The sequence below is a fragment of the Megalops cyprinoides genome, chromosome 13 (assembly GCF_013368585.1).
Source record: "Megalops cyprinoides isolate fMegCyp1 chromosome 13, fMegCyp1.pri, whole genome shotgun sequence".
Lineage (NCBI taxonomy): Eukaryota > Metazoa > Chordata > Actinopteri > Elopiformes > Megalopidae > Megalops > Megalops cyprinoides.
Genome location: NC_050595.1, coordinates 13449291 through 13733392, shown reverse-complemented (window position 1 = coordinate 13733392; position 284102 = coordinate 13449291). Strand labels below are relative to the sequence as shown.

At 37.7% G+C, this 284102-nt stretch overlaps 1 protein-coding gene across 2 annotated transcripts; it reads left to right on the top strand.

Annotated features, from left to right (window-relative positions):
• Nucleotides 1-141596: 141596 nt before the first annotated feature.
• Nucleotides 141597-268477, top strand: LOC118787916 (leucine zipper protein 2-like). Of its 2 annotated transcripts, XM_036543682.1 has the most exons (12): nt 141597-141681; nt 210898-211015; nt 216257-216327; nt 220616-220697; nt 232402-232464; nt 234795-234857; nt 238708-238770; nt 241921-241995; nt 244434-244601; nt 256075-256176; nt 263427-263510; nt 268282-268477. In XM_036543682.1, exons 1-12 carry the CDS (start codon nt 141620-141622, stop codon nt 268408-268410), a joined length of 1080 nt encoding a protein of 359 aa, XP_036399575.1. In that variant the 5' UTR covers nt 141597-141619; the 3' UTR covers nt 268411-268477. The 2 variants fall into 2 exon arrangements, with proteins under 2 accessions (XP_036399575.1, XP_036399576.1); XM_036543683.1 differs by lacking the exon at nt 256075-256176.
• The last annotated feature ends 15625 nt before the right edge of the window (nt 268478-284102 follow it).

The following is a 284102-nucleotide window of genomic DNA, read 5'->3' as shown; positions in this document are numbered from 1 at the left end:
TGCTGTTTTAAAACAATGTTTTTGACAATTATTTTTTTAAAATCAGATGTCTTGCTAGATGAGTGGAATGGTTTAGGGCTGCACCAATATTCTGTTCCACCTAAAAATGTTTCATGTTTAGCACTTTCCCATATTTCATAAATCATGTAAACACAGAATTAGAGTAAGTCCCTGTTGTCAAAGTATTCCTCTCATAGACAGAAAAGAAAGAAGAAATAATTGGAAATAATCTGAACTCCTAACATATCAATACCATGTTTTCTCCATCTGGGAAACCTGTCCTTTAAAATGTGTGAATCTAGAACTCTGAAGCAGTCTGCAACTCACACAATGTTGATGACCCTGTTCTGCCAGAAGGTTGCTACCTGGACCTTTCTTTCTCTCACGGACCTTTCTTGTGCACTACATGATGAATCCTTCAGCCCCTGATCAGTAAGCCTTCCCTGTAGGCTGGTTTCCCTGCCCGAGATCCAGCGTGTGCCACGATCTCTGCACTGCCACACTGTTGACCAGAGTATGTCGACACCCTGTTTGCTAAAAGGATTAATCAGGGCTTCATCACACCTTCCTTATCGGTCATCTTTTTCTCAGCATCTCATCAGCCTTCTGGCACTGCCACCTAGAAATATCAGAGAGGAAGCAGATAATTTTTGTGCTCACTGCCCTCGTGGCTCTGCTATACCCACTTTGATAAGAATGTTTTTTCCCCCTTTACAATATTGTTGATTACTTCCCTGAAATCCCATTAATCTACACTTTTCCACTTATTTGGACTATTAAAAGTGCTTAAACACCAGCTCCTTTCACTTTTTGGCCATCTTAATTATGGCATGTGAATAATCCCCCAAAGGCATTTTTTTCATTTGCTTTTTCAGTTCCCTCTCTTTGGCATACTGCAATCCTTGATGACAAATGCTACGACAACAGATCTTCAGGATGTATACACATCAGCCAACTCCTTACCAATCCCCATATGCTGGATAGAAAGATTCAGAGGAATGTCTGAACAAGATTCCTCTTGATATTTCCCCAAAGATTCTGTCACGTCTTCTGAACCAACTGGGAATTCTACCATGCTTTTCATTGTCTGAGTACATCCTCCATTCCCATCACATTATTGATATTCAACAAACCTTCACCGATATGCACACAAATCTTTGTAACCATACACCTCTACAATCCATGCTGTTACATTAATATCTTTCTTCAACACCTTACAGGTTTCCAACAACTTTATTTATGTCATGCTACCCTGCCCTTCAGTGCTTTTCAAAGGGCAACTTTGCTTACTAACCTCAGAAAGTGTCTCTTACTTCCAATGTAATAAAGCCTCTGTATCTTTATGTTCTGGGTGCCTCAGGCCATGCCTTAGAGGCTTTGCTCCTAATGGGTTTTCTGTGCATAGGGTATCCTGCTTTCACCATCCTTCCAAACTCCACCTCCCCCCATGATTTTTAACTCCATCAGTCACTGCTTTTCCAACCTGACAGTCAACAGTGCTAAAACCATTAATGTGTCATATTGTGACACTTAAAAAAATAAATAAGTTGTAATAAAGGTATAACATAAGCTATGACTCTGTATGAACACTTGACAGCCATAACGCTACAAATTAAGAGCAAAGTAATAATGATTAGTCCTTGGCACAGCCTTGCATTCCTAAAAATATCAACAATAAACAGTAAATGTGGCACTTTAATTAATCTTCGGTTTATTCCCAATGGATACGAAGATATATTTAACAGATGTTAAGTAAACTGAGAATTTAGAACAGCGATTAACAAGACATGATTTAGGGCTCATCGTGGCTAATAACACATGCCTATCCAAATGCACAAATAACGTTTTAATATCTCTCAATAAGCAATTGGATTATAGGTCTTCTGTCATCTTCCCATGAGGGAAACTATGTCATTAACTGGCAGACATTGCTGAGACTGCTCTACCACCACGTCTTGTGCACTTCTCTTCGTGGCCTGCTTAGAGATGATCTCTGTACTTTGGCAGTGTTATTAATTTATGGCTCCCCTACCTTTTTCCACAAACTTTTAGACTGGCTGTAGTGCATACCCTGAATCATTTCCAGCAGACGGGTCTCCAATTTTAAATGCTGGTTCATGGGATATTTATGAGATTTTATAACTGCTTAGCAACAGTGGACTGGTAACGTATGAATGGTTTTACTGCCTGTGTTGTTGCCTTTGAAACACGTTTGCTATATAATTCTTCAGAAATTTATTTTTAAGCAGTGTAAGGTTCTTATAAACTGTCAAAACACACTAAACACAATCATGATATTTTATTATTGGTTATACAATGTAATTTTTTGTAATAAGAAAAAATTTCAATATTAAGTATTGCAATATAACTAAACTGGTTAATACTGGTTATGGATAGATGCTACACTGGATAGAAGGTATGGAATACAATAAATAAGGAATTACTTTATTCAACAGAGGAAAATGAATTAGACAAGATAGAGAGAGGGAGAACTGCCACTGGTGAAATGCATCTATTGGCTGTAAGGTAATTCGTACCTCTACATGACTTTTTTGAAATCACATTCACTGAATAATTTCAGTTTACTGCATAACAAATGCTTGACTTTATCAGCACTTTCAAAACAACCAGAAACTTTTTGGCTCTTACAGAGGGAAAATGGCAGACGTAATAATGTACACTATTCCAAAAGAAAAAGACACATAGACAAAACTACTAGTGTTGTATCAAACCTCACTTATGTTTTAAGTTACTCTTTCAAAAGACTGCAGAGTAATCAATATTTCTGTTCCAAATTCCCCAACACAGTTATGTGCAAAGCTGGGTTTTGGGGAGACCATGTTTCCAAAAGCATTTATATAAAATAGCATCACTGTACCACTATAATTTAGGACGTGTGCTCTTTTACATTCAAGTGAGGTGAAAGTCTGGACTTAAAAGTGGTATGCAGGGGAGGTCATACATATTCATACTCAGATTGAGTATGATTCATACTCAGTCTGATCAGATGTAAGTTTTTTATGTCACTGAAGCATGTGATAACATGGGCAAGAATACTCTCTCATTTTGAGATATCTGAAGTTATCACTCTTCAAGGAAAACTGCAGAGGTTTTCTTTGATCTACCACGTGAAAGGAAACCAAGAGTGCACTGAATTTCTCTTTGAAAACCACAGGACCATAACAGCAAGTCTGACCTTGCTGGGGTGTTTAAAAGGTAGATCTTGCAGTAAGACATTCCTTTTTTAACCATGAATGACAGCAACTCCTTACAGGATGTTATGGATGCTCCAACTGCTTTTCAATGTTACCAAACTGGCTCAGACTGAGCATACCCCCTGCAGTCAGCTCAGTGATCCATTGAACTTGCTACATATGCAGTTTCAGAGTTTTGATATACTGTTTTCATATTCACAGCATTCAAGGAGCCATTTAAAACTCTTATCCATTGTCGTTTTGTGGTGCTGGCAGATCAAACATTTATTGTGATCAAAACATCAAATAGTAGCCTATGCTGTCAGCATGATAATTTTAGCAAAGGCCTAACCTTAAAGCCGCAACGAGTTCTGAAAATCCTGAAAATGTGATCAGACTCTTGACGATGAGGGAAACAGTGTAACAGAGACTGCAGAGAGAGGTGCCGAGCTGAGAATCACCATTCAGATTATACTTATTTGTATATATGTCATAATGATTTGAAAGAATTGTTCTGTGAGTTTTAAACATATCACTGCAATTTGAAAGGTATGTATCCCCTGACATCAAATTAATAGCAATCAATATGAACTTTAGACAAATCAAGCTAAGACACTATCCCTTTGTCAATGGAAAACTTTGGATTTACAATTTACAGATTTTAAAGTTCCATTAGACTTGGCCTATGTGTCTGCTAGGCACAGAAAATTCCTGATTGCTTTTCATGAGCAGTGCCAAAAGGCAATGCAACCTTTAAAGCGTAGAAATTATGCAGCACTACAATGATGCTATACATTGTACCCTGAAAGGCCACATTTGTCGAGGAGCAACAGTGAACAAGCTTGTGTCAGCATGACCCTACTATAAATGAAGAGAGTACAAAAATTATTTGTAATGTAAATTTAAATTTCATTGCAAATGTAATCAACCTAGAAGTAAATTCAACTATCATGGTGCTGGAGTTGTTTTTTCTTTCCCAAAATTCAGCAGGAATTAAGGTATGTAATGGTAAATTGTTCATATGTATTTGTTTTACCTAAATGTATATATATACAGAGAGAGAGAGAGAGAGAGAGAGATAGATAGCCAGGTATATTGGCTTATGTGGGACCTGTCATAAAGGTTTCAGGGGTGGTATTGACCATTCTGGACTGTAAAAGAATTTTTGAGAGAGGAGGTTAAATGATAGAACCCTCTTCCCTCAATAACAGATCCAAGTTAACTTTACCATGATCAAGTTTCCAATCCATATTTGATATGGAATTTTGACAAGTATTCCAAGTATTTTCAAAATACAATGAATAATATGTGTTGTAAGTGAACACATACATACATCAAAGAATACATATGAAGAGAAATAAATCACACAAAGGATTTCCTTTTTTGCTGTTGGTCATTTGTTTGCAAACAAGGCACACTGCCCAAAATCTTTGAAGCCTACACAGTTTTTGTTTGTTCTGGTTTACATATAACATAGTTTACATGGCCTTTAAATTACTTATATATAACTGGAAAAATATTGTTTCATAAAGGTACGGTTAGATGCTCAACCTATTATTTCACATACATGTGTAATGCATCTAAATGTATTTGAAATTATACCCTGGAAAACATATACCTTGTACAATGAAATACTTTTTTTAACAACTGTGAAAAAAGTACTTGAATGTATTCCGAAATACATTCCTTCTTATATGTAAACCTGTGAAACAAAATGCTTTCCTGAATTGGAATATTCAATATGCTGTGCCTACTCTTCCATTATTTAAAATATTTTGTTTCAAACACTATTTTGTCAAATACATTCATAAGAGGTGTCTTATCTGTCGAACACTTCTTTCAACACCTATCTGGGCACTGAAATGAATAACTTGCATCACACCCCATTGAACACAACCCGACAGAAGGCACCTGACTGACGAGGGAAAGGATTTACCACAGGCATCCTGAAAGGCCACGATTGATCCCTCTGAATAATAGGACAGCTTCACAATACCCCGCTATGGTGTTTTTTTTTTTTTTTTTCCCAGGTCCTGTTTGTCAGATTCTCCACGTAATCAATATCAACTGAAGGTTGTCCCGACACTTTTTTCTGTTTCTCTGACCGATCCTATTGGGAGTGGGGATCGCTTGTCTCAGCACAAACAAAGCAGCATGGAGGACGATAAGCGCTTCTTTGGGGTTCCGCTGTAAATGTATCTTATAAATCTTGCAGGTGACATTCTTCATGAGGCAGCTAAACACAAAATCTGACTTTGAAATGAACCCGCACAGAATCTGAGATATGATGTAGCTTGAACCGTTTTTAAAAATTATACGATTTTTTTCCCCTTTTTTATTGAATCTTGCAAACCAACACATTCTGTATATTGTGAATGTGTAAGATAAAATCACTTGCACCAAACATACATTATAGTCTTTGTATTTCCCATAAAACCCATAAAAATATTTATATATTGTAGTGTAGCAATGACAATGGTAAATTTATGCCATACATGAAATATTCATTCACGATGAATGTGAAAGTATTATTGCTCATTGTTGCATTGGGTTGAAACTGGAGAGGAACAGAGTGGTAATCTCTAACTTCCCTAACATTTCAAAAGGCAATAGGCATAATGTCTAGGGTCGGAACACTGCCATATTTAATGACAGCCCCGGGACACCATTGGCCTGGCGCAGATAGTCAGCTCAGCCCATCCAGGCAAGCAAAGGAATATTGAATAGATCTCTTCTTCATTTTCTGCTTTCCAGGACACCTCATGCACAACATAAATCAAATATCTATATCAAGTTGTGGAAATGCATTTTTGATTGCATGTGCAAAGCAAGCATATTGTTCAGTGATGGATTATGTAAATGGATACTGTAAGTACATTGGGATGGCAGGTATGCCATCCACTCACATACAGATTGGTGGGGAATATATAAGATGCAGTGGGTAGAAAATACATCCATCCAAGGCTTTATTGCTCAGCACAGGAACTAGTGGGTATACATCCTTTCATACATCATCCTGCCTCCTTATTTACATAGATTTAACTCAGTATCCATGCCAAAGACCAAAGTATTAGAATAGGACACCTCTAAGGTGGACCTAAAAATGTTCATAGGAAAATAGCAAAACAGAGGAAATAAGCCTAAAAAACTGTGCTGTAGGAAATGCCATCTTTTGAATTAGACAATTAACCAAGGACAGTATTTGCAGCATGTATTGGAAAGAATAAGGCTGTTCCCTAAATGATAAATCTGCCTTAATTGCCCTTGAATCCCCTTGTCCTTTAATTCTCTTAGGGTGTTCTCTTTGAAATTAGCAACGAGTCTTGAGAATTAGAATGTCTTAACTGAGCTGGCCACACCAGTTGGACAGCCACCCTGTCCGTGACTGCTGCCCTCAATGTGCTGTGCTCATTGATCATCCTTGATCTGTGTGTGGCCAGCCTCACACAACAGGCACACTTCAAGGCTCAGTCCATAGTCTGTTACCTACATTACCTGTCAAAAGTTTGGACACAATTTTTATTATTTATTTTTACTATTTTGCACATTCTAGACTAATAGTAACATCAAAACTATGGAATAACACAAACAGAATTAAGCAGTGACCAAAAGAGTGCTATACAAATCAAAACTCTTATATTTTAAAGTATCCAATATATATAAATTCATGAAATTCATAAACAGACATCAACTTTGCTTGAAATTTGTTTCTTAGACAAATATAAATAGCAATTAAGCATAAGTCTTCAGATCAAATTGAATTGAAAATTGAATGCTTTCCCATTATCTTAATCAGATGTGTCCCAACTTTTGACTGATACTATACATCATGGCCTGCTACTGTTCTTCCCCCAGATCACTGGGACCACACCATGCTCCTCATGTTATCTCACACTATACTCTGTGTCTTTTTCTGGCACATACTGATTAAATATTGCACTGTGTCTGTGTCTGTGTACAAGAATGTAGCTGTGCGTGGTAGACATGTACTAGTTGAATACTCATAAACTTAACCCCACCGGGTCAAATATGCTTTACCTCCCAGCCAAGCCATTGTAGCTAGTCCTGGACCCCTTAAGCCTTAAGCCAGTACATTGAGGTGATAGAGTGCTACACTTGTGTTATATGTCACCTATCCACAATAGCAAACCTTGTTAGTAGTCATGCATAAATAATGTCAAACGGAAACTGATCTGTTTTTTGATATTGATATATAAGTTCCTGAGAAAAGGTGTGTTGATGGTGTGTAGATGTGTGTGTGTGTACATGTGTGTGTGTGTGTGTGTGTGTGTGTACATATGACTGCAAAGATAAAAGTTGTTTATTTTTTTATTTTTTTTTTTACTTCTTGCTTGTATCTGCCCCTGTAGTAAGTGTAGTGCATATGTCTTAAGCTTTATACATAGTTTGAATAATTGCTCTGCTGCCTTAAACAATTAACAACTAGTAATGCAATATTAAACACCTTAAATAAAAATATGTACAACTAATTCATTTTTGAATAATAATAATAATAATAATAACAATAATAATAATTCTACAACCATTTGGTTTCTGGTCAGTTACTCAGATCACAGGACTAAAACCCACAGAGGTTTTTTAAGTCCAAATTTGAGGGCTCGAGGGCTGTTTTCACTTCCTTGAAAATCTACTGACCTGTTGTTATAATTTCATATGTCTGAGGATCATGCAGAATAGCAAATTTAATTTCCTCTTATTTTGGTGCTTCTGAGTGCTCTGTGTCGGACCCGTCAACACCGCCTGCGTCTTCACAGCTTGGCTGGCCTGTCTCCTTCCCACATTCCCTATATTTATAGACTGCTGGTGAGAAACGCAGTGCTGACCAACTGTTCCGAAAAGCCTCGGCGTGATGTTACACTCAGCAACACAACTAGGTGATTTTCCATTTCTGGGGCAATAAATAAGACATAAGTGCCATTAAAAAGGAGATTCCTTTTCATATTTTATTACTCTATTTCTGTTCTTCACTGAAAGTAGGTCAGATGACATTCAATGGAAAAAGTACTATTGCCACCCTGTGGAGAAACATTGTTATTGCGTCAGAATATCACTTTGGAAACTTGTTTGGGAATATGGAATGTACCACAGACATAATATTAAAGTCTGCCAATGGAAGTGCACAAACCATTTGGAAAACATTTGCCAAAAATGTATTAGACACAGTGCATTGTGAGTGCAAAAGGGATAAACCTTGGCCATCTTCTAACACTGAAAGTTTTTTGAACTGTTGATGCCTTTAGAAGTAGACACACAAGGATCCCTGCTCTGTTTGGCATGCCAAGCAGATTTACTTTTAATGAGAGCGAACTGAAGAGACATCTGAAACCAGTTTGATAATGAAAAACAGAAACCAGTCACTGCATCTTAAGCTGTTGTACTACAGCAGTGGTATTAGTTCATACACTGTTAGATAGAATTACCAGGACTATTAGGTCAAAATGATACAGAAGTTAAATGCAAATCTTGACCCTGCAGCTAACAGATCTGCTTCTGTCTTTTACCTAATGCCTTTGTCTTTGTTTGAGTACTTAAAATACCTCCTTTGATCTACGGTCAAGATAACACTGGTCTGTCTGGCCTCACATCATTATCTCACTCTCTTCAGAGGGATCTCTGATGACTAGTGCTCCAACCTATCCTGCCAACATTGCTACCAGCATTACTTGCCCATTTGTTGTCCAAAGGGATTGTTATTATTGCGGTATTATAATGGTACATTGATAAAATACAACTAAAGTAGCATCTATTAAAGTAGCATTATTACCAGGCAAATTTAGACATGGGCTGTTTAAGTTCTCATGTTGGAGATTCTCAGCTAAAGTGGAGTCTGCCCAAAGTGAGGGTGTTTTGTTCAAAATAAGTGTACCTCATTAATTTCCAAGATATGTACATTATGACTTGAAACGTAAGTTACTCATCCCAATGCATCCCTATATCATATACCATTTTATCTGTATCCATGTGAATAATATTTGTAATGATTAGGTATTCCTATGAAGCACATGTACTTCATGTCCAGTACAATCACAATTATTTCAAAAATTAGTTACTTTTATAAGTTGGGATAAGTTCTCTGCCAGTTCCTTTCTTGCCTATTTCACATAGCACCTACTTGATTGTGCTGCAAACTCTTACATGTTTTGACCAGGCTTAAAATCAGTGATACTAAATGATGACTGAAGGGGTCATTAGTTTGGTCATATTGGATATATTCTGTACAATACTTTGAATGAATATGCTCCTGCACTGAATATGAGGCTGAATAAAATTAGTTGTCTCAAACAGAATGGCCACTAGAGGCCAGTGTAACAACAAATAGGCCTACTTACAACTGTCATCCCTAGCAGTAGAAACTAGACAACTTATTGTTTGCTGGCAACTAATCAGCTGTGTTGTGCTTCCAGGCAACTACTATATCATATTGTGGTGTGACAGCCTTCAGTAGGAAGGTTCCCTTCCTGTTGGTCTGCCTCATCCTCCTGACCACCACAGCTGCACCTTCTGCTGCAATAGTGACTGCTGAGAAATGAGACCAGTGCTGTGCTATACGCACACATTACCGTAGACTTCAGATATGCATCTGCCGGTGTTAATTATATGGGACAACTGCTCCCCTGAACACATGCTCTAGGACATGGGACTGCTCTGACAGAAGAAGCCCCAAATTACTCGGCTGTGGCTAAATTCTGTGGGAGCAGATGGCTGTAACACATCCGATGGGAGACAGAAGCCTGGTGATCCCTGCCAGAGATATCAATGCTACTAAACTCTCTCTAGCAGTCTGTCCCACAGATACAGAGGAAAACCAGCCAGTCTTCATCCTGATTTCAGAGAAAGTTTCAGATATTTGCACCTAAAACCACAATCAGAACACATGTATTAATGACAACCTCGAGTCAACGGAGCAGTCAAAGTATTATCTTGATCTTCTACGGTTTGACAAAGTTGCTCATCTTCATTGCAAACTCATAATTGACAAATAAACATGTGCATTTTGGGGCACTATTCTGCCTCACTGTGAGTTTCCCTTCCCTTTGCAGACAGCAAAACCTCTTTCAGGAACTGCTTTCACATGGGAGATTGAATGACCATCTTTGCTCCAGTGGTATTTTGTCAACACAAGCATGCAGAAAATGGTATGAAAGACATAGACACAGAGCAATATTTCATGACTTGGTAATGCACAGTACATACATACACTATAATAACACTTAGATCAGCACTACACTACAAGTATAATACTGTAGAATGCCAACCTGGTACTACTTTGGTAGCTAATTTATGCATATATAATAGCAGGATCAGAGTCACATTACACACATTATAGCTAGCTACAAGCTACATTCAAAGGCCTAACAAGAACATGTTGTTGAATATTCAATAAACAGTGTTGGACTAAATGCCATTTTAAATTGTACAATGCTGCTGCATAGCATCAATGGCTACATACAGCTAAAGCCAGCTATACGCTGAGGTCGACAGCTGAGAGTGATGCAGCTTATCTCTACAGAATTGCCAAGGATCATAATAGAATAGGACAACAATATATTACTAATGTGATATTGATGAGAACAGTATGTGCGACATTATGCTATATACTGTATATTATACTATATACTTACAGAAAAAAGTTTTCTATGGTAAAGGAGAGGTTGATGTAAAAAGATTTCCACTCATGATCTTCTAATATAAACAATTAAATACTTCCCGCTATCCTATGATAAGGTCAAAGTTCACAGAAACCATAGCACCAATGAACAACTAACTGACTCAATGAAGCAATACAATGCCACAAGATGGCTCCAAAATGCCTGGATCTAGAGGCAGAAGAAGCATCTTTTTTCCAAATTGTTTATTCCAAATAAGCACCATTAAATAAAACATTTTTTCCCCTAGGAGAACAGGACATTCTCATTAATATACTGCATTTTTAAATTATTTTGGACCACACCTGACTTTAAATGTATATTATCACCATAAACAGCTAAATCTACTTGATTTAATCTGCTCATGACATGTAAGGTACACTATGTGCTCTCTCTTGCTTACTTTCTCAAATGGAAAGGACTATGTGTTCACAAAAACCTTTGGTTAAATTGACAGCTAAACGGAAATTACCAAAATATTGGTATAAAACTGGGGGTTGGTTTTAACTCAGCACAAAATGTACCTAAACACAAACATTTATTCGATGCAAAATAATAATTAAACAAAGCAAACAGAAAACATGATTGAGCAGCCTATTATGGAAGTGCTAATGGAATGTCAACACATACTATCATTCACTTGATATGCAGCGTGAGGCCTTAGCAGTTCCTCTCCAGGTCCAGTCTTTGTATGAGTCAGCAACACTGATGTCAAACAGACCAAGCTAGAGAAATGTCTGCACATGGACTGGGTTCATAGCATGGCAAGGCTCTGCCATAGTCGATTTCGCTGTTGTTTATTTTAATCAGCTTATCGATACCTATTAGCTATTGCTTCTAGGGCTAGGCAGCTTACAGTACCTGTAAGTATCATTATGTACAGTCTGTTCTATTTCTGACTAATAATAATATTGTAGAGAGCTCACAAAGGCAGTTATCAGGATGCTGCTGACTGATGCTGAGCTGCAAAGTCTAGATTTAACCCTGATCTTGAAATGTAATCCAGAAGTTGAATAATGAAGTAAAAGTGTGGCCAAATTGTGCAGTGTAAGCTCAGCATAATGTTCTCATTTTCTCCATTTCCTGTGATTTCAGTGCCGTGCACTAATAAGCCTTTGCTCCTCACCTATGTAAAGACACTGGCTGCAATCTGACCTTTTCACTTATTCATTCAATGTGCACTTTCATCATGCCTTGAGAAATGCTTGATTGCAAAATAATCCATTAGTGGACATAAGTATAGCTGAAGTGAAGCAAAGCTATTTTACTCTGCTGTTTGTTAAATGACTCCAGTCTCCTCAGCAGTCAATATGATAATGGGCCTGTTTTCAAGTTCAGGAAGTTAATTCTGAAATCCTTTAACTAAGAAATGCAAACACGCTGTAGTACTCCCATAGCTGCAGCATCATATGGTCTTATAAAGAGTGTGTGTGTGTGTGTGTGTGTGTGTGTGTGTGTGTGTGTGTGTATGTGTGTGTGTGCGTGTGTGTGTGTGAGTGTGTGTGTGTGTGTGGGGTGGGGGGGGGGTAATGTTAAAAGCAATTTTCGATGTTAAAAGCATAAGCCATCACCACTCATCCCTTTATAAATTACAGAGGAATGTACCTCTGACAATTTAGCAAAACATTTCCATCCCCATGTTGATACTGCAGCATCTGAAAGCTTTAAAAAACATATATGAGACATTTCTGCATAGGAGAGGACTTGTCATAGCATTTAGTGTATGGTGCAATGTAACACCATATAATGTTTGCACTTTATAGAATTACATGCAGTCATTGTGGGTGCCTGAAACTAAACAATTACAGCTGATGTGAAGTATAAGTGTACATCAAAAACTTCCAAAACCACTGCTAATCATCATCAATGGAACAACAGACATGTTGGATTATGTTTCCAAAATTATACATGAGGACAAATTAACCGGTATTACTGGAATTAATTCTAATGATGTAGTTAAGTGAACAATATCAAGTAAAGGCACATCCTTCCCTTAGTAACTGATCCTGGACAAGAAATAAAACTGTACAGGGAAATTTTAATGTTTTTCTTTTTCTTGAAAACACCCCTGTCAAGACTGTTTACATCTCTGAATCAGAGAAAATATATTCAGCTTTTCCCTTTCAGCAACATTGACTACACCTGCAACTCGGAAGTCAGAATGGCCTTGTATGGGATTATCAGTTAGACGCTGTTAGATGCTTTCTACAGTAGCCTTAAGTGAAAATGATGTGTCGCCTGCAGTGGGATTTGTGAAATGTGTGTGTGTGCGTGTGTGAGTGTGTGACATAGTTTGCCATCCATAGAATGTAGCACACATGTGCAGGGTCTTCTGCGGTTATTGCCCTGTACAGGTGGGGAATGTTTTTTATATATTAATTGTATGGAGAATGTTGTAAGAAAACAACTTGCCCTCACCTCCACAGCTCCCCCTAAGCTCTCCACTATTTGCTGTGCTGATTTTTTTCCTCTCTAAAGCTGTCTACCCTGATTTATTTCTTGACATTTCCCTAAAAATGAAAGACACATGCATTGTTTAGTATGTTTTACAATACCCCATATGAGGCTCCTAAGGTTATTTTAAGGAAATGAACCCACAGTTTGGGGGTAAAAAAGATATATTTTGCATATTATTGCATAATATTATTGTCATTGCTATACAATGGCATGTAAACATATTGAGAAATGTTATACAGAAAACCCAACAGCCCCTGTACACACACACACACACCATTGAAAAAACTGGATTTTACGTGACTGCTAACAAGAAAGTGTTGCAGATCCTGAGGGTGGTCTCCCTTAAAATTGGCTAGTGCCCTAAAACACATTCTCAAAGCACTGTCCTTGTGATTCAGTTTCATTCCATTCTTTCAGGCAGAAAGTCATTTCAAAGCATTTGTTTTGCAAGATCTGAAACAGAACTTCAGAAAAAGCAAATATTCTACTGCTTTCCAGAGAAATCAGAAATCAGAACTGTTTGTTTGTTGAAGAAATCTGTTGGCAGTCATAGTAGTTTCAGTCTCAGATTCTTCCATATGATCAATTGTATGCTGCAAAACATCTTGTATTCATTCTCTTTTCCCTGAGACAGTCCAGACTAACCTATCTGTGAAATTCCACGTTCTGGGCATGACTTGAGACAGACATTTTTGGCAGATTTTGTCCAGGAAGGCAGTGCGCTTTAGTGAGCTTTTGAAAAACGCAGATAAACCAGCCAGAATGGAGAAAAAAAGAAAAAAAAATGATAGAAATGCTTTGCAACACCAGATGCAGTCTGTCTGTGCTGAATGCAATGAATAGAGTATGTTGCGAAAAATGTCACAAACACTATGCTTTTTAGAGAAGGAAATTATGAACCTGATGCCAGTGAGACATTTATTGCATAGTGATGAGTTTTTGCAGCATAAATTCAGCACCTCGTTTGCACTTAGGGCAATGTGGGCCCTATGAGTGGAGTGAGTGATACTCAGACAAACTGGCAGCTGCGGTCGCAGCTTGTGGTGGTAATTTAATTTTAGCCATGTAATCTTTGTTCTTTTCAAACATTAGAATTAAAACTGATTATTTAAAATGCATAAACTCATTATGGCCTATTGTTATAAACAATAGTAGGAATAACACAAGTGGATATTGCAGTTACAAAACGCAAACTGGATTTTTTCAAAAGTTCATCAACCAATGATTCTCTTGAAGATATGCTCGACTCCGCTGACATCATCCGAAGCAACTCACAGACACCAAACAGGTTGCAGGGTGCTGAGAGGAAAGTGTGACAAAGGAACCCTGTCTGACTGACTGCGGACTTTTGGTCAGTGTTGGTAGACGACATGGCCAACTCAAGCAATAGGCCTCAGTCTGCACTCAGGACAAGCATCTTAGAACCTTTGTCTGTGATGATGAATTAGAGGACCTATCCACTCACATGTGTCAGACAAAAATAATTCTCTATTCAGCCGGTGCAATTCAGAGGGGACAAAATCTCACATCTTGCATGCCTCTCGAGTTTCAAGCCTCATGCATTTTTAACGCCTCTCTGAAATTCCTTTACCCCCTGATACTTGACGCCAATCAAAGACAATGCTGCCTGGATTTAATTTAGCATCCAATCCACCTCTTTTTATTTGATAAATGAATTAATAAGTACCACAAGTCTTTCAGCTTCTCCACAGTTCAGTATACTGTATCATGAGGTACACAGAACAGAATATACAGTTGGAACGCTCTGAACAATAGGCCCTAAGAATAGGTCACAAACACAAATATTCAGACTGTAAGCCTTATGCAAACTGGACAAAACAATAACAGATCATATGAAAAAAATTAAAACAGTAATAGATCTGTTGTCTGTATCTCAGGCCGTTTGTGATTGTTTTGCATTACAGTGCAATTTGGCGTAATTGCAAAAGGGAAAAAATGAAAACTAAAATGGCTTTCCTTGGCCACGGTAATTCTGCCATGCAGAGTGATATCGGACTCAATAACTCCAAAGAGATGGCTTAACCAAAGAAAAAAAACCACAATGAATGGAAGAGGTCCAGTAGTCTTCTATTATGAAAATGAAATCATTATGCTGACCTGATTTTTTTAATGAGGAACAGCAACTGATATTATAAAGGGTTAATTTATCATGATTGTCAGATTACTGGCACATTTATATTAATATAATTTGCCTCATTTTCATGTTTACTTTTGGGTATATGAACCCTTTCCTCAGTAATGCAATTCATCAGGGTTGACTGAGACCTATCTTTCACACAAAGCTTGGTGTGTCTATTACAAGACTCAGGTGAGACAGGTATAGATTGAGTAAATGAACCATGTGTTTGATGCAAGACATAGAACATGCACAGACTGTTACAAAGTATGAAACGCCCTTAAAATGACCGTGCTATTTAAATACATACAGTATGTTTCTTCAATGTAGCCATCTCTCAGAGAGATTACAGACATTACAGTTTTATTGTCTGAAACAGTGGATAAATTTTAGGACATAAAACATAATCTTACACATTTTAAACACACCATCTGTTTCACCATTCCCAATGTTGACACCCTCATGCAAAAACACGGCAGTATCTGCAATTTGTACAAAAGTTTTGCCTTCCACTTTCATTCTCTGCACGAGGCTTCATCAAAGTGTAATTGTGGCCAACAGCTCAGGAATGACCTGTGGAGTGTTGACATTCTCATCCAGTTCTGTAGCACTGCTTTGTTTTGCCTCTCCAGAGATCCATTGCCTTTGGACAGCGTCCACTGGAATTGATCCAAGGGGATGTGCAAGTACATCTCCGACCTGCATTTATCTGGTCTGTGCAACAAAGATGTTTTGTCCAAACAGGTGTCTCTCCTACAACACAGCAACTTTTGTTGCTGTAAAAATGTGTCCTTGGCCCACTATGCAAAGTGAAGGTGCTGCTGCTTGTTTTACAGTAGTTATGTTTGCAGCCACCCTTATACAGCATGTGAAATAAGTCTGAATAATATTTTTATGCTTTCCCTTTCCCTTTATACAATCCTTTTTGGAATCAATTGTACAATGGGCTTGTCTCATTAGAATAAACTTGGCAATCATGCAAGGGGCACTGAAGTGAGTCAAAGACAATCCAATGCAAACCGTTTTTCACACTATATGTCCCATAGTGCATCACAGTGGGTTCCAAACGGAGGACAGCCATTACTCTGCTGACATCATTTGAGCAACTTGCCTCTTATTAATCCCATGGTGCCTCAGAGCTCTGAGATGAGGAAACCCTGGCTTACCTACCTGCCTCTATCCCAAACATAACAAAGGCAGTCTGTTTTGATGATGTGTGATCCTATTCATTGTCAACACAGCCAGAGATGGACCCAGGCTGTGTGGGTTAGCCTGCACCTGAGACAAGCTTCCTGCTGACTGAGCCACTCAGGAGAAACATTATTATGCTCTTCTACTGCCCCAGGGTTTTACTTCAGTACTCCATGTCCACAAATAGAAACTCTGCACTGCTCAAAATAGTTAAATGTGGACAGCATGACACACAGAACATCTTGACGGATGACTTTCATAAAGAAACAGTCTCAGTTCATCACTCAGCTTCTTCAGGATTTTGCCTTTTGATACTGTCTTCACACTGAGACTTGCTATCTCTGCCCACAGTGCCTACACCTCATCTTATTTCATAAAGGCAGTGGATGATGAGGGTACAGGGATGGAGCATGCTACAGAGAGCCTGCAGGCCTTCTAGCCCTATCTAACTGCCATGACTCACCTCTGTAGACAGTGGTGCATCACGTAGAGATGACATGTTTTATGAAGCGTTCTACTGAACCTCATAAAATTGCCCCTGAGGATCAACAAAGCAAAGTGCTTCCTGACAATCTTAACTTTTAGAAGATACAAACAGCCAAGGGAACACTCTATGCATAGCAAATGTGACTAATAGCAATAGGAGATATTGTGATATGTGGGTTGTTTTGCTTCCAGCTCATAAATGCTTGCTGATTCTGCCAGTTTACCTTGTTTTCATATCAATAAGTCATTGTATGAAATCAAATTTTACAAGAGTGAGACAGGAGTAAATAACATGTAAATAACATGATGTTGTGGTTGTGTTTTTTTTTTCCAACCAAACTGAAAACCAGCAAACTGTCTCACTTTTTAAATCCATATTTTGAAATTGCCCACCCATATTTAAAACCTCAGACTTACATGCAATTTAGAAAGTAACTTAGAAAACAGTGAATACATTGATGCACATTATAGTTGTTATATGTATCTTAGAAATTAGCTTGGTAAGACCACAGTTGGTAAGACCACGTCTTTACATGTATTTATTCAGTCACTTAAGTAAAGTCACTTACTGCCATTGGACTAAAGAGAAAAGCATACATCACCAGGGGAGCTAAATGAAAGGCAATTAATATTTTAAATGGAACTTGGGAATTTTTTTTCTGCAACCTTTGTAGGGTGTTTTCAATCAGTCATAAATTTTTGTCTGCCATATCATGATTTGTCAATCATGTTAACCTATCAAGGGGAGAGGTGCATGATCATCTGCTTAATTAATTTTCTTACAATATGACAAAGCAGTTCCAACGTTTCATTAGCTACTGGCTTCACATGTCCGGAATGTTCTAATTTTATGGTATCTGTTCCTGTGTGTGGTCCAAATGTTCTTTGATTTTAATTGTTTCACTGTCGCTTGAATGTAGTGCTAATCACATGTTCTGTGGAACATAATTTGAACTTGTGAATATGAATGAATGAATGAATGAATGAATGAATAAATAAATAAGTATCTATTAAATGCCAATAGTAAATCTGAGCTGTAATTCTGGATTTCATTGTAGAGTAGTGAATAAGAATTACAGGTATACATTTATCAGACATCTTGCAAGACCTATTACAGCTTATTACAGTGTCCTGGGTATAATGAATCTACGGATATTTTGTGTTTAAGTCATGTCTACATACATTAGTTCAGCAGCAGGAGTCAGCTAAATGAACACTAAAAACACACTTTTCCCCTCTCTGTGTGATATTTATGGAATTACACAGATTGACAGGTGCCCCTACCCTGACCATTGATCATGTGCACACAGAGTAGATGCTGTTCTACCAATTCTACCCGTTAAGACAGTAAAATTTAGGTTGCCTAAACAGAAAAAAGAGGTTAAATGAGGCTGAGTAATCCCTTCACTGATGCTTTCACTCTGCAACATAAGTGATGCATTCATTTTGCAGGGTTGTGGTGCATATCGTGCAACACCCTCACAATCAGGAGGAAGGGGAAAGACGTGTTCCATAAACTGGCCTCACAAAGTACGAATGCAGTCTCATCAGAAATGGTACTACTGAAAACATAAAAGGCCTGGGGTTACTGTAATTTGATTGTTGTAATGCATCAACAGTTTGGCAACATAACAAAACTGCCTCAATTTAATCCTAAATGAACAGAAAAAGCATATGAGATGACAGTTCAATGTACCTTCAGGCCATGGATCACATTTATGGAGGGGAAGCTGTAGAACCATTGATTCAGCATATGCCTACATTTTCAACTTATGCATATAACTATACTAAATTAGCCAAACTGATGATGGAGCAGGCAAAGACTTCCTACACTTATTATTTATCTGGCAAAACTTGTCCAATTAGATTATGAATGTCATTAAAACGACACTTACATTTCAGCTCTTAACATAAAATAGGATGCAAAAAAGGCAAAGGAAGTAGCTGGTTTACATTAGCCTTAGGTAGACAAAGTGATATAAGATGCAGCTTGGTTGTTTACATCCACCTTTCTGTACTGACAGTGCAGGTAATTCATTCTCCCAATAGTACTTTCAGTAATAGATGTGTTAAAATGATAAAACGGAATTAAAGGACACCTTTTTCCCCAATGAAACTACTGTACTCAAGAGTGTTGCATTAGTGCAAGCATATTTTTGCCAATTTGAGCTTATGGACTAAATGCATATATTACAACTATGTTGAAAATGTTTAATCTATGATAAGATTAAGTAATGAATCATTATTAAAAAAAAAAAATCTGGAGCAAAAAAACTATGTACTGTACCATCAATGACTTAAAATAGGATGAATACACTTCTGTTCTCTTGTGCTGGAAATCACTCTGAATAAGACAGTGCAGTCAGGCTGTGTCACGATTAACCTGAAGGTTTACCAGCCATCACTAGAATGAATTATGAGCTTGGAGTCATGATACCACTGCAGTGACAAGTGCGATATTATCTGAAAGTCTATTTTAAAAAAAGGCACTGACAAATTTGAAATTCCAAAGGACCTAGAGGCAGAGCTGCACAAACAACCTGTACATACTCCCGCACTGCAACGCCCAAAGAGATCATCTTAATCCTTCTTGTATTCAAGTCATTGATTGTGGGCACACGTTGCACATTTTCCATCTACATGACCACTGCATACGAGAATCCTACTTTGGTCCTTTGTGACTAACACCAATCTTTTCAATATTTTTTAAATTATTTAATTACTACCCATTTTTAATTGGAACTTAATCATTTTAATGATGGCTTGGCTGCTTAGCACTATATCACACTGCAGCCCATGACAAATGACATATTCATGTAAGATGCTCAATTAATTTAAACCAAAATCACCCTGAATGTAAAGAGTCTCAGTAACTCATTTCTTCCCAGCCCACTATTTACAGTGATACTATATGCACAGATAATTCTTATTTCTGCACCTCATCAAATCCCAGATCATTGGGTGACTGAAAGCTTAAGGACTGTCAGTGCGGAGACTGCCTGAAAAGGGTACTGCCTCTTCAGCCTTAGTGTTGACACTGTATATGGAATATGGTTGTCAGTGAAATTGTTAAAGAGTAGGCACAGATCTAGGTTTGGAAGATGGGAAATAACATTACCACTTTCTCAGTTCCCCACTAAAACTGCACAACAACACCATACATTAAAGCTATGGAAAGAAAAAACAGCTTACACAAACACATAGTGACCAAAAACCATACCTGGTTTTCTGTTCAGTTAAATTAGTTCAACATTCTCCACAATAACTTTTTGCGTCTCTGCACTGAACTGCCCCTTGCAGCCATGTACAATACTGTGAAAGGAACAGTAAACAGACTGACATGTAGATAGAAGACTTGGAGGCATGGCTGATATTATGCAGCCAAATCTTTGATTCATTTTTGTAATTGTCAGCAGCTTCCTGCCATTCTGTTAAGTGGATAGCTTCCCAGACACACCTATCCAAACACCATCAATTAGGAGTGACCAAACTGTGTAAAACCTGTTTTTTTTCTGGTGTTTGGAAATGCAACTTGGCCAAGATATCATGTTCTTATTATTTGACTCTAGTTAGAAATCATACAATTTTGGAATAGCTTATTTGAATAAAAGTAAAAAAAAAAAAAATCTTCACTCTGTTTATGGCAATGGACAGTCTGAAACCATTTTATCACACATAAAGATCTCATGTTCTATAGTATATCATAATGCTGAAACAAAAGGCATATATATAAATGGCCCACATATTTCCTGATATGTCAGGACCAAGCTCCCTATGTTGGTGGAAGACAGTAACAGAGCTTAGTCAAATGTCTGTGGCATAAACATCAACTGGCAAGCTATGTATGCATGTAAGTACATTAAGTGCTGATAACAGTGAAGCATCTAACTCTTTTAAAAGTCTGCATTACATCAGCTTAATGCCTTTGCCTAATGTAATGCTAAGTCAGACTCCAGAGATTGAATTTGGTCATTAAACAGAATGGATAGCTGCCTAAACAACAAGCAATGCAAATTTTTTTAAAGGGTTCATGTGCAGGCTAACTTGCAAAGCTAAAGGTGTGTACAATCTAGGTTGGGGGTGAACAGCCCGTAGCCCTTCAGAGCCTCATGTGTGGCCCTTTGTGTGAATGTGAGAAGTTCATGCTATGATTATGCTATGTGCTAGGTAAAATGAGATGGAATGGGATCAAAACGGGTATGTGTTGCTTTTCTTTATTCAGAAGATCTTAATAGATTACGTATGATTAAAGAAAACCCACTATTTGCTGAAATGCCCAAACAGTGTAATGTGATTGGTTGAAAATAGCATAAATGAGCAAATGCTTCTTACAGGTCCTTCAGTGCCATGGCCCCCAAACTCTGGAAATCCCTCCCTCAACCTCTTCACGATTGCCCTTCTCTTCCGTTCTTTAAAGCACATCTCAAGACCTTTCTTTTCAATGATCATTTCTCCTGCACCACCACTGCATAGCTCTACCTTTTTTTTTCCCTTAACTACCATGTAAAGCGGCATTGGGTATTGAGAAAGGCGCTATATAAATGTAACTTAATAATAATAATAATAATAATAATAATAATAATAATAATAATAATAATAATATTATTATTATTATTATTATTATATTACTCTGTCAACTCAAGTACATTTAACTTTTCAGTGATCTAATTCAATTAATTGTCATGTACTGAATGTACAAGACTAAAAAAAATCTTCAATGTAAGCATTTTGTTTACTGAACAGATTAGCACTCACAAACTAATGGTGCCGACTGATCCACCACACAGGTAGGAAGAAAATTACAGAAAAAAAAAAAAAATCTATTTCAAAAATGAAACAAAACAAACCAACAACACCTACAACTAATACCACAACCACAAACCTCATTGCAACTACAGCCCCAGAGCAGCCACAGCTGCAGCCAACAAGCTGCTCTCTCTAAAAAAACACTCCAGCAGCAACCACACACTTGTTAAAAGGCTGCTGATGAAGTCTGGTGTGGCTTATTAACCAACTGGTGGCTCCATACATATTCAATCAAAATTACACAGAGGCATGCATTGAACCAGGTTGAAGACGAGGTTGATGGAATGTCACAACCAATGGTTCTTTTTACACAAACATACACCTCACATGAGCATGATAAAAATACATTATTTTCACTATCAACAGGAGTTGGGAGAGAATATAGGTTGGTTTAGTAGTGAGGGCTCCTACTTGGATGTGAGAGGTATCTGAATTGCAACTACAGTATACCATAAGACACTTTCTCTTCTCTCCTGTGGCTAGAAAGCTAAGTAGTTCTTTGCCATTTTGAGGTAACAGGTAGCAGTCTGACATAACTAGGAAGCAGTTGGGGTATAACTTTTTTTCTGAGGCAATGTCTGGCCCAAAGCTAAATGAGGTAGGTTTTTTCTCTGATGGCATTTGGGCAATAATGTGATCACTCAGAACACATACACTCCCATGCATATGAACAAAACATTGTTCTCTGATTTGACATTTCCCTAATTCCCTAACATGTAATATATTATAGGGCATATCAATGATATCATACTACGTACCTTACTGCATTTACTGAATTTTCAAATATTGCGGTTATATGGTATGGAAATTGCTTTCATATGTGAAGAAAGTTTTTCTTGAAACATTACCCACTCTTATTAATTATACTTTTGGTTTTCCAGTAAAAGCGTTTCCTACCTGCATGCACAACACAATACATATGTCTCTCTCTAAGCCATTCATAATGAGTTTTAGGTCGTGTGCAAACAGAAGGATTAGGCACGCTAAACAACGAATCATATCAACTGCAGTTGCCCTTTCTTTTCATTTGCACTTTAGGACACCGTCCATATTCCCGTACTGACTGTAACGTTGGCCACATTATTACATCCGATTCATTTGCGTGTTCGTGGGAAAAAATACCTGAACCCTTGCCTCAGACTGACACTCTCACTATGGAAACACTGCTCTGCAAGCTAAAACTATCAATGGGTGATCTAACACAGTAGTTACAATAATATATAGGTTAGCCACAGTGAAAAAAAAAATAAGTTAAAGTGCTCTTTTTAATATGACAGCAGTTATTTCAGGACAGTCATAGCCAGAGAAGTATCATTGTATCTAGCACCGTGTTTAGAGAAGTACACCCAACGTAGTCATAACGTTCCCACACTCGGTAGTGTTGGTTTCCCCGTCAGCTGGTTTCATTCAGTTGTCAGTACATTGGGATGCGGTTTTACGCGCCTTAATTTCCACGTGAGTCATACCATTATTCTTACACCGAATCCCAACCCTAGCCGGAACCCTAACCAAACCCCTTAATACTAATACACACACCAACCCTTAACCACAAGGAAAACCGATTCTGATAGCGGAGAGAAGCTCAGAGGATGCTCCACCGGAACCGAAACAACCTGAAGACGCGCAAGTTTAAAAAGTAGCTCAATAAGCATGCAACGTGTGTGGATTAACATCTATAAACTGCGCTCTGCGGTTCACCATAACAATTCACTGGTCTGCTTCTTCTGTTTTCAACACGTGGCTCGCACTTGTCTTAAATAGTTACTAAAGTTAATAAAGTTACTAAACACAAGTGTTAAATGCTTTATTTTAAAATACAAAATAATGTATTACCTGAGGGAAGAGACTCCGAGGACGCCGACAAACGTAAATCCACATCTCTGGAGTCTGCACGATCCTCACAATTATCTATATTGATGGTATCTGACCACGAAGTCCTGCTACCAATCCGCACCGCAGCGATTGCTTGTAATTCAATTTCCATAGTTCCCAATTCCTTGTAAGACATGGAGTCTTGTGGCTACGATTACATTCGTATAGAAATCAGCACAGCCAGAACTTCTTTAAAATTGTCACTTACGCAGACTAACACAGAATTTCGAATACATAAGTCCGTGGCTGCTGTATTGTGTAGCATTTTACTGTGGAGTCAAGAATGCATGGCTTTTATCTTGGTCAGTGGAAATAGATCTTCTTAATCACAATATGTGTACTTGAAGTTCATGTCTTGTCTTTCAGGTTGATGGGTCAGTGATACAGCATGCGGTCACCCAGAATCAGCTATGATGGACACACAAGTAATGGGATGGGTGTGGCTTAACTTTAAATTATTCAGACTCCAATTCCCTGTGGCAAGGGCTTGAGAGATGATTAAAATAACTTCCGTTGCCTTTTGTAACATTTTCCGTACTAGAAACATACAGTGAATGCGCAATGTGGCAACAACAGAAACGGGACAAGAGTAATGGTAACAAAGCAAGTTAATTAAAGAAGAAGCAAGTGCAATAATACGAATATGTACAATTAATAATACTTTAAACAAATGATTAAAACAAAAAAAAATTATGAAAGTAACAGATCAAAGGTCATCAAACCTAACTAAATTGTTGCATCGATCTTGAATAACATATATTCGAATTTGTCAAAACTGAGGAACTTTGTGTTACTTCCACCTGCTTTAATTAGGAAATGGTGACAGCTTGGCGAAATAGAAATCTGAAATTGAAGAAATCTGACTGATGAAAGCATAGAAAAAGCAAAATATGTAAAGCATATATTAAGCAAAATATGTATGTAATTAATCTGGTTAAGTCAAGAGTATCAGTAAAAGGTGCTTGAATATCCACTCTTCAATTCATCACATTACATTATTATTATTGGCATTTAGCAGACGCTCTTATCAAAATGTGGATTCACTGTTAATTTCAGAAATTAGACAAAAAATCCTCATACAATGTAGAATCATAGTATCTAGTCAGCAAAAACAAGTTTAAGAAATGCTTATCATTTAAAATGTCCATATACTAAATATAGACAGTGTATTAATATCATTGCTAAAAGGTATTTAATCATGCCATTCGGATCTGTAAATACCATCTTAATGACAAATTGTATGACTCATAAAGTTAATGTGTTCTAGTATCTTTTCTGAAATAAAATCTATTTTGTAGAGTTGGTTGCCTGGCAAGTTAATATGTTCAATTCAGTATCTATGGAACACAGTCATAGTCAGGCACACTTGGACCAAATAAGTTTTTTTTTTTTTTTTTTTTAACCATAAGAACATAATGGAGATATGGACAAACCTTTTTAGTTTCCTATTGACTGCCTCATTGTGAAATAAGTGTGACTTGCTCTTAATTTTGTCCCCTGCTGCTGAGAAGTACACATGAGCAATGCCCTCAAAGACAGTACCAGAAGAGCAGTTTTCATGAAATACCCTTACTTAAACAATCACATTCAACTCTACTCACAGAAGATTTAGTGGCTCCACCTATCTCTCTGTGTTGTGAAGCTGATAGTATAGATATCATGTTGCATGATCCACTACATACAAGTGTGTGTTCCCATTGATCACATTCAAGTGGATCAGCCCCATACTTTGTTGGCTCTGGGATATTCAGATTGTTTGAATTGTTGTTGAATCCATGCAGGTATACCCTGCCCTCAGATCTATTTCAGCAGTGTCAACAGTCAGTTGTCCCCGCTCTGTTCCATGCCAGCTTTTTACAGTAGTTTGTGTCAAAGCCATCTGGAAAATCTTATAGGAAACATGCCTGTACATACACCAGTATTTCTTTTTCTTTCTCATATATATGACTATGCTTTGCCTTCCACCCTCTTTCTCTGATCTCTGCCTTGAGAGAAAGTTTATAATGACCAACTTAACATACAAACAACTCTTCTCCAGGCAATAAACAATGCATGCAATGATATTACATAACAACTGCACTAGGAATGGTTTAATCATATAAGGAAGGCATTAGTCAGATGTTGCAAAAAAAGTACCATAAATAAAGGAATGTTTCTGCACAAATAATCTGATGGATGCTTCATGTAAATATTTTATATTACCCTGTACCAATCATTTATGTGACCTGATAATGAGTCACCGGTCAGTGAGAGATACAAAGGGCCAGGTCACTGGCCAGAGAGACAGACAGGGACTGATCACTGGGCAGAGAGGGATACTAGGTTGGTAGAGCTGCTGGTTAGAGAGAGACACAAAATGTAAATGTAAATGATGTCATGGCTGTGTACGTAAATGGAAATGGCATAATAATGTGAAAGTTATTCTCTGAATGTTCAAGAGTTTTCTTCTTGTTCAGTCTCACAAGTGAAGAGAATCTCTTGCTTGTCCAAATACAAAAGCCAATTGTCTCAGACCGTCAGGAAATGCCTAGCCCATATACATGTCCTATGCTGTTCCTGCTGCATTTAACAGCTGATATGCAAATGGGTCTTAGCATAATGGTATTTTAGACCATGACACCATCAAAGAAATATTGTGACAAAGGTGTTCTAATCTCAGCTAATTAAAAGATTATCTCATATGCTGTATTGTGCCCATGTTAAAAATCTCCCCTTTTCACCCTCAGGCTCCTGGGTCCACACGAAATGTGAATTGAAAATGAAGTGTGGCCTTTGATGCCCCCCAGTGTTGAAATGTGAAATAACAGACAAAAGGATTGCTCAAGGACTTGCTTTTCAGGACCGAGAAGTGATTGAGGAGTGATTTTTTATTTATTTATTTTTTTAAATAAAAGACCAAGATTCAATCTCTGCCCTTGGCTTCCATTCAGTGGTACTGAAATGGACTTTGTACTTGTGTCTGAGTGACAAATGTAAGTAAATGATGCATCTTTTTTGTTCTTACACATTTTTTTTTCTTTAATTTCAGCAATGGCTGAATTCAATAATATTGTATGAGAAACAAGCCTTAGGTAAGTCAGCTTTTCTACATTGACTAAACATCATTTATGGACATTCATGGACTGTAGATGACATGACCATTGCACATATTCTGAAAGAAAATAACATCTAAATCAAATGAAACACTGTTGCAGTGTTTTGGATACTCTGATTCTGACAACCAAAGCCTTACCAGCTTAAAAATGAAAATATATTTAAGTTGCTAATGGTCTTGAATGTGTTTTTTTCGTGTGTGTGTGTGTGTGTGTGTGTGTGTGTGTGATTTTAATTACATGAGGTTGCAATATATAAAAAGTCAAGACCAATATGTTTGCTGTGAAATTAATTATTTTAAACCTATTACATTGGTGGGCCTATGGTGGGCCTTGGGTGAAGAATATACACTCATGGGGTGTACAGTTATACTTTTCCTCTGAAATGGGGTCCCAGTATGTTTGAATAGATTGTACCTGTTTTACAAAGATCCCCAGCAGGGGGTGCTACAGCACAAATAATTTAATTCCAGCACAACTAAACCAGAGACATAAGCAACACATATGGGACACTGTTTTAAACACCTTGGATTGTGTGGTAAATGCAGTTTGTGTCAGTTGCAATTGTTAGTTAGCAGTTGTAGAATGACAATGTTGAAAATATATCCCATAGGGCTACTCCTTAAATTGATCCCTCATGAAAGTCTAAAAAGCAACAGTTTCCAGACTGGGTCCTAGACCTCTCCTGGGGTATTTTGCTTTTTTTGTTTGTAATAAAATTGCCCATGTGTAATGAGCTGGAAAATTATCTCGATCTTGAATAATCGGGTTATGGTTATCTGCAATGTGAGGGTACATTATGTCATGCTGTTTTTTTTCCATGCTGCAGTCTGAGGTAATACCATTGAATCCCAGGTTACATTATAAAGCGTAACTTTTGATTGATTAATAAATAGAGAGTTGGAATTACACCAGAGATCTAAAGGTTGAATGTCTGGAAAGCGGATTACTGAAACTAAAACCTTCCTGTGGAAACCATAATATGCAGAACTTAAATGATAATGAGACAAGCAATTTCTTAAATCCAGGTTAAAGACAACATGTTGTCATGTTAAGCAAATGAATGTTTCTAGAACGTTAATGTTAACTAAACGTTAAGAGATTGGTTAGGGAGAGATCAGTTAGAAAGAAAACAAAAATTTACAGGGGTTATCCAAAAATTTACAGGGGTTACTCTGATTACCCTGGACTTGGCCTTTGTATGCCCTGAAATACAATTTAAATAAACAAAATCAAGCAAATACAAATGATACCAGTACAATTCATGTAATCACGCTGCATGGTGCTTGTGGTGTACCCTCTTTTACATATTAGGTACAGACTGAAGAAAAAAGAATATACCTTTCTGTGAAGGCTCAGGGTGTCTACTGTGTGTTTGTTAGAACTGTGACAAAATGGTGTGTACACTATGTGTGTTAGAACTGTGACTAAACACATCAGTTGCAGCATGAACCTACCTGCTGTGTAGCATTTGGAGTGCTGAACTGGATTACATTTAAAAGTCTACTCATTTGAATTGCACAGTGCTTATGAGCTGTGGGTTTGCCAAATGGCCCCTGACGGCACTACTTAAGATCAGGCCCCAGGTCTATCTTTTCCCTGCGCCTCCCAGCAAAATTAAGGTACTGTTGCATTTTGTCACGTAATTTTTACATCATCCTATCCCAGTACCCATTATTATAGTTATTATATTACAATGACTATCATTTCTAGAATTAAATATAATAATAATGAATTTGTACTTTTCTAGTCAAAATCATTGCTTCTTGTTTGTTGTTAACACACAACATACTGTTAATCACCTCAAGCTTTTGATGTAAAAGTGCAAATATGCATATTCCTCTGTCAACTAAGTAGACGCAATGCATGAGAAAACACAATCAGTACAGTTTATTTAATTCCCTACCCACCACAGAAGCAGACTGTACACCCTAAAACTCCATATCAAACCACTATTATTCATCTAGCTCTGCATTTTTAGGTATTCAGAGGGTGTGCAGGAACTATCAAAAGACAGCATCAATCTAATGATGCAACTAAGAGCTAAGAATAATGTGAGCTGTGAGGATGAGGTCCATTCAACTGTGCAAATGCTAGTGGCATAATGTTTTCTGTCTTCTACAGCCCCTATATCACAAACTACAGTGAAATGTGTAGTCTCTGGCAAACCTTTACCTGAAACTTTACTTCTGTTGTTAAATGACTGAAATTAAAGCAGTAATTTTCCATCAATTTGCTTATATATTTGTATGTGGTGTTTGAGAAAATTCAAAACAAGGAAGAATATTTCTATAAAAAGCACTCGCTTACAACTCATTAGAAATGTGGCCTGCACAAATCTGACTGAATCATCTGAATGGAAAATACAATAAACTAGACCTTTTGACTTTAAATTCCATGTCATATGTCTAATTTCCATGTGAGGATAACAAAATGGCTGCACATTTTGAACACGAAGCAGTGAAGGATGAGAGGAGCCTGTGTGAGTCAGCCCCCCAGTTAACAACACTGCCTTCTGCATTCTTCATTCTCTGTACATAAACCTGTATGAGCATGGGGCCATGCTACTTCTGTTTCTGATATGTTTTTGGAATCAACCTCCACTCTCACATCAGGAAATTCTGGGCATGAGGTATTTTGCTGATATGAGCCCTTGCAATTTTATGGTACCAAACAATGGATTTTGCAGAAAAAACCTGCACATATCCAAAGCTCCTCAGGTGAATGGTAAAAGTGGAAAATGCCAATAAAAGTCAAATAACACCCTGAAGTATAACTCCCAAAATATATAAGTTATTACAAGTGTAGAAGTGTTTAATGAAATCACATTGTAAGAGCTATAAAACAGCATATGAATATATTCTTTGTTATAATACCGCCTTTTAAGGAACTTAGAGTTGTTAAGGACTCTCATTTTATGCTCCACCCACATAAATCCTCATGAGCTGCAATGCATTTTGCCCATATGCCCTGACCGACACTTACAACTGAACTACAGCTCAATGAAAAATGATTGGGTAATGGACCCAGTACCCCATGGGACAAACACAGAGCAAGGGTAATCAATTATCACACTTTCCAATGTTTTTGAATTGGGTTTCAGTGCATGGTTCCGTGATTATGTAAGTGAATTAGCTATTGATCAGCGAAGTAAGGAAGTTGGCCATGAGCTGATCACATAGCTTGAGACGGTGACAGAGAAAAGTATATAAAGTAAATATTCCAGTTGGTGCAGCAGCATACCACTTCATACTTCGTGAATGATGACTAACTGATTGTGTAAGGAAGGCAAACTGCACTGTAGCTTTTCCTGATTTCCAGGCAATTTCAAGGTCGGTGCCTGCCGCAAGGTGAAAACATGAAGAGGCTGTGTGAGAATATTTTGTGGTGCTGTAAAGATGATTCTTCATCCCCTCGACAAAAGGGCAGAACACTATAATCAACATGAAAAGATACTGAAATAATCCATTCAAGTCACATACTCAAGCATGTCAAAAACTGGGACAAGTATGTGACATGACTAGGATATTCATGAGGTATTATTGATTATGCCCATATGCAAGCAGTGTTTATGGATGTCAATACTGTAAACACTCCAGGGAGACAGCTTTATCCATTCTACACAGACAGAGATGCCTTGTTTTCATGTGACAGCCACAGGTGATACTTACTGACATATGCATACACCACTAGTGTGACCAATCAGTTCATTCCATAGGGACCTGTTGTGTACCAGAACAACTTATTTACAATGATCTCCTTTGTACTGATGTTAGTGCATCTATAGTGAAAGTGTTTAAGTGTGAATATTAGAATCACTAGTCATGAGCAAACTGAGCTGAATTAGCTGGTAAACATATTCGAAATGACAGCACAAACACAATCACACACAGCATATAAATGTCTATAGGCTCACTGGGTACTAGTGCCTAAACCCTATTCCTGGGTGTCAGCAGGATTTTGTTCTTTGTAACAAATTCTATTATCAATTTGATTGTATCAGTTGAACTTCCCTTGAGCTTGCTGGATAGAAGCCATTAAGGACTACAGTTCTGAAGGCTTGCTCTGGGTTATGTGAGTGAGAACACATCTGAAACAAATACGCAGTTATCCAGATAAATATGCCAGCTTTGTAAGCAATGCAACAATGGGAAACAATGGAGATGCAGAATATGGTGATATACTCTATTTCCCCCACAAATGTAAGATAAGATGCCTATTCACAGAAGTACTTAAAATACTCCACTATTACTCTACTAATGCTATTCTGTTTCCAATAAAGCTGTTTAACCCTTATATTGTGTTAGGGTCAAATTTGACTCGTTTTCAAGTTAAGATATGTGAAAAGTACCATTTACTTTTTAAATTAGAACAAGGTTTCATGATATCCTCAGAAACAGCTATTTTAACACAACAAAAGAAATTGTCACCATTTTAGTAAATTCTGAAGGTCTCTAAAAAAAAAAGTGGCATCTGTGGTGTTACGGGTCAAATATGAACTGCCAAGAATATTGGCTGTTGCATGCATCCATGCATCATATAAAAGTTGTGGGTTGCTCTGTGGATCAAATTTGGCTCAATTTGCCCACACCACACACACACACACACACACACACACACACACAAACAGAGCTTACCCCCCCAACCCTGTCTTCCGTGGGGACACCTAACCCCACGGGAACACAGCTTTTCTCGCAGAATATTGATACGGTATTGATATGATAAGGAAAACGTATTAATAAACAGGTAATTTACCAATTCAAAACCACACTGACAGATAAATTAATAGCCAAATCCAATGCATTTTTTGTTACATTAATTACCTTGTAATATTTAGTGCTAAAAACTTGAGATAGCTAAAGGTAAACTGATCATATATTATTGGCCAGAACATAATGATCACTTCTTATTATTCTTATTATTAATAATAAGAAGAGGAATATATTATTTAACTGTATGTATTTAAATGTATGTAAACTTTAAAATGTTATATTTGCACAAGTAGTACCCAGGTGTGCAAGCTGACCAGAGTTATTGATCTTATTTTCTTCAAGAGACATGGGGTGTTAAATGAAATCACTGAGGTATTGTAGCAAATCATTGTAAAATCAACTAAGAGGGGAATGTGGCTTTTCACTTTCACTTCCCACATGATACACACCTGTCTGTGATAAAAAAGCATCACAAATGTGTGAAATGGAGCGTCGATAATCAACTGGAACAGAGTTTGTATTGTGTGCATGGTCACACCTTTTTACCATTCCTTGTTATTTAGTGACATATAGCCCCATGCATCCTTGTGCATGCTGATCCAAAGGTATATACAAATCACAGGACATGTCATATTTTCAGGCATGTCTTTCTGATTATGTGCTTGCAGTTGGTGTGAACAGGTTGAATGGTGGTGTTCCAGCAACATGACAAGCAAAAAGGCAGCTGAAGTAAGTAATACTGGTGGTGATGGTACTGCACTGATTGTGTTGATGATCGGAGTTATTTACATTGCCCATCATAAGCATGCATAACCTTATTTTTTTACCTTTATTGCAGGCCATGCTGCTAAAAAGCATTTTCCCTGTTCTTCCTGTTCTAGCTACAAGGCTTTTCTGATGGTGTTTGGCCTGCAGGTTAACATTTACTGAATTGGGCAAGTATTGCCTTACATCTGATTATGGATTCACATATGTCATATTATGCCATTTTAGCTCATCTTGTACAATAGACCAACTGGTGTGTTTTTGTAGCGGGCTACCGTTTAATTTTTAATTAGCCTTTATAAAACACTCCTTAGAATAGAATAAAACTTTGTTATGGTGCAACACCCTACCAGCAGGGGTCTTGCTCTCTTTCAGTGCATGCTGAGTGATTTGAGTAATTGCACATTTAGCCACTTATGTGTGCTCAAGTTATGTGTGATTAACTTGCTGGCCTTGTATATTCTAGCATGAATAAAGGTGATGTGGTACAGTAGCTTGTTTTTCAATGATGTCCAACTCCTTACCACCTTACATTGGATTTTTGTACTTGGGCTTCTGTTCTGAAAAATTGCCAAGTTGGCAAGCTTCTGCCACCAAGTGTCAGAGTTCCCATTCTAACCCAAATGCTGATGTAACCTATATGCTGATGACAGTAACAGATTTGAAGTTTTACGTGAAAATCATTTGAAATTACAATGTCATTTCCCATTGTCTTGTGATTTTTAGGCGTCAGTTTTACATGAAATAAATTGAAAGTAAATAAATTCATACATTTTGCCATGCAAAAATACAAATAAATTGAAGGCCTTTATGGTGAATCCATATCTCTGCTCTTCATTCTTCTGAAGCTATCCGCAAGGGAGTCCTCTGTGAAATCACAAAAGTGTTAGAACTTTTTCTTTGGGTGCAATTCCCAAAGTGGCATAGTCTAGTGTATTGTGCAAAAGACAACATACAACTTTGTTACACCGAGATAATTTTCCTCTGGGATCCCAAGTAGCTCAGTGGTTAAGGTGTTTGCATTAATAAAAATGCAAGCTGAGCTACATGGCCCAGGTTCAGTCCCAGCTGTGTCATTTGCCTACAGTAATCAGCAACCTGCAGTGGTGGAACAATTTGGCTTTGTTCTGCCAGAGAAAGGGGTACGTAGGTCAGTTGGCTCCCTCCCTACCCCTTTGTACCCAGGTTGTTTACTGACTGCTCTCAGGCTCCTGATGATTTGTCAGATGCCTGTGAGTTGCTCGGATGTGGGAGCACTGCCTGTCCTCCAATATGCGCCTGCTCTATTGTAGTGCACTGAGTGACTTACAATGAGAAAAATAGCCATTGACTGCATGCAAGATATATCAGAGGACTGCATACGTGTTGCCTCAGCGCTACTGACTGAATGCAGTGGTTGTCACTGTGAGACATGCCTAATTTACAATTAGCAAGTCCACAACAGGGTTGCATAAATATTAAAACGTAAAAAAAGAAGATTTTTCCTTGTTATGCACACTCTAGTAACACTGACAAAGCTATGGGTTTTATTTCATTTATTGAATTCCAACTCACTTTCTGGGTTCATGGATCAGTTACTGATCAGTGGCCGGGCCCCTGACTCTGTCAGGCTTTTATGCCTGTATAAAAAAGCAACAATAAAATCTAAAATAATAATTGAAGTTCAAAAAAAAAAAAAAAATCAGTAGGAGAGGTTTCAGTTAAAGAAACGGGTCCCATACACAAGTGTAAGAAATCCTACTTAACAGATCGAGTGTATAATCCACTTTTGCAGCCACCTCAAGAGTACTCTCGGTTCCACCTGCACTTTTTAGACTGCACCTGGTGCCATCAGGTTTCTCAAATTTGTTTCTCTGCCTCTGTCAGCAGCACATAAAAGAGGAACTGCAGTGCAAAAATGTTGCTCTGTAGGTGGTGCATCCGTCATAAAAATATTATTTATGTCATTACCTCCTGTCACAACCACTTCCAACACAGCTTTCTCTTCACAATGCTGTGCTTTGACGCCACTGGCTAAGCCTGTGCAAACACCAGATTCCTGTGCCTGCCTATTTACAGATTAGCCAGTGTTTTATAAATCTACACTTGATGAGGGCTTGAGTGTGTGGAATATTGTAGGTTGAGGGAGTGATCCTTGAGAGACAAATGTAAAAAGAACAAAAGTGTACAGATAGCGGACAAAGTAGAAGCAGAGACGTGCTCATTAATGTTCTATTAAGAAGTTTGCCATAAAATATAGAGTTACTTTAAAATGCTGTGACCTAACATGTTATAGCTCACTTTATGTGATGACAGAGGTTTTCGATGGTAGTCATTCTGAAGTAGTTGTCATACTTCAAGCTGACCACACAGTTTATGCAGAGATATCACGTTAAAAGTCTGATCATGGGCTGCAAGTACCAGGAGCCATGCCCTTAACTGCCTAGTGTGCTTGCACAAGGATCTTGAATTTAATGCAAGAATGAAATGTTTTTGTATTGTGTTGATAATATTCCACAATGCAGGAGAGTGGAGGCCATCTGGATGCTGAAGGTAGTCACTGAATGCCAATATTCAGGCCATTGTGTGTGCCAGTCCAAAACATGATGTCTGCTGTAGCAACAGATCACAGTCAGATTCATCTTACTGACAACAGCCAGTGCAGCCAAACATCACCACTCCTCAAGACTGGTGTATCCGATTGATGTCATCAATTGGATTAACATCTACTTCAGGCATCCAAATCATTCTGTAGTGCCTTAGAGACAGCTGGTTATTGCTATGTACAGTTCAGCACCCATACAATAAGATGGCGGGTCGGTTCTTTGACACTAAATGACCAGTGTAGGGAGAATGGCTTTGGTTACATTTCCACAGAAGCTATTCAAATGGAAATTGGGGCAGTATTAACTTCAATGACAAGTCATGGTTCAATTTGTTACAGTATGGTGGTAGCTGTAGCATGTACAGCAGATGAAGGGAAAGATGCTGTCCTTTTTGCAAGGAGCAAGTGGACCAGCTGGAGATGTGATGGTAATGGGCAGTTAGTGTTATTTGGTGGCTCCTGGGCAGTGCAACATTATAGACACAATGTTCCCTTTCCACACATTATGTGTTAGTTTATATGTGAGAACATAAGGATGCGTGTCTTCTGCATGGTCAGACTGACCACCCTGTGTACCCAGTTGTGGAACACAATAGAGCACCTCTGAGATGCTCTGACTGGTACACTGGCCTGTGTGTTGCATGTCCCTCTGAGTGGAATTTGATTCCCAGAGAGAGGTAAATGCTCTTGTAATGTTGGTGTCATTTTGCCAGCAGCAGCAAAATGTGGGTGAGAGAAACTGAACTTGTCCATTCACAAAACTGACCCCCCCACGTTTTTACCCTCTTTTGATTTGAGTATTGATTGGAAAATTAAAATGTCCCAGTTGCCCGTAATTGAGTGCATTCAACTTCTTCTGCCTAGGAAATAAATCACTCTTTATTTTGTCCTTGCCTCATGAAAAATTTAACCAGAATCACTTGTTGCATTTTTAATGCCTGTAAGTATATTTTAGTTTCAAATTCAATTGAACTACGTCTGGGGACAGATGAAAGAACTTTTTGGCAAAATGGTCATGTAATCTTCAGAAAAGGGGTATCACTGAGATATTAATTATTATGTCAGTTTGAATTTGCTCCTGTTCTTTAGGTGCTGGTAATGATTTTAATGTTCTTACCCATGTGTGTCTTGCATTACCGATTGCAAGACACACAGACACACATTGCTTTTTAGGTCTTCAGTCTTCTGCACTACTTGTTCTTCCATGATCCTCATTCGTACTGCTTGTGAGATTGGTGAAAAAGTTTGTGATATATTCTTTTTGTTCCTCACTAATGAATGTTCCTGATTTCACTTTGGTATTTTGCATATGACTGTCGTAATTTCAATGTCTAATTAATTTATGTAAGAGGCAATTCACTTTGAAATGTGCAGGAAAACTGCAAAGTTCTTCCCGTTAAGTGGAACGGGGTGTTTTGTGTGACTGATTGTGGAATTACCTCATTTGCATCACTAACAACAGTGGTCATTAACTTCATGCTGTCTCCAACAGTAACAAATCTGCACTTTTACTGACGAACCCTGCATCAGTAAGCTCTAAGTGCCTTCCCAAATAACTATCTACTTAAGAACTTTCATCAGCCATCACTCCATGCAGTACCATTCTCCATCTCCCTCTCTTTTCTCTTCCCAGGATTGCCAACCAGACAGCAGTCTCTGCTTCCCTCACTGCCACGGTCTGTTGACAGGTGGGCAGACTCAGCACTCCGCTGCCACCCTGGTCATCATGCACTCACTCACGCGAGTGCAAGGTAGACCCACTCTCCTTAACCAATCAAAGTTTCAGCCTGTGAATGCATGGTTTCTCCATCCTCCTGTCTCAGCTTTGGTCGCTGCTTCCTCAGAATTTGTGGATCTCGTGATTCCCCCATGCCGGTCTCCTCCCCATCATTCATCTCACAGCTCTCCCCCTCTTCCTGCTGAAAAACATACACACACAGAGACTGTGCACTCCCCACTACAGCTTCGCTACATGTATAATTATATAAAGAAAGAAAGATACGTTTTGCAGTGACAGCATGCTTGTCCCACTCACTGCCTGCTTTTCTCTCTTCTCTTTTTTCAGGTCTGCTTACATTGAATGGAGTCTGACTGCTCCTGCCCTGCTAGCTAACTACTTCCAGGTGCCAAGCATTATGAAGAGTAAGCCACCAACTCCACTGTCCACTGGCACTTGCTTACTGACACTCCTGTCTCACAGTTGCTGATACTATCAAAATTAAATATTGGTATTATACCTGGGGTGAGGAAAGGGAGGTATTTCCTCTTTACCCAAAGAAAATTGTGGAAGCTATCCAAGGTTTACTGCAAACATCTTTATCTACGTCCCTTGTGTGGTTCATCAGCTACATTATATGCCTATAAATTAATGCCCATTATCCAAAGAGCAGTCCTTTATTAACCTGTTCTACCCAAAATGTTAAGCAACATTTTTGCTACTATCTGGCTTTACTTAAAAAAAAAAAAAAAAAAAACTTTTCCACAGCATCATTACCTTAAAGTATCCACCATGTTCTGGAATTTCATGTATTGACATTAAAAATAGCTATAATGAGCATTTTCTCCTATTTCTATACACCCAAGATCAGCTTCATTAGAATTTTGCATTCACTGTAGAAGTAATTCACTGTGCAGCAACTAATGAAGTTTCTTGGTTTTTTGGTATTGTTGTTTTTATTTCATATGCAATGGTTTTGTAATTTAGTAAGTGCCATATTTTGCAATCTACCGTGAAATTAGCAAGTCATATACCACCCACTGGGAATTGGCCTTTGCAGGAACTTCATACTCCACAGCATTCAGAAATCCTAATGTGTTGGTTATCACAAAGTGTATTTATATGCATAACAATGCATAAGAAGGAGAGTGATGATTTCAGTGTACCAATAGTCTAGTATTTTTGTCATATTTAGGCTGAAATTTATAATCTGCTAAACATACTTATGTCTACAAACAAAGACATGTCAAGAGCAGGAGGATTCAATGTTACCCTAGTTCACTACTACTATCTTGCATGCAATGCCTTACATTAATACATGGGTGGAGATTGTACAGAGGGATTTTCATTTGACAGGTGTTCATGCATTCAATATAACAACATACTGTTCTTAGTCCATTGTGGCTTAATGCGCTATGCAACAATCCTTTTGTTTAACACTATATGCATTATATCAATATTTTAAAAGTTCTTGTTCATTTCTTCAACTTTTCCCCTTTTCACCCCAATTTTGGAATGTGTACAAAGCAGTTGCACACATTTCACAGTGAAACAGCTCTGCAGGAGTGCCAAAGAACCCCCAATGTAATACATACAGCATTTTTTTTTTTGGCACTACATGTCCCGTACTGGGATCGCCTGAATAGCAAAGTTGTTAAGGCATATGAGCATATGCTGTGCTCTACAGCTCGGATTCAGTCCCTTCCGTGTTAGTAGCCAATGATGACTGGAATTCAATTTGTTTGCACAATCCCAGCTGACATCATCCTTGGTATTCGTGGGCCCCTGACAAGTTGCTAGATGGTAATTTTGAGAGGTGCAACAAAACGCAGCCCTGGACAATGTAACCCACCCAAACCCAGTGGAACTGAGCCTATTATGGTAATTAACAATATGGATTTTTAAATGTTTATTAATAATGTCTTCTCTTGGCAAGTGTTATAACTGAGTCCCACACAGTCCTGGTCACCTGTCTCATAACCTTTCTCACATAACATATAGGTATTTTTCTTTTCATTGTGCAGAACTGGGGTTAGGCACCTTCGGTCAGGGATTTTGTATCATAACTGGGATGCACAGTTAACCACTCCCAGGCTACGTGAGGATGTAGACAGGAATCTGTGGCATCCTGTTGTTGTTTGTTTTTTTCAAGTACTGTTCAGCTAGAAATTGAGGGAAATTGTGGTGAGGTCACTTACAGTTGAATGTTGGTAAATATTATTGACTACCTAAATCCATAAAGTAGTGATATTCAATCATCTGATTTGCACTTTTCTAACTACAATGCAACTCAGTTGGAAGGCGTTGACTATTGTGGGTGAGAATTCAAGGTTGACCCCAGATGTCTTCTGGTGCATTTAAAAGCATTTGATTAACTGAAATTGAAAAGTTACATGACATCCACTTCATAGAAGCTCCATATTTTCAATCTTTATAAAATGTTTCTTCCAAACCTGAATAAGCTGATTGTTAATAACAAAGAAAAAAATGGAACCTCATTTAGGACAGGCAAATTCTTAAGTGCAGAGAAGAAATGAGCACATACATAATATCTTTCAATATTTTGTATCATATTTTGCATGCTCTCCTGAACAATACTTAAGCAACCCTGCCTTTGAGAGAATGTAACACTTATTGAAACAGATTTATCTATCATTAATTATGGGTGCTTTGGCTGTGTGCTGTACTCTTCCGAGGGAGTACTAGATTGTAAGACTTGATTTATCAGCAACAATAAGTAGGGAAGCATGATGAAAGACTAGCTTTAGAGAGAAAGGTACACAAGTTCCCAGGCTACTCTCCAGAGCATTCTGAGACCACATGAGCACTGATTGTGGTTTGATACAATTGCTGTTTTACCCCTTTGGATAACATGTGTTTAACGATTTCACACGTCTGGAAAAAAAAAAAAAAAAAAAAAAACACTGGAGGATTGGGCTCCAGTAATTGCAAGTCACTCTCAGTGGAAGCTTCAACTGACGATGAATCAGAATGAGTCAAACACACTGTCTCTGCTGCAGGGTCCCAGGAAAGAGAGTCCTGCACTGAACTCATTCAGGCAGATTTTTAAGCGCTGTCCGCCGCATACTGATTTGCTGTGTAAGAAACAGGACTGCTGTGATGCGGAACAAAGAGAACACCAGTTTTCAGGGTCTGAACACATATTCAACTCTGCTGGACCGGTTGAGCAAAGCCATGCACTCAGCTTGAAGGAAGAAATAAGTTTTAAAAGAAAAAGCAAAACAGAAATGATTGAAACAGACACTCCAAAAGCATCCATCACCCCGCTTTAATTGGCTAAAGCCCATTAGAACTAAGTCTATTTCTCGTAATGGAGAAAACCAGGCACTCATCGTACCAAAGAGTTGTTTAAAATACAATTGATTGTTAATGAAAGACATCATCAAACACATAATCATTGTCATTAATTTGTATTCATCATGCCTTTTCTGATACATTTTAACTATGTATTGCAGCTGCTTCATGTCAGGCCTGAAACCAATTTTAACTTGGCTGAATAGAAATCAGTGGCTGAAATAATTAAAGGGGTCTGTTGGACATTACTGGATACAATGAGGCATGGCATAGAATACCAACAATTGATAAATGTAGAGCAAAGGATAATCCAATTATTCTCTCTCAAGAATTGACTGTCTAAAAAACAGTCTGATTCAAAAGTTGTGCATTATACTAGCTATGCATGCCATACACATGCCAAAAAACTTCTAGTGCTGTTGTCCACACGACACAAAAGTAATGTATATAGATTACAAAAAGTGGTACAATAAATTGAAGACACAATAGCACGATGATTCATCCCTTCTGTGTTGTCAGCTAATTCATTTTCTACTCATTGCTCAATGGACATTGATCACACAAATTGAAACATAACACTCATGATCAAGGGACAAAATATGAAATTGATTCCAAATTTTAAGATCCTTGGCACCGTACTAGATAAAAGCCTTTTGTTTTGAGAAAATGTGGATTATGACTATAAGAATGTTGATCAAGGACTTCTTCCTCTTAGAATATGAACCAATTTCAATGGTCAAAAATATAGTAATATGAAATATGTACATACATATGTCTCAGCTAAAAATTAAATTTAAATTAAATCAATCAAGAGGTTGTCAGTCACATGACTAAGATAACTGGCACCAAGCTCATGCATTTATGTGATCTGTATCCCCAAACATTAAAAAGAAAAACCCCTCCAAAATGAAATTCAACACATCCACACAATCCTTCACTGTAAACATTTCCAGCAGGCTGGAGTTTAAAGGCACATCTATGATATAAAAAATGTTATTTTAAAAACCATTTATTCCATCTACAGTGTCTATTCTTGACCAGGAAACAAGATGAACATGCTGAGAAAAGAATGTTTTGTTGGTTTACTGTAACACACTGGAATGTTATTTGGAAGCAGAAGTCTTATTTATATATATTTTTTGATATATGTATGATATGTTTTTATACTAAGCCCCAATATGAGGATATCAGTTGCAATAGCACAGCTTTGTATGTGCGACTGTATTTAATGGACACTGAAGACTTTGAATGAATTTCATTTATGTTTTGCAATATGATTAGCATTCTAAATCTTCCTTCACTCTATCCTATCTGAATATTTTAAATATAATTTATTTAGTTTCCATAAAGAAAGCTAAACATGTGACTCTTTGGGGACTCTGGAGTTAGGTTTATGGACTTAGAATGCGAGTTTAGAAGATTATGCTCCTGTACTGAGGCATAATGATCCACTGGGGTATTAAGTGTGCATTATTATTAATTTTACTCAAAGTAAGGAGATTTCTTTTTCAGGCCATGCATGTCCCTGAAAGATGCTGGGTAGAATTAACTGGTGCTACACTTCTGGCAATGAAATGTAAATCTATAATTTGCAAAACCAAAACAGCAGTCAATTGTAAAAAGAAAAATCCCTATTTGTTACAGGTTCACAGACACCATTTTAATAACATATGCTTTAAAATAAACGTATGCTTGAATAGCTTATGCTTTAAAATAACATGTGCTTATTCCCACTCACCATATGTGTCACAGCAAATTATCTGATAATTGTTAAAGCAAGCATCCAGCATAATAAAGGAAATGTATTCAAATGTACTGGTTACCATGTTATTTTACCTGAAAAAGGGAAACAGAAAATGACTGTTGTACATTGGTTGTCAGCTCTGAATTCTCAAATCTGGAAAATGATTAGTATTGTTTACCTACTGGTAACATGAATATACAACCTGCCACACATTGTAGTCATGGCCTTGTTCACGACTGATCAAATGGGAGGGTCTGCAGATCGGTGTTATAAGGAGCTGAGAAGCATGGAATAAACAAACAATAACTTTGCTGAGGCTCCCCTCACAGGTCTGCCAACAGAAAAAAATAAACTGAAAAAATAAAGGAAAGACAAAAAATTGGCAACCAAAAACCCTTTTCAGAGTCCCGCTGGTTTCTGGACCCACCCTCTCTCGCTCTTACTCTCGCTCTGGCTCTTATACTCTTTCTCACTCTCCCACTCTCACTCTCTTTCTCACTCTCACTCTTGTCCTCTCAGTGCTTCCCCCTGGTCGTCACTGCAGATACAAAAGGTCTCTTATAGACGACGCCCCTGACAGAGGCCATTGGATCAATGTTTCCCAGGTGTGTCGGCTGCTGTGACTGAGTGTGGCTGTTTTTCCCTTGCCCTTCTGCACAGAGAGCCACACAACCCCTTAATGTTATTCTGCAGAACTGAGTGGAGCTTTATAAAACCATGAATACATTACAATAAGCCAATCTTATGTGATTTTAATCTTGAATAAACAGATGATTATTAGGGCCTGGATTTCATGGTGGAAATACAGTCCACTAAAGCAGACATCAAACACAATTCAAAAGAGCTGAGGCCAGTGCCTTTATGACATTTTGATAAATAGAAACCCGATGAAAGCAGCAATTCAAATGGTAAATTGGAAAATTTTTAATTTTTAATGAGTTGGATGTGTGAAAAAGGTGTGGCTGTGTACTGGCCAAATGAGGATGTAGATATACATGCATGTGATGCTAGGACGAGTGGTATGGCTGCGCCTATGTTTTGGCTACTGTCAGTCATTTCCACTGTCTCTTATAGACTGAGAGGATTTTAAGACCTGGGACAGTGGAAAGGCAAACAGGCTGAGGTTGACTGCTAATCAGGTCAGGTGTTATTTATTGTCTTCATCAAGCCTGCTATAAGACACAGCCATAATTTGGTCATTTAAAGAGACATTACACATTGCAACTACAAAATCTTCTCAAATCTATTTGAAATCTTGAGTCCATCAATAAATGAACATGGCCAACTAGAGGCAGCTCAGTTCTAGTAAATCAGTACTCTACACACTGGATAATACATGAATTTACATAAAAATAGTAGCCTTGCTTTTTCTTATAACATACCTTACTGTTCCGACTTATTTTACCCTTACATTCATAGCTGGTTATCTGGACATGGGCGAGTAAACAAACCGCATTAGTCTCATTACAACACCTGCAACAGACACAAATATAGTATTGGTACATACAGGTATCAGTACACCTATAAATTTGTTCACATATGGTGCATCCCTCCTATAATGTTTGAAAGGCTTATAACATATTAAAACAATCTCTTAGCCTCTCAAAAATCCAATAGGAGACAGCTGTCAACCAAGAAGGAAAAATAACTGTGATCAAACATATGCAATTATTATATGTATATCACAAAGCCCTCTACCTTTTTCAGAATCCTGAATTGAAAATTGCATCCCTGACTCATATAGGAGTGCAAAGTTTGATGAATGAAATCCTCTGATACAATTACAGGCCAATGTGACTTGTGTTCACACTCACAAGTCATATAGTGCACTACAGTATGCTAAGCACCAATTGGAGAACAGATGCAGCTTCACTGATGTCATCCAAACAAACTGCATGTGCCTCACGAATCGGACTGTCTAGAAATGGAAAGACAAGCAACCCCTGCTGATATGCCCATTCGTATGCCTTGTGGAACAAAGCCAATTTGTCCACTGTCCTCGGCTCCCGGTCCTTAGCGGCTGATAACACACCTGTGATTGTATCAAGACTCACCTTGCATTCAAAGTGCATGCCTGGAACACTCAGCTACCCCAGAGCCTTACACTTTTTTAGTATAAAGTAGGAACTCTTCAGCTGAAAGCTATCAAGACTCCCACTTACAGCTTTATTAATCCTAGCATGTACTTCATTCTTTGTCTGGCTAATGGAACATTTCCTTTGTGTAATGTGAATTGCACAAAATTATCAGCAATAGCACTGAAGAGCATGCCATAACCTACTTATTATTGTGAAATAAATGTCAATACATTACTTCAGCACATCTCAGCTTTGTAATGACTTCACAGGACCAATTTCACATTATTTTCAGTTCAAATATGTGCACTAAATCTGAGAAACACTCTGATGAGATCCACTGTGTAAACCTGATTACTTTTTAAAGACATTATTTAACATCATTTGGTGTATATGCTGCATCTGCCCTATGTTGATGAATCCCTGATCCTCTACAAAAAGGAGCACAAGCTTGGCGAAGGATCATTTGGCAAAGTCCGAATGGCTTCATTCCAGGGAACACCATCTGCCATCAGAAGAATACATTGGTGTGGAATACCTGGAAGACAGACATTCAGCGTGAAATCCTCGTCTCATAAAATTCACATTCCTGTTTATTTTAATCAAAAATTAAAAGGACGGGGCTCTGCTTATGTTCAATTTGCATATGCAAAGCATAAGAACTAATACTGAAAATAACCTGTTATGTCCTCTAAATGGCTCTGGCACACAAATATTATTTGGCTTATGGCAGCAGAGGAGATGGACACCCACTTTCTGCTGGCAACTGCATGTGCACATGGTGCTACTTTGGACAGCTCTCCTCACAGTATGGAAAGCTGCACAAAGATAAGATGCACTTGGCCAATCAGGTTTTTGGTATGTGCTTATGGCTTCAGAAATTATATATACAATATGTATAGTATTTCATATTGTAACACAACACAGAGACCTGTCATTGATGGAGTGATATCTTCCACAAAGATAGCTCCAGCTCCAATATTTTCGTACCGCCCCTTGTTGAGTACATCTGTTATGAATTGCCTGCTTGTCAGAGACACATAAAAGAAGGCTGTGAGTCTCTGTGGTGTGGAGAGTAAAGAGAACTGTGTGTAGAACTGCTTTTGTTTTTTCCTGAATGCCTACCAGTGAAAGATTTTGTTTTTTTTTTATTCTTTGTCTGAGTGCTGGAGTACCTGTTTCAGCCCCTTGCCTGTCTGACTATTCTTTTGCCTTGCCCTGATTGTGTGCTGCCGGCAAGCAGCTTAGCTGCCCGGCCAAATAGGTAAGGAAACATTATAAATTAGGCTCAACAGTAAACTAGTTTGTTTCCGCTTTTTTGTGTTTCTGATGTCGCTCGTCAGTTTATCAAAATGAAAGTGCCAGAGAATTCACTGTGATAACCATATCTGCTGTTGCACTGTGTTGAAATTATTGCATGGCTCTGCGCTCCATATGGCAAACCTATCATTGGGTCAATACCTGCACTGTGAAATTGATAGAGAAAGGCAGTGAAACATTGCACAGTCTAAAAACATGCTGCAATCTCACTGAACTACAGAGTAACTGCACATTTCTTACCTGCCCCAGTGTGTGAAATGAATGTTCATTTCCAACAGAATTGAATTTTGACAAGTGGAAAGTTAACTTGTTCTCATTGTCATTTTTAAATGAAACAAACAACAACAAATATCTGAGATTTTCATAGGTTACTGTGGAATCAGCAAGACTGTGGTGGGTGTATTGGATGCCTTTCACCTGTGATGTGAGGAGGCCAGCCAAGCATTTAACAAGAATCCTGGCAGCCAGCAAAATCTGAAAGTACTGGATACAATGTGAATAAAAATAAGATGAAAGGAACCAGGAAAAGACAATTAAAGTTTCAATAACTATATAACTTGTTTTGCAAGTCAGTTGGCAACTGATTGCAGAAAAAGTCAGATTTCAATGAAAAAAAAAAAGTTCATTTATTTTTAGAGACTTGTTTACCAGGTTAATTGTTGATCAAAATACTGTTGAGTGAACATATGTTGCCTGCTATGGCTTGATGTATTGTATGCTCCTTACATCCTTACATCCTCCACAAAGTGCATAAACACATTCCCCACCCACCCACCACACCCCCACGCCTCCCTTTTTGTGACACATCTAAGGAGTATTTTGTGCTGTCAAATGCATCTTTTTAACAAATAGGTATACATTAATTTCACTGTCAGAACACTATGTCTTATTGTGCATTCATACAAGGACCTGGGGCAGGAGTGTCATGTAGGGTTAAGGAGCAAGGTTTATAACCCAAGTTTCTCATTTGATTCCTGGGTAGGCTGCTGCCGTCCCGTCCTTGGGCAAGGTGATTAACTGCAATTGCCTTGGCAAATACCAGGTAGTATAAACGTAAAAACTGTGGGTCATTCTTTGAAAGAGTACCTGCTAATCAATATTAAGTAACTCACCACCTTAATCAAGGCTATATTTTGAATTACTGGACTGCTAATCTAGATCAGTCCCTACAAATATACACATATATTCTGTTTCACAGCTGTCAAACAGCTGTGTTTCTGGCCACAGCTGCACCTAGAATATGAACCCATAGCACCCATGTGCATTATTCTGTACTCAATGTACACAATAACATTTGTACAGTGCATTTGAATCAAACTGATTCGTTGGATCATATTTCAGAACTGAAAGTAGACTGTGAACGGATGTAATATGCAGAGAATTCTTACGGGCTGTGTCTGCCTGGGTTCCTAAAATCATGTCACCTTGATATCAAGAGGGTAATAAACTGAACATTCCCACCCCTTTCCTCAAGGCTGACTGGCATGTTACATGATGTCTCTGTGGAACCGAGCTGCTGCAGATTCGTATGCTTTTATCTAATTATGTGGCAGCTGCAAGGGCTTTCTTTCATCTTTAGAACACTTCATATGAAATTCCTTTTAATATTCAATTTCAGGCAAAGCAGCCCGCTGAGCCTGTGCCAATGTAAAACACATATCATCAAGCTAAAAATTGCCATGCAGAGTCATAAGTGCATACTATAATGTCCAGCTATGTTTTGAAGCTTTGTGTTCTCACTCTTCCATTCCATTGAAAGTCATTGGAATGTGAAGAAGGGTCTGCTGATTTCAAATGAATCTACTTGTCAGAGAGGATCCCCAGATTATCAGGCATCTTTTGACTGGGATGCCATTTTGTTACCAGAATGTGTGACTTGAACATGGAGAGTTAGTGCAGCTCATTAGGCCAGCAACACTTTCAATGCTATCTTTATAGCAATGGAAGAACTGCTAAATTCATAGAAAGAGTCAAGTCCTTTATTTAAAATGACAAATCTTTGAGACAAACATTGAGATGAACTGTCATTCTTTTTTCATTTCTATACATCAGAAGGCTATCTGCATGTGATTTCTGAGCTTGGTGGAATACTGCAAGATGATTAGTTCCAGTTTGTAAGATGGTGAACTTTAAATTGAGAGCACCATTGGAGAACAGTAGAGAGATTTGTACAGTCAGTTCTTGAGGATGAGAGTGGTACTTTGAGGATCACTGTGCTGAGCTTATCAAAAATATGCAAAAAATAGAAGATGTCACATATGTTAGATTTCCTGGATATCTTCAGCAGTGGGTCTACCCTGTCACAGATGTCTACGACCATATCACAGAGATCACCATAGCATGTCAGACATTTCCACATGGACAGCAAACAAAACTATGTAACACTATGTGGCACAATAGCCATTTGAATACTTTTTGTCCTTTTGAGTTGCAGGAACAATCTGTTATTCAGAGGATACACTTCGATTTTATTAATGGCCCTTACTGCCATCCTTGAGGACTGGTGGAGTTTTGGGGTCTGTTTCTTGATAATAAAATTAAGCCAAGCCAAGGGGTGAGTGAATCTATTTTTTAGTCCAGCTGAACACTTGATGTCTGTGAGGCATCTGGACCTTAGGTAGCTGTAATGTTATGTACATTTAATAACCTCCTTTTTCAAAGGAAATACTTTTCATCCATATATATCCATATAAATCCATAATATAATAGTCATAATTCATTTATTTGCAACGGAATTCTCCCGTCCAAGACATATTCACAGGGTAACATGTTATTAAACACATTTTTGTGCAAGTTCAACATTCCTTTGTATTAAAATTCTGTAATTATATAACCCCTCAATACCATGTAAAGAATGTGAGCTAGTGAAAGCGGAGGTCTCAAGGTTCCCATTGCAGCTTAAAACCAGAAAACTCCAGCACATTTCCTAAATCATGTGTAAATAGTGCCACGCCACTAAGGAATCCAAACATCATTAAATAAGGAAAGGAAGGACACATTTTGCATGCAGACATGCTGTCTCAGGGTGTCAGAAGTGTCCCCTTGGTTCAGATGGAGTGAGCATTCAAAGAGGGAGACAAGGATGAAGTTTACAGTAAAACTCACCAAACCTTATAACAGAAATGTTATACAAAAATTTCTGATGTTGTCATACATTTGCATAAGTAAAGCATACTGAGCTCAGGTGTTACAATAATTCCATTCATGTCCTGAGCTGTATCCCAATATTACAAACCACACATTTAAAGCTGTGACTATTTTGTGTGTTTACTAATACATACATGACAGAGCACTGTGTAGTGCAGGTGAAGTATATAACCTAACTTGTAAACTGTGTTCCAAATGTTAATCAGATTTTAAATAATCCTCCTGTATTTTGTCACAAATAATTACACAGTATGCAGAACCTTGGTTGCTTTCAACGTTATATCTGTAAGTCCCACTGGTTGACCACTAGATGGCACCTCAACATCTCATTACTGAACCACAAAAATGTTTTTTTTTTCTTTTTTTGTGGCCCTAAATTAAATATTATGTGTAATGCATGCAGATCTGCTTTGTTTAATGGTGATGGCATAAATGAAATAATTTTACTGGTAAGCCAAGCTCCATTTTGTAGCAGCGAGCCTGCTTTGTAAGCATGGAAATTTAATGAGATCTATTCCTGCCAGCGTGTTTTAAAGTATTTGATCTGTTTTTACGGTGTGATAGTGGTGAAAATGTATGTAATATTTTGGTATATTACCTCAACTATTAAGCAAAATAGCATTTCAATAATATGAAAAGAAATAGTTCAGTTAAATAATGTCTCATTGTGTTTATGTACTACTTTGTGTATTTATCCTTCGTCTTGCCACATGATCCAGCTGAGATTAAACATTTCCCTCAACTGTACATTGAACAGACATTTATGTTATTACACTGTAGTTAAAATGTAATTACAAACAAGTGCTAGGTAATAGATATTACTTTCAAATTATTACTGTCGTGAAAGGACACGAGTAGGGTTGAGAGTTTAACTCTTAGTTTAGATCGGAGTGAGAGGAACACACTATTCAGAAACTTTGTATAATTACACAAACCATGTGACACAATTGCAGATGTGTTACAGCAAGTAAATTTGTTCAAATATTGCTGCAAAGGTATAATGTAAATTATGACCAGAATCTCTCTTTTTTAAAGAGGTCTAATCAAGAGAACAGCACAAACAGATATGTTATGTGCAAATTAGAATGATAAACACAAAATGAGGAGAACATCTAGATTATAAGAATTGACAGATGAGAGACTAAATTGACTTAGGAACATTATTTTCCTCAGTTACAATGCAGATATTGCAGTAAAATTACTTCAATGAAATAAGTGTTGAATTTTAATTTTATATGTGGTGTGATCTAAGACAATGGTGAGAACTGGCTGAAAGCAGTTTCTAAAGCCCAAAGTCAAAAAGAATAATTTCCCAAAGGTCCCCAACACTTTTTTGGCCTTTGTACCTGCCAAATTGAAGAGGCGGCAAGAGAGGTGAGGTGAGAATTTTGCACAGTGACATTCACTAATGCCACTTTGTTGGTATTGGTCATTTTATCAATGAATGTTAACATACTATTTGAATTTTTTCAAAATGTATAATGAAAATTTTCTCAAAATCTGTACTTTTACTTCATAAAAATGATTTTATTGACAGAGACTTAATTTTCATCTTTCTAAATTTCCTGAGATTGGGAAATAAGACTGGTCAGTTTGTAAGTCTGACGTTTGTATCTGAAGTATCTGCACATCCACCATCAATTGCTAGATACAGCAGCCTAAAAATAGATATTTTATGTTTTCCACTATACAATCCCTGCCAAGGGAGTGGGCAGGCCCTTTAAGAAACAGAGAGCTCCCACACAGAAGAAGAGGAGAGCCCCTCAAGCACTGTGGTGGGAGTTGTCCATTGCTGATCTGGGGAGACAGTTGGAGACCATTGCCAATTTGCACTTCTGTCTGCCATCTCACCAAAATGAATGGCTGCATAAAGGGACAATGCTGGTGTCTCTTACTACGAAGAGTTGGGTTAGGGGCTGAATGAGCTCCTAAACAAACAGCTTTCCTCCTTATTCCTCTTTTTTTGAGGGCTCCGTAAGGAAGACGGTGGATGAGACATGGTGGGAAAACATGTCCTCCTGGCAGACAACAACTTCTTTTGCTGTATCTGGACTGGATGAGCAAATAATAATACATATTATTTGATTTGATTTGATTTCCGAGACAAAATGGATGACAAAGATTGGAGCAACCTTTAGTTGGGTTGATGGAAAGAGCCCATCTTTTCAGATTGAATTCCATACACTGAAAACCATTGTAGTTCAATGCAAAACACATTTGGGATCATTACAACACCAGTGGCCAAAGATACAGGGAAAGGAGATTGTGGATCAGATGACAGACAGTGGAACACCTTATTTTAGGACTTTGCCATGGATTTGGAAAAACAAGCCCTACCATCAGGTGACAAAAGTCACCGGTGTTACCACAAGATCCCATAATGGCTTCCACAATCCATCTGGAAGCACCACTATAGCACTTTTAACCAGTACAAGGACCTAAGAGTCATCATCTGTGTATGCAAATATCCTCTCCAAGAAAAATATTTTCTTTTTGAAGGAATAGTTTTGTGATCCTGTTTTTGATACTTTCAGAATTGTCCTTTTGTATTGATCTATAGAGTGATCTATATGTGACATATGCCTTTTCATATAGGCAAATGTCATTACGCTTTTTTGACTATGAAAGTAAATAAACACTGGGGGGTCCAACATTAGATTCTGAGAAGATGTGATGAGACATTGACATGTTAGGCTTTAAATGTCACCTGGTCACTTGTGCTATCTGTCTAAACCTGGGTACTATATGTAATTATGATTACATTGTCTTTTTGGAGGGCACCTACTCAATAAGAGCTTAGTCCTTCCAGAAGTTTTTCATGGCTAAGCCTCAGCTTCATTCTAACTTGGCTTGTGAACCCCATACTTCCCTTTCTTCATGCTCTGCCACGGCCTTGGAGGCACACCATTATTTAAATAGGTTTAATCTAGACTGTGATCTATTTTTGTGGTGCCAAACAGGAACTCAAGTAGTTCCACCAATCATAGCAAGTAGGAGCCAAGTTTATGAACCATGATATGAAGCTGGAAATACCAATGCTGAAGTCTTGTTGTAGTTATAATTTATTTGAGCTCTGATGGAGCAGTGGAACTTTTTGAAAATGTCATGCATCCCAGTCTGATACTGTTATGTACCTAAATGGATATGCCAAGAGAATGGATAAAATAACCTTGAAAAACTTGGTAATTTTTCTTCCACAGCCAATAATGTTTGAAGTTGGAAGTTTAGAACAATCTACAGTAATACACATTGTAGCTATGTTATAATCTCTTGGTAAATGTGTTGGTTCTATTAAAAAAAATCATGTTGAATGAATTAAGAGGGGTATCATAATCTGATTTAAATAAATCAAAGCGCACTGTATTAAGGTGCTAGTGGTGGATTGGTTTGCGTCATGGTCTACTGCTAGTCCTACATTGGCAGTTTTTACAGTGATGGTTTCATCAGCCTAATTACTGTATTCACACTAACACCATATGGAAAACAGGTCAAAAATATTAAGCACACACACACACACACATCAGAACTGGTGCAGAAACTCCACTCAACATTAAACCTCCACATCTGGCTAAATTTATCAGACCATAAGAACATGGCCAAATGCCAGCAGAACACACATCCCTGTCAAAATTTCTAGGGACTAGTGGAAAGTGGAAAATGCCAGTTCAGCAAAGAGGAAAAGGCCAGACTGTTCCGTGATGAACTGTACAGCACATGAATTATCAAGCTACATGACAGGTCACATCTGGGACATGACTGTCTCGCCTGATTTAGTGGTGGCTGCTGGCTGACCACAATTAATACCAGAGCTGACAAGCGTGTTTGAATGTTGTATCTGATGTGCTACAAATGCTGTCACATGACTCCACGTTTGATCGGAGGGCTTTCTATCTGTCGGCACTTTTGTTACATCACGATGCACATAAGGAGGCATTTTTGTTCCTTTAGCGTAAATGTTGCATCGCAGAAATAACCAAACCTCTTATGAGATCTTCTCTGCGTGGCTCTAATGCCACACCTGAACACATATACACACACACACACACACACACCAGCATTGAGAATGCCTTGACAAACACTTTGACTTCAATTTCTAAGAATGAGAATTTTTCAGTGTTGGCTGCATAGCCTGAGAAATGTGGAATTAAAGGAAGGGGGTCAGGGTTATAACTCAACCCAAATCACATCAAGCATCTATTGAAGTCTAATTTAAAGTAGCGTGGAGCAATATTTGCAGAGAACTCAAATCTGGCACTTTTTGGACTACTGCCATGAGGAATTGGAAATTATATAAAAAAACACATTGTTGTCACAGCGCCAGGTTCTGCTTAAAACTCCATGGTTTGAACTCTCCAAACAGTGGTGTCACCTACAACATCTCAGAACTTCAAAGCTGTACTGAGACAGGATGCTGTAAGAAAGGTGTGAAGACTGGCTAACCTACCCAACTCTATCCTCAGTGGAAAAAGCTCAGTTCATTTTGCTACAGTGGTCTCCCTGTCATTGTCAGCAAATGACACGGCTGGTTTTAAAACCCGGGCCATGGGGCTCAGCCTACACTTAAGATGAACATTGCAGACTGAGCCAGTCAGGAGCCTGGCATTGTACATTTTTATACATAACCTGCATTTCAGCCAATTTAGCCACAGGCTAAATTTTGTTGCCAATTTCTGTGTCACACAAATCTATAATGTTGTGTTATTAATGTTGTGTTATCTAAAGCAATGTCATTATTAGGTGAATAATCTCCTAAAATAATATCTTAGAGCCAATAGTCACGTAGCCATCTCCATTACCCTATCCACATTTTGTCTGCAATGAGGAAATATATATGGTACAACAACATTTTGAAAAGCTATGTATTTTGAGCTCTTAGTTGAATTTCCCCACCTTTTGGCTTTGTAGTCTCTTGCGGTCACCAGTGCCTTAAGAGGATAGTTTTTATGAACATCTTAACAGCAAAGACTGAACATGCTTTCATATGTTTGAAGGGATTATGGAGGATTTTGGCCAGGTGCTCTGATGTGATCCCTCTGTGTATTATAACAGGTATTGCAACATGTTGTGTAGTCCAAAATATCTATGAACAGGAATATTACATTATTTTCCACTAGCATTGCAAAGTGTAAGTGAGCCCTTCAACCACTTCCACAGCAAAATGAATGTCAATTGAACACAGAGGGCAGGAATTAACACAACATATTTACAGATTTCTAATGTCATTGTGCAACTGTGTATAAAATATAAATAAATAATACAAGTCATGTGAAATTGGAAAGGTATTCTTGAAATATTATTTCATATTTGTTCCTCACATACACACATTTCAGAAGCTTTTGTCACTTCTAGGCAGGAAAGCACATTGTTATTCATGTAGATTTGATAGGACTATATAAAACATTTTGATCATGTGATATTGTCTTCAAGGCAAAATGAGCTAATAATTTATAATGATTTAAAATGATTATTCAATCCACTAACTAGTACACTCAAAAAAGTTCTGAAGTATTTATAATTCTGTGGTTCTTCTACCACAGTTGGTTGAAACCTGCCTGATTTAATTTGAATTCTGAATATGAATTAAATTGGATCTCTTAGATCACATTAGCCTATTGCTTGCGAATTAATGTGCAGAAGTCTCTGGCAGGGCTTGATTTTCCCCTCATATAGGCCTAAGTGATGGTAATCCAAGGAAATCTTATCTGCAGCTGTGCTCTGCTGGAGAAATTGCACCTGAAATGATTAAGCAGAACACTTTAGAAATTTGCTTGCAGGGTCACTAATGTATCCAGCTTCACAATGGAATTGAACAGTATCTCCATGAACAGAAAGCAATTGTATCTTAAAAGCAATTTCTGTAAACTCAATCCATGCTGCATATGGGAACACTGACACACTGTATCCGCTTGAAAAATGTGAAACAGGAAATGTGCAATATTTGTCTGGTGTATTATACAAGTTTAGGCCACTCACAAAGTATTTACAGTATACTGCCTGTTTGTTCACTTTCATACATGTTGATGTAGTTTAGAGAGCATTTTATAGTTAACATTAAATTAAGTGAAGCAAAGTCCATAAGTTTAAAATCCACGAGAAAAAAAAAAAAAATCTTTGATGAGCCATGCAAAGTTTTTTTTACTGTGTTCAGGGCCAAGAAAAGTCTGGAGCAACACGGACCCTTATATTTTTTCTGTTCTTGTTTTCTTATTGTCAGGACAGTGAAAAGTTTCTTGGACTTCTGACTGCCAGAGGTATGGTAGCTAAGCCTAAACTCCTTGATTATAGAATCAGAAATATTCACTCTGATGGCTGGACCCTTAAACTTACTAAAATAATATGGAGAAAGTGGTAAATGTTAAGTTCATTCTTGTCGACAGGGCTCAAACAGACTATTACCTTCTCAAAATCCATCCCCTATTTTAAAGTTCTCCAAAGCGTGACAGAGAGACCACTAACCCCACTGTTAGGAAAAAAAAAGAAATGGGTAAGAAATAGGTTTGGCTTCAAAGAATTTAAAGGACATGTGCACTGGCCTTGCATATGCTAACCATAAACATGGTGGGATACAGCACAATACTGCGATGCATCAACCAAGCACACTTCTTGGGATGTATACATTGATACATACTGATACATACCCCAGCTCTGCCTCTCTCCAATTCTCTTCAGGTTTGTTTTTTTGTTTGTGTAAAATGAATTACTCCTCTTTCCTATATGCTGCATATAGATGTCTCACATCCCTCAGGAACCATGTAGGGAGCCAATTTGTGTAAGCTGACCGGTTACTACGTCCAGAAGAATTTTTCAACTTGCCTTTCCCCATATAATTTACTGCATGTAAAAGGTCATTAAATGAGACTACCTTTAAGTGTGTAATCGTATTTTACTGTGGTAACAGGTGACATTATATGGTGGCATTATTAAGCAGACATTGTCACTTGATATAAAACAAGAGCATCAGTATTTCTTGTATTTAAGGCAATATTCACTGTCAAGAATGTACAAATAAATAACAAATTCTGTCAGGGTGGATTACATCTGTGCTAGGCAAGGGGATCATCATTTTCAGACAACAACAGGGATCCCACAGTAGCAGAACTAATTTGCTTCGTTACACTGGGAACAGGGGTGCATAGGTAGGGCAGACTGTCCTCATCTCACCACTATCAGGCACCTTGCATTTTGTCAGGCATCTGTGAGTTGCTCGGATGACATCAGTAAAGTAGTGCCTATCCTCCACTGTGTGCCCACTACACTGTAGTGTGCAGTGCGACTTGTAGTGCAAAAAACAGCAATTGGCTGAGTGTATCAGAAGATTTGCCTCACCTCAGTGCACCTGTGTGAGTGCAGAGATTGTTATTGTGATTTAACCCTAGCATACAACTGGTCATTCCAAAACAGGGTTGCATGGCAATGAAGAAAGCAAAAATAATTTTAAAAATCCATGCCTGGAAATGGAGACAGACTGAACTAAAGAGACATGCCCTGGCGTTATTCCATAAAAGCAAATGGCTCTGCAGTATTTTAAATGACTGGCCTCCAGAGACAAAGTATTCATGAAGTTTCAGGAGCAGATAAACTGCAGTGGGAGTCAACTGGTGAGGAAGGTGGAACATCCCCTGCGGCTTATAGACAGGTACTTGAATCTTGAGTGCAATCAAACACTTCTACACAAGGGTTCCACTCCTCCTAATGCCTTTCCAGTCAGGAAGAAGAGCGCTTACTCCCATTGATGGCTACTGTATCATGGTTCACACATTAAGGAGGGGATTTAGATTTATAACCCTGGAAGACCTTCAGCTCCAGACCTATACATCATATGGGAGATTAGCCCAGTTAGTTTTCACCGAGGCAGAGATTCATGTTCGTGAGGAATCTTTATTAGCCATCAAGAAGGAGGAACAGCATTCAATTTACATCACATTACGGTATCAGCAGATAGCTAGAATGCTGACACGGTTAATTTTCAGATTATTACTGCAAATTTTCTGCACCAAAGGACATTAAATCTGTACAGACAAATGCTGGGAAATAGGCTTATCTGTAATATGATAGCAAAGGCATATTCAATGGAAATCTTTCACAATAAAAGGTGAAATTATGATCTGCAACATGTAAAGTGGATTTTTGTAGCAGGTATATTATAAATCAAATTTAACAGTTGTACATTTCCAAAGCCATACTGATATCAGACATATACATCTAAGAATACAACAGTTTTGCACTCCCATTTCTAGTCCACTCCATGATTATTGGAAATAAGAAACTGTGTAAAATTTTACAATCTCCTAACATCCATATGCAATGGAATATCTATTGCAACCTATAAGGTGTGTAAAGATGAATAAAAAAGTGATAATTCTGCTATTACCATTTCAACTGAAATTGTAAATAGCACACTAGGCTGGTTCTTAATTTTTCAAGAATAACCTAAATGGGTTTGAGCAGGAAAGAAAGAATAACAAATGCATGTATTTTCTGAAAGTGTATTTTTGTGTTAGAGGCTGTAAATAAAGATAAATGCAATGAGAGATGGGTCTGAACTTTGAAACACATTTTCATGTTAATCCTTGATTATAATAGGGAACACCTAAATAGGATGCATTCGATTTAGATGATGGTCTCCCTTCATCAGCAGCCTATGCAATACCTGCAGTTTGGGACTTCCAAGTTTTAGGACTTCCTGCCTAGAGATTGTGCATTTGTAAATTATTGCTCCTATTTCCTAGGATGGAATTTATAATCTCTGCACAGATGTCTTTTTGTACTTTGATCTGTACACCAGGTCATGTGTCAAACTACATATATCAAGAAATAAATTATGGAAACAAAAAGTGCTCAATGGCTGAGGCCATTGTCAATCTTAGGGCAGTTGAGTGCCCTTAGCGGGCTTTCTAATTGAAATTGATTTTAAATTTGTTCCAGAAACAATGCAGACAACAACATTACTCATACAGAATTTGGCTGTAAAATATTTGTTTTGTATGATAGTTGTCCAATAATACCCTAGCCCACCTCAATTTAAGGGATAACATGTCAGCCCCAAATAATATTTGTCAATTTTATTTTTGTACTTCCTCCTGTGCTGATGTCTTTTACAGGATATTTGACATGGGTCAAATAAATCTTATACAGACAGGTTATCAAACATGGAGATATAAGGACAACATGGGACAAACATAAACATGTTTTTATGGTCAACAATATTGCGTACAATAGAGCACATTTTATACAATGTATCATAATTCCCTAAATAAGGCAGCTCAATGTTCCTTTGTTCAATAATTTTACAGCACATTACTTTTGAAAATGTGATGGACTGTTATGTCAGGTAATAACATTCACCTGCTCCCCTACACTAGGTCCAGTGACTTGCATTTCATATATAAGTATGCTCAAGCACAAGCGCGCACACACACACATACACACTGTATTGAACACTACTACCCTTGAACTGTTGAAAGTGGCCTTTAGGAGCTGTTCTTGTGTTTTCCAGTTACTACCTAGATGTGCTTAATAAATAATATCACTTACAATAATGCAAGTATATTGGTGCTCTGTTCATAATGAAGAAATTACAGTCATAGACAATTTAGCTTCTACGTAAAAATGAGTATTTCATACAGAAATAGTACTGTCTCTGCTACTGAGTGTGTCTACTATTTAGACCAAGATCAAGATTATAATTTAGATAAATGGAACATGATCCTCAATGAGCAGAAAAGGGACTACAGAGAATCAAGCGGAGCTACTACCAACTGGTAAAAATATTAATCTTCTCCCAATGCACAATGTTTACAAGTATTATTTTCTGGCCAACTTGTACACCACCGTTGTGGATAAATTGCCAGGTTGTGTGGTCTCTGTCACTCACATTCACTCATACAAAGTTCATCATCTATTCCATTATTTGTTGTTTGTGCCTATTATTGACATTACTTTGTCCTTGCTGTACACACCCAAGCGAGGAAGCCAAAAATTTGTCCACATGACTGAGCGTAGAGTTCTTTGTGGTATACTGACAGCAGCCATGTTTGTTTTTCCATGACAAGAATGCCAGTCTTTCTTCAACATGTGAGCATCTTTCGGTGCCATTTTTCCTCCACATCAAACTGTCATGACTGCCTCCAAGAAATTAAATCCTTCTTTCGAATTAGCTATTATCATGACTTGTAGAGAAATAATTGGTAGCTGCATGATATACAAAGAGTTACGCATCAGTTACACATGTGTACAAAGCTATTTTTCTACATAAAAAGGGATAATCACTTCTAGCTATGTGTAGTCACCCTCCAGCCACAGCCAGGACACACTTCCTGGCAGCTACAGTCTTCTGTTCCTCCTAGGCAGCCAGCACTCTCCCATCTGCAAGCTTTGCTGGGGTCTACAGGTTTTTGGAGGCCTATAGATCCCTGAAAGATCCATTAGATCAATCAAATCATATCAATATCATCTCTTTGATGTATCACTTGTAATGTATAGCAGTAGATAGTGAAACTGAACATATGGCATTAACTGGGTAGTCTTACAGTTACTGTGTTTATCTGGGGATGATTATACCCTCTACACTGTCTGTCTTTAGTAGTGAACATACAGAAGGTTTATTTCATTATCTTGTACTTTCATTATCTGCTTTGTTGATTTCCTGTAGGGCATTATGATGTACACATCAGGTAAACAGGGTGATTGGTTGTTTTTACTGAGCTGATGTAGACAACCCAAGGTGCCCTTGGTAACATCTCATTTCAAAGTTTAGCTCCCAAGCCACATTGTCTTTCCAGTATGACAAGAAAATGCCTGAAAGCAAATCACACCATACCCTATGCAGTAACCATATACTCCCCTGTTATTCTTTTAAACAATTGTTGCAATAATTTCATTTCATGGTCTGTAAACCTTGGATTTATCTGTATGAATGCACTTAGCCTTTCAGCAGTGCAAAAGCAGATTCTCCCTTGTGTTAACACTAAAAAAAAAATAACTTTGTTATTCATAGTGCAGTACTTCACAGGCTTTATCAGTATTTGCTAAAGAAGTGCTATTGATAGACAATGGGGTTATTTACTAATGTAAGAGCAAATGGCTGTGCTTTCCATCCAAGTTTGCATATGTTAATAATTCTCACATCATCAGAATTTTTACCAAGAGTGATCATGTAAATGTAACTAAACACAAACAGAGCCCATCACTGCTCTTCAGTTATGATAAATTGCCTTCATAATAATCATGTGGTTGTAAGTTTTGCCAGAGACAAAGCAATTTCAAAGGCAGCACCTACCCGGGTTGACCAAGATAGAGTCCAGCATTAAGAGCAGCAGAGAAATAACTATAATGTTTTTCACAAGAACGTAAGCAGGCAATAGTTTGACCCACATTTAATGACTTTTATGGTTACAATGTTAGACCAGTACTCTACACAAGATCGAATAAGAATTGTCTTGCACAACTTTGATGAGCAAATTGCTCTGTTGACTTGAAGTAAAAGTACTGTGGTTTAAATCCAATCACATTTTGACAACAGAATTAAACTGTTGCAGCACAATTCTTCAATTCTTTACACATACTTTTTGATTTATTTGGGGTTGTCAAACCATTTGAAAATATGGGTCACACTTAATCTTGCAATTAAAAAATAACACAGAAAATTGCAGTTCTAGTTGTATTATTAAACAGCACAAGAAGGTTTGGAAATGGAACACATCCACATACCTGACAGTGCCTGAGGTTCTTAGAAAAATAAAAAAAAAACTGATAGAGGAAGCTTCTGCACACTCAATGAATATGGCGGATCTGCAGTAAATATGTTCAGCTGTCTGTGCACTGAAATTTCCATTCTTGTCCTTGCCAGGGGTGGACTCCGACATAATTGGAACAGACAGTAATGGGCCCCACCCATTGCCAGGGGCACCAACAATTTGACTCATTGGGTTTTATTGCCCTTGACTGTGCAGGGCTACCTTACAGTCTGCATAATCAAACTCCACCCCTTTCCTGCACAAGTTAATTTAGTCAACCAATATAATACTTATACACATAAAGCAAAGGAAAGGAAATCTCAAGGAAAATCTTCACTTTTACAGGGTAAACAATGCAAAGTCATACATCTTACCACACTACTTCTAATGTCATGTCAAAAAGGCCCATGTTACACTGGTTTTATGCTGCACAAATAAGCCAATTAAACACAGAAAACCCTGTATTGTATATGGGCCAACAATGTGGGTTTTGCTATGTTTTTGCTGGCACATTTGTGTGTAATATGAGAAATTGTTGCCTTATGTGACAAAGTAAAATTGTAGCAAGTAGACCAAACTTTAAGATATAAAGTACCAATAAGGGAAGTAGCTAGCTACCTAGTTATCTGCAATGAGGTACAAACCAGCTCTCTCTTTTGCGTCTTTTGTCTATATGAATAATAAAAAAAACAGTATTGAACAAAACATTACTCTGCTGCAATTGCCCAATAATAATACATTGCAACTTTCTGCTTAGTGATTGATCAGATATAAGGTTGACTGTGCAAGTAATCATTTAGCTGATCCAGCATCACATGGATGGCACTTAAAGTTTTGTATAGTAAGTTTTGTAAATCAAACTTTGTAAAACAGATTTTGTGCTTGTATTTATAATTCTGTAACTCCGTGCCACCTACTGGAGAAGATGAGTTTTTACAACATTTTATTTCATGAGGATTGGAATTTACAAATACAAAATGTTCCAAACAAGTACACAATTTTGCTTCACCATTATGCATTGTGATTTAAAAATACAAATACTTCGAGAACTATTCTGATGCTATACACTTGATCCACCTTTATCTTGCCATAATCCGCACTGGAATTAATGCTGCAGATGGCAGAGCTGGGATATCAATGAATTGTACTTCCATCAAAGGCAATCTCTTCTATTTCTCTATGAGAGGTATGAAATTACAAAACTCTTTTCTTTTATTAGGGTCCCAGGCATGTGATCTGTAAATACTATTAAGAAGCCGTGTTCATAGAATGACTTTCATAACATTTACACTATTCACATGTGTCCTGGAATCGGACTGTGGCCAGATCCAGCGAGATCAAATATTTCTAGTCAGTTTTAGAGGCAAAAAATGTGATCAGATGGTGATTGATTCTCATTTTACACCTCTAGAGGTAGACAAGGACATATTTGGTCCATGTTCTACCCAAGTATGGACAAACATGGCTGCTGAAAGTGCATACAATTGAACATTATCATTTAAAATCTACTTGCACCGCCCAGATACAGTATCGGAGTGCACAAATGTATGTGTTTTTGCATTAGGTAAAGTTGCAGCTACTACAAATCTGTTCAAATGCATGCCTTCTTATGCAAAAATTGTCAAGTCTTCAATACTGAATGATAAGGAAATATTCTTTTACCACTCCTGGCTTTTATGTCAGGTCCACATAGCCCTGTGCATTGTGCTGGCCCAAGTCACAGCTGCAATGGTGATCAAAACAGTACATCTCTGCTGTTGTCTCCATTGCCATATTCTTCCTACAATTACATACACCATATATTAGCACAAGTACTATCATCTCCTGTGCACCCACGGGCACCCTTGTCTGGAACTGCAAACTCATTTGCACATAGCAAGGGAGAGTGAAATCTGATCACAATGTGGATACAGGGGACAGATATGGAATACATGTTTGACGTGCAGGGTCGTGATCAGACAGAGATCTGATTAGCCTGACAGGATCTGGAAAACAGATTTTAATACCTGATGTAGATGATTACAATAACACTCCCTTGCAGAGGTCCCTTTCCTCCCTCCTTATTAGATAAAGATGTGTAAGGATATTGTTTGGACAGTGACTGTTACAGAGAATTATTTCATAACTAAAGCCCAAAACATAAGTTTCAAATTCTGTTGGCAGAGTGCTAAACTATAAGTTATGAACCCAAGAGAGAGTACATTGTTGATAGCTATTATCGTTTTAAAATGAATAATACAAAAATATATCCCCAAAAAGCCGGAGATAATTCACGCATTAGTTTGAGCAGTGTTATGCAAGTATATGAAGAAATTGTCATGTGTATATTGAACATTGCTTTTGACAGCTTTGAACAGGTCTGTGCAAGAGCTTTTGGCCATGATTCATGATCTGGAACTAGAGTGGATGTGTTTGAGGTTCAGAAGCCACTAATACATTTTCCTCTAATTATGACAGACTGTTTGCACAATTTTTTTCACCACTTCAGCTTAGAGATTCTATTTTTTGTTTTGCTGTGGAGAAATATCACTCCACTCAAGCTTTCAGCCAGGTGATAAACAGCCCCAATGCCTCTTGTTTTCCACCCTCATAAGTTATGGCTGTGCTAGCCGTCTGCCCTCTCCAGAACTGGATCCCCTGCCGCGGATTTGGCACACGTGGTCACAGGTTTGACAGGGAGTGATGCCTTTTTGCCAGTCCCTCTTCAATCCATCTCCATCTCCCTCTCTCCCCCTTTCAAAGCATTCATCTGTAGACGCTATTTGAGTGCACACTGCTATTCTGCTTCAAACTGGAACAATTTACAGGACCTTTCCAGGTTTCTGCTGCAGGCGTTCTGACAGGTAATAGATGATTTAGTTTCTCACAAATTAAACACTCCCTGCATTTTTGGAGGTAGAACGTCCCCTGCATGCCCTGCCCTATTCAGGAATCGCAGCCGCAATTCTCAGTGATTCAGGGAAGAATAAATGGCATAGAACTGGCTTTTGAGGCTACTGAGGCCCATTGAGGGAGAAAATCAAAATACAAATTTTAACATTGAATACAATAGCAAATTCTGTTTTCCATTTGCTTTGTTGCAGCTAGGTTTTGAAACTATTAAGTAATGTTATTATGTTTTCAGTTACACACATATTACATTGAGTAAAATCAATAGACAAACAAAATTAGAAGGTAATCCTTGGACATCTTCCCATTGATGACAGTAGCTCCACCCATAGCTGCAATGTTGTCTCAGAGAAACTGCTTGCACAATAACTGTGATTTTAACATTCCTATTCATTTTTAAGAGTCTAAGCAAGGGCTTCATTTTATAAGCCTCTGAAACATTACTGACATTTTTTAAAAACCAACAGACGAAACCTCATCTTTGTTGTATCTGAGCACTAAAGCAGTGCTACTACTACAGCAACTTCAGATAACATGCAGAGGCCTAAGGTAGGTGACAGGTTTAGAGAGTATGAGTCTTTTTTGTCCAAAGACAAACACCCAGAAGAACTGACTGTTGATCTATTGAATTGCCCTCTCCCTTCTTGTGTACTCTTTAAAGCACTTAATGTATCTGGCAAACATGCCCATCCACTCACCGACTTTGACTGCAGTTTAATGGAAGTGCTCCTCTCAGTTTAAGGACTCCATGCTCTGTAACATCACAAGGCAAACTATGAGTCAGATCTATCCGACAGGTTTAATTGTGAAGCAACTCTAATGTTAGTCAGTAATCAGTTTTAATCAGTAATTAACTTGACATCCAGCTGTGATATCCTATCAAAGCTAACAGAAGCAGGATGTACATTTTAATCTGAAAAGCGTGTATTAATCATTGTTCAATATTAAGCTTTCTAAGGTGACTGAGTGAGTAACAGATGAATAGGATTATAATAATTATGGCTGTTTGAGGCACATAATATGGCCAACAAAAATAATCCCAACATGACCCATGGATAACTTTGTTACTTTGTTGCAAACTTTGTTAGCTCCTACTAAGATTTACAGATTTTACAACTGCATACAAAATGTCTTGTAATCCTATGGTAAATTTGTAACAAACATTATGTTTAAAAGCAGTAATAGCATGAGAAAGATACTACATCGTTTTAAATTAACACAGCAAATGGGATAATGACCTTTGGTAAATATGTGCAGCATGAACTGCAAAATACAGCAAAATTGACCACATGACTCATAAATCCTTTAAGTATATCAAAAATCCTACGCCATTTCCTGTGAGAGATCACCAACACAACTGAATACTGAATATGCCTTATTAATGCAATGTTCTTGTTTTCTTGGAAACCAAAGCTGGTCTTGGTCCTTTGTACATAGCATCATGTACAATGAGTGTGTTGCTAGTGCTGACCTCAAAGACATCCCGTCTACATGAAATTACAAAGACTTGCCTTTTTTGTTCTTTTATTTTGTTCTATTATTTTTTTATGCTGGTGGTGTGAATTCAAACGGAATATCTAATATATCTATATATATGAACATCTGCTTTGTGGAGAAGTTTTCAAGGACTGTCCATCAGATTACATGACAATGTGAAAACAGGAGTCTTACACAGGTGTTACTCAGGCATAGCCTTGGCAGCATTCTACATTATTATTATTTATTTATTTATTTTTTGTTATTTACATGTTTTATGATGTTGTTACAAACCAGCTCTGCTGTTTCCAATTACGGGAATCCTTCACAAAATTAAAGGAACCTATCTATCTGTCCATATATATTTCTGGCTGATTATAGAAGTATGGATATAACTATATCACTTTCATATCAGTGGAATACTGAATTTCCTCCATTACACTAATTGTGTTTACTTCTGAGAACTTACTATAAAGACAAATAAATCATGTGATAGCAATTATTTCCAATATTGCATGTAACAGTATAGTAAAGTTAATTCAAAAGCTGCTCTACATTTTCATTATATATAATTTACTCTTATCTTTTGCACAGAGGTAAGGTAATAAAATACAGTAGCACCATTCTCCCTTCCATTTTTAGATGCAAAGGTTTATCAGTTCATTGACTGATATTACAGTTGTGATCAAAAATTGTGAACAAAGAACGTGGACCCAGATATGAAGTACCAAATCAATCAGAATCAACTTGATTTCTTTACTTGTTGGCTAAATTCAAATCTTTCCTGGGTGGGTATAGGAATCCGTGTCAGTTTCTTTTTCCCCTTAGTGGACGCCTCACTGCATGGCCTGGTTTGTCACCACCCTCTCATTCTCACACCAAGAACAACACATTCACATGGACAAATAACGATAAAAAATGAAAGCCACACCACAACAAGGAGGGCACCCAGAAATTTTCACAAGACTGCTCTCGCTTCCAACTCCAGTATTTCCCCCCAACTGCTCTGTCTTACTGCTCCCAGCGAACGGCTTAAATGCAGCCGCAGAGGCCTATGTAACTCCCAAAAACAGGTGCACTGGATTGTTCAATAGTCACCTAACAATCACATGTGCCTGGCTGTACAATCGCTCCTCGAGCTGGCCGTTTCACCACCTGGCGTGTATAAAAAATAATTTCCAGATGCTTTTTGTCAACTATGTAGTGGCTTATGTCATTGTTTAGGTCATCATTCATTTTAAAGGGTGATTGATTTTTTTTTTCCAATGATTTTGATTTCATGGGTGATGAAGTGTCTTGCTTAACATAGCTAGCCACAAGTATAACCTTATCTGTGACAGTAATTAACATGGACTTACACAAGATACATTTTACACAGACAGTGTTTTGTGAGGAGATTGATCTTGACAGTGACATACAATAGCTGGCCTCTGAGCCTCCCCTCTTTGACTTGCTGGTTAAGACCAAACAAAGCACAATTTCCTCTTGGGTGGCAGTGTCAGATTTGATGTAAAACTTCTCAAACTTTAGAGTGAGGTCTGTCCATTTAAGTTTATTGGTATGACAGAATTCATCACGGTGGACTGAAGGCAACCAACTTGAGGGAGTTTGCCTCCCTCAGGGTAACGTCTCTCACTTGTAAGCATCTCTTGAAAGGCTTTGGTTTTTCAGTCGATGTAAACTGACACAACAGGTTCCATCAGATCAGCAAACCCCTTCATTCCATAAAAATCTTTCAAATAAATCATCAGACCTGTTCGTTCTATACCATGTCCAACAAATCATAAAACATAGCTATTCATTCTGCAAGGCTTTAGGTCTTGCTTTCACAACTGTGGGAACGGCAGTGTTCCATGCCAAAATGATTTAAAACTTTTTGATGCAAAACTAAGCTGTTAGGTATTGCACTAAGCAAACCTGATGATTGTTTGAAAAAAAAAAGCTTTTTAAATAGCCTTCAAAAATCAGGTTATAATTATGTTTCTGCTGGAGAGTGGAATTACTGAAACTCTTCAGACCTTTTCAGGCCTCGATACTTTCCAAGCAACGCTGTTTTTCCCCCCAATAGCCAAAATAGGCAATTGGTATAGAACATCAGTGCAATCAAAAGTGGAATTTTCTGAGAAAAAAAACAAACAAAAAAAACAAATCAACAGCAAATATAAATTTTAAGGCTTATAAACTGGAAATCAAATCTGTATGTTTACCTTAATATACATATTGTACATTGATTGCATTTAAAGAACATGTGCTTTCTTGACTTGGCTTTGAAATGACCCTGTTTCTAGTATAGCGTGTTCAGAGCTGGAAATGCTTAGATGACATTGCACTTGCACACAATACAGATTATTCTGCCTCTTCCAGGTGTGTCCAATCCAATTCACACTGCAGAGACCTGTAACCTTTTAAGGTTATCATCTACCACTTTGGGTGAACTTCACTGTTCCTTTTTAGACTTTTTTTCTGTCTGCAATCTACTTGTCCTGTCATTTTTGCCCAGCCAGCACCGAACCCCCCTTTCCACCTGCACTCTGCATTCTTCTGAGAGAAAATGGAGGATAACCCACCTCTCACCCTCACACTGATTTACACTATCAATTCATCACTCAGGAGGGATTGTATACAGGTGGGGTCAGGGACAGAGTGGAGGCAGTATGAGACTTGTCTATTCATGATTTACTGTCAATGACAGGGAACTCCAGTTCAGAGGACAGATAAAAGAAAAGGTAGAAAAATTGGTGTAAATCTGAATTATACTTGTAAGGATATGATTTTGCATTAATTTTGCATGTGCTACATGTTTGGACTAGAGGATTATTTATTGTCTGAAAATACAAATTGAATGAAATAGTTGAATCACTCAATCTGCAGTTACACGGCTAACATTAAAGGGCTTCTGATCATTGTTGTTGATGTTATTAAGATTGAGTCATGAACTGCTAGTTTGAAAGTAGCCAAACATTGAAACAATTTTCATTTACAACACAAAAGCAATACCATCACCACATAAATGCACAGTATATTTACCTTGTCCTCAATATTTATTAATTCAATTATTAATTAAATAGGCTCCAAAACGTCAAAGGAAAATGTTGTCATTGTATACTTTTTACTGCTTTAAATATTTATGGTATTTTATTTATAAAATTGTCTTACTTTTTTAATATAAATGAAATGTAATTTCATTTAGTATGATTAATTTTAATTAAATATGAAGATTAAAGTGGTCTTTAATCTTAATAGAATTGCCAAGAACAAAGTAATTTTGTCTACAAATAATGCTTTATCACTTTATTACTCTGCCGTAAATAAAATGTTACTTTTATTACTGATCTCAAGCTGGATACTGAGATGGTCCATACAGACCTAACCCAATGGTTCATTAGCTTTGATGTTCAAGCTCTGCTGCCTTTCATTTACCTGCTTTCGCTCTAACACATCCTGAACAATTTGCAGTTAATGTCATCTTCATTTGTTGCTGGCCAATAAAAGATAGAGTCTGATAGACTGTGAAATAAACTGTTATAAATTAGGTCTTTTTATTTTACTTTATTTTACTTTTATCATTAATTTCCTTCTAACACAGTGGCTTGAGGAATAAAGAACAAATTTATCTGTTCTCGCTTTCCATGTCTCTCGCGCTCCATCGACTGAAGAATGTTTAGAAGCAAATGCTCTTGCTATTTTGTCCGCCTGTGTCTGACACCTCTCCTGCTGATGCACCTGCCGCATTAACCAGCTGGTCTCTGCTTGCCATCTCCCCTGCCCCCCTCTTAAAGCAATGTGCATATCATTGCTCCAGATATCAGCCCAGCCACTCCCTGTAACTGTGCTCATCCAGACACCAGTGCATTAAATTCTACCTAAATAAAAATCAGTAAAATTAATTTTTTTTTTTTGCTTTTTTTGCTTTAATGGTTTATCTCTCAGTGTTCTATATATTATATTTACTGCAGATTACTATTACTGTTGCTGTTGCTGTTATTGAGAGAAATATGTCACCTAAATGTTCCAATGTCCTTGTCTGTTGGTATGGACATAAAATTCTGATTGTTAGCATGCTCCTCTCAGTTGACCACATTAGGGCACCAGGCCACAGCCCATACAGGTACCATTTCTGAATAATTTAACCTAATATGTCACAGTATTATGGCCTTTTCCGCTAGTTAACATTCACCTTCATTCTGTCCCTGCACTTGCCATTGACATCAGTGACAGTTTTGAATCTTCACAGAATCTCAACTAAGTGCACAAGCAATGATAATATTTTTATTTCCATGAGAAATGGTAGTAGTGTCCATAATGTTAATGTAATCATGGCTATTTTTTTTAGCAGAGGTGATATGTTTTCATTATATGTTTACATGTGTCATACATTTTCTGTCAATGCGCATCAGCAAAATAATAATCAGGCTTCAACCTGATTGAAGGTTTACTCTTCCATGTGGTGTATGGCGAAAAGGAGTACAAGACACTCCGAAAGGTTTAAGAATCTATCCTGAATCATCCTAAAAAGGTAAGGATAAACCTTGAAAAAAGAAAACAAAAAATATATTTAGGTTTTGCAAGGCTTGTGTACATCAATAAGGCACTGTCTTTACACTACCTACATTTTTCATGTAAATGAGGATGAACTGCTTTAGCAAACCTTGGTTTATTTAATCATGTAATTCCACTTTATTTGCAGTGGAACAGAACCATGTCATTATAAAACAACATAGCTAACTAATGTAACAGTGTACAATTTACTGCCAGCTGTTGTTTCGTTGTCTGGACAGTGACACTTTGACATGGAAGAGGATATTGGTGCTGCTGCTGTTTGGGAAGTGAGGTGATGAATAAATGATTATACAAATTATTAGATTATGTATATGATTTAACATGTTGATTGGATGGAAACGCATCTCTGTTTTCAGATATTCAAAATGTTAGTTATTGAAATTGTTGAAACAGGCAAAATATACAGTTTTCTTGTTACATCTAGCAACAGACATTGTCTCCTATGACTTGCAATGTGACAATGTAAACATTTGTAGGTGATTTGTAGGTAAGTAGCAGTTCCATAAATGTGGATACAGTAATTGGTTGGTTGATAGTCCCAGTCTTCTGTACAGTTAACTGAAAACATGGTCCTCCCAGGGTGAATACAGCTTGGAGCTAAAGCCCTAAACAATTCTCATGCCAGGGTGAACAGTGAGGCTTAGAAACTAATCAAACAGGGTTGATTGGCTTAGTGTGTATTTCTTCACTTTCTGAAGCTCACAACCTGTGCAGGGCCAGGTGATATTGCTTATCATCTTTAGTGCTGTCTTTTTGTGAAGGTAATGGAATCTGTAATTTGCCAGTGGCCAAAATCAACACCTCATTTCCATCTCACTCTGCACTCTGCAGAGGATGTCATTCATGGTAGATTGCAGAACCGCAACAGCTGCATTGCAGTTTAGTTTCCAACAAGAGCAAAAACATGGCTGCCCCAGCAAAGATGCAGCACCTAATTTTCCGACTGAATTCCTCCTAATTGATTTTTTTTAATAGTTGGTATCACTGAAGAGTAATGGCTTGCAGATCAATTAATGGTATAATTACGACATTTTCAGTCTGCAGAAAGGAAAATGACTTTAAATTCCTCTCTTGTAATTAATGGAGGTAATTGCACAGATTCCATGCGATATGTGGACGTAAATAGTTTTAGCATTTGTTTACTTTATATAAACACACTCACACACAATACACAAGGGAAGAGGCCTATATAGATTGTACACAGATTTATTGCTGCTTTTGCATTCAATAAAATTAGAGCCAGACATTACCAATATTTCTTTGCACTCTTTGGGGCAAGAATGTGGTGATCCCCCTCCCTCGGGTCCTCCCCATAAAATGTGACATTTTCTGACCTTTTCCTGCAATCTTGAGCATGTTACCCACTCCCTCTGCCTGATACTTGGCTCACTGACAGCTCAATACATGAGAATATCAAGGTGAAAGATCTTCCTTTTTCTCTCCAAATCAGCTCAAAAGCTCACTCGTTTGCTCTTGTGTTTCTTCAGATGACTTCTCCTGTACATGAGACTTTGGGGTTGGATGCAGTTCTTAAAGATTATTTGTTTAAAAGATGGAAGGCATTAGAAAGACTGCAAATCAGAGGACCAACTGCGATCTAAACAGGATAGGAGACCCTGAAAGAAATCAAGACAAAGTAGATGGGAATAAAAGGACGTGTTTTGTGAGGGTAGAATGTTATTCTTTAACTGACACTATATTGAGCAAGATACATATGATGAAAATAAGGAGCATAGGAGCAAAAGAAAAATGATTGGTGATGGCATTAGGTATCACCCAATTAAGGACAATTCCAGCTGTCTGAATTTGTTCCATCCATACAGATACTTAGCTAGCTATCCCATTCCCATGCAATGTACTTATTTTTTGAAGTTTCACTCTTCATGGATTTGTATGGTTCCAAATAACCAGGTAGCTAACAAACTTGACTAATAAGCCAGAGTATGCCAAAAATCCATTTTATAGAATGTTCTGGGCTACAGTTCAGTCACAACAGCTAAATCTTCTCATGTTTGTGCCTTTGTCAAGCCTTGTGTGTGACTTATTTTTTACTATCTGTCAAGGTGAGGATGCACACACCCAATCATCAGTCAAAAACTGTTGGTGGCCAGCTGTCACCTGTAGCCACTACTGTGTCTTCCACAGTTAGTCTGCAGTCACCGTTATTTAATAATTGTTATCTCTGGTTCTATATGTAAAACTGTGTTGCTGTAGGAGAGATTATTTCACTTTTTAAAAAAATGACAGTGTTGGTGGCATCCCCGCAAGTGAATGCTAATGAGTAATGAAATGAGTGAGGCCAAGAAAGGGCTCACTGTTCTGTTTATGCAAGAATTAAAAAAAGACATTTAACAGATGTTATGGTGGATTAGATCACTGTTTTCCTGGCTAGCACTGTTTACTAGCTGTCCCACACTACTGTGCTACTTAAGTCATTTAGCCAAACAAAAAAAAAAAGTATGGAGATAACATTACTGTTTCTGATGAAGAAAGTTGTTAAAATTGGCTGTTTTCTAGCCAGTGTGGGAAAGGTCAGCACTGTACAATAACAGAGAAATAACACTGCAACAAATTCATGAAATCCATGAGTAGTGGTTTGTTACAATGTTATAAACTGTAGACTGTTTATTAGATAAAGACGCAAGAAAGGGGTGGGGTTATTTTCAAGACCCAGGTATAAAAAGCTTGCACCCTTAGGACCAATAAGTAGGAGTGGATCCTGGCCAGGCTGTAGTTTTTGGAGCCACATATAAAAAGGCAAGCAACTGTCATAACAGGCTAAGGTAGAAAAAAGTTATTCTGATTAAAATTTGGAGTCTGAAGAATGTCCCTTCCTAAGCATCCCCAGTGAAGATCCCCATATAGCAGCCCCAGGCCCCAGGCGAGAAAACACACAAGCAGGACGAAGAGGAGGCCTCTGGGGTTAAGCTGATGGGCAGCACTGTCAAGCCCCTTGAGAAACTCACTCTCCACATATTGTTAACACCTGCAGAGCAGAATGTGACAGATGCACCTGCATTAGTTACTCCTCTTCCAACACAATGGGAATAACTGATGGACCAGAGTACAGAAATTAGTTTGCACTGTTTTTTGAGTGGGGAGCATTTGCATCTTGTACAAGAATATATGTTTTGTACAAATAAATTACTGAAATTGTTCTGTATCCTCTCTTATGAACATTTTCATTTATGAAAATTTATTTATTTATTGTCTGCATTGCTGAATTATATGTTAATAGATGTAAACATTGCTATCTGGCCAGCACAAAATTACCTATGGTAGATACTACTCTCCTGTGTACCATCTCACATAGACCGCTTCAAGCTATCAAACTGGAAGGCACAAAATTCTAAAGCATTTTGATTTCTGGTTGTTCACTTTCTGCTCTGTCTCTGAACCCACAGTGTGTGCAAAGATGTTTTGAGAGGTTTGTTTTTCTTCACGCTGACATGCACAACACCCTTGCCCATGATCAGCAATGTAGCGATTTATGGCATAAAAGAGTTCTGCATTTGTTTAGTTTTTGGTATGCGTGGGATATTTTCCCTGTCTTGTTACAAAGTAATATAATTGATATGAGTATCTGTATGACAGAGAGATCCACATCTTGGAAAAAATATAACTCCCAGTCTGGCTATTGCTTAAAGTATAATTTTAAATAAAGATTAATAACAGCAATGCTGAGCCAAGAAGAATGCTGTGAAACAGTGAAATTACTGCCATATTATAAGGAGGTCTTTCTTTTTGCACAGTCTAGAGGAGAGAATTTCCATCTGTATATCCTTATTATTGTATGTGCGTAAGGTCAAGGTTTCAAACTGCCATTGACCTGTCGTGCATTCATGCATTATTCGCTGGCATTTAACCAGCAGGAAGCATGAATTATATATACAACTCTGAGTGCCAGATCATTGAATTTGGATCAGCCATCATCAACAGACCTTGCAAAGTGTTATTGTTCCCAATGACTAAAAAATAAAGGTTGTCTGTGTGCCCCTAGTTCTATTGTAAAAATGTAATATATCACTCCTCACCTTTAAAGAAACTAGCAGTCTTATTTTTAAGTTCTTTTCTGCATTGAATAAAACTCAGTTACCTGGAAATGAAGCTTCGTCTTTGTCACACAAAGAAATAAAATGCCTACACCACGCACCCATAGGTAGCACTTTAACTTTGTGAACATGGCTAGAACAAGATCATAAAAAATGCATAGAATCATCTTAGTTGAAAGGTCACGTTAGGTTAGGTGTTAGCAAAAGTCAGCTTGCACACCCTGACAGTATTGTTATAATATTAATACTGGTGTTTATTAGCAGTGTCAAGAGGGTTAAAATAAAATGTACAGCAATATTTTTTTATGAAAAACTAGTCAAAACTGTTGCCAGTTATTCTGGTTTGCAGGTGTCTATAATGTCTTGGTTGCAGGATAAAAAGTTAAGATAAGATAAAAAACACTAGCCTAGAGTACATCTAGTACTGCACATAACCTGGTATTGAACACTCCTAGGTTTTGTTCAAACATTTCTCTTGTCACCAACCGCAGTAACAAACTACACTCAAGAGGAGCGCCGTAAAAACCCACCCCACTTGGCAAAGTTCAGGAGGCGGCTCTCGAGTCCTTTGCAATTGAAATTTTACTTTTCCCTTTTCCCTTTTTAATTACGCTAATTTTGATTTGAATGCGTACTCTAAAGCTTACTCTTTTTTTTTTCTCCAAAGCTCACTCTCTACATCAGAGTGAAGCTGCCTATGGCTGCATTAACAGTACTCCCTGGCCCCCCTGCACTGCCTCCATTGTGTACTTGCTCTGCACTCCACTGACTGCACTCTGTTGTGTGTTTGTTCACTTGCAGCCATGTCGCCCAGCTTGTTTTTTGCCTTTATTTGCAATGTATGCATTCATGTAACACAAGATTTAAGGTATCACAAAAAACTAGCTCTTAAATGTGTAAGAAGTGAGTATCGCTTTTTCCAGCTCAGTTATAAAGCTATATGCAAGCAGTGCAAGAGTCACCGTTGTGGTCACCGTACAGTATGGTGTGTACTCCTACATGTGGGGAGCCTGAGAGCCCCTGCTTTTCATAGTAATATAGCAAAACATTTGGGAACATGGATTTTTTGAGATGGGAAGAAATTCTGCAAGTGAACAAATTAGCTAGCGAATGTCATTTTCTTTGCAATTTTGTATTGACCAGTTTGAAATGTGTAGCAAGTTAGCCAGGAAAGTAACATAATAGAATTGCAATTTAAGTGAATGCTTGACTACTACTTCTAGTACTCTGAAGTACTGTGCTTTACATAAATTAGATGCAGAAAAATAAAGATCATCAATGTATTTTTTTTACTGTTTTTACTTTGATGTATTTATTTGGAATCCCCACTTTCTCTCTCACTCTTTGCCATGGAGCAGATTTCACAAATAAATCCTGAGATATCAAATTATATGCCATAGCTCTGTACACATAGAAAAAGCTACAATTAACTACAATTAACTTTCTTCCATTCTCTCTCAGCAGCTAGAATTAGATGTTGTGAGTCACATGTTGTGAATGACACCCTAGCTAGCCTCTGATTGGTTAATCAGGGGCGACAGGCTGGAAAGCTGAGCAAATTCAAACAGTAGCAAAAGAGAGACAGCATGTTCTTGAGGGCAGTCCTTCAATACCATGAGCTCAAGCATGAGAACCGCCTACTGCACCATTTACTGGATCCGCTGCCTATTGCTGCTTTCCCATTTAAATTTGCATGCTCGTTGTATGGGCATTGAGGTCAAGGTTGCTCTTTTGGATTAACTTCAAAGACTGACAGGCTGAGTTTTGAAGTTCGAATAAGGTGATTGGCCGGAGCGTTATCATATTACTTGTATAGGTGCCAACTAAGGAAGCACTACCACTAATAAATTATGTTTTCTGATCACACACACACACACGCGCACGTTAATGTTCATTAGCATACTAGCTGGTACCACCAACCGCTTTAACTACCTAATTGGAAAACTAACTCCTGTTTGTAGCCATACTTGTAACCATAAACATGACCATATTAAAGGCAAAAAGGGACTCTCACAACTTTATTTAGATGCCTTGTGAGACCCAAGAAGTCCCAATAAGCTATCCCATGACTTAATGTCTCAAGGGTAAAATTTCATGGCAGCGTAAGTGAGATGCTAAATTTGCGCTACGAAAAATGGCACTGGGCAAAAAATGCCTTTCTGGTGCCAAATTGGTAATTTCTTTAAATCCTGGGTCTGTGTGGAGGGAGAGAGTATGTCTAACACAAACAAGGGTGTGGTCCAGATAAGAGTGGTATTTTCATGCCGTCTTAGCTCTTAAGGCATAACACCCTCAATAATGACTTTGCACAAGACAGGGCAAAAAAGACAGCATGCAGCACTTTTGTGAAGTTAATACTCACATGTGATAAACATTTTCCTAATTTTAAAAGATCAATCAAGCAATTACATTATATAGCCCTGCAACCACAATACATAGTTAATGTATGCATACCGTAGGTGGATCGGCACAGCCTGGCAGAGGGTTATTACCATGTGGAGATACCAATCACAGTTTGAGCAAAACTGTGGACGTGCCAAATTTATATTTTCTATTAAAAAGGACACAAAAGCATACAAGTTTATTAATGTTAAAAACCCTACAATAATTTTACAGTGCCGTGTAACATGTTGAAATTGCAGCATAGTTGTTGCCACAGGGAAAGCCAGGGAGCCAGGAACTATAATAATCATATCTGAACTTGGCAGAGATTGAATACGGTAATAAGCTGTGCCCTGTATCAGGTGGTTGTGGAATTTGTCATAGATCTCAAAAACCACCATTTTGTTCTCCACCACTGATTAATTTCAGCACACCTTGGGGTCCCGAGTGGCCCTCAGTTCTACCTTAAACCTTGTCACAACAGGCTTGGTAAGGAAAGCTCCAGCATAGATTCAATTTCCTTTTACATCTCTCAGACAAGCGCTAACCGAGCAGGAGATTCTGGGTAAGTACAGAATGTGTTATGTCCTTCGTGCTGTTGACTGCATTCAAATCATTTAGTAGTGCCATTTATGTGAACTGCAAAGGGGCCCATCCTATTCATTACTGGGTGGTGTCCAGTGCAATATAATGTGTTTACTAGTTACCCTGGCAAACACACAGTTCTTCTATCCTGGGAAGCTCTGACCTCCCCACAGCTTTTCAGAGGGATTAACACCTGAATGTGTGGATAGTTGTTGGGGGACAATGACGACCATCTACTGGTGGATATTATGCCTGTCCAAACCTTTCAATGCTCTCTGTTGTGTGCTAGTCTCAGGGGCTGGCCTGCAGAAAGAACCCATTCCTGTTGCTCCTCCCTTTTGTCTCATTGCTGAGTGTTTTGCATTCCCTCTGTGATGAAGTTGGTCGCCCTAACAATGACAGATTCACAGCTAATACCCTTGTAACTCCGTTGCACCCTCTCTGCCCAAGACCACTGAACCACTTTCTGTACTGGGAAGTGGTCCATTATCCCAGACAAAGAGGTACTGGCACTCTCTACTGTCTGTTCCCAGGCTACCTTCACAACTGAAAAATGAAGGGGCTTATTGGAAATCCTATAGAGAGCATTACAATGAGCGTCCACCTCACACAGGAGAATGTCCATTTCCTCCTCTTGCCCGAGTCTGATAATCTGTGACATTTTGCTATTATTGTTTACATAACAATGGACTGTTATGCTGGTGCAAATGTTCTTTTATAAAGGTAATGAGGCAGGTATGCACATCAGAAATTTCTCCAAAATCTAAGCTCTATATACAAATAAATAAAATACGGTAATAATAAAATGGTATTGGCCCAAATAAAAAGCATTCTTTATTGTAGAATGACCAATTTTCAAATTAAACCTTAAAAATGACAACATCTAAATGTATGATATAGATTATGACACTTCAGTTTGAGAAAATCAAAAACATTCTGCAAAAACACTATAGCCAAGCTTTTTTTTTTTTTTTTTTTAATCGAGACGGAGCGGTGCATAACTATCTTTGGTATGCTATATATGATAAGCTATATGTGGTATGCTATATGTGATCGCACATTTGATATGCTATATGTTATCTTCAATTCATATCATAACAACAAATTGCAGTAATTAAAATTCATAAATGCTTTTTGTTTTTGGAATGAGTTACCTCACGAAAAGATAAAATCAGAAGAGCAATCAGATGAGCAGGTCTTGTCCAGCACTTATGCATCTCTTCTGACTGCGTGCTGCCTGAAGAGTTGTTGTTCTTAATCAGCAAAGACTGAAATTAGAAGCCTCACTTAAAAGGATTAAGAGCCACACGGCAGAACACTCCGTAAACAATTCATCCGAATCCCAGATCCTCATAAACCAGACCATGTTGTTTGTCTTCCCCATCAATAAATTATTCAAATGGAACAGTTTGAAAAGGTCAGGCTTTCAAGAACTCCCTGGAAATTAAAAAAAAAATAAAAAATAAAAAATAAGGAAGTGAGGAGCTTCAAGCTGTTTTGTGTTTTGGGGTTGATCAGCAGCCAATGCCAATGGAAGCCTCAGTGGGGTGTCTCCCCCTAAACCAGAACAGTAATCACGGGGGTACGGTGCTTTAATTGCTGCATATCATCCAGCTATGATGGAACACTTTCGTTCCCTTGAAGAGGGGACAGGAGAGTCCAACTTGAAACTGAAGAGCCTGCAGCTCACACATTCTGCTGGGTGCCTTTAGCCCCTGGCTGTAGCAACTGATTTGGCCTTTACATCCTCTGAAGATTTAAACGACTTTGTAAACTATTTTTACCCCATTTTATCTCATAATTTATTCTAATAGAAATGCCTGTTTGCTATAAGCATCTTCCTGTAGAACCATCAAAAGAAAGAAAGACATGAATAAGAAAGATGCAATGCAAAAGCTGTGTGGGCCAAGGGCATTATATATATATATATATATATATATATATATATATATATATATATATACATACATATATGTCTACAGTGAAACTGAAGATGATGAATTTAGTGAGCTGTAAGAGCATAGCTGGCCTGCCTGATAGAAATTATCAGATGACTTGATGCATGCTGGTGTTATGTTAAGTGCTTTATAATAATATAGGACAGCTTCACTGACTACTGGGTGGCACTGTCTAGCTTGGCAGTCATTACCAAGTCCTGAGGTGGTGAAATTACAATTCTCTGATTTCAAAATGCTTGTGGGGTATTAGTCAAGACCCTGTCAGTTCTGCAGTAGTCATATAGTGTGTCAGATTCGATAAGTGTGCTCACTTGCAATTTTCAAGAATCTGTGTTGAGTGTAATGTGTGTATTAGGCTTTAGCTTTAAACTTACAGTGCACTCAAGCCGTGGAAATAATGTTTGCATAACTGCCAACTGGAGACTTCAAATTAACTTGTTTCCTTTGCTTTAGCTTCTAAGGGCCAAAACTCTAAAAATGTATCAACAGCTCCCAGCAGCTGCAATCCAAAAATATTGACATATTAATTGCCTCAATTCTGAGTGTAGTTCTAAATGAGTAATAAGGAGTGATTTCACAAGTTATGCACTGAGGAAGTGTTGCATACAGCCTATTGAAGTTACTTAATTATCCTGAAATCTGAATTTAATAGTGCTCCCTAGTATCCCCTACTGAATGGAATATTTTGGAAGCTGATTTTTTTGAAGTCCAATTTTGGTCATCAGAGCTGTGATTGACCAACTACTTTGAAGATGTACCATGTAGGTTTGCAATGAAAGGAAGCAATCAATAACCAGACACAGTATAAGGAGCCTTTGGTATTCCAGACAAAGAGAGCAAAGATGGCAACAAGTAAGAAAATGGTTGAAAGGAAACTCAAAAATCAAATGAATAAAACAACCAACTAAGACGCAAATGTGAGTGTGATCCACAGTAAAAAGGCAAGTACAACAGAAACTAGCTGACTAAAAGCGAGTTGATTTGTAGTCATCTTGTGTTTTAAAATATGTTTAATTTCATCAAATGCCATGCAAATGCCATGTAACCATAGCCAAATTGTTAACGTGAAGGAGGGCTGATGAAACACAGCTCCAATGAAACCGAAGGCTGAGGGAAGATGTGACGTTGTGGCTTAGTGCCGGCATCACAAGCCAAAACCCATGACTTATGGTGCCCCAGGCTCACACATTTCTCACAGATGAGTGCATGCATCTGCCTGTGCATCTTAGAAGTGGTGGATTTTGGAATTCCTTCAAATGGCTCTTTTGGAAATGATTGATTAACATTCAAACTTTGTTCACTTTTATCCATCAAAGATGGTTCTCTTTTGTCTTGTGCTCATTTTTTTCTTGTATTTATCTAATAGAAAGTCGAATGTATCCTGTATTTGCCTACTTGCAAGATTTGCTCCTGTTGCTGGGTCTAAGGGGGACACACCTATTGAACACAGCTGTTCTCCAGGTTGTACTCATTTCTCTTATTCAAGCAGATAAGATCTCTGGAATCATGGCTTAATTGCTGTGAATCTAGTTTCTGATATAACCTTCTTAGTTTGATAAAATGTTTACTAAATTGCTTATTGAAGTTACTGAACATATGGTTTTCTTTGGATAGATTTTATGTATTTAAATATGAACATTGCACTCTCCAACAAATAGGTAAAATCTGCAGAGATGAGCTTCCTGTCTTGAACTTTATGAGGCATTTCCACTTCACTATTAGGCAGAGCAGTCATCTATGATACCTTTGTGTAGTAATCTATGGTCTTTGGTCTAGCTCAGCTGCACAAGGCTATTACCATCAAGAAGTTATTTAATCTGTATAATACAGTGCAGCAGTGGCAAATTGTGGGGTGAAGTACCAGGCCTTTAGTAGCATAATTTGAATGAAATCTAGCCTGCTGCTTTGCAAATGTAATAAAAATTTAAGAAAAAAATAAATAAAAATAAAACACTAAGGCCTTCATTGATTGCCTAGAAGGCCCTTCCCCACTGCACTACAGCTTGTAAATGTTTTCCATTTCCATCAACTTCATAATTTTTGTTAAGCATTTGTTTTCTTCCTTTTTATCAATATGTTTGGATCATTTCGCCTGTCCATTAGATTAGCTAGCTTTGGTTCAGCATCTATTCTCTATCATCTCCTTTCACTGCCTGATCCAGGCATATTTTATCACAGGGGGTTCACCTCAAAGACACCATATCTCTCAATCTAGTCTTTATGTTAATGTTTGATTTGTACTGTACAACATTGTGCCACTGTTGATTTTGTTTGCATTGGCTTTGTACAAATTGATACAAATTTACAATTTTATATCACTGATGTCGACTCCAGGACCTGGAGATACATGGTCCTTGGGGTTTTAGAGGTTCTTTTCAAGCAGCAGCTAATTACTCATTGAACTGCAGCTTATTAAAATTCCTATCCAATTAATTGCTCCAATTAACTAAGCCTGGAAACCTGTGAGTCACTCGTGCCTACCACAGATTTATATACAGCAAGTCAGGGGTGAGCAACTCTAGTCCTCAAGGGTCAAAGAAATGCAGGCTTCAGAGTTAATCAGCACCTGATTTGTACCTTGATCGCCGCAAGAACTGACTTGTGATCCAACTAATGACTTAAATTAAGCAATTAAAAATGGGGTAGAATTAAATCCATCATACTCCATGGCCAAGTCTTCCAGAACTACAGCAGTAGTAGTCCAGCTCCATATAATCCATATAATAGGGGTATTTGCACAAAACTATCCAGAATGTAGACATCTAAATCATGATTTGCGCTGATATATTTCTTTCTTTGTTTATTATATTATTATCACACAATTCATAACAATATGTCCCTGATCTTGATGTAGGTGGAAGGGAGAAAGACATGGCATTTATTCCTTGTAAAGTTTATGTGGGCTGCCAACTTCTATGAGCTTAGTGGAAGCCTATTGCTCTGGCCAAAACACATAAAACTTGGTAGATTAATTTAGTTTTTTTTTTTTTTTTTTTTAATGTGGCATCCATTTATGCAAAATTCTAAGTAATGTTTCCAAGTCAATGCCTGATTATGCCATCATTATGACATCAATCAATTTCTGAATTCACTGATAGCAAATATATGTTGCATTTGTAATTTAATTAGCAATTTGATTTTTGTATGACTATGATATAATCAAGTTATATCTAACAGTTCTGTGTTTGATTTTTTTCTTTTATTTTGAATTTCTTAAAATGAAGTCTGAAAATCCCAGAAAATTATGCAGATTAAAGCTTCCCTGGAAGACTGCCTTGTATTTTAAAAAACAGTAGTCACTTAGCATTTCAGAACTCTACATTGCCACCTTGAGGAATTAGAGACCAATTAAAACTGTAGTTACAGTAAACATGGAGCTTCGATACTTTTGGAGAGTCATAGCTGTACACACAACATACACTAATGACAGGCTTTGATCATGAGTCAGACCTTTCCAAGACTTTATAGTGTACCACTTCTATGATCGTTTTTGCTTTACCAGTTCCATTGCATTTGTAAAACCAGCTTCCATCAACTCATGCATCAGCCTTTCAACAGGGGGGTTGACTATACTATTATTCATTTTCAGGCCAGACAACTACACAACAGCCTGAACATTACAATAAATAAATAAATAAATAAATAAATAAATAAACATGAATTCAAGGGGCACTGTGGAGACTGGAAAAATTTGAGGAAACCTGAGATAGTTGTGTGCATTTATCTACTTCAGATCAAAAGAGAGAACAAACGCAACCCAGTGTTGGACAGTTACACTTCATGGGACATTTACAGGACTTTGCATCAAAGCTACACTGTTCAGTACAGGAACGTTTTGTTTCTCCATTTTAATACTTTGGGAAAAATGTTCATGCTATGGCAGAGCCTTCTGAAATTGCATCATTTTGACTTTCACATCACAATTTTAATTTGAGAAACAAATAGTTGGTGACAAAAAACGAAAAGATATCCTTTCCTTTCTCTTCATGGCAACTAGAAACAGCTTCACTTACCAGATCCAATCTGGGGAAGTTCCGCCAAGCCATACTGAATATAATAGAAAATGAAAGCAAGAGGTGTAATTCTTGTTTTGCCATATTTTTAATGGTAAGCCATGAGACACCTGTTAGCTGCACATATTAATAGCTAAAGAATTCACTGAACTGTTGAATATCAAATGTTTAATGGAATACTGTAACTCTTCAAAAAATAGATTGTCCTGAAGTGCTAGAGTAAGAGCTGAAGCTAGTCATAAAGAGTTTTTTAGCCTTAAAAGTAACTCATCAGCTATTTAGGACTCTAGCTCTACTTAAAGGTCAACAGTAGACAGAGGATGGCTGCAGTAGCATGACAGGGATAGTACTCCTACATTATTCAGCAAAGAATTCTGAACAGTTTTACAGCAATGCAGAGGTACTGAAGAATTTTATTACTGACTTTGCAAGAGATTCCATGCTATGACTTTACCTCTTATGGTGACAGGTAAAATGCAATAATGCAGCAGTCATGTCTCTCAGCAAGAAGTATCATGAGTTTATTAAATTTCTGTTCATTTGATCTGATTCACCCTTGATTTCATGATTTCTACTAGCTTTTATTTGGTGAAGAAGCAGTAGAAATGTTGATTTAAAAAATGAAAAAGGATATGGATATTGAAAGCAGGATGTTTTCTCTACTGTTCTCAATTTCATTCAACCAAAAAAAATAATCTTATCTGAATGTCCTACAGTAGATGCCTCCAAAATAGCCCTATTGAAATTACCAGTTGCATTTAAAGTGGTAAAAGGCAAACTGTACTAGTATTAAATCAATGACACAGTCTGAACTGCATTTCAGTTACAAAAACAGAGGGGAACATCATGCATTAGGCTTTTGGGTGTCAGCATAATTCTAACAAAGCACCTTTCATCTCCCTCCAGTTCACCAGCATCCTAAACCTCAAGTGAACCTTCAATCTTTATAATTACAGGAAGAATAGGAGAATATGCAAGGATGCAACAGCAGTATCCATGAGAGATAGCAGTTGCTAGGTTACTACAGCATCAGCAAGTGGAAATTCTTGAAATTGAAGAATTCAGCTGAATCTGCTTTTTACATTCTGCCAAAATATGCTTCTGGGATTCTTCAGCCCTTCAAACCACTAGATCAGTTTATATTGCAAAAATATTGCACTAAGTATTAGTAGTTAGTGGAGCACTAATTTAAAAATCTCATGAATGAAATTCCTGTGGCCTTGAACAAAATTGTATAAAATGAAGAAATCATGATAAATCACTTCGCAAAACAGTATCTGTTCAGCAAATAAACAATGATACCCAGTTCCATTGTAATTTCCCATCCAATACTTCATAACTTCATAAATATCTCAGCAACAACCTCAATAGATGCCTTATTACTTAGTATTATTACTCCCTGATGGATTCTGCCCTCAGCTAATTCTACCTCTGGGACTGTATTTATTTCCAGCTGTCTGAGTATATGTTCATATCCGTATTGAAATTTGAAGATTTGATTAAATATATATATATATATATATATATATATATATATATATATATATATATATATATATATATATATATATATATATAACACACATATACATATATAATATGCATACAGTATATGTATATGTATTTGTGTGTGTATATGTGTTACAAGATTATAAATGAATCCTAAAGAACTCTCTATAGCAAGTCAAGACAAGGGGACAAGAGATCTTCACAACTCCAGACAGTAAGTTTCCCGCTGACAGATTATTCATGGCTGGGGAATTTAAATCGATTGGAGTTCAAAGCAGATCATTGGACAAGTGTCATGAAAAAACAACAGCCCTTTACTAATTGGCATAAAAGCAAAAGAGCCAAACACTCAGCATGAAGCCTTAAGTCTGGAGCTCTTGACACAATTAGAAAGCATCTAGCATGTTTACAAGAAGGGGATGAGATTCATGGTTTCTATTAACTCTCTCATTAGTCAGAGCCAGAATTAATCTGTCAGCTCCCACTCATTTGTCCCAGTGGATGCATCCTCCATGTTTGTTTATGGTTCTGTAAAACATCCCTGGGTCTCTAATTCTCTTGTGAATATATATTCATCTTGGCTTCTGCCTGTGTCAGTAAAAATCTTGATGTAATGCTTTACATAACATGGCAACGCATAACCCTCCCTCAGATAGCAGGTTAAAAATTTTAGATTTAACTTTTTTTAAGCTGTTGTTTCCATAAGCACTTCAGAATACCTTTAGCTCTGAAGAGAAAGGCAATAACAGTCCCGCTTACAGCTTCATATCAATTCATCATTCGGACTTGTGTGCATTTCAATGTGCATTGAGAGTATAAAGTCTCAAGCTTTTTCCATGATGTATTTTTAAAAGGTACTTCATGATAGATTAGTTTTTTGAAGGCCGGTTTCATCATCATGGGATTCATCAACAATGTGCAGAGCCAAAATTCCTTCCCAGCACTCATGGGTGTTTTAAATTGACTGAGGCATCAGCCTGTTTCTTTAATATAATTCTACCACCAGATCCTCTATCCCAAGGCCTCTACATTATATTATATGTGTAAATCCATAAAGCACTGATTTTACTACATAAATGTTACAAACCATGAAGGGTATAGTCCTTAGCTCACCAGAATGAATGCTAAAAAGTTAAAAGTTCACACGGTTATGCCTGTAGATAATAAAGGATGGAAGGAGCAATATAAATGCAATCCATCATCATCATCATCATCATCATCATCATCAGAAGCAAATCCCATACTGTCCAGTTCAAATTTGTGGAAAAGGTCCCTTGGTCATTCTTTGGGAGTAAGTGGTAAGGAACTTGCTTTCATTCACTCTGATAATTTGAGGTTTATGATGCAATATAATAACAGAATGGAGATAGAGCAACACACCCGGGCTCTAGGACAAATCTGACACAATCTGATATCCTTGCACATTCACCATGCATCTATATTTCAGTTCTTTGCAAAATAAATATCAATGACCGGTTGTTTCTAAATTTGCAGTTCCACTTGAAAGAGGCTTCGAAAATTCCTGGTGTCACCCCTCAGATGTCAGGGTATAAAAAGTATGAATGCTGCAATGTGCTGTTACTCAAAGTCCTTCAAAGTTATTTTTTGTTCATTAATTCAGTAAAGGAAAGTCAAATTACTTCAATTTCCAAACTTGCGAGATTAGTGGTATACAGAAAACATCAACAGAAAAAGGGACAGCTGATTAATGGATAGATTAACTAATGCCCCAAAAGTTCTATAACTGACAGAAAGACCCTCTAATACAATATTCTGTATGGATATAAAACTGTACTGCTAAAATAAGCAGGATGTGGTTGAGGGTTATACTTCAAACCTGTTCTCACCTTGAATCATTTACCCTCAAAGCTTTTTAGTGTTGGCAGTGATGCAAAATAATTGACTTCATTAAATTTGTTATGCACCGAATGCACTTTGAAACAGACTATATTGGTGTTCTCAAAAACTGGGCTGATCAAAGACTAAATCCAGCAAGTATGAAAAACCCAGAGCTCATACATAATATAACATGCCCAAATTTGAAGTAGTTAGTTCCCTAAAATATAATTAATTATCGTTTAATACAGTACCTATTTTAATTAAAGGGCAGAGGACAGTTTGGGTCAACAAATTAATATTGACTGATGTTTAATAGATTGAATCATTGAATGACAACAGCCTGTTTAATCATACTTTAATGCTAATTTGTCAGGGAGCAATTGGGTTTTGATTAGGTCAAACTACCATGCGTGTTGTGGTAGAGATTTCAACGTAATTTGGTGCAATACTTTCCATGAAAAAACAATGCTCGAAAAAGATCAGAGGTGGCAATGCATGCATGGAGGCAGTTTTCCTCTAGTTGAAAGTGACATGGTATGAGAGCAGACAATTTGTTAACTTGGTCTTGCTTAGTTCCCGGCAATTGTTTCACACATTAGGTCTGTGCCAAGCACTATTGTTTCAGCAATGTGATTAATCGATGACCCACAGAAGCAAAAATAAATCTCACACATGAATCGAACTGTAGAAAATGGCTGTGTTTCGTATGTGACAAAATTGATTTTTTTTTCCAGAAGTGCTTACTCTTTTTTGATGTGCACTTTGTGGATCTGAAGAAGATACGATAATTGAGAATACTGAGTTTTCATTTGAAACACATTTGTCAGTATCCCTGAGTACAAGTCAAATGAAGTTTTTCTTCTCTTGTTTCAACATTTCAAAGTATCTGGTATCTTATCTCATAGAGAAATGAATATGTGAGTGTAATTAAGCTGATGGCTTTTTAAAATTGCTATAAAGATGACATCATAAACTAAGAGGGTATGTATATTAATGAATATTTGTGAATGTGTGTACAGTTTCAGAGTTTGTTACTCAAAATGCCCTCAGTACTAACACTGAATAATGATTATAGAAATGAATGTTGAATGATTTCCTGTCTCCTCAGCATTGAAAAGGCAGTGTACAGATCTGAAAGTACAGGTAACTGACCTTCTGTTTTTATGGGTTGAGTCAGCTGAGAGGTCTTGTAACTGGCAAATCATCGACATTTTGAGAGTACAACTCCACCCCAAGTCCATCTAATGCTTGTCAGCAAATTATTTTGGAACAACCAAAACACCTTACATAGGTAAAATGTAGAAACTGTTTGCTGATTTCCTCTCTAGCCCACAGATGCATGAAACATTTAGATTTTTTCTTAAAATGACTGAGTCTAGTTCCATCATGAAGGGCTTGTTATGCAAAGATTTACACATTTTTCTCTCATTTGAGACATACTTGTGTTTGGGGTGCTTCAGTGGAACTCTCCTTCAACTTCATTCCTTTGTTGGGTGCTGCATAATTTCATTTAATTACATTTTAATGAAAATATCCAATGAAGCTCACATCTCCTCAGCCAAAAGTTTTAGGTGCTCATGACAATCTCAATGTCATGTCTAGCAGTGTATCCTGTGACTGAAAGGAGTATGAATAACAAAATTGTGAATGCAATCCTTTCAGAGATACATAATTAAAGATTTCTTGAAAATCATCCACTACCCTTGCCCTCTGGTCTGACTCATTTTCTTTCTTACCAGAGAACACCTTGAGCTTAACATGCTCAGCCTGGAAAGCAAACAAGATTATCTACCTCTGACTTTTCCTTTCTGTTCTACCCAGAGGGCCTGCCTTGACCTTTACTCGAGATGACAGACGTATAAATCAAGGAGAAATCAGGGCCAATGTTAACACAGTGTATGATCCCCCATAAGATGGAGAGGTGGGGCCTGTTGGTTCCTCCTCAGGTTTTACTGCCACTTTTCAACACCACTGGGACACCAGTTAAGATTACAGGCCATGGCACCACTGAGAAGTCCTGAGACTTTAGTGGTAAAATGGTATCACTGTTATTCATTTTTTAAATTATTTTAACTGTTTTGCATACTCTCTTCCACTCACATTTCAGCTGTGGGAAGTTATATGAGAAAGGTTAAAATAAAGGCTGGTCTGGAAATAAATAAATAAATTTAACTGTATGCCCACTGGTTTTCCTATATTATTAGCTTTTTTGGCAGTTGTGCCTTATCTAGGGTGAAATGCATACTGTATCTTATTGCCCATGTAAACTGCTACATATTTATTAGAACAATTCATGTTAAGTACCCTGCTGAGGAGAACAACAGCAGTGCACAAAGTAAGATTTAAACCTAACTGAACTCAACATCACACTACTACCCAGCACAAATATTTCTCTGTGCATATTCTCTGTACTCCACCTCTTTAAAGATATATTTTAAATCAAACTCTTTTGGACAGATCCACTCTGTTATACAATACTACACATTCTTTTACTGCATTTTTATCATTTCGGTTTGATTTTTGGTATATGTTGTTGCCTTGTGGCCAGTTTTAAACTTCTCCTAACACTTCTCCAAGGGAGTTTTCTTCAGAAAGATAGTGGAGTGTGAACGTGCAGTCACTCTTGTGTTAGCGGCATAACACTTGTGGTTAGAAATAAATTCTTGCAGCTACCTGTCAGCAGACATTTGTTTTCAAAATAACTGGTTGAAAATAGCATTAGTAATTAAGGTAGAAGTTTTTAACTTGCCTGTTGACAATGTGAGCTCTCTGCTAGTAAGCACTGAACATGTAAAGGAAAACTTGAAGAGAGGTTTCCTGACTCTTGAGTGACGGGGAAGATGTTGCTTTGGAATAATCCTGTTTTGATCTGCGGAAAGCCAGGTGGATTAAAGCTATGCGAGTCACACAGCACGTGGGATGTAGATGTAGATACTAGGCCACGTCTTACCTGTTCCTTATATCTGAGTCAAAGCTCATTTCTTCCTCTTGAGCCTCCTGTACTTGCAACTATGGTTCTTGACAGCCTTAAAGGTTATCTGTATTTTGACAACATATCATAATGTAATCTTGCCATATCCTTTGAAAGTACATATCCAGTGTGAATTGAAGTTGATTTCAGGTCTATGGAGAAAGTGGCTATTGCTGAAGTAACTATTGCTTCAGGATTGTAGCAGAAAGCCTTAATCAAGGTAAAGCCCTAAGGGAAGTTACTTGCTGTATTTATATCTTTCAGTATTAGCATTTCTATGGATACAAACCTGAAGTTTCAAACTATATCACAAGTATGTATCTATATGTGTATACACGCATACATATATATGCAGACACACAGAATTGCAGTGCATACAAAAAGTGCCCTAACTATGAAGTTAACCTGAAGTGCTATTTTGTTGTGTCCTCAAGTAATGTGTATCAAAATATGAATATGAGGCAAAAGTACAGACTGTCAAATTAGACTGTCAAATCTAGAACTTCTTATGAACATTTGAACATTTTATAGTTCTGTTGTGGCAGACACTAAATTACACATTCATGAATGCATCCTAATTTAGGGTAGATGGCCCAGGCCATCTGGTAAGATGAAGCTATTGCTCTGCATAATCCCTCAGCCTTATCACTCGCTAAAACAAAACTATGTTATTTGAAAAGAAACTTTGTTTGCATTGTTCTTACTGTAAGAAAGGTAACAACCCAAGAAATTTAACAATTTAAGAATTTAACAATACTCTGATGCACTGAAATGTTGCCAACAGCTATTTTTTACACTGCAAGTCACTGAGTACACTACAGCATAGTGGGCACTCATTGGAGGACAGGCACCACTCTGCTGATGAATCACAGGTCGCCAGACAATGGCAAGAAAGTTCATTTGATTACAAGCCACAGTGCCATAGTGGCTTTGCTCAGCCACTCTGGGGTCCCGGCCATCACTGGCTGATGACACAACTGAGACTAAGCCTGAAGTGCTTATACAGCACAGCTCAGCTGAGCACCTCAACTGCTGAGCTACTCCACAGCCCACATCAATATTTCTATGTTCAGTGTAAAGGTTGTTAACAAAGTAATGCATTGAAGCCTATAATAACTTCATTACCTTGAGTCCCAGCGGTAATGAAATATAAGCACAGTACAAAGTGGTTGTTTTCATTATCCTAGAATTATGTTTAATGGTATTCCACTAAAGTTATTCATAATGTAACAATGTCAACACATTTTAAATGCTAATTTCACACTACAATAAAAAACACTCTTTATCTGTGATACCACTTCTGTCAATTCAGCAACAGTCATTGTACACACTTGCCTACTATCATGGCCTATACAGTGTTGTCTGAGTGCTCAACCTATATATCCTTTGGCAAATTGCCATTTTCATGTGACTTTTCATGTGATTTTAAACTACCCCAAAATGTAAATTAAGCTCTGTTCATTCAAGTCATTCAACTGTTTATTGGCACTTTAAAAATTGTCCAATCACTGCATGCAAAATTTGTATCATGCACAATTATTATGAATACATTATGGAGTTTATCACAGCTGCAAGTCCACCAATTCACCATCAGAGTCCACCACCTAGTCCACCAATTCTTGTGTCCAACATTGTGGTGCTGTCCAATCAGATGAATCGTCCACAGGAGTCATAGTTGTCAATGGAAGAATAATGCTGAACATATATTTAACTGGGTTACATTGGAAAACAGTGAGGAGATGGTTATTGCATTCCCAGATAAAGAAAGAAAAAAAGAAGTCAATGCCGATATGCATGTCTGTAAAGCATAATTTGGTGAGCTACTAAAAGCTCTGTGTAAAAAGGAGATCCATAAGCAGCTAAAACAAAATACAAAAGTAGCGGTCTAAAAGGGTGTCCCGCTGAAATCCAAGACAGGAGCCGTCCAAATGAAGATGACTGTTTGCACCCCCCCATTTCGAGAGTGCCAAGAGGAATCTATACCCTTAGTGTCTTGACTGTGCGAGTGCCAACACATTCTTGTATAAGACACCATTACTGAGAAACTGACAACCAGTCTCTGGCAGTGATTAGAGGGTATATGACATTGGCACAGAAAAAGAATATGTTCAGTTGCATTTTGTCAGGTAACACCACAGATCCAGCCAGCAGGTACAGTACAACTGATCTGCTGACTTAAGAGTCTTTGCCTTTATGTCTGGGGGCTGTTTTGTTTAGCCTTACTGAGAAACAAATTCCTTCTCCACTATGTTTCCAGCCTTGTGGTACCCACAATCCTGATTTAAACATCCTCTATCCTTATATTGTACTTTTTCATTCACAAAAAATATATATCTTTTGGCTTGCAGTCATAGTAACTATGGGCACTCTATGCTGTTGTGTGTATGTTTAAGCCTGACCTCATAAGGCACAGGAGTAAGGAAACTAATTGTTTATACAAAGAAAAATACTCACATTTCAGAGAATTATTAGAATTTAGCTGACACAGGATGGCAGTTGTACCAATGCCTGACTCGTGTCTGCTAGCTAGTTGTTTTTCCACTGTCATTGATGGCAAAAATATGCATTAGAGATGGGATCTATAAGGCTTCACAAAACATTTTTTTTCCCAAATAAGCAGCGATACCTTGAGCTGTTTGTAACTGCAGTCAGATGCTGCAGTTCTAGATAAACCTCAGAGACAGACTTTGTTGCTTTCTTGATGCTCATGTTTGCAGCCATAGTGTGTGAACCTCCACATAGTAGGATCAAAAAGGAGGACTCACAACTGTATTTATATGCCATGTGATTGAGCCCAAGTTTCCCATATCTATAACAGCTTGTTTATAATATGTTCCTTTTAGTTTGATATTAGTTTTGGTGTAATACAAATCCTATCCTTTCATGAGATGCTGAAGATTGAGTAAAGGAATTATGTTGCACAGAAACAGTTTGACTGTTTCATGATTGTCTTTTTTTAACATTCAGCACTGTGTGATAAAGCACCTCAAGAATCCCTTCTCATATAATATTAAAAAGATGCATTCAGAAGAACACTGTTCCCTTTGAGTTCAAACCTAAAAACATACTACAAACAAGCATCCGCTGCGCCTGTCAGAGATGATCTGGGTTTCCCTCTCCTGCAGAAGTTCTGACGAGTGCAAGCAAATGAAAGTTTTGTACTTTTTGACAGGCCCAGGGTTGTGAATGGTAAACACATACAAAATTGATGCAACTAAGTGCAAATCTTTGAAAGGATATTGTTGAGTAAACATAGTCTCTTTGGATTACTTTTGTGAGGCTGAATAATATAGGGTTATCAATTTTTTTTTTTTTTAATTAAAAAAAAAACTTAAGCTGGAAACAGCCAGACTGCTGTTGGACACCCTTTGCATATGTAATTATAATTACAACTTTCTTATGTCCTTTCCACAAAGAAAGGTTAAACTATACTAAAACTGCTGAAAACTGCAGAATTTTAAACGTAATCAAGAGTGAAAAACCAATTTCCAAGTTCAATTAGCACCAGAAAATAAGTGGTAAATGTTAATCACTAAAGTAACTCAAGCTTGATGACGCTAAAACAAATGAGCCGCCTTTTTTGGTTGAAGGTAAAACTTGGCCACTTCTGCAAAAGTAGAGGATACTTTTTTGCTGAACCATCTGTCAAACCTACCCCAGGTAATAACAGTATTTTCATTTTACCACATTTTATCATGATGCAACATTGACATTGTTTCATATAAAGACAGTTTTTAAGCAAGCATGCCATCCTTTATTTGTGCCCCCCCCTCCCTTTTTTATGAAGCCTTGTTTTGAATCACCAATTGCGTAGTAGGTTTTATCTCACTATGACAACCTCTGCTGTTGTGCAAGAATGCTACAGATAGACAAATGAAGTCCTCAAATATAATTGTCGGCGCTGTAGTGGCTAAGTCATACGGTGCACCACAATGAAGTGGGAACCTACTGGAAGAAATATGCTACTCCACTGATGTTATCTGAGGAAATTCACAGGCTTCTGACAATTCATAGGGTGCCTGTGAGTGGCGAGACAAAGAAACCCTGGCCAACCACCCACCCTTATCCCTGTCAAAATTGAGCCGGCTGGCATGTTCTGCCACTAAAGCTGGGATCAAAGCCGGGGTGTAGGGCTTAGTCTGCATTCAGGACAAGCATCTTGTTGATTGAGGAGTTTCCAGCCTTTTAAAATATCAAGAAAAAATTAAAATCTGTTTTCAATGTTTTTTATTTGTTTGGCTAGCTCTTAACTACATGGGAAGCATCAGTAGACAAGCTGCCCATTGACATGGATAGTTTTTTTTTTTTCTTCAAAACTAACTGAACTTACTGGCACAATGGAAGAATTGTTGCCATGAATTGATTCCCATGACAACAGCTCTTGGGAGCTTCTCTCTGATACTAGCTTCGTCACCAAGCCGTGTTTACCCAGAGCCATTCCATTCCGCACAGAGATGACTGGTTGGAGGCACCGAGGCATGCATGGGCTGTAACTTCTACATCTTAAATGTGTTTTGTCCATAGACAGACTTAATTACAATTGTGTAACTCCTAATGGAGCCTCACACAAGAGTGATGATTGTGAAAAAGTGTAAAGGGAAGAATATTCTAAAACAATTCCATGTCAAGGCAAGCAGAAGACTCAGCTGTATGCTAGGTATATTTTGTTTTCAAAGTTCATACTTTAAATGCTGATTCATTTCATTTATAAAAGTGGTCCATGTTTCGTATCGGTGCAGATGTCCGGGCAAAGCCACTGATGTGATACAAACTTAGCCAGACATTGTAACATGAATACTTGCCGATTCTATTTATATCAATTTTAACATTTTTTCACAACAGCTTCGCAATTAGAATTTAAAACAGTGACTTACACTAGACAACACAGAAAAGTAAGCAAGCAAGTGAGCACATAAAATTAGAGTTTGAAAATTAAATCAGTCAATGACATTTAGAGGCAAATGTACCATAACAAGTGTCTGTGTTGAACCATCAAAACTAGTTGTCTGGAGACAGTGATTTACAAATAGAACACTATTTATTAATGGGCCTTAACATAATTTTAGTGATGTGATAATATCACTGGGATCAAAGAAACATTTGTCTTCAGCTTAATGTAGTAATATTTCATTTTCAAATCAAAGAGAACTGAGAAAACAAAAGCATTCCCCAATTTTAGGAAGTTTTTTTTTTTTTTTTGCACTGCTGCTGCACCCTTGGGCAAGGTACTTGATCCAGAATTGCCTTAGTAAAATCCAGCTGTATAAATGGATAACATTGTTAAAAAATAAATGCCAACATTGAGCATTCCCTTGAACAGACCAAAGTTGTTTAAAAGGCAGAGTGACCACAGTTTGAATGTTTTGGATGCTATTAATTTTCCTGATTGAAATAACAGCTCATGTAGTCAGCGATTGTAATGTTTGACACTGAACCATGTTGCCATTGCATCAGTGTTAACAACTAAACATTTGTAATCCAGAGTCACTGAGCACAGCAGTTCACTATGTGCACTTTTTGCAGGGCACAGCACTATCCCCTTCTGCATGTACATTATTGTTCATTCATTCTCTCACAGGACTTGACAGGACCTTTTAGATCCACGTCTGTCTCAGCTGATGCCAGCACAGTTAAAAACATATTAAAATGTAAGGCATGATTGTATGCATGTAAAAGCTGTTGATCATGTTATTTTCCATTTCTCTTGCTTGTAACATTTTGATTAAATCATATTTGAGGTGCCAGATTGCCAGAAACCAATTATAACTGCCCTTGAAAATGACCCACAGATAATTCTCTCTTTCACCTAATGAGTAAACAAATGCCATTCCATTTATTAAATAAACATGCATGCACAGCACATTGTATGCTGCCGTGCGACATTAAGGTTTTAAATTATTCTTGCAGGAAAGCAGGAAAGGCATGATTGAAGCATATCAACTGCCCCCCCCCCCCCCCCCCCCAAAAGTGAATAAATAAATTATTACAAATACAATAAACAATTTATCCCAAAACTAAAAGAAATGTACTCCTTTGTCTGCTGCTGTCCCTTTCTACATTGAATAATTTTTTTACTTTAATGTGTAAACATATACTGTCTAATTATAATCTCATTTCTCACCTCTTTTTTGCACTTACTTCATTGCCACAATCCGTAGATAAGTCGCTTTCCCTTTCCGATGATACTAGTTGTTTCTCTGTACCTTTTCGAGTAATCCAGTTTTGAAATCACAGCAAATTTCTGCATTGTCTCTAACATAGGGCTGACATTACATCCCACTTTGTATGAAAAATAAACAGAAAATAATGTACTTGCTTTTCATTGCAATGATTCAAAAGTTGTGGTCAAAAGATGTGCGCAGGTTTTCATAAAATAAAGCACATTACCCACACGTTACCAGACACAAGTTGCCAGATCGTCTTTGAAACACAATCTATACACACAACATACAATTATTTATTTACTTATGTAATTACTAAATTTACTAAATCTGCTAAATTTTTTTTACCTAAATGTTGGCAGGTATGGGTAGGGGAGACCCCCTGATTGCCACCGGGTATTTTGCACAGTCCTTGTATGGCTGCTACTTCAAAAAAAAAAACAATAAATTGGTCAGCATCTTCTAAAGACTCCTCAGTGGCTAACGCTAGCTCATCATCTCCTGTTGCTGTCCCTGTTCCTGTCACTGACAGTGGCGTATTCATCTGACACTTGCTCATGTGTGAAAAAGTAGGCCTAATCCTCAATTAACTGGCACCTTCATGTATATCAGTGGCTCAATTGAGATTAATGTTCTGAAGCAATAGCAACTGCATCATAATCTTCCCATGCCATTTTTGGTAGGCTACTAACTAGCTATTTAATTAGTTGCCTCAGAATGAGCTCTCACATGAGAAACTATAACACTAAGCTACAATCTGACACAAACTGATGCTGATGAATCACACAGTCTGCTTTCCTAGAAAGTGATACACTTTAATCGCAGCAAGACTGTAAACTTGTAAACTGGTGGTGTTGCACTAACTCGAAACATTTGGTGCTAGAGAACATTGAATATGTATTTAAAGCTTTCAAACAATACCAAAATGTCTTGGCTTTCACAAGCTTTTACTAATCATGAAGTGTGATCACACTTCTAAAATCCCTCAGATAGAAAGTATCCATCCTACGCAACCTATTGTTTAAGGGTTTAGAAGTATGCTTAGATAATAATTTATACATTAAAATGTAGAACGTACAGCAGAAAAGTTTTTTCTTGTAAAATTATTCCCAAAATTCCAAAATAGGTCAAGTGTGATCATCTGCTTATGAGTCAGTGCAACATCTGACGTAAAGTCGTGTTTTATTTTAATCTTTTAGTCAACTTAAATTTAACTCTAATTAAATTAAACTAAGATTAAAGAGTAACTGTTGGTGATTCATCCATTTGTTGTTGCTTTTTTCCTGCACTGACTCAGGAAGAAACGTATGTGTTTAAACCCACGCTTCATAATTCGCCCACAGCCTATGGCAGTTTCATACATTGGTCCCACAAGCACTAAAGGAGAGTCAATGGGAGTGGCAGATTTTACATTTGACATTTTACTGACAAATTAGCATCTCAGGTGCCTGATGGCAACTTTTAGACAAATATTTCTTTATATAATTGATCAGGAAAATTCCATTTTTGTGAAGTTTTTTTTTGGAAGATTGGATTTCAGACCTTTTTATTGGATTATGACAGTGCTGACACCTGTCATGTTGAATAAGAAAACATTTTTTTTTCTTCCTAGACAGATTCATTGTGTGTGAAACAGCCATTTGCTGTGGGCAAGTGTATTGGGGATTTGTATCGACACATGCCTTACTTCAGCATTTCCCTGCACAAGTTAATGCTCAATTTCCCATTTTGAGGTAGGTGTCAGATAGGGCAAAAATAATAAAAAAAGGAAAGATAGTCATGTCGGCTGAATACACTCTTCATCTACTGGTGTTGCTTTGACCAGTAAATTTTTGCCACTTGTTTCTGCACAAAATATCCTGCTTAAAACATGTATTTTGTTTTAAAAAAAAAGAACACTGCTTTATATTCATATTAACTACCCTCCTAGGAGTCTGGTATGACATCAGCAATGATACACAGTCCTGTTGCGTACCAGCAATTAGCCAGTTATACCCCATTGCACGCTCTCAAAAAGACAACACCATATGGTATGCTGATCTCATAACTGAGGTTACCCAAGTTACCATTTGTTCTGTTTCACTTCAATCAACATACTTCATCCATGAAGTCAACAGTGTAACAAATGGGCCTGTTAAGGAGTAGACAGGACCTGGCATCTTAACAATGTGGCAGAAAACACACAGCTTGGGAGAGGTAGGAGGGGATACAGATAAATTTATTTTGCCACAGCTGATGAGGATGAGGATATTTACAGTGGAGGAAACAAACAAAAAATGACTACATATAAAACAGGTTAATTATTTAGATCCTTATTGATGAATGCAAGTGCAATGGGTGATAAAGGTTGTCAGTTTAGCACTGTGACATGACTCATACAGATGTGTGCACCCATCTATAGGAACAAGCTAATAATAAAAAATAAATAAATAAAAAGGAAAATGGCAGATTTTTAATGGACAGGACAGCACAAATGAGACAATGGTGAGCTCTACTGACAATCTGACACAAAATAAAACACTGCACAAAAACCGCATAGAAGCACAATAAAATGGTAGGTACATGTCGTTCTATGCCGTGATGATGACTGAGCAAACCTCATTATCACAGGGCCACATTCAAGGTCAACACCTTTCCCAACAGCTTTTTTGCCAGAGTAAATAAACCGATGTTCTAACCTAGACACACATATTTGTATGAACAAGTGAAAAAGAGTGTATCCAGACAGAAAAACACATTTCTATGTCCATATACAGTATGACAATAAATTCTAAAGGAGAGTCTACAGTGGTGTTGTGTGTCCATGTCCATTTCTTGTTGGACACGGAAAACTCAAAACAGACAAACAATGGTGCGAGGTGGAGAGCTGCAAGTCTTGACAAGGAAATAAATACACAAACATTTGGTTGAGTGGGAAACAAGCCACAATACCCAGCACTCAATCAAACTCTACAAAAAACTTAAACCTGGCAGGACCATCATCAACTGATAAGACTTGCTGCCTGTTCACATACAAGGATCTAGACTATTAAGGTTTGACTGCCTACAGTGAAGTTATAAAATATAAGGGGAAAGACATCAACATCAACAGCTCCTCAGCCTTTCCCCAAGACAGAGGAAGCCATGGATCAATGACTCCATATGGAATTAGAATCTTGTGAATCTTGTGTCGACGGACACCACACAATCCACTACACAGATATTCTTGAGTGCAACACTACCAAACAGGGTCCAGAAGGTAGCTATGCCCTTAGTGGAGTAAGCCACCCCCCATGAAAGAGAGGGCATCCCCTCAGTCAGTAAAAACAGTATCCTCAAACCAATGGGCCAAGTGCTACTTAGGCAAATTGCAGCCAATTACTCTACTTACTTTACAATGTGTTGGACCTAGTAGCCTCAGCAGAGGTATGTGGATGTGTGTGAAAGACTTTTAACACTAAAGGTTTAGAACCAGAGGAACAGAATAAAAGAAACAGGATATAGGTTTCAAAGTGCAAGGCTGAGGGATAAGAAGACTGAACAGTTGACCCTGCGAACAAGCTGTCATACTGTTCATGTCAATCTGAGATCGCTGCTGGGTAACCTCTCTAGGTTAACACTGTCTGCCCATCTTCAAACAGGGAGTGTAAAACTGCATATGGTGCATGTACATGTGGTGCAGTCTCTGAGGAACTCCCTGGGCAACAAGTGCCATGAGGCCCAGTAGCCTCATATACAATCTCACCATCACATGCATTTTCTCAGAGATAAAAAGGATCTCCACCAGGGTTGTCAGTTTGACAGCTGTTGGCTTTGAAAACAGCAGTGGCATTTTGGCCTTTCTTTGTCTTTATAAGCTTTTTCATGATGCTCACCCATATTCAGTTTTAATATATGAATTTAAGGTAATTGTATTGTCTTTTTTGGTATTCAGTTATATTGTGAACAATGACGTGTAACCTTGTCTGAGCATAGGGTAATTTATATGTGTTAAAGCTAAGGCTTTTTACTCTGCGTTTAAAGGAATAATGTTAAGATTACAATGGCTTTCTCTTTGGTTTTCTCTGATGACATATTTGAGAGTAAGAGTCTGGAAATTGTGCTCCACACAAACATTTGCCTCGTCTCAGGTTACGGACTAGCATGTATGGAGGTTGAGGCTGAGATTCAAGCTGTAACTGATCAAATCAACATTACACTGATAAGATTCAGATGTAAGATCACAAGGGAGTGGCTTAAAAAGAAGGGTGTTCTGGCTGGAGGTGGAACTTCTCTGAAAGTGTAATGGTTAGCAGCTGGAGCCATTTAACAGGAGTGGGGAAGGGGGCGTGGCCCATGGGAGCTAGAACATGCGGGCAGATGAGGTGCACCTAATTCTTGTTGTCAATAACTGAACAAGTAGGATACAAAAAGGGAAGCACAGGCAAAGCTGAGACAATGCTGTTGGTAGCTGACTGGGGAAGGGAGTGGTGCTACTTTTTTTTTTGAGGTGGAGGAGTTTTTTTGTTTTAATTTAAGTTTGCCTAGTCTCTTTCATACATTTGCTAGAGGGGATATGGAGTCTGAGTGTTAGTGATCAGACTGGAGAAATTCTGCTGAAGGGCTAGTTCTGGGGAAAGTGTCCCCATTAGTGAAGGGAATAATTTGCTTGTAATAAGGCAAAGGCAAGTGTGAGCTTGATATGGGGGAGAACTGTTCTAGGGTACTGAAGGCTAGCCACCTGTTGACAGGAGACTGGTGAAGTTGAGATGGGGACTCGGTGATAGTGACTGCTCCCTTAAAAGGGACCAAAGGAATGTGAAGTAAACTTTTGATAGTGTAAGGAGATTGCTGAGAACACACATCCTTATTGTGTGTGTGTGTGTGTGTGTGGAGAATGTTTCCACCCTAACCATACCTGTTCAGTCCTTTATACAATCAATTGTGTGCTGAGTTTAAAGGTCAGGTAAAAATGGAATATTCTGATTTTTTTTTTTTTTCCCTTAATATAAAACAATTCTTATACAATTACAGGTGCACCTAATTCTTGACAATAACTGAACAAGTAGGATACAAAAAGGGAAGCACAGGCAAAGCTGAGACAATGCTGTTGGTAGCTGACTGGGGAAGGGAGTGGTGCTACTTTTTTTTTTTTTTGGGGGGGGGGGAGGTGGAGGTACAGTACAGATGATGCATGAACAGTAATATGTGTGGGAGTGTTTCCAGTTCTGACACACCTGCTGCAAGCAGAGAAAGCAAAAGCTGTTAACTGATACCGTGACTCTAAAACCTTATGTTTCATTTAATGTACAATGAATGAACAAATTAAACATCTAAATTCAATTATGCCTTATGCTGGACACTTCAATGGCTTGCATTAGGGATTTCACATTCAAAGTGATTAGGGATGATGCATTTTAAAAAGACTAATGAAAGTGAAAACCCCATCTGTTGCAAAATCAAAACCAAGAATGGCAGGTGTGCATGTTACTGGGGTGTTTAAAAGAAATGTTCAACCATTAACACATTTGATAAGATTTAAGCACACATTGCCTTAGAGGCAACAGCAGTATTCCCAGCCAGGGGCAGAAGCGCATCCCTCTGCACTTTCAGACTTCACTGGAACTTGATTTGCCTAATCCTCTCATCAATTACTGATCTAAGATTGCCTAACATTTGTCAGCTTAAGTATCATTTTATGCTGGCCTTCCACCCAATGACTTTCAAGCCATTTCACTGTCCCAGACAAATTTCCCAAGTCAGAATAAAATCGTGAGTTTTGCTAGAGCTGTGGTGCGCTTCTGTGATCTTGATCGTTTGGTGTAAGGTGCTAATCCGAGCTGTTAAGTCTTTTTCTCGTCTTGACGTTATCGTAAGGGGTGTGTGTGTGTGGGGTGTGTGTGTGTGTGTGTGTGTGTGTTTTTTTTTTTTTTTTTTTTTTTTTCATTTTAATTTATTTTTTTTAAAGTCTTGGCTGACACAAATGGTGATGTGACATTGTCAACAACCAATAGGTGAGCTCTCAGCACCAAACAGGAAACGGCAAAGTGGATACTCTGTAACTAATGACACATTATGTTTAGATGTGAGGATGGTGTTAGACTTTAGTCTTTGACAAGACTCTGAAAAGACTTAAAGTCCTCTTGTTTGGTCAGCATTAAGGTATCATGTTTTGTAATTGCTGGTTTTCCTCTGGTCACTGGTGCTATTGGCCACACAATCAATCAATCAATCAATCAATCAAGACACCTATGAAAAATGTGTATTGTTTCAGAGAAACTTTCATTCCCTTAAAGCGGACGAACATTGTTGCACGTATGCCTGGCTCCTGTAACTCCTGTTCCGATACTGTGAAACAGGGCATCTGAAGAACCATCATAATGAAATTCAGTAATACCTTAATACATATTTCCCCTGCCATATTCTGTTTCCAGTGACAGTGGCTATTGTATGCATTCTTAGTTGTTCACCCCAGCACATCGCCCATCAACACCAGCAGAGTATAACTACAACAGATCCCTACACCACAGCTGCAGAGTTATAGAGAGAGCATTTGGACTTCTGGAGGTGTGATTTATGTTTGGACCACTGTAGAGGAGCCCTGCGGTATGTGGCCGAGAGGTGCTCATGCATCATTGTAGCATGCTGTGTACTACACAACAAAAGCCCGTAAATGCAAAGTTGTGCTGCCACCAGTGGATGGCTGCACTCATCAGTCACCAAAGCAGGTTGATGCTGAGGAATAACAAAATGCCAGGGAGAAGGGAAGGAGATGAGCGGTCTCAGGTGAGGTGGTGACCAGCCAGCTGACTTGTCTGAAGATGGGAGAAAGGCAGAGGGATGAAAGCATCACACAGCACAGCTTCACCTGAGTCACAGTAGAATCCAGAGTCAAGTCAAATTGTACTTTATTGTCATTCCAACCATACAACAAGTAGTGTACAGCAGAACGAGTGTGTTTCTCCGAGCCCAATGCTCAATGTCACATTCCCTGAGCACACACCCTGGTATGTTGTCAGGACCTGCAGCTTTCCGTGGGTTGACCCTATGTAGGGTCCTCCGGACATCAGCTGGGTCAAGGCAGAGTACTGCAATGTCCGGGCTGGGGGGGGGGTTTTCCTCAAACTGGCTGAAGTAGGTGTTATCACAGGGTGGTTGGGAGGACCTGTAGTCTGTGATGGACTTGATGCCTTGCCACAAGCGCCTGGGGTCTTTAGTGTCAGAGAAGTGACTCTGGATTTTCTGTCCATAAGCACGTTTTGCTGCTCTCTTTGTCTTTGTCCCCAGACTTGAATGCAGCATTACGTGCTTTCAGGAGCACATGTACCTCTCTGGTGAGCCAGGGTTTCTGGTTGGCATGTGTGGTGATATTCTGAACAAGTCATATCCTCCGCAGTCACAGTAGAATACAGATAAATGGCAGAGAACAGGTAACTTCAGTTCAATAAATTTCCAACCCAACTGGCCACAAGATCTCACTGTGCTTGTGTGAGTTGGCTGTATCTCCTTCCCAAAAGAAAAATAAGATCTGAACTACAGTCTCTATCCTCTGAATACACTGGCAACAGTGAGTACACCTGCATCAGGTCTTGGAGTGATGAAGCCAGTCTTGCAGGCTTCACACTCACACTCACACTCACACTCACACTCTCACACTCTAACTTTGGTGGAGCTGGGGTGGAAAACTTCTTCGCTAAGCCCAAAAACACCCTTGCTGGGATGTTCTCAGGCATGTCATCCACAGCATAGCCCACAGTGTCAGTTTCATTAACTGGTCATTAGGAAGATGCGTGGGCTGTGCCATGGGTTGTGACTCCTCCTTTATTACGACAACTGGTCTAGTCAGGGATCGTAACTACTATTTAGAGTGGGGGTGTCCATTCTCCTGTCCCTCAGCAAAATGAGTGCCAATTTCACCAAAAGACAGCAAATTTTCAAAAATAAACAAGGAAACAAAATCACAACTTCACGAGTGCGAAATGCCAAGATAACAAACTACTACAACTACATAATTGGATTAAGGATCTACTTGCCTAAACATTTTAAAATCAACAGAAAAAAAAATCAACACCTCACTGCCTAAATATAAACAGGAGAAAATGCAAAGACCAAACAAAAATGGCTCCCACCTCCCTACGGAGTTTCCAGTAGTTTTAGCTTAGATACTTACACTATATACACTTTTTTTACAGGTAAGTCAACCATTCTTTTTCAAACAACCACCACACAACATGTATGAAGCAGGAGATGGGAATCTTGACCTTCAACCCACAACTGCAGATTTATCCCCATCCTCATGAAGTCCAGCAATGCTAACAGGCCCTCCAGGGACTACGGTCAAAACCTGAGGTGGTGGGGGTCATGTGCAAACAGCTGCCCTCAAATAAACTTCCCAGGCTGAAGAGTGTAAAGGGGCCTATTTGCCCACAGAGTAGGTAGCATCTCTTTAACGCCTGGGGAAAGGTAAGTGTCTGTGCTCCATGAAGATGAAGTCGGAGACAAATACTCGTTAGACTCAGCACACAAAAGTTTGTGTGGATATCAGTGAGTGAGGGAACCTGTCTTTTTCCAAGGAGTTAGGTCAACTGCTGCACAGCAAGAAAAGCCTGCGGAGTCTGCAATCTTGACTGCATCTACAAGATGTTGGCATTTTAATCAGGGTGGTGTCTGTTGTGCCAGAATGGTTGTCCTGTCTCCTTTTTGATGTTTCAGGCATGAGGTCTGCTCAGCACTGTTCAGATTAAATTCCATCAATCTGAAGACCGTCTGCCATTTGTCCTCATTCCCCACTTCTATAAGAGACAAGGTGTGACCTTGCTCATTCATCCTATTTGTTTGGTGCTAACAGTATGGTAATGTTAAAGTATAAATGTTGAGGGCCAAGGCATCTACAGTATAAGCTGTGGGGTACACAAAGTAGGCAGAGAGGTCTCAGGCTGAATGAATGAGGTTCCTGTTGACATGATAAAAATGACTGCTCCCTGGTGGGAAAACAGTTCAGAACTGGTACAAACTGCTTATCTAAGTGATGTATGGTATATCAAGACCTATGTTTCCTTGTGAATTGGCTTACATGACAAATACAACTAGAAGAGAATGTATGTTTGTTTGTGGGTATGTATGGTAGGCTTCAGACAAGAATTTGTAGTCAGGGCTTGATATCAAATGAGATGGAAAAGCTTGGACAAAATGTGTATTTTTTTTTTATATTGGTATGGATGGGGTTCTCCAACTGAATGGAGAAAAATGGATTGAATCAGCATTTATGTTTTCTCAAATCTTGCTGAATCAGTACTTTCACAGATTGAGACATTAATCCCAAAAGACACACTGTAGACATCTTTTCATGAAATGGAAGATTTGATTTGATTTTTTCCCCAGTTAATCTTGACTATGGCACTCCTTTGACCTTGATTTACAAGTATCAAAGCACTATCTTGTTTGGCATCAGGAACAAGCTGTATTGTACAACTGAACAGATTTCAGTTTGAAGCTTTAACTATTTTATTTCCTACATTCCTGAAATTCAATTAAAATGTTCAAAATCAAGAAAGCTGTTCACACAAAATGCCCAAAGGTATGAAGAACCAGGAATTATGCTGGGGGAATGGCCAAAAATCCTCCCGTCAGATGTGCCAGAACCTCAAAGTTATACAGGTTTTTCGTCAGTGTAATCCATGCAGGGGAGGAATTACAAAACACTTACAATTACAGGGGTGTGAATAAATGTCATCCCTGTGTGTTCTGGATTAAATTCAATATTTGAGCAATATGACTTTGCCATTGCATAATAGTTAAGATTAAGGAATAATAGAGCAAATAATTGAACGTGTACCCTTTCTGTTAACACATGTATATACATTTGTCACTATTTAATCAGCAGTATGAAGAAATATTGAGGGTGCTGTACTGTATGTACTTAAAACAAATCTTCATAGTAGCTTTGTCATATATCAACTACCCCTCTAAATATCAGCAGGAATTTAGATACTGCAGACAGATTCATAAATTGAATACATGCGCTTGCAAAGCTAAGGAAAACACACAAACATACCATTAAAGAGGGAAACTTTTTTGCAAAGCATGCAAAATTTTCTGCCTATGTTATCAGGCATATGTATAGACATACATTTTTGCCTGTTTGGTATTATGAACAAAATACATTTACTTTGCATTTCTCTGCTTGTGTAAATGGGATAGTAAAATCCTAGGTGGGATGATGTAATGTATTTTTAGATTTAAAGTAGTAGTTCTGCTCAGCTGCCATTGAATCCTATTTACCATTTAAAAAAAAAAAATAATAAAAATAAATTAAAAAAAAAAATAAATTTGGAAAAAGCCGTGCTAAGGGCCCTCATCAAAATGCAGTTCAAGTAAACTAAACTCAAAGCTAATAAATCAGGCTATGGATGTAATTACACTTGCAACTAAAATTTATGCTTTCATTTCCAAGTCTGTTTTGCCCACTATTGTCTCCATATGTTTAGAAGATATGTCATCTTCTGCAGCCAAAATCTGCATCTGAGCTGAGCATTGTGATATGATGATTAAAAAGAAATACCCATACCCGAATTTTAGAGAGCAGTAATTCACTTCAATTACAGCAAAATACTGTATGTATTGTCAAGAATAAAGTGGGTGTAAGTTCACAACAATGCATTTATTTGCCACAAGTACAACTCAAATGTCCATGCACCACACAAGATGCAAATTCATGATCACTTGCTTTGTTAGGAAATGTTCTCCCCTGTAATCCAGTGTCTCGATGTATAAATGAAGGATATATTTACATGGGGCTGGCTTGGTGTTCATTATTCACCATAATCCCCCCCCCCCCTCCCCCTAAGCAGCTTGGAGTGAACAATACCACTAGACTTGTGTAAGGTGGAGTAAGCCAGCACCAGAAATAAGATGAAGATTTGCGGCTGAGTATTGCTCTTTTCCCTGCATGATTGATTAGTCATGCTTTTCCGTTTAGTGTTTTATTCCTTGAAATGGTAAAAGGATTGAAATCTTTCTTACTCCATAAAAATAACACATCCTCCAACATATTTTACCACTAAGCATTTGACACACACTTGACCCCAGGAATGGTGTCTCACTGGACAATGATGTGGCCAAAGCTGTAATGGATATTATACATGCAGAATCTGCATGCCAGACTCTCTGCTTAAATCTGAGAAGAGCAGTTGGTTATCTAGGATTACCATAAGGTTTCTGACAATGGAATGCTACAAGTTTAATTTGCTTATAGCATACAGGCTGAGGGACAGTTCTTGAAATAAGGATTTTGAGGGACTGTAGAGCATCTCAATTTTAGTAGTTTCATTAGCATAGCAGTTGTATGAAAATCCAGTGGTAGAGATCATAGGGAAGAGATGTATGCATATGAAGAAAGAAGAGGAGGGGACTGAGTACACTGGAGGGACACCCATAGTCAGGCTGTGGGGTCTAGACAAATCGATGTTCCAGGAGACCCTGAGGGACTGTCCAGATATCTATAATTCAACCCACTGAAGAGCTGTACCTGAGATTCCCAATGAAGAAGCTAACGATTATTATGAAATGTCTGCTTTCAGATTCAGATTACTTTGAGCCCTGGTATAAGACATCACCTTGAATCGGAGTATTTGGCAAATGAATAAATGTAAATGCAAAGCTGTTTCACAGCTTCTGGTCATCTCTAATTAAAACACACTGGAATTATTTGTTGGTTGGAATGTTACCACTGACTGTGTGTCAGAAACATGAATTCACACACTCTCTTGTGTGTTTTGGTGTCCCTGTAGCTGAATGCAACTGTCATAAAGCGTGGTCTTTAATGCCACACCAAACATGATGGGTACGAGCTTGTACACTTGCTCAAAGGCTGCAGCAGAGGGGAAAGTGAATTTCCCTTTGCAGATTGGAATACACCTGAACCTGTGAATTGGTACCATTTTGAGGGAAAGTATAGGGTAAGTGAGCAAAAGTGAAGATTGGGATGCAGCCTACATTCCCTCATTCCTGCAAAACATTAACAGGTTAGACAGTTGCTGAAATGAACAAAAACAAAATATGCAAGAATCAAACCTAGGAATAATGAAGAAATGACTTTCAAAGTAATTCCTACTGATGGCCTTGGTAAGGGCTATCCTAGCAGGTAAGAGGTAATCTTACACCCAAGTCTAACCACTAATTTCACTATAACATATGAACAACTACCTAAACCAAAAACTAAGATCTACTGACCAAATTAGGCAAAAGGGAATTACTCTTAAATCTTTAAAGCTAATCATCATGTTCATGCCATCTGAATCGACATTACCCCCTGTGTATACTAAAGCAGCTTATACAATGTAATTTGTATTGGCATTGTATTTACAGGACTAAGAGGCTTTGTTATTGCTGATTGTTCAGAACAAGGAAGGTATTTATTGTAAGAGTGCTGACCATTTTCAAATTGGTGAGCCTCAGAGCTGGCATTTCTGAAGTCATTTGCATTTGAAAAAAGTCAACCACAGTTTAAATTCCCAGCACCATTCCAGCAGCCCTCTATGTGAAGGTGAATGACCTCTATGATCCTGAAAATTGCGACACTTTCTGATTTGAGCCAGAGGTCTTTCAATCTGAAAGGGAACATGCATACGTACAATTGACAACTGAAGTCTTAGTTCTTGCTGCTGTTTTTTTTTTTTTTAAATCTTTGTGTAATAATGCAAGACCTTTCTCAATTAAAACAAAAAATGTATAAAACGGCCCAATTTCTCCACCTCCTCCAATGTACATTTGCTTAATTTTGTACCTGAGTTCAGGTTATATAAAGTATAGGCAAAATAGTGGTGGTAGTAGTAGTACTCACATGATACATTCCAATTAGTTTAGTCAATACAAATAAGTACAGGAAAATAAAGTGAAAATGAGTATCAAGGCTATCACTATGGTCAACCAACAACTGTGAGCCAGGAGGCCCAGAGAATCTAGTGTTCATAACATCAGTTGTCCGTTTGATGGTATTCATAGTATAGAATGGCAGCCAAAGTGATTGGTATTACTGAAACTGAAATATTTAAAGTCTGGAATGTTAACAGCATCTTAACATTTTATTGGAGCTTTTGACATTTAAGTGTGGTCATTGATACAAAGTATAGATTAGATTTCCTTTGTCATTTTATCATGCACTTGCATACAATCAAGAATGAAATACCATTCCTCCTATACCAACAGTGTGCATAGGTTAAACAGAATCAAAAGAGAATTAAAACATATACCAATATACAATACACGCAGTACACATGCTCAATGCATATGGTGTACCAAGAAAATCAGAAAATTAGCAGTATATCTGACAGGGGAGGGGAATAGCAGCATGTACTGTCAAATTCTTTTTAGTCTATACAAAGTCAGGTGCAGTGTCAGAAGGATTGCATTAGTGGAGAGAAGTGTCTGGTCCTATGGATGGGGTTAATGGTTCAGTGATGTTCATGATCGTCACAGCCTGGGGTATAAAGCTGTTTAGAAGCCTGGTGGTCCTGGTATGGATACATCTGTATCTCTTGCCCAATGGCAGGAGGGAAAACCAGGCTGTGGCAGGGGTGGTCGGGGTCCATGATGATGCTGGAGGCTCTGCGGGCACAGCGCTGGTTGAAGATCTCCAGCAGGGATGGTAGAGGGGCATAATAATAGAATATAAAATGAGGGCATAAATAAGTTGCTGCTGCAATGCAATTGAAAATGTTAATATTATGTTTCTGGAGTGTACTTCTTCAAAACTGGAATATTCCATTCACACCCTAACACATTTTGGCAATTTTGGTCAAATTAATTAAGGCATCAATCAGGGCAAGAAGCATGCCAATAACCCCTTTGCTTAAAAAGGTATTCAATTCTCCACTCTACTGACTTGCATTACTTTGTCCATGAGGAAATGGCTGCCACTTATATTTTCTGCTTAGCTCACCTCACCTCATTTCTTAATGAACTTCATGAAATACTGTCTTGGCGTTGTGCTGTTCTCAGTACCATATGTAAACAGGACCGCAAATTGCTCATTTCTTAACTGGTTGGCCATGGAACTTGTTTGTGTTTCTGGCCTCCAAGTCCATTGATGAAACGCTTCCTCTGATGAGGTTACACCTCTGCCTAGTTCACCACTCAGCTGATTCCCAAGACTAAGCCTGAGTCCAGAGCAAGACTCAGTTCCTGATTCTTTGCATAGCAAAAAATCAACATTACTCAGACTTACACAAACAGCTGCTCTCCCCAGTCACTGCACAGGAGAGGAATCAAAGCTAAACTGCAATCAGGAGTGTGAGATTTCAACAGGTAACAGGCTGCTAATGTGAAATTCCAATTTTATTTTTTTACCTCCTATGCTCCGTGCGTGTGTGTGTGGTTTTTTTTTTTTTTTCGTCAAATTATATTTAGCACTCTGCTTGTTAGCACAACGATCATGGCCCTTGGAATAAAGCCTGATAACTTTGGGTCTCCCTGTTCCTTAAGCATTTTAACACATTAGATTTCCAGATGATTATTGGATCCTAAGTTGCAGACACAATTTTTCCTTTGTCAAAAATCAGACACACAATGACTCATATAGTCAAGAGTCCATTCAGCTCATGCTTGCAGACATTTAATAAATAGTCACACCTCCAAAAAAGGTGAAAAGAATCAACATTTTCCATCAAAAAAGGTGAACAATGTTTGAACAAATCTTTTCAACACCCTTGAAACGAGTTGAAACATTGTCCTGTCAAATCAGGTTTGGCATTTATGCAGTGCATGTTTTCTCTGGCGTGCATTGTTTGCCATTAACCAGCCACAAAATGCTTGAGCAACGCATCAATTTGTCGATTTGCCCCTGTCTTATTTTGTGTGACTGCAAAAAGCATTTGCAATTGTATTCAAAGACTCTAGGGCTTTACCCAGTATTAAATGTATCATCAAGCAAGACAGACACTGGCTGATATAGTCCCATCTTTGCCTGCCATGCAAAATGGAGACCAGAAAATGAAATGAAAAACAAAAAAAAGGAAAATTCTGATTCGAACTTGGTCATGGGAGAAGTGGACATTTGCCTGTGTATCTTGCACATGCATTCCTAAGGCTATGATGGAGGTGAAGCAGCAGTTGGCTTAGATGGACTGCTTCTGAAGGAGACTCCTTCTGCACATACATGTGTACCACTGCTCCAAACTCTGGAAGAACCTCAATCGTTAATGTTTTCCAGGCTGAACTCTGAGTGCTCACCCCCTAGAAACTCATAAATTTTGTATTGACTCCTCATATTTACCCACTTCATATTTACCACTTAAGCATATACTCAGTTTTCCCTTGGCTTCAACTATAGACAGACATATGTTTCCACAGCTGTTCAGAGATTTACTGATTCAAGCTCCGGTCTGGTGTGACAGAAGACCGAAAGATTGACTGGTGTGAATTGTTCAGCCATTTACTTGGCATTTGTATTATCTGTTTCACTACTGTCCCTATGAGAAGGACATTAAACTGTGCTAGAATAAAATGTGCAGCCTGAAAAAAAATGTATTTACCCCTGTTTATGCTCACTGACAATTATTTATCCCTAATTAGAATCAGAATCATCCCTTTATTCCCTAAGTGATATCCCCTGAAAACACCTAGGAGTTCCAACTTTGCTGTTACTTTTGTCCTGTCCTTCCGACTAACCACTTCCAGTGGTTAAGAGAATTTAATTTGGTAAAATAGCTTGGTCATATGGAAGCTAAAAACTGGAAACGGCTGCCATAGTCAAAGTAAGAAATTGCACAAATAGTCATTCATACTAAATCTAATCCTGCTAGATGCAGATGCAAAGTCTGCACAAACAAGACCGAGATCCATGTGTTTCTATTGCAGGTAAATTGCATCACCCGCCAGTCATGCATACATTATCCTACAGACTACTGTTTTTATCCTCTCAGGCAAAAACGGCATTGGTAAATCATGTGCTGCACAACAGAAGATCTGAAGATATGATACTATGTGTGAAACTATCAACCAAGAACTGAAACGGAGGAATGCTTTCAAAATTTGGTATATGCTGTAAATGATTTGATTAACAGCTTTACACAAGTGGATTTAAAGTGTGTCAAAAGATATTGGTGTCTTAAGCAGTGTAGCATAGAGGTAAGGCTTGTAACCAAAAGGTTGCTTGTTCAGTTCCCCACTGGGACACTGCTGTTGTACCCTTGGGCAAAGTACTTAATCCACAATTGCTTCAGTAAATATCCAGTTGTATAACTGGGTAACACATAAAAATTGTAGACTCTGTAACTCACTCTGGATAACAGCACCTGCTAACTGACAATAACATAATGTCTAAAACATGGTCTCTATACATCCATGAACTAAACCACCTGTATAAAACTTTATTGCCTTTCTGGCAAGTTCATTTCCTTTGTTTCATCTAAGTAGCATGCTTTTTCCTTTGCATTTTAGATGCCATTCATGCTCACTTTTACATGTATTCTCATTTCTTGGGATTTGATTGGTACTATTGAATCTTTGTATTTTTATTCAGGCTGTTTGCAAGAGCAGTGGCCTCTACATCCATTTAATTGGAACAGCTAACCTTGAGAAATGGTATTGGACATGGATTGTACAGTCTTCACTGATAACATCCCATTAGTGCATCCATGTTAGAAGAGAGAAATGTGAATCTGGGGAGTTTGGCCATGGTGGAAGGTGAAATCTCTTATAGGTACTCACCACTGAAAAGTGTATTGACATCAAGAGATGCGTACATTGGGGAGACTGTGACTGAATCTGTTGCTTTAAGTAGGGGGTTGGTCCCTGGTTGAGGGTGTCGTCTCTCCCCCCCCATCAATTGATTGTATGGCAAGTGATTATAAATGATACTACCTAGTTTACCACTGGGATAACCACAGACTACAAAGCACTATGCTTTTAAAGTGAACAGAGCTTCAGGGATCTGGGTTCATATTATTTATTCATAGTAGTGTGTAGACTACTTGTAGAGGAAGAAGGAGGGGAAATCGTTGTCTCTGATAATGGACTGGTGTGCTTTAATTAAACCTAGCTTCAGAAATAACTGGGTTTTAAATTGTATGCTTTTACAGCCAGAGTTTGAGTCCACCTCAACTGCCAAATTGACAGTTGCTGCTGATTCATGTACAATCCCTGAGGTGTTTCTTTTAAAAGGAGCTAATGTTTGCCCAATCTGATCATTTGTTTGTTGATTTTGAGTGTAATAAAACTGATTCATGTAACCCACCTGGGGAGTTTTTGTGCAGCTAGTACCAAAAAAAACTGAAGGGAAAGGAGTTGACATTTAGTAAGTCCTTCCAATTAAATCCTTACTTGATATGCACGCAAGCTGCTGGATTACTGTACACATATCATTACATTTTAATGCAGTGGATATGCATTGACAGATTCTGCTATATTAGGCAGTAATTTCATTTTGCATTTATGATATGCCTCATACTTTCCTATTAAGCTTTGTTGCTTGGTCACACTGAAAAGGGTTGGCCCTTATCTTCAATTCCATTATTTCTTGAACTTCAGTCAACTTGATCATGTCATTCTTGTACTTGTTTTTATACACTTTTCCTTCCTTTCTACCCAACTGAAATTACCACTCGTACATAAGGCTCATCCCACCACAGAAATCTCTACACAGAAACATAGGGCAAAGTGAGTGCAATTCTCCAATATGCACGCATGCGTGTGGTGTGAAAACGTGACCCTGGCCAACCTACCTGCCCATATCCCCAGTAGAACAAAAACAATGTGCTCTGGTGCTGTGGGCTCCTGCTCATTGTTGGCTGATTATACAGCCAGTTTTTAACCTAGGCTGCAGAACTCTGCCCAAGTTCAGATCAAGCACATTAACTGACTGAGCCACTCGGGAGCCCATGTCATTCTTAAATCACTGTGTCATGAATGAGCAAACATGAGTCCAGCTCCCTAAAGGTAGATAATGTGGTCTAATCGTGATTTAGTTTTGTCCTGCTTCATAAAATATCCGAGTCTCTATAGACTGACCTACATCAAAGTAAGAATGGTATAGGGCCAGATTTTGGGCATGTCAAGAAAGGTTATGGATTTTGGCTGGTGACCTGCATGCCTGATCTGGATAAGTGGATTAAAACTTGAGTCCTTTCTTTGGCTTCCATGCTCTTATATACACAAAGATGCAAACCTGCTCTTGCCGTATGCATCAGCCCAGTTCTTTTTAAATTTTCCTTCATCAGACAATGTGATAAGGCAATGGAAATAAGTGTTGTCAATTGTATAACATTTTAATAACATCCAACTATTTGGCCAGAAATGGCAAATGAATGATACAATATTTGATTGTTCAAATAGTCTAGACATCCATAATTTATTCCTTGGAGCAGTATTAAAATGCTTATAAATTTAAATTTTTACTATTTTATTGCAGAGTAGTATTTTTTCATCAATGTCCATGAAAGGGAGACTATGAACACTAAACATAGCAGCAGCCATTTTCTTGCCTGAAGGTTTTTTTTTTTTTTTTTTTTTTTTTCTTCCCCCCGAGTCCACCACCTCATCAATTTGAATAAACTGCTTTGTTACACTTGAATTTTGTTTTACTGACTATAGTTGTGGGGACCATATTACAATAGCATTTTGTATATGGTTGCTGCCTCGGTTACACGCATGTTTCCATCCTCATGCTTTTAGAGGGATAGCATGAGTCTGTAGTGAGTGTCTCGTTAAAAATGCAGGTTACGTTATTTGTACTGGTTAATACTAGCTACATAGTGTCACCCTGCACACTGTTTTAATATTTGAAAAGTCACGTGTAGTAGGTTGATTCACGAGCAAAGAAGGCTTTTTTGTCATTCTGACCATTATGTAATGGCAAATGACAGCTATTACTGAAGCAAAAAAACAATGTTAGTATTCCAACCCTTACTGTTGGTCTTTGCTGCTAGGATCCCACAGCTCCACAGTCTTAAGGCTGTGACTACGCACACCGTTTTTCCAAATGACCTGGATCCCCGTTTTTTTCCTCTATTTGCCGGTGTATTTATCCGAGGTGACTTGCAGGGCCACATGCTCAGCCAATGAGTGCAGGGCACCCCATGCTACATTACACAGGGTAACAGGCTCCACTACAAGTGCACCTAATCACACTGCAGGATGCAACCTCAGAACACACCAAACAAACATGCTGACAGAAAAAGGTCAATAGCGAAACAGGGCCGGCGGCTGAGCAGCCCAGCTCAAAACAGCGTGAGTCTGGCTTTGAGGTTCGTACACAGAGTGATGGTGCTATCATGCCTGGCGGGTCACGATGAATGGGATTCAATGCTTCTTTCCCTTTCTTCTCCAAAACAGCCCCCTGCAGGGCAGCTGTGTGTGTCTGACACTCCCGCTGCCCATTTTCTCACATCCTGCAATATTAGCCTGGCAAGCTGCAATTCACACAATTTGCCCAGCTCCGAACATATCTGTTTAAATCAACCAGCACGAAATGCAGTTTTGATGGCTTTACCATCCTCCCCCCTATCCCAGAACATGCGCGCACACACAATAAGGTTACTGCATATTTCACCCTGATGGCTGCCTACCATCATTTCTGAGTTTAATTTCTGAAGGTTTTCAAACATAGTGACACATTGTCCCTGCAGTCAGCCTTGATTAATTCAGCCTATTCATCTTATTTTTCTCTGTCCATCTGTTGAAAAAGGAAGAAGGATTGTGTGGTGTCTGTTCCCAGACACAATTTTACTCTGCGGCATTATAGCATGCGGTCATGTCTAACAGTCACTATAGACTCTTGTATCTCCACAGTAAATGTCCTTACGTTTGTCCTGAGTATACTAATACTGGGGTGAACATGCAATTTGACTGAACATTCATTCCCCAGCCTTCTCCAGAGGAGGTGGGTCTGTATATGAAGTCTATTGTAAATGCAGTCAGGCAAGAAGTAATCTGCACTTATTTTCAGGAAATGTCTCAATGGACAGAAATCAATTAACAATAAAAAAGATCCAGTTACCTGGAGCTGCTGTTTTTATCTTAAATACATATGACAAATTACACATTCTATTCATTTTATTATTGGAAAGAAATGAGAGCATCAAATGCAACATATTCTATAACAACTTGGAACAGAAACTCAGCTGCACTGCTGTAGACTCGTCTCCAAAAAGCACACTGGCATCTATGTGCTCGATTCTTCCATTTCTGTGTTCACAGCCTCTGATAAAAGCAGTATAGTAACCATGACAATACTAATTCAAATGTATGCTTATGATTCCAAACAGAGTAGAAGCGCAAATTAGAGCACAACAGTGTTGCCCTTTGCACTCCAGTGATGTTCGCGTGTGTGTGTGAATGCTCTCTGCCATTGCCATGCATCTGAATTTTACTACACAATATACCTTCTGACTCTTCAGTTGACTGCAACAGTTGAGTAGAAAAGGGTGGCTTTGGTGGTAAGTGTTACATAGTAAAAACAACCCCTTGCCCCCCTTGAATTGAAGAGTGAACCTCCTCAGAAAAATGGCATGCTGGGCAATATGCAAATTTCAAAGTATCTGCTGAACCTTTTGATTCAGAGCCCAGGGATGCAGAAAGAGGGAAATACTTACTTGCAGAAAAGTCCTCAAAGGTAAGAGAGTAGACCTTTCAATTAAAAAAAAAATAAATAAATAAATAACCTGAGTTCAACAGTGGCACAGTGCCAGACAATAAAATCACCAATGCAAGCTTTGGTTTCCACAGACAAATATGCAACTTTGGAGAAAAAAGGTAATTCCATTCAAATTCCAATACGTATAAACTGAATGTTCTAAGACACAGGAGATTACCTGAAGCATCCCATAATAGCAACCATGCCAGTCATCCACTTAATGTCTTTCACCACTTTGCACTTTCTACTCTGGTGAAATTTCCAATGACACCTCACTACCTTACAAGGATGTGAAAAATCATACTGAAATATCAGTCCATTTATTCTGTGTAACAGGATGAGAGAACAGGTCACACTGAAATTATGAATACAAGTTATGAAATATGTATGTTTTCTATGCAATATGTAATTCTTCACTTTTAAAATATAAAATAAAACCGCCATAGTTCAGTTCATGAAACAAGTCAAAACTAGAGGTTGCAAACTACCTCATTCTTGCAAGCCCCAAAGGTGTAATGCAATATATTACATGGAAAAATGGTATTATGAATAATACGTGAAGTGTTGTAGCTCCACAAATAAATGTTAGTCAACTTAGTCTTAAAGTATGTGAGAATTTGTAAATATTTTAAAGAATTAATATTAGAAGAATGGTAATACAATAATGAGATGATTACAGACACAAGGATAAGAACAGAAAAAGCACAAGAGTTATACAAACTTTATTAACAAACAAAGTAACTTTGAAAATTGAATGTGATTGTAAAGTGTAATAGTGTTATGATTTTGTTTGGGAGGAAGATGGTTGTGTGGACATGTGTATAATGTGGTTGTTGGAAATGGAAAACGAAAGTGCAGGGCCTGTCAAAGTGTCATAATTGCATTTTGTTGTGTTGAAGATGGTCTCGCTGTAAGTACTCAAGAACTGCTGGTGTGGAAATTTTATACATGTGTATTGCATTGTTTTGTGTTAATTTGAAAGTGCCGTTCATTGTGATATTATATGCTAAAGTGGGATGTGCTGTGAAACAATGTGTACATTTTATGTGTTGCACGAAGTGGTGGTGTTAGATTTTTGAAGCAGGGTGGGCATGGATGTGTTATGAAAAGTTGTGCTGCAGTGGTTGCTGTTTGCTGTGAAGTATGTGTCTGTGATGTGCTGCGTGTGGCTGTGTTTCCTAAGCGTGAATGTGGTGTCCTTTATTGTTAATGTCATGTCATTGTATTTGCGTGTTGAAATATGTGCGATTGTGTACGACTGTCCTTCAGAAATGCTGTGTATTAAAGGTCCCCAAAGTGTTGTCTGTTGTCTTATCAGAGATTTGCACTTGTATGCAGTCCAAGTCATGGCCGTAAACATGGTGGACAGTGGTTTCAGCAGCCAGATGTGGTGGTGTTCCTGACAGTGATGTGATCTGTGAGAGAAATTGTGGAAGAAAAATAAATTTCATGGAAGTTTTGTATTAGGGGAGAATGAGGAGAGAAAAAAAAAAAAAACTGGTAGACATTTGTTGTAATATATTATAGAATTGTTATGGACTTTACATAGAGAAGTTGAAAAGAGTGGGTTTCAAAGACAATGTTTGTGTGGAGAAGAATCAAGGCAAAGTAGATACTTTCTGTCTCTCACCTTAAGTTGTAACTTTGATATGAGAATCAGGATGTTACAATAGGTGTTTTGAGAATGGAATAGATGTGATTTTAGTGATTGTAGAAGTGTAGAAATAAACAATTTGTGTTTTCTGAATTGTATGTGGTAGGATTCAAAATTGTGTGCTGTGTATGTTTTATGTGATGTGTGTTCAATAGGGAGAGAAGAAGTAGAGTTTTTGGTGGCAGTGTTTTGATTTTTCAGTCTTCACAGTAACTCCATGGGTTGTGGAAGGAAAGGGTAGTGCATCGATGAGGGGAAACTGTGGATTTTTCTGTGGTGAGAATTAGTTTCTGATGGATTGTATGGATCTGTAGAAGAAAATAGTTCTGGTTAGTGTTTGTAGTGCATGATTTCAATAAAGAACATCAAGTGATGGTAATGGTGAAATGTGACAATAGGTAAAACATTTGTAGAAAGATGTAAGTTTTGGTTTGGAAAGTAATTGATAGAAATGTGTGTGTGTGTGTGTGTGTGTGTGTAAATGAGAGCAATTAAATAGCTGTGTTTCTATTGAGTACGTAGGTTTTGTGAAGTGTTTGTGATTGTCACTGCAGCATTTTGTTGTGTTGCATCCAGGAACACTTGGTGTTTTCCTTCTGAGAATACAAGTGCTTTTTGAAATTCTGTTGGATTTAGTGACTTTGAAATATGGTTTATTGTTTGCAGTTTGAAGTGGTGAAGTTGATTTGGACATAGCCAGACACAGTTGTTGGTGATGCTGTGTCTTGGGTCTTCATCATCTTTGGTGGAGAAGAGTCCATTTTTTGTAGAGGTGGAAAATATTCAAGGTGGGAAAAAAAAAATGCAGGTATCAGTTGTGGAAGAAAGTGAGGAATGAGTCTGCTGGTGAGGCAAAATTGGGGAAACGTCTCAGTGTAGTGACCAATGAGGTTGACATTTTTGACCAATAAGATTTAAGGGTGCGGTTTCAGTTGGGTGTGAAGAAGGGTGGAAGGTAGTTGGCTATGAAAGTAATATGAGAAGTTGTAGGCATTGTATGCAGGTGTAGTATGCTGTTTGTAGAAAATGTGTAGATGCAGTTATTTATTGGTAAGATGAGATAGAAGAATGTGTTTAAGGTTTACTATATCAGGGAGAACTAAGTGATTGCAAGTTTTCATTGCTTATATGAAGAATTGAGTAGAAGACAACATTGTATGTTGAAGAATCAAAAGTAATATGCTGACACAAGGTTACACTGAGTTCTTTTTGCGTGTTACTATAAACATGATCTATGAGTTCCTGCATCTGTTGTTGGCTCTTGAACAAACTGCTTGAAACCATTTACTGTCATGAAATTTTTTTTATTGAATGACCACTGTCTAAAATATTTTCGTTAATCGCCTACCACAGGGATATCACTTTTAGGAGATTGTAAATCATTTAATAAAAATTTGTAGATATTTTCTGAACAATGTTAAAGGGTAAGATGATGGTCTGTAAATACCGTGCATAAAATTAGTTTGAGATGTCAGCAGCAATGTACTCCAAATTGTACATGCCTAAGTCAACAAATGTATGTTCTATGGAGTTTCTACAGTACATTGCAACTCCTCCATGTTGTTGGCATTTCAGAGAGGCAGATGGTTCATGAGTTGATGTATAGCTGTATGTTCTTAATTTGCTTGACATAGAAAAGTTCATTACCAGTTAGCCAAGTTTCTGTTAAACAGATAATGTCAGCAGTCATAAACCTATCACCAGATGACATGTTTACAAAATGTGATCTCATACCTTGAATATTATGAAGAACTATACTTGCATTCACTGGTTGATTGGCACATATCTGTTGAAAGGAACTTTGGCATATTTAAAAGAGCATTATCAACTTAAACACTACAATAAATTCTTTCTTTTCATCAAAGTCCTCAATTATCAGACCTACAAATGAAGTGACTACTCAAAGCAACATATGCTTGACCTGCTGAAAATATTCTCGCTAATGAAACTGAAGCTTCATCAACAGTAAGACCTTGCACTTTATGGACTGTGCATGCCCATGGTAATTGTAATGGAAGCTGCCTCCTAATGCCTTTAAGTGCAACCCTATCTTGTGGTTCAATTGGAGTACGAAACTCTGGTAACGCTACATGTAATTTTTTTTACTGCTGTGTAATGTCTGTCCAATTTTTCTGTTGTCAAACAAAACATTTTTAAATAACACTTGGTATATTATCATTATCTCGTAATATGTTACCATTCCAAATGCTCCATTGACCAAACCATCGGTGACATTGAGGTTTCTGGTGAGCATTACTCTACCTTCACAACTAGTACTAGGTATAGGAGCTAAAGCAGAATTGTACACATGCAGATGAGGCTGTTTGTCTTTGGGCTCGCTTCGAGAACAGATTTAGGAAGGCGGTTGTCCACATCTGGTGGCTGGCGGGACTGGCAGGTCCTGCCACAGCGGCCACAGATTAAGGTCTGACGAGTTTAAGCCGCCCCCCCCCCCCTTTCCTTTGATGTTGTTCGACTGCAATGAAGATGCCCGTTGGTTAGGCCACCTTTTCTAGGCCCATCTCCTTATGGAGCAAGCAGTGCTGTCCCTAGAAAAGGCTGCTTAGTCGCTCGGGGTGCTGCCGGGCGATGCAGTTGCCTCCAGGTCAACATCAGATGACCCATACTTCTGAGCTACCTGCATGCATGCATTCCATTATATTTTGAGATCCTATTTTATAGAATTTTTCATGGAGGGGGGCTTTGCCCCCCATATCTGCAAACTTTGACAGAATTGCATACACACACACACCACAAACCTGCCAGGTTTGGTGTGAATAGCTCTTACTGAGTTATAGCCATGGGAAAAGTCTGTTATGATTTTATGGCACAGATAGGGTTTTGATCCAGGTAACTTCCAAATTATAGCAGATATCGTTAAGCCCTGTGCAATTTGACCCCTTGTGCTACGTCCAGGGCCAGATTTCACATTCCCTAGACTTGCGCCCTAGGAGGCTTATTGGGGAGAAAAACACCTTAAAAATTTTTAGTTTTTTTTTTTTTTTTTTTTATATCTGGGTGGGGGGGCTCAAAAGGTTCCATGCATGTTGTTCATGTCATAAGACATGCATACCGAATTGTGTAAATCGGACTTATATGTCTATGCATTTGGCCTGAGGGAAAAAAAAAACAGAACAAAAACCCATGGGCTTGGAAGCATAATAGAGCTGTCAGTGAAATGTTTAATTGCATTACAATTTGCTACAGTTATTGCCACAAATGAAAACCACAGTGTTACTGAAGTTTAAATATGTAAGTTTACATTAAAGTTACAATGTGTGCGGTGCAACGAAATGTGTTGAAGTTGTGACTTTGGGTTTATGGGGAAAGGAAGTGAAGACCTTTCTCCTGTGTTTCTCCTTCATTTGACTCCATTCATCTGAGATGTCAGTGAATTTGATTAAATTGGCCATGCCTTTTAGCTTTGCCTACAGCTTGACATAGTGACCGGGATACACTCAGCATATACTTCAATTTTCCTTGAAAAGAGCCTTTGCCCGACACTGAAAGTGCACTTGTCACCTTCAAGCAGCACCGGGACTGCAAGCAGTTGGTTTATACACCTCTACCTCTTCTAATAAAAGCTTGCAGGGATTTTAAATGGCAGGATTGTCTGGGCAAAAGCAATGTATTCATCCTATACCCTTCAACTACAGTCAAGGGCAGTATAAAATTTGTGCCTACTCTTTCACTGATACCATCACCAGCACTGTAAACAGTCATTATAACCTTTTTATCAGGCTGGTGGAATAGATGCAGAACTCTTATGAAAATGGGCATGTGAAGGAAAGGAGGTGTGGAATTATTTTTACTGATTATTACAAGTACAATTAAGCAGTAAGGCCAGTTATGGGGTTTATTATAAGAAATGTGAGAGACCTGTTGTTCAATAGTAACAATACACTTGTTTCATTGCTGTTGCATTACATTTAAACCCTGATCATTTTGATCAGTTTCATTCATATCTGATTATGGTGATGCCAAGCACCTGCGAGTTGCTCAGATGACGTTAGTGAAATGGCACGTATACTCCAATTGGCATACAGTTGCATTGTAAGACTTGTAGTGTGAAAAATAGCTGTTGGCTCTTTGTTGGTGTATCAAAGAATTATACTTGTCTCTCCAGCACTCCTGTGCAACTGAGGTCATTGTGAGTATAATGGTACAATTGGTGATTCCAAAAAAGGGTTGCATAGAGGGAGAAAAGCATAAAAATGACAAACCACTTGGCCTACTTGGAAAGAAACATCATCAATTCAATTAAATGTGGCTAGATCCAAGGTTTTTCCTCTCAAAGGGGAAAACAAAACTTTTTCCCTTAAGGTGTGAAATGGATCTGACATTTACAAGTTTAGTAAACTTTTGTCTTGATTTGTCATGTCAGCATGATTTCTTAACCATTTTGGAAATAATTGCTGTGGTATCATTAATTGAGAATAATTTTTGGCAAGTTTATGCCTACTGAAGATTAATGAAGATGGTTGAGTATATTTGTAGTTTACCTACTCTAGATGTAACTTGATACATTGATGACAACTTGCGTGTATTAATCATCATGAATATCTAAAGTACTGTCTTGATTTTTACCTTTTTTGGTATGACATTGATATATAGGCTCTTTTACATATGAGCACAATGGATTTCAGAGTGGCTCCTCTTGCATTTGCAGAAATATTACTCACTTGTAATGCCAATATTTTCTGGAAAATGCCAAGCTACAATTTTCTATCATATTCTAGTGACCCTTGATGTCTTCAAAAGCTGGCTCTTCTGAGCAAACACGTTACCCAGGCAAACACAGATTCCAGGCTATTTTCATATTGTTGGCCTTCACTTGCAGCATGATTTTTGACATTGGCATGTAGGCAAGACATGAAATTGGGTGATTATTTCAATATCACTAAATCTGCCATAAGGATTATCCCTTGAATCTGCCTAGTCTTTCCCTGGGTAATATCATAGCTGTTGTGTTTTACCATTAGTCATTCTCGTTGAAACTGAGGGAGGAGTTTCACCAGAGTGCATCCAGGTCAGTTTTTCAATGAGGGCACAGGCAAGTATATAACAACCATGTCACAAAGTCTGGATTGAGATCAGATGAAAGGGGTTGGATCTGGTACCTGGATAGGAGGGACTGGGTGGGTAGGCTAAGGAAAGTGGATGCAGGTGTGTGTGTGGTTTAAGTTACAGATGCACACAACAACAATGCAATCAGTCCCAAGGGATTTTGGTGTTTCCATCACTTTACACCACATGATTTGGTGCAATACTGAAGTAGGAGAGGTAACCCCAGCTGTTTATAATGTCCAAGATCCTTGCCTCCGTTGGGGTTGCTATTGGTGAATGATGGATGTGGACAGGTCCGAGGGCAAAAGGTGATCTTGGGGTTGTACCTGTGCTTTGGAGTAGCTGTGGGGGTGCAACCGATAGAGGAACAGCAGGAAAAGTTTGGGCAGGCTTGAGCTGGTGGCTGAACAAAGGTCTGTGAGATGGTGTGTCCCTTGACTACTTCAACTGAGGTATATTACATTAATGTAATGTCATAATGTGGAGGACAAAATGTACTTTTTTTTTTTTTTTTTAAACACTGGTGGTATTAAAACCTTTGCTGCAATTCTATTATAGGTTCTGCAGTGCATTTTTGCTGTGAAATGTGGCAAGGAAACAGCACCAAAATACCAAATTGGTCTCTGGATGCTCTCTTTGTAGTAGCTCATCATTTGTAAATATTTGGTTGCTGCCCCATCTGAAAAATAGTCTTTATGGATGACTCTTCTATCACTGGAACATGCCTCCATAGCATACTGTTTAGAAAATGAAAATACTGATCCCAGATGGTTTAATCTTGAGTGATTTACATTTCAGCAAAATGCATTTCTTTTAGAAATACAAATTAATGGATGTCCCACCATTATGCAAGTGAAAACTAGGAATGGAGTGTGTATAATTATCAAATGAAAGTTACAGTAGTGGAATGCCTCCTGTACTGGACATTTTGATTTTGATTATTCCTAATCATATCAGGCTATTTAACAGTGTAAAGGACAAATAGTGAGAACAGCAATCACAATAAAGGGTACATGTATCAAACTCTTTCTCCTCCATAGAGTCCTTTACAAATAATTGATGATATATAGGAAGGTGCAGGAATGATGAATACCCAGGCACTATAGTTTTAGAAAGGGAACAAAAAAACAATGTTTCCCCTGTGGTGAACTGTTGGCCTGTTTTGGGTCAGGTCTTGTCCCTTCCACAATATGTACATTGAGCCAGCTACAGAGAATTCCTATGTGTTCTGTGGATTTGACTGACCTGTTGTATTTTCTGTGTGTACCTTGGCTTTGCAGTTTTGCTATAAATAACCTTCAGTCATCTTTAGAGGTTTAATCAGAGATTAAATTCAATGCTCAATGGCCTGATGCCAATTCACAGTTCATTTAATAACCCCTTTGTGTCATTCCTTTAAGACTTGCAGGGCGGCTCCTCCTGCTGATCGGTTATCTATTTGTCTGGATTTTTTGCACCACCTGATTACTGCCCTCTGATGTGACTGTTTGGCATCTCATGTGGATATTGCTTTTACAGGCTGACTTGCTCGTGACATTCAAGTTTTCTGCATTTTTTTTTTTTTTGTTACATTTTCGTTCTTTCTGACTCAAGCTGTGGCATTTTTATTTGTTTCCTACTGACCTTTATGGCCTTAGACTCACAGTTGAAAATGCAGTTCATAAATGTCTTTTGACTGGTAATGTCCTTCAAAAAGCTTCAGAGAAGGAAAGGCTCTTTTATGGACTGAAAACATGACATCAGGGTCACCTTGACCTACATAATATTGATATCATAAAATTAAAAAAGTGAAGGTTTTTACTGGCCGCTATAAATACACACGTCCATATCTAATACGTGTTCTCACATTTACAAATTTTCTCATTGAAATGGAAGTGAAGAGACTATTCCAAAAAGAACTCCATGCTGTGTCCGTCTTAATATGCAATTCATCACTTTCCTTGCCAATTATTCAATGACCGTCAAGGGCCACAATTATATTACCCGGGGACTCATTCCCTGCTGTGTTTGCTTCATTCTTCTCCACCACCTCCCCTGCTTTCACCAGCTATTCTGGCCCTGGCCCGAGTGGAGGGTCGGGGATAATCGGCAGCAGATATTGGTCTGTCATAAAATGCTATAATAAGCCAACAAAGACACTGGAGCTTCAGCAAGCTCTGCTGTCCGAGTTGGGTGCAGTTTAAAGGCACCATGAAAGACTAATGTGATCCTGGATTTCTGGGAGAATTTCACTAAAGGAGGAATATCTCACAAACCATGTAGTCAGCATGTAATGGTAATTGATGCAGCTTGCCTTTTTGTATGTTGCATGGGATATTAAGAGTTCTGTTAAGAGCACCAGTTCAACTCATTATTTCAAAGGAATCTACAGGTAGTGCTCAAACGGCTGGTTGGTTGACTGCTGGATACAACTCAGTCAACCAAAAACGGTGTACTTATTGTGCTGCTTTTCATAACTGTAAACCTTCCCAATGGGCTTCATTCAAGAATGGTAATATATTATGCATAGATTCAATAATTCAGATCAATTATAATTTCAGTATAACAGTGCAGGAAATGAGCCTGAAAATTAAGTCATTAACTTGATAAAAGACTATTCTTTATTCTTTATGTAATACTTTAAAAAAATATAAAAATAAAGAGAACATGACTCTGAAACATGTGGATTTGGGAATTCAGGATGTCTAGGCAAAATGTATGATCATACTTGATGTCCACTGATGTCCAGCTTTTCATAGCTTTTTAGTTTTTCCTTATCTGCAAAATGTTGCTGTACCAGTTTTAGAGCAGGAATGTTTAGGTCTGATATAAAATAAGGAGAAATGTATACATCAGAAGAAAGTTAATTTTTAAATTAAATGTATGATTCTTTTCATATACATTTTGCTTGGATAACTCAGACACCAGTATGGTGTTTTGTGTTACAATGATTCAAACAGGGCTGGTCTGGATGGAATGCTAAGACCAAATTTTTACACACAAAACACCATACTGGTGTCTGAGTTATCCACGCAAAATAAAGAATGTAAATTGTTAATTCTCTTCATTATACCTGTAACTAAGTCTTACCATCGTTTTATCATGGCTAATTGAAATGATCTTGCAAAATAATTGTTTACGGTTATGCATGTGTAACTATATGGACTCTGGATTTTCTAGAGGGAAAACTCCTACGTATGTTCTTGGATTAAATAGGCAAGGATCAGGTTTCTCTGACTACATCTTAATCCTCACCTTTAAAAATAGTCTGCTTTTCAATAAATGACAATTTAAAGTAGTTATAACAATGTATTTACCATCTAGATAAAACTTGAATACATATGCCTATATTCAGCTGTATGAATGGATAACATGTAAAACTAACATACGGTATGTAAGTTGCTCTGGATAAGAGCATCTGATTGACAATGTAATATAACAAATATGCATACTGACAATTTGCCATTTATGAGTAACTCAGGGCCTGTACCTTCCATCCCCACACAATAAGGGGCTCCAGCCAGACCTGCAGTGTTTTGATGTATCCAAGTTTGAATCATTATTTATGCAAACTGTTTTTTTTTTCCACCATGCCATGGTTTATTTTCCTGGAAATACAATCTGAAATTATTCTGATATGAGGGAATAAAGGCAGATATCTGCTTTCCCTTCAAAGAACTGTTTTTGGTTGCTTGTTGTGACATCTTTCTGGGAACATGAAAGCATTACAAACACATCATTTTGAATGTGCCTAATTTTGAACAAATGATGATTTTCTGCAGGAGTGCTTTACTTTTTAGTTTAGAATTTATGAAACTGTCATGTAAATATTCACTAGACATTTATTAAATGACTAGGTGAGATGCTAAAATTGTTTACTGCACATGTACTGTAAGAAATTACATGTTACTATAGACACTTATGTCTCAGCTCCCAGGTTGCACAAACTCCTACATTTTTGGATATTTTCATTACCTCAACTTTATTCTGCTAAGCTAGTTGCTTACTCTCATGACTAACTAGTTGCTAATAAAGTGGAAAAGGGTAGGGAAATTTATTGGAGCTTGTGGTTGCCTTGGAGTTTTTGGCCATATTGTTTTCTTTCATATTTGAGGATTTCTGTATGCATACATCTTACAAGGCTGTTCAGTTATCATATCTACATTTCAAATTGAGTCATTAACTGCAACATGCATTTGTTTTCTGCGGGATTGTGGATGCATGATCGCAATGTATTGTTTGCCTGCACCTGGATTGTCTGTCAACCTCAAGTGGATGTGAGTCAATTAGCTTGTTGCTAACCTTGCAGCTGGATAAGTGGCTGCATTGGAATGTACACAGAACAGATGCATTTCCATTACATTAAATTTACTGAGACTCTGTTGCATATACCTGTAGTGCAAGTTAGCCATAGCCACCAGGTTATTTTCAACTTCACATGTTACACTATAACAAATGGACCACCCCCCTTGAAAACCCATATTGGCACTACCTGCAAATACTGTGTATAATTAAGAATGTCAGAAAATGCAAAGAATAAAGCTAACAAGAAAATGGCAAAATCTTCTCAATTTTGTACCTAATTCAAATTCTGCAGTATGCTTCGGAATGCAAGTACAATTTCAACACTCTTAATTTCTAATTTGTCAGTTTTTTTTTTTTTTTTTTTCCGCATTGACTGATTGTCAAAACTTAACCAAAATAGCAGTGGTCTAAGGTGATAACGTGAGTTATCACATTTCACTGATCCCAGAGTTGTCATGACAATCCTCAAAATCAAATGTCAACGTAATTTGAAATATTTCTAAAAATTGGACAATGTTGGCAATTTTCAGTTGATTGGACATGCAGCCAAGTTATCTTCCAGCTGACCAATTGACTTTCATTGGGGTGATTTTTTTTTTTTTTTGTGTTATGGCTAGGTACAGCATAAGGGACATCACATTTATTTAACCTGGTGATAATGATGGCAAGTGGATATTAAATTTTTGTGATATGAAGACAGGTAACATTATTCCATTCACAAATGCAGATAAACCTGGTTAGAGGAGACAGTGGATCACTTAGCATCTGTCGAGGCTCGGGGAGAGTCGCAGAAGGAATGCGTTCATATCCCCACAATAAAACACTTAAGTCAACTAGTGCAGAGGAGGTGGAAAATATGGTACAGTCACAGGATGAAAATTAAAGAAACATTGCAACTAGCCAGCCAGAGAGCCACTCTAGTCTGTTCCTATTTAGAAAATAAGTGCACAAGAACATACAATAAACAAATAAACAGAACAATCCCTCAGAGGTATGGTATACATCTTTGGTGTTCAGCAAGAACCGGAAATGAGATGAGTATCACCCAAGCACTTCACTGCCCTTCTTCAGTGCTGATGAGGTGCTGCCAACCATCCTTAGGGACATAATTAAGCTTTCCTTCTAAATTGATGCTGTGGAAATAAGCCATTCTCAATTGCTATGCATGGCATTAATACTGTACTTGTTGAATTTAACACTTCAAACAGAGCTCACCTATCCATTTTTTTTTTGCTTATTTCTCTATTAGAATCCAATGACTTTTGAATGTGGTGTTTCCCCCCCATCTCCATCCGAGCAGTATTGATTTGATTGATTTTGTTATGTAAGCTTTATTATCAAAGGGATTTCTAGATCCTGGATAAACCTGGAAGATTGGAAAAGCCTGAGGTGAGAAATATTCAAAATGGTGTTAAAATGAGAACAACCACTGAATTCAAAATAAAAGAATATTCTCAATCTACTCCCACATAATTAATTGGACAACTGCACATTACGCTTTATTGAGATGGTGGGCCCATTTCAATACCACTGATATTTCTCCCATTCGATCTCAGTTAAATGTGCTTTCTTTTTGTAGCTTGAGAAGCTTTATATGTGGAAAAACTTCTGGTCCTCATAACAGATTAGACACAACAGACCAGAGAAGAGATCTTAATTGTAACATTTATTGTGCTATTTATTCAATATCACAATTTAATTTTATAAAAATTCTTGGAACATGCTCCAGATTATGCCGTTAATGTTAACAGGAGCTGGATTTTCAATGTGTGATGTGAGCCTCAGTGTTGATTCATTGATTATGTCATAGACCAATGAGACATTGTGCAGCCAGTAAAAGCCTCATTTAAACACATCTGAACATGCAAATGACATCATACTGGAGGAATCTTTGCAAGTTTTGCAAGAATCGTGACACAGTAAATAAGATTCTCCAGAAACCTATGGAACTTCAGTGGCCATCACTGGTTAAAACTTCAGTTCAAGATTAGATTATGTAGTGTATGTCCACCAAGGACAAATCCTGGGTTTAACTGCAAATCCATGTGTATTCCCTCATTCCATACAACATGACTAATTCAATAGTGGAGGTACAAGTTTGAGAGTCTCTGTTTGTTTGGTCATCTTTTTACACTCCATTGTGTTCACAAAATAATCACAATCGATGTAGTTGTTGAATATTCAGTCTCTTAGCTACACTAAACGATCTATGTATATGACTCCATCTTTGATCTACCCACTTCATGCTCATAGCTAGAGCCCTATTTCTTGCAACTTGTTACATGAATTTCAACCCTCTGACACCAAGAGGCCAATACATCCTCTTTTAAACCACTTCTTTAAACAATTATTTCAGCTGCACCACTAATTAAGCACAAATGACAGCAATGTTTAGATCTGATATTGCCACCTTTCAGTCTGACTGTTCAGAACTATAGACAGTGTGAAATGTGCTGGGGAATGTTGGCAACCAGCTTCAGAGGGAGGATATCATTCTGTACCATTAACACGTAAGTTGCATTGTCAGACACAAATAGTTATATTACTAAAATTAGCCACAAAACTTTGCAAGCATTTCTTGATGCCATCTGCAGAACTGTGATCCAGTAGCAGCAAGAATGACTTTCAAATTGAGTGATGGATTTTCTTTGCAGAACAAAGACAATATGTAAAACATAATGGTCTTTCCCATCTGTTGATTTTGTCTGTTGATTTTTCATCTTAAAAACATTTTGTATGAAACATCAGTGTATAAAAAAATCTGTCAAAGTTGGTTGACTGATGGAATTGCCAAAATGCTTATTCAAAAATGCAAGCGAATTGGGGGTATCCACTTTTTCAAGAGAAGTCAAAGCTTTCCCTGTGATAAATTTTCAGCTGGCAGGGCTGTTGGACAGAACTGAAAATTTTCTATAATTATGAAATTTTGTCCATTTCCATAGGTAAGCAATTGATTGTTTCCTTAGGCTTATTTAATAAAGCATCACCAGAAAGTTTGCATAATAAAGACAAATTTTACAAATGCTTGGCAATTACTACATAAATTACTACAATTACTATTTAAATTAGGCTATAGCCATTAATTCAATTAACATTCATTGAATTTCACAGTGGGTTCCGTGAGTGATAGCAGACACCACAGTACAGCTCTGAAATGCATTAATTCAAAAACTATAAATTGATTAAAAACTTTGTTAGCTCTTTAAACTTATAAAATTCATCTTGAACATCCCCAGAGTAATTTGGGAAGTCCATGAAATTACATCATTTGTGCTGTTGTGAATCAAGCTCTGATTTTAATGTCACTATGATTCTCTACCACTATAACAACAAAAGTGATTCTGGCAACACTGAAGTGTAAAATACAGAAAAAAAAACACATTACATGCTGTGTTTTTGTGACCATTTAACCTAAATTGTAACCTATTTACTTCTGTCTTGTCAATTGACCGCGAAGCACGTTTTCATGGTGAAAATTTTAATATGATGTAAATGTATTTCATTTATGCGGACCAGATTGTCTTATGCCCTTCCCAAACGTTGTTTGCTGACCCTTTATGCAGGTAACCAATATTGTTCACTGAATTCTACGTTTCATGCAATTCGTATTAGCTTTTACTCGTTGGCATGGATAGCAAGTTCGTGATCATGATGACTAGCAAGTAATGCCATTTTCGTGTTTTTTTTTTTGATGTAATGCCTTTTTATGATTACTAGTGTGTGACAGGAAATGAATAGTGTGCAGGCTGTGGAAGTTGTACCTCTGTTTGTATGCAATCAAAAAATATTCTACACACAGATGGAAAAAGTCTAACCTCATAACATTTTTTTGTAGTACAAGCATGCCCTGTGCAATTTAAGTAACAGGCATTACAAAGGTTATAAATTATCCCTTGTTTTGTTCAATGGGATAAATGCGTGAACCAAATTGCCTATTGGGTGATTCACTTTTCTCCCATGACAGCAGAATGCTCTTGTGCTGAAATGGTCTGTTTCCACACTGATTTAGAGCAGTTATTGTGCAGACCCACCAATATTTATGCCATCTGGATAGGATGACAGCAGACACAAATGATTCGTTTTTATGTATCCAGGAATGCTGGTGGATCCCTGCAGCACCTGCTCTGAATTGACGCAGTGTTGTCAGTGTAAACGCAACATCAGGTTGCAAAGTCTGGTGGTGACAGATAACAGCACTGATCATTAAGTTTTGTCCCAAAACAGGCTATTTTGTACCATGTGCCCTCCAGCACTTGCAAACATCGATGAGCATTTTGAAAATGCATCACCAAAAAGTCAGCATTTCATAAAGTGTTCAGGGCTTAGTATTTAGTTTGAGAGACTTCCTGGATTTCTGTCTGACAGTAATGGCTCCCCACACAGAGTGGAGGTGCTTTAATGTAGTTTGATTTTTTTAAAACTTTGGGCTAAAATGGAAAGAAGCAAAAAGCCATTAATTTTAAACAAAACCTATTTAATGGGGTTTGAGGAATTATGTGATGTAATTTGTCCTGTGCTAGATTTCAGAACCCTGTAAATTACATTTGTAAAACAAATTTCATTTTTGCAACATAATCTTCTTGGCACTGTGCAGTTGTGCTAATCTGTCTATGTCTGTGAGTTTCCAGGCTCTTACTTTTTTTCTGGACTTAAAAATTTTCATTGCCTTTTTATTTTTATTTTCACTTGTACTGAAAATAAGACAAAGAGCTTGCTTTCTTATGTTTGTGGCAAACAGAAAAAAAGATATTGATGGCTACACATACAAATACATCTGTCAAAAAGCAACCATGTGGACATAATTGTAACACTTCCTGTGAAATCAAATATTTATGCAATAATTTGCAAATATTTGTGCTATTATTATTATTATTATTATTATTATTATTATTATTATTATTATTATTATTATTATTATTATTATTATTTTATTATTAATAATAATATTATTAACTGCCTGAGAAAGTGAGCAATGAACTTTGAACATTGAACTTAACTTGCTCTGCTAACTTTCTCCATATTATCACTTAAGATTTAGGTTGTCTCCCTTTTCTCTCTGCACATGATGGACACTTACAAGAACACATAGGACACGTAGAAGAGAAAAGCATCTGAAAAATTGCAATCAGTAAGGTTCATGAGCAGCAAACGGAAAGGGATGAGATGTATTTTCCACAACCTGAAAATGATGGGCAAAGGTGTACAGTGGTGAATGCCCTTAAGACAGACCCACCTGACATTTTCTATGATGTATGTGCAACAGTGAAACAAATGGATAGCAGATGTGACAATTGACAAGGATTTCAGACAAGTGAGATGCAATTTAATGGATGAATCTAGCTGCAGACTTTGGGCTTGGATCTTACAGAAGTCTCAAGTTGATCACCATTGATATTTCATAGGAACTTTCTGTAACCTACACACTTCAGATTTTATTATTTTTCTTAATAACAAAGCAGTTGGCACATGTAATTGAACAGACTTCAATAGGTAATATAGTGCTGTCCGATCATGCCCCAGTAGGTATGATTTTTCGTTTCAAGGCTGCGAACAGGACATATTCTACTGGTGGAGATTTAATACTTCTCCAAATTGAACAATCCTGTGAATTTATTTGAATCGACAACAGATATTAGAATATTGGGAGACTGATGAAGGTTCCCCAGGTTGATGAATCCTGGAGTGACATGGGACGCATTCAAATCTTATTTGAAAGGAAGTGTTACATGGCCCTCCCCTTTGTTTGCATCCGAATACTCATACTGCCATACTATATAGTACGCAAAAAGCAGGACGTCACAATCCATAGGGTGTCCAAATACTCAGTAGGTATTTAATAGTAGTCGAAAGCTACCTGGATGACCCACTACATCCGTTGAAATTTTGAAGTATGCAAACGTACTACACTACGCTATCCCATAAGTCAGCTGGAGCCCGAATAACCGAAGAACAAGAATTCCCAGGGAAAAAGAGAAAGACGGCGGTGTAGTCAACTTGGTTAAGTTAACAAATCAATTGGCTGGTTACGTAACGTTAGCTGACTGTCAACCTGAGATAACAAAAAGCTAAGTAACGCAGACTGATTTTTAAAACATGGTAACATGCAAATATCAGACGTCAAAGGACAGGTAGGATAGCGGCAGAGTACATCCGAATTGTGTCCTTTCTACTCGCTTGCATACTCACAGAACATATTACAGTAACGTTCGGGTAGTACGTTCTTAACCGAAGTTGGTGCATACTGAGTATTTGGATGCAGCTATAGCCTGAGTGCAGGTGGAGTCAAGGTGCTGCTGATCAGCGCTAACAAGACAATTGGTCGCACCTGTGCCATTCTGTTTAAAAAGGAGCAACTTTTGCCTGCAGTGACAGACACCCAAGAGAGATGGTTGCTCCACAGCAAGTGGTCCACTGTTTGTATTTTGCTGTTCCTCCCCGGTTTATTGCCTTTGTTTTTCATGTTTAGTTTCCCTGCAAGACGTGAGAGCCTTCTATCTATCATAGTATGGATAGAAAGTGTTGGCTTGGAAGCGGTCTGGAAGACACTGTATTTTGTGAATGGAAGAGAGGTAAGGATTCACAAGACATTTAGACCGCCCTAGCCTAGCTCACGTCTTGGCCTTAAACCACATGGACATCTTTGAATTTGGATCATATCGTTGGAATTCGGTGAAATTACTTAAATTCGATGTGATCGATCTTGAAAACCTAATAAAACTGTTGACACAAAGAACTTCAGTCTGGACCGCGGCTGAAGGAAATAGAAGACTGTGCATGTAACATCTGAAACTCTGCTGAGCCAACCGTCGCCTTGTGAAGCCTTGCTGTATTGAAGATCATCAATAAACAAAGTCTTGCACTTAGGACAGAAATGGGACCACGAGAGGTTGAGGAGTGTGTAAGGTGTAAGACTGTCTCCCCTCGGGTTCAACTCTACGGCAACCTAAATAGTTAGAAACTTGTTTGAGCAAGCTTCATGGGATATGTAATTCTGCCTGACCTTGCAGTTCTAGAGTCTAGCGCCTAGTTGGAAAAACATTTGCTTCGAAAGGGTATCCTTGAATAGGTCAGTGTGTGCTCACTATCAAACTCCCCTTTGTCACAGACAATGACAGGGGAGGCAAAGTGGGAGAAAGGTTCACCCGGGCAATATACACCTATATCACCTAGAATAAACCTCTGGTTAAATAGCTTCGAAGAGCCGCGGTATCTTGCGGCTGTGATATATGCACTGGTCAGCCCAAGGTAGTTAATTATGAAATGACTGAACTAACAGCTATATGAGTGCATAAAATCACCATGGGGCTCTCTGTTGGTTGGCCGGCGCCACGTACACACTCGGTGTACACATGTGCATGATTATTTCAACATAGCAGCATCACATTGGAATGTAGATCACATGCCCCACGTCTAGTTAGATCACTAAAGAATCACCATTATTCTTCAATATTGACTGTTGAGCAAGTCTTATCCTCTTACCTGTCTGGGGATTATTAAATGTAAAATTTGTATGGAAAGTTACAAAGTTATTTTTTGCTAAGTATCCACAGCAGAACCGAGGGGCCATTACAAACCTTGAAGTGCTTTACTTTAATACAACAGTATATCTTGGAGTTATTCTGCTTATATCATGGCAACTTGCCTTTAGGAATGAATATACATACATTAAAGGTTTTTAATTTTTATGTATTACATTTGTTTTATGCATTTGCAGCTGTTCATGTTTACTTCATAAAATTAAACTCAACATTGCTGTTGATTTTGGTCAATACTGAATTTCACAAAGCAAAAAAAATGGCTCCAGTGCTACATTATAAAAGACAAGCCCTCCCCTGCTACCTTCCCCATTCAGAAGCTTTCACCCCTGAGTGTAACCAACCACAATGACTTGGGACTACAAATGCATACAGAAGAATTTATTTTTCACAGTTCATAAAATAACCCTAACAGGAAGTGTTATGCTGCAATAGTCTGCCCACTGTTTTTGCCCATGGCTACCCCCGAGGCCCGCCTTTTACAGCTCAGAAATGGCCATGTTCATTAGGCTCAACCAACCAGTGCCCCTGCACAATTACCACAATCGCACGCTACATCAGGTCCACAGCAAAACTAAAGAACCAGTACACACATACATGCCTATACATGTTGTCCAGTGTAGAATGGTGGGGCAGGGCCGGTAAACACAAAAAGCAGAAAAGACACAAACCATGGGGGTAGGCTCTTGCTAAGAAGAACCAACACACTGTGTTTTAGAGCCAACACAGTGGCAACGTGCTAGGACATTGAGGTGATTTTATAATATATATATATATATATATATATATATATATATATATATATATATATATATATATATATATATATATATATATATATATATATATATATATATATATATATATATAAAATAAAATCTGACAAACATATTCTGTGAAATGCAAGAAGGATGTGTAAGGTATTAAACTATATTTAAACAAATAATAAAATTGGTCAGATTATCCTCTTTCTCTGGGCAATCCTCTAAACTACCTCCAACTCACATTGCATGACTGCGAATATATAACATTTAAAGTCTTTCTTATATTACCATAGCAAAACCATGATTATATGCTGGATTTATATCTTTCAAACTTTGTAAAAGGTTCACCTCTAAGTCAGATATATTGATCAGCAAACAGGTTTCACATGAATTTAAATGCAAAATGCATTGCTTTGATTCCCCGTTCTGTTGTACCTAGTATCACACAACTGCCACAGCAAGAAACGGCATTAAGTGACCAGAGAAAGAGTATCTCATTTTGGCAAACTGACACATCCCAAATTCATATGCAAATAAAATAAAAACTGAAATAAACTATTCAATGTGTTTAAATTTAATTCTTTGTGATAGAATTCTGTTGTTGAAATTATATCGTTATTCCCAGACCAATGCGTCACACAATCGCGGACATACAAACACAGACATCACACTATCACTCCCCTTCAATGCTAGCTCTATGTTCTGGATACAATCCCAGCCATGTCATCAGCTAACCATGACTTGGAAGTCCACTGTGGTTGAACAGAATGACTCTATTCAACAGTCCCTCATGAGTTAGTTGCTGGGATGACATCAGTAGAGTATTACCTATTCTCAACTCCCAATTGTACATTAGGCATGTCCCCCTGACAACCTCTACACTCATGGATACTAATGTCATGATAATTAAATAAGTGTACAATTGAATTGACTACATTATAAATGTAAGGGGTGTTCCCTACAACTTAAAAACCTTCCTTTAGTGTATCAATATGGCTGTTTTAGCAGGTCAAGTTAAGAGCTGGAGTGGTTGTGAATTTGTTTTTTGTTTAATATGCAGTTTTTGGTTTGGAATTAAATTGATGATAGTTTGTTTAAACACAGACAGGTCAGTGAAATTACAAATGGGACATTCTCAGGATCTTATTGCGTGAGCTAACTCCTGAAATTTTGTGCCCAGTGCATTTTATTTTACAGTTTGATATGTACAATATTATACATGTGGCTGTGGAACAGAATGTCCTGAAATGACAATTGCAATGTCCACGAAACGGCATCAGTTTTGAAGATATACTGGGACATATTAAAGCACCACAACTCTTACCATTATTTCCTTTTGAAAGTAAGCTCATATTGACCTTTTTCCATTTTTTTAGCTGTGGCATTTACTTGTGTGGAAAAAAATGGCTTAGCTCACAGCAGGTGATATGCTGATGGCTATAAATGCTAAATAATTATCTTTTTTTTTTTTTTTTTCTTGGGAAATTATAGTGTGAAAATGAATTTGAAATGCCTTTGATGCCAGGAAATGGTGTAAAGTGGTTTCTCTTAAAATACATAATTCACATTAGATTTTGAGTGAAAAACAGTGATATAATATTGTTGCTAAAGAGCAGTTGTACAGAAATTTTAGCCAATACTGTAATTTCTATAATGGTTTACAGAAGTTAGTTTCTGGTTACCTTCTCCATATTTTTATGGAATTTTGATAAAATGCCAGAGTATTTAAGCTCTATAGACTGGGAATAGATGCATTAAAACATCTTTGATGTGGAGTTTAAGAGGGAAGACATCCTAAATCATATTTGCTTTTCTTCAATAAAAGAAGAGAGACAAGGAAAAAAAAAAAAAATCAGAAAACAAAGTGGTCAGTTTTCAGAACTGGGTGATCTTCACCAAGAGCCTCATTGGCTCTTGGTTTCAGGTATCCCCACAGTATTCTCAGGAGGTAACACATGGCATGAGAATACATAACACTGAGATCAAAAACTGCAGACACTTTAGATAAATTATTTCACAGGCCCTAATGGAATATGCATTCGGTTTCTTAAAGAATTTAGGAAGATATGGCCCAATTTGGGGGCACAGATCCCAAGATATTGGTTTACTTGTAAGGGTTTTTTTCTCCTCTTGTGCTTAGCTATGTGTATTCTAAGTTGATGGTATTCCTTGCACTCACAGAATGCTAAAAATTCTCAGGCTTACAAATCATACAATCTATTGAACACTTGATCTGTGCAAATTTCTAGCAGTTTACACTGTCCATATTTGATATGAAGAACTAATGCCACTTTAAATTATGATTGCAGTATGAGCGTTATAAATGACTGCTTTTGTACAATAAGGTGAAAAGCTTGAACCAAGTGTATTTTTTATTGTAGTTTCAGTCTTGTCTCAAACATCCTTAGGAAAGTTATCACATTGAAGTGGTCTGTTTGCTCCTATGTCAATTGTGAGCTGTCATTGTGTAGATTCCCTGGTATTTATGCAATCCGGATGGGATCATAGCAGACACAGATGATTAGATTTATGCATCCATGAACATTAGCTGATCTGCACAGCACCTGCTTTGAACTGAGTAAACAGAAGTATGAATGTGAAGGCATCTCTGCAAAGACTGGTAGTGATGGATACCCTAGCGCTGATCAATAAGCATGTCCCAAAATGTGGTGCCACCCTCCACTTGCTCACTTTTGTGAACACTTCAGATTTTGGTCACTTATTTTTGCATTTCATGAAATGTTCATGGATTTTGTTTGTTTGGTTTGGGACAGTTCTTCAATGTAAAATCGTGAGCTCAGTCATGGCCAAGCTAATCATTGTTTCTGTTTCAGTCTCTGCTAGATTTGGGATTAATAGTAGAAGCTAGAGTCTTGCTGCAACTATACATTCTCAGGAAAAACAACCTGTCTATGGTTAAATCCAAAGGAATCCAATGAATAGTATGTCAGCTCATTGTAGATGACTAGCTAGAAGTTTCCACTGTTGAATGGTCAATGGTTAGATTCATTATGTTCCTTGCCAATTAAAGTGTGTTGTAAGGCTGTTTTTTTTTTTTCTGGATATCATGAAAAAATCAATTATGCAGTTACTGTTTGTGCATTTTACTGTCTTGCATCAAACTTTTTTTTTTTGCTGTAAAACAATGAATGGCAGTATTTTTATGAATGCGTTAGAGATTGCTATAAATATATGTAAATACCACAATAAATGATCTTTATGAAACTCTACTTACTGCTCACTATGAGGTGATCTCCCTAATGATAAAATTGGGCTTGCTGTTTTCAGTGTATACTTTCACTATTGACAAGACTGTTCCAGAATGGGTCATGAAGCCAAAACAAGTTGGCACAATATTCTGTCTGAACAATGATTACATATTCTGTCTACCAAGGTAGGCAACACTATGCATTGCATTATGATTTGAATGCATTAGGAGATCCTTTTCAATGACTGTTACTGAACAGATGAACTACAATGAACCATTTGTCTATGCCGTTACTGTTTAAATGCAAAAACAACTTCAGAGCACAAACGACGATGCTAACTAGCCAGCTAGCTAATTAACATGGAAGATAACATAACCTACTGTAATAACTAACTGAAACTTAAGTTATTTGTGTAATACATCATTACAACATACTTTAAATAAAGTTGGCTATATCAGTTTCATCAGTCAACAGACTTTTTTTTTTGCCAGATGCTGCAGGAAAGGTAACTCTGCAAGTCTATCATCTACAGTTGTACATGGACAGACCTTTACCAGGATAATAATCTTAAAGGTAAAACAACAATGTGGGATTATTTGATGATTTTATGCTATATTGAACATTCTTTGATATGCATATATATATTGTTGATGCCATTTCAACAAAACCCACTATCTATCTAAAATTTAAGAAGAACTTTACAGCACGCACACCCCCTCCCCCCCCCTCCCCCATGCAATAGCACAACTGCATGCAACCGCAACACTTCTGGCCAAGGGTAAAATCATTTGTTGGCAACTGTAAAAATATGAATACTACTGCTTTGCTGTGCAAGTGATACATTCTATGCAAATATAAGCAGAGCTCAAAACTGGAATCTGATTTATGAGGGAGAATCTCCTTTTTTCCCTATAATACTGTCTAAGTCTTTGCCGTTTTAATGCCCTCACAGTGGTCACAAAGCAGGGAGGGAAGCAACAGAATTTTATAACAGTTTTGTTATAAAATTTATGGAATATTTATGGACATATTAAACCTTGAAACTATAGTCTAGGACCTTGGTGTTCATTTTTATTTTAAACATTGTCTTTATTCATGTTTGTGTGTGTGTGTGTGTGTGTGTTTTTTTTTTTTTTTTTTTTTTTTTTTTAATTCTGATGGAAAAATACTGAACCTGATTTTTTTTTTTTTTAAATAGCCTGACATGCCCCTTAAATTGAATACAGTTACTAATTCAAAATCCAGCAATTCCTCCCTCTTCATCACAGCTATAGAACTGCCATTTTCTATGAAATACAGGAGTAGTCCCTTGTATTCCGAGAAGGTGTCTTGTTCCCCTTTTACAATTTTCTAATACAAGACAAGGACATTCATTTGAGCCATTTTCCAAAACCCAAACTCTATTTTTCAGCAATCATTTGACATGCAAAAAGCAATTCTTTTTGTTTTGTTTTAGCCTTTTTCTTTAGCCTTTCTACATAGATGAACATGAACACAAAAATAAAATGTCTAATGTAGTATGAACTTTCAGTAGGACAGAAGCAATCATGCAGCTCCCTGGAATTATAATTTGTGACAGTACCATACACCAGAGGTGGCCAGCCTCACCCAGACTATGAGCTATAATTTACCAGTGTCATTGTCAAAGTGCCATGGTAAAAAAATGTTTTCAGATTTATAATACTGGCTCATCTATAATAATGAGCACTGTCAGATGTTTTTTATGATCCATCCATGTATTAATTTGTGTAGGAAATGTATTTTATTGACATGAGATGCAGTTGACAGAAGCTATTCTACCAAAGATGCTGTAGAGTCCGACTGCATTTATGCTTCTGGTAAGATGACAGGTATAAACCCAGACATTCCTCACTCATGTAAATTGCTATTCAAGTGTGGATAAATATATTTCGCAAGTGCTCATGAATAAAATTATTTTATTTTTTTTCACATTACTACACAATGGATATTACTCATTGAAACTGTTCCCTAGCAATATGCTTAAACTGTATTAAACTGATTCCTTTTAGCCTGAAGCTAACATTATTAAACAACAACCTGTACTCTGCTATTAAGATGTTAGTTATGTAAATAGTCAGTGGGTACTTTTTAGTTTTCATGGAAGAAATCTAAGTACCTTCCAAAAGAGCGAATTGGTCATGTCCATCAGGTTTTTGGAATTACAATTGCCTTGGCCACAAATATTGAAATTGCAGTGTAGTATTACATCTTGAAAAGCTTTGTTGAGGTTCCTTTGGTTTTCATGAAGCTTACTTACATTTCTGCTAGAGAGATGTTATTCTAAAGAGGAAAAATGGTGGTAAAACACACAACTCAGCATTAGGAAATACTATGCAAACATATTGTTTGAATAAACAAAACCACTATTCTGTTATTGATTGATTGACAACACTACTAAAATGAGTATGTATCACTAACATATATCACTTTGTATATAGTGTTTTATGTCTTATGCATATACATGTTCATGTTTGTGCAACTGGAGTGGTATGGTAAGTGAAATAAAACATTTGGGAGCTCTGCCACAGTCCCGAATAAGTTTACCAAAAAATGCAAGTTGAGTCATGGCCATGGAAATAAGAATTGCCTGGAGGAACAACTTAGCTTGAGTTTAATGCATTCTACCCAGTTAAGCACAACTCAGCAAGCCCTCAGTGCTGTACCAAACCTACATCCTGTGCAGTATTTAGTTCAAGTTCACATGCTAAAGTTGAAACACACTGATGATGCAGTCATTTAAATAAGCATGAATGAAGAAAAAAAAGTCCATTAAAGCAAAACTGCTCTCGGGAAACAAAACTTATTCTGTCATCCCATCTGCAGCTGAGCCTCCCAAAGACTCAAGTCAAAAACTCACGGTGGCATCACAGGGCAACAAAACACTATCTCAGATCTTGACACATAGTGGCCAGGTGATCCTGCTGACCCCAGGTAGTTGGTCCACTGCAAATTTGTATTTGCCTGAGGGAGGGGGAGGTATCACCACTTTCAAACAAATTTATATAGTCTTAAGTCCATCACTTCAAAGCCTCTCAGTCAGTAATACGTTTCCTGACAGAAGGGAACACGAGAGAAGAGGGTGAATGGTGTGGGTAGACATTGCAAAATGCCAGTGAACCCCTTCCTCCATTTAAGGAAGTTTCAGCCGGTAACCACAACACACTGCGGTCCAAAGGACTCATTAGACATGGTCACTGAGCGCGGCCTGTGTTTTTCCATGCGGGTGCCTCTAATTAGAACGAATGAAATGGGTGAATATGAGTGTGAATGAGGTGCAAGAGTCACAGTGGGACAACAGAACCCAAACCCCATTAAACTGGTAATGGAAGTCATTCATCATACCTAAACTATATTAAAAAGAACCTTCACCACATGGGTAAGAGAAGTGACCTGCGAAGGATAAATGTACACTTTGAGTTCAACCACTCTTCTAGGTGTGAGAATGGCATAATGGATATCAATAAATCAGTCATGAGTTGAGTGTAGTCTGGACTTAATTCCGCCATGTTGTCTAGAATGGAAAGAGTCAGTAAAATGTAATATCACTGTTTATATACCCAATCCATGATTACCAAAACATTGGTACTTACAGCATGGTTTTTTGATCATTTTGTGTCTAAAATGGGGAAGGCAAAGTGGATTTTAGGTCTTTCCCCATTTACCTATTCCAATGAATAGACAAGAGTAAGCCCTGACTAAATTTAAGAAACCTGTAATGCAGATGGGAAGATAATTGTCCTCCCGTCTATCAAAGGGCTCGTAACAGTTCATCACCATGGATATCACAGGGGATTGCATTGCCTGGCATAATGAGAGGCAATTGTGAAGGCTGGCTTTTGGCATGCGCTGAACTTGTGACATCACATCTCAGTCGCAATGCTTGTTATGTCCTGCTTTTTTAAAAGGATATTTAATTAAAAGCTGGGAGACTCATTTTCACAAAGCGACTGTGTCGTGTCGTCTTGCTCTGTATGTGTGTGCGTGTGCCACTGAGCGAGCGAGAGAGAGAGAGAGAGAGGAAGAGAGCATGTGTGAGAGGGGGGGAAGCGAGTGAGAGGGAAGGGACGAGAGAGAGCGAGACAAAGCTATGAAATTCATCTGTGCAGTTTGCCTGCTGTTACTCTTTCCAGTCCTGAGCCACAATAATAGGTGAGTAGGAAAAAAAAAAAAAGGAAAAGGCTTTTTCATTTGCCCTCAATCTCCTTTGAAAGAAGGTGGAGGAGCACCTGTCTAAACTGCTGCTTTCAATGTTTCACACATTCGAGCCAAACAGCTTTAGCTGCTGATCTGGCAGGAGACAGATTGCTAAGGGGAAGGTGGAAAGGGGGAGAGTGAGAGTGCGCACGAGAGAAGGAGAGAGGGTGAGAGAGACAGAGCTGGACGCATTGCTATTGAGCTTGAACTTTTTCTTCCCCAACATTCTGCGGCATTTATTGGAAGGAATAGTGTTTCTTGTTGTGCTTGTGAGATTTGGACTACACAGCACTAGCAGTTTTTGGCTAGGATAACGTGTGTGGAGAGTACAAGGGTTTAAGTCCCACCGTGGAGCTGAGCGGGAGCGAGTTGAGCCTCGGCAGGCTGGCGGGCAGGGATGCCTGCCCGTCCGCGTTATGCATCGCTAGAGAGAGTGTGTGCGCAGAATAATACAGCAGAGAGGAGGAAGGAACCGGCAAAGGCAGCGATGAGAAAGAGAGGGGAAGACAGAGGGGTTTTTTTGGGGGTGAAGGAGTGGGAGTTTCTCTTTGTTGACATGATTAATCGAACCATTCACAGAATCTGTCTCTTTCCCTTCCTGAGCAAGTGCCAAAGACTGCTCCCACTTGGGACCGTATGCTTTTTTTCCAGGGAGAGAGCAGGGTGATAATGATGATGGTATGAGAAAGGGAGAGCAATTCCTGGAAGGATCAGATAGAAGGAAGCATCACCATGTGCTTCCACACCTTTCTGTTATTTGTCCAACCTGTGTGGAGCTTTCTTTTGTCTGCTTGCTAATTCTCCTTGCTGTTTGCAGATAACGCACAGCACACAGATATACAGATGCGCACACGCATTTTAAAAAGCTTTGCACCAGAAAAGAAAAGTGGTTATGGTTTGTGTAAGCTTTTGTGTGTGGTGCCTAGCTATATGCTCATCATCCTGAAAATGTAATGGAATGCTATTTCATTGTCTTTATAATTAGAACATGACAAACTGCTGATGGCCATGCTTGACTTCTCAGTAGAAAGGGAAATGCAGTATCCTTTTTAGGGCATCCTACTCTCTCCTTCTCACCCCCTTTGCCTCACACCTACACCCTCCTTCTGCTCCCTCCTCCTCACTACTCTAACACCTGCCCCTAATGCATGAAAAAACATTAGCTGGCAAGTGAAGGATAGAGTGCTACAGTACTTTTTTAGCATAACAATATATTGCTTGCTCTGTCTTATCTATAAAATCTACATTCATCACTTGTTTTGGCAAACATTGATTTACTAGTCTCTTTCAGTTAGTCATCTAATTGCATGACAGTAATATGGCAGACCCACAGTAGTGCTCATTTAGTAGAGGCATAGCCATAGCATAATTGGTTTCATGTGTGGGCAAACAGGGTTCAATTCATACTGTTTCAGTAGTCGTATTCCTCTTTGGTGTAGCACTGCTCTGCCTTTGACTGGCTATTGTACAATTATGTGACTGTGACTCAAATGATGAAGGTTACTGGTGCTTAATCTTGTCAATAATATTCTGTAAGTGTTGTGGTTTTGACACATTACATGCTTGTCAGAAGGATTAGAACTGTAGTAATGGTACATTTCGCACTCATTTGCGGTTGAATGAAGATTATCTGAAACATCCCATTTGCATGTTATTTTTACCTACTCTGCCTGTTGAAGTTCATTACACGTGTAAAATGGTATCCAAGTCAGAGGAGAGAGAGATTTTGAGAGAACAAACAAGATCTTCTTGCTTTCAAATAGTTTCCCAAAGATTTGCTCATTTTAATACAAATCATGTCATCTCATTGATTGTTTATTGCAAATTTAAAAGAGGCTGCATCAAGGAAGGAACCGACAGTGCTGAATTAATCTGAAATCAAAGAATACTGAGGAAAATAAAGTAACTGTCACAGCTAGATTAACATAGGAAATAAAAGTATTCAATCAATGAGACTGAATCTTGAAGAGGGAACAGCTGATGTGGAAAGGAAGTGGTAAGTGGGATATTTAGTCACGGATGAGACCGTTTTCTCTTGGTCTGGTTAATTTTGTCAGGATTGTCTGAACATTCTCCTCTCAAATCTTTGTTTGGAAATTTGATTAGTGTCTTTGTGTGAATGTAGACATTTCTGCTTTTGTGTTCTCTGCAGTGTGTGAGGTCTCACACCTGAAGAGCATTATGAAATATTTATTGAACACCTGCCCATGTAAGCAGGTGTCATAATGATCTATTCTGATACCCAGTCTTATGGGATTTCACATTTATCTATATACAGTATGTGTATATCTGAATTCCTAGTAGTTATCAAATAAGTCTTATGTGAAGCATATGCTTGAATATGAACACCAATAGTGAGGGTGCTAAATGCCTGCATGGGAAATGTGTGCTGGTGCTGTACCTATTTGTGTATTTGTCTCTCAAACTGTCTTGATTGAGCAGTAGCAACTGAATTAATACATGATTAGTGGTTTGGTGTTGAGGGTTTGATTCTTGCATTTTCAAATGTTGATACTCCATATTCCACAGAGTTTCCAGTGTCCATGTGTACTGGTTAGGTCTTTGTGTATGGGTAGGCCCATGGAACAATGTCTTCTACATGAGTTAATTGAACAGCCAACATTGTAAGTTAATCATGCTCTTTTCTTGCCCCTTAGTTTTACATTTTATTTCAATTACAAGGAACACGGAAACTGTTTGAGATGGTTGACTAATCATTTAACAGATTGTACATGGCAGTCCAGTTAAACTGTGAAAAGTTACCTATTACAAGCCCGTCCTCAGATGTACAAATTGATTGGCTGAAACAAACTCACCCCTGTGTAAGAAGCTGTGTCTGTGCACATAGGGCAGTGGTATGCCACAGAATGACAAACACAGAAAAAATGGGTTCAATCTGTAAGAATTGTATCCAGGTCAATCTATGCTGCTACTATGCAACAGCTGTGTTCTGTTAGCTGAGACCACTTCATATCAATTAATCGATTCTGATACAGCCAGCCAATGACGTGATGTGTATATTTTTAGTATCATGTCACATTAATCATTTAGTCACTCTTTAGTCAGTTACATGCCTTGGCATCCTAGTAATTTGTCGGGGTGTGGTTGCATTTAATAGCTATCATTTGTCAAGTCTCTTTTTCACTAGTGCCTTGTTTTTGATTTGTTATCTGGAATTTAAAAGTAATGGTTATGTGCAGGTTTTCATACCGTGACAAAGACCTGCTAATTCAATAGAAGCAAAACAATCTGCCACTTTGTATAATTAGTTAAATTTCATTTAATTCCCCTAGGCACTACGTCAGCAAAGTTTGGGTGTGGAATCCATTACTCTGTGACTACAAGACTAAGCTGCTACTTATGTAGAGTTTTACTGTCACAGTAATGTCTTCTAAACAAGACTGTCCTTTAATAGGACTGAAATGGGAGGGTACATTAATGTTTATCACAACTGATAAGTATAAATGTTGATTAAAAACATGCATAATCATTGCTCACAATATAGTGTTCCAGCAAGCCTGTGCAAGACAAGGAAAGTAACCCACTCTGCTACAGTGTATCATAAACTAAGATTAGAAGGCCTGACAAATATGGAAGAAGTCTGAGGTGTAATGGTGTGGAGGAGGAGGGATAAAACAAACTTGTATTTCTGCACCTTATGAATTCCCGCAGTCTTCATCTTCTACTGTAAACTGGACAATCTATTTTAGAGTGTTGTAATATAATGCATCTTTTTCTTGTTTGCCATAATCTTTGCCGTCCAGTTTACTTAGATGTAGCATGTAAAGGAATAAAATCAAGACTAGAATGGGGTTTCTGTTATTTAGCATTTATTTTTCTCTAAGCTTAATGTTTTTCATTTTCACTGTTCCTTCGAAATGAATGTCAAACTATCTTGCTCAAGTAGCAACTAGACTTTGGCAAGTGGCTGACATGGAAAAGTCAAAAGTGGCTAACTGATTCACAAACAAACAAAATATTGGCAATACTAGGCGCAGTGTTCATGGTCTATTTCCTCTGGGATCACAGCCAAGCTCCTCATGTTAAAAAAGCTGAGGTTTGCAATTTTTTTAAGAGAGTGGTGTTGTAACATTTTGATTAAATGTCAGCTTCAGATTTGTCTCTGAGCAGGAGTGATACAATTTTCCTTATCATCCAAATACAATTTTATAGTTGTATATTATTCATTATATAAAAATACATGGATGCATTATATTCATGTAATGCATCCATGTATTTTTTTACTTCTTTGGAGTCTCCTTTGTCTATTTTGCTATCTTGGTGTTGAAAAGTGCCTTAGAGACACACCGGGCAGCCCGCAAGATTTTATTGGTAATGCAATAAACAACAATCAATGTGCATTACGGTGTAAAGCTTTATGAGTACATGTCTTATGATAATAAATGTAGTAATATCATTTTAAGTGTGGATTTAATAGCTGGAGAGTAAGATGTTTTAGGGAAGGGAGAGAAGGGGTATAAAAACCACATTTCTCAGATACTGAAAGTAAACCTCACAACTTTTAGGTCACTCAGAGGTCCAGAGAGATGCTGAACAAAGAGAATATTTGGCTATGCTTGGACATGCGGACTTGCGTCAGTACTAAGCCTTGGGGTGAAAAGATGCTACAAAGAGGAGAAGGAACCGAAGATGAGATGGTGTTTGTTTATGATGTCACCATCTCCTCTGCTGAGATGTGATGAAACAGCCTCCACAAGGTGCATAATACGTTGTCATACTTTTTTTACACTAATGAATAGGTCACCAATTGCTTAAACTCCCTTTGATTTTATTGCAGTCAACAAGACAAGTCATGAGTCTTTATTTTCTAGAATTATAAATACTAAGTGGTATTGATAAAATTTAAAGATTACTGAAAGCATTATCATTGGAATAAAAGCATCAGTTGAAATAATAATGGTCAATGGTGTTATTACCAATTTGTTCATGGCCTTGTTTACATGCAGAATTGACTGAGCATCTGCTTGCATTCTCCACTGCCTGATCCTTGAGTTTCAATTCCAGAAAGACATTTGCTTTTACCTTCCATTAAAAAAAGCACAGTCCATAGCTCTACCCATGAGCACCTTAACAGCAGATGTCATAATATATAGATGAGAATGATTTTGTATTATTGTTTCAGTGTGGATGATGGGCATCATCGGTAAATACTATTATTCTGCACTGCACCTTGTGCGGTTGGTTGGTTGGTTGGTCTTTGAGACTTAAGTTCCAGCACTCAACTCCTTTCAATATCAGGCTGCTTGAATTAACACAAGGCTGAAAGCTAATAGCCCATGTTTACTCATCCGCCCTTTTCCAATCTCAGGGGACCAGAGGAAATGAGTGGGTTCTCCCCTGAAGTCAAATGAGAAAAACCCTCCTGTTGTAGTTGTGTTTTCCTGAGTGCCCTGTTTGGAGAAAATTGGCTTGGCTTATTCTTATATTGGTCAACCCTAAAGACACTCCAGTGCCCTTGGAACAAAACCTCTACATCACAGGAAAGCTCTAACCTCATTTGAACTAACATGTTAATGCAACACAGTGCTAACAAGTGCCATGATATATTAAAAAATGCTCATGTATAAACAAAGCAATGAATAGTACAACATTATTGCCGATGCATTCTGTTTGAAGTAAATCTGTTAAAATGCTATAAGAGATCATTTGATCACTGATTCAACAAAATGAAGGTGCAACTTAAGACATGACCCTCATTAAGAGGAGGATGATGTAGAATAAGCTGTCCCTTTAGTTTCTCTTTATTTTTTGGACCTCTGTCATTGTTTCATACTTGAAGTTTGCATTCTCAGTTTAACACTGTTTATTTCTTGCTTGTCCTCCCATCATTCTTTTGTCATATGCCAGAAAAAATGATTAGTCCTTATGGGTTAATTTGTTTGTAGTTCAGAGATATTTAAACTGAAGATTGAAAAAAAAGGATCGGCTGTGGTTTGAAGAAATGTCATAATTTCATGAAGAAAGTAATGTGCAAGGATATCACTTAAGATCTTGAAAGTGATACTGATTCTTTTTTACTTCATGCCCATTCCTTTTTAACAGTGTACAAACAGTTCTGTCTTGTGATATAGATGGTCCACTAGAGGGAGCCCTTATCAGCACTCAAAGCAAGAGTTGACACTGGAACAAGGCGAACAAGGCAGAGACGTGACAGTTTGAATTGCAGTACACTTTAGAGGCGAGGCACTTTAAATTCCAAACATTTCACTGAGCTTACATGACAGTGCCCTTGATTTTATTCCTGAAATTTAATTTCTTTTTTTGTGGTAGGCTGCACTGAACTGGCTCCTTTTTATCAGACACCTGCACACCCCTGATGACACTCAGATGGATTGCATTATTTCTATCTCATCTGAGTCTCAGCCTGCACTGCGTCTGGCTCCATCTTAGCTGACACAAGTGGCGCTTATGTTCGAGTCGCTATCTTGCGCAAGCTTTCCGTGTTTTGTAATGACATCTCGCTCTGATAACTGTTCCTTGGTGCATGTGTGGAGGGAGCACTCGGTACTGGCGCTTCCTAGAGAACAGTGATAAAGTATCCAAGTGGCCTGCCAAGGTGCTGTTCTTATCGGCTGCTGTGTTCATTATTTATATGATTCATTTTTCACTTTTCATTTTTCAATTTGGTGTCACATGGGTTACTCATTCCTAAAGAACTGAGCTCTTGTTTTATTAATTTAATTATTGAGTGCCATGCAGCTTGTGATGGCCCTCTGCCTTTAGAGCACACACGCATACACACACACACACATGCACGGATATACACTTACACATAATATATCGATTCCAAAGATATCCCACATCATGGGGGTCTGCCCAGCGGGCTAGTGTTCAGATCGAAAGTGCACAGATCACATTTTCAATATTTTAATGGACTAATTCATTTATTTAGGTCACATCACCCCTGCAGATAGTATGGAAAGTTTATCAAGGGAGCTGTGTGAGGACCTCCACCGGATGGCCATGGATATGTTGTCGTACCTGGACATTTAACATGTACATACTGAATTTCAAGTGCTGAAACGGGGGAAAAAAATGTTTATATGTATACACAAAGTAGATATCAAAGTGAACATGCAAAACTAAACTGAAAATCGCTGTGGTCTCAGGCTTTATGGCTTCTTTTTTTGATGGATGATCTGTGCACGATGACAGAAGGAGATAGAGGTGTTCTAGATGCAAAAATCCAATGTTAAACTGTCCATGTAATGCTGCTCACAGAGAGATGGTTGGATCACTGTCTAGTGATCAATAGAGAGCCCATCATTCTGAAGGGAGCACATACTGGCTGGTATGTGAGACAGGGAAGTAGTGGATCAGCTATATATGGGTTAGATGTCATGCGTGCATGTACCCTACCTGCATTCCTGCTTTCAGTAGTTTATCATTATTCAAGTGTTCCTGTTTATATATAATTTGTTTTTACACGAATTATGTGTATGAAAATGTTTGTTTTTAGTCAATATAACCAAAAGTCACCTTAAAGTGTGATCAGATGAGACCACTGTGTCAATTGGAAGACTATCTCATTAGAAATCTGTGGTGACATGTATTATTTTTCTGCCACACGTGTGTATTGGTATTCAGAATGATGTTGCAGTTGGTTATGTTTTCCGTTGTCAGTTGCCTGAGGTGAGTTTGGCTTCAGCGACCCAGAGGGGTCCGCCCATCAGTTCTGTGTGTGTGTAGGAAACTGGGAGGGGAGAGAGAGACTGCCCCCCCCCCCCCCCACTGCAACCTGCACAGCCCAGTAATTAAGCTGAAAGTGAAAGCGTACCTGCCTTTTCCGCCAGCACTGCACTTCTCTGGGAGGCAGCAGATGCCTCTGCCGTGTCGACAGATGGCCCGCCCCAGCTCCTCTTCTGCTACAGGTTTGTTTTCATGGGAGCAGAAATGGATGAGGAACAAATGGAAGCAAATGCAGTTCCCCGCTGAGTCTCTGAATCTACGACTCGGATCGAGCGGGCTTCCGCAGGCTCTGTCCCCCCCCATGGTGGTTTGCACCTCGTCTACCCCCGTCTGCAAGTAATTAGCTTCCCATAATTAGCTTGCCTCGGAAGTGGGAGGATGGGTTTACTGTGCTGTCCCTGAGAGCTTTTGGGTGGAAATGGTGAGCATATAGTAGAGCTACTAATGGTTGATATGCTATATCTGTGCAGTGCCATCTAAGAGCCAGCAGGTGTCAAGGATGTAGTAAGGGGTTTCAAAAAATGCAACAATTATCCAATGCATGACAGAATAATAACGCTGAAACTCTTTGCATGTATACAGAATCAACACATTAATTCATGAACCTGTCCATTTAGGTTTAAAATAAGTTTTAACTTGTAATGGAAGTGCTCAGAATCTTTAGAACTAACAGGTTAGATTAGTCCAGTTTGGTTTAGTTAAGAGTGATAGGATGGAGATATATGTATACTGTACACCCCAGAGTCAGAGGTAAATTCAGGATGTCCAGTCTGGAGAATGGATGTCATACAGCTGCACTTCTCCATGTTCAGTGTTGCAGCTTTGTAAGACTCTGCTTACAGGGACTTTCTGTAATTGGCACATTTGGGAAAATGGAATTGAAGGTACATAGTATCTGAATTCAGCAGAAAAACAGGGCTTCTTGGGGCTTCTCCCACTTTTCTCTGACAGCCAAGTGAGCCATTTTCCTGTAAAGCTTTCACTGCAAAATAAAATGGATAATTAGTTGACATATGAAATTAAAAATTAATTCCTAATCTTTAAAAAAAAAAAAAAAACGTCATAGCTAGTGGCCATTAACATTTAACTTAGTTCTAACCCTAGGTTTTTATTATGGATGCACACAAAAAAAAATCAAATTTTAAAGTTCTCAATCAAATTTTATTTCAAGAGGCTACGATGAAATGTAATGCTATAAAAAAGGTGCGTGTGAATGAAATTATAACTTTAGGCAAAATCTTTTAATTTACTAATGATGTGGTTGGAGAATGATTTGGATGTCAATACTTTTGAATGATATAGTTGGCAATGTTTTAGAAATAATGCACAACAAGTCAGCAGACCCATTACATTTGGAAAGTTTGTTGTTCACAGAAAACAAGCAAGCAAGCAAGGTAGACAGTCAAACAGAGAAAAAGATTGGGCAGTGAGAATGCGAGAGCAACACACAAACACATATGCTATCTATTGTGCACATATGTTTTGAAGTGCCTGGTGCTTAGATGTGTCTCCAAAGCAATAAGACAAACACTAGGCTAGAGAAGGGAACTGTGGACCTGCTGTTACCAAGGTAAATTCCACCACTCTGGAGTCTTCACTTTACAGCAAATGCAATACATTATTGAAGTCGTGTCTAAGCCTAGATGGCCCATATTTTCTTAGCTTCCTGTCTAAATTTCTTAAAAGCTTGTGTATAGCAGATGGATGAAATGGAACACCTGACAGCGGACAGGTCTATCCACACGAAAACTAAAAATCAAAAGAATAATTACAATGGATGACACTATTTGCACAGCAGGCAGCCATATCCAGGGTGCACTTACACGGCTTACTTTTTAAAAACTATTATCCATTTACACAGATGGGTATTTACTGAAGCAATTCAGGTTAAGTGCTTTGCTTAGGGGCATGAAAGCAGTCGCCTCTTGAAATGAAACCTTTTGGTTACTTGCCCAGTTAAACTGATGGCACACATTGTCTTAGTCATCCTCAGGTTTGTATCAGTGACTATTGCAAAGGGAATCATTTCCCCTTTTGAATTTTTATTGTACAGATTGGTGCTCTCCTAGTTATTTCTGGATGTCATTAAAATTTAGATGGTGGGGTATTGTAAATTTTCCTTAGTTATCTCATGCTAATTGCATGGCATATCCGTGATAATTTGTACATACTGACAAGTAGTGAATTTTTTTTTTTTTGGCTGAAGCAGCCTTGCACCCATTGAGCTGCACGACTCTGTTTGTTTCACTTTTTGGATTTTCACATGATGATGCGATATGGGGATTGATGACATTATGGGGATTGATGACAAAACATGCTGTGCTTTCATGAGGTGCCGATTGGGAAAGACTACATAGCATATATGTGCCATTGTGCCACGACAGGTGAAGTGGAGTTTTGCTCTTGTATTGTTTTGTTTTGGCTTGTCTTTTGTGGATCCACTTAAAATAACACAGGCCCACTACACTTTATTGTAAGTACTGTGAAAAAATAATTGTATGTTTGTGTTGTTTTGTTTGTATCAGCATTTAAATATTTTGGTTACTCACTCTGGAGTCATGTCCTTGAAGTCCAGTGGTAACTTTGATTTTTGGTCAGGGGTAGTCCTTTATGGTCCACTGGGATTTCATTTTTTGTTGTATTCACTGTCCCTAATGTCATTCATTTTGAGGAAGCAACACTTAAAACTAGTAGAGTACAGATTGCTACTACTTTTCAGATGTATAAATGTAGGTATCTGGTGGTTGTGAACATTTATTTGACCCTCTGGTGTACCCCGATCTGGCCTGAGCTGATGGCATGACCTGAGGTGGTGAATAAATTGCTGTTTGGTATTGAAGCAACACTCTTATTTTACACAGGTTTAATACATTTCATACGTGTAGCTTCATAGCTGAAATTACAACTGGTATCGCAGAATATTGTGATTACATTGTTTTAATAAGTGTGCTGGTGCTGCTGTTGTTCCTTTCCCTCCCTTTCTGTACCCATTTACCATGAATTTGTAATGAGAATTGAATACATTTGTGTGTTTGTCACCTTTCATGTGTTTTCATGCGGTGCCCCGAGTTTCTAATCAGCATTATTGACAAAACCTGGTAATTACAGTAGTATTTGGTAAAGTGCACAAAATGTATTCTAGAATGTAACCTTATCATTTGCAATCATGAGTTTCTAAGTAACCCTGCAATTTGTCGCCTTTACAGCATGTATGAAATGTCCCTCTTTGCTGTGCTTGATGTGTGCATCCACAGAAGCTTGTTTTGGAGGAATCATCCATAGTCATCTTACCATCAGGTGGTCCTATGCATAACTACATGTCTTGGAATATGATAAGAAAGTTGACTAACCCTGTATTGTACTGTAGCATTCAGCAGTAGGCAAACCTCTGTGGGTTGAGTGCTGAAAATGCAAACTGGTATATGGCTGTAAGGGTAATGTGAATGTTGCTTCACCAATCACAGCAAACCCTTTCTCTATGATGGGCATCTGTTACAATATTCAAGCTGTTTGCAAAATAAATATTATACTGTACCAGAAAAAAAGCAAATTCACTGTCCATCATTCAGAATTACAGAAACATGGTGATAAGCTGTCTGACAGCAGTCTAATGGAGTTAAGCTGTTCTGGTGCCTTTTTGACAGCCACATACTTTCAGATATAAGGTGGCATCAAAATATTAACGCATTTTTAATTTCCTAGTGTGTGGATCCATGTGCTGTACTCCCCTTAAAGAACCCCTTGATGCTGCTGCAGAAATGCTGTAGAGATGTTTCTATAAATGGTTGCGTGGGAGACGTTTGCCAATAGCGTAAAGACAAATGTATTTTTGAATCACAATACAACTATTGGTGTAGAATCAAGATGTTTGGGACTGTATTTCCCGACATGCTGGGGCCCCATGCAGTACAACTGCATTGTACAAGACTACAGTGTCAGAGCTAATGAAAGTGGATCTCAGTCATTATAGTCCACCCCTAAGTACATCTACTGCCAAATTCCACCCTCATTGTTCCACACCTTGAGCTCCCCCTTGAAGTAATTGACTTCACATTAATTACGTCAAGTTCAGTAAAGGTGGGCTGCATATAAATATTTAAATTCATTACTGATCCATATAACTTAAACAGATCATTTGTGTCATGGATTTTAAGACCTTGGGGAAAAGGGTGCTGGGTCTTTTTTTTTTTTTTTGGGCTTCCATTCATGCTAATTTTAAAAACAGCCAAATCTACAATAGGTATGATTAACAAAGAAGGGAAACTCATAAAGATCTGGTTTATGCTTGTTTTTCTTTCACATGGGTAAATTTCACAAATCCATTGATGACTAGCTAATGAACTGAGCTAAACTGTACCCTAGCCAGCTTTCTTCTTTCACCTTGCAAAGGCACATCCTTTGGTCAGGCTCAGCAGTACCAATTTAATTGCAATTATCATATTTATCTCATTTTATGGCCCCATGCCATGAATCAAAGCTGAGCAGATAAATGTGGTTTGAGCAAAATGCTCTTTGCTCGGATTCCAGTCCCAGGGGAATTAAATATTTTCCTGGTAAGAGGAAGCGAAAAAGTCAGCAGTCATTTCTCTGCCTCCACTTTGGTTTGTTTGTCACATTCAAAACCTTTGACTCCTTCAAAAGCGCACTCAAATTCTATTGCATGGACCGTATATGAAATTGGACACTGAAATGAGAGAAATAACAATAGCAATGTCATTCAACCTTTTCTTGAAATTTATATGACAAATAAGGACAATTTTGCTTTCATACAAAACAATGATATATTCACACATCATACTGTCTGGCATTCTACATAAATAACAGCAGACACATTAGTGTCATTGCATTGCATCATGTCATCATTTATGGAGATAAACACAAATGGCTGAAGATAAAAAAGTGAAATGTTACCAAATGAATAACCGCATTTTTAGTTAGTATCTGTGCTTGAAAATAAAACATCCTAATTTAATCATCTGTGTGTGTGTTTGTGTTTATGTATGTGTGCAGCTTTGGGATTTTGGGAATTTCATCGTTATTGTCAAATTGTGGTCAGTCCTGGCAGCACATGAGATCAGATTTGTCCTAAACCTTGAGTATGATGTCACAGGCTGTTCCCATTAAGAATGTGTTCTAGTATTTATGGTCAATTAAAATGCTTGCTTCAGATGTTAATGAAGTGAATTCATGTGTTCTGACAAATATACTCCAAGTGCATGTAAAGCCTAACTGGAAAGCTGTAGAAAAAAAATGCATCCCTCTGATTGGGGTCTAATATTGCTTATGGCAGGCTGGCATTTAAACCATGCATCACATTTGTATGGATGGAAAACATTTACATGACTGGCTGACTATATCTCTCAGGAGATTCCATCCGCTATACAAACACATTTGTCTTTGGCTGTCAAAATTTACATTTTATGGTACAAGGTCAGTGGATGATGCAATCCGACAGCAAAGACTTTAGTTAGTTGACATCACAAACTGCCTGTTTTCAACAGCCTGAGGTATGTTTGCTGGCTTTGACATGTGCACACTCTGCGCTGTTGGTTTCAGAACCTAGGACAGCATGCTAAGTAATGTGTAAGGTGTGTTGGCTGCAGGTGCCCAGGCATGGAGTCTGTCTGCAGGGGCTGTGGGTTTCAGCACCTGGGACAGTGATGTAGCCCCAGATGACAAGTGAGGATGGACTGCTATTTATTTCAGCACCTGGGACAGCAACAGAGCTTGGCATGATTGTTGTGTATGGTGAACTGTGCATTGCAACACCTGGGACGGTGAGCTAGCTGAACGTGACAAGTACAAATGGTATACTATTGGTATCAGCACCTGGACGTGCGATAAAAGTGGACATAACAAGTACATCCACTACACTGCACAGTTCAGCACACTCCAAGATCAGCTAGGGTGGTGTGCAGTAAGCCACTGCAATCTACAAGGGGCACAGAATATTCTCAATTTCCATCCTTTTCACAGCCCTCATTGAAGGAAGATCTTTGTATTCCCTTTAAGAGCGTGCAATTGCCAGGATAGCAAAACATGGGAAAAGGACCAAATCTAAAATACATGAATTCCATCTTAAAGTTTTTTGAATGTTTTTCTTTGCCAGTCTGAAACACAGGAGGATTCCATCTTAAGTTTAGAAGATCAGGGTAACGGGGAGCTGAGAAACAGAAATGAATTTTCTCTATGCACAACAATTTAAAAGCATGCTCTACTGTGCAGCACAGTACATCCATATTCACGATTGCACATATAGTAAAATGGTAGTAGTCTCCTGATAATCATATCAGTATTTTGTATGGATAAAAAGCAGAATAAGAGGATCTTCTCTGAATCTTGAATTTAATAGGACCAAGTAGCTCTTGATGTTTTAAAAACTGTTGACTCCTAAAACTGATGTGACTGCAGAAACAGGTGGATCAATAATGTTGTCTCATAAAAGGCACACTATCTTTGTATTTCTTTATGAATGAACATCTTATTTCACATCTCTCTGAGGCAAGTCTCTTATAAGCTGTCTTATAAGCTGATGGTCCATAACATAAGAATAAGATTATATATTCAGTAATGATTTGTTGGATCAGTATGTGAATGCTGATTATCAATAATTTTAATAATTATAAAATTAAACAATTTTCTTATCAATATTCGCAACATAGCAAACAAGTCACAACACTCCCCTCCAGATTGCCCTCCGTGAGCTACAGATAATGACTTGCAACTGTTTCAAAATGCTGGTGTTAGTCCACCGTCTGGCAATGGCTACCTTCCCCATTACCTTCAATCAATCATAATACCTCACACACCTGCCAAGCCTATCCTACATTCTGTACTGTAATTTCAGCATGCATGCCCCCCCCCCCCCCCCCTCCCCCAATCACCCTGTCACTGCACAACCTGGTCATGTCCTCTGTCTGTTCTGACCCCAATGTAGTAACTCAATATTATTTATTTTCCAAGTGTGTGGGAATGCAAAACTTGTGGCAGTGAGTCATTATTCACACAGACAGAACACAGAATTTCACACAACATTTTGAGAAGAAAGTGTGATTTGGTTCTATGATATTTCTGCAGTGAAGTGACACAGGATTTTCCACAGAACCCTCTAAAGGATTGTTGACACATCTTTCACGGTGCAGCCCTGTTCTTGACCCATAAACACTAAGCCACAGCTGGAAGGTCCATGCAAATGTCACAGCTGGAGCAGAATGGGTTTGGGCTGTTTCTGTAAGCATCTTCACAGAGAGCGCAAACACAGGGAAACAGGCCAGGTGAGGCAGAACAAGTGAGTAATAGTGCAAGGGGTAGGAGAAAGATATGCTTGTTACACTGTCAAAGTGATTGAAAAACAGCCTCATACATAGCTGATGAGTGTGAAGGACACACCAGTAAATGAGTGATAAATAGTTGTATCACCAACCATACCTCCATGCCACATTTATCTAAGGTGAGCTAAACAGAGCTTTCCTAACTGGGAAATCCCCATCATGTTAGATCAGTTATATTTTTTACTGTGTATTCTACAAGGACTCTTTTCTCTGAATGTATACAACCATATCTGTAAGCAGAGGGCCACAGGCTGAAATCCTGAGTGTGACACTATTGTTCTGAAGCAAACTTCTCAATTAATGAATATATTGTGTAGGGAATATCCACCTATATAAATACTCCCTAAAAACATGATATAAGAAATAATGGCATTGCCTATGCATATTTGTTCTGCCTTTTTAAGGATATAATTTGCACTGTGCAAGATTGCTAAGATTAAAGCCCTATTGTTTGATAAAACTTTGTTCAAGAAACTTTATTCCAGAAAACACAATTGTTCCTCTTTAATGATGGGAATGAATAAATATAATGACCACTGTATGTATACAGTTTACATATGTCTCTGCATGTTCTGTGGCTTTGACTGCATGACTATGCTCTGATCTATTTTCTAAGGTCTTTTGCGCATGAGCAGTGCATGTCAAAGTGATTTTCTCCTCTTGTCAGTAAGAGTCTGTTCCATTAGTATGGCTCAGCAGAGACATCAGTAGCCTTCAAACGTCAATGTCACTCTTGCCCCCCGATGAGTCAGAACTGAGGATGGCATGCATTCCGGGAACACATAAAGTCAAATTCCATCTCACATGGAGGTTTGTGTGAGACTAAGCATTCGTATTGGAAATGGGAGCAGCAATAGTTCACACACCACTGGTGCTAAATGTGGTTGATCTGTTCAATGAAGGTCTCACTGTTTTCTCTGATTATTCTCTGTGATCAAACAGCTGATCATAATTATTGTTAGTAGTGGTAGGAGTAGTAGTAGCAGCAGTAGCAGTAAAAGCAGCAGTAGTAGTATTTTCATGGTTCAGGAAATTGAAATCTTGCTGCATTCTGGTCTGCATAAATAGGCAAAAGTTCAAGAAGTAATTAATACAAAAAAGAGGGGAGGGGTTGGGGAATACAATTCAGTAACATAGCTACATTATCCATTGTGAGTGCCTTGCCGGATGCAATATTAACTATAGGCTCTCTTCCAATCAGATATCATCTGATATTCTCTCAGTTTTTAATTTAATTCAGATAGCCAGGTGTCACTATGTAAAATATTTTAATGTAGGGAATAGAGGTATGCTTTTTTTTCTGGTGTTACATTTTGGTGTTGTGCATTTGCCACCACATCAATCATAGCTATAATGATGAATGTATCTCTACATGTCATGACTGAAACATCATGATAAAACAACAGGTTAATGGCAATCGGCTTTTGTGACATCCACTTTCATGTAAACTTCCTGACTGGGTGCATATCAAGAGTTCCAGTCACACATTTACACTCTATAAAAATAGCCATTGGACACATTGGCTATCAAAGACATGGTCAAAAGGGCAAGTGTGCAATTTTGGCAGTCTGGGACATAGACACAGAATTCTGTCATGGCCAGTGGGGTGGAGATTACACCCTGCTTCTCTCTGCCACATCAAAAGCAACATCTGTCCCAGAAAAAAAAGCCTGATTTAGACTGATGCCCAGACTGCAGTTCACGTCCAGCAGAGCAGTGTGTTCCACATGGCCTGGCAACCTGACAGAGAGGTGGGGACCAGCCATCGAGCAAAGAACTATCCCAAAATGCATCAGCTTTGACGACAGTCTGCATTTACACCCTGGCCCCTGGATGTAATTTCATTGTGTTTACTCCTCTTGTCAGAAGCACATTTATCCCACCGTGATCTGTTTCTCACAAGTGATTGATGTTTGCAAGTGTGCCGTATTAGGTGGGTTTGTAATTTGTCCCCAAAAGTTTGATCATTTTAAATGATTGATGCTTTTTCTAAAGAGGAGCGCACTTCAATCAAATCTTTCCATTTCTCCCTGTCCTTTTGTCAAGTCATTATCATTTTCTGACCTTCCTTTCTCTTTTGCTTTGCAAATAGTCACTTCTCTGTAAAGCACTCAACAAAAAAAGACAAAATTGCTTGAGTGGCATTAAATTAATCAGCTTCTGTCCTACAGATATGGGTGATTTATTTGCGCTTCTAAAGCCAGTGAAATGACTTTTTGTGTATGTTTTGAAGCAGGAAACAGTAGATTATCCACTGTGCAATTGTTTTTAGGTGTTGCCAATGTACTTGAACAGCACTAAAATACTGTCTGTTTCATCTCTGTTCATCCTGACTTTTTACCCAATGTATTCTCTAAATGGATATTTAGTCTGCTTAGAGTTTGTTTCAGTCACAACATTAAAATAGTTTAAGGGCAAAAAGGCCCATGAAAGTCACCCTTGTTCCACATCAGTGTTTTGAGGGAAAACAAACTCGGTATGCAAGACCCAGGGGTTTGATTCCGATCATGTCACTGTGGGCAAGGCCAATATGGCCCAGCAGGTAGGCTCACTCCAGGCTGCAAAACAGCAAGAGGTTGCAGTCCATTGTTATCATTTGTTTGTCAGCATTTGTAGTTAGTAGAGGCCTCTGCTCTGTACTTGTCTGTACCAGGTCAAACTGTGAAATGGGTCACTTTTTTACCTTGCTGCTAAGAATGCATGATACTGGGACAGCACTTTCCCCAACTGGCATCGATTACAAGGACCAGTTGACCATATGTTGGGATAAACCTGCCCCGACCCCACCCCCAACACACATGCATACACATACACCCCACAAATTAAAGGTGACATTCAGAAAGATGGCATGAATGGACATGCAGGAAATGGCAAAGCCTGTCAATTAATTCTTCTCCTCAGTACATTGGTGGAAAAACTTGTTGACCTATGCCACAGAATAAATTGCAGTACGTTTTATTTATTTTGACTCAGTGTCAAAGAAAGAGTTCTTTAAAATAATTCAGTGATTAATTCTAACAGAGACTGACACCTTACCACAGGGTCAGCCCCCCAAACTATCAAGAACCTCGGAGTAACACTTGACAGCGATTTGACATACACAGATGGCACTGACTGGCAGAGACATTGCCCCCTCCTCACCACCTATTCAACCCAACAATGAAATGAAGCCTCTGCAACTTCAGAATGCAGCTTGGTTGGCCCACTATCTCCCTATATTCTTCCATGTCACACCCCTCCTGATGTCACTTTACTAGGCACTGGTGGTGGCTCACAATGCTGCTGTTAGCCTTCTAAGTTTTGCAGGGAATGGCTCCCTGTTATCTTCAAATTAGCCATCCAACTTTACACATTGGCCAGGCCACTATGCTCAGCTTTCTCAGGACACTTAACTGACCTACCTCTCATAATCTTGCAACCTGGTTGCATCCACTGCCTGTCTTGGACCCTATGTAGGAGAATGATTAGAAAATTGCAGTCAGAACAGCTAAGACACCTGTCTATCTTTCACCATTGACTGAACAACCCTCTCTTCAGGCTACACGTCAGCCTCCCTATCCATTAGTGATTCTTCAGTCTCCTTATATGTAATTATATATGTGAAATTGTATTCAGAATTTTATGTAATTAGGTTTTACTTTAAGGCATTGGCTTGCATTGCGGTAGCATTGCATTTGGAATGGTATAGTCCCTTAGCTGTGCATATTGCATGTCACTTACATTATGCTTGGCACTGTCACTTTGCACAGGAAGGACCCCACGAATCACATGTGAACAAGTCTCATACCAATGTATAGCGTGCACTTTGTGAATTGCTCTGGATAACTGTCTCTGCTAAATGACAAGAATGTAATGGAAAATACATGCTCAGCTCAAAATAAACACTCAGGTTGTTCTACAGACTGACAAGACTTACTTTACTGCTGAAGGACAGCACGTCCACAATGTTCAGCTAAGCTTCATCGGTCTTTTCCCACTTCAGGAAAAAAAAAAATATTCACAAAACTGCTCTTGCAGCCTCTTTGTATGATGAACAATTACACGCACAATTACCTGAACGCAGTCAACTGCCAAATATGCTCAGTTCATAATCATCATTCCGTTTCAAAACAGAAAAAATGTAATTATTTCATGATCTATGATGAATGTGAAATTGACATACTGTAAATGGATAATTTAGAGCCAAATATTCAGTGATCGTTTTTGACAGCAACTCATTTCCAGTCAACCATGGCATTTTTGGTGGATGGCTGAATAGAGACTGATTGCAGCTACAAACACATGACTGTCAGCTCCTACATACTGTACGCTATGTGAGCCTACGTGTAAAGATTTAATCTCTGTGTAAACTTTTGTTTCTAACTGGGTGGTCATTTTCTGGTCTGTACCTTCCCCACTGGTTTCCAAGATATTTTATTACTATTTTATTACATTAGGCATAGCAAATCTTACTATCCAGGCTTACTGGGGCACAGTGCTTATATGACCACTTTGTGACCCGGTGTCAGCAGTTGTGTAGAGGTTGCTCTGCTATGGCTGAGCCCTCAGTCCTGCTCAGGAATAGGAAAAGCTGACAGAGGTTCAGCCTTCAGAATGTGACTGCAGAATTGAACAGCTAGGCTTCATCCCACGCTGGTCCCATGTGCCAGCTTTTATGGGAAGGCTGTGTGGAGCATCTGATGAATTGAAGAGCTGCATCAGGGTCGATGGGGGAAAAGCCGCAGCCCGTCCCCTCATTTATCTGCACGTGGCAGCATGCTTAGTATCACCATGTGGCAGCTCCCTCCATCCCCTGTGCCACAGTGACATGCATGTATGCACACTCTACACCCCACAACAATGAAGTCCTGCTGCACATTTATGAGAGAGATCTGTTGACCTGCAGCTCATGTACTGCAGTAGATTCAAGCTCCCAAATAATCAAGTGTCTTCATGAGTTCTTATCAGTTGATATGCAATGATCAGATGATACAGCAGTAAGGTGGACCCAGCAGCTTTATTGTCGTAGTTGAATTCAGTGTTGACCTAGAATGAAGGTTAAAAAACGCATAAGTCTTAAAATGGCATCAATGCAATCCACATTCCACATTCAAAAAACAGAACTATAGAAGAAAGTACTATTGCAAGCTTACAACAGTAACCCACCTAGAAATGCAATTTTTCATTGTGCTTGAACAAGTCCAGTTTGTAGACCAGTACACCACACAGGCTGTCGTTGCCACATATGGCTGAAAGCGTATTAGATTGTGATAAGTTACGGCCACATCATACAGACTGAATGTGCTTTGTATTCTATGTATTCTACATTGCGCTGTGAATACCTGCTCAGCTCATTAGGCATTCTGAATTTCTGGTGAATGAACTAACTTGCTGTAAAAGTGTAGTGCCTGGTGATAATGCAGCCCATCAGGGAGGCTCTGCCCCTAATATAATGCTGCGGTGCTGACTTCAATTTCAACAATAAAACTGCTCGGTCCATCTTACGTAATGATCAGATGATACAGCAGTATCAATTGAGATGAGCTCATGAGCTGACAGTCACATTTCATGTTCACTATTTAAAGATAAATTAAGTTCGACTGAGCTGCATGAGATCTCTGCTAAACTCTCCCTAACTTTTCTAATGTCTTCCCTTTCTTCATTATCACCAATTTACTGCTAATTGTCTGATCATTTTCAAACTTTATCACAGCAGCTGTGCATCTTTAATTGAATGCAGCGGGGAAGTGGTTTGGAGATGTACAATATCATATAGTAAGTAATGAAAGAACTGAAAGGCAAGTGAGCAGGTGGGCATCTCCCCAGAAACCACAGCTGTTGTTTGTCTTCTCCCTGGCAGATCCCTGGTCTGTTGTTGACCCAGAGGGCCCAATTTTAATGCTGCAAAAAGTCAGTGAAGGCACCCAGTGCAGTAGGTAATTTGATGGCAATGCAGTTGGCAAAAAGCCATTTGCATTTGTCCTTTGTAGGAGTGTGATAGGTGGTGGTCAAGAAGTTTAGGGCATAGTTGTGAATAGTTGGGGTGCAGTTGTGTTTTGACACGGCACAGCAAGTTCTTTTTGTTTTAGATAATGCCACCAGTCCTGGTGGAAAGGCTGGCACAGTGTATATCAATTTACGAGTGATGTGGGAAAGACATCTGCTGAGGAACATCAACATTTAATTAATAATGTTAATAAATTCATTGGCAGCATTGGTTGTTTAGAGTCTATACATTTTTACATTTTAAAGCTGTAGTCCCAAGGTATTCTCTATATCAAATTTGTGTTTCTGTAGAATGAACTGAAGAGAAAAAAAAAAAAAATTCATGGGTATAATTCTCCTAGAGTGCAGACACAGGGGTGCTGAAGGTCATGCTAGTCACACACAACTACTTGCCCCACAGCCTTAATCCTTGATAATAATAATGTCTTAATAAAAACAACAACATTGGCAATAATAATAATAATGACAACAATCATAACCATATCTTAATCAGATTCTGTCCCAATCATCTGTGCAGCAGTACCAAAAGTCAATAATAGTCAGCATCGGCTTACCAAAGAAATTCTCATTTAATTAATTCCAGCAGTGTTTATATGGAAGACACACAGAAGAGCTACTTGGGAAATTGAGATGAACTTAATTAGTATGTCATCACAACTAATTTTAAGTGAGAGCAATGGCTTTGCATCACAAGGAAGTGGTTCAGTTATACTGTACATTCCAATGTTGCATTAAAACAGACTCACTCAGATTTCATTGCTATCAAAGCTCCTCAGAACTAATTTTCATAGGGATAAAGGCTTATATATTGATGTTGGTAATTCTCTAATGTCAAATCTCTTAAAAAATCAACAAGGTGGTGACCACTGTGTCTTCTTGCCATGAGCCAGTGTGTGACGCACAGCAATGCTGAACCCCCTCCCCACAAACAAAACTGTGCACACATCAATTACCTATTCTGTCCCAGGCACCTTGTATTCACTTGGGTAAGACAATCTAATCAGAAAGTTAAGTTAATTATAACTCTGCCAATTTCTTGTGCTTCTGCTTGGGTTCTCTGGGCAAACTGTTGGGTCTGCCTGTCAAGCCTGAGGACTTATCAAAGTTTGATATTTTTATTGAAATAAAAAAAATGCATATTATGAGTGCAGAGGAGCCTAATTCAACTGCTAACAAACTATAAAGTGTTTTAAAATTCAGACATGCTGATCTGATGTTGCCAGAGTATAAACATGAATGAATGAATTGGCCAAATACCATTTATATACATTGACGTATATTAACCAATGTTTTTGCTCACTTCAAATGTACTTAAAACTTCAAGGTGTTTTATTTCAAGACAGTCAACTGCCTTTTAACAACTAAAAGCAACATTCTGATTATGTTTTAAATTGATTCCATAGCTGTAATCATGGTTCTTGTCCTGATTGCTTGACTACATTCACAGTTATTGCATTACCGGTTAATTATGATAATTACTTCAATGTGTGTGTGTGTGTGTGTGTGTGTGTGTTTTTTTTTTTTTTTTTTTTTTTTTTTTTCTTTCCTCTGCCAGAACTTGAACAGTGGAGGAGCATATCATCTGTTGGGGATGACAGTGTGACAGCTGAGATATTGGTTTCTGGTTTCATGCGGATCCTGCCGTTTTAATTACTTCATGTTGACTGAATCATGATGGATGCACCACACTGAGTATCTGTAGGATAAAGGAAATGGCAACCAGTGAGAAAATCATTATGTGTTTACTTCTTATCACACATGCAGATCTGGCCTTGTGTTTTTTTCCCCCTCACTTGCCAATCTTGTCATGCAGATAATCTTCCGAACCAGGTACAACCTGACTATTATACACTCTGTGAGTATTGTACATAGATAATAGTTTCTTAATTTCATTTTTACTTAACCTTTTATGAGGGACCTATGATCCCATGTTATGGTATGAATGAAACGACAACACTTTCTCAGATCTGTTACACAAACTTAAGTGCACAGCATGTTATGGTTAGATTGAATCTGGCCCCCTGTCCCATTCGAAGCATCAGATTTTAATTATTTGAGTGCTATTTTACAAAGATAGGTTTAGACAATAAGGATTATTGAAGATATCAGGTTTGATCTGGCTGATCCAGCTGGCTAATGCTGTTTGACAAGTGAAATTTCTGATAAACCTGGGTGACAAGACCCTGTTAAACTATTGTCATTCCGTAAAAGGTGATTCAATTATGGAACGTCCTTCAGAGCTCCCGTAGCAATTTTTTTTTTACTCCAAGTGAAATTGTCATGTGATTTCTTTGGCATGAAAAAAATTGTCTTCATTGAAATGTAGATGTTTGTGTATCACAATTATCTGGAACCAATACACTATGAAGATTGTTTAAGCATAAATTACATGTCAAGAAATTAATTCTTTAAAAACTACTGACATGAATGAGCTTAACTCGCATAAAGCTAGAACTCAAGAATGTTGAAAAAGAATGTAAATAGACTTCTCACTGTAAATAAGTGTCTTGCTTTCCCTGAATGCTATCTAGTGCATAGATTGCCTCATTTCGGAGTATTGGCCTTTATTGTATCAATATCTAGGGTTAGATTTTTGATAATCCTGAAGGCCATGAATGGGCCAACTAGTATGAATATTGAGCATAGGATAGCTTGGCTAGCTTCTGCCAACTTGCCATCTCAACACTTCTGATGGGGAAAAAAGCATACATTTTAAGGAAAAAAGACCAGATAATTCCAGAGTACACAAGCTAGTAGTGAGGTGTCCTATTCACCATGTCTGTCTTACACTATCAGAAAACAACTTGTAAGGGGCAGCAAAATTGATGGCCTAAATGAACAGGCAAAAGTTTGAGAAGACTTTTTTTTTTTTTTTTCTTTTAAATTTCTTTAAAGGGGTGAAACTTGGCCTTATTAGCATGAGCATGTGGTGTTTTTATCCATGGACTGCAACATATACTGTATGTGCACCATAAGTTTTGTTATGAAAAATAAATACTCATTCTCAACAAATGTTGTTCGTCCTTCACACTATTTTATTTAGTCTAGTATGTTTACATATTGTTTAGAGAGAGTATTATATTAAGAGTTGGTGGTAAAACAACTATTAAACACAGCTACCTCACTAATATGTTAGCAGGCTGTTGCTAATATTTTACTAATAGTCATTTGCTAGCTCGCTAGCAAGTTGATTACCAAACAGAAGTCCATCATCACACCATGTCTTTAACATTACCTAATGGTAGCAACGTGTTCACTGTGAGCACACTTTTTTTGTATAACTCCTTTTATTCATCTGATAGTATTGCTCAGTCTGTATTAGTTTTATCATTTGAGCCGTTTTGGCTTCCTTAGGACCAACCTATTCGGAGGTCTGGAGAATATGTTAGTAAAAAAACACAGGATAAATTCACAACCAAGGTTTTTATTTTTTTATTTAAAAGAACGTATTATCTGAAATGGTTAGATATTCATCTTTTGCAAAATAGTTTAAAATACTTTTGACGCTATGGGTGAAGATGCAGCCCTACAGTCCAGGTTTGAAACCGGCCATGACATCCCCTTACGATGACTGGGAGAGTACAGTGGTGGAACAAATTGGCTTTGCTCCACTGGGTATAGGGGTGGGTAGGTAATCTAGGGTCACCTCATCGCACTTGATGGCAGGAGTGTGCATCAGTGGAATGCCCTTGCTATGCCCTGTGCTTGTGTGTAGGCGATTGTGAGACAAGCCTAATGTACAACTGATGTTTTCGAACTGGACGGAAAAGGGGGGAAAGCATGATGAGAATGTATACTAATAATAATATGCATCTGAGACCTGTTGCTGTGTGAAATCACACCAAGACCTTATAATTAATTGTCAACAAATGGATAATCATATGTATTATTTGAAAACGGGTGAACCATTTTTAATTATACACTTTGCAACAAGCGTATTTCATACATGCTTTGTCAAGCTGATTTGACCCCAGTCAGAAGTGCAATCCTTTTAATTTGTTTGCCTAACCTGAAGAGGTTGAGTAAGGTTAATCTGATAGTGGAAATCAACTTGTGGGTAAACACAATTCCAATAAGCAAAAACTAAAATAAAAAATAACACATCCAGTAAAAATACACACATATTAACCTTGCATTATAGTGTGTTTGATCCTGTTTTGTATGCTGATGTGTTTTAGCAGTGTATAATTTACCAAAACAGAAATATACTAAAGACAACCTAATGTTCTAAATAATAACCCCTGCAATTAACTACTGTCCTCACTTCTAAAAGCAAGTCATAGGGGTAAGTGAGCAAGGTCTTTTAAAAATGAAAACATGTCTTCAAATAATCATTGACCTAAAACGGTTTCAATTTTTTTTTTTTTTTTCACCCAACAATCCCACATCCATTTCTATTGTATAAAGCAATCCTTATCTTCCTGCTCTTCCTTAAGCAAGGCCAGGGTTCCCCACATCTCCACCTCACAGGTAAAGCACGTCAAGACTGACAAGGCACTAACCTGCCCCTGGCTGAGATTAGAAGTGGTGCAGGGAGACATTTCTGGCAGCATCTTATCAGGGGACATGACCTTGCCAGACCTGATTGCATTTCATCTGCCAGTCCTAGGGACCAGGCCAATTGATGTGGCTGGGACAACATTAGCCATCGCAGTGCTACTCTTGATCAAATTAACTTCATTTGCCCTGTGGGTGCTTCTCAGAACTGAGTCTCATAAGGGTCATTAATGTGACTTATTTATTTATTTCTCAGAAGCAGCTGTTCTTACAGTTGTGCACATGAGTTTGCATGTTAGCCATGATGGATTTATTACTCTGAACAACAGTTCAGAGCAATTGTGAATTTAGTACACCATCAGTACTCCTATTGCTGAACTTTCCCTGTAAACCCTTCTGATATTTATTTGTGTTTAGTAATGGATCTATTTAAATATGAACTTCTTTTGTAAGCATATGTCTTACTGGTAGCAGTGGATGAACAACTTGTATTCCCAGTTTTCTTCACTGATTTTGTGTGACATTAGAGTGGCACTGAGTTTACTCTGATCACTGTGAATAATACACAAACAAAGGGGCACAGGAGACTGACCATCATGTCCCTCATCACCCTCTGTCTGCATTCAAGAGAAAAATATTTATTTTTGTTAACAAATCAAAAGTCATAGAAAATGTACATACATCTCCCTGCCAGAATAATACTGATAAATATTACAATGTTTATGTGTAAGAAGGAGACACATGTAGCAGTTGGGGAAAATAACTACCTGACTTTTGAACTCAAAATGCACTTCTGTAAGTATAACTCAGTATAATCACAAACATATAAACACAACAATTTCCTCCTACAATGATCTTAATGGGTAGGTAGCTTGCTAAATATGTACTATGAACTATATAAAGCACATAACTGAGACAGAAAATGAGTCATTGAGTCTTCCACTCCAGAGAGCAAATATGATACCAAAAAAAGAAGAAAAAAAAAAAACAACCCATCAGCTTCAGAGGAAAATGATTTTGTCCTACTGGTAAAATCTGTCTTCACTTTAACATTAGTCATGCAGCTGAAAAAGTTACCTAAAATTATTAGCTGGAACAAACTTCTAAACGGACAATTTACTGATCTGGATCACTATCACAATTAGCTCTCCCAATAAGAGTGTTTCAGTTTCATTTTGCTTACTACTTGCACTGTTAACACCCAACTTTCAATCAATCAGTTTTCCCCCCAAAATGACATGCATCATAAAGGCATGATGTGGAGAAATTAACCTTTTGAATCTACTAAATTAGGCATGTATTGATATGTGATTTCATGTAAACAATAAACAATAAAATAATGTATTTTAGTCTACATTAATACCCAAAACTGCCCCAACCTGAGCAGAATGTTACATGTAAAATATTCACATAACCTGAGCCTGACCTCTGCATCTGGTCCTGTTAGTCTCAGGTCCGGTAGCAGTCCTGCAAAACCTTAGGATGATAGTGCAAAAGATACAATAAACAGGTAAAATACTTTTAAAAATATGTTTAATGTTAAATATGTTATAAATACACCATACTGTATGGCATATGTCTTTAGACCGAGGTAAATGATAGCTGACTTGCTTTGTAAACTTAACTTTCTCTCTTGTCAGCATATAAACAATTCAAAATATTCAGTGTGCTGTACTCAACTATGTGCAATGAATTTCAAATATGTGTTGTTTACAGAACATCTTGAGTGTGAAGCATTTCATAATCCATGTTTGCAAATGAGGCTTCATCTGTCCCCAAAAAGTGAAATATTTGTTAGTAATGAGTTTCATTGTATTTTTAACTGTTCAGCGTTTGTCAAAATATGTGATGGAGGAGGTCTCTTGTCTGTTTCATGGATTCAAACTTACCAATAAGCAATATCCTTACCAATGCTGTGACTGCACTCTGGCTAGATTCGCTGTTCTGCCACCAGCCTGAGGGAACATGATGGCCGGCCAGAAGAAAATGTTTATTTTTATGTGTGAGAGTGAGTATTTGTTTGTCTTTAGTTCTTGTGTGCTCAGAATTCAGAAGAACAAAATGATATATGTGCACTATAACAATTTTACATTTTGAAGGGCTAGGGGGTTTCACAACTTGCACATCTGGCCATTATATTCCAGTAGTTTTGGATAGTTAGTTAGTTTCCAGCTGACAGTTCCCGATCAAACTTCAGGTAAGAAAACAAATGAGCTTGGCTGCTCTCACAGATATGTAGAGAATTGGTACATCTTTTCAAGTGCTGGTATAATGAAAGGTTTTCAGTGTTCAGATTCGATAACAGTAAATATTTATTGAAGCTCCTCTTTAGTGTTCCTAAGTGTGAAATCTAGATGAGTTGGAGGTCCTCTCCCTCCAAAACGCTTGGCTAACCTCACATACTTTGTAAGTCATTCCATCAACAGGGGAAGGTTAATAACACATCCCTTTCAGGAATTGATTTCAATTAGTGTCGACCTGGAATTCACACTGCCATATTGACAGAGATGCAAGATAAACGTTAAGAGAAAGAAGACATTAAGTGATAAAGGCTTTCAGCAAACATTTAAAGCCCTCCTCAACATCTCTGTACTTGTTCTGGGGCTTGTCAGCTTTTTTTGCTCCCTCACTGTTTTGGACATGCAATTCTTGCAGAGCTGGCCAACTCAGAATTATTTTTGGAAAACAATAACTTACATTGCTTATTTTTGGTTTTTATTAGTGTTTAGTGTGTCCCTGGTTTACTTGTAATTTTTAGAAGGTTTTCATCCTCTAGCTGACTTCATGTAACTTTGCCTTTCAGGTCAAGTTAAAATCAAAGGGGCTATTAAGTATGTCTGTTCATGCAGCACCTCTAAATGTATTTAATTGAAGTGCACAGCATGGTAACATAAGTTGTGTTTGTACTGAATTATTTAAAATCTACAGTATATGTGCCCTTCTAGCCCTGTCAATTAGGCCATCACATCCTTGTTGCATTCACTCTGTTCAACTGTATAATGTGAGGGTATGCAAATTAAACACCAGTGGTTTAAACATGTTACCTGAGCTGTGCTTTGAAATGTGGAAGCTGGAGGAGCGAGATGGGATTTCACCCATAAAGCCAGGTCTCAATGAGGAATGGCAGGCAAACTGAGCTTAGCAATGGCTTTTCAATGCATGACTTGCATCATAAATTAGAAGGCAGGAAAAAGCAGAGTTACAACTGGCACAGAAGGATTTTGTTTTAAATAATATGCTTTTCTTGTACACTGCATTAACTTGGAGGTTGTGGATCACAGGGTTGGAAAAGTCAATGTTTCTAATTCAGCTCAGCTTCACCCACTGCAAGTGAAGGTCCGTCCTCCACTCAGCTCTCAAACCACCTGGCTGCTTGCTGCTCTCTGAATTCTATCCCATATGTGGATGCCCAGCTTTCTTAGGCAAAGTGTCTAAATTAGAACAAGTCTCCTCATTTTAATTTAGCTTTTTTGCTGTTCTGTAGCAGAGAGCATACAATGGCCCTCTAACGTCAGTCAATAACCTCTGGGAATCAATATTTATATGTGCACTGATTGCTCCTCTGTTAGGAAAATTCCTGCAAAAGTCAGGCCATTATTTTTATTGGAGTTTGGCAGTGTGTGGAATTTTAATAGACAAAGTGTTTTATAGTCAATGAGGATGCATTCTGTCATCATCAGAAGTTGCTTTCCAACAAAGAATTTAGGAATTTTAGGCTGTAAATAAGAATGGTAATAAATTGATTTTTTGAAAATGACTGCGGCAATAACACATGTTCTGAGAGGTTTTTTAAGTACACAGACACTGCTCTTGGTGTTTTGAGGTTTCTGCGCGCATTTATGCGGTACTACAGCACAGGGCCTAATGCTTGAAATTCGAGCTTTGATGGACACAAGACACAAATCTGTCTTAGTCTACATACCCAGCCGAATCTGAACTCAAATTTGTTGGCTGCATTTTTCACTTCCTTTCTCCGTCCATTAACTAAAGTGTGAGTGGCTCAACAGATCAGATATTATATTCCTAAATAGTTCATTCTGTTTTAATATCAGATGTCACATCATAAAATCAGCTATAAAGGCAGAAGGAACAACATCAGAAAATGCCATTTACAAAAACAGCACAAATTATTACTGAATACCTGGAAATGGGAGTTCATAGACAGTGTTTCTGATTGAGTAACACCATTGTCTTCAGGTTTTGTCTTTAAATACATAAAGAAATAAAGAAAAATAAATAAAACTGTGGCTACACTACAACTTCAATTTCAAAAGATATGCTAACATTGATAGTTCAAACTATGCCATTAACTGCAGGTTTCCCTCAGTCGTGTAATCCATGTTTTGGGCCCTCGGCCTGCCCCTGAAATGAATATCTGCCTTCCTGAGGGAAATCCAAATTTCATCTTTGAGCCTTCAAGCCCTCCACAAGGGCTCTCATTTTGAGATGTGGCATGACTATCACCGAGTAAGAAATCTCAGACCCAAAGGAATGAAAGGCCAAGGAGCCGTTTAAAAGTGGTGCTTTCAAGCCTACCTCAAAATCCCCATCAGTCAAGCACTGCTACACAGACCTTTAGCATGACTAAGTGTCACACAAGATGTTTCCGAACTGAATTTTCGGAGATACTAATCTAGGCATGCAAGAATTCACCATCATCAATGTATGACCAGTCTACTAATGAAACTACTAAAAGCAGTCAGCTGGGAGTGTAATTGTGTTGCCTGTAATTCTCAGTAACAGTATTAATCAATTCCACACTCAACAACAGTTAATTAAAAACAATCAAAGGGTAAGCGTCTATAGCAGTGATTCCCAAACACCGGACCAATACCGGCTGTTTGCTGTTGGGCTGTGAAATTTTTGGAGAAGGGGAAAAAAAAGCTGATTTAAATTCTTCGCAACAGCTAACAAGTCTCGACACATCCACAGATGTGGAGATTGAATAGTACTACACGCTTACTCACACAAGACGCAACTGTCAAAATGTACTGTTATTTTGCAAACTGTGCATATTTCATTGCTAACAAAATATAAATAAATAAAACATGAATATGAGCAAGAAACAGCTGATGATTTTGGATACTTTTTACCAGAGACAGTTCAGCAAAAAGGCCCAATGAATGTTTTAATAGCAAATGCGACAATTTTTTATATAAAATATGGCTTTGTTGCAACAGGTGACAACTTAAGCCCCCTGTGTGTAGTATATGGAGAAAAGAAATCAAGCGTAGCAATGAAGCCATCTGAACTTTCTCTACATTTGGAGTCCAAGCACCCCTCACAGAAGGGGGTGGAAAAACGGAGGGGGGGAAAAAAACAATTATCCCATTTTCTGTTTGGTATGCTGCTGTCTTCCTCTGAGCTTGTTGCTGTTTTTGTTTATACAGTACATTGCTACCAAAATGCCACTGCAGGAACACACTAGAGCTGTCAGTTTGCTCAGGTATTTTTTTGGCTAATACTGTGAGCTTCCTCTTTCTGTAAATTGAGGCGCCATACAAGCTGTGAATCAAATTTTGCTCACACACATGAAACTCTCACACGTGTATATACATATGAAATGCTGGCATGTGCAGACATGACATTGGTTTAATGTAAGTGTTTGAGAGAGACAGAAAGAGAGAGAATTTGTGTGCATGTGTCTTTCATATGGATGTGAAATAGCATTGTATACGGTAATGCACAATTTTTTATAAACGTATGCATAACGAATTTCATAGATATGACTGGGAGAAATTCCTTCTGGACAGTGTCACTCACTCATGCTCTCCCACAGATATATAACTTTCTTATTTACAACAAATTGCTGGACAAAAAGTTCACTGTTTGAACTCTGCAGTAACTTCTAATGGATATAGGTAATTAAAAGAAGCATCCATATACTACAGGTTAGTTCCTTTTCACAGCTCCTGCTCTAAATTGGTGCCATAAAGAAAGAAAATATTTAAAAGCAATTTGACGCATGCTAAAAAAAAAGTTGACTCTGCACATTTAGCAGTTTACCTCTTTTTCTTTTTTCTTTTTTTTTTTTGACATTTGGCCGTCATTGTTACACTTACTCCCCTCCTCCTTACAGTTAATTGATGCAACCTTAACTGCTTTTACTTCTGTGTTCTCATCAGGTCATATCACCAAAAACACATTCCTGTGCATTTGTGAAATGGCAATAAAACAAGGGCTAAACACTAGCCAAACGACAGCAACCATGACAAAGCCTGACCACAGTGAATCCCAACAAGATGTAGGAGGCTTAGCATGCACAACTTTACCCCTGATTTCTCAAGCAGAACGTAGGTCCTCAGGGGGATGCACTGTTGCAACAGGCATCCTGCATGAAGGAACAGACTTACATGGGGTGAGGGGGCTTTGGGACCTGAAGACAGTCTTACATTTGGGAGGACAAGGTAAAAAAAAAAAAAAAAACATTCAGGGAAAATTTTCAGTTAATCTGGCCTCAGATTAAAGAGGGCAAAAAAGAGGATTCTCTGAAGGGCGAGCATGGATGGTGTCTGGTGTGACAGGAATATGAAGCAGACAGCTGCAATCCTCCTGTCCCCTTTCTCCTTACACCCCCCCCCCCCCCCACCCCGCATCATAACTCCTCATCCAGGCCTGCTGCTTGCTCTCCATCCTCTCTGCGCTGTCAAGCGTATCATCACTGTACACATTTTGCTTTTATCACTTCACTTTTTTATTTTGTCTTTTATGTATCTTGGAACAAATGCAGTGCACATTGGAGCCCCTGCTGTTCAGCATCTTGTGGTGAGAAGGTTTCAGATTGACTGCACTTAAAGAGGTAGCTGGAATGCATCAGGTAATATGTGCCTCTTCTGAAGCAGCTTGTATGTCACTGTGTGTGTGTTTTATGTTCTTTTTTTCATATCTGAAGACAGTCTTGTCTCCATTTATGCATAGTCTGTTGAACTCATTTAGCCTTTTAATTTGGGAAATGAGGCCTGTTAGAAGGAATAAAACTAGGAAATTATTTGGTAAATCGGTTGCTTTGAGTGAAATAACACTTTGACATGACATCAAAATGTAATAGACAGATGCTGACATCTAAGCAGATTTAATTTTAGGTAGCTGCAGGGGATGTTATAGGGGATGGCTTCAAACACTTGCAGCAACTAAAATATGAACACTAGAGATTTGTTATTGTTTGTGAGTAGTATCAGTAATCAAGTTCTAATGAGGAAGTGAAAGAAATAAAGTAAGTTTAATTGAGGTCTCTTGAAAAGGTAGCAGAAGACAGACAAACTGCATTAAGAAAACATGGCAATGAGCCTTGAACCAAAGCAGTATTTCCAAATTTTATTTTTAGGGGTGCACAGTGTATCCTATCTATGAGTCTGTCTTTTTTCATATACTGGAGATAGTCTTGTGCATGACATGCACTGAAGCCACAGTCAGCAGGTGATGATTCTCAATCCACTGGGGAAACGTTGCATGAAGAGGCATTATGAGCAGTTGTAACACTCCCTTCATTATGTGGCAGGAGTCTGTGTAGCAGTTCTGTTGAACCAATTTACAGAAGGGGTCATGTGTGAAGGCCAGACTACAGTACATCATGTGATCTGCACCTACAGCTTTTTTTGGTGATCTGTAAAAAAATTTTTTGTGCCTAAAATTGTAAAACAAGTTGCTGCTGTTCTGCTGTGCAAGATCCTTTCTCATCAAAACAAAGCATATTATTGCCTTGCTCTGAATCTCTGCAATGTCAGTTATAGCCTTTGTTTACTCTTTTGCCTACTTAGTGTTCAAAAATCATGTGTACTTGAATGTATTTCTTCCACAAGCATGAAAAATGAAATTTCTTTGGGTGTATATCAGTACCCAAATACATATAGAATCTCTGAATAGTGTAACAGGGTGAAATCTTTGGCAGTTGGATGTATGTACATTGGATGTAGGGGTAAAATGATGTGATGAACTTATCCCTTTAGTCATAGTAATGAAATCAGACCAGCACAATTTATAAGTAGGCTCTGCATAACTTAATCATTGACCATATTAAAAGGGCACTAAGGTGCATTCTCTGGAAAATGATCACTTAATATTACAGTTGATATTGTTTGTACAGATAACTGAACCTTGAGCATATTTTTTATGAAAGCAGGCAATAAGAACGCTAAAATGAACTCCGTTGAAAGGTTTGATGTGCCAAGCACTTATAAATATGCTCTGTAAAGACCAGTTACATAGTTGGTATAAAATATTTTCATTTGATTTTATTCTCATATAGAGTGATGCAAGGTGCCTTTGGAATGAACCTGTAATGCACATCCATTGATGAAGGGATGATTGAAGTCATTTAGCTTGCTACTGCTGAGGAATGAGATTTGTTACAAGCAACAAAAGTAAATAATCAGCTGCTGCATTTGTTCCTTTGAGTGACAAGTCACTTTGACAGACTAACTCTGACATCCAAGAAGATTTGATGTTATGTAGTGTTGCTGGGGATGGCCTCAAACACTTCCAGCATCTCAAATATGAGCACACTTCTCATGCATTGAACAAGATGAGTGTTTTTTGTGGGTAGTGTCAACATCCAGTTTGATTGGGAAACTAAATGAAATGAATGAAATCAAATTAAGACCATTCTAAAACATGAACAAACAGCATTGAGAAAATACAGCAATGAACCTTGAAAATGAACCAAAGACATTTCCAAAATTACTTTTTAGGGCTGTGAATTCCATAAGTAAATCCAGAAGTGGGTGTGATTAATTATGGATGCAATCTGCAAAACAAAAAGTGGTTTTAAGCATTAACTCTCTCATTTGTCTCATTTCCAGTGTGCACAAAACGCTCTTTGATAGATGTGTTGGGTTAACGCTTTCCTGCGTTATACTGTATAATATTATTACATACATACATATATATTATAATATATAAGCAGAAATTAGTAAGCAAAAACTAAGGCAGATTGTTTGATCATTGGCAGGTATATCCCAACATTGAATGCTCCACTCTCTTGTCATCATATACATTTTACTGCAGCTAGTTTCTTCTGTGTCAAATGGTCTCCTTTTAAACCCTGGTCACCACCAAGACCCACTCATCTCCTGAGGGACACCTACTTTTGCTAATACTCTAGATAATAGAACTCATGTAGTTTTTAAAGATCCCATCACCTCTCTGCTCGTGTTATAATATTTGGAGTATATTTCTGAGACTGCCATATTGTTTTAGGCTGTCTGGAAATGCACTTATAGCATTTCAAGCAGAAACCCAAGGGTTTTGGGGATACTCTATCCAACTGGCTGTGACAGGAAAAATTAGTCTGTATAAAAGCATACACTGGAGCAGCATGGATGCTTATGCTCATCTAAAAATAGGTGCATTCCTTTTAAGGGTATGGCCATGCAGAGTTCACTGTCCAACATCCAAACTTCTGAGGTGATATAGCTTTTCAAGATGTGGCACATTTGAAAATAGTTAGAACTGAATGAGGGCAGGAGCAATTCATGTGTGCATTACACAGCAATCAATTATTCCAATAGGACTTGTGCTGGTTAAAACTACAGCTAGAAAAACCATCACAGGAGTGATATATTAATGTATATAAAATGGTATGTCTCCGGTGCAAATGCACACATTTGAAAACTTGTTAATTATTGCATTGGTCATTTGTGTCATGTTATACAATGTGCATTTCCTAAAAAAGTTACAAATTGTCAAAAAGAACCAAACTGAATACAGATTATCATTACACTTTTGGGTGTGTTGCAGGGGAAAAATCTTCTCTTGAAGGCAAGATACAAAACAGGAAACTTTTTCCAGATTACATGAATGACCATTGAAAGCATGTCTCATAATCAATTGAGCATTTGGACATGACATGTTCAACAGCTTTGTCTGGCATGAAAAGGTTATGCTAATGTTGAGAGAGAGAGAAAAAAAAAAATGGTAGGGAGTTTGTTTGGAGTTGTTTTGCATGTACAGGTCCCAAAGCACTTGATAAGAAAGTGACTTATGAACTCACTATACAATATGCACTGTACATTTTGTCACCTAACCTGTTAAAATGAACATTCCAGCATGAGATTTATTCAAAGTATTCATCCAAATCTACAAAGAAACAGTTAACTCACCACAGAATAAATGTTTTCAAGTAATCATCTCCAGTCTCACCTCAATCCAAATGAACATTTCTAGGTCAGTCTTAAGGACCTAGGGGAATTCTACCAGGGGCATTGGTCAAAATTCAGGGGAAATGGTCTTCCAGGGATGATGATGATGATAATAATAATAATAATAATAATAATAATAATAATAATAATAATAATAATAATAATAATAAATAATTGTTATTATAATAACAGTAGCAGTGGTAGTAGTAATTATTGTTTTATTTCTTTCATGTATAATGATTACACTTGTCAAGATTTTTCAGTTATAAAGTTTACTTTCCTAATTGGATCAGTACATCCTGGACATATACTGAAAGTGTTTGGGTAGGGACATGACATCGATATGTTTTGTTCTTTTTGGGGCAACTGCTGTACACTTTCTGATTTTCTAAAATGTTTTGGTTGCTTGGATATGAAAAAGAAAAGCTTATCTACTTTCCTTGAGGGAGTAAGAAACAATCTCTCCATTTGTCCTTGAGTAAACCCTGAGAATTGATGGTAATATTGTGTTCTTGGGGAAAAAGCATTGCATTTTTCTGTGTTCACCTGTGCTTCAAATTATCTTCAAGACGCTTTCCTTATCCAAACGCACAAGAAGTCTTATCATGAATAGACCAAAAGACTGTAGAAAAATGCACTGCAGCTACAGAATTGCAGAATGTCACTGTCTTCTCTTGTAGGAACATATAGAAAGATTAGACAACTGGTTGTACAAGAATAAGAAGCAGACAATGAGTTTGTATTACCACTCTGTGGATGTCATACACTGTAGAAGAGATCCCTAGTGGCCTTATCCATTCTGAATTAAAGAATTAACACCATTAGTGATATAAATGGGTGGTAGTTGGATTTTTGCATTTAAGAATGGAAATATGTGAAACTAATAGTGTTGCTGAGAAGTGATGATATGTCCAAGTTGCCAGTTGTAACATTTTACACATACGGCAACAGAAGTATTTGAAAGCATCAAGTGCAAGGAGCTATTTGTGACACAGATATTATTTCTGTGCATGTTGCATGTCTTTGAATTCTTGGAAATGTCTACATTCTCTGGCAATACTGCTGAAAGGTCTCTGCTATGCATGGCATAAACCATGACTGGCCTAGCTGTTATTAAAAAAAATAGCCACATGGCAGGCGTGGTGGTGGAGCCCTGAGGCAGGACAGTAACAAATCCATCTATACTGTAGACTGTCCAGGGATTGAAGCCACTGGACAATTGAAAGATATTTTTCAATTGAAAATAACATATTCTTATTAAGAATTTAAAAAAAAAGTTTATGCTTGTAATATGTGTTGATTCTGTGAAAATGCATTTGCTGTCTTCTTTCTCTGGCCACATTTAGCCTGTTTTGCTCAATGAAGCTTTTGAACCGTGACTCCATACCTATCCCGTAGTCATTTTATATCTTATACACATACATTTGTACATCTTACAAAACGTTTGCAGTTTCCATCAGATACATTCTGTCATCTCTGCAAGCTATTTTTTTCAGTCTTCCTGAGGGGCCGTTTTGGTCCGCCACTCTTTAATTGCATACTTTCGTGTTCTAATTTGTTCTGTCAAATATGTGTGAAAGGAACCTATTCTTATTCAGACCATCTGATTTTGTTAAGCTGTTAAGCACTCATTGATTCTCCCTTGGACATCTTGTCCCCACCATTTAAATGCAAAGCCAATCAAGTACAAATAAGACAAGCTGAATCATTAAAATCCCCCTTGAACACATTGTCTCATTTTTGTCTAGACTTTAATGCAACAACACTGTAAGTGACAAGAAAATGCTTTCAGATCAATGGCTAATCAGTTCACACCTGTAAATGGTATTTGGGAAAAAAGCACATTTGTCATTTTGCAATTTATTTGTGCTCATTAATTGTTTCACTGTAAATTAACAGATGAATATTCATGTTTTTTGTTCACTAGAAAAAAAGTAGTTGTTCAGGAATTTGTCAGATAGTTACATCCAATCTTATACGAATGCTTTCCCCTGATGAATTTGGATTGTTCTGCAATGGAAATGTCTTACTTTGTTCAGATTATTAATATTCAATGTCATATTAATGCAGTGGAAAGTGAAACAATAAATGATGAACCAATTTAAAACCTCGCTCAGCCTCAGGGCAAGAAAAAAGCTAAGCATGAGATTTTATTTCCTCTGTTCATTTTTTATCATTTGTTTTCATTCTACTGAAGAAAGTGCAGCAAACTTCTGCTGAATGAAAGTGTACATTTTATGATTTATTCATCAGGCGTACAATTAAAGCAACCATAAACAAACAGAAGTGCAAACAGATACACAGGAACAAAGGCTGGGTCTTACTCATATTGTTGCATAAACAAATTGGAGATAGAGTCACACCACTGGGGCTGCCTGTGAATAACAACTGAGTTGGCAGATGGTGTGATTGGGACAAAAGATATAAACTTGGTGTCAGAGCACTGGGGACAGAAAAGCAACATTCGGCATATGAGGATAGCCATTCAATGAATAGGAGTGACCTACAGCAAGCTTTCTGAGGAAGAAAATATGGCTCTACTGATTACAATTTGTTACCTGTGATTGAGTTAGGTGTGAAATGGGGCTTTTTCTTGTCTTTGGCTGTTAGTATTCAGCTGTTACATGGCTTCAGTGATGTCATGTAAAAGTGTGATGCGGAACAGAACTTACTGAGGCCTTCATGAAGGGGCAAAGCAGCAAGATCTGCTCATCCTGATTGGAGTTGATATGTCAGTTTTGGCTGAGTGGGCCCTGTGAGATGGGGCAATGGTTGCAGACCCGGGATCTGCTCTACTCAGGCCGGATATTGCCTGTAATTGCAGCTGTCAAAAATCCTCAGGCTCTTAACCTGTCCTGATAAATGGATATGTGCACCGCAGAACTGGCATGATCAAGGGCCCAGATGGATCTGCAAGGAACACTATGCCAGGACCTTATTTCAACTGTGAGGCACAGCAACCCTGCACTTTTCTCTAATACCCACAACCATATGGTCTTTTCCTAGCAATTCACATGTTACAGCAATCTCAATATTATAAATACTGTTCATAATTATTGATTGCCATTGCCAAGATCAAACAGTATTTGCTGTGATGGAATCTGTATTACTCTATGTAGAATTTGCCTACACATGTCCTACTTCCTTTGCTCTGTCCCATACTTCACAGCTACAAAATTTACAAACACTCTAATGTGGAGCCACATGGGAGGGATGAACAACTATGCAAAATTAGCATATTCCTCAAAATCCTGGAGAAGAGAGATAAAATGAGACAAAAGAATACTTGTTTGTTAATTTAATCATCTTTTTTTTTTCTCCCTACAGTATGTCAGCTCATTCTCAGCTTACCATAAATCTCAATGAAAAGTAGAACCATCTGATGAAATGATGAAATAAGTGTATACTAGCATCAAAAAAAGTGGAATCCATCGATAATCACCCACAGCTAAAGGCTATTTTTCACACTAGATGTCCCATGGTGTGCTATCAAGGAATATATGTTGATTAAAGGATAGGAGTATTGTACTCACTGACTGCAATTAAAAAAAAAAAAAAATAATAATAATAATAATAAAAACTCATAGGCATCTGGAGATCCATTAGAGAGTATTGAAAGGCAGTGTGACTGAGAATACTGGCTACCATAAACTCAACCTACCTGTCAGAAGGCAGCCAATAACATCCAAACACTGCACATACCTTGTCATTATTGGCTAATTATGCAGCCCAGACTCAAAAGTACAGTGGACTGTATTGGACAGTATATGCAAATCTTCTAGCTATGACAGGTTATAGCCATTAAGCATTATATGCTAACGAGATCCCATAGGCTAAAAACATTTGCCGCTGTTGCAGTGTGTCCCTGGCAATGAATCATTGGAGAAGCACAAATGCAATGAGCACCACACTTAATTCCCTACTTGGTACAGCACATGATCAAGTAAAAAAGAACTAGAGTTTGGTTTACGGATATTACACTTGACTTTTAGTAAGATGTCTCAGAGGTGTCAATCACTGCTGGGGGGGATTGTAAGGAATGACCACGGTTGCAGGCAATGGAAATGTATTAGCATTGAAAATAGGACAAGGGACATGGGGGAAGCTGGGCAGACAGGTGACAGTTTCTAGCCTAATAAGCATCAGGAGGATTGAGTCTGACAACCTCAGTGCTGTCCATATCCCAGGCTGGGCTTCTATTTCCTGGGTGAGCTTAGCCACTGAAGGGTGTAGGACCAGTTAGTCTCGATTTAGCTGAACTTAGATTGAAATTTTGATGGACGTTAAGGGGTACTGTGCATCAAGCTATCACATGATGTTACTGGAGCTTTGAACACAAACTTGTACCAGCAACTATGCAGTGTTAATCCAAGTGTGGAAATATATAGAAGCATGCATGGATGTACCACTTCCTCTCATGAGACTGTATTTCATTTGCACTGAATGACCTTTTCTGATCTTATTTGTGAGCTTGGCTGCTCTACTCACATTTTTTTTGTGAGCATCTGTTTTAAGCAGGCATTTTTATTTGTGCCAGGAGCAATGAAATGTTGTCCTCCCTTGTAATGTATGTGATTAATGAGAACATAATGTATGTATAAATCTCTGGTAGGATCCTGGTCGAGTTGGCAAATGACATAGTCAGCATGGCATTTGCTTTGAGCGCTGGCCGATCCCCTCAGCACAAATTCAAAACTGACCAAGTCACTTGGGACCCAGATAAATGTAAATCTAAATGATTGTGCTGTACAGCACTGGAGGCTCATGGGAAGAAATAAAATGTTAGACATGACTTCAAATTATTGTACTGTTAAGCACAAGTTAAATAAAAAATACAATGTAGCTAAGTGGTTACTCACTTTTGTGCTTGAGGTGCTGCAGCTTTTTTGTGAGTGCAAGAAAAGGTTTTTGAGTATCTATGCATATGTGTCCACAGACAGCAAAAACTGGCCATTCTTTCACTGAGATTAAATGCAGAGCTTTCATAACAACTCAACTCTAAATCCTCCATTATGGTCACCTTCCATCTTAAGCCACTCCTTCCGAGGGTAATGTGCCACAGAGATGTCAAACACAATGATCTAGCTAACATTACTGATATTCTGGCTGGCAAGCTGGACATGTGCCTTGCTCTGAACAAATAATATAAATAAATGTGCTTGCTAATGATTAGTGTTTTTGCCAATGGTATTTACCTACATAAGCACTGTTATACCTTCCAAATATTGTAAATAATATTGAATCCTTTGCTAATAATAACCATGTAACTAGATAGCAGCCACAATGCACTGTAACACTACAGCTAGCTACATATTGATGCAACAATAGCCATGACAGTAACTACCTGGGAATAGCTACACCTAACTATTATGGTGACAGACATGGGTAATTAAATATAGTGGAGATGTTTTTTTGTTATGCATTCCAAAATTCACGTCCTCATTGAATTTGGAAAAAAGTAAACGTTGCCCAGAAGTCCTGTTAACATGACTAAGTTAGTCACCATTAGAGGACAACACTGATGTATTATTGACTGTGCAGTAAACCAACCATCTCTAATTTACAGTATCTGCGCCCACCTTTGGTCCAGAGATGGCATATTTCCCACAAAAAGGCTTCTCGGTTAGCAGCCAATATTGGCATTCTGATGGTCTCAGTCCATTTCCCCAACAGTTGTTTTCACATGGGGAGCCAGCTTTGGCCAACTGATATCAGGGTCAGCTTGGCCTACTATATACTGAAAATATTGGCAAGCAGTCAGCAGTACTGTAATTGCCCAACAATCGCTCATCTGTCTCAGTGTTGATCCCATGCTGGATGCTTGATTAATGCCTAATAATTGAATCCACATTAAGTTAACTGGACAGTGATGCATTACAATTGACAAATAATTAGTCACATGACAATTACCTGCCAACTTGACCGTATCATATTTGGCAAACCTTAACATTTCAAGTTAACTAATATCTGAAATGGCATTATGCAAACTTTGCAACTAAAAATCTGTGACACTTGACAGAAGAATTGTTTATGACCTTGCTTGAGATTACAACTTCCAAAGCCCCAAAACTTGGCTTGAATACAGGTATATTTTTTTATCAGTTCATTCACAGAAGTTCTTACCTCGAGCAGCTTACAGGATAAAGCACATTAGTGTGTACAAAAACGGCAGTTTTCTCACTTGACATCAAGGGGGGACATATTTCTACTTTTTTCCAACTTGATAAACCCACTGAGGATGAAGCTGGGGCCTCATTTTATCCACTCCACTATGCTTTATTGCATCCTCTTAACGGGTGAAATATATGCATTGTACAAAACATTTACTCTTACAGGAAGGGCAAAATGAATATATTAACTTTTCAGGAAGATTGATTTTTATTTTACCACACAGGCAGGAGAGCATCTGAAAATGATTTGGACTTTTCTAGTCTTATGTTTAAATATCATGACATGTTTGCTATCTGGTTGTTGAATTATATTATGGGCCTTAGAGTGGAATTGCCTCCGGGTGTCTTTCTTTGTGTGACTTCCATTTCTTCAAAAAGCCCCCTGTTGAATTTCAAGACGAGAGTCTGCCTGTGTTGCAGGGAGGCTGATTTAAATGACACTGGCTTCACGGGAACCTTCTTACACGAGTTAATACGTTTCACAAGATCCGATTATTGCTTTCAGAACAGAATTTGTACTGCTTTCAGTGAGGAGAGAAAAACATTGCGGGTATTTTTTATTATTTGGTCTCCTAGCTTTTGTGACTTACATGAGAGTTCAAAGTCATCTCAACTTGTGGAAATTAGTTAACAGAATAAATAACAGACTCTATCACTTGTTACTTAATTAAATAAAACAATTCTCAATTATAATGTTCCATTGTTTTTTTCTTGAATGAATATATGCAATACAGCTCCCATGGTTACACTAATTTATAATGAAATCCTAATAGTAAGTTATATATAATTGAACTTTGTTTTTGGGATTGTTTCTATCCAGACGATAACCCATAGCTGTGTCCATACATTCAGATTTTGGCTACCATTCTGCTCATCCTATTTAAATGACATCGTAGGCTGACAGGAACCAACATGTAGCGATTATTGAGCCCAGTCTCTTTTCAGACTCCTTGTGCAGGGTCATGCATGACATTTGCCAGGTTGTTGGTTTTAATGTCAGATCCAGTCATTGTGAGACAGGAGTCAATTGCAGCAAATGGCAGTGTGATGCTGTGTCTTCAGATAGGCTTTTCTTTCCTGAATGCTGTCATACCAAAAGTATGAAGGATAACGACATACCCGCATTGCACTTTAGCTCCTCAATCATTTCAACTTTCAAAACAAAAAAAAAAAAATCTGTGCCAATGTTAAGAGGTCTCTATTGTCAATACAGTATAGTGACACCAGCAAGCTGATTGTTAACACTGAAAATTGCTCTTCTGAACAACCTCTTGCTCAGCACAGCTTGCTGTTACAAGGGATTTTCCACACTGTCGCAGATGATAAATTTACAGTGGGTATCTGGAAAGATTCTGAGGCTTTGAGTTAGTGACCACTGCTGTGGTGAAGGGCATATTGTTTTGGAGGAGCAGAGTAGCACTCAAAGGAAAGGAATTCAGGTCCTCCACATTCAGAGGGACTTGACCCTTTTGTTGATTCCTGTCCAGTTTGTATGCAAAAGGACCAAAGATATGCTTTATTGCATTGACATGCGATCTCCGTGTTTTATTACTTTTAGTGGTGCATGAAAATACAGTTTTTCTGCACATATTCATTAAAAAATTGCTTTGTATTTTGGGTGCACGTAGCATAGTGCATCTGTGTGTCTCCAGCAGATATAGAGAAATTGAAGAAGATCAGCTTTATTTTCATACTGCATTCTATATTTTGAGTGTGTGTCTGCTACATGCATGTTTACTGACCCTGATAAAAATGTATGTAACTAAAATCAACCTGCACACAGGCTATGAGGAAGTCTTGAGAGGACAGAGGTAGATCTAAGGACACTGTTTTAACTAAAGCTGGTTATACCGTTTAAATAATGTATGGCAAATCTCTGCTGTGCTGAATGTTGACTACATCTTTTACTCCTATATGTGGTGCATAGTTTGAACGATATTTATAAGATGTGATTGCTCATTTAAAATATTCAAGGAATGGCATGGAAGAATTTAAGCTGCCCTTAAGATAAGATAACATTTGGATGGAAAGCTACTATATTATATACAGTGCAAACACATATATGGTCATTGAAAAGAGCAACTGCCCATATGATTCCCCAAGGCTTGAGTTTCTGTTAACATGGCAAGCCATGCTGTGATGTGCTGGTGCCGTTTTTTAAAAACAGCCAGCAGTGTAGCATAGTGGTAAGGAGCAGGACTCGTGACTGAGATCAATTCCCTGCTGGGGCACGGCTGTTGTACCCTTGGGTACTTAACCCAGAATTGCCTCAGTAAATATCCAGCTGTATAAATGGGTAGTATGTAAAAAAAGTTAGTTGCTAAGGATAAGAGCATCTGCTAAATGCCAATGATGTAATGTAATGTAATGACACTTATCATAAATACAAATTTATTGATAAGTTGGATTTGCAAAGCATACCTTTGTCATATTTGATTTTAATCTAATGAGCTGATCAGACAGACACATTGTTAAAATTACCAAACCAACTAGCTCCGTTGTCTTGATTGTTTCCCCAGACCCATTCCATTATTCAGCTTCACAACATGACCCTTCGTATTAATATGAGTACACTAGCAATACAAAAGTGACATTGCTGTCATATTGCACTCGCAGATGGACACAGTCCATTACAAGTTTAAAGGGAGAGCAGAATTTATATAAACTTTAATGCCTTGTTGAAATCCACAGTGATGCAGAAAATTCCATTTGGACATTACGGAATCGAGAAGGCTCTTTACCTCGCTGCCAGTCACAGGCTCATGTCTTTATTATGCACAGGAGGTAGGCAGGAATATTTTTAGATGTGTTTACATCTGCCGCCTGCCTGACATCCCCTTTTGTGTTTTACCACAGCACACATTCCTTGTCTTTTCTGAGGCTAACACAGGCACTAGAAGCCTGCAGTCACATTATGGAAGGATCCGAGAGACAGGTCGGCGAGGTCATTAATGCAGAAGAGCCGGATATTGACAGGTTCTGAATTGGAATAATGGTGAGCAGCCAGGCACTTGCACCCCAGAGGAGAGTGGAGAAAAGTATAGGCATTTGGACTTCATTGTCAATTCTGACATTTGTTTACCGGTATCTGGAATTATATAGGTACAGGTAAGATTGCTATAAGGTTGGACTCCTCTGGGCCTTATTAAGCAAACCTTTTAACATCTAATTAAAAATCCATACCCAAGGTCAATTAGGTTTATCAAGGGATAGAAGCAGAATATGTCTGAAAAGTTTTATCAGTACTTGAATAGATTGCTCTCTTGTTACAGCTAAATTTTAAAAGAGAAAGGCAAAAGGACAATGACTAATGATGGTGATATTAAGAGGGTGTGTTATACACAATATGTGGTTTTCATTTGTCTGTGCCGTCTGAATTTGGACACAAAGCAACTCCTTTCTTGTCCCTTTCTTTCTCTCTCTCCCATTAGCAACTGTGGTTTGACTAACACCAGCATTTTTTTTTTTTCTGCTGAATGCATGCTGTGCAGTTTCCATAGCATATTTTAGATAGCAAGCAGTGCAGCCAGCCTTTTGAGTTAAAACAAGCCATGTATTCTGAGACAACTATTAAATTTATGTGTCTGCTATTTCAAAAAAAGGTATTGCTGAGTGGAACATTTAATTTTTTAGGCTTGCTCTAAATTGTAAAACACTGGTCCTGTTGATGGCCTTCTGTTTTTGGTTCTTTTTTTAACTGCATAAGCGAGTCGATATTTCACGTTCATCACTCTCAGGTTTTGATCTACACTCATAGATTTTTTTTTTGTGCTCAGAGGGCAGGGAGATGGAGGACAGAGGGGGGCCAATGTAGAAAGTGAGAATATAACCATTTTCAATAAAAAAAATATTTGTTCAGAGTTGATAGTTGACATTATAATTGTGTTTAATTTTGCACAGGAGCACTGTATACCGTATCATTCTTCAGAATGTGAACTTTATTTTAAACAAACTTCCTATGTAAGCAAAACATATAGTTTCAGAAGACTGAAGCACCTTGATTGTGATGCCTCACAACTGCTAGGTATATACTATATGTCATTTGAATAGCTGATCTGGTGAATATATCTCGCAGTGTAAGTATATAAACAAGCAATAGTTTCATGGCCATCATCTGAAAAAGCTACTTTACCACCATTTCACAATCTAGCACTACTAATTCCACATTCAAAGTGTGTCTCAGTCCATGAACCTGGGTTCACAGTATTTGTACTGCAATCGAATACTGTTAGACCAACTGAATTTCATTTCTGTTAAAGTTCAAGGAAATCAATAGGACCTTTGAAATGTTATCAAGTTATTAAAGCCAGTGATTGAATTGCAACCATTTTTAACCTTCTTACTTTTTAGTACCTCACACTAGGCAAGGCTCCTCTACAAGCTGCCTATTCACATTTCAGCTTCTTAGAGGAATGTTACTTTGAATGCAATTAAATCCTATTTCATATCAGCCTCATATCATAAACAGGCATGTGAATAAAATAGAGAAATATATCCCTAATTAGTGGGGAGGGTAATCTTTATATTTTGAAAAAATTACTTGTTTCAATAGGGTGTAATTCAAAAAGCTGCTGGATAAGTGTCAAACTACTTTTGCATGTATACTTTAAAATATATCTGCAATCTGCTCTGGATGAGAGCATATGCCAAAGTTTAGGTACATAATGAAAGCCCACACAAACAATAGTGCATTTCAGAAATTTCAGAAACATCTCAAGAAAGGTTTTAAAGCCAAACTTTCAGACAATGGAAAAAATGAGAAATGGAAACCCTTTCAAACTCTGAAATCTTCAGTCTGATTTGTCTCACTGATAACCATGGGTTGTCAAAGTTTGATTGCTGAGCTGAATGGGGTGCATATCTATTGTGATTGCCTTAAGTTTTGCTCTTTCCATTTATTGCTTGCCCCCAGCATCCTTTTTCAAAACAGGCCCTATTTCAAAACTTATCTGAAGAAGCTCTGGCTGTGACATGACTAACTTGGTCCCACATAAAAGAGGGGCCATTGTTAGTCAATGGTAATATAGCTTGTTCAGTACAGAAGGGAAGGTTGACACTATTGATTATGGCTCCATAGAAGTCTTTATTAGGCAACAAATTATACTGACAGATGTTTCACCTGTATCAGGCCTTTGTCTCCCTTCTTGATGCAGATTTACCAATTGCACGATGAATGATTCTATGGTACCGTAGTCAGGAATGCTGAGTTTAAATTCATTATTGATCATATGTTTTGAGATCCACAGATAAGTATGTTATTGACCTTTTTGAGCTGTGAGGTTATTTTTTTCTAATAGTATACCTTCTAAACAAAAAATACAAATACAAATACATGTTTACAGTATGTCCAGGGAATGTTATATTATGCAGTTATAATGCACTTTTTCATTTCAAAGATTTAGGGGACAAGGATGAGGAAGCATCCATCAATTGAAGTAAGATTGAGCAGTTCAGGTTTTCACTTACAGTTTACGACAAGGTGTTTTTTTTTTTTTCCAGTTCATTGCTCACCATGTACTGCATATTTTCTCCACTGTATGACGATATATTGCTTTGAGATTTTGTAAATTTGTTGGTATCACCGCTCTTCTATTTTTTAGATTTCTAAAAGGAATAGGAATAATTAAGCATGAAAGTACTACTCTATTACAAATGACCTATTTCAGCATCACTTGCTTGCTTGTGAAAAGACTCATAAATAAACATAATGATGACGTGAGTGATCCATATTCTAAATATTATGTTTTTTTTTTTTTTTTTGCTGATGTGGAGCAATATTATTGTTTAATTTCCCAATTTTGTAACATGCATTTACAGCAAGCTGTAAACTGTTGTCATTCTTTCAAAATTCTACAGTAAACAGAAAATGTTTTGCAGTTATGATATCTTTAAAAGTAAATTGCTTAAGATAATGGTATATTTTTCAGCTGGAATATCTTCAGAAGGTCTTAGTTTGCATTATCACAAGGATTCATGAATGACACCTGCTGAAAGATTGATAAAAGCAACTTGCCAACAGAATTGATTTTAGGATCGTCTTAGAGTAACATCCCCATTTAGCATTCTGCTCACAATGAAAGAGTGACCTGATAATCACTTTTCAGCTGGTGTGACTTTGGTAGCCCATAGCAAAAAGGTTAAACCCTTAACAGTTTAAATCTTCAATTGTATTCTCTTTGGTCAGATTACACAATAATATGTTGAATGCATGTCGCAAATATGCTATCTTAACATTGACCCTATACCAAGCATTTAGTTATCATGAAAGACATTCAGCATTTTTTATCTGTAAATCTAAGAATGCAAGAACATATATTTATTATACCTCACAATATATGTTATTTTCCCCTGAAAAAATATATTTAAGGGTTATCAACAAAATCCTTGCCTTACATTTCCAGCCTTAATAACCTTCTCTCAAGGAAGGCAGTGCAGTTTAATACCTTGGTGTAAATGTGTACCTAAGAATATTGGAAGCCAATGATATCAAAGCTTCAATAAGTTTGACTTGAATGCTATAGATTTCTGTGGTAGTGAAAGGACTGAAAATGTGGCCACAGGTTTTGAGCGACACAATGAGATGCTCCAGAGTATTGTATGGGGGGGAAAAGTAATCTGCTGCTGGCTCACATGCTCACAGTGTTCTTGGCAAAAAAGATAAATATGAGCATGCATGTATTATTATCCTTTGATGCAGTACTATTGGGATTTTCCCACCCTGATTTAATGAGAACTGAGTTTAGTCTGTATGACCTTATAGTGGGGGGAAAAAAAAGAAAACAAAAACTTCTGTCCATACTAACTGGAATAGAAAGTTTGACTTCTCAGAAACTTGAACTTGTTGAATTCTTAACAGCTTTGGTTTCATTGCTGTAGTGGCATGAAGTTGACCTGAAAGGGGTTAAGAGAGGCATTGGAACATACCTCAAGTGAACTGAGGGACTGTGTTCAGGATGACGACTTTGAGTTGATTTCAGCATCTTAGTAAATGACTAAATAAGCAATATCATCTGGCCCATTTGCCAGCACCCTGACACAGTTGTACCCCATTATAGCTTTTGAGTTGGAATCAGGGTGATTCTGTGTTGAATGGCTGCTTTTACAATTGCAGTGCATGCATTTTCTGTCTATTAGCATTAACTTTCTGTCTGTAGCATTAACTTCAGTGAAGGCTGGCATCTGCTGAGACCAAGGCTGAGGTCCTCCTGAAAGGGGAAAAAAAAAAAAAACTAGGTGAGATATCAATGAACTAGATCATTGTGATATCATTACTCATTGATCAGAAAAGGAAATGTGATCCTTTCTACCTTTTGTGTATCTGTGCTCAGTTGTGAGCAAGTGTACCTGAAGCAACATGATTCTGCAACTTCAGGACTTGCTGTCCATAGCTCATATGTATGTAAGTGAAACAGCACCAAAACGTATTAATGTAGGTGACTAAGGGTAGCAAGCCAAAGGGGTGGATAAGGAATTTATTTATATTAAGGAATTTTTAAACTATCCTATCCCAATTTGTAAAAAAAAAAAAAAAAATATATATATATATATATTATTTTGTCTCTGCCCTCTGGCCTCCCTTTAGCACCATTGCTAGCTGTTGATGGTTCCGTATTTCCATGGTAATGACATCTAAAAATCCAAATATCCATTGTTGCTGAGAAGCAGAATGAGGAGAGTTACATGAATTTATTACAATCTTTCCGGCAGCAGGGACCCCTGATAAAAATATTCTTTTCTGCTGAAGTGATAAGTTAAGGGTACATTAATCATTAGGGAGAAATAATGATGGTGAGATATGATGTAGGATTGTGGAAAGGTCTGTAGCGATCTGTCTCCAGAAGCTGCTCGCACCTCGAGAATCCCTGAAATGATGTAAAAAGGTCCCCAAAGCCCCCTGGGGACAAACTATATACACCGGGGATGGATTTAAATGCATATGGAAGTGTCTCAGTGGAATCAGATGCGATCTATTCAGGAATTTCTTGTAGAATTTCCAATGGAAACATTATTTGATGATTCGGGTTATTGAGGATAATGAAATTATGTCTATCTATCTATCTATCTATCTATCTGCTTATCCCCCCACCCCCCTCACACTGGTTGAGGTTCTATTCTAGGGCAGCGTTTCCAAAACTTCTCCTGGAGGACCCCTTGTCCTTTTTTAGATGTCTCCCTGCTCCAACACAGTTGATTTAAATGATGAGTATGTTATTAAGCAGCTTCAGGAGTTTATAACGAGTTGATCATTTGAATCAGCTGTTTGCTGATTGCAGGACAAGGGGTCCTCCAGGAGAGGTTTGGGAAACGCTGTTCTAGGGTTTCTCAATGGGGCAGAGTCAAACGGTACGAGTCCAAACCATTTAACTCATAGACATTCTGTGCTTTCAGTCAGAGCCAAGATCTCTACAGCTGTCTTTGAACAAAAAGCTTTGCTTTGTGAATATGAGTCATCTCATTCGCATTGTTCAAAGCTTAGTTTAGACTTATATCCCTACACTTTTCTTGAGGACAAGGGGCAGCAAGAAAACTGTGCAGCATTTTGTGACCTTTATAAACCACTAAATGTTCTACTGTTTTACTGCTGAGTTGTGATGATTATTTTAACTCAGTTCACTGTATTCTTTCTGCTTTCTGTTTGGAATATTCAGTTTAATGCAGCCTTGATTGCACAGCAGTAGTACTGATGTTTTACAGCTAGCTCACATTAATGTTAATCTGTCTGTGGCTGCTGTGTAGCTAACCAACTAAGCTGACTGAGCACTAGTTAGGATGTATCCAGTCATAGTTTATATTAAAACACCCATTTCTTCAAAACAAAGCCATAGCTACCTAGGCAATTTAGCTTGATGTCCTGCATATTGTGCTATCAAGCTCACAGAGCTGCTGGAAGTAATGTGATACCATATAGCAAAAAATAATGATAATAGTGTGTGTGTGTGTGTGTGTGTGTGTGTGTGTGTGTGTGTGTGTGTGTGTGTGTGTGTGTATATATATATATATATATATATATATATATATAAATTTAGAAATGTTGCATTTTTAAAACATACAAGGGGTATTGGGAGATTACTTGATAAACCCTGGTCAAACCTACAATTCACAAGCATGCTAGGAATGCTACAATTCTATATGTCTAATAACTCTATGAATCAGGTCCCTACTTATCCTGAAGCCCGATCAGTTCTTTCCCACAACTGCCACAGCATTATTGGGTGTTCAGTGGAAAGGGCAGGAAACAATGGGTGTGATCATTTAAAAATTTTGGTGAGTTTGAGTCCCAACATTAACATTATCATCTATGTACATAAAGGATCTGGAATCTAAATAAAAGAAGCATCCTTCTAATGGTATATAATGGCTGCTACAGATCCTGCCAGAGTTCCACAAAGAGTGCTTTAAGTGGGAGGAAATTAGCAGGATAAAAAAAGATTAATGTGGATTTTTAGTTGATTCACTTTGAGCCTTGCAGTCCCTGCACTCCTATGTTTGAGTTTCATCCCCTGTGAAAGATAACGTGTTGAATTTTGTGTGGAGAAGTGCTTAAACTTGACTGAATGTGAAGCTGCTGTCTCTATGCTGTGGGCATGTTGTCTGTCACATTGCTTTTTTGTGTTAGCGTCTGACTAGGTCACCTTGAAATTTTCCTAGAAGCAGTGCTTTATCTTACCATTCCCTCTATCTTTATATCCAGATAGAACTTTGAACTTAATAAGATGCTCTTGGGAATGCAACTTGGTATAAACTTTAAGCGTTATAGTTTTTCAATAGTATCCACAAGAGTTTCTTACCATAGAAAAACTGGCAAACAATCTTTGTAGAGCTGTGGGTAGATATTCCTGAAGGTGTCCTGTGATTACAGAGTGCAGAGGGGACTGGTGGCCAAGTCACGGGAATGCACATAAGGGGGCAGCAGGGAATGTTGATCGACAAAGCCGGATGGCTAAACAGAAACAGCGGAAATGGCACTCTGAAGTCCCGCTTCAGAGTGCACACCTTTGCAAAGGTCCCTGCCTGCAGCCACTTTTCCCCTTACATCTCTAGACGCTTTGCTCCAGATTCCTTCTCTTTGAATAGCAGGGCTGATAATTAGATGGGGACATTTCGGCCCACAGTGCATTTTAAAACCCAGGACAATTTCACAAACCGCCATCTGTAAGAGACCTGAAAAAAAGCAAGGCTTTGTATTTGAGCAAAAACAGAACCAGCTGAATCATGGAGATGATTTCAAACACTGCTGATTCGAGACTACCGGCATCCAGTAGCATTCTAGTAGTTTTGTAATGTATAATGGCATATGTGATGTATGACAGATTTAAAAATGGTTGAATTCTTTTGAATAGGTTGCATACATCTAAGAAATTGCTTGAAACTTTTATGATGAGCAATAGCCACACTTTGATCCATTGTTTTAAATACATGTTTAGATATTTTATGTAAAATGTTAGACGTGTCAATAAAATTATGTACACAGGACATTATAACAAACAGAATTAAACATATTTTGTGTCAAATACATAATGAACAAATTCTACAAAAAGATGAAAAGAATACATTGAGTATGATGTTTTGTTTTTGTCTGCATGTTCACTGAATGCCATATATATTATTTATGATCCTTTGAATAATTCTTGCTTTAATACAATTGTTTTTTTGTCATGAAATAAGAACATTCATATTAGCAATTCATGTGCTACCTATCTACATGTATTTTCATTTGATAGATTTCAGTTACAGCATGTATGATGTATTTATTTTTACATATTGTGTATGAATGCGTACAACTTGCAAGATTGTAATATTTTTTATTGGTAGTATACCAACAACATCAATAAACAATTTAATGAGCCCATTTACAAACAAACAAAAAAAAACAGGTCTAAACCTACCAATGTATAAGAATTAATTTAGCTCTGCATAAAGGGGGTAGTCTATTGTCTCATTTTTTTGTCCCAGTACCATCCTGTTGATATGCTCTTTCTAAAAAATACAATAACAAGATACTTAAAGCAGTGTCCATGCCCTGTGGGTTACTACGATTAGTGATACAGTTAGTAACCAAAATTGGGTCTTTGTAGATACTTCTAGCATTTCTCAAAGCTAGATGTATTGAGCATTTGATAGTAATTTCCTTAGTCTTTTGCTTTGAGGACTGATTATGCATAGTTATTTAGAAAGGGCATACACTACATCATATCCACTTAAGTCATCTAAACACTAGAAATATAGCATAAAAAGTGCCTTTCCACTTCATAATTTGATTTTTATGTCTTGTATGAAAAAGTATTGTGAACTATACTATCTAATATATTCACGACTATAGACTCTAGGCAACTCTCCACTACACATTGTAAAGCAGAAAGAGTTATCAGCTATAAAACCAGAGATTATCACATGCATATCTGGTATGATCTTTTGATTATTGGCAAGCACATCTCAACAATTCCAACTCTTCCAAGTGAATTAATCAATTGGTATCAACATAATCAGTATTTTGGTCTCATCAACCCTTCAAGACCTTGAAGAAATCTGCAAGGGCAAATGTCTTTTTTTGTCATAAAAAAGTATTTGGTTACCAAAATGTTTAATTGCATAGATAATCAGTCTGTTTATATGCACAAAGTTATGCCTTCAATGTACTGTTTTCTTCACTTTCTGACCAAAATGTCAACAACAGCTTTTGAGCATGACCTTGTACTTTCATCTTTTATATTCTGATTAACGATGTGATGTCATTTCATTTGCTCATCCTGCCCCTTTCACCGTACGCAACAAAAGAAGCTTTCTATCTTAATCTCCCAATTAAAACTAGCATTGTGTAATTTAGGATTTGAGTGTTAATTAAAACCTTTTGAGTGAGCTCTCTGGGTATTTCAGATATGCTTAATAATAGTGTTTACGGTAAAAGTAGCTACGGTTGTGCTCCTTAGATAATGCGTCAGGCTTTGGTATGTCTGATGCATTTGAAAGATAACAGTATGCTGAGCAGTGAAGCTGTGCAATGTGAGAAGGGAGTACCCATGCTGCCTCTGGGCGAGTGTGCTGAAGTAAACAGATTACATGGAGAAAAGATGGATTCTGTTGGGGAAAAGAGGACCAGAAGTGATCAAAGAGGTAATTTAATGTACAGGCATTCCTGCCTTGGCTAAAAGTAGAAAGGACAGTAGAACAGGACATTTGGAGGGGGAGCATTTTATGCATTATATTATTGGGAAATAATTTGACCTTATTTGTCTTTATTATTATTAACATTAATGTGTTATTATTATTATTATTATTAACCACTTCAAACATAGCTAGCAATTTAAGAATATAAGTATTCTACAGTATATCTAAATCTGTCATAACACTAATTATAAAAAAACTAAATGTGTACTCATGGATTGTACACTAAAACACTTTACATTTGTTTGTAATATACAGGGGACTGAAAAAATAATGGAAACGCCAAACTATATATATGAATTTTTATTAACTTATGAGTTGGGCCTGCCTTCAGAACTTCAATCCTTTTTGAAATGTTGATATACAAGTTTTGAACTGTTTCTAGTGGGATATTGGACCATTATTCAAGAAGGAAAGCATCCAGTTATTTCAGAGATGAAGGAGGTTGAAGTCTACCCCATACTCTACCTTTAAGAACTCCCCGTAAAGACACAATGATGTGTAGACCTGGTGAGTGAGGAGGCCATGGAAGATGTTTGACTTCATCCCGGTGTTTATGAAACTACTCTTGTATCTATTTAGCAGTGTGTATGGGTTTTTTATTGCCTTGGAATGTGGGAACAGCTTGAGGAAACAATGTGTGCACCATAGGGTGCACCTGTCTGCCTAAAATAGCTTAGCATTCCTTGAAAGTAATTCTACCATGTATGGCAATAATCTGACCCAATGAGTAGAACCTACACATAACAGATTCAGCACCATATGTAACATTTGGGAACAGGCAATATAGGTTTAAGGGTTCCTTTGGCTTTGTACAAACATAAACCTGTCCAGATGTAGGGGAAAAAAGAATGAAAAATGACTCATCAGACCATATTGCTTTCTTCCAAAACTGCTCAGAAAGGTTTGTGCTCATTACACCAGGTTATGCATTGTTGGTTACAAGTATTTTCTAACTACAAAGCTGATATTTGTGGTAGGTTTGCCAAAGCTCACAATGTAAAGGTTTTTGTTGAGACTGAGTCGTGGAGGTTTGGTTTAGTTCTGTAGTAATTATTGAGACCATTGTTCTTATGGTTTTCAGCAACTATCTTGGCAAGTATCTTTCTCTGTGAGCTTAAACTTGCAACTACTGTTCCTCTTTCTTGAAACTTCCTGAAGTTTGGCATACACCATCGTTATCTTTGACACTTTCTCCCTTAACAAACTAAATAATTTTTACATTTCTGTGACTGACTTAGCTGCAATTCAAACATAATTTCTTTCAAAACCTCTTTAAATATCTTTCATGTTGCTTTAGAAGCACAAATTAAAATGTGGATGTTAAAATGTATTTTATAGCAGAAACATATTGGTGATTAGTACTGATATTAGTAAAATACATGTAGACTCCTTTTTAATTGTGATTTATTTACTGTCCCCTGTATATATTCCCACATGTAGTACCAAAGAAATAACATGAGAAATCTGGTGTAATTTCACAAATTCTTGAAACTCTCCAATATATATGGGCTTAGGGATTTCTATGTTGTGACCTAGAATTAATTGATATCAAGGTGGTTTGGTCCAACTTGGAGATCCATATGAATGTTTATTTGCCTTTAATTTACAAGATTAGCAAAGGATCTAATCCTCACTAAAATAAAGTCTGCTCTTGGAGTAACCATCTTTCAGAGCGACTTCCAAAGAATATCCCCAAAAATGCCTGTTAGATCATAGTAGTTCTATTCTGCAGAGGGTATAAGGTGACCTGCTGTTGTGCTTCTCTCTTCTTTGCATGGTTAAACAGAGAAGGTCATTCTTTCGACTTGACTGGGTCTGTCAGATTGCTGTCCTCTGTCATATGTCTTATCAGACCAGAACCATGCAGAACTCAATTCAGGCAGCCGAGCATGCTGGAATAAGATTGATTTTTAATGTTCCACTGCCCTTTGCAATGAAACAAAGACTCACCTCACAGTATTGGTAATCTATGTAATGCAATTAAAATGGCTGTATTACAAAAGGAAGACCCATGAGAACTGTGGATCCAAGAAACACTGATCACAAAGGCACTAGAAAAAAAAAAAATCTTGAAAAGTTAGCCTCTGCAGATAATCTGTGTTCTGAAGGTCAGGGCATACTTACATATGGCAGTAAATCAATACCCATGAGACCATGCAAGCCCACAAATCGAACCATGTAGGGCTTTGTTATTAGGGGTAGAGGGACTGAAGTAGAGGGATTGAACAAAACAGGACGAGTAGGTGACATTATCAGAAGGAGAGTGCATATCCCCTACAATCCACTTGGAGCATCAAAACAGCAGTGGGGCTCTTTGCTTTTGAAGATTTTTTTTTTCCTCTTTAATATCCGCCACAGGATGGGAACTGGCATGGAGAGGATGGAATTAGAGAGACATACCCAGCAGTCACTGTGGCAGACAGGAAGACCCCTAAGGCTTTATCTTGTCCCATGCTAGCAAGAGACCCAGATACACAGTGGAAAAGAAAAGCACACTGAAAAATTAATCAGGACCCAGGCAAAGTACAGTAGGTTGGTGGTCAGCTTCCTCTGGGTAGAAAATGAGAGGCTGGGATCTTTACAGGTTAAGAAAATGGGAACAGACACCTGATACATCCAACATATTGGTACATAACATACACAACAATGCAGCCCTCTTTAACTTAATAAAAGGGAAGCTATATTGACAATCCTGCCTTTCATGTTCTTACACACACACACACACACACACACACACACACACACACACACACACACACACACACACACACAGAGCAAAAGCTGTAAATATGCTTAAATAACTGCATTTTAAGTTGTCTTACTTAAGCAATGACAGCTGGAGATATTTGATCAGAATGTAACAATCTGAAAATATTAGTTTACCTTTTCAAATAGCAGCTTTATCCGTGGCTGTTGACACAGTACCTGCTTTCTTATGAACTGACACACCCATAAAATGAATGCCTATTGTGATGGTAGTGACTACAGTGTTTAGGCTGTGACAGGGGGAGAGAGTGCTACAGGAGTACTTAATGGGACATGGGGTTAGGTCATTGTATGGTGTAACGGGGTGAGTCCACCGTTCCTTAATACGATAAACTGTAAACGGTCTCCGCTGTTTTTAAAACATAATGCATAGTTTAAGAAAATGTATGATTTATTTATGATTGCACTGTAATTGGAAAGTAACTATTATTGGTTTGCTCCTGTAGTTCTGCCATAATGGGAGCCAGACCGGCAAACCAGCACTGAAGTTAGCAACGCAGGTTCGCAGCCGGGATGGCAGTCCGCAAATGTGCCAAGTATGTTCATCATCACAAATATGACTCGGTGAATTAAAGCAAGTGACTGGAACATCGGTTCACCGTACATGAGAATATTTTGAAAAACGTGTACAGCTAAGTGAATTTTGTAAATATAATATAAAGATGATATAACTTGCTTTATGTCTATGGTTTGGCGGCTTTGGTGCAGCGTTGCCGGCATCAGGTGCAATCAGAAAAGAAGGGATCTTGTCTTACGCAAAACCTTTTTCAGCTACGGGAGCCTGACAAAAGTCGAACCAATGTTCTACATGTAAAGTGCTACAGTGTGATTATTTGTTGTATTTTCAGATCAATGTGGGTTGTATTGTTGTTCATGATAACATTCGTGTAAATGTTCTAAAGATTATACTTGAAGTCGATAATTGATTCTCCCTTAGTTGGCATGTTCTGGGGAGGAGCTTAAAAAGGGAACACACATAAAACTGGTCCCAATATTAAGCTGTGCTGTGTGGTTTTTGTAATTTGTGAAATGTTCTGCCGGCATTATTTTTCCTGCTTAGATGGAATAAATATAAATCTCTCACCAGCGGTGTGCGCTATAACTCTTGTGCGGTGGTCATTATGGCTTCACTGTTCGGCCATCCCATCACATGGGGTATTGTGAGCGAGTGTACTGTATACTATGTATTAATGCTTGTATTTATTATCTAGGATATTTTTTTTCATGATTGGAATGATTATAATGTTGATAGGTCAATGGTTCACTGTTAAAACAATCCCAAATCACACCGAACTTTGCCAGCAAAGGAAAGGATTTGTTTGGCATTTCTAGGTTACAAATTACAGATACTTTTGGCTAACAGGCAGCAGAAGGACATAAAAACAGTTGTAGGCCTACCATATTTGTGTTACCAGGCATTTATCAGCACTTTTGAACCTGTTTCGCCCGGTTTAATGTTTCCGATTTCATTGTTTCTCCCAATTGTGAGCTGGTCAGATCAAACTCAAGTGTTAGTGTCACTCATAACACAAGTCTTAATCTCTCTAAGTTTTGATTATTTGGTGTAGTAAACGTAGTTAGTTCTGGTGTTACAGAAGTTGCATTTCACTCAATTTCTAATCAATCAAAAACTAGTCCACTTTGAAACCTTAAAACCAACTGAAAAATGAAACGGTTTCTGTGTAGTAATCACACAACTCATAGTTTACTTTTCTGAATGGCACCTTTTTAAGCAGTTTTGTATTTTGTGTTAGTGGGCTTCCATTTTAAGCTTTCTCATGGTAGGCATTTAAAGTAAAAAAAAAAAAAAACTGCAATGTGTCATTTTTGTGACCTAAGAACCCTTTGTAAATGAGCCCTTGTATCTGTTTGAGGGAGTTGCAAGAGATAAGCGAATATTGGATTCAGCCTTGTCATGATGACAAGAGTGTGTTCGATTTTACCCGCATATGAAAAGACCTTACTGCAGCTCCCCGAGTTTCCTGAATGAGCTGGGAAAGTAAAAAGAGTGAATTGAGATAGGACAGATAGCATGGTTCATTAAAGACAAACGGCAGCAACATCAAGTGGAGCGACTGCATGTGGTCATATTTTCACCAGAGAGCAATTGGTATTATTACCCCAGCATGGAAACACTATGGTAGTTGTTGTAGATGGTTTCAATGTTAAAGATAGTTTTGAGAGGTACACATTTCCCACAGTCTTTGGAATATTATTCCCCAAGTTTGACCATTATAGATGAAACATGAAAGAGAGTGCACAATCACTGGTGTTTTGTTAATTATGAAACATGTATTGTCTACACAACCCTTGTTATATTGCTGCCCTATTTAAAGTGAGAAATTGTGCTTACTTTTTGTTAGTTGCGTAGGTATTACTATCTACTTTGCCAGTAAAATATTACCTTGGTATTAATCTGCTGCTCATAATCAGCAGGTAGTTATATTGTACATCTTGTTCAGCTGGAACTGTATGTGTGTGATTTATATAATGCTTTCTGATTTAGGGAAAGAGTTCACTTCACCTCATGGGAACTAATTCCTTGTGAGCAGACAGACACTGGCAGAAACTGTCAATGGCAAAAAACATGAACATCTTTACAGTTCACAGACAGTTCATGGGAGCGGTATTGGATTGGTATTCATTTAGGATTGATATTTGTCACTGTTTTACTAATACTGAATGCTCCAATAGCTTTAATCACTACCGTTCTACACTTTAAAGTATATATCTAAGAATGATGTTTCTTTTACTCAGAAACACTGTGCCCTTTAGGTAGTACATGTTTAAGGGAATCATTCTGGTTATACCTGGATGCATTTGGCTAAAAGATAAGCAAAAAAAAAACTGTTGCACTACTTCTAGCATGGTCCTCTCCCCAGAGTCTCATGCCTTTCACTTTTTATGCAACCGCCTGTTAACTCAAAACGGGAGATGGCTGCGTGGTGAGTGAATTGCAGCCAGCCGTCTCCCCTGTTCAGAGCTGGACAGCTCCCGTGCTGCTCTTTGAGCCCTCACAGGGGTGCTGCTGTAGCTCTTCGTGGCAGGAGCTGTCAGACAGCTGAACGGGCCGCCTGCTGACTTGCCACGTGCTCTTCCTTGAATTTCCACTTCTTATTTATTTATTTATTTTTTTTGGCTTTGTCAAGTCTTGTGGCCACTTTTTGTCTGGAACAACCTTCCTCTGCTTGGGTGAGTACTCTGCAACAGAAGGTTGACCAGGCCAAAGTGATGACATCCATCCAAACAGCAAACCCACAGCACTTTAAATAGTTTATTTTTCCATTAAGATCAGCTTTATTTTTGTTTTTGGCCTCCTTTTTGCCTTATCTGTTATCTTACAAATACAGTGCATTAATGAATGACTTTAACTCGTTGTTGGAAGAGGATGTCCATCCTCACGTTTACTTTGTTTTCATGAAAGGACATGGAGTCAAATCTGTTAGTGCTCTACCAGAATAAACAGGGTGAAACTTACTTCACTCAACACCCCCAAGTAGCGACGCTGGGACGCTAAAGCAAAGTGGGATGCCATTTACATGGGAGCTCAAATATTTAGTTTTGTTCATGGGTTGGATTACTTCTCATGCTGGTCCTCATCCCTCCAGAAGCCCACTCAGCCTGTTGTGGTTTCTGTTAAGGGAGATTATTTAGCATTTTCCCCCGTAAACACTTTGTAAGCCGGAAATCCTCTTGTGACGGGACCAAGGAGCTTTGGTGTGCATAATCTGCCATTATAATAATAGCCTATTACACCATGATACTCAAGACGTATAATACTGTACGTTAGTCCATCTCTGTGTAGCTGTGCCCCCCCCCCCCCCCACACACTTTTTCATTGTTCAATTTTTGTATGGCAAAGTATACAGATTTCAGTTTTGTTGTTGTGCATTATCTGTCTGAGCACACAATCAACTTTATATGACACACCAATGTAAAACTGGATGAGATAAGTCAGTACATAAATATAAAGAGTCTCTGAGGCTGAATCCATTTCCAAGGAAAGAATGAGTAATTTATCCAAAATGTTGTTTTTTTTTTAAAACTGTATTTTTTTTACAGTATCCCAGGTCATTTTAATGTGAACATAGTTAAACACTTCAAATGATAAATAATTAAAACACAAATGCATAAATACTCTACACAATGAAGGAATGAAATCAGGCATTGCTTTCACAATGAAAATAGATAAGTATGGATAAATATGTTGCCATTTTATAAGGATTTTTGTGCTGCTTGGATTTCATTCCTGTTTTAGTGTGACCACATTTATGTATGTAACATAAGGTTCATATGAAAATGACATATAAGCTTTAAGTCAAACTGATACAAAGGTCAGTGTGACTTTGAAAGATGTTCTGTGTAAATTGTGTCTGCATCCAGATAATATTGATGAAGGGACAACAGCGGAAGGTCTCAGACAAGCATATCCATGATAGTGTATTAGCTTGCAAAAACCATTCCCTCCAGACACTTTTCTGTACTAAAGAGGCAGTAAACTTTTATGTAGAGAAGTCTAGACAGCTCAGACAGTGTCACTGAATAGAGGGTACCTTCCCTGACACAGCTGTGGCAGTGGTTTGGAGTGTGACAGAGCATGAAACATCTCCATCGACAAGGAACGAAAATTTACATGGCAGCAGGGGAAGACAGCAAATTCACTGATAGACATATGACACATTTCTGCTCCCAGGGCTTTACCAGTTTGAGGTTTTCCCCTCAGAAACAAAATGTCAATTTTATTTTAAGATTAAAGACTGAAAATTTGTCAGTTTTCTGTAAAGTTTTATTATTATTTTATTTAGTCTCACAGAGTGTAAGATGGAGTCAAATGTATAGAGTTAAATGTGCTCGCATTGCATTTTCTGGGTTAATAGAGTGGAATTAATAAGATTATATGCATGGTGGAAAATGGTGTCAGCTGCCTTGTGGAAAAATACATTATTCATTTAATATGCTAAATAATTACCATTTTATAAATTATTGAAATGAATACATTCTAAAAATGTCATACAATTAAATTACAAATTATTTGACTAAGTTGTTTGTCGACAGAAAATGTATGAAACTCTTCTGATAATGAAAATTAAATGGTATATACGCTGCTCTGTAAACTCTAAATCTAGATATCGAATTTGTAAGGGCATTTTAGGGGATAAATTATTCTTAAAAATTATCTACCTTTTACAGTGTGTTCTGATGATATTCTACCCAATTTCCAAATGTTTTATTTGTGCTTGAATTGCTTGACATTATTGCCATATTTTTCATAGATATTAATAAGTTGTTCTTAGGTGTTAGTTGAAATCTGTTAATAAAAGTCTTGAAGGACACAATGGCAAACGCCTGCGCAAGTGTCATCAAGCTTTGTAATTAATTAACTTTGTCAGATAAATAAATATCAACAAACTGAAAAATTTGTTTGCATGGACACTATTACCATTAGCACTGAAACTTTTTGTAGACCAGCCTTTGCAGTGTAGACCAGCTGCCAGCTCCCTGTCTGGCCCCAATAATTCTGACCAATTGCACTATATACCTCTGCAGGGCTGTGGACATCCAACCAAGAACACTGATCTGAAAACTCAAATTTTATAATATCTATAAGGTATCATTCACTATCTTTGAGCTCAGTTGATTCTAATTTGGTGAGATGTACAAGGCTTGCAGGAGTTAGGTCACATTGCGCTTAAATGTGGTTGTAGGTTTGCCTCATTTACATTACATTACATTTATTCATTTTGGCAGATGCTTTTATTCAAAGTGACTTACAAGTGAGGTAGAGTACAACACAAGCAAAAAACCATAAGGAGTCAACAATATTAGAAGTGCTGCATGACCAGGTTTCAATGCTTGGCCAGACACGGCCGATATTTATAATTATTTATAAACAGAATGTATATGAGCAAATAGTAGTCAATCCTACAGCTAGCCTTGCTCACAAATTATTGCTGGGCAGTTCAGTATTTTTTTTTTTTTTTGTTTCAGTACAAAAACCTGTACACTGGTTAATTCAGTTTTTTTTCCACTATGTATAATATATAGTTTGTTCAGTGGATGACTGCTTTTTGTTTAGTTCATTTAATCAATAGTCTTTCAGTCTGATTCATTCTCTGATCCCCAGGTGACTCACTGGCTGATGACAAAGTGCAGGTCAGGTGAGAGAATCAAATAAAGTATTTTAAAAATAGTTTGATTGCATTCATGATCATCAATCAAACATCAGCTGGCTAGATAGCTATGTAGCTGGATATACTGCAGTAAAATGTTTTGCATAGCTAGCAGGCTGAATAGAAGTAGTGGTAATACATACTTACATTTAGGTCAGTGAGCATCAGCTTGAAACCTAAGGCACCTTAGTGTTGAAGTATTTCAACAACCCAGACAAAAACCTCTCTAATTAGTTACTTTAGCACTCGTGTTAATTGTGGTAGTTTGCTACTGGCTGGACTGTACCTTAAGTTGTCACATTTATACCTAGAGGTAGGAATAAACAGAAGGGCTACAAATTGCTGCATTGGTCAAGCTTGTCTTTAGGAGATAGAAAGAAGCAAAGGCAAAGGGGTCACTTTCCAATTCAACTGAAAGTTGATGAAATACCAATATCCTCGTAATTTTGAGGACTGAATTGATTCAGGTTAGAGACTTAGGTTAGGTCAGGTTAGGCTTTCTTCAAGTTATTTAAAAAAATATTGTCATGTTGTAGGAACTGAAAAATCAACTATCCATTGTTACGTTCATTAAATTGTTCACTAAAGCCACTAATTCATTACATAGGGCCAAGCACAGAGCAACTTAAAAATTGATGAATCAACATTGAAACTCACAAGCTGAACACAAATCCAACATGAATAACGCTAGCCCTTTTTTTGCCCTCTTACAAATAACCATCTGCTTTAAGTATTAAGAGTTTTCATGTTGAATTCATGGGTCATTCAAAGTTTACCAGATTCTGTGTGAGACTTATAATTGCATACACTGAATTACTGCATTAAAAATGATACATTTGTCAAATGTTTCAAGTACAGAAAACCTCTTGCTTGGATATAAAAGCTTGTACACAACAACACTACACTACAAATGACCTCAGTTTTGTCAGAGCTCCAAACAACATCCTATACTCTGATGGAAAGGTTATTATATAAAATATCTGTGGTCATAACAGATGACATTTAAATAGCACACAGAGACCAGATTAAAGGAGTCCACAAAAAGAACAAACAATTATATGGCTAGTGTCTCAGTTTGCCTCTACAAATTGAAAAATTACCATCCAACCCTCCGCTTCACCTGCATTTATAAGATTTATCAGCCATTACTGAAACCACATTGACAGTTCATAACCATTTTGTCTGGTCCTAATGATTTTCAGAGCTGTAAAAATAGATTCTAATTCATGTCAGAAACACCACCAGCAACACAATAGCCTCTTCAGTCCTGATCATTTGTAGTCGACCAGAGCCCCTAAACATGATGTACTCGTTCAGTTGCAGGTGTTCAGTTGTCATGCTCGAAGGAATGTATGAATTTCTATACAAGTCTCAAGATGTCTCCATATTAAAACTGTATTTATTCACATCTACTATGGTCATTCTATTACCCCTTACACTGTACCGCTGGACCTGGGCTAACACAAGCTGTAGCCAAATTTGGCAGACCCTGCACTTTGCTTTGGCAGACCATGTGATTGCTTTCTGGTTGCATTACAACAAGCACTACAGCAGGTGACAAAACACTGAATGCTGGTGTCAGTCAGGTTATTTATCTTTTATACAGGGAAGGATACACAAAATCTGATTAAACCTGGTGTTGTATGTTTTTTTTTTTTTTTTTTATATGTCTCTTAATGGTTTAATTTTACAGCAGTGCTAATAGCCCCATTGAAAATATAAATTCTCATGTTGTTTGTTTAGGGTAAAGCCAGTAAAATAAATATATGAACCCAAAGTGCCTTTCTACACATTGACTCTGTGTGGAGTAAAGCGTTATAGCTTAATCTTTTTTTAGTCATTTTCACCAGCCCTAGCTCAGCAATACTCTAGTACATGCTGTAATGTAAAAACAGGGGGGCTGAGGTCAGAGCCAGTGTTTTCCACAGGAGTGGCACAGACATAACAGGATGCTATGAGAGACATCCATAATAAAAAGGAAGTATTGTCTGTCAGTGGTCTCCTAGTTTTAAGCCCTTATTTCTTTCTAGGCCCTTTGCTCTGTCCAGAGACAGGAAATAATAATGAGGAAATGGGTGGTGTCCTTTTGAGGAATATGTGGGACCTCTGGCAAATAAATGCTGGTAAAGAATGATTGGGAGGGTGTTTGTCAGATAAATTATTACCGTCACAAGCTCGTCTCCCTCTCAGAATGGCCATAACAACACCGGGGTTAGTACAGGTCACAATGTAATGACATATTTGTTATTTTTTGGCAGTAATGACCAATTTGTTCTTGATTGTGCAGCTCACTAAGTATACATTTCATTTCATTTGGATTTAGCAGCAGACTATTTAAATATGAGCAAGGAATTGCTTCTGTGAGGTTTGTAATGTACTGTGAACTTTTTCGGTGCTGGCACAGCTCTGAAATTATGAGGCTTATTTGTTCACTGCTGTGGATGAATCAGTTCCTTTGAGTAATGAATTAATAAGACACTGACTCTGGAGAGCTTTTCTTATATGTGCTTGATAAATTTAGCAAAAAGCATGTCAGCTCATATGTGGGGCATGTATTGTATCATACAACATTTATTTCCCAAGTGATATCACATACTATCATTGATTTATGTTTATGGCTTGCTTTCAAGGGAGCTCAGACTAATATGATGTCTGAGATGTACTTTTGTGTGATGCACTGCAGGACATTTGTAGTAAGCCTGCATCTCCTTGTAACTTCAGATTAAATTGAATCTGACTGAGAACCATGTTCACATAAAACAGCGGACACATCCTATTGCAAGAGCTTGGTTGTAGATTGGTAATACATTTTGGCTGCGTTACACTGTACTGTCACAAAAGTAACAACAGTTGCAAAACTGTTTGTTGGATGCATCTGGGCTGTGTTTTTTTCCCTCCCAACAGCAAGTCACATAATCTAATTCCACTGTGTCTTTTATGGCTCAGATGCTGTACAAACGTCAGTTGAAACTGATCATGTTCACCTCTTGGGCCCTGTTTAAGTAGCAATGAAGCAGCTATCAACTGCAAACACAAACCCCTGGCACTAATATTAAAAGGGCTCATCAAAATCAAGATTGCTGCTTAAGTGGCATGAATGCAGGTGGTATGAAGCATAAATGGTCTGGGATTACCTCTTCAATTAGTAAAGGGTGTGCCTGCATATTGGCCAATCAGGAAGCCTGCCAATTTACTTTCAAGAGAGCCTTTTCCCCAGTGCCAAGGTGCATTTTTACACATCTCATGTTTGTAGAACTAAGACTTGAGTCCATCCTGTTTTGTGTTATAGCAGTGATATGTAAACTACTTAATATTTGAAATGCATTAAAATAAACATAAAAAATAAAATGCATAAGAGAGTTAAAAGTAAAAACTGAACTACATTATAACTGAGAAAACCTGAATTAATTAATTATTTTGACATTCATTTTTGGAAATATGAAACCTTTCCTCAACAATTCATCATGGAATGGGCCGGACATATATCTTTGTCAGAGTATATCTTCAGTTTGAAAGAATCCACACCCCAAAAGTAATGGTCTTACCCTGTCCTGCTCACTCCAGTCAAGTGCTAAAAAAAAAGGTATAAAGTAGAACAAGAAGAACTCTTTCCACATTCTTGCTGTCCCAAAATAATGCTAATAATGTGATGTTTTTGCATGAAATAAATAGTGCCCCTCATCAGTCACCCCAAAAGGACTCTACAATATAAAAATAGAGATATTAAATGTCAACATTCATTGCATGTCAGAATCTGTTTTGCGTTATGTGAAAGACATGGTCTTTGTCTGGTCTCTTTATAGTCTTTGTCATACACCAACATACAGCTCTAGTTGTAACAAATGCACCCAGGAAAAACTGGTAATTGATTGATAGCTGCTTGAAGCCGAGGACAGTTACACATTGGAAGCAGACTAAAAGCAATAAACTGCATAGTATAACATTATTCAAGTCACTGGTAGCATAGTCCTTTCTATTCCAAATAATTTTGACTCTTAGAAGAAATTTCCAATCTATATCCACTTGCCATCACCATTGTTTGCCAGTTAATATGCTTTTATGAGCATTTAACCTGTTTTTAAGGTTATATGCTACCTGCTCTACTCAGTGACAAATGCTTAAAAAACAGTTTTGTAAGCATTTGTCAAAGTCTGTGTTCCATAAATGTCCTGGATATTAAGTAAAAGACAGAAATTTATGGTGAAAAATGATTTATCACACAATGGCATTATGTGAATACTAATTTGGCCATGATATCTCTTAGACACTTATCTGCTGGAATTCCTCAAAGAGATTTGTTGCTGGCATGGAAAAAGGCAAGAAGCATTTATTCATCTTATTTTTGTTAACAATTTTCTTGGAGGCATAAGTTATTTAGTTAAGATCAATTTGTTTTGATTCCACTTTTTCCATACATCTGCGTTTGCCACGCCTTTCAGTAATTTAGCCAGGTAAATATCCGCGCTGGAATTACGGAAGGGAGTTGTGGTCAAACTTGATAATATGATTAATTTGCGTTTAAACATTAACGCATTAAAGTTTCCAGATTAATTGCGAACAAGCGTTAATGCGTTAACGTTGACAGTCCCAGTTTGTATTCACGTTGTCACACGGAAGTGACGACTCTCTGTCGACCAATCAATGGATGGCAGTGGGTGTGGCTCCATCCTTTACAAACCGTACCACCGTGCTTGGTACCCCAACAGAAGGGTACCAAAAACCAGTACGATACGGTACGCTTATTTTAGTACGGTTCGCAACTTTTGGTGATGGAAACACAAATAATTGCGCACCGTACTGCACCAAACTGTACTGTACTGCTTGGTGGAAAAGCACCATTATTCAATCTGGTTCTGGTAAATGGCACCAGTGATTGTCCATCCTACACCTCAATCTCCACTGACAGGAGAAAGGAAGAAATATGCACTGATGTTATAATTAGCTGTTTCTTGTGAAGACGTGTTATGTCTCTCTGAAACCTCAGGTCCTTGCGCATTTTGGAAAACCATACATATCTGGAAAGAATAACAAAGTAGGGCATGACAAGGGAATCGTAGATGATGACATACCCTACCCTTTGTTCAACAGTCCTAGATGACGGCAAACCCTTTGTTTAACCACTATAACCATTACCATCAGGTTAAAGGATCAAAGAACCTTTTTATGAGAGCACAGATGGAACATGAATTGCAATAATATTATTTTAAAAATTATTTTCTACCTAAAATAGAACATCTGTAATTAAAGCACACTGATAATCTATTATATTATGTTTTTGCATGGTCATATTGCTCATACTGTTCACAAATACTGAATTTTATTGTATAAAGTTATATTTGCTGGCACATAAACCAAGTAAAAAATATAAACTTTTACAACTATATAGAAAAAAATATGAATAACTTGTTTCAAGTACAAGCGGAAAAATGTCATTTTACTTTTTCATGTGAATGGGAGAAATGAAAACATTCTACGTAATCAACTATTTTTCCAATAATGATATTTCAATATTTTTTTTAACATTCTGATTGAATTATATATCATGTAGCTAAGTTTGTTAGTGCATGCAGTTGCTCCTTCATGACATGGCCTCTAATGTAAATATATTGGTCACCTCTGTATAGCTATTACACAGCAAGAATTACAGTGTTGTGCAAAATATCCCAGAAAAAAAAAAAAAAAAACAATTTATATGCAGCAATAATGTGTCCACAAAACCATCTTTATTCAAGATCACATATCACCAGTGTATTTTATCCTGATCAAAAGCTAGCGTGTAAAGACCCCTTATTTTGCTCAAACTTTATGTGTTTATCTTGAGTTTAACTCTTTCATACTACCAGTAAAGATGCATTTTTGTTGAGGTAACTGCTCGGTTTATCCAGAAAGATAATGGATCTCTAATCAATTGTGAGAATGCAAACAATGTTTTAATGCTAAATGTACAGCAGTTGGTGCAGTGCAGTAAAGTTCTCCCGAAATTGGCAGTAATTCATTTACATTAAGAATGACAGGATTCAGAAACAGTAACGGGTAGGTATAACAATCGGTTTTGATCTCTATATCATTGAGCCATAATTATCCCTCCTTTATCCCAGCTTGTTATCATATAACACATGAAATCACTCTCCAGTCAACAATTTTAGCTTTGCCAGATATAGCCATGGATACAGATTGATTTGTTCAGGTGGCAGCGTACATGAATGGATGAATATCTATCTTCTCTGTTTCTGTGACTTAGACAGAGCTATGAGGGACTGGAGCAGAAGCTGAAGGAGGTGTTCACGGAGAGGGCCGGAATCCTGCGTCAACTATCCAAAACATCAAAGGAGCTGGACAGCATGAAAGGCAACCTTCAGGTCTGGGGTTTCACGGTCCATCCTAGGGAGGGTTGTGGGAGGGGACGTATACACCTGAGGGACAGATATATATTTTTTTGTTATTCATCTGTATTTCTTTTCCAAAAGATCATAGACATTTTATATGTCACATCCTCTTTCACATAATTTGGTCTTTCACATTATGGTAGAGTGCTGGTTGAGGGAGGGGATCATCTGTTTCGTCATTTATGTGTTATTTTCCACATGAGAGTTTAGGAAATACTATCTTTATGGCTAGAAAACTTGGTCTGACGGGCAAACATTTCCAAAAAAATTATGCACACTATATCTAGACATTATTTTTACTTATGTGTTTTTTTTTGTTCAACGAGAAACAAACAGGCATTTTGACTTGCTTTCACAGAACTGTCCCAAACATGAAACATAAATTGCAATAGATTGGCCACTTCATACTCCCGGCTTAGAGCTTGGAAGCAGCCATGTGCTTGGGTCTCTATAAATATTTTGGGAAAACAATACTGAACTGTGCAATGATTCTGAATGCCAAATTTAATATGCCAAATCTATGTCTGGGCAGAGGCTTGGCTGGCAGTGGGTACACATGCAAACATATATTAGTCATTCATTCTCTCATTGTGCATTTTGGCTCATGCGCCAGTATGTGTTTGATATTTTAAATTTAATTTATCATGGCATATGTCTTGGGTCAATTTTTAACAGTTTTGCTGCATGTAAAATCTTACTGTTGAACAGTTGTCCCAGCTTTCAAGTTATGTAATTTTACATTTTTGTTGGTATTCTCACTGTATGCATCAAATCATCATAGATATTTAACTCTGATTTTTAACTTGCATCAAGCAACTTATAAGTCATTCCCATCTTTAAGGCATTTTTATTATTCTATTTATCCTGCTTATTCAAAGGTTGGTTCAAAATCAGAATCCATCCATTGTATTCTAGCGCTTTTGACAGTACATGCATTTTGAATAAAACTCTTTCAGTCTTTACATTTGCACTTGCAAAACATCAGAAAGGGACATTCACCATTTTGCACAATTGAATGAAATTAAATCTCCATGTCAAAACACACTTGCTTATACTGGCCACTGTCAATCACTAGCAAGCCAACATTAGGTTGCTTATTGCTTATTTTAGCCTGGGAAAAGGTATTTTAATTTCAATTAAAATATTATCTCTTCGTTCCCCAGACCACAAAACTTTCAAAGCAAAAACAGATTCAAAGTCCATTGTCTAAACTTTCTACCTGGACTTGTTTTGTTCAGTGTCAATTCTGACTTCAATACAGTATTCAGAAAAATGTCACTAAAATGTTACTAGTAGTAATAACCAACAGAAAAGGTTGTTGTTTTATGAAACAACAACTCATTGACCAATAATATATTCTCTATCTTTAATTTGTGTGAAGAACTCGCTTTGTATTTTTTATAATTTTTTTTATGATAAAGTTTGTCCTCTGCTCTCAGACCTATGTTGATACTGTATTTTTGTTATTCATCATAATTAGGAGGAAAATATAACATCTGTACTTTTGGACAAAATGTTCCAGTGCACAAAATTCTTGTCCTATGAGGCTGTGTAGATTCTTTTTCATTGCACATAAACAATTGTCTCAGAGAAACCTTTGAAGGTCATATACAGATTGATGTACAAATTTTGTAATGTTGTTTGATTCTGTTCTTTTTTGTCTCTTATGCAATGATTGAATTTCATCTCAAAAGACAATTTTTCCTCAGTCATGAAATTTAGATGAAGAAAAATGATTTTTAACAATGTAGTGGCTGCCACTGCAACAGAAAATGTAATAGAAAGTCCTTTTTGGAAAATGGCATTCATAAATTACTTTTTCATCTACATTTCTTTAACCTTTAGCCTTTGGAAACCTCAGCTGAAATTCAAGCGTGCCATTTGAAATAGGTATTGGATATATGCTTATGAATATAACCCACATTGATATAGAGAAACAATTAGCTAATACAGGTTAAGAAGAAAATGGCTTCATTGGTTGTTAACGGCAGTGTCACTAATGCACACATAATGGAATGCATGTTCAACCACAATACCAACATAGAGTATTCAGTCCCCTTTAAACTCTTTCTAACACATATAATCCACTATTACTTTTTCAGCGACATTTACACAATATTAGGGATTAGAATTCAATTAAATTTTTAAATGTGTGAGTTGTTTGTCAGCTTCCTGCAGTAGTAGGAATGAAAACCAAAAAAGCATTGTTTCATAAATTGATAAAACAGAGTAATTTGAAATGATTTTATCACTTTATGATGTAAGGTTTGCACAAACCAAAGAACACATTTTTAAATAGAAAGAAAACTATACAGTTAAACTACAGCTCTATGCCTGCCGGGCACTGTAGACAGATAGCAGGAAAGAAAAAACTTGATATGAATGGGTTAAATGGTCCAAGACAGGATGAAAGTTAAAGAACAACCCAAAAACTGGTAGGATTGATTTTTATTTTAATACACAAATTTACAAAAAATAGTGTTTTTAAAATATTTTCTCATAGAGTTAATGTTTCATACAGTTAATTACAGTTAGTTTAGCTGTGGGCCTCTCTCTCCAGATATTCTGCTTTTGCAGTATTACCCCATGTCAGATGCCCTGCAGTGTCTCTGTTGGAGCCCTCCTGTAATAAATCAGACCAGTGGTCATTTGGGAACTTGTTCAGGCCATGTTTCCTGTGGACAGCTGGCCAAAATGAGGGCTGACAACATTGTGGCGGACGGGTAGTTGCAAATGAGCCTTGATCTCTTTTGTCTTGGGTGACAATGTCCCCTGGGCTTCTTGCCAGGATCTTGTGCCTCCCTGGCCCAGAGAAGTGACACTGGGGAACAGATCTGTTGTGAAATAATAGTAGACATTAACCTTTGGGGGTGAGGCAATCAGCTGTGTATTAAACAGATTAGCTTTTTGAGAGTGATTTATTTGCCAGAGTTTGAGTTGGCCCACACATTGGAATGAGTGATCAAAATGACACTTCCCTCAGCTGACCTCAAAGACTTGAGAGCATTGGCTGTGGAGATGATTGTGACCATTTTTAACTGTTGCCTTGTTTGGGCCCTCATTGTTATGAGGGTCCAAATAAAGAAAATTGGGCTTAGAAATTGAGCTTAGAAAAAGAAATACGGTAAGTTATCATTACAGGTTAGAACTAGAGGGGCTACGAAAAAATGTGATGCCAGTCTGGGCTATACATGTAGGTACCACTATAGGAATTAAACGGTGCGCTAGTACAGTGCACTCATTTAAGTTGAGTGACAAATTAATGGGTGAAATGAACATTTATGTTCTATACTATGTGTTGCTCTTTTTTTTCAGAAATGTTCACTTTTGCATTGCGACAGTAGGAAACTGGAACAACAGTTAGCTAGCTTGCCAGTGCCAGTTGAATGAACAGTTAGCTAGCTTGCCAGTGCCAGTTGAATGAACTTAATATCTGGATGGCATGATCTTGCTAGCTAGCTTATTATTCCAATGGAAGTTAGTGAGATTCTGTAGCTAGCTATCTTGTTAGCTAGACATTGAAATGAACTATTTGGATTGCATGATCTCAATAACAGTAATCAGGTAAAAGGTAATTGGTTGAGTTGGTTAAGACACTTGTTTTGAGCACAAGCTGAGCCCTACAGCCCAAGGTTTTGCAAGTCACAGGGTAGGCTGTGTCATTGGCTGACAAAGTCATTGGCCGGCAGCTGTGGCAGAAAACGGCTTCATTCCACTGAAGGTAGAGTGCAAATCACTCGCCACAGTCACAGTTCACTGAATTGGATGTTAAAATTTTGGAAAACAAACAAACAAAGAAAAAAACACTCATTGGTCACACAGGTTGACAAGGCCAATATGTTCATATAAATAACCAAGAGTAATAAGGGTAACTGGCATCACCAAGGAGTCATCATCCGAGAGGAAAAAGAAAAAGGTTGTTGTTGCAGGGTCTTGTATATAATGCACTGCACACAGAATTATGTCTGACGGTAGTGTTGGCCTGTGACAGCCTCCGGTATAAAGAATTATAATAATCTTTTAGAAATCACATGGGTGAACTTAATTTGTTACAGAAGAATATTTACATTCACTGATTGGATGATACCTGTTTTACACACAGATTTTCATGGACAAGCCATATACTATATACTATATAAAAAGCTTCCAGTGGATGTGTAGTTAAGGGATAACATATATGTTTATGGAGAGTGAGAGCAGGATTTTCTACTGTCATGTTTTCTGGATTGCAATTAGCAAGCAATTATATATTTTCTTTTATGCCTCAAAGATATTGCTCACATAACATAAAATGTCTACCCTATCCAGACACAGAAGTTATAGTTACTCCAGCAGGAGATGTTTTACTGTGCAAATTACTTCTACCTCGAGACTACTACTTCTACCTTTGAACAAATTTTCGACCAGGAATGTCTATAATGTTGGCTGTTGTGTCTAATTGCAGGAAAGTCTATTTATTCTTAAGCAATGGGAAAAGTAGCCATTCACTTGCATTGATCTTTAGGAAATAATTTAATGTTACTTTAACTTGAAGGAGGGGTAATATAGTAAGTATAATTCTGAAAACACTACACAGTTCTGCACGGCACTAATTCTATGAAACATAAGCAAGATATTTGAGGGATATTACATATTTATGTTAAGAGATAGGGAGAAGGTCTTAATGACCATCCATATAAAATTAAGAACACCACACCTTTTCATTGGACATTGTTTTTTTTTTTTTTTTTTTTTTAAACCAAGCTGACAAATATTATTCAACTGATGGGCAAGTGCAGGTTTAATTCCAACAATTATCCCATGGTCAAAGTGACTTAAATCAGACTTCCTACCCATTCTGATGTTTGGTCTGAACCGAAACTGAACCTCTTGACTATGTCTGATTTTATGCATTGATTTGCTGCCAGATGATTGACAGACATTTGCATCAACGAGCAGGTGTACAGGTGTACCTAATAAAGTTTGTGTGTGTATATATATATATATAAATAATGGTAAAAAATAGTGGTAAAAACATGTAGTGGCCCTTCTTAAAAATAGACAATATTGGCTCTATACTTTATTTTGAGTTCAGTTCAAGTGTCACTGAACACTTTGATGCACCTTTTTATATTTCTGTGCATGACTAGTGAGTGTCCAATAATACAGCTTGCACTTTGGCTGAAGTGCCACAAGCTCTCTTGAGGATGAAAACACTCTCCCTCTCTCTTCTAGTCTCTGAAAAATGGTGAGATGGTACCAAAGAAGGATGTCCAGAGAATCCTGGAACTGAGCCAGAAGCAAAGGTAAATCTGTTTAGTTCAGCCCTCCTTTCATTTCTTTTGGAGTCTTTTCGTTTGTGCTGAGGGATAGAAGCTCTTTAAAAGCCACTCTGCTGTTACCTGGCTGCAAAATGTCTATTTTTTTCAGCAGCCTGATGGGTCCCATTGCAGGCACTCAAATAGAGAACACTGACGCAAAGGCAAGGCAATCCTCTCCTGCCCCAAAAGCTTTGCTTTGAATACCCAGTATGTGTGATTGGGGACTTCAGCACAGTAGAGATGTAAAAACATACAATTCTCTGTCTCCAGGGTACAGTTTTACAGTCTTCTCCCAGTCTGTCTGTTTTGCACATAGTGATTAGCACCACACTGTGACATATACAGTAATGTGCAAAGATATATATTATAGCATGACAATTGTCACACTATATTTGGAATTTGTATCAGTTTTGCATTCAGTCTGGTGAAATTCAACAGCAAATATCTAGCCATTTCTCCATAATTTTGACCCAGATTATATACAACTGTGACCGTGACAATGAACAAATTGTGATCACAGCTGCAAAAATAGATGCAGTCATTGAAATACTTATATATATATATATATATATATATATATAATATTTTTAGTGGATTAAAGGAAATAACTATGTAAATGTTGGGATGTTGGGTTACATTATGTACTTACATAAATTTTAGTAAGTGTTAGTGTAAGTGTTAAGCTGTCACTTACTTGAAAGTAGCTAGAGTCATGACTACCTGACTGAAAATCACTGTGAATTAAAATTGTCATTCAGAGGTAAATAATTGGACCCCTAATAATCCAAGTAAAAACAATAGGGTTCCAGCACCTTCGGTGCTTGGAATAATAAATATAGCTGCAAGCAGCAGTTCCGGGGTCCAAGCACACATAAGCTAATAATCTCATATCTTTTGTTGCTAGCATTAAACTTGAATATATAAGCAGTTTTGTGAATGAAAAGGTGTGGAGATGATTCCTGATGGTTATGACAGACCTAGTGGCATTGCTTATGACAGGGGAGCTAACCTTTATTTATAATTCTGTCCCATACCCAACAAATGTGAAACTTTCAATTAGCTAATTCTGTCAGGGCTCAGGCGCGGACCACGAGAACTCCAGAATCCAGGCGTTTATAAACAGAATCGTAGAACAAGCGGGCAGTCCAAAACAGGCAGGGTCAAAATATCAGGAAGGCAGTCCAAACACAGTCAGGAATCAAAGCCGGGGACAGGCAGGGTCAAACCAGGTAGTCAGGACGATCAGGTGAACAAGGCAGGACAGCAGGCAGGAGCAAGGTCGAAGAGCAGGCAGGGTCAATTCAGGGAACAGCGATCAGGCAGAAAACACGGCGGGAACGAGACAGGCAAAAACACACTGCAACGAACTGGCAACAAGACAGAGACAAGCAGGGTAGATATAGGGCTGGGCTGATGAGGAGATGGGAAGCAGGTGTGTAAGCAGGCAGGAGGGGATGATTGGGTGGGCAGAGACAGGGCGGAGAGTGGGGCAGGGCTAGAGCACAAGGAAAACAAAAGCACATGGACAGGGAAAAACAAAACACAATGGCTAGGGGGCGGGAGCACTGACAAATTCAGAGTTTTCATGTGCTAAATGTGATTGAATTTGACACAGAATAAAATATTAACAGTATATTACAGTACTAATATACTAACAGCATATTAACAGTACTAGGATGCGGCCATACCAGTGTCCTAGTTAGCTAGCTACAGTTGTACACCTCACAAATGGCACACAGAAAGAATTGCTATAAAGCAACATGAGTCACATAAATTATAGACATACATCAGTTATAAAAGAAAATAAAAATTCTCCTAACAGACTGGAACATAAGATGGCTCCATCTTCACCGAACAACCCAAGACAAATTAAATAATTTCCATCAGACAGATTTTCAATATAACCTGAGTGTGGTAACTTTAATGGCTTGAAAAAAATCACATTGAGAAATAAGTAAAACAAATCCTTACTGCAAAAGGTCTCACTGAAAAAAGGTGTACTCTTGTGTGCTGTTATACTGTGTAAATTCCTAATTCCACAAGATTCCAACTAATGAGGTTATGCACCAAACAAAAGGATATGTTCCAAATACTTATGCCCTGACCAAATAAAGGCTCATTAAACATGTGTACAAAATACATTATTAAATCAGTAAGAGAACCTTTTACATTAATGTGTAATTATTAAGTGTAATTGCAAGTTTATTTACTGTATGTTGTACTGTTCATATGCACATTCATTGTGGCTCAGTCACAAACCGCTAATATTATTTTAGTTTTCTGTGTTTACTGTCCTTGAGCGACCTTGGCAGAATGTTCCAGAGGAAAGGTGTCTGGTAACTAAAAGATCAATTATGCTCATAAATATCAATGAGCATAGACATCCAAAAGAGCCAACTTACAATGTGTTCTGTTTGATTAAAGATTTGCCTTTACAGTCAGTGTCTCCTGCTGTATGTCTAGAGCTGCCACCATTCCCAGGTCTTGTGACAGCTGGAGGGTCTGTCATTTTCTGTTGTGTGTTCCCTGACAGTGCTCTTCTTGGCTGATACAGAGTCAACCCATTGTAGAGTTCACTTAGAAAAGAAAGGCATGCTGGATTTAGTCATATTTATTCTGCTAAGATGGTCATGTGACATGTCCTTCAAAATAAATCCCACATAAATCCACACTATCAAGAACCTTGAGGGCTAACAGACAGGCATTACACTTCTCAGCTCAGGTAGAGGGGAAGTGGGGACGGGATTATTTACTGCCACAGTTCTAAGCAGTAGGGAAAGAGGAAGATTAATTAAGGAGGAACTGACATACTTTTCAGTGGACTTAAAAAATAAATAAATAAATGAGCAAACCGCGGATCCTCAAAGACAAGGATTTTTATTTTCTTGGCGTCCAGCTTAAAGTGACTTCTGGGTGTGAATACAGTTCTGAAGTGTTCTGTCACTACTCACTACCTTTTATGTAAACTGAGGGGCAATGTTGAAATAACTGCTTGTGTTATTGCTTAGGAGATACATTCATTCCTCAGGATCACAAACTGTGCCATCATTTCAGACAAGGTCACACAAAATATAAATGCTTTGTAACATAAAAAGTCCAACATATGAAAACTAAACAATCCACTGCAGTAATAGTGATATAATCAAAATATTACAGTAACAGAAAAATAGGTTAGGAAAGGAAAATATAGTAAATCGGGTAAGTGGTAACTACTAAACCCTAGGAAGAAAATAAGACCATGGAAAAAAGCATAAGGTTGAGAGTATCAGATATCCCATGCCCATTCCTATTTCCAATAGATCAAATTAATCTATAATTGCGGTGCTGTTACACTTCATTGCCTTGCATTCAAGGCTTAAACTATTTCTATTCGCTGCCAGATGGAAATGATTCCTGTATTTTAGCCAACTTTAAATAAAAGACTTGCCCTAGCCCTGGTTGCAGTACTGTAGTGCTCCCAATGATATGTGATTTCACATTAAACTGAGCTACAGTGGCCTTAGAAAAGGGTCAGGATAAAGTCAATGTCACGAAATGTCATAGCAATAGATTACTTTGCAACTGGGAGTGTAAAGTGTAAAGTAAAAGTTACTATTTTTGCTACCAACCAAGGGAGGCAAGGACTGTCAGGGATATTATAAGCGTTCCCTTCTCTTGCACTAAATTTGTGTAAATAAATGTTGCCAAAAACTGGTCTTTTTATTTTTTGGTCTGATAAGCATCCCAGCTGTGAAAACATTCCTAACGACCATACCACATATTGGTTTGCTTGATCACCTTATCTTGTCAATTGTACTTAACCAACGTATGGTTTGCTGTACAATTGAACTTCAGTTGGAGTGGGGAAAAAAGAGATGCAGCTACATGCATATTGAGAATCGGTTTATTTTGTTTTATGTTGGTTAAGTTATTGCAAGTAGGCTATAAGAGTTTCTGATGCTTTCATGTTTGCAAGCTTGCTCTCTAACAGTTTCTGGACTTTGGTTAGATTTACCTTAGGGACTAAGTGAAAATTCACTTTTTTTCATTTACTGTATGCTGTTCCTGGTGGGGATTGACAATTGAAACAGTTGAAAATGAACAACACCCCCCCCCCCCCCCCAAAGTCAGAGCGGTTCGCTTGTTACTGTTTCAATGAGTCACAAGGGGCTCTTGTCCTGATGGGCTAGCTTAAAATGTGACTTATGGCGTCAGTAGGGAAACCTCTGTAGACAACTCAACAACCCAGTCAACACTGTCTAACTGGGTTTTTCCTGAACCTTTCCTCTCGCAGGGAGGAGATGAAGTCGCTCCAGGCAGCCCTACAGAAACAGCTGGATGAGGCTACAGAGAGAGCAGAGAAGCAGCAGGCCACGGTGAGTGAAAGACATCTTCTACTCTCTTTTTTCCCTCTCACCTTGGGCCTCAAATGTAACCAGAGCACTAGCTGCATTTATGTATTTTTAACAATAAATATGAAATACAACAAATTGCTTCTTTTACCTGTATTTCTGGAACCAGCAGCATTTCAGAAACAACTTGAGCCTGAATAGGTAATGGCTGCTGTTTTGGCAAAATTAGGGACTATTTCAAAAGTGTAAAACAACTCTTGTGGAAAAAAGACCTTGTTTGATGTGAAGACTTGGGGGGCACTTTGATGAGGCTACAAAAGAGTCAGCTTATTACAGAAAAAAAGAAACTTAAAGAATAATATCTCACAGCTAAGTGTCGGTATTCAGTAATGACTTTCTATATGCAGTTTAAAAAAGGCATTTATGGGGGATACATGTGAAAATAACAGACTTGTACACCTACATTCTCTTAACTGGGGTTCACCTCTGTCAGTGTCTGTGCTTTACCTTGAGGCCTCTTCCTAAACTGATTGATATTTGTATGAGCAGAAAATGAAATCTTGTTAACTACATCATCTGAATAACAAAAGCTGGAACACACAAACAAAAAACTACGGTATGGACTTGTTATAACATAACCTATCAATCTTAACTCTGTTTCCTCTCTAGCTGTGATCTCCAAAATATGCCAAGCCTAGACCACCAATCATAACAGGAAACTGTCATTATCACAATTAAATTATGTATGATATACCAACCCTTTGATCCATCCTAATGAAAACAGTTATGCCAATGAATGAGAGAAACATTGCCAGAAACAACTGAATGAGGCTGTGATGTCAGGCTGAGGATTGTGATGACAGCTGTCATGCAAGTAGATAAAACTGGTTTTACTTTGCTGATGAGCTAGCTAGCTAACTACCATTTAAATAATTCACTTATATTCTGTACTTGTGATGATCAAAAAATTATATTTGCTGTGCAACACAACATGGCTCATCTTCTCCCTAGCAAATACTTGTTAATTGTAGTGGTAATACAAAAGGTCCAAACTCATGGCCTATTGCAACATGTGAATGCCAGGGATGGTACCTCACCTGGCTAATAGCCTGGTGTTAATAGTGAACCCTACACTTGGTAGGCGGTATATTTGCATGGGTTAGGTCCATATGCTGTGTAATAGAATAAACAAAAAATCTTTCATAGATTTTCTCCCACGCCTCCACCCACACCAGAAGTAACAATCAGTCCTTTGACGTATTTGCTTCATTTAAAACAATTTAATCCACTGCAAAACACCTGTTGATTACTTAATCAGTTTGCTGTACATAAAACTGCTTAATCTTCTACGAAACACCAGTTGATACCTTAATAAGCAGCAATTATAGCAATACAGCAGTTATGACAGCAATTATATGTAATTTTTTTTAAATGAGGTTGCCAGCTTGATCACTGAGATTGCTACCTTGTTTTTCCCTCATTCTGTTATGTTAGTTAGCATCCAGGTAATAGCGGTCATGGTGGGTGCTGCCCAATTGCTGAAAGTGACTAGGTAATTATTTATTGCAGATTACAAACGTCAGTCACTGGGAGAGGTGTTGTTTTTCTTATATAATATGTAATTCCCACACTTTGTTTTAATTAAGGCAATATGATTGCGCAAGTGGGAGGATGGTGTAAGCCAGCATGATAGCTAGTGATTTTGGCTGTGGTTTTTGGATCTCAGCACGCATCTACATACAGCCTTAGCAATCCTCACTGGAAGATGTAGCAGAAGCTATTTAATTGACCAATTTTTCACTTTTATGAGCTCTTAAATTCCTCCCATTTATTAACCAAATCCCCAGTTGAAAAACATCATATCCCAATTTGTTCCCCAGTGACACCCCCCCCCCCCCCTTCCCCCATTTTCTTTCTTCTAACCACAGGATACCCTATCAATGGGGAGTGTTCATCCATCCTGCAAGGTTTATACAAATTGCTGAAGTTCTTTTTTTGAAAATATGACATCATAGAGGGTGCATACAGCACATAATTCTCATGTTGGAGTCTTTGAGGCATAATCCTAGTCCCTGCAATTCTTTTGTTATTAACAAGTGCTATTTTATTGATGGATAAACTTTGAACCCTTAATTGACAGTTGGGAGACTGAGGGACTTTTCTAAACTAAGCCTACGGTTGTTGATGTTAAGTAGCACATAAATTGATATCTGCTGAAATGAGAGCAGTTCTCCAATTCTTTAATCATACATTGATGGGGACATTTACATCTGACTCACTAACATTTAATTTTTGACAGAGAGAAATTTCATGAATGCTAAAAGAGAAGATTGGATAGATGCTCTGCACTTACATTTTCATGTTGTCATATACCTGCTTTGCTGCCTAGCTCCTGTGATTGTGTCATTTCGTCTTTACTTCTTTTATAGGCATTATTCTCCAAGCTATCAAACAGTGGTTGAGCTGGTTAAGGTGCTTGCAGCCTGTGTCCCACAGCTCATTCCCAGATTGGGTTTGGGTGATGTCGTTTGCCACCAATGACTGGGAGTCCATAGCAATTGTGCGGAACAGTTGGTGGGGGCAGAGGCATCAGCAAGGATCTGCTCAGCTTGCCAGAGTTGTAGCTTCTAGTGGCCAGTCAGGTTCCTACGAGTCACTCAGATTTCATCAGAGGAAATGTGCTTATCCTCCACTTGGCATTTGCTTCCCTGTGGTGCACTATGGAACTTGTAGTGCAAAAAATAGCCTTCAGCTGTGTCCAAGGGTATCAGAGGATTGTATTTGTCTTGCATAATATGTGCATAGTATGGATAGAGATGAGCCTACAACAGTACAATTAATGATTCCAAATCAGACTGGATGAAAAAGCATAGGTATACACATACACATATGTGTATGTGTAAATATATACACACACAATGCAGGTGCGCACACACACACACACACACACACACACACACACACAATTCATTACCTCAGGAGGAAATTATTCACAGCAGATAGGGGAAAGCAGGGGAAAAGCTTTTAGTATGGCTTTGTATTGCACCACACTCCAGGATGCAGACAAAGGAGGCTTTCTAATTTCTCTGTGGCACTGAATAGAAAACGCACTGAAATGAGAAAGGGAAAAAAAAGTGAATCACAGGAGTAAATTAGGCCTGCACTAACACAAGACATTATTTTCCCACCATGAACTTTTTAACACGATGTGACACTAATTACATATTTCCTCACACAGCACTCTGCACTCAGCTCTGACAAGACTGTTCACAGGCTATTTTTGCTTCAATGGTCAAATTATTCTAACTGATTTCTAATGCAAAATAAACAATTCAGAAGCATAAAAACATACACGTTTTGTGCAGAATAATAGAAAATAATGTTTCTTTTTGTTGCCAACTATGAATTGTTATGAGCCGTTTCAATGGACTGCAGCACAAATGACTGGCATCACACCTGCTTCAATACCAAGCGACACCTTGAGCCCAGGAGTTCAAAAACGTGCTTTTGTGAAAAACAGCTGATTGACAATTCAGCAAATATGAAGTTCCATAAAATTAAAATATAAAGATCACTATTGATATGATTCAGTATAGTGGTACTTGGCTACTGGCCAAGGTTTGTGAACCCCTCATCTGGACATCATCAATATGGAAAAGAAAGGGAGGAGATGGGGTGGAGGATGGATGCCGTGAACAGCTGACATGGAAAGGAAGTTATAAGTTGAAATTTTATAATTGTGGGTGGGACTGATATAGTCCTAGATTGATGTCTAGGTTTAGTTCATTGTGTAGGGGTTGTCTGAAAATTCTCCTGATTTTTTCAAGCCTAGATGCTCCTCTACATTAATTATAAAAAAATCCAAAATGTTCCAAAACTCTTCACCACTGTAAGTGGTTTACTTGGGATAGGAAAAAGGTAATAATTATCCATATGTGTTGAAAACATGGCAAATTATTAATTGCAATGTTTGACTGTAATCTTTTCATGTGATATCATCAGCAAGGAAAACATGTTCCTGCAACAAAAATAAGTAGTAATATTTATCTCAATGTGTTTCTACAGTATAAGCTAAAATATTTTTTTTTCTTTTAATGCAAAATCCCACAATAAAACTATTATGTATGGCAGAGAAAATACATATCTTATTTTGGTTTCATCAGAGTATCAAAGAAAGTCATCTTATTTAGAAATGAATAATCACCTCTCCCAGTGCTAGGCCTGATTTCAATGGTGCATAAACATGGGATAGTCAGAAAATACACCTTGTGTAGTCAGGTGTGGAAATTTAATGTCAGCACAGTCAGTAAAAAATGAAAAGCACAGGTTATTCATGCTTTGCCCAATGCAGGAGAGTTTGGGATGGTAAAAAGCCTAGGCTACAGTTGTGAATTTCCAGGGTGAAGTGGTATTTTAGCATGACACAGTAAACATTTTTTGTTCACACCATCTTAGACTGCTACAACATCTGGCACACTGTCTATAAATATGGCAAGATCAGTAATTGTGGAAAACTTTGCAGATGACATCTGTACATATCTCATCAACACCAACAATTTATTAACAATGTTAATAATTCCTCTGACAGAAACAGTTGTTTTTAAACTGATAAAAAACCCTGATTAAATGCATTCAGTGCTTAAGCAGACATTGTGAAACAGGAAGAAATATGGAGATTAGCTGTCTTGCATGCCCTGTAACATTGTCTAATTAATTCCACCTTCTGTAAGAACAGTAATAATTAATACAGCAAAAATTGTGATTAACGCAACAGGTGTCTGACCGACAGGTGCCTGGATAAGAGACTATTGTGTGCACCATCAGAGTACAGAACAGATGGTTTGCGTGTAACAGTGCATTTCAGACTTTGTCAAAGCATTACAAACTAATTAAGGAAATGCCAAATATAATTATAATAGATTGTAGATTTTGACAGTAATGGATCCCATTTAAAAGAATGTTCATTACTTGACCTGTTTATACATTTTCTCCACAAGGAGCAGATCTGCTCACAATCAATAAGAGTACAGACAATGTAAGTAATATGTGTGTGCGAGTGTGTGTAATGCTGGGGTAATCTAACAGGTATAACAAAAACCTCATTTAGGAGCTTCCACAGCGAGTTTCGCATCTCTTTTACTGTTAATTCATTCAGAAATGGACCTATTAAGCTGCTACAATATGTGGAAGATACACGTTTGGAGTGGAGTTTGCCCAAATGAGGGAAGTTCACTCAAAATGAGGGTCTCTTTATTTTCCGAGGTGACCACATTCTGACCCCACACTATAGTACGGTTAATCACATTTGATAGAATTGTCAATAAAATCGTAAACATTTAATGTCCTCTGTGTGTCCCATAAAGTTTGTCAAGTGATTTAAGTGAATCAGGATAAGATAAGATCCCAGTTAAGATCTTGGCCAGTTTCAGCTGGTGTCACGGTGCTTTGTGAAATACCAAAAGTTTTTGCCCCAAAAGTGGTGGCACTATTTTTTGTGTGTCAAATGGGTCAGCATCACTTTCCTGCTTATGTGATAGTTAACGTGTTGTGCTGTATGAATTAGTCCATGTCCTGCAGGCATATTAAAGTTTGTTCTTTTTTTCAGCTCTTCACTATGTGGTCTTATGACAAAGATAGGCAGGGAGGAAATGCAGTACAGATAGCTAATGCGCACATACAGAATGTCTTCATTTTGTCATATAACATATCATTTTAACACTGGTGTTTGAAATGGACAGCAACATATTGATTCAGTTTTCTATAATTGAAACGGTAGCTGGCTGGCTTAGCTACAAAGAATTTGCCCATTCATACTGATGATCAAAACAGGACCATTGTATATATACAGTTTCAAATGGAAAAGCACAGAGTGCTCTGGGTACCCTGATACAATTGTTCCAGAATCATCAGAAAGTATAGGCCCACTCTGCAAGCTAGTTTACTACTACTAGTTAGTAGTCTGAATAACTAGTCTAACTAGGTCAGACCACAGACAACCTCCTATCCATCTGTGGAATGCTCTGGCACACAGAAGCCTTCATAACATTCCTCCATGCTCAATGTAAATTGATTGTTTCATAAAAAGAATTAGACAAAATGTCTAAATATGGTAATCCATAGGGTTGGTTTACATATGCAGACTGCCACATTATTTCTTTCGCTGTATTACTTATCTACTTTTACCCAGTTAATAATATGAGGGAAAATTTTAGTATTATTTACATGCTTGAATTGGCTCTTTATAATTAATAAGTATACATTATACTTAATTATACATTAATCATTGTCTCATCCAGTTACATTCTGATTTGCCAGTAAAGGCTCACACCTATAACACATTAAAAACTGTTCTGCTCTGCATGTGTTATTCACTGCTTTATGTGGAAGGTTTTTTTTTGCACTTTTGCACAAAATGCCAAAATTATGTCTAGTATGGCTGTTAATGATTGCCATTAACAAAGATGCAAATGTTCTTAAAATATTTTGAGATATTAGGAAAGTTGCAGAGAGTGTTTGCTGTAACCTATATATGGATGCAGGATGCAGCTGAAGCTGTAAAATGTAATAAGCAGTAATAGCAATAATATACATATCTATCTTATTTTTTAACTAATAACAAAATAGGATTCAGAATTACATAATACATAATTCTGCATTTAGCCTCACCAAGGCAGGTAAAGGATCTTGAAGTGCAGGTGTTGTTTATAATTTATTTAATCTCTTCCAATATATGGAACTTATCCCCCAGGTGAAAGAATAGAGCCAGCCTTTTGAAATAGCCTGTAGCAATGTTACCATCTTTTCTATGCTATTGCTACAATTTATATCTCAGCAGTACTCCCCAAGGTTGCAGATACTTCAAAGGATTGCTTTCTGCACGTAAACATGGGAGTTATTGGCTTGATCTGTCTGTGAGGTAGCAGTATGTTCCATATGGGTTTTGCAGATGAAATTATTTCTTAAATTGAATTTAACCACAGAGAATACAGATATAGCAATTTATACGCAGCACCCAAGAGAGTAAAAAACAATGGCAATGCTCTCTCACTGTTGTGTGTGATCTTCTGTTTTGCCAGCTTTCTCCCCTGCTTCCCATTTACATATATTTCTTCTTTCAAATAAACGCTGATATTAATTTCAGTGTTCCTAATTGGGAATTTACAGTAATACTGATGGGGAGATTGAAAGTGAATGTCTGCTTGTGGCTTATAACTAAGAAATTGGATCTCTTTGAGAAATAAACAGGAGCAGCTCAGTGGTTCACACTCTGTGGTCAGCATTATGATTATTTTAACCTGTGGCTATTGCTTTACTGGAAATTGTATTGCATATAATTTATTTCAGCAAAACTCTAGATGATCCAGACATCACCATCCAGCATGCTAGAATTTGAAAAAGACTAAATGGGGAGTTATTTATTTCATTCAATCATCAGATGATAATTATAGTGAACAATTATTTATAAATAGCATCTCTATATACAACATATTTGCAACATGTTCTTTTAATAGACAGAAATGACTTGTCTAGAATACAACAGAAAATAAACAGGAAAAAATTTCACTGGAAGGAAATAATAAGTTTAGTACTCTTCTTTGAGGTGTTAGTACTAGGCAGTTGAACCTAACCTGCTTACATACAGATTGCTTTGCTAGAAAGCACCACAGGGTAGCAGGCATATGTCTGCACTCAGTGTTATTAGTAATTGGGGGTGCTAATCACTCCATCCATAGTTGGTACTTTAGCTCAGGGCAATTGGCATTTTGAGATGACTATAAAATTGAAAATAAACATGAGCTGTGAGACATCTGCTCATAACAGTGTTGAGGTTTTAGAGGTTCAAAGTTAAAATCTGAGAGGTAAAAACTAGTAACAAATGTATAACTATTTTTCAGGGGAAAAGTGATTTGACCCTCCACAGGGTGTGCAAAGCCATTATATTCTGGCAATTCCAAATCAGTCAAATATTCATTTACTTTTTTAATGAAAAAACTGCATTTAAAAAAGTTGATGTTTCTCTGATTAATTTTGACAGACTTCACTAAAGAACTGCACTGCAAGCTGACTCTTTTTTTAGGCTTACCTAGAAAGTCAGAAGGTTCTATCCTTTCTATGGGCAAATATTTTTAACACTCATTCAATATTCATTTTGACTTCTTTATGCAGGGTTCTATAGAGCTGGCAATTTACTTTTCCATGTTTTTTTTTCCTCTATCTTTTCTCTTAAGCCTCATTCATCTGTCCAAAGTGTACCTTGATGTTTTCATAGTAAATTGATTTTGGGAGGACAGAATGTCAGGACTTGGCATTCAAGGTTTAAACTGAAATATTTTACAGCCAACAAACAATTTGTTGCTGTGATGGGAATGATGTGGGGCAGAGGAGAATGTTGTAACTGCTATGCACTCATAAATGGGTGTCAAGGTGAAAGGGAGGGTGGTAAGGTACAGACTTCCTGGAAATCACAAAAAAAAAAAAAAAATCCAGGGGATGTGACAAAGGTATGACTCAGTTGGCAATCTGCAGAGCAATATCACCTTCAGAGAAGTTTGAATAACTGATAAGGAATAAAGAAGGACAGTCTGAGCTGTGTTATTGACCACATAGCCGTTATAATTGAATTTGCTCAATAGTTCGATTTTTTTGTTCCTTGGCAGATTGCCAAGCTTTTTTGAGAGCTTTTTGAGTTGAGTACTTTTTGAGTCAAATCCTTGTGCCTTGGTTATGATCTCCTTAACTATGTGAATGAAGTACTGTATGCAACACCTCTCCCTTTTGACACTGATATACATTTACATTTTACATTTATTTATTTAGCAGACGCTTTTATCCAAAGTGACTTACAAAAGTGCATACAGCAAATTGAAACATTCTTAATCCTTCCTGCTGTTCCCTGGTCCTCCTCCTAACTTGTCTTGTCTGAAATGTGTCAGTGTTAATGACATACATAGCATGCACAGGGCATGTATAGAACCTCTGATTCGAAAGTGATCTCAATAGGCCAAGAGGATGAAGGAGAAACTTTGTCTGTAGATGACAAAGATGTATTAACAGAATGTTTTATTCTGGAATGGGGATTGCTGTTGATACAGGAGGGATGTTAGAAAACAATTGACAGTTTTATTACCATTAAGGTAAAGAACATTTCAAACTATGGTTTCTCAGGTGTCTTCCCCTACAATACATTTGCATATTTTTGTGATAGGAAGCCTACAGATGTTCAAGCTTTCTTTTTAAGTGCATAATCTTAAAGAACCTAAGGTAGAATGGTAGACCATTTCAAAAGTACTGGAGTTGAAAACAAATTCATTTTGATGACTGCCATAACATAAAATGGCTCATTAATGAATGGGTGTTAAAGATAACGGAGCAAATGATTACATTTTAATGCTGTAGCTGTGAGTCATGAAGTGAAGTTAAACAGTATGTTGAATAAAGAAGTGGTTTAGAAAGAAAAGCAGATGTTTCCTCCTGCACAGGGGAAGACTGTGCTGAAGCTGGCTTCACTGAAATTCACAGGTCCAATTCCCAGTTGGAGGTTTGCTGTTGTGCCCTGGAGGCAGGTACTTAGCCCGCATTGCTTCAGTTAATATCCAGCTGCATAGGTGGGAAATAATTTGGAGGGAAAAAAAAATACACTATGTGTGCCATCCTGATTAACCTGAGTCTGACAAATGAGTAATACCTCATAGCTCACTGTATAGTCATCCGGAAGTGTTAATATAGCTACATATTCAGTGAATCAGAAGTCTCATGGTCTGTGAATGCTCCAATAGCTCCTGGCTAGGATCTGCAAGATGGGTGCACTATATTATTTTTTTTTTTTCACATGACAATTTTTTTCATGTGTCATTAGGGCATGCCACAACATTTGTTTTGTCAAAATTGCACAAGCCGGATAAATGGTGACAAAAGCAGAGAGGAAGATAATGGAAGAGAAAACAGGCAAGGGAAGTTGGTAGTGAAAGAGGAAATTATTCAGTTGCGGTGCATTTCTTTGCCAGCTTATCAGATTTGTAGAAGTATTAGCTCATAACTTCAAAACCCTGTCTCCTTCCTCAAAATGAATGTTTGCACAGCAGCACTTTGCCATGTGATGAATGCACGATTTCCCTTATAAATGAATTTTACCATCACTTTATCCAAGTCATGCCATCATGGCAAAGTAATTAAGGGCTCGGATAGGAATATGGTTTAGGTGTCTGCTTAATATCTTTATAATCCTAATCTATTTAATATTAAACTAGGCTAGCTAAGGTCAGCATATACACACCAAGTCTCCAGGACCGCACTTGTGAAACACTACTACACCTACCTGTTGGCAGGCTACACCCAGGGTACAACAACCATTTGTTGGCATTCATCCTCCACAGGAAAGACATGAGGATACAAATTTGATAATACTGTGAGATTTTTAAGTAGTTGCATATTTTCAAGTAGCTGGCATTTAAGCACACAGCATTATTCAGTATAATTATATAAAGTTTAGGTCTGAGTCTAATTTTGGGTTTGCCTAGTTTTAGCATAGCAACTGGACTAACCCATTTATATATAATTGGTTTAGTATCCTAGAGTTAAACAGAAGTAATTAAAAATTGCTTGATTCAATGTACTAAGTACTTGATTGCACCATTAGAATTTCTCTGGAGTTAATTACATAGATTAATTACAAGTGCGATGTAATAAAAATGTTTTAATTTTCTACTGTGGCCACTGCAACGCTCTGCAGTGTGCATTCCCTGGGAGATGACAGATCAAGCAAGATCTGCTCCTTCTTCCAGCTTCATTGATTCAGTGCCCAGGGGGACAGTTTTACCTTCTGGATGACCACTGACCTGGAAAAACGTCTACCTTATGTTACAACAACAGCAGTCAGTCCTCCTGCAAGCAGGTACTGAAGATAATAAATGGCATGACTAGGATATAGGGCAGGTTATGCCACTGATAAAATTTCCTTTGTACTTTTGTTTTATTAACAACATGTTTAGAATTCAATACGGCAAAAGTGTTATAGATTTCCATATCCACCCTGTTGCATCCATTCTGAGAGAGGAAAAACTAACATAATAGACACTATGATTGGCATCTGTCCATGGCAGGGGCTGTACAGTTTCGCTAATCCTTCAAATTACATAGACGCATAAATGTAATCATCCATGTCCTCTAATTGCCCACCCAGACGAATCAAAGATCAGTACTCTCTACAGTGCTTGCTCTAAAGCAACATCCATGAACAAGCAGACAGCATCATTGCTGTCTACATTGCTTACACTCTTGTATTGTATTATTTCAGCTGTCTTCTCACCATAGTGCAACTCTAATGGTCAGGTGAAGTTAACATGAGTTATGCTCAGGCACAGGCAGAGTATACTGGCTGCTGTAACAGGAAATCATGCAGTGCTCTGTTTGTAGCAACCCTTGTCAAGCCCGATGAGGCTTGAACGTAGCCGTGGTTTATAACATTCATCTGCTGACCATCTGCAGGGCATAAAAAATTATACAGTACACCCAATGTGGAGAAAATATTGCATCGTTAGGATGGGCCACAGATATTGCTACTACCATTGTATCCCAAGGCAACTGTTTTCCTTAGTGCCTGCATTGTGTTAAAAACCGTCTGTCCAAGGGCACTGCTTTTACAGCCTGCTTGTCCTTTCAAGTCTGATTATTCATTAAATTGGGTTAACTGTGTAAAAAAAAAAAAAGTTTTTTTTGTTTCCCCTTCAAGATCAATTTCCTGAAAACTGAGATGGAAAGGAAGACCAAAATCATCAAGGACCTGCAGCAGGAGGTGAGGTCCCCTTGCTTGTTGCCAACTTGCATGGCCATTACCCTTCACTTGTCCCCTCATTGCTTCTCACACCAGCCCTCCAGACCAGGTTCTTCTGTTGTTACATCACCTTTTAATGGCAGGTTACAAACCTGCTGTTGATAGTGTAGAACCAAGAGCCTTTGAAAAAATGCTCATTTCCTATTAGTATGGAGACTGGAAAATAAGACTGGCAAATGCAAAGGCCAATTTGATGCAGCCTATCACAGGAATATAAGCATGAGTATGCTATGCTGTCATGTAAGTAGCCTTTACGAGTCTTTTAAATTTCAAATGATGTGTAAAGCATGTGTCACTGGCTGTTTATGAGTTCATAAATGTTACAGCAAACTACTGAAGTAAGTGTCAGATTCAGCATCTCAAAAGATTATTTTATCCACATAGATCTTTTTAATGCAATGACTCTCTTTTACTTTTTATGTCAACTCATAATGATTAGTTATGGCAGTTTCAGGTACAGGTGCAATTTCTGGATAAATGATGAACCACAAGTGTTAAAAAAATAGCAGATGCCCCTGAGCCAGAGCAACTTGCATTCTAGCTGGATAGGTCCATTGCAATGGCAATGCCCAGTACAAGATTCATACCTGTAACCCTCTACATCCTCTTTCCTGGCCACTAGGACACTATCCTGTCTGCAAAACATATCAACAAGGTCTCAGAATCAGTTTTCTAACCTCAGCACTGTTCGTCCTTCTTTTGTCTTCAGCATTGCATTCATGAAACTTATTCGATGGAAATCCTCCCCTCAAGTTCATGTCGCCTTTTTTTTGGGTGACAAAGCTAAACATTTTTTTAAGAAGCTTCCCTTGTGCTTCTTCATTAGTCTTAAGTATATGCATGAGATGCTAATTGTGAGAAGCTGTAATTAACAAGCTGTCTTTAGCACCACCACGTTTCCAGGTCAAGAAATGATGTAGTAAATCTGCTCTTGACACGGTACCGTAATTTTGTACAGCCTGTCACAGCTGGGCCTTTTCACAGCTTGCATTTTGGAAGGTAACTGGGATTTTAGCACAAGATCACGGGTTTTACTCACTGAGGAAAAACATTAATAGCACACATCATTCTTACACCTTGTCAGTGGACTGAATTTAAGTCCAAGAGTGAAAAAGTTGCCTCTTATTTTAGACATACATGTTTATTTTTGGATTTATCTACTGATGAGTTGTTTCATGAACATAGCTTAAAAGTACTGATAAAAACTTCATTTTTTGTTTTACTGAGACTGTTGAGAATTTTAAAAGAATGTTTCGGGTAGATTCAGGTTTTACTGAATATTATTTTATTAATAACATGTAGGAATTAAAGCATACCCTTGGCCCCTATTATTTGTACCTTTTTGTTACTTCATAATGTTTCCAGTGCTTGGTTACCATTAATATCCAATGCCATAGTGGCTTGTTAGCAAGTGTCATGTAATTCTAATTAATGTTCCTCACCATTGTGGGACTGTAGGCAGTTCTGTGCTGGGGCAGACAGACAGTTGTTTTAATTGAACCTGCTGTTTCTCAGAGATCCAGACGTCTGTGTGTGTGTGTCTGGGTGTCTGTATGTGTCAGTTTGTGTGCTCACACATGTGTTTCCTGAAAGGTATTTCTCAAGATCCATTTTTTGTGCTGGGCTACTAAGAAGCAGAAAAGTTTAGTACATATTCCACACATCAACAGTATGTTGTATACTCTGTCATAGACTTTCTCATAGTGCTTATTCCTTGCTTTAAAAGTATTATATAGTGTAAGTATAATATAATATAGTATAAGTATATATAGATTTCAATCACTAGAGTTATTTTTGTAAATATTTTTTCCCCAAACATTTTCTTTTTTTTAAACTGTTTGTGACATTTGTTAAAATTTTGTGAGCTGGAGACAACTTCCATCACACAATGGGTCCAGATCCAGAACTTAATCATAATCATTCCAATGAATCAAAGGGGACGTTGCTGAGTTTAAGGCCAAGATTCATTTAGAAATTTAATCCTAATTACAGTGTTAAAGGTAATTATCCTCTACTTGTTTCTATGCAGTTGTCTGTTGTCAAGCTGCTGTTTTAATGGAACTCCAAGGTCTTCTTATTCAGTTTCAGAGGTGTTAACATAGGCAGGCAAAGCTTGTTTGCATGGTAATCAGATGCATAACATTATTGGTGATGTAAAGGCAACTGCTTTGGGATATGAAGAGTGCCTAGAGAGCAGCAGTACATATCAAAACAAAAGCCATAGACCATAGCCGTGAGTTAGTGATTTCCAATCTGTATTTATATGCATTTGCATTTTTTTTTTTTTTCAGAACAAAAGCCTGAAGATGAAACTTCTTTCTGGCAACAAGCTGTGTGGCATTCATGCACAAGAGGTAAAAGTAGCCTCTCCATCCACAAGGATCAGAGGGGATGTGTCTCAACACACACACACACACACACACACACACACACAAAGTGGTGCATAGATCAAAGAGGGACGAAAAGGAGTGAGCTCCATGTCTTTTTCATTTAGTCAACCTGTTTTGGAGTTAGTTTAACCCTTACATACATGACTCACCCAACACACACATTTGCATGGGTGGGGTAACCAGTGACCCCAAACAGACAGCTGCCTTTTTCCTTTACAAATGGTAACCTATATGCCTAAAAAATTAACCCAGTCATTTATGTAATGGATTTGACCACCTAGAAAACGTTTCATATTATAATATGAAACATTCATATTCATTTTATAATTGTGTCACACTCTAAACAGAAAATATGGAAAATATAGGAAAATAGGGAAAATATCAAAATGTCTATTGATTTTCATCTTAATCCATTCCACAACATTATAAACATCTCTTCACTGACCTGAGTCATCTTGTGGAAAATTTTGTTAAAATGTGTAAATAAACAGTACAAAACATATAAAAAATAACATGAACATTTTTTATTTAATTGTTTTAGAAAAATAATAATACATGCATGTCTCATCCAACACACATATTTACACCAGTAGAGTTGCCAGTGAATTTGTAATTTCTATGTGAGTACCTTCCTTATCAAAACAAGTAGCTTGTATAAAAAAAGGTTAACTAGCTAGATGTAACAGTAAAGCTAACTATAGCAGCATGCTGTCTGACATCAACAATTTGCACCATGGATATTGACAAATATTAGTAAATCAAACAGTGACAGTGTCATCACACTGTAAAGTGAGTTCAAATGTAAGTGATGTCTTGTGCAGATGTTCTGAACAAATGTGTGCTGTGATTCTAATGTTTTCATCTGATACATTGTGCACAGTAAATAAATTCCTTGACATTTACCCTCCTTCCTAACATGATAGAAATCAAAGGTTCCAAAAGAATAGGAAATGAATGGGTAAATTACTGTGACCACACTGGATCTTACAAAATCCTCAGGTTATAGATCTAAAGTGAATTATACAGTACAGAAATGCAATATTATTTTAAATTTGTTCCAATGGTATGTAAGGGCAGAAGGCACATGGGAAACATTAGTATGAGATAGCAAAGATCATGCTAGGACTACTTTTGAAGGATTTTTTTACCTTGAAGAGTTGACTTCACATGGGTCAGAGGCTGTGTGAGAATCCCTGTGGCTCTTGTCATGTGTGATCTTGGTGGTCATTGTGTGGACAGGCTGATCTTGATCATGACTCTTGTCAAATTAAAGATTTTCTGATGGCAGACACTCTAATCATTAAAGGCAGTATTTGAAGGTGAAGATCTTCTTCTCTGCTCCAGAGTCTGAAACTAAATGATTAAAGGGACCAAACTGTAAAATTAATGATGGCAACACATTGGGATTTTATACATATTTCAAGCCAAAAACTATGTTTTCAGTCAAAGTTAAAGTTGGCAAATATCAAAAAAGACAGGAAATTCACATGAGCACCTTATCTCTCAACTTGACAAAGCTTTTGTAGCACACACTGCTTTGACACCTGTATGAGTTCTATGAGAGCTGTGAGATCTAACACACTTCAAATAACATGCACTCACCTCTGGGAGGTTTGCTGAAACTTCAAATGATCTTTCAAACAGCTGTTTAATTCAGCTCCCATGCAGTCATGTAAATGTTCAGTTGCTTTGTAATATTTGTCCGCTGAGTCAATACATAAAATTTCATCCACATTGATGCAGACACAATGTTGATATTACAATTTGAGTTTTGAATAAAAATTCCATCCAAGTCTCACCTATCAAGTGCCTGACCAAGTATTCCAGCCCAATCGTTGTTCTTTTCTGCATATGGCTCTCCCTATGACCTCTTATGACCCTGCATGTCTTCACTTCATTAACCTTATGGATCCTGCCCATATTTTTGGACATATTGTACTCCCTTCAGTTTTAGGCAGATTACCCAGCATCTGTAATAGCTATCCACACATGCCATATATAATTTTGTTCAGAACCAATTAGTCTAATGGAAAATGCCACAAAGAGCCCTGACCCGAGGAATTTGATATGCACTTTTGTTTGAGGGTAGTGTTCACTTGTTAAAAATGTGTGTACTTGAATGCCCCTTCAAAGGTAAACATGTCTGATTAGGTATCTCAACAGGGACTGGTAGTATAGATTGTCTGGATTATATACATACAAAAACCATGACATTCTTTTGCTTTGTAATGTGAAAAAAGTATTAGTTGAGTGCCAGGTGAAAATATGCTCAGAAATGTTAGCATAAATGTTTTATTTTTCCTACTGCAAACAGCAAATAACTATTGACAGAGATCCTGATATAAAATAAATGCAAGACATACATATATCAGAATAATAAATATTTACATAAAGAGTGGCACAAATCAATACAAAACAACAACACATCTTTATACATATTAAATGATTGCAATCAAGTAGCTGTAATAATAATTTGATTCTTATTTCTGATTTAGTAGTGTAATGATACTGCCTTCAATAATCATTGAATGTTGTCATTTGTGTGGTGGGCTGAGCTAAAAGAGAGGTACATCTAACTACACTGCAGCTGTCATGAGATTCCATTTTCAATGTATAAAATCCTATTTACCAACATCTGATTAAACACCATGTAAGTTCCATGTTTCTGGTAAAAATGAACAAAAAAAACAGTATCTGCATCCCATAATGACTGAGATATTAAATGGAGATGACTCAGAGTTTTTGAAGTAAACTGCTGGTAATGCAAAAATAAAGGCAGACTTTGCACTGCTATTGCAGAGCCAATTTTACATTTACTGAAGATATCTTTGACTCATTGGAATCAGCCAGCTTCCTGTATGCAGCAAAATAAACAGGAAGTGTCTGTGCAGAAAAATGGGTTATTCAGTGGAGAATGAGGTAAGGGCTGCAATCTGTGGATTTCTGTTTGTAGGGTTTAATATATCTCTTTCAAATACTTTTTTTTTGGTTGTTACGTAGTTGCTAACCGTGTTGATACCAATAAATTAAATAAATTCACAAAGGATTATTGAAGAATAAGAAACAGAATATGAGTTGAGATTCATCCAGTCACAAGAGGTGAAGAATAAACCTAAAATGTGTTTATCAGAGGTCAAACAAGACAAAGGAGCAGTATGGTACCCGGAATCATGGCCAGCATCCGACAGTCATATTTATGGAAGCTTTTGTAATATATAGGGATCCCAGGTCACTTGATTATAACATCATGAAGTTATTGTTTCTTTGTGAAACTACCTCTAAGTTCACTGTGGGCACCAAGCAAGGGTATTTCAGAAGAAATGGAGCATGCAATCCTGGAAATACCTAAATGCAGCTGTCAAAAAGATTTACTTTTTTCCCTCTTTTCCTCTAATTCTCATTTTATCTTAGTGGACATTTTGATGAGGTGATTTAAATCCAGTGAGACAGCTCAGAGGGAGGCAAAATATTCAGCCAGTTTATGTCAAAAGGCAGCCACCTCTGCTCTACCTTGCCAGACCTGCTGCTGTGTCCTGAGGTGATGGCCAGGGGAAGACTGCGCGTTGAAAGGGTGGAAGCAAGAGCGGGACTTTTGTCAGTGGGAAGCGAGTCAGCATGCCACAGCCACTACATTATGTGTGGGCTCTGCCTAATTGAAGGAGAGAGTTTTCCTGTGCTGTGAAGATGTAACAGTGCCCAGAAAGAGCTGACAATGGAGACGTCCGCTGTGGCCACAAACATCCAGCTACATGATCTCAAACCAATTTCTGTATTCAAATCACCTGACGCACATTTCCTTATCTTCCCCTTGCAGTCCAAAAAAATCCAGGCTCAACTGAAAGAGCTCCGGTACGGGAAAAAGGATTTGATTTTCAAGGTAAGGGCAGTGCCAGGTTTTCTTGTTTTTTTTTATTATTTATTATTGAATTAATTTCTATTATTGCAGATTCAACCAAACCTTACTACATGGGAGGTATTTTTCAATGTGCTGAACTCTGACAAACCCACCCTGAGGATCACAGCAGAACTAAAATTTTGGGCATCTGTAGGGCCAAGTGGAAAAATTGGGAGTTGAGTAATGCTTAAATTTACATTATTGCCTCAGCTATGTGCCCTTTTCCTGTTACATAATTATGTGATTATGAGTGCATATGCAAAATAGGAAACAATCTACAGAGGCATTTCAGCATCAATGTAAATATGCACCGAAGCTGATGAAAATTCAATAAAAAACTTGGTTTTATAATTGTACACCTTTGCACCCTCTTCTTCCTTTAATGTCACACAGAGCACCTATCTACCTTCGATGTCATCTGTATGTCCTTTTCAGTACTACACATACACTTTTCTAAATAATTACAAAAAATACCAATCACTATGAACCTTTCAACGGGTGCCAGAAATGCAGATTAATCAACCAGTTAGAAGGGGAGATATACGGATCAAACCAAACCAAGCCCCCGTCCCCCCCAAAAAGATGGGATGGAATTCCATCTATTTTTGCAGGTGTTGTTAGAACCTTTCCGTGCCCATTATGGCTGGAGCTGAACCCATGTCTTTAATATTTTAGTCTGCCAGCACAGAACAAATAAATGAGGAATGAACCCCTCAGGGGGCTGTGAATGCACGCTTTGGGATGTGTTTACCAAACAGCACGGCAGCACTCTGAGCAAACCAGAGAAGGATTCTAATGATGAAATGCTCTCTAGGCGATATTGCATTTGCATTTAAGCTGGACAGTCTCATATTAATTTCCTCACTCTGTGCTGACCTCCAGCATATAACTGGAGTTATTCTTTCTTCCAATCAAGGGTCTATCAGCTCAAAATAAAAAGATGGTTCATTGCCTCTCGGGCGGTATTGTGTTTCAAATTGCAAGATGGTTTCCACTCAAAAAAAGAAAAAAAGTATAATGAATGTTTTAATAACCCCCTGGCTTTTTAGTAATTTATTGGAAGGAATCCAAAACCTGCCTATCCAAATGCCTTTTTGAAGTAATCTGAAAACATGTCTTTTTAATGCCTATGATGAATAATCCTTCCTTAAGTTCATCTGGCTGAAAAGAAGCATAAGTTTGAAGTGCCGGTGAACTACGTTACTCTAACAGCAATCTGTGATGAACTGCAGAAGAGGAAGCACGTTATCTGCTTCATACAAGGATGCTGTAACAAATCAGGCTTTGCAGATCCACGTGCCTCAGTTACACATGGCACTGTTCGAGCATCTAAATTATCCATTCCATGCAGGGAGTAACACGGCAGGTGAACTATGATGATGGGCAATTTGACTGACATGTGCATGATTCCTGGCAGGTTTTCAGGCAACAAATTGAGAAACTTCTGCAAAAAGATACTCCTGGTCTTTCCAACTGTATCATATCAATGTAAACAGCAAAAAAAAAATATATATGTATCAGTGTACCATCAGTGTTTGATGTGGAGTAGATGCAGGTATAAAGTACTGTGAAGGGTAGGGTAAAACAAAAAATAAATCTTCTGAACTCAAGTCTCTCTGAATCTGTTTGATCTGTGTTTTGACAGAATGTTTCAGTTAACCTGAAATGTAAAAAAATGCATCCATGGTCTGCCTTTGATGATTCATTGTCCTTGATAGCATTACCTTAGTACTGTTACTGCCAACAACAATAAGCAAGACATTTCCTTGAAGTACACTCTGTGTTCTGAAAATATTTTCATTGAAATATGTATTCATTTTGTTTGTTATTTTCTGCTTGCCATTACAGCAAACTATCTGTATGCAGAATTTGTGTTTATACCAGGGCGTAGGTAGGGCAGTTTCCCCACTACGACGTCACCCCAAATACAAGCAGGTGTTCCTTGTGTTCCGGGTATCTACGGAAGGAGTAACTCACCATATTGACTTGTGAAATGCTGTTTAGCAGATAGCATACTATATATAAATCATTCACAACGGATCAATAAAAGTTAAAGATTATGGTTTGTCTATCCTTTTATGTTGCTTCAGTTTTTTATTTTTTTTTTACATTGATAAAAGTCATGGCATATTGACCAAATAGATGCAGTTCAAAGTCCAGCTCTTATTGCAGGCAGCTGCAAGGCCTATTGAAATTGTATATGGTGTAGCTTCCATAAAATATAAATCAAATGTAAAGTCTGTAAAAAAAATAAATAAATACTCTGTACCAATAATTATAGGTTTGTGCCAGCTATGTTGCTAGTAGCAACCCAAAGGGCTGTATTGCAGAGATGCTGTTACTTGCTCATTCAATAGAGTTGAACAGGTGCTTGTCCAAATTCCAGGATTATGTATTAGCCATGCAAAAAATGGAAGGTTAATATTCATCAGTTTCATTGGGCTTTTCAGACTAGCTAACAGACCTCCAGTAGGCTCTCCTTAGTTCAGAACCTGCAACCATGGGTTTGTATCCACTCTTAGGTGACAGTACCAGTTTCATTGTACTAATCTTTTTTGAATATTATATATGTGCTTCCAGAAGATCTCCTATATCTTGCCATTTGTGCTTGAATATTGATGATTGTTCTCCAAACCTAGCCTTTTGGGGTAAACTGAATTGTCATGTCACAGTGTTCTGTGTAATATTGATGTATAACGTGACGAGCTGTTAGAATATGCACATTGTGTCACAGTTGTGTCCCCGGGATCTGAAATCAACGAGGAATAACGGGAATGGGGATGACGAATAATGGGGCTGCTTTTGATCCATGATGCCTCCTTCTGTCAGAGCTTATCATGATTACAGTGGCTTGAAGTGGCCAGATGTACAATATGTCACCCTGACAGTCTGCCAATTCATTTCAGCGCTATTACTCAAATTTGTCTCCATGATGGTGAATGCCAAGTATGGAGGTTGTGAGCGCCATTTGGAAAATTTGTCATAGTGCTGTAAAGGGGCCAGTCATCAAACTCACAGTTTCCAGGTGGGATGGGAGAAACAATGGATGCAAAGTAGGTGGATTTTATGCAGGTTTTCTCGCCCAAGAAGAATTGGCAGCTCTCAATCTTATTAAATCTATCCTACCAATAGGGACAACAGTTACTGGACCTGGAACGCAAGCTAAAAGCGGCCAAGGAGGAACTGGAGATGGCAGCATTGGATAAGGTGAGACTCATCAACTTCTCCATCCTGACCAGAACCTGCCCGATCAATACCTCAGGGGATTGATGTTCCACGAGTCACACTAGTCTTACGCTTCAAAAAACTTTTGAGGAGTTCATATTGTGTAGTGTGACTTGTTGTGTGTTCTGCACTCCCTGTACACTGGCACAATTTGTTGATTATAATTGTTCTAAATGCAGCTAAAACTCATGCTGGAGTCTCAGACTTCTCATTGCCACCTACTTGTAGTTTAATTTGGAAATGTGTGCCAACATGAGTGGCCAACAGTCAGTTCCATTTATGGCACATCTAAGGTATGGAGTCATTTTAGAGTGTTTCACTAAGAATTTTAGATACTTATGTATTATTTTGATGTGTGATTCATTTTGATTGTATGTATATATATATATATATAATTATTGTACTTCTGCATTATTTTTATGTTTATTAAGAGCATGTAAATCATGCAAATTATTGCAAATATGTAAGAATCACAACCAGTAAATAAGAGCCATATTTGTAGATGAAATCACATTATTTAGTATATAACACATAGTGACAATTTGTTGGTTTAAAAAAAAAAAAAAAACCTTTGGATTCTGAATGAAATAGCGTCAGCAGTTAATATGACCAGAAATAATGACAGCGTGAGTCACTGTCTAAAAATCTGTGGCGCTAAAACTTTGCTGAAGTGACCCCAATCTGCTCTGTATGCTTACATGACAAGCACAAGCTGCTATACTGCCCCCAGCCAAGTATACAGGCACAGACAGAATAGCTTATTTAACCAATTTTTTCAATCCGAGTCATTTTTGTTGATAGCCGTTATATATGCCCATTTGGCTTGCATCCTTTCCACCGACTCATGGGACAGTGTAAAATGTGGAATCCCTCCTGCCAAGAATAAACTAAACCCAGGAAATGCATTTCCCCCTGTTAAATGGACACATGGTCTCAGTACTGATGTGTCATTGCGGGGTCAAACTTGTTTCTCACTTTACAATGTGATCATGGTGTTGGTTGTGTTTCCACTGCTATTCACGTAATCAGAAACTGTATTGTGTATTTCGGTTGGTTTTTTTTGAATGCCCAATAATTTTTCCCCTTTCAAGCACTTTCACTTCTCACTGCAGTCCTCATGTCATGCTCACACACACGAGGCAGAGGTAGACATGTGCAGCTTTACACAGGCAGACTGCCGGGACCCGACAGACCAGCGGGGTTTGGACACAAACATCCATGAGATGAATGAACAAGTTGCCAAGTATCTTATTGAAGCAAAACTGAGCACAAGGACAATGATTTAACTATGTAACTGGAGTCAACTGAAAGTTTGCTTGCGCATCATTGAGAATTAACCAAGGACCATTCCTTGGTGAAGAACCTAAAGTGTTCTTGCTGGTCTCTATAGGCAAAGAATAATAAAAGGAATGTGTTTACATAGATCCAGCTTTTCAGCCACTTCCTATTAAAAATGAAATCATCACTATACAAAAGCCGTGTTTATCTGATCATAACACATTTATAACAGAGCTATGTTTGATAGGATTGTCGATGTCTCTCTAGTAAAAGCCTAAACCTTCAATATAATATGACAAGAAAAGAGGTATGTGTAATGTTTGCCACAAGCAAGTTTCCTACATATAGTTCCATTAGACATCACTATAAATATGACAGGGGAAAAAAGCCATCTCTGGTGCCATATAGTGAAGGGGCAGCAGAGACTGTAATGTCTAGTGAGATAGCCCATGTCAAAAGTGGAAAACAATTAGTCTTATAAGGAAGCCCAGCTATTCCAGAAGCAAGTAGGTTACAAATAAATAGCTTCTGAGTAATGACTTTGGCATTTGTTTGATTGTCCTATTGAAAAGTAAGTTGCCTGTTAAAACTGCGTGGTGTTGTAAAAAGTGTTTCTTTGAATTGCTTAAAGCTTATACCGCATATTATGAAATCCCCAAACATTTTGGTAGCTGGCTTTCTTATTTGTTTGCTTATAACAATGTGCATACACAATGCCAATGGTGCTGTGGTTGAAAAGGCATACTGCCCCCCTTATCTTTTTAATGGAGGGAGATTTTATGTATATTACACTGAAAGCCATCATGTCTTTTTCATTGTTATTTGTTGGGGTTTTGTTTGTTGATGGTTTTATCTTTTAATTGGAGAGAGAACAAGAGCAAAAAAGCAATTTTCTTTAGTGGGAGAACCACATTGTTCTAGTATTCAAAAAATAGTTTTATCATGACTAACAGAGTAATTTCCTGTATTATTCACTTTATTTATAGTTACCCATTCTCCCATTGTTATTCTTCTAGTTAATAATCTTTCTTATTTTTTAACTGCTTTAGAAAAAAATATTTTGAGTTATACCAGTGATATATATAGATGGAACAAAAGTTATAACAGCCTATATGCATCTCAGTTTTGTTTATTTTCTGCAGGAGTCACAGCTGAAAGCCCTGAAGGACACGGCGCATCTCTGCTTCTCCTCAGTGCTGCACAGTCAGTCCGCCGACATCCACGGGCTCCATTCCACACCCACTGACATGCTGAGGTACTCCGCCCTCGCCAACAACTCCAGGGTCACCTACCAGCGGCCACACACCAAGGTAAACTGCCACCTCACTCCGAGCAGCTTCCAACAGAGAGGCCACATATGCTCACCTCAGAGTTGCAGAAGTGCAGGCTTAAAATAACTGCTAGAGATTGCTTAGAGTCCACATAGCACACGTCATATTCCTACAGGGCCAAGCGTTTAATTCTCATATGAAGAGATACAAATTGTTTCCTTTCTACCCAATTACTTTCTTCCCAAGAAAAAAATGTGCTTGAAATCATTACTTTTAGTCAGAGGACTCACACATTTAGACAATAGTACATGTTATTTTCTGTTGCAGGGAAAACAAGTCTCATCAAAGTGGCACTGCACTTACAGAATAAGGTCAAAGCTACAAAAACAACAGAATTTGGCAATTATTGTTTTTTTTTTTTTACTTCAAGATATATGTAGTTTTGCAGAAGTGCGTTTGTATTTCTCAGTAAGGGCATTCAGATTGCTCATTCAACTTGTTTGCCTTTTCACCTACATTGAACTTTAGGAGTGCTGGGGTATAGCAAATGGAACAAAGCCATGTTGTTCCACTGCTGTGGCTACTGGTTTTGCTTGACCTTGGGCTGTAGGGCTCAGCCTGCACTAAGAATGAGCACTTTAACTGACTAGGAATAATGAGAATATACATCTGTCAATACAGTGTTGGCAATAATATGCATCCATTACTTGTCATAACTAAAAGGATAAAAAAAATGTTTTTTTTTTTTTTCAGCACCTCTTAGTTCACAGCGAACAATGAATCCAGCATGTAGACTTGTATTGCATGGTTAAAGGAACTTTGAAAGTGGTGAGGTTGTGAATTTTCTGTAGTAGTACCCTCATCTCTCCCCTTACCCATACCTCACTTATACCTTTTTATGCAGTGGTTTTGTTTCTCAAAACATTCCCACTTCTGCAAATGTAAAGTGCAGACAAGTAAACTCATGGTGCATCATAGTCTATCTCTGATACTTCAAAGACACTCTGCACTGGGTGTATAACTCATTTACTGTTACACAATTTTCATCTGTCAGTAACTATTCAACAATTTATTTTTTAAGCCATCGCAAGCAGTTTCCCTACCTGCTTCTGAAAATTGAAGTGACATTGTTGGAGTCATAGAAATTATACTTTGTTTTTAGTTTTCCATCTTTGCTCCTAGCTAAAGATTTTAATACTTTGTTTATTGGTACAAGTTTGAATACTTTTTTTAACTCATTGTCTGCAAACTGAACAGAGGCCAAACTCTCTGTAAATTCTTTAACTGTTTTCCAACTGTAGTTCACTGAGCCATGCAGAGTATAGAAATAAGTAATTTAAAGCTTTCAATTGCAACTGTGCTTCTGGTGAGAGGGGAAAGTAGTGGCTATAGTTGTCCTCTCTCTGAGGCCAGGGACAAGTAGGCTTTTACTGGGGACAGGCAGTTATGTCTGAGATTGTTCGTGACACATGTAGCAGGTTTTACAAGAGCCTTTTGTAAGTTTAATATACGGTTGCAGTATCAATGCAGAGAAATCACTTTCGCTACTTACCATAAAACACTAGAAAGTTTTAAAGTAATGTTAAATTGTGGAGGTGATTGTTTGAGAGTGACAGAGAGAGCAATAGATATTCACACCATTGTATTTGTCTGACAGGATATCAATGATTCAAACAAAAGATGAAGGAGCAGAGGGTCAGTGTGAAAGTAGTGTGGCATAGTGGTGTGGAGCAGACTTTCTAACCAGATGGCAGCTGGCTGGATTCTCTGTTGGGGCACTGCTGTTGTACCCTTGGGTAAGGTACTTAATCTAGAATTGCCTCAGTAAAAATCCAGCTGTATAAATGAATAAAATTGTAACATCTGTAAGTCTGGATAAGAGTGTCTACTACATGACAATAATGTTATGTAAAGGGTCACAGATGTGTTGTGCATTTTCACGTATCTCTTAAAATGGGCAGTACACAGTTGCGTGCTCCGCCCAGCATTTTTGGGGAGCAGGACACTTGGTTGTGAGATACTACGACATACCATCACACTAGCTGAAATGATTAGCTACATGGCTAGGACCAAGAACATTTTTTTATATTAACCCTAACCAGGATTTATCTTCCAGGTCTTTGAAGAAGAGAGGGCATCATCATGAACTTGCACTTTCTCTAGCCAAAGATGCTGGATACACTCTGTTAGCCTTGCACTATTTTTATCTGGATCTCTACCAAAACCACCTAGCTGGCAAAATGGTTGGAGAGAGTTTCCCACTGCTAACTGCTCAAGTTATTTCACAGTATTTTGCCCTGTCTGGAGCACAATAACGTATCATGCCAATCTCCCCTTTCATATGACAGCATTAAATTACAATGTTTTCCAATAAAATTATTTTGTTTTGTATTTGCTAGCTTGCTATTGTTTTCAGAGAGAACCTATGATCTTACTACTGATTCACTTACCTCAGGAATATAAGAGTAGCACACTATAGGACACATGACAATTTGTTCTTACAGAACACCATATGACAGGGGCTATACAACAAATGATCATGATATGGTAACCAAAATAATTTTTCACATAGGTTGAGTTAATTATCAAATGCTCTTTTATTAATAGAGTCTGTTTCTTCACTCAAACAGAATATGATGTTGTGTTTAAAGAAAGTAAACATTCAACATTTCATTGACATGTCCAAGTGTGTGACTTAATTTACCCGTTCCTATGTAGAGGGGTTATGGAAAGAAAACTGAAGTGTCAAGTAAAAATATTAGTATTTTAGAAAATAATTAGACGCACCGTTTGAAAATAGTCAGTCCCAGACTTTGAGCAAAACACCCTTATTATGGGCAAACTCTGCCCCAAACATGCATCTCCTATATGGGAAATTAAGTGGCACATGTATGAAAACTCTTAGTGGTAACAGTGGCACACAACTCCCCACAGAAGCGCTTATGAAGGGTTTCCACACGTGTATCTCAAGTCTGAATCAACCCCTTTATTAAATTTTTTTTATCTAAATGTAGTTTTATCAGTTCATTTATATGTACAATAGGAGTCTCTGGAGCATTTAGGATGTTGGGCCTGCAGTGGTTTTTCAGTGATGCTTGCGCCTTCACGTAGGGGGGAGATTGCAATCGGCCTCGGTCAGGCTTTACTGGAATAAGCTATATGAACTGTATTGATCTTTTTTCTTTGGGTAGTTTCATCCCAGCTGAGCTGCCAGGCGCTGTACAATCCTTTTATGCATTATGCCTGAGTGCTAGTCTCTAGAGACAGCATACAGATGAACTCTGTTACCATACCCTTTCCTGCACAATTACAATTCAGTATATTAATTGGATTGTAATATTTAACACACACACACACACACACACAAAGTAATAATGCACAAATCTTTGACAAGTAGATTTCATGAAAGTGGCATATGAAGCAGAGAGGGACATTAAGTCAGTGGTTATTAACAGGATTTGTCTGAGTTTGGGAAACCCTACAGAAACACACTGTGGTAGGCTCCCCACTTTTTTAACCATCTTCTTAAAATGGCCAGTGAATTAAACACTGGAGTTTATATTACTTATCCATTCTTTGTCAGCAGCTAAAATATATTAACTGAAAATGTCAGCATATTAAATTATCAATCCAATAATGGATTTTACAAGATGTTATAGAGGTAATCAAAACCAGAAACCGTCAATGGTCCGTACAAGGATGCAAATTCTATTCACTGGAACTGAGAACAAGTGCATTAAATCAAAGTAGAGGGGTGGATCTCTGTGTGCAGTGTGTCTATTCTCACTGTAACATCATCTTTCTAGAGGTACTACGTGTCATTGTCCTGGGTGCTGATGGAATTTCACTGTGCCTCAGTTGGATTTCACAGTAATCAAATTCGTATCGACTTTTTTTTTTTGCATGCTTGCCCTACACGCAAGGTCTACGTGAGAGCATCACAGGACCTGCGTGCCTTGGAGACGGTGCATTCCACCTGGTTCCATTAAATATAACACTTTCTGATGCAAACCAGAAGAGGTATTGATTTGCTCCTCATGATGGGGACACACTTTAAGACTCCACAGATAATGTTTCTAGACTTTCTTTTGCGAGCAAAGGAGAAATGAGGAAATGACAGTGACATCTCCTGCATGAGGGGCTGTTGTTTGCACAAGTCGGGCTGCAACTCAGAACAGCCCCAGGATCAATCTACATTGCAGGAGATGACTCAATTATAGCAGAAAAGATATGAGTATGCTGCATCCTCCGGCCCTGATTTTTAAAAGGCAGGCAGGAGAACAAGAGGCGGGTGTACTGCAAAGACAGAAGGTGTCTCACACGGAACACTGAGCAAGCTAATGAGAACCAAGGTGCCAGGATTTGCATATGTAAATCAGAATTTATAGCTCTCTTGATTAGCATATAAAAAGCTCAGGGTTGCGTCCTTCCCAACATCGCCGTTCCCGCCACCAAAATGCAGGAGTATGAACTCCTGATTTTTATGTGAGACCATCTGTTGCTGTATTCCGTCCTATACTACAATGAGACATTAATTTAGGGTTAATGTTACAGTTAAGGCAATGCCTTTGAGGCCTTATTTACACATGTTGCTAAAAATAACACCACGGTATAAGCACTGGGTCATTCTCAGTCTAATGAATGCCTGACCAGATTAGAATTTAATACACATTGTGCAGTTATGGAGGATTACAGAAACGGGAAAAAAATATTTTACTTAATTTAAATGTATCCTTTAATCGTGGGATTAGGATTCAAACAATTTTTGTAAATCTTATCTGGACTGACATTGGACAATTAAAATTAAAGACATTGCATACTGTGGTATTATGAATAAACTATGCTTCCTCACAACAGAATCAGACAGAGCGTTACAAGGAAATCATTCTAAGGTATTTTTAAGAAGGTAGGCAGGTACCTGCAGATTGTGTATTTGTGCATTCAGAGGGAGAATAGGCAAGACAAAAGACTGAAATGTCTTTTAATGCAGCGTGGTAGCTGGTACCAGATTTTTTCAGCAATGCTACTAGGATTTTACACATGACAGTGTCACGGGTGTAGCGAGAATGGTGGTCCTATGGTTGGAAACAGACTTGATGGAAGAAGCTGATGGAGGCTGACAAGACTTGTTCAGAGTAACAGATGGGCTACAGTCTTTTGACTAACAGCTGAGTACGACACTAGGGCTGAAAGAGGTATATCAGAAGGCACAACTTGTACCTTATTATAGATGGGTTGTGGTAACTAGCAATCTAACTGAGTTCCACTCCTGATGGCAAGAAACAAGAAGCTGTAGTTGAAGTGGGCTAAAGAATATAAACACTGAACAGAGGAGGAGTGAAAAACATGACCTGGGCTGATGAAACCCTGTTCCTGCTGTTTCACAAAGATGGGAGGACCAAGATATGGCAAAAACCACACGAGTCCATGGATCCTTCCTGCTGAGTGTCAACAGTGCAGGCTGATGATGGCAGTGTAATGGTGTTGGGTGTTTTCGTGACACACAGGAAACCCTTGATACAAGTAGAGCGCTGTTTGAGTGAGCAGGGTATCTGAACGTCATTGCCAACCAGGTACATCCCTTCAAGGCAGCAATGTAACCATGCCACAAGGCTAGAATTGTCCAGGAATTGTTCTGGGAACATGAAAGTGAATTCAGCTTACTGCAATAGCCAGCCCGGTAACCAGATCTGAATCTAACTGAGCATCCGTGGGATGAGATGGAGCTAGTTATTCAAAGTAGAGATCCACCACCTAATTTGCATTAACTATGGGAAGCACTGAAGTTGACATGGGCCAGCACCTCTGAGCCACACTTTCTATATCTTGTTGAGTCCATGCCTCAATGAATTCAAGCTGTTCTAAGGGCAAATGCTGGACCAACTCACTATCAGTCAAGCATACCTAATAAAATGGCCACTCGGTGTCTATATGCTCAAGTACAGAGCACCCCTGAATGTTCCTATTGCTTACACATTATCCTGGCTACCTTCCAATTTACAAACAATTCTGACATTGACGTTTGCTATTGATTGATAGAGTGAAAAAATGTCTGGATATATAGGTAGCTCAATATGGCAAAATTATGTATACTGCCCACACACAAAGGACCTTGCATGACTAGTTATGTGTATATACCTTTGATCATCCATTTCTATACAAGTAAGTAAACTACCTACCCACAATTCCACCATCATCTCAAGTATAAATTCACTCTTTCACTAATTTCATATAAGCATAATCATATGTGTGCAATAGCTGTCTTATAGGACTCTGTGCAATCAATGTAATTCCATGCAAACCATCTCAAAAATCACGATATTCATACCCTGAGCCTTATCCCATTAAACAGTTAATTACACTCACTTCAAAAATGTTGAATTACTCAGTAATATACTAAGTTTGTGTGTGTGTGTGTGTATGTGTGTGTATGTTTCCATTTACCATAGACAATAGTAATAAGTCATAAAGATTTATAAATCATAACATTTATTTCAAACTCTGCAATTTTGTGTGTGGGTGGAATATGCTTGCATGAAGAATGTGTGAGCAGCATTCCCAACATTGGCTAAAGAGTTAAATCTGTCCAGTAAGATTTAAGTACAGGTGTATGAGTCAATGCTACATTTTTATTAATAAATGGCTTGCATATTATATGAAATAACTTTTGAAACTTAAGTTCTTTTTTATGTTTGCCAGCAGACAATTTTGAACGATTTTGGCAAGTTTACTTTCAACAGAAAATCTCAGACTATTGTTACAAACCCACTGATATTAATTATGCACATTATGTACTCAATGGAAACTCGTGATCCAGCCCAGGTCTAATTGTACAGAGCCACAGATTTCAATTTCTTCTGAAGAAGTCTCACCCACTTAGGGGATAATATTTGTAATTGTTTATATTATCCCAACCAATGATATTAAATGCTCCCCATTAGGGTTGCTAACACCTCAAAGCACCTGAAATTCTGTCCCACGAGATGTGGAACGTCTTGTTACCTAATTGTATACAGTGCTGAACACTTCACAAACATTATAAATAAACAAAAATATAAATTCTTTATTGTCTAATGCAATACAGCTTCAACATTTTTTTAAATTCAGCTAAGTGACTTGGCCTGTCCCTCAGCAAAAACTGAGAGGGTCCCAAAATTTCGATCACCAGTCAATCCAGTAGTGCACACCCCCTCCACACAAGCTCTGTACACAGCTGTGTATGAAGAAATCTTTTGCCTTTAAAATTTATGGCTGTGTCATCTGACGTGTCACAAGAGCCTGTCATTAGAATGTGTTGTATTTGTAATTCAAAGACAATATATTCTATCTACTCCTAATTCATTGACAGCACGGACACACAAATACAGGAAAAAAATAAATCATTTTTAAAATAATGCCTAAAATATAAATTCTAAAAATTTCAGAATTTATACAAAACAAATTGACATTATCTTGATTGAGATCCCTTCCTTACTAGACACTGGGTTGGAGGATAATGAGGATAATTTTCACAAAAGATTTAATGCTTTGTATAAGTGGTCATGCAGTGGACATTATTCGAATGTGTTACTACCCTTTTGACAGAGTGTGCCACTAATGGACCTTGTTCACACACAGCTAAGTTAATATGTCACTGAAGTGCTCATTTGAAATGCCTACTGTCAGTATGTACATAAAGTTGATCGCCATATATTTAGTCCAATTTGTGAAGCCAGATGTTGCTTATAGTGCTTGTCTTCCCTGACCAGTGGAAATGGAAAACTACAATGATAACTTCCATTATGACAGGTATATGAGAACAGGTGATAACTGTATTTGCAAGTGATGACTGATCTTTAAATGCATCACATTTCAAAATACAGTTATATCGCATGGCTGCATTCAGAATGCATGCGTTGAACGACTGTTTTAAGCGATATAATTATGCAATCCCAGTCGGAAACATTGTGTTCTGTTAGAAAAAGGAATTTTATCACAATTTGTACATTGAAGAAAATACATGGTACACTATTGCTGCATTGCAGAACATGTTCTACAGCCAGCAAGACTGAAAAGTATGGGCCAAAAATGCATTCCTTTCATACAAATATTTTAAAGTAATGAGAAAGAAAAGTAATTTTCAGTACACAGTAGATTTGTTTTTGTATCTCAGTGTTTCTTATTCCTCTGGGCTATTCAGGTTGGAATTGGGAACAGGAAATGAGTCCAGTCTGGCAAAGATGTAAGCTCCTGGGGTCAGTGCCGTGTGGATTGTCAGCGGGGGGCAACTATCAGAGGTTATCTGCAATCGTCTTCCTCTGATGCTTGCAGCAGCCAGACTTCATTTAGTCATTTCCCTGGGCTCTGTTTTACACAGGTCCAAAGGCCAACAACTGCCGTCTTTATGTTTTTCGCTCACCAGCAGTAAAAAAATCACATTGTGAGTTGCATTAACCCAACCTGAAGGAATGGTTGTTGTATTGTCCGGAACTCCCATATAGTTTATATGACAGTTCCTTGGAAAATTGCCTTTCAATAAAAAAAAAAAAAATGTATTTTACAATAAACCTGGGATACAATACATTGCTCTTTGTATTTGTTTCCTAGTACTTTTTGTAATTTCTAGTGGTTTGGGCAGCGGTGTAGTACATTGGAAAGGAGTAGGTCTCTTAACCAAGAGGTTGCTGGTTCAATTCCCTGCTAGGAAACTGATGCTGTACCCTCGGGGAAGGTACTTAACCCAGAATTGCCTTAGTAAATATCCAGCTGTATAAATGGATAACATGTGAAAACCGAAACCCATATAAATCGCTGTGGATAAGAATGTTGCTAAATGACAGTAATGTATTCTTGTTTTAAGAAACAATAAATGCCTAACACTTGCTATAATTTGTTGCTGAAGTTTTATAGACAGACAGAATATGGAACAAAGTATTTGTGTACGGAGGTCATTATTAATTAAAGGCATTTTAACACTTGAATTTATGAGTCAAAGTTAACAATAACTGTTAGTTGGCTCCAGGTGTTGGAAAAAAAAGTGTAAGAGCCCATGTGCTTTCTTTATTCATTTTTTATTTATTATAACTATTTGTATAAAATGTTTGTATTGCTCAATTCCCATTATGTAATTTCATACTGCAGTTTGACCATCAATCAATTTCTGTTTGTTCCCACATTTTCCTTCAGTACAAACGAAAGGTAGGCAACTACTTTGCAATAGTATTTTAAATAAAAAAAATGTAATTACTGAAAATAAGTTAAACCAGGGCCTGCACAGGAGTGAGATCCAAGTTAAAATGCAGAGGCGTGAGGTCATTAAATACAGGAGAAATGTGGCGTGCAGAGATAATTAACTCTGGGTCTTTCTGGCACATTGTTGCTGGTGTCGACACTTTATTCACTTTATGGAGCAAAACTGATGCACTGACTGCACGACTTTTTAGCCTCAAGGAAGCCGAAGTGTCTATGTTCATTTGGATTTAATGATCCATCTCTGCTTCTGGAACAACACCTTGAGTTGTCCATAAAATCACAGATATCAGCCCAAGTCATTACTCTAGTGCAACTCAAGTCTTCAGATAATTTCAGATTTGACTTGCCTCAAAAAACCAAAAAATAAAACTTGTAACTTGGAGGGAAAGGTGTAGTCTGCACTGTTTCACCTGTTTCTAAAAAAAGTGTTTCTGTCATTACTCAGTTATATTCCTCCTCCATACTTTATCCTGTGTATGAAAGTCTGAGCACCATATGTACCTGTAGTGTTTGGCCAACTAATGGAAAATATTTTCCAGTGACTCATGGTTTCCATGTTTGGGTGTTATAGATACGGCTCCAAGTTGCAAGTAAACTGGTAATGCTGTCAGTTAGCCAGTTTAATTTTCAGCCTGAAGAATAATTTATTCGCTTTACTATATGAAAAATGATAATGTACCAGTTACCACTAGTGTACCACTTACCTTGGGACCTTGAAAGAAACAGTTGCTGAATTACACATTTTAAAACACAGACAACAAATCTACTTAACTATTCTTTGTTAATACTTTAATATTAATGAGTCCAGCAGTATGCTTGCCTGTACTGTAGAGATTTCAGTATTTTGTTACAGTTGTTATGTGTATTCTCCTGCACACATACAATTGATCACTACAGTTGTACATGTGAAATTATCACTATCTCCCACACAGTGAATCACAATCATGTTGTTGGTAGTATACAGGGGAAACCACTAAAACATCTTACAAGAAATACAATGTACCCATGTATAAGCTCTTTTTATCTCACTGCTTATAATCCTACTGTGGTAGGTTGATATGGTATGCTACTTAGTACAGTGCCAGCATTGCCAGTGAAATCTGAAAAATTTGGTGAATTCAAGTTAAGCACAGGGCTGCATTTAAAAAATTGCTGTCTAAGAAAGAGAATATTACTACATACTAAACATACCCTACAGGTACTATGTAGTAACCAGGGCCTTGTTGCTAACATTTTAGTGATTTGTCATTCCTGTATTGGAATAACATGTTCCAGCAGGATGTAAAAAGACTGCACAATGTGAGCTGGCTACTTGGTGTGTCGCTATTATGGTTATTCTGTACATCAGTTCATTTAAACTTCATAATACTAATACTTAAGCAGCCATTGACTCTAGCTTTATATGCGTATAAATAGAAGAAGAGAACTTTTTGCCAGGGAGATGCCACACTGGAAAACAGGAAAATGTCATACAAAGAACCTTTGCTTGCTCAAGAGTAGATCTTGGTTCATAAAAATCCAAAATGGTGTCTTCAGATACATACCAGTTGAATGTGCCAAGATTATATTTCCCTGTGTGGAGACACCTGCTCCTGATAGAACTTCTGGAACAGGCTTAGGCAGAACACAACCTTCACAATATGCAGCACCCCAATAAGCTGCCAGAAGCCAGAGATACTTGATAAAATAAAAAAATAAAAAAAATAAAATAAAATAAAAAAACACATTATATGAATGAAACCATCTGGAAATATGTTAACAGACAACTTAGCATTCACAATTTATCACACTTCTTGCACCTGGCTACTTAAGCACCCTTTTCTTCCTGCTTTCACCTCAGTGGAACATTTTTGTCATTTATCACTATTTGTATTACTGGTTGGAGCAGGGCCACTGTCTTGTGTGAGACCAGTGTTAAGTGCTGGTGTCACATGAGGTCTCTCAAAACCTAAGCTCCTTAGAGACAGAACCATTGTACTTAGCCTCTAATACATTTTCTATGTGATGTATTCCCAAAGTCACTGTTAATTAATTTCGTGACAGAGTGAGGCTGGATTTTCTAAGTAATGTCAGCTAGCCATTGTGAGACTTGATTTGGAGTGAGTTTTGAAATCCACTATTGACAGTAGTCGGAGAACTCTCATTAGAGCAGTAGTTCTCAAAATTGGGCTCCTTGAACCCCAGTTTAGTGTCAGAAATAGAGTGGTACTCATTCAGGTGAGCAGGTTTGTAAAAAGTTTTTTTTTTAAAAAAGAATTTTTTTTTTACTGCTTGTTTACAGGATATCCCAGAAATTTTGAGGACTGTCACAAATAAAGCACCATTGAATCCAGAGCCCATGAAGAAAGGACACATTCATTTCAAGGACTGCCCAACAGAAGTGGTAATCATGACCTTGTAATACATTTCTGCAGTTTTTCAAATATCAAATCTGTGGACCTTTCAAGGTCCCTTACCTAATTTGGAAACAGATTATTTTCAAACTGCCTTCAATAAAAAGTAAAACATTAAAGCATTTACTTGAATTTATTGACTTTTAGGAAATAAGACATGACATTTTAAGCAGAGTTTGATGCTCTTTGATTTAAGTTGCATTATTTTCAGAAGCTTTTGACTAAACACAATTAGCATATAAAAATAACCATCACTCTGATACATCTACACTATTATGCTCTGATTCCTTCACCATTATATATAAAGTTAACCTATCAGAGGCTGCCATGTATCAAAAGTCTACCAGCAATTTTGATTAGTTTGTTCTAGGTATCACCCCAGTTAGAGAAATGGAAATTTGGTGTGTTAGAAATGTAACATGGTTGAATCTGGGGTTTTGACATTCATTTGTTTATTGAATGCACAAAAACACATCCTTGTGATTCTCATGGTAACAATGACAAGACATACTGTATTTCACAGTTTTCTTGCTTAACTAGTGAATTCACCAAGTGAGTGGAGCAGACAAATTCAAACCATGTAATTTCATGATCGCAGCATGTTGCTGATTGGTATTAAATCCTTAAAATACGATCAAGTGCCCTAGTTTCTTGGTGCTCCAATAATGACATGTCCTTCTCTCACTCGGTGGCCAGACAATTACAGATTTTGCATGCTTTGAAAAATTGGAAACAGTGTCATTAAATTCTTGAAGGATGAAGCTCTGCAAGTTACTTGGTGTGGTGAATAGATGGGACTGATTTTTGGTCATGCATTTTCTCAAAATGGTTGTAATGGCTTGACCACTACCAATGTACACAACATACAATAATGTACATTTCAGTGTCTGCCTGAAAGATTTGCAAGAACTTGATGATCCTTTGAAAGGGTCTGGATAAATTGGAAGTCAGTTTCTAGCAGTAAATAACACATTTTAAAGCCATTGATGAACAAATCAGAATGGCGTTGATGGATGATTGTTTCAGTGGTTTTCATGGACTGTCTTTATGACTAGATTTGTTTTTACACTTTTTGTGGCTTGCTTCAGTAGGTGCAGATTGTAGCACAATACCTTTTCTGCTCACAAACTAGCTAAATTCAGGACAGACTTTTTCAGACTTTACTGAAAGACAGGTAGGTACTTAAAGATTAGCCATCCTTTCCAGCTACATGTCAGGTCTCCTATCCCATTCAACCAGTGCCGACCTCACACATATAATGATTTCTGCTGAGGATCCATCCCCCTGCAGAGGATGTTCTCGACGGTTCAATTTCCACACAGTCTATTCATGAGGAGGATCAGGATCCTGTTTCTGAACAGGATATTGAAGAACACATTTGGTGGTATCCTGTTATCAAGCAGGATTAGTTGATTGACCTTTTTTCCTAACTGTGATTTTTTATGGGGACCTTAAAAGATAATACAATTTACTGGGCATAATTGAAAAGATCCAACGGTCAAATCCAAACAACATTTCCAAAGTGCATATCGGTAGGGATCTTGACTGCACATGTTTAGTTGAACAGTACTGTTGTATAAATTGTAGCAATGTTGGATGAACCTGGGAAGGTTGTTTTTGATTGAGATCCACTTTTACTGAAGATAGTTAAGTCGTTTTGACGTTGTCCAGCCTTCAACATACTCATGGTATAAAGGTGTTGGCATGTTATTTCTATTTTATTTATTGTTATTTCTTTTCACAAGGCTTGACAAATAGTAGACTGAATCATCTCATCACCTGTGCTCAATCACCTTTTAAACCAATTAGGTTAAGTCCTAAGATGGTAGACCAACAGATCAATGCAGCAGAATACTCTAATAAGTTCAAACATCTTCCTTTCCAACATTTTAAAGTTGCAAGTGGTATGTAAATCAATCTTAACTGAAAATCTAATGAAATGGAAACAATTTTTTGGCCACACTAATCAAAAAATATGTCCCTTCATCACCGATGCAATAAGCAGTTTGTTTGTAACTGGAACTCGTTCAGAAGCTGCACATAATTTTGGATATGCAGTTCTCAAATTAGCAGGTCTGGCTAGCAAGCTTGACTAAACTGGCTAAAAAGCTGGCTTTAAATCAAACAAGCACTTTTAAACTCCTGAACAATTTGCACTCAGTTTCTGCTGACAAACTAACACATACCACTAACAGGTTCATGGAAGAGTTAACAAAGACTAATCTTGCTTCTTCAAACCACTTGTCCAGACAGAAATTGTTTGTGATCCAAATAGTTCAATTAAAATTCCTTTCTGACCTCAGAAGAATTTCAGTGAGTGAAATGGCATTTGCCAGCCCTGTTCAGAAGCCACACTGTAATTGTGCTCCCACAATATGAAGTTTGTTACATTGGAAATTAATCTGCATTTACAAGACACATGAAATTCTGTTTATATTAAACTATTATGTTATAATCTGATTATTATTGTGGATGACAATGATTTGCTGTAAAGTAACATGAACTGGAAATTGTGGAGTCAACCACAAACAGTATATGAAGTCTGATACAGTTTCACTTCAAGGGGGTATCTTCCACATTTGCTTCTTTCAGTCTATGTATCCGTAGACAATCTTGTACAGTCATTTTAAAGGCTATCATGCCCATTGAGTAATAATAAATAAATAATGTATCGATAACTCATAATTATTGTCTTCATGATATGCAGTGTCTCCATGACAACTGGCACTGTAAGTTATAAACATCTTGCTGTTTTGCATTCATTTGCATGATGTGCTGTCTTCTTTATTCTTCAAGATGCTCATGATAGTCTTCTATAGTCTTAGAAAGTGTAAATTATTGAATGTACATTACCTCATACTTGTCTCTTGTTAGTAAGTCTTTCCTCCATGATATGACGCCAGAGGGTGTAGTTTTTGATCTGTAGAACCCTCTTCCCTTTTTTTGCCTTCTTGACTGACATCCTGAGACCTGGTGAAACACAATAGGCATGTAGCTAGTTACATAGTTTCTCAAATTACTTATACACTATATGGACAAAAGTATTCGGACGCCTGACCATTACATTGTAATGACATTGTATTCAAATACATATACTTTAATATGGAGTTGGTCCCGCTTTTGCAGCTATAACAGCTTCCATTCTTCTTGGAAGGCTTTCCACAAGATTTTGGAGTGTTTCTGTGGGAATTTGTGCCCATTCATTCTGTACAGCATTTATGAGGTCAGGCACTGATGTTGGACGAGAAGGCCTGGCTCACAATCTCCGTTCCAGTTCATCCCAAGGTGCTCGATGGGGTTGAGGTCAGGGCTCTGTGTGGTCCAGTCAAGTTCTTACACACCAAACTCATCAAACCATGTCGTTATAGTCCTTGCTTTGTGCACTGGGGCACAGTCATGTTGGAATAGAAAAGGGCCTTCCCCAAACTGTTGCCACAAAGTTGGAAGCATAGAATTGTCCAAAATGTCTTGGTATGCGGAAGCATTAAGATTGCCCTTCACTGGATATAAGGGGCCTAGCCCAAACCCTGAAAAACAGGTGTGGCCAAATACTTTTGTCCATAATAGTGTACATCTTCAGTGTTTCTGAAAGCATGACATACAAATTTGAAATACGATTGTATTCAAATTTAGAATGGCATTTTTGTAATGTGTCATTGCACTGGCTTACGTATCCTATTACATGTTGTGAGTGAACATAAAATGATTCTGATAAATGGATTTTTAAATTCATATGTCAGAAAATTAAAGCAACATCCATATATGAATGATTCTGTCCCAGTGTTGAACACTGACTGCTACTATGACACAAAAATTTCCGATCATGTATGACATACCATTACAATAGTTATGAAAGTAAGATTTTTAATTCTTTATTTCTTTAGTATTTCATGGAAATATATTAGAACAAGCTAATATAATTCATGCATTTATGCACACTTATCCCTGATTAGACGTTTCTTGAATACCGATGAGTGGACTACAATGATGCATCTTGCTGTGACAGAAGTTGTGAAAAGCCTTGCTGATATAGTTGCTTTATTCCCTTCATTATTGGACTTGCGTTCAAGGTCAGCCTCTCTTTGAGCAAAAATGCTGAGATTTCTCTCACTACCTTGTAGCTAGCAAACCTCATCAGCTCTAATGAGTACAAATACTAATTTTCTTGGATGGACAGTCATTTTGTTCTCTAAGTTACTGCAGGTATTATTAATAATGAGGTCAAAATGTTTTATCTTTCTTTTCTTTTTTCAGAGTCTCCCAGCAAGTAAAGCAGGGATTTTTTTTTTTTTTTTTACTGTCATTAAAATGATTTTTTTTTCTTTGGGAATTAGTCATTTCATTTGAATGATATGGTCAAACCTCAATAAATATGAGAAAGAGCTCATTTGAGTTAAGTTACAGCTATTTCATCATGGGATTGTCAGGCACTAATAAACACTTTACACATCAGTTAACTCATATCAGCTTTCTAAGCAACCCTCTTTTTCTGTGCAAATTTCTGTTCATGTGACTTGATAAGAAAAAGAGAGCTGTGTAAAGGGGGGGGGGCATAAAAAAACATATCCTTTTGTTGCATTTAGTGGTGCATATCAGAATGGCCATCACATTGCCTATTTCAAGTGAGAACACATAAAGGCAAATATTTCATATTTGGGAGGCGTTGTTTATTGCGTGCCAGGAATTCAAATATTCAACAGACTTTTTTTCAGCAGATTGGATTATTGGATGTCCATTTGTCTCTCTGTCTAGCTATCTATAATATGTAATACCCAGATATCTCTTTATATCTAACATTTAGGGTTAAGGTTGAGGGAAAGTAAAAAAAAAAAAAGCAACAGCAATATGATACCTTGAAATTGATACTTTTTTGAGCTTCTTCTTGCTGCTCACTTTGCAGCCATATATTGTGCCTAAAGAGTAAGCATTGATGCCAGACATTCAAATATGATACATGTGATAGAGGTTGTTACCAGCTATAGTGTACAAAAACATTATGATGAGTGTCTCATAAGACTCATGGCAGAAAGATCTAACATTTTTTTCTGTCAATTCCCCTGCTTTGCTGCATGCTTTTAAACTATGTTCTTAGCCACACTTGTTATAGATATATACAGATGGAGCAGCAGGGGTCAGAGGTGTGTGATTAGATGGACATACCCATGTTGACCTACCCACCTCTATTGCTGCCTGAATGAAGCCGATTTGTTCTGTTGCTGTGGACTCTTGGTCATTGTTAGCCATAGGGCTCAGCTTGCATTCAAAACTAACTCCTTGACCATTGAGCTGCTCTGGAGTCCTCAGTTTTAGTAAATTTGAGGGAATACTTCATGGTTCCCATTTGCATTTGACCACTCAGAGTTCTTATAGTACTGTTGAAGAATCATGAAGAATAACACTGAGATTGTTGTTTTAAGTTTAGCTATAAAAGTGGTGGAAAACTCTATCCTTAAGTCAAAACAAAGTTATTTGTAAGAGTTACACTGATCATATTTTTACTTGCCCTTTTACTCAATTTTTGGAGTTCTTGTATTTGAAATGAATAGGATATGAATTATGATTACATGTTAGCTCCTACATCCAAAAGCAAATACAAGATTTTTTTTTTCAGGGGCAACAGGTGAAATGTATCATTCTTCATGATATAACACATTTTAAAGGAACTGATGTACAAGCAAAAGGACTGTATATTTCTGGATATTACATCACCATGCCTTCTTACATTGTGAGTGTTTCACAAATGTCAGTATTTGACATTTAAAAATTGTTCTACCATATATAACTCAAATGTGTGGATGCACATTCTGTGCTGTCCTGGCTTCTATCCAGGTTTTATATGTATAAAGCCCAAAGTTTCTTGGGAAAAATGTGTTGTGTCCCTTGCCTGCCTCATAAAAAGCTAATCAACAAATCAATTGGTTTCAAAATCAGGAGAATGTTGGCAGCAGAACTTTTCTGCCTGAAACGAGCTCTGAATTAATCAAGGCTAAAGGGGTGGATATGGTAAATGCTCTTTTTACTACCCCTATTTTCACATTCAGAGTATATATTACACACTGCATAAAGAACAATATTTAATTTCTGTGCAGTACTGTGGAGAGTTCTGTGAAGGATATTTTCTTCAGTCAGAAAATGATTCAGATGTATATTACAATGTATATTAATAGATGTAAAATTGACTATTTGGTGAATAACTGACATTTTTCACGAAATAGACCATCATTGACAATTTAAACCAAATATCCTGAGCCATCGAAACATATCATTGAATGCAAGTAATAAATACATGGCTGACATTTGGCCAGAGCTCTTACAGAGGCAAAGTGCTGTCAGCATAAAGAAAGGGAAGACAGTAATGGCTGAGTGAATTACCCAACCTTCTGCTTTACAGGCAACAAAAGACACTGTTAGTATCATGTCATTTTGAGTCAGAATGGGAAACTGAATGGGCACATTATCAGTGCAATTTACCACTGCTCTCTCTCTCGAGAGCAAAGCCTCTTGAGGCACTGCAGTGACGGAAGTTCAAAGCGACAAAATTGCATTTAATTTCCCCCAGCTAATGTTTTCCCCGTCCAGGTTTCTAACGCCCTTCCGGCCCCGCTCCAAATACTGTATGACAGCTGAGAGGAACTATGTGAGATTGCCCATTGATTTACTAGCTCTTATTGGCCCTGATTACAGTACCATAACATGTTTTCCCCTAATAGTGCTTGTCTGAACATTTGCAACATGCTGCAGGGTGAGTGGAATGGAGTAGCTGCAAATGCAAGTCATTTGGCTCAATCGGCAACAGAAAGCCTTGACCAAACAAGTCTAGTTCGTCCCAATTCAATGTTGAAAGACGGATGAGGGTACAATAAGCATATCTGTTAGCTGTGTTCACATTGTACAGAAGATGTCAAATATCCCTGATGCCTATGCCACAATAAATCTTTAATTTAAAAATACGAGTGGGTCTTAATGGGACAATATGGGATTATGGGACTCCACTTCAGCGGATGGGTTGAAGATTTTATTTATTTATTTGCTTGTTTATTTATTTATATTTCATATTTTGACTGGGAAAATTAGGATATTATTTTCTGGGAGATGCTTGTATGACAATATGCAGAATGCAAAAAAGATATATATATATTTTTTATTTATTAAATTTATTCCATAATTTCTGTCCGGTATTTCATGGTATATCACTGCTTCACATGTAATGACTACTGAAACAAATTATATTATCTTTCAGGTGGGCGAGAAGTGTTTCCACAATCAGACCGAAGTGTCATCACACAAAAACAGAAGAGAAGTTGACCTTAACTTGTATGATCAGGTAGGCTTTCAATGTCACCGTAGTGGAGTGATTGTAAAGGGATGAAATGCACTTTTGGTGACTGCTTTCAAAATTTTCAAATGGTTAGAATGCAGACAGATTTCCCTATTTCAGAGAGCCTTTAAAGTATGCTGTGAGGTACTGCTAATGCGACATCAAACAAGGCATGCTTTGACATAATAGTAGTAGTAGTAGTAATATCAGTATCAGTAGCAATAGTAGTAGAAACATTATCTGTGCTCTTCCTCACATGCAACAAACAATTGTGATCAAATGGTGGATGGATGGAAACTGTGCCTTAGGAACATTGTATGGATTTACTTTGGGCCATGGGGGAACTTCCTGATGGCAATCCCAAGGCCACGCTGTCCACTGAGAGTATGTAGTGGGCAATGAGGCATAGTTTCTTGGTTTGTTCTGCCAGACAGTGTGGGGGGAAAAAAAGACTGGTGATCAGCTACAACAGTGCTATAAGCTCATAGCTGCTAAGCATAGTTTAATTCATATTAACTGGCTTCTAAATCAAATTCTCTGTAGTGTCCTTGGCACGATTTGCCCTTTATAAACCTTATCTTGGCTATGCAATCTGATTAATCAAGCAAAAACTATAGGCAGATCATTGTCAACTGTACAGTGTTGTACTCTCATGGAGAAAAATTCAAATCACTTCTTTGTACAGGGTATTGTGATATAGGAACAGGGCTTGCAGCCCAGGATTCCAGCTTAATTCCCAGGGGGGATACTGGTGTAGCACCCTTGGGCAAGGCACTAAATTGCCTCAATAAATATGCAGCTGTGTAAATAGATAGCATGCAAAAATGGTAAGATTTGTAATCTACTGACAGAGAGAGGCTTTATGAAGTCTAAAATGGGTGAAGATATCACGAACAGAAAATCCTGTACTTTATTCAGACATGTCAGTGATAACAGCACTTTTTTTAATTGAAAGGCACCTCTAAAAATCCAGAGTAGTTTTTTCTGCTACTCAAGCATTTGTATCGTAAGTTCATTCCCTTCAATACCTTGAATAATTGTTTTCACAAGCAACCATTTCTGTGTTAGTTTATATGAATTTACACAAACCTTTACGGATGGCGATATTAATGCTATCCCATCCAGGGGTTGAGAAAGTGAAGCATGTGGTAAATTTCCCTGTGGAGTTCCCTGCCTTGATTGACTGGATATGAGGGGTTCATTCACACTCTCACCCTGCTCTCTCTCTCAGACAGGTGAGAGTATTTAGGGCAGCAACTGGGCACCAGGCACTTAGCACACTCAACTAGCCATGTTCATGCTCACACTGAGCCACTTAATACTTACAGTCTATTAAATAGAATATATATATATATATATATATATATATATATATATATATATATATATATATATTCACATCAGATATATTGGATGGTGATCAGATAAAATGAATTCCAGTACACTTGTAATGTAGAATGAAAAATACAAGAATCAAAAAAGTACTTCATAATCATTTTAGTAACTTGCTAGCAGCTTTGAGACTGAGACATTATTTTAATCAAAGGGCTAACTGTAAAAAAGAAAAATCTATTTGAGCATTGTGAATGTTTGCTGTAAGCTCATTATTGAGTTAATGTAATGACTAACAGGCCAAAATAAATGTGTTTGGCTACTGAAAGGGTTAAGAGGTCTGTCTCAAATGTATTTTAATCAGGTGAAAGTATTAGAATAACACTTAAACCAACATTTACTTCAATCTGAATTCCTCAACATTATTTTCAATATGGTCCCTGTCAGTAAATATGGAAGTTTTTTTAAGGCCTTTAAAAGTCAGTATATTCACTTTTTTCTGTTATGTGATTAATTCAAGTTTGAATAAGATGTAAGCCTTTCTATTCTCTCATAGTAAAACATAGTATATACAGCTTCAATATTAGACCAGTTAACCTTGTTGGGACCTCAGGTTTTTATCTGCCCACCACAAATGCTCTGGATAATCAACTGGGTAATGACTGCTTTACAATTTAGCTGACACAGATGCTGCGGTACGAAGTGCTAGAACACACGTAAATGCTAAAGTGATACATGCAAAAAAAAAAGAAAAAAACATACCTGTCCACATAAAATTCAGGGTGTTTCATTCTTTTCCAAATACTGCTTCCCCCATCTGCTCCAAGTAAAGATATGTTGTGAGGGTTGTATAGTTATCATACTTGTTTTTAATATCCATCTTAGTATCTTAAATCAGACGCACAGTGAGGACACTACACATTACATGCACAGCTAGATACAAAACGGCGTAAGCATGCCTGATGGTGAAAATGGGACCACAGATGCACGATACAGGCAGATGGATTTGGTGTCCCAGATGCAGTTACTTTATAACACAGTTGTCACCTTCTTAAGTGTGACCCCTGATTTAGACTCCCACAATGGCCCCAGTCAATGGTTTCACACTCATTTTCTCACTTCAGGTTTTCTTTTGACCTCTCTTCCCCTCTTACTTACAGTCACAATCTCATTAAATGTGATACAGAGCAGGTATGCATTGTTACACCCATTTAGCTCCACAGGGTCTGTAGGCCACTTCAGAGAAACCCAAGCCTATTTTGAAGCAAGGCAGTTCAGAGCAGGGGTGTTATTTGACAATGGAAAAAAGCATATACATGTAAACAGTAGATGCTGCACTCCAACAAGGTAGTGGGAATGACAGGTATTACCATTTGTAGTTAGAGGTATCAGGTTTTGTTGCCTGACTTTGTAGCAAACATTAAAATATGCTTCCTTTATGGCATTTGTATGTTGCATACAAATGCATACATAAACCTGATATCATAGTGAAGAACAAGTACTCTTGTGAAATAAATCTGCAGCTACCCAGTTTGCTTTGCTCTTGCATTATTTTTAATTTATTTAAAATTCCCTTAAACATCCTAACTATTTACAAAAATCCTGATATATCATAAATGCAAAACGAAAATAGACCACAGCCATACAACAAATGAGTAATAATTGCCAACAGCAATGATAAATTATACACGTTTTAGGTGTAATAGATGTAATAATAAATCAGCTCAGATTACAGTTATATTACCAATAAAATGAAAAACTCCTTTTTATAATTATCACATTTGTACATGTCAGTGTGATCTGCAATGGTTATGTTACATTTTGGTTTGGTTTTGCATCAATGGGTCATGAAGCCATTGTTAAAAGAGGTAGTCATGTAATTCAAGGCACACAAGGACATCTTGGCCAGAAACCTTGTTCCCCCTGCCAAGAACCTCAAAGTCTGCCAAAAAGCATCAATACAGCATGACAATGGTCTGATCTCCACACCTTTATCCAATAGAATAGTTGTTTGAACTCGCGAAAACAGTTCATAAATGAAAACTGAAATATCTGAAGAACCTGGAGGAACAGTCAAACATCCCCCTTCATAAGTGTCAGAATATGACTTTAATCTTAATGTCATTGTATGGGGCAAAGGAAATCAATTTGTGTATGTACATATGCATATGTAAAGATATTCATACAATTGAAGTGCTAACCACCAGCCAGTGTATGCTGGATCACCTGCTCAAGGTCTTCATATTTTGCATGAACATGTACATCTGCACAGTCTGTAATGAAATACATGTGCATGCACGGTTGATAAGGCCTCAAAAGGTTATTTCAGGTCTTGGGAACATGATGGTTATTGAACATCACCCTTGACACTCAAATGACACTCAAAATTTGTTGTAATGACAGACATTAATCACTTAATACTGAGAATTATCTTTGGCAAATACCAGAAACAGACAACACTTTGCTGAATTGTTTAATATCTTGTGAGTTGCTGAGTCCCTTAACATTCTCGGTCCTTAATATTAATATTCAGGAGAGAGTGTGAATACAGCTGCTGCTCCTACACTAATTTAATGTTAACTCAAGATAATGCTTTCTATATGAAAACACTGATTGCTAGTATATGGTAACGGATATTCATCTTTCAAATCGCATTCTTTGTCCCAGCCTACATTGAATTTGAATAGTTATTACGTCGATGGATGTAGCCGTAAGATAAATGAGTATCTATGTGCACTTGCAGATTTAATGTGTTTTCATTTATAGGTTAAAACAGAATTTTTAATGAGAATTCCCTACTCAAGTTGTTCAGCTGATACCCATACTTTACATGGAATGCATTTTTTATCATTAATACATTCCCTTGTCGAGGGGAACTGGCATACCTTTCATTTTTTTTACATTATCCATTATAGAGCTGGATATTTACTGAAATAACAGCAGTGCTGTGCCTGGCATGAACTTGTGGTGGAAATGTCTCTGCTTGTGCAATTGTACCTTTTTTTTTCCTCAAAAGATTACTTAAGCTTTAAGCAACCAAATTATGTATACTGTGGATACATTATTCATGAATCATAGGGGGTAGGAAAGAAACTTGTGCTTTACATTCCATTATGTCCATAATGTCAACTTACATTCTCAGTCTGCATTTGTCAGTGCAGGGTGTTTGCACACTGCTTTCAACCAGATTCCTATTTCACTCTGCCCAATTTTTAACTTTGAGAGAGGAAATATGAGTTAAATGATAAGACTTTGTTTTAGTAGATTATGGCTTTTTAATGTACATATTTTTTTTCCATCCTTTGCAATTGTATGGTGCCCTTCTACTTGAGAGCACAAACCAATTACAATAAACTGTTTGCATATTTGTTCATTTATTCCTGTGTCAATATGTTTCTAACAAATCTGAATATTTTTGTTCCTTGTGTTTTAAATATCATTGCAGAAATCCCAAGAAAGACCAACGGTTGGTAGTGACATTGTGAAGTCAAGAGAGGACAGCCAGAAAACAGATGGAGGCAGCAATGACAAAAAAGACATAACTGGAAGACCACTGAAAGAGGGGGACAATTAAGACTAAAACCTCACACCAAATGTTCAAAGGATTTTCTGTATGCAGCATCGACTTAATTCAGCTTATTACACTGAAGCAAAAACACGGAGTATATACCAAGTATATACCAAGTATGAACATTCCTATATATATATATATCACATCCCTGAAGAACTACATTTGAACCTCTCTGGTTAAATAAATTGTAACAGTATTGTTTGGTAACATTATGACAGTGGTCAAATGGGTATTGCTTTCTTGCTAAATCAGTTGTTTGCTCCATTCACTGATTTTAATGCCAGGGATTGGCCCATCAGCATTTAATTACTTGCTTGTAATTTTCAAAAGGTAAACTTCATTAACCCATAAAAAACAAAACAAACAAAAAAGCAGCAGCAACAACAAATACAAACGCAGTGAAGCCTACTCTCTGAGAATGATATACCATGCCTGTCTTAACTCAGTGCTACTTGATCCATCTTTGGTAAGCAGACATACATCAATAAATGTGATTCACTTAATGTATAGCATGAAATATGTCTAATGACTTCTCTGATTCAGTAAAAAAGATCTAAACAACTCAAAATATTAATAAGAGAATGGAATTAATGACGGTAATAGATGTTAGAACTGGAAAGAACTACATTTATTATACTGGCAGTGGAAGGAAGAAAGCTTCAGGTATTTATATTATGTTAGAGTTACACATACGGTTGTATCAGTGGGTTAGACTATTTTTTATTTATTTATTTATTTTGTAAAAATTGTGGTGGTGTCAACAGACCACTGCACAGCAAATGGGAAAAGAATGGTGAATGTCTGGCCGTGGGGCGCTTCTTGGATCTGCTTAGCATGACTGGCAAATTTGTCACCTCAAAGTAGTACACTTCTGCTTGTGGTGCACAGTCAAATTGGTTTGGGCACCTAGACACTGTTGCTCGGAAATGTTATGACCTTAAATCCCAGGACAGTTTTGACTCACTGTTGTGGTGTCCGTCCGCGAATGGCAAGTGCCGTCCCGCATGCTGAGTGTATAATTGACTGAGACTCCCTTTAGCCTCCTCTCAAACGCCACATCTGTTCCCAAGGACACAATCCATTTAACTCGACAGACAGGGCAACCTCTCAACCTCAGAGTGACATCTCCTCCTAAATTTAATCAAGCTCTATCAAAACTATTGTCACAACAATGGGCAGAATCAATTGAACCAAACAGAACAGCCAAAACTGATTTGTTTTGCCTATTGTGTTCCCTTTTTCAATTGATTCATTGTTGGCTTTTGATACGTGCAAATAAGCCAAAAAGAACACTACTAAGTACAGCTCCTTCAACAAGTTACAGTAAACTAAAAAAGAATTGAGATTTTTTTTTTTAATGGGAGATGAGATGACAAAGAGTCTAGCAATGTTTGTGCCAATAAACCTTATTCTTGTAAAAACTTTAGTTGAACTGATCCTCTGACAGTTATTCTGAAAGAAATTCTTTGTAAATAATTTGTGTCATTGGAGTTACAGTTAAATCAATAAGGTAGAAGTGCAGATAGACCATAAGAGAGAATATAAGAGAGAAGTACTTTTTTTTTTATCCTGGCCCTTAAACAGACTTGCTTTGCTTTGGTAATTAGCCTGAGATAAGACATAACATGCACTGTACACATACATATGCACAGCTATTCAATTTCCAACAGCTTTTCTTTTTTCATTAATTGTACACCTTTGACCTCCATTAAGTTCCATATTACAAGTTGAAAGTGAGTCCAAATATACCGATAGCTAGCTATCGTTATCTAGGTAGCACAGTATGAATTATGATTTGAGTAGTCAGTGCTACCCAATGTTTTTTACATTCTTGACTAGCTAACCAGATAATTGGGTTGCTAAGTTTTATTAGCTGCTAGACTGGACATTTCACAAACCACCAAATTACTGGTATTTATTATAGCTTAACAGGCTTATTAACTTATGCTATGCTTATTTCACTTGAGGTAGCTGTCTAGTTTAAAAAAAGCTGAAAAAATATGGAGCTAATAATGATAATAATAATCGACAAATGGCAAGTTCTTTACTGCAGTTTATCCTGATAGTCCAGTGAACAATAATCACACACAAATGTGTCTAGACAGTGTGACATATAATTAATATATTAGAATTCACATATTAAACAATGTTCCATAAAATTTGCATTATGATCATGAGAAATGCAGATTAAGAAACCACATGTGAAAGATTAGAATTTGTTCCTCTACCAACTGTGATGCTTTTACACCTCTGGACCTTTGACTGTAATGTGTCAGAAAAGACTCTGAACTATGTTATTAAAAGTAAAATAGCTCTGACAATTTACCCATATCTATGCCAAAATGGTCAGGATACTAGACCAGTGCAGGCTCCTTATGCACTACATTTCTAGTTTCATGCATGTTACACAGCGAATCTGCTACGTTGCTTCATTCTGCTTTTTTGGTCAAAACTGAGAAGAATATTAAAATAACTGAGCTTTAGTACCTAGCAAAAGCTGGTTACTTTAACAGTAGGAGTCAAGCTTCTGCTATATTTTTATTTTATTTTAAGAAGCTTGTCATTTGGAGTGATATATAATGGAATAGGCAGGTTCAACATCAAAGCTGACCCAGGAGAATCATTTCAATTTAGCTGTCTCAATTAGGAAGTTTCCTGCTAATTTCAAGTTTCAACTGACAACAATTGCAAGAAAATTGGTAAGATATTGCTGTCTCTCTGCTACATATAATTAAGTTACATTAGTGGTTTTCAGACCAGCCCAGCATTCTTCTCCTTAGAGCAAATCTGACAGCTTATTTTTCTCTTAGAAAGTGACTGACACCTGTCTAACCTTTGAGACTGGAAAATGTTGGACCCTGGGCTGGTTTGGTTCACAGACACTGATCCAGGACTGGGATACAGAAACATTACTTGGGCCTGGATTAATCAATCCTTTCTCTTTCTCTAGGTCATTTAGTCTGTTGTTTCTTATTCTGTCTTAGCCCTCAATTACTTTATTGACATCACTACATAGATTTACCTTTCAACTATAAACAGATTTACACTTTGAACCTTATGTGAGATGAAATTCGAGTGGTATTCTATTAAATTCAGGACTTTCTGCCTCTAAATGGACTTTACAATTCCACTGACAAAAAGCCAACTACAATGAAGGATCTTTTTTTTGTAGGAATTGATAGAGAAATTTTGCTTCAAAATATATACATTTAGAAAGGCTTTCATGTGGCAAACATGGCCATATTGTGGTAAAGCATTGTCCTTTAAAAAAGCAACAGGAATAGCTGCATAAGAAGGCAAATGCAACAGCTGCATAAGAATGATTACTGACCTGTAGTTAATGTTAAAATTGAAGGTTAAAAATTATAGTACTGCAATCATGGGTGCAGTAGAATGGAAGACCAAAAACCAAGACACCTCTGTCCAAAAGAGTCAAACTCCCTATGTTCTGAAAGGTTAACCCCAAACATTACCTATGTGATTACACTGCTTGTTGCTTTCATTTTCACAGTGTATGATGAAGAGTACTGGAAGATTGTTGCTTACAACGATAAGACATGTAGCCCATATTTTAGATTGTTCTGACACTGTATGCATGCATTTCACTTCTCTGCAGATTGCCATTTTGTTTTTAAAGCTTGATCCACAAAAAAGGGCCAGTCCCCATAATGTGTGACTCACAAATGTGTATTTTATGACAAAGTTTTGTACATGTACATAGTCATATTAATTGTAAGACTGCTGTGTTTATTTCCAAATGTTTGTGCTATTTTGCAATAGGTCAATTTTCACAAACACTTTTTTTCTCATAAAATCTGTCTTAGTTCTTTCAGAACAATATTTTTCAAAATGCAAAAGAAAAAAAGTGGATTTATATTAACTTTGTAATATGATGACTGTAATATCTGTAATTTATAAAAGACCAATGTGTGAAATGAATAATGATTTTGTCAATGAAGTCAGTCTTTTCATTCTTTCTATTCACTTTCTTGGCAGAAAATGTTAAAAAAAATAATAATAATAACGTGAAGGCCATAATAATGAAGTATAAATATTAATTTAAGTTTCTGACATTGGACAAAAGCTAACTGACTGATTAAACTTCACATTATGATGGTCACTTTAGAAACATCCACTTACGCTATTAACCTGAAACACTATATGAATATCATTACATTTTAGGACAGACTGTTCACATTCTTTATCCCAAACATTAATCTGTATTTTTCCTCATACATTACAATTCATTCTTAATGGGTTTATATTTTATAGCATACTATTACCTATTACAATGGGATCAACATGCCTAAATGTACTGAAGGTTGTAACGGTGAAATACTGTACTTGCATATATAAAGACAATATGTATTCTATGCTTCTACTACTAAAGTCCACTAATGGCACACAAAGGACAAAGGTGTTTATTGTTCCCCAAAAAATCTTGTCCAGAAATGAAAATAATAACATTGAAGACATACAAGAAAATATTAGAAAGGCTAAATGTTTAGCAGTATTTACAGGAGCTTGTACAAACATCCAGTGGTCCTACACATGCCAGTGCTCACTTTGCATTCCCCTTACTACATTCCCCATACTGCTTACCTATGTGAAGCCCCTCCCACCAGACAAATGGATAGATGACAAAAAAAGAATGTTTCCATCCACAAACTAGCTAAAATATTAACAGCAGGTTGCAATCAGTTTGCCTTTTAAACAAATTTGTTTAAAAGAGGCTGGGTGCATTAGCAAAAAAAAAAAATAAATAAAAAAAAAATAACAAAGCTTGAGGGAAGACATCAGCGCATAACTGATAAAGGTAATAGATCCCATGGCATCGTAGAATTCCATTCCACCAGAGTTAAGGTTGGGTGTGTCAGCAGGGGTTTCTCATCTTGCAGCTCTTGCACTCTGACTCATGAGGTGCCTGCACATTGCTCTGGTGACATGAGTCAAGCTGCACCCACCCTCCCGTCACCCTCCTTTGGGTGATTTGGGGTTGTTCTAAATGATCACGTTGGCATGTGAGTGTATTGGAGGATTGCATTCACCACACCCCCTACTCCTGTATGAGTCCAGTGGACATCCTGATGATAGACAAAAAAGTTCAACTGGTGAGTTCAAAAAAGTGGAGTGCATGGGAGGGAAACAGTAGTTGTACTTGCTTGGTGATGGAGCACACTAAAAGTATATTTTCACTCAGTGATCTCGCCAGGGGGCTCTCTGCTGTCATTTCTAAACATTCACATTTTGCAAGTCGCAATATTTAATAATTCTGCCATACTTAGTATGTGTAAGCAATGGTATATTTCAATGTACAAAAATATACATATTTCATTTTAATATATTAGGACCTAACATATAACTTTTTTTGTGAAAGTGCTGATTTCTTGGAAATATCCAGCAACATAACTCGTGCTTTCAACATTGTGTCTATTGGAAAAAGGGATTCATTCATACATTTTGCATGCATTGCCCATTTTCTATTCCTTTATTCTTTCTCAACTGGCACCCTAAGTGTATTCCTCTGTCATGAGGCATTTTTCCTCTGAGCATCAAAGACCATGAAAAGCACAGCTGCCTTTCAAGACTCTTGTCCTTTTTGGGGGAAGCACATCTTTTTTCCACAATCGTATTCTAACAAAAACAAAGACAATGGAAAGTTGAGGAAATTGCTGAGGAAAAGTCATGGATGGGATTTTGTGACGGGAAACAAAAACAAAAAGAAAAAAAATGTTAAACAGCTTTATGGAATAAATGCATATTATGGCAATGGACAAACAACATTAACAAACAATAAAACTGATGTGTAATATCCACAAAGTAGATAATTGTACAGTTCATCCATCACAAGTGTAAATGGTATGCTTTCCACCCCACAGTTCAACTAAATTTTGTTTCTCTGAAAGAGGATTATTTGTGAAACAGCCTGAAATTCCACCAAAATAGGGCCTCCTACATGTGCCTGCCTCAGAGTGACAACTGAACGTCACAGGGTAGCATGTGTGGTTACAATGTGAAGCATTACAAGACATAAAAGCATGATTCTGTGCCATTCCTCTTGTAGAGCCTGGACACATGCGTTTCTTGTTGACTGGTTTCTTAGCCCTAGATGCAACATGCCATCTCAGCTTATCCCACAGATGAGGTCAAAATTGGCAAGCTTGGTATTGAGGCCACATCCTCAGATGAGAAGAAGTTGCATGAGCGGCATATCCTTTTCTTGATCCTCCTGAAATATTGTCACATCAGGATTAAACATGCATAAAGAATGCCAGGTAAGGTCCCTGGACTACAACAATGTAGTACCATGCTGTCAGACTGCCACCAGTTATTACAGAACACATTATTCATCACTAAAAATGCTTGTTTTTCTTTGCTTGCTAGTCAACCATTAGTTTTGCTAGGCACTGGGTCCCTGTTTGAACATCTGACCTCCATATGATAACTATGTGATGATAGCCAGATTCTTGTGGCCTCTTGTCATTGACAAATTGGTTTGTTGTAATATCTTGCCAGGTTAGAAGTTGCCAGTTATGAGCACTCTAGACAGTAAGCGCTGGTTTAGTCCTGCATTCAGCATACTGTTGGCACAAAGGCATTGTTCTTGAGAAAAAAAAACAGAACATGTTTCCTTTTTTATGTAATTTTCGGAGTTTTCACTTGTCTTGGCGACCCACAACTTGTCACTTATGCCTCATCGCCTCTCTGACTACTGAAGTCATGTGAAGTGACAATGCTTGGCAACACTCAAAGCCACCTGAATGCACCATAGCTAGTCATGAATAATCAATTGACACAAAATACACCTAATTAATCTGTTTTGTTGAATTTTCTAAAAATCTGATGAACATGCATAAAATATAGTATTTAAATATATTATGTTCCATTTTTAATCATTAAAATTATTTAAGTAAAGCAGGTAGCTTTGTTAGTGTTAAAAAAACAACAGGTGCTTTTTTCTAATTATTCAAATGTTAAATAGCCAGAATAAACTGCAATCTGCTATCAAATAAACTTGTTTTACTTGATTAAATCTTACAAGTTGCAATTTCCCATGCTTACCTAAAATTCCGAAGTGTTAAACAATCAGGAACAGTTCACAGCAACATTCATCAAAAATGAATTTGACTCTGTAGTTACTGTACAAAAATGAACTGAAAACTGGTTAAATACAGTCATGGTTGGAAGTAGTTTCACTTTTAACATGACTCACAATGAGTCACAAAATCACAACACAGCACCATCACAGGAGCCATCAAAAATAAACAATAAGTTAAACAAAAAATATTAACAAATTAAATAATGATGTGGATAGATTAATTGGGATTGGATGGTCTTGGCAGGATGCACTCTATTACGCCTTTGAAGCCACTGACTTCTGTAGCAAGCTTGCAAGCTAACCTTTTCATTTTATTTTACGATTAAGGTTGTGAAAGAGAATCTTCACCACCTCTTCCTTAGAATCCAAATGTTAGTTGTTAATTGTGTCACTAATTGTCAATTGTGTAACAATCATTTCTTAGTTGGGTGCACATGTTGGCAATTTGTAGGGGGACCAGCTTATTGGATAAGGAGCCACACCTTGGTAATGGAGGCTTGATTAAATACAGGTGTGGCTGCAGAGCAGGAGAGGTTCACTTTGTCCCTGCTACTGGTTTGCATAGGCTGGTTTCTGTATTTCAACCTAAATTATTGGTTTTTAAACCTTTTGTTCTTTTGACTTCTTCAGGAGCGACATATAGGCCAGCTTCTCTGTAAAGGTTTTTAACTAATTACATTACTGGCACTAGTGATGGGAATAACGGGTCTTTGAAGGGAGCCAGATCTTATGGCTCCGTTCCTTTCTGAGAGCCATTCAAAAGAACGGCTCATCTTTCTTATTTTTAGTTTATTTACTTGGTTTATCTGCGGAATTATCATATAATGATATGATAGGGTAAGATTTGGATCAGAAATTACTTGTTTTGCCAGACCTAATGTCATTGTGTATTTGTGCTTTAGAACGTAACTGCCATGAAACAATCAGGAATTTTTTTTTTTTCCTTTCTCTCTCGGGATTAAACCAGCAACCTTTTGGTTACAAGTCCTGCTCCTTCACTACTTTCCTACACTAAGTGGATTTAGGGAAGGCAGTGAAATTTGGGCGCAACAATAAAAAGAACGGTTCTCAAGTACGAATCGGATTCCTTCGTTTCTCCCAGAGAGCTGTTCAAAAGACTTGGATCAGTCGCGAATGTAACATCACTAATTGGCACATCTTGTGTATATTATGTTAAATTCACTTTATTCAGAAACTGTGGTCAATGAATACCTTTCACATGCATTTAGATTGGTTTTGCCTGTGCTACAGCCAGATTGTCTAAGGGGTATTAGTCACAATATTTAATTTGTGCCATTTTGTGTCCAACCAATTTCATAGATTTCAGTACCTATTCAGAGGTTGTTTGAATGCTTTAGGTCCTGCAAATATAGATGTGAGGATGAGCAAAATCCATTTATTCACTAGGACTTAATGTTACAGTACTACCACACCACAGCTACAAACACATGCAGCATGATTAAGTCAGTCCACATCATATCCAAAATGTGCCTATTTCACAGTACTAACAAGCTCTATCCAAAATGATTATTAGATATATAAACTTGAAATGTTTACGCTCATTGTCATTTACATTTTGATACTATATTATTGAATAAAATCAGTAGCTTAGATACTGCTAGCTACCAATGCACTTGTTATGTGATTTTAAGTTGTGAGGTTCCTGTAGGAATCAAACAAGTGGAATAAAAATGCATTCGGCATAGAGAGCTAACATTAAAGTTACTAATAAATCACCATCCGTGCTTCATTGCTTCAAGTCAGCAAGCTCTGTAACTGTGTAATGACTGGATCAAAAGTGATGGAGCTGAAGTTTTATCAGAAGAATTGATCAATGCTCACAATTCCTCCACCTCGCCAGCCAGTTCGGTTAGCTTGTTGTGTGGATATAGTTGTGGATGTTGTTTAAAAAATCTCATTTCATGTCTATAGGTATAGGCTGATGTTAAAATCTCATTTTAAGAAATTAACTGCATCTATAAAGCAAATATGGTGAAAAGGCTCTACACTGCCCTGTTATCTAACTCTCAAAGGGGTGCAAAAAGAAAAACAGATGAAAATTAACATTTTCTGTGATACACTTTTACTAAAAACTACAGGACAGATTTTTGTGAAAAAAATGATGAATATTTGTCTCTCATCAATCAAGTGAGTATACAAACGTTTGTTCATGTTCATGCCAAAACAGCAGAGATTTATATTTTGGATTTCATGATTTTTGGATCTTGAATAGAAGCTGTGTCCAAATTGTGTCAAATTTCCCTTGGGTGCCTCAGAATAAGACTCATAGTGCTTTTGTAATGGCTGTGACAGGTCAGTAATTTATAAAAAAAGTAAGTCTATCAATGACAGAAAAAAAATTAAAGGCTTCTGCAGAGGAAAGAACTCTGGATACTCATTCGACAAAGATTAAAATGATTTTGCCTGAAAAGGGGAACATTGTAGTTACTCCCATGTGGCTCAGATGGTAAAAGTGCTTGTTTCAAATAAAGGCTGAATTCCACAGGATGGATCCAAAACTATCAGTGTCATTTGCCTTGTTCCCCCAGGCATAGAGTTAATTAGATCAGCCAGGGTCACCTTGTTGCTCTACTCTCTGTGACCTGGGACTTGCTGGGGCACCTATGAGTAATTCAGCATCAAGAGGACACTCCAACAGCATTTGCCTCCTGTTGCACTGCGTGACCTGAAATGTGAAAAATAGTCATCATAGGCATGTCTGTGTATCAGAGGATTACACGTACATTCACCCACACTCCCATGTCGGTTCAGTGGTTGTCTTTGCAGTGGTGAAGAGTTTAAATGCATAATTGGCAACTACTAAAATGAGTGGGTGGGGGAGGATGTGAAAGACATTGCATGACTTTGTTAAATCCCTCATCTTCAGCAAAACAGCATGTACTTTGATATTATATTGGGGAGAAGCTGGTTTATAGTGGTTTTATATAACAAATAGGTTAGTGTGACTGAGTAGCTTTTCATTAAAAATGCAGAGGAAAACTTCTTCCTCTTTCAGTTGATTTCTACATCACTGACTTCTCCGCATGCTTTGATTGCTTGTGGTGTCCTGTGGAGTTGGTTTTTTTTTTTTTTTTAAACAAATCTTGCATTCTCCTATGGTTTCAGCAGTTTTAACAAAATATTTCCATGCAATGTTTCTTCTTGCTGACTTGGCTAATGCCATGCTTAAGCAATTCAAGAGAGGCATTTCTGGTTTCAGGCTCTAGACCAAAACCCTAGTCAATAAACCACACTTTCAATTGCTGTAGACAACATGTAACAAAATGTAACAAGTTCTCTCTCATAAAAGCCTGGCGAAATCTATCCTAGTAAGACACCATATTTTAAAAGTGAATGCTAAGCTCAAGCAAACTCTTATTTGCTGACTGGCGCTAGGAGAGGTGGGAGCTGTCACAGGGGTGTGGTCCTGCTGATGGATGATCCTCAAAACCATGGCTGCATCTCCACAGGTCATCAGCGATTTAGCAAGGCTCCCAGAAAAAAAAGTCACAGGCTCTGACAGCATGGGAGAAGCTTAGCTTGCCAATTCTGCAGCAGTTTGCTCCCAAATTAATTTCTAGCAGCTTTTTTCCCCCGTCATAGACCTATATAAAATGGAGGACCTGTCAAAAGCAGAAACCCTTCTGCACCGTTGCCAACCCAGCTGGCCACCTCTTGTTCTTATTCTAGCCTCCTACCCAACTGAGGGGAAGCCTTACAAATGCCTTCACTCTGTTTCATCCCTGTAGTGTCAGTTTTATTTTCTCCCTTTGTTTCCCCTGCCTTTACCCCAGAGGACACAAATTAAATTGCAAAAGCCAATTCACCATCGTCCTGTTGCATACTGTATATATTTTAATCTTCGTGTTTGTACTAACATTTATGAAATCACACCTACCATGCCTTTTTTGTCCTTTTTCTTTTTTGTCATGTTTGTGTACCAATGTCTGTAATGGCTTGCTGGGCCTCAGGAAGCATTTGAGTTATTGAGCCACAAAGTACTTCGGTACCAAGAGTGGGAAGTCACCGACTGCTCGATTTTGCATAGAAAGATGCAAGAGTCCACTGCATGCACCCTTCGAAGCACGAAGACAAAGCTTTTGCAATCAACAGGTTACTCCTTTGCATGGTTGAGTTTTACCATTTTTATCCTCTTTGGGCCTGATTGAACAACTGCTTCTTGAAAAGTGCCATGATTTTATCCTTTTCCCATGTATAATGCACACATAATAAATCTAAGCTTGTAAGGGAATGAGGGTAAACTTCACAACATTTATGTACTTGTACTTACCCCTACAGTACGTTGACACAAAAATCTGCATAGAAAATGATGAAATTGAAAAATAAATTTCAGTTAATTCCATGAATTGACTGAATCAAAATGGAACTCACCCCGGTTCTAATTTAAGGCAGGCTTCAGAAGAGCCTGAGTCCTGACAAAATACATTTAAAATTGCGTAATGTTCAAGTATATGGCTGACAGATATGCATACATACCTCTGTGTATAAATTATTTTTAAATGTTTAAAGCAGCTTTCTTTCTTAGGAGTGTGCTCTGCAGGGAGATGATGCCATTTGTGTTCTGGGATTGTTTTGCATTGTAATGGGGAGGAAAAATATCAGTTCATCTTCCAACTAAGATCCCTGGGGTGTGAATCATCTAGAATTACTGAATTTAATGTGGACCACATGTTTGTTTGTGTCAGATCACTTTGCCATTTTAATGAGCACGGCATAACAAAAAGCTAGTTTGAGGTGTCTGTAGGCTGCATTCATCTGTTTATATTAAAATGCTGTGGGGACATGCTTTTGGATATTTAAAGCTTGTATCTGGACTGCAGGCTGTCTGGCTGTCAGACTGTACTGTCAGATTATGGAGCTGGATTTTACGTCAACTTTATGAATCGTAAATGTCACACTAAATATCAACCATTCTTCAGGACACCTCCATGTGCAAATGTTATATGCCTGCTTGACCCCAAAGCAGTATTGTCGTGGGAATAGCTTGGAGGATATGAAATTTATTGGAATGGAACATAAAAGGGAGGCATACATGTCCTCTTAAAATGTATCCAGAGAGTTGCAAGTTTGTGTCCCAGGTGGGGCACTGGCATTGTACCAAGTCTTTCAACTTAGCAAATTCTTTAAAAATTGGTCAAATGTAAACTATGCAAGTTGCCCTGAAAAAGGAGGTCTGCCAGTTAAAATAATCGCCTGCCAAGTCAATTCAACCATTATTCATTGTGGCATATCTTAAAATTTCCAAGGTCCTTTTTCCAATGTCATTCTTAGTAGCACATCGTTCTCCTTGACAGGTTTCTGTATTCTGGTTCTTGGTATTATGCATATTTGATTGCTCAATTCAACAAAACCCAGTGCAGATAGTGAACAATTTGAAATGGCATGAAAAAAAAAGAAATTTGACAGGGCATTTTTGTCAGGGCATGTGTTTTGCTGAGTGTATATTTTTTCAGAATAAAATGACTATATTTTCTTATATATCAGCTATATTTTCCATTTGGTCCTTGTACATAAAATGTTCAATCAATGGTTTTAAGCAGAGGAAACAAGAGTTGTCTGCAACAGTAATGTTAGTTTTTAGTAGCAGTGGTCAGGTAGATTGAAAATCCTGACATGTAACATTATTGCAGTCCTTCTGGTTAAATTAAACAATTTCTAATTAATTATAAAGCCCTAATAGGTGTTCGTGTCCCTGTTTCATTATTATTCTCTCCATTTGTCTGTAATGTAAGACTATCAGTGGTAGTATTTTGGCCAGAGTATCTTCTAGATGGTCACCTTATATTGACCATTTTGTAATGGTAGGAATTTTTTACATTCCCCATTTAATATATTTAATATAGCTGGATATATAGTGAAAAAATTCAGCTACCCTGTATGGTATTTTATTCACAACATTCCCATCCCAAATTGAAATCATGAGTGCTATACCATGCTTCTATTAGATGTCTATCAGTGAAAAATTTAGTATGAACACCGTTGAAATTCGCAGGAGAGAAAAATCAAATCTCCCACATGGTCAAACAGGAAAGGCAAACAAAAACGTTTAGCATATGTTCCCTTTTAAGCTACATTTAATAGTATGTAGTCATCAGTAGTAGAGGAGATATTTAGAAGAGATGGAAATCAACTATATAATTGAATCAGTTAAACTGATAAGTTCTTAAACTGGGCCTTGTAATCCAGACATGGAAAGAATATCAGGATAATGTTTAACTGATATTCACTTTCACTAGCATGTTTCCATAGTGTTCCTATCATGAGCATCCATGGCAGCAGCTTATGATATATCTCATTGTCACGTTTGTTCACATTCTAAACAAGAGGTAATTCACTCTCATAAGAATGATGGGTTTCATTATCCTCATTCCCCTCTACCGGTTTGCCCGTTATTTGAATGCTGACAGTTGAAGAAGAGCTGTCAATATATTGACTTGCGTCTGGATTTTATTTATTTATTTATTTATTTAAACATATTTTGTACCTGTAACTTCTCAGCTTTACCTATTGGTACTGTAAACGAGGACCAACAGCATAATGGAAATGAGTATGTAGGCTTATAATGGATATACATATGCATATGCAAATGCAGTTCAATGCATACTGTCTTACTCTACTTACACAAGTCAAATCTCCAGAAGCATATTAGGGACTCAGCAGGATTTTTTTTTTTCTTTTGTGTATGAATTTCAAGATAAAACTTGAAATATGTCAAGAAAAATAAATATTTTGTGATTGATTGAAATATTGAAAAATAAATATTGTGAAAAAATGAAATATTTTGGAAAAAAAATCTTTTGAGGAAAAAAATGACAAAATAATATTGCAACCCAGGTCAAAAGACCCAGTACCATCACTGCAGGTCAGCATTGCCTCTCTCTTCTGTGGCTGCACTTCAGCAAGCTTTTCTTGTGTATGAAAGATGTGAATATTTTCAACAGTATGTTCTTCAACATGTTGACAGAGCTGGTCATTTGGGAGGCCCAGCTTTCACATGATATTTCCCTTCATCTCTCCTCTTGCATCAACTCTGAATATTGGTTAAAAGTAAAACTGAAGACACTGCTTTTAGCCTTTTACAGTTGTGACTGATGGCTGAAGGAAGCTAGAGGAATAGCTCCTGACATACATAGTAACAGAATAAAGATGACATATGGCTTCGACTGAACCATTTTGATAGGGATTAGAGTTTAACAGGATTCTGCTGACCGATCAGCAAAACAAGATGTTGGCATACGAGTGTTTAAAGGGATCCTCCAGAGAGTTCTCATTACCCTATTCTTTAGTAAATGCACCCCTCCCACTTAAGTTTTTTTGTCTTAATTTAATTGGATTTATTCTGGTGCTACTATTTATACCATGTTGCCAGCTGCAAATCAAATCAAGTAGACAACCTTTGAACTCCTTAAAACAATTTGGCAATGATTATGTATCTTTTGAAATTTTATATTACCAAATGAGAGAGATGCTAGATTAATTGCTCTCTGATTGCTGTGATATACTGTTCAATACAGCATGAAAATCACCAAGTTGGTAACGGTTCTGTGTTAATCTCCTGTAAACTCATTACACAGTCCTTGAACATGCTTCTTGAATGTGTAACAACATAACAGCACAAAAACAAATTTAATCGATATATATAAAATAGCTTTGAGTAATTACTAATGACTCGTTTAATTCCTTCTCCACTCCCCTTTTCAGAAAACCACTGCCACAGTAGATCCCTTCAACATGAAGATATTTCATGTAAGTATACTCAAAAATCACAAATCTCACTACCCCAAATGTTACCCAACCCTTCAGATATATCATGGCTGGGTCCCCTTCATAATAACCCATAGGAGTTGCTAACTCCTTGTGGAAATTAGACTTACAATGAATGACTTAGGTGGTCATTATGACACAGCTCTTTTAACATGTGTGGATAGCTACAGATCCTGAAAAATCTCCCAAAAAATGAGGGAGTCCAAATCATCAAAAATGGGGCTGGGTGCATAGGACTATTGTCAATTCCTTTATTCCGATGACAAGTAGTCATGGTGTACACATAATAGCCCTTGTTAAACGATGTGCTATTGTATTAAAATATAGCACCTCATGGGTGATTAGCAGCCCTTCCTCTCTGTCTCTCTGCCCTAGGGCCCCATCACACCTACCAGTCATGCTTTATTTCAGTACAACATCACAATTTTGTGTGGGTTATTCCTTATATAATATTTTTAAAAATATATGGTTAGAGTATGTATTCAGAGAAATACTTTGTTTCTTCTTCCACTTCTTCTTCTTATTATTATTAGATTTACTATGGTTATAAAATACATGTTTTCTGGCATTTAATTTGTCCTTTAAAAGTGGAAAAAAAAATACATTTCAAGTTTAACTGAAATTTAAAACATATAAATCAAGGAAATGTGATATGTTCAAGTATTTTGGGACTATATTTTTGTCTTTTGGGTGTAGGATCCATCATGCAATTACCAATTTATTTGCATAGGATTGCAGTGATATAGCTGGTTAAAGTAGTGCAGGTGTTATCTTGTTTCATAATTTAATATTCCTCTGCATTTAGAATGGA

What these genes read in the sequence shown, in the direction of transcription:
- LOC118787916 (XM_036543682.1), top strand. Translation starts at nt 141,620, where the DNA reads ATGAAATTCATCTGTGCAGTTTGCCTGCTGTTACTCTTTCCAGTCCTG. An exon ending in CAGAGAAGCAGCAGGCCACG is followed by an intron (nt 220,698 to 232,401) that starts GTGAGTGAAAGA and finishes TTCCCCTTCAAG; the next exon opens with ATCAATTTCCTGAAAACTGA. An exon ending in AAAAGGATTTGATTTTCAAG is followed by an intron (nt 238,771 to 241,920) that starts GTAAGGGCAGTG and finishes TCCTACCAATAG; the next exon opens with GGACAACAGTTACTGGACCT.